This window comes from Lutra lutra, chromosome 1 (assembly GCF_902655055.1).
Source record: "Lutra lutra chromosome 1, mLutLut1.2, whole genome shotgun sequence".
Classification (NCBI taxonomy): Eukaryota; Metazoa; Chordata; class Mammalia; order Carnivora; family Mustelidae; genus Lutra; species Lutra lutra.
This window is the reverse complement of record NC_062278.1, coordinates 88,851,321-89,139,678: the sequence shown is the minus strand read 5'-3', so window position 1 is coordinate 89,139,678 and position 288,358 is coordinate 88,851,321. Positions and strand designations below refer to the sequence as shown.

Sequence of the window (288,358 nt, the reverse complement as noted above, 5' to 3'; positions counted from 1 at the left end):
AATGTGTTCTTTTTCAACAGTCTTGGTTTTGCATTTATTTATGAATTTTAGAATCAGTTCAGTTTTGCAAAAATTGATTTGATTTTGATTGCTAATATCTTAATATAAAAATTAAGATGGATGAACTGACATCTTAATAATACTTAGTCTAACCAAGAACAGAGTAAGTGACTCCACTTAGTTTTGTTGTTGTTGTTGTTTAAGATTTATCTATTTGAGAGAGAGAGCACATATGCATGGGGGAGGTGCAGAAGGAAAGAATCTCAAGCAGACCCCATGCTGAGCACAAAGGCCAAAATGAGGTTCAACCCCACAACTCATGAGATCATGACCTGAGCCAAAACCAAGAGTAGGGCACTTAACCAACTGAGCTATCCAGGTGCCCCCATTTAATTTTTAATTTCTTTCACACTGTTTTGGAGATTTGGATGTATAGGTACATCTTTCCCACTTTTGTCAGATTTATCCCTAAATATTTCACATTTTTTGATGCTAGGAAAAAATAGTATTTTTAATTTCAATTTCTTAGTGTTCATTACTAGTATATAGAAATAAAATGTTTTTTTTTTTAATATATATATGGGTTATGTATTCCACAAACTTGCTAAACTCGCTTACTGGTTCTAGTACTCTTTTATGGTTTTTTTTCTATGTAGGCTGTCATGTCATCTGTGAATAAAGACATTTTTTCTACCTTTCCAATATGAAAGCATTCTATTTCTTTTTCTTCACTGATAGTATTGGCTGCACCCTTCAATACAAAGATAAATAGAAGAGGTAGACCTGGACATTCTTTTCTTATTCCTGGTCTTAAAGGGAATGTTGAATATTTAAGAAGTGGGCTTCTCATTTTCTTCAAATGATATTTTCATCTGTGGAAACTATAAAATAAGTTATTATTCAGTGGGGAAAAAAAAAGGAAAAGAAGAAGTGTTCTTCTCTGTTTCACTGGTATTTTCTCTCCCAACAACTCTCAAAGATACTGAGAGATAGGCTGCCTTTGTCTTGCTGATTTTGAGGTTTGTCAACTGGGCTCAGTTCCCCCTCAGTACACCAGACACATGCATAAGTTCTCCCAGGGCACTAAGCTAGGTTAATTGTAAGGATCACCTTGTCTTTTTGTTCTTTCATGAATTAACCTCCTTCACCTCCTGATTCCAGTGTCTTAAAGACCTATTATTTTATTTTGTCTGTTTTACTTTTTGCTTGTTTTGAACAAGAGGGAAAACACTCATTCTGTTATTTCATTTTGGGAAGAAGAAGGTTCCTCACTGTTTTTTTAGCAGAACAAAACTATGGTTAAATTATTTTTAAATGTGTACATTGTTACAAATTCCCAGTGAAATCAATATTGATATATTCACTTATATTAAATGACATTTAGATTAAATTATGTTTGCATCCCTTTATCATGAGCCATAATCAATAGTATATTTGGGATAAATTTTTAACGTTAATTGCTGTATAGCAGTAAGCTATAGGTTAAGTGTGCAAAATTATATGTCAGTTACCAATCAGATATTAATTTTGATAGTTATTTGTAGTATTTTCTCACTTCCAGAATTGAAATTATTCCTCCAAATCTGTTTTTCTGTCTTCCTCAGATGACTCAGATAAATGTCAATAATTATAGAGATACTAAGAAACTTTCCTCTTCTTTTTTTTCAATTTCATCACAACATGTTTCTAAGAATGTTCCTGTACTAATACTCAAGCAAGCTTTATAATTTTATATAGAGATATAAAAAATATCTCTCACAGAGATATATTAAATAATATAAGAAAAAAACATATTTTTAGAGTATAATTGGCTAATACTTTTTATCTAACTAAGCCAGACATCCAACTGGTCTACAAAATATAGCAGTGACTCAATATGTATTCAAAAACTCATGTTTATTCAAGCCTCTATCCATAATCACCTTGAAGATATAGTGGTCTCTCTTTAATGAGCTAAGTTTACCAGAAACTCATTTTTCCACTACATTCTTATGTTAGAAAATATAAGACTGAAAAAAATTTAAATGAAAATTAGATTACTTTAATAATACTAGATTTCTGAGATATATAAGAAAGCACTTGAAAAGTTGTTAGGCCTTACATTATTCTAATAATTTAAATAATATAATATTTCATAATCCAACACTGGAGAAATATCCAACATTCCTGGTGTTTTCAAAGAATCTTAAATGTGAAAGGATATTAAAAATGCAAAAAATACAGCAGTATAAAAAGTACATCTCACATGCATCAACTAAATGATTGAGTGTTTCAATATTACATAAGCCTTATTATTCAAATTATAAATTTGTGTTGAATTTTTTATTTTTAAGTGTATTTATAATAAATCTTACAGAATATCATGTTCCCATTACATTCCTTTAAAAGATGTTTCACTCTGAAGATTATCCAATGATATATTATTTAAAAATAATGACTCTAGGAATGCTGGGGTGGCTCAGTCAGGTGAGTGCCCAACCCTTGATTTTGACCAGGTCATGATCACAGGGTCTTGAAATTAAGCCCTGCATCAGGCTCTGCACTGGTTGTGCAGCCTGCTTGGGATTACTGCTCCCTATATCATGTGAGCACTCACTCTCTCCCTCTCTCTCTCTCAGAAGAAAATAATAGTGACTCCAGACATTGCAATACTTTTAGTATATTCTCAAGAAATGATCTTAGGGCGCCTGGGTGGCTCAGTGGGTTAAAGCCTCTGCCTTCGGCTCAGGTCATGATCCCCAGGGTCCTGGGATTGAACCCACATCGGGCTCTCTGCTCTGTGGGGAGCCTGCTTCCTCCTCTCTCCCTCTGCCTGCCTCTCTGCCTACTTGTCATCTCTGTGTGTCAAATAAATAAATAAAATCTTAAAAAAAATGATATCTATTACTGGATCTCTATTGCATCTTAAATTAAATATTATGATGTCAATTTTTAGAAAGTTGTTAATATTTGTTGTTCTACCTCTGCTGTACCTGCCATTGCTGCAGTCTCCCCCTCACTTTTAGAGGATACATAACTTTCTCTATATCAGTATCCCTTCAGAAAATAATATGATCTTAAACATTTGCACTTTAGCACATTTGACCAAAGCTCTCCCCTCCTAAAGAAGTAGGCATTTACAATGAAATGTTGAATTTAAAGTATCAGATTTTCCTTAAGTGAGAGAAAGACGAATTCTTGGTGATTAGGTGAGAAAGAATTTTAGTACAAAATAAGGAGTTATTCAATCACAAAACGTGGCTAACTAAATTTGTGTAGGAAGAGTCATTCTACCTCCATGCACATGATGTTTATGTAACAAGAAGGACCAACTTACAATATACAATAGTAAGAAAGACATAGACATGTAATACCAAGTTTACCTTCCCGTTAGGTCCTTTACTAAGGGATTAGAAATAGTCACCCTGTTTTATTTGAACGATGAATTTCATTGAATTAAATACACCTAAATGATTCATTTTGCAGCATCTTTATTTGTTGTGTTCACAGCATCCCTCTGGTATTGGTTATCCAAAAGAACATTTCCGTGAGGAATCTGCTAACTTATACTGGAAGGTGCTGCACAGCAATTCACTATTGTCTATTCAAAACAATTTTAATTAGTTCCAGTGTTAGAGACAGTGTAATTCCTTAATGAAACTACACAGGCTGCTTCATTTGCCTTTTAACCGTTAAAAGTATTATAGCAACCTCATTCTACTTTTTTTACTAAGGAAGCCTGACAGCTGTAGTCCCAGTACAATTACTGCTCTCACAAAGTGCTCTAAATCTGTCAACAAGAAAATACACGAACCACTGCATAATAAAGCTGTTAAGAAGGTGACCCAGTTGTTACACCACAACTGCTTCCTCTGGTGGAGTTATCTAGGCAAACCTGCTGATTAACAGAACCTTGGTACCAACACAATTAGAGAGAATGTTCCTTTTTTCTGTTATACAAGGGGGGATTTTAATGGTCTGAAAACCATTTGATAATGTTTTCATCGAAATTGCAGAGATAAAAATTTAGGAATGGAGTTTTAATAGAAATCTGAGCAACCTCAAATTCTTTAAACAACAACAAACTCTAATTTCCCCCTCAGTTTTGCTGGGAACTTAAAACTGCTCTAAGATAATAAAACCTATTTTAAACAAACAAACAAACAAACAAACGCAAGTTAAAAAAAATAACAAAGAGGAAGGGAAATAGCATTTATTAAGTGCCTATCTTGTATCCAGGGTTTTAGTTCTATCATATACATACTATTTTATGAAAAATTTAGACTCAACACAAAATTATTTTTAAAATAAAAATTATTATTCCTCAGTTATGCAGGAATATGCACACATATGGCTATAAAATTACAAATTAATGATAAAAGTAAAAGTTAACTTCTTTTATTTTCTATATCTGATCTGTCATTTCTCACAAGCTGACAACATGAGTAGGAAAAAATTAACTTTTTAAACTAATCAATTAAATACAACAATATAAGAAGGCATTAGGAAAACTTTTAATTAAAATATACATATTAAAATATACATAAGAGAAAGCATGCACAAATCTTGAAGATCCAGCTTGTTGAATTTTAACAGAGTACATCCTAAAATAGCCAAGAACAGCTCCATTCAAACGCAATCCCAGTCAAAATCCCAGAAGGTTATTTTATAGATATCGAAAAACTGATTTTAAAGTTTATAAGCTAAGGACCTACAACAGCCAACACTATTCAAAGAAGAACAACAAGCTGGAAGACTGATGTAACCCAACTTCAAGACTTACTAGGAAGCTACAGTAATCAATACAGTGTAGTAGAGGCAAGAAAATACACAAATAGATCAATGAAACAGATTAGACAGCCCAGATATAGATCCTCATAAGTATAGTCAATGATATTTGAGAAAAGAACAAAGGCAGTACAATGGAACAAAGACAATCTTTTTTACAAATGGTGATAGAATGACTGGACATCTACAAGAAAAAGGATTAATCTAGACAAAGACCTTATACCATTCACAAAAATCAACTAAAAATGAATCAGAGACCTAAATGTAAAATACAAAACTATAAATTCCTAGAAGTGACCTAGGAGAAAATCCTGAGGCCCTCCAATTGGGGATGCCTTTTTTGACACAAAACTAAAGGTGTAACTCATAGAAGAAATACTGATAATTTGGATTTCATTAAAATTAAAACATTAAAAACTTCTTCTCTTGACAATGTCAAGAGAATGAACAGACAGGCTATATACTGAGAGAAAATGTTAGCAAAATACACAACTGATAAAGGACAGTCATGAAAACACACAAAGAACCTTTGAGGCTCAACAGTACAGAAACAATCCTATTAAGAAATGGACTAAAGACTTTAACAGACACTTCACCACAGCAGATATACAAATGGCAAATAAGCATATGAGTCGATGCTGTGCTTCATATGTATTCAAAGAAATGCAAATTAAAACAACAAACAGATACCACTAACACACTAGAATGGCCAAAATCCCGAACACTGATGACACCAAATGCTGGGAAGAATGTGGAGCAATGGGAACTCTCATTCATTTGGAAGACAATTTTGTATTTTCTAAAAATACTCAAAATATTCTTATCATACAATCCAGTAATCATACAAAACCTGCACATGGATGTTTATATAAGCTTTAGTCACAATTGCCAAAACCTGGAAGCAACCAAGATATCTTTCAGTAGTTAATGGTTAGATAAACTTTGATACGTTTATGTAAAGAAAACGGAATCTTTCATCTCTTAAAAGAAATGAGTTATATTGTCATGAAAACACAAAGAAGACCCATAAATGCATGTTACTAAGTGAAAGGAGCCAATATGAAAAGGCTACATACTCTATGACCCAAGGATAGAAAAGGCAAAACTGCAGTGACAGTAAAAGATCAGTAGTTGTCAAGGGTGGGGGCAAGGATGAGATGAACAGGCAGAGCACAGAGAATTTTGAGGTAGTTAAAATACTCTGTATGATGTTATAATGATGGGTATATGTCCTTAAACATTCATTCAAACCCACAGAATGTATAACATAAGTGAAACCTAAAATGAACTACAGGCTTTAGGTGATCATGATGTATCAATGGAGGTTCACCCTTTGGTAACAAATGTACGCATCTGGTGAGTGATGCTGACTATGAAGAAGCTATGTATGTGTGGCGATAGAGGGTATATGGAAAATCTCTGTATCTTCCTCTCAATTTTGTTGTGAGCCTTAAATTGCTCTAAAAAACAAAATCTTAAAAAATTTGCTTTTGTGTCACCAAGAAAGTAATATAAATAACTGATAATTTCCCAAGCAACATTATATTTATTTTCACAATCATCTGACTCTACATCATATTGTTTTTCTATGTAATGATCTCTAATATTGGTACAATTACTGTATGTACATTCAGTCTTGGGGGATGAGTAAGGGGAAACAGAGCCCTCCCATCCAAAATGTAATGAAAGAAATAATCTAAATTAACTAATTATATTAGCTACAAGGAAGAAATACTGAGAGCAGAGATTCATACCCAAAATTCCAATAGGATAAGGAAAAATAGGGGGCAAGAGTTACTTCAGTTAGGAAAGTCACTGAAAATCTCTCTGAGAGTGTGCTATTTAGATTGAAACCCTGAGAATCAGAAAGTCTATCAGGTATATATATATATACCTGATATATATATCAGGAAGAAATTCTTCTCAAATTGAAAAGAGCTTGCACAGACCTGAGTTGGGACTCAGGTGGCCTGCTCTAGTAACTACAAGAAAGATAATGTGGCTATAGGGACAAAAATGGGGCTAGAGGCTGCCAAGGACCACATCTCACTGGTTAATGCGCACTTTGGGGGCAGGGAGAGACGTTTGGAGTTTTAAGCTTTTAAGGATAAAAGTGAAAAAAAAATAGGAGGAAATGTTTTGATCTAACATATATATTTAGGCAGTTCACTTTAGCTTCACTGTGGAAATCAAACTAGAGTGAAACAAGGACAGAAAAAAGGAAGACACTGTCACCGAAGTATTGGTCAAAGGTGTTGAGGATTGGATTGGAGCTGTAGCCGTGGATATAAAAAGAAGCCAATGGATTTTCAAAATATTTTCAAGATAACATTTTAGCATGTGTTGACAATTTACATGTTAGATAAAAGAAAGGGAGAATGGATGATGAATCTCCAATTTTACCTTAAAAGATTCAGTGCCATTTCCTGTGATGAGAATGGGGAAGGAGTTTGGTAAGTTGAGGACAATTAAGAACTCCCCCTGCACACAGTGAAGACATCTATGATACAATCTAAAGGACAGTTTAAGGTGGAGGAAAGGAAATGTCTGAGATGGAGATGTGAAGTTAAGACTTTCAGGACACATATGTAAAACCACGGGAAAGAACAATGTTACTAAAAAGTATAAAGATCATGAATGAAATGTTGACACACAAGAGAAAAGGAACTAAATCCTTCCCTGATTACAATAGTCAGCTTAGTCTCTATCATGTTGGGAGAACAATACTGTAAAATCTCAGTGACCTAACAAAAGTCAGTGTTTATTGCTTGCTCAGGATACACATCTTTTATCTAAAGCTCTGCTCTGTCTTCATTCTGGGACTCTGGCTGAACAATCAGTGCTTATCTGATCTCTAAAGCTTCTGCTTAGAAGAGCTGCACATCACACCGCTATTGAACAAATCACATCAAACAGGCAAGACTGACATCAATGGGATAGGAATTACACCCCTGGCTTAGGGAGGAGCCCACCGGGAAAGGGTGCAAACATTCTGAACAATAATGAAATCTTCTTCGGACATAAAACCCTAAATACTCACTCCAAAATTACGCGTCCTGAGCATTTATCCTCTATATTCACTTTATATTTCATTACTAAGCACTTGGAGTGTCTTTATTTCTTTTTTATTGTTTTATTTATTTATGGTAAATGTTTTAAAGCATAGGGAAAGGCCTAGACTGACTAGTAGCCATCTCTTATACCATCACCTCGAATCCCATTTCCAGTGGGCTAAAATGTTTATTTCTACTTCTCATAAAAATGTAAAAGTTGAGTCCACACCTAATACATGCTTTTGTCTATCTGATAAATAAAATCAGCAATATTGCTTGTCTGTGTATTAACAGTATTTCTTTTGCTTTTTGTGCCACAACTTTTGTCATTAATCCAATACCTTAACTGCCCTCATAGCAGAATTTATAAACATTGAATTCCAAAACAGTTGTTAGTATATTTAGTATTGCATATTTAGACAAGAAGTAGAAAATAAATGTGACTATATTTTTTGTATAATTTTTACCCATTAACTGAATATGGCCAGAAATTATGAGTTACATGCTGCTTTACTTTCCCACAATAGATCAATTAATTTCCATTGCTAAAAGGAACTATTCTAAATATCTTGTACTCTTGTCTGGGAATCTCAAGGGATTTCACTGCACTCTTCAAAAGATAAGTAGTTTTAATTTGACTAGCTTATAGAAAAATTGATTTTCTCTCTTTCCAAAAAGGACTGATGAAAATGGACTGGGAATAAGTGAAAACAGCACACATATTCCTTCTGGTTCCTAGAAATATCAAAAGAAGTATGAATTAGCTATGTGTCCTGTGGTGTCTACAACCCCTGTAGGATTAGAAAGAATGTATTTATTAAATTGTGAAGTGCTGGGAGACTGTAGTCAAAAGCTGTGTAACAGTGTAAGCAGGAATTAGGACTACTTTTATAAAATTCTATGCAACAGAAAAGTTTTTTGAGTTCAGAATCAGTTTTAGGGATACTTTTCCTTGCAAAAATCTAGGAGTCAACAAAATCATCCCCACCATAGAAACTAAATAAATAAAGCTGAGCACAAGTCTGAGCAACAAAAGTAGACTGTTCCACAGAAGGGTGTCTTTGGCATTATTCATTAGCAAGGGAGACAAAGGGTTCCTCTATTAGGAGTCTGACCTAGGAAAAGAGAAAATTAAACCTTGTCGGTACTTAAATTGGGATTGAGTGATCTAGTATAAGAAAATGTCTCCAGCAGACTTCTTGAAAAGGAGACATAAAAGACATTAAAAAGAAAAAAAAAAGTGCTGATGGGTGGACCCTAACAGAATTACAAATTTTGAATAGACTATGCATCAAACTGTATGTAGTTAATATTCTATTATGCATGCATGTTTGAACATCATCTCATAAAAATATCTGAATAAATTCTCAAAGTAAATATTCCTCCAAGTAGTTTTAAAGGCGGAGATAGCAACTGAAAATGCCTTCCCCAAATTTCAATTTCAATTACAATATGATGAAAACTGGGAACAAGTTTGATAAGCATCACCCCTTATAGAATGAAAGCCTCAGAAAGGCTTTCTCCTTCTAGCTTTATTGCATGTTGTCAGTGAAAAAGGCTGACTAAGGGTTTACATTCTACCTCTTTTTTCAACACATCCCACCAAGAATAAATCTTTGAAGGCGATGTGAATAACACTTTTAGGAAACTGGATGCATATTTTACAGATTATGGTAGGTGTCATACTTTCACAATTATCTCACTAACTTCACTCCCATTTCTTAAAACCTGGGAAAATATAGATAAAAGATAAATACAAGTAATCTAGCATAATCAGGAACTATACAACTAAGGATTTATCATCTGTAATATTTTCTATTATAAAGAAATTTAAATAAAATCCAAGATATTTTACTCGTAAACACTGCAATTCCAGAGCAAAAACACATTTTAAACGCATTATGAACACATTTCCAGTATTCAATATATACTAATCTCGTTTTTGAAACTTGGCAAATTAAATAACAATGATTGACTACCATTTTTCCATTCACTAATTTTTAAAAGTAAAACAAAAAACTTGGCACTAAGCTATGATACAAGCTTTGTATATATAGGAATTAAAAGTTTGTTTGTTTCAATATTAGTTCTAAGCAGGCAAAACCAAGAGATAAAGCAGCACAGATTTAGAATTTAAAAACAAAGTAAGTGGAAAAGAAGAATTATTAAAAATTAAATTGACTGGGGTCCCTGGGTGGCCCAGGGGGTTAAAGCCTCTGCCTTCGGCTTGGGTCATGATCCCAGGTCCAGGGAGCCTGCTTCCCCCTCTCTCTCTGCCTGCCTCTCTACCTACTTGTGATCTCTGTCAAATAAATAAATAAAATCTTTTTAAAAAAATTAAATTGATTGATACATTGATAGGTGATAGAGAAATAATTTATCATGAAGAATATCTTTAAAAAGTAGGAAGAAAGAAGATCATGTAATGAAGGCCCCTGGCGGCTCAGAGGCTCGGAGTTGGTTTGGTTGGAAATGGAGAGGTAGAAGGTTGCAGTTAGGAATCTGGAAGGGCTGTGGGGGAAGGGCAAAATGTGCTGAGGTCTGGGGCCAACTTCACTCTGAGCTTGCCTACTTGTGTATTTAGTCTGGCATTAGGCACAAGTCTGTGGTAGACATGTGCTTGCTGTCTTGGAAGGCATGAGATACTTCTTTGAACAAAATAAGACTTGCAGCTCCTATGTTATGCTGACATGATGGGGACTAGGATGTGTTACAAATAAACCTTATTTGTTGCTTAAAAATAAAAAAAATCCTCTCTCTCAGACATGCTGCCAAGAATCCTTTCTCAACTCTGTCTGGACCCTGCATCTTAACCCACAGCCTTGCTTCTGATGGAGCTTTCATATTTCAGTGTTGTTATGGGCTGAACTGTGTCTCCCTCAAATTTATATGTTGAAGCCCTACCTCCAAGTACCAGAATGTGACAATTTGGAAAAAGGGTCTTTATAAAGGAGATTCAGTTAAGAAAAGGGCATTGGAGTGGGCCCAATCCAATCTGACTGGTGTCCTTATAAGATGAGGAAATTTGGACAACAAAGGAAGACATCAGGGGTTCATACACACAGAGAAAAGTCACATGAGGGCAGAGGGAGAAGGCACTTCTCTGCAAGCCAAGGAGAAGTCTCAGGACAAACCAAATCTGACACCTTTATCTTTGACTTCCAGCCCCACAGACTGTGAGAAAATAGATTTCTCTGTTTAAGCACTCAGTCTGGAATTTTGTTATAGTAGCCTAAGCTAATACAAATGTTGACCTGGGAACAGCTCAACATCTGAACATCCTTTGAGATACAATCCCAAACATTTTAAAACACTGAACCTAGGAGGAAGAGATAACTATGTGCTCCCCAAATCTCACTGTTTTATTGAAATAAAAAACTCTCAGCATCCCTCTTTACCTTATTTGCCATTTTTTTAAAAATCAGGTCTTTGGCTGGCTCAGTCAGTAGAGCATGTGACTCCTGATCTCAGGGTTGTGAGTTCAAGCCCCATACTGGCATGGATTCTACTTAAAACAAACAAACAGGCAAGCAAACAAAAACTACTAAGGTCTTTTTTTTTTCCCCTCATGACAGTGTAATGACTTCCTAAACAACTGAATTTTCTTATTAAAATATATCCTTTGAAGCGAATTTTTATATTGTATTTTGACAATGTTAAAGGTTTTTTTTAAAATATTTTTTAATAAACATATAATGTATTATTAGCCCCAGGGGTACAGGTCTGTGAATCGCCAGGTTTACACACTTCACAGCACTAACCATAGCACATACCCTCCCCAATGTCCATAATCCCACCACCCTCTCCCTACCCCCCTCCGCCCAGCAACCCTCAGTTTGTTTTGTGAGATTAAGTCTCTTATGGTTTGTCTCCTTCCCAATCCCATCTTATTCTTTTCCTACCCCTCAAACCTCCCATGTTGCATCTCCACTTCTTCATATCAGGGAGATCATAAGATAGCTGTCTTTCTCCAACTGACTTATTTTGCTAAGCATAATACCCTCTAGTTCCATACATGTCATCGCAAATGGCAAGATTTCATTTCTTTTGATGGCTGCATAGTATTCCATTGTGTGTGTGTGTGTGTGTGTGTGTGTGTGTGTACCACATCTTCTTTATCCATTCATCTGTTGATGGACATCTAGGTTCTTTCCACAGTTTGGCTATTGTGGACATTGCTGCTATAAACATTCGGGTGCACGTGCCCCTTCGGATGACTACATTTGTATCTTTAGGGTAAATACTCAGAGTGCAATTGCTGGGTCATAGGGTAGCTCTATTTTCAACATTTTGAGGAACCTCCATGCTGTTTTCCAGAGTGGTTGCACCAGCTTGCATTCCCACCAACAGTGTAGGAGGGTTCCCCTTTCTCTGCATCGCACCAGCAGCTGTCCTTTCCTGACTTGTTGATTTTAGCCATTCTGACTGGTATGAGGTGGTATCTCATTGTGGTTTTGATTTGTATTTCCCTGATCCCCAGTGACATGGAGCACTTTTTCATGTGTCTGTTGGCCATCTGGATGTCTTCTTTGCAGAAATGTCTGTTCTTATCTTCTGCCCATTTCTTGATTGGATTCTTTGTTCTTTGGGTGTTGATTTGATAAGCTCTTTATAGATTTTGCATACTAGCCCTTTATCTGATATGGCTATTTTGTGAATATTTCTTCCATTCTGTCAGTAGTCTTTTGGTTTTGTTGACTGTTTCCTTTGCTGTGCAAAAGCTTTTGATCTTGATGAAGTCCCAATAGTTCATTTTTGCCCTTGCTTCCCTTGCCTTTGACAATGTTCCTAGGAAGAACTTGCTGCAGCTGAGGACAAAGAAGTTGCTGACTGTGTTCTCCTCAAGGATTTTGATGGATTCCTTTCTCACATTGAGGTCCTTCAACCATGTTGAGTCTATTTTTGTGTGTGGTGTAAGGAAATGGTCCAGTTTTTTCTGCATGTGACTGTCCAATTTTCCCAACACCGTTTATTGAAGAGGCTGTCTTTTTTCCATTGGGCATTCTTTCCTGCTTTGTCGAAGATTAGTTGACCATAGAGATGAGGGTCGATTTCTGGGCTCTCTACTCTGTTCCATTGATCTATATGTCTGTTTTTGTGCCAGTACCATGCTGTCTTGACGATGACAGCTTTGTAATAGAACTTGAAGTCTGGCATTGTGGTGCCACCAACTTTGGCTTTCCTTTTCAACATTCCTCTGGCTATTCGAGGTCTTTTCTTGTTCCATATAAATTTTAGGATTCTTTGTTCCATTTCTTTGAAAAAATGGATGGGATTTTGATAGGGATTGCATTAAATGTGTAGATTGCTTTAGGTAGCATAGACATTTTCACAATATTTGTTCTTCCAATCCAGGAGCATGGAACATTTTTCCATTTCTTTGTGTCTTCCTCAATTTCTTTCATGAGTACTTTATAGTTTTCTGAGTATAGATTCTTTGCCTCTTTGGTTAGGTTTATTCCTAGGTATCTTATGGTTTTGGGTGCAACTGTAAATGGGACTGACTCCTTAATTTCTCTTTCTTCTGTTTTGTTGTTGGTGTAAAGAAATGCAACTGATTTCTGTGAATTGATTTTATATCCTGACACTTTACTGAATTCCTGTATAATTTCTAGCAGATTTGGAGTGGAGTCTTTTGGGTTTTTCACATAAAGTATCATATCGTCTGCAAAGAGTGACAGTTTGACGACTTCGTTGCTGATTTGGATGCCTTTAATTTCTTTTTGTTGTCTGATTGCTGAGGCTAGGACTTCTAGTACTATGTTGAATAACTGTGTGATAATGACATCCCTGCCATGTTCCTGACCTTAGCGGAAAAGCTCTCTGTTTTTCTCCATTGAGAATGATATTTGCGGTGGGTTTTTCATAGATGGCTTTGATAATATTGAGGTATGTGCCTGCTATCCCTACACTTTGAAGAGTTTTGATCAGGAAGGGATGCTGTACTTTGTTAAATGCTTTTTCAGCATCTATGGAGAGTATCATATGATTCTTGTTCTTTCTTTTATTAATGTATTGTATCACACTGATTGATTTGCAGATGTTGAACCAACCTTGCAGCCCTGGAATAAATCCCACTTGGTCATGTTGTATAATCCTTTTAATGTACTGTTGGATCCTATTGGCTAGTATCTTGGTGAGAATTTTCACATCTGTGTTTATCAAGGATATTGGTCAGCAATTCTCTTTTTTGATGGGATCCTTGTCTAGTTTTGGGATCAAAGTGATGCTGGCCTCATAAAATGAGTTTGGAAGTGTTCCTTCCATTTCTGTTTTTTTGGAACAGTTTCAGGAGAATAGGAACTAATTCTTCTTTAAATGTTTGGTAGAATTCCCCTGGGAAGCCATCCGGCCCTGGGTTCTTGTTTGTTTGGAGAATTTTGATGACTGTTTCAATCTCCTTACTGCTTATGGGTCTGTTCAGGTTTTCTATTTCTTCCTGGTTCAGTTGTGGTAGTTTATATGTCTCTAGGAATGCATCCATTTCTTCCAGGATAATGTTAAAGTTTTAATGTGACATGCATTTTTATCGATTTGGGGAATGCATATTTTACCAAAAAATCATAAAGGATTAAAGAAATTATTTTGAGTGCTTTGTAATTCCTGACTGTTTTTATTCTTATACTCTAATTTGAAATCTTTCTTTCCCTCAAGCCCTAGTTAATGCCCTGGTCTCCCATAGCATCTGTTTGTGCCTCTTCCATATTTCTGTACTTCACAGACAAGGACTTTCTTTTTATTTGCCTTCCTTCATCACACAGTAAGCTTATCAAAGACAGAGATCATGTCTTACTAATGCTTGTATCTCCTGTTTTAAGCAAAGTGACTGGAAGGCAGTTGGTGGACAAATGGCTTTTGAGTGAATGGATGCACTGACTTTAATCTATTTATTCTACATTACAGGAATATCTGCTTCTTGAGACTGCATGCAGCACACTAATAGAAAATCAATCTTGAAATGCTTTAAATGCAACTTTATATTATTTTTCAGTAGTTTCATATATAAATATATTTTTCATACCTCGCAAGGAGATTGTGAAACAATAAAGACTGAATAGCAAATTCACTAATACATAAATGTGTGTATATGCACACACACACACACTATATATATATATACATATATATATGTATATATAGACACACACACAAATATACATCATGCATATTCAAATATATATGTTCTATAATAGAATGGAGGACTTATTTTACTTTTGAGAAAAGTGACACACAAAGTAGTGAATGAATATGCTCAAGTCCACAGAACTAAATTAATTATCTTGACCAATGCTGGGCTAAGAAACTATTTCACATGCTGCTTTTTAATCAACCTGAGTCCTTAAACACAAGTAATTTACCATGAATTGTAACTTGACTATAATTAATGGTAAATTACAACTCCAATATTTCTACCTGGTTTCTTTAGTAATTTTTTAAAAATTTTTATCCTAATAGCAATACATTTCATTAAGAAAAAAAAGATGATATAACAAAATTCATACAGAATTTTATTTGTATATTATACTCATGTTTATTTGTATATAATTCAAATAAATCTTTGTCTATGTGCATATGCAAGATGATATAGTTTGAAAGAAGAGTAAGGCTAATTATTTCCTTAAAACATTAAAAGCAATTTTTAATATTTTTATCTTCATAATAAAAATGTATTGCTGAGCATTTTTCCACTGAGCTGTATACCATAAAAATAGATACATTTACTCATCCCATATATTTAGATTTTATGTAGTTTTTTATTATCACAGATAATGTCCACTATCTTTTGCATTCTTATGTTTATATTGATTTTTTTCCTTAAGTTATCTTTTAGAAGTATGGTTGCTGTGCCTATAAAAAATATGACACTTATAAAACCAGAATGTGTGCTTTGGCATGTGTCATTTTTTTTTAAGATTTTTAGTTTATTTATTTGACACAGAGAGAGAAAGAGAGAGAGAGAGAATGCACAGCAGGAGACGGCAAGGGAGGGAGAAACAGGCTACTCATTGAGCAAGGAGCCAGACGCAGGGCTTGATCCCAGGACCCTGGGATGATGACCTTAGCCAAAGGCAGACGTTTAAGCGACTGAGCCACCCAGGCGCCCCGTATCATGAATTTTTAAAACGCTGGAGAATTAGAAGCAGACTTGTTTCTGCCCAGGCTCAATCTAAAAATGGAATTCAAACCTCTGAATAAAAAGAGATTGCCTGGCCAGCTTGCTGTAATACTTTAAGGCTTCAAATCAGTTATAATGGTGTGCTTTCAGGATTATAGGTTCTAGTAAGACAGTATAACTGCTTGCATAAGCATTGGGAGGAGCAGATACTAGACATAAGGCTCTCTTGGCTAATACACAGTGAGAAATGTAGATGCCGGGTTCTAGGGAGTACAAGACACTTGATGTTTTTCCAAAAAATTCATCTGTGTGAGTTTTTTGGGGGATGGCTTTATATATAACCTTTCTTCACACTAGTAGGAAGCATGCAGCTATAGAGCCAGGTCTATGGGGTCTCATTCCAGGAAACATGATACCACAAATGCACCTTGTAGATGTAGATAATAATAGCACAAGCCACCTAATTGTCTACTGATAGATACAATGAGACCTAAGAAATCAGAATAGCTAACAGGTCTAATTCTGATCTACAGGAGTTCATATATAACTGGTGGATCATAATACTTCTGGTAGTTGGGAATATTTTAGACTGTATAAAATATTTATGAATGATATGAAAAATCTACAATAGGGAAATAAATATTTTATTTGGCACATATCTTCTCTGCTTTCCACTCTTAATAGTTATTACTCAAGTATCCTGAGCTCCTGAAGTTGGGCTGCTGAAGCCATATCAGATTGGTGGTGTATGACCTACATGACCTAATTGTTGGCACAACTATCCTTTCTTATCTAAAACTGGTGTCCAGTTCTACACCTAGTACTTAGCAAATTTTCCCCTACTAGGTACAATGTAGTATTAAAATATTTCTAAAAGAAAAGAGTCAATACAAGTATCCTTTCTTGAAGTTGACAAAATATACTTTCAACAGAGAAGAGTTTTGAATCAAAACTAGGAAGGACCAAGTCTGGAGAGAGAGGCATCTCTTTTCCCCAATAGTGTAAAACTCTACACCTGAGCCAGCCCTCTTAACTCATTCTGTGATAAACTCCACAGGGCTTAGGAACTCAAGGCACAACCATTTTGTCGTGAGACTACTAAAGTGTCTCTCTTAATCCCATTATATTTGAGATATTTGCACTTCATTTTGTGGATCTGCTTATGCCAATACATTTATTATGCTACAGAGCATAATTTGTATCAGACTGTTTCATGGATTTTGTATTTTGATTTTTTAAAGTTTTTATTTAAATTCCATTTAGTTAACATCCAGTATGATATTAGCTTCAGGTATAGATACAAAACAATATTCAACACTTCCATACAAAACCCGGTGTTCATCACTACAATTGCACTCCTTAATCTCCCTCACTTATTTAACCCATCTCCTCACCCCACTGTGCCATCAGTTTGTTCTCTGTAGTTAAGAGTCTATTTCTTGGTTTGCCTTGCTCTCTCTTTCCTTCCCTTTGCTTATTTGTTCTGTTTCTGATTGAAATTATATGGTATTTGTCTTTCTCTGAATGACTTACTTCACTTAGCATAATACACTCTAGCTCCATCCATGTCCTTGCAAAAGGCAAGATTTCATACTTTTGGATGGCTAAGTAATATATATATATATATATATATATGTGTATATATATATATATATGAATATATATATGAATACATATACATACACACACGTACACACACATATACATACACACACACTTCACACTTCTTTATCAATTCATCAGTTGATGGACACTTGGGCTGTTTCCATAATTTGGTTATTGTTGACAATGCTGCTGTAAACATCAGGGTGCATGTATCCCTTTGAATTAGTATTTTTGTATTCTTTGGGTAAGTACCTAGTAGTGCAGTTGCTGGATCCGGGTATTTCTATATTTTTTTTAAGATTTTATTTATTTATTTGACAGACAGAGATCACAAGTAGGCAGAGAGGCAGGCAGAGAGAGAGAAAGGAGGAAACAGGCTCCCTGCTGAGCAGAGAGCCCGATGCGGGACTTGATCCCAGGACCCCAAGACCATGACCTAAGCCGAAGGCAGAGGCTTAACCCACTGAGCCACCCAGGCACCCCTATTTTTAACTTTTTGAAGAACCTCCATACTGTTCTCCAGAGTGGCTACACCAGTTTTTATTCCCACCGATAGTGCAAGAGGGTTCCTATTTGTCCACATCCTCGCCAACACCTGTTGTTTCTTGTGTTGTTGATTTTTGTCATTCTGACAGGTGTGAAGTGATATTTCACTGCAGTTTTGCTTTATATTTCCCAACAAAACACCGAGAGCATTTTTCACAGAACTAGAACAAACAATCCTAAAATTTGTATGGAAACATAGAAGACCCTGAACAAAGCAACCTTGCAAAAGAAAAGCAAAGCTGGAGGCATCACAATTCCAGACTTCAAATTATATTACAAAGCTGTGGTGATCAAAACAGTATGATACTGGCACAAAAACAAACACATAGGGGCACCTGGGTGGCTCAGTGGGTTAAAGTCTCTGCCTTCGGCTCAGGTCATGGTCCCGGTGTCCTGGGATCGAGCCCCGCATCGGGCTCTCTGCTCTGCGGGGAGCCTGCTTCCACCTCTCTCTCTGTCTGCCTCTCTGCCTACTTGTGATCTCTGTCTGTCAAATAAATAAATAAAATCTTTAAAAAAAAAAAAACATAGATAAATGTAACAGAATAGCAAACCCAGAAATGAACCCACAACTATATGGTCTATTTGGAATTCTTCATTAAGATTTGTGAAAAAACTTAATGATTCTGTTAGATGTATTTTATTCTTTGAAATATTGAAAATACCGGGGCACCTGGGTAGCACAGTCAGTTAAGTCCAACTCTTAGTTTTGGTTCAGGTTGTGATCTTAAGGCCATGAGATTGAGCCCTGCATCAGGCTCTATGCTCAGTATGGAGTCCTCCTAAGACTCTCTCTCCCTCTCTCCCCCTGCCACTCCCCACCTTTCTCGCAAATAAATGAATCTTTAAAATATTGAAAATTTCAATCTACACAATGATATAAGTGAAGTTATTTAGATAATAAATTACTATTCATTATATAATAATCAGTAACTAAACAAGTCCATAATACCTATGTATTAAAATTACTCACGGGACGCCTGGGTGGCTCAGTTGGTTAAGCAGCTGCCTTCGGCTCAGGTCATGATCCGAGCGTCCTGGGATGGAGTCCCACATCGGGCTCCTTGCTTGGCAGGGAGCCTGCTTCTCCCTCTACCTCTGCCTGCCACTCTGTCTGCCTGTGCTCACTCTCGCTTCTCTCTCTATGACAAATAAATAAATAAAATCTTTAAAAAAAAAATTACTCAGAGTATAAATAACTATTCTTAGATTATAGACTAATATAATAACAGGTTTAATCTGTAGGAAAATCCATCTTCCCAAGTTAATAACAAAATTATGAGTTATTTAAAATATATATTGATGCATTCACCAAATTTACTCTTAAACTTGCTTTGATAATATGGGCAACTTTAGAAAGTTGATGATCTCCAGACTGATTTAATAAAGAGAGGGAAAGTTTTATAACCTTACTCTATGCTAATCAAACATCGGGGGGAATTTTTATTAAAAACGTAAGCTCTCTTGGAGGAGTTTTTCAAAATCATTTAATTTTTTATCTTTTCAAAATAAGTAAAAGTTATGCTGGTGTGCTAAAATCATACAGTAAAAATACTCAAAAGCCATTACATATTATAACCTACTATTATAAAAAATTCACCAAAACAATGTTCTTATCACTTTGATAAAACATGGCCAATGTTTTGGTTAGTGAACCCCAAAACAAAATCTAACACCATTTTCCCTCTGAATATGCTGCCAAGGAGGCAGGGCATCAGGTGACCATGTAGTCTGAGGGGCTCATCATGAATCTGACATTGTCTCAACTACTTAGACTACTGTAAAATACTGAGCATGAGTAGGTTTGAAGTTGCATGAACAGGTGGCTAGGACTCCTTCAATAATAACTCTTTTCTTCATTTCATGCTTATGTACTGCTGGGGTATGTTCATGACCAGTTGACTGCAGGGGAAAAACAATCTTGAGCACGGTTTATAAATGGGTATGCATGAAATGCTGGTACTATCTGAAGAGGACAGACACAGTTATACAAACTCTCAAAGGTGACTGTGAAAGACAGTGGTGAAGAAAAATCCTTCCAATGAACAGAACTTTCAGTAGTACCATTTGGTGTCTCCTATGTATAAAGTGACAAATGGCCATAAATACAAATTTACACTGATTTCAGGTATGGTCTGGTTTGGATGGATGGAACATAATTGGAAGATCAGTGATAAGGAAATCTGGGGAAGAAGTATCGGCATAGAACTTTCAGAACAGATACACACTTTGAAGATGTTTGTGTCCCAGGTGATTGCCCAACAAGTAGGATCCACCGTAGAAAAGGTTCATCATATGCAGATGAACAAAATTACTTACTCTGTGGATGTCAGTGAGTCTTTTTCCTGGCCACTCCAATGCCTGCTCAATGAGTCTATGAATATGGTGACGAGAGATGAAGACTACATATGACCACAACAATGTAGATTTCCATATACTTAATTGAAAGATGGAACTGTTTATTAAAGACTTAGTTTCAGGCTAATTGGGAGACAACACTCTGAAAGAATGTGATCTTGGCTTGCAGCTGCTATGATGTGTTTTGAGTTAAAACCATCATTTGGTATTGTCTCCCCCCATACCAAGAGTACACGGGTGTGGGAATCAAGAGGTAGAAGTGGGAGTATCTCCTCTTACAATGCCAAAAAACATACTTGCAGGTATTTTTCTTTCTGTTCAACTAAACTGGAGCTCTGCTGGTTCGGAGATCGAAGGTCCCAGTAAAGGAATGCTTCAGTGGTCCCACTGAATTGGAAAATAAGAGTGAAGGTTGGTCATTTTTAGCTCTTTAATTTCACCAACAAGCAGAGAAAGGAAGTGCTCTAGGGGTAAAGTTAGGGGGAACTGAGTTGCTACAGACAGTGGTGGCAAGGAAATCCATATCCAACATCCGGAAGAATCACTGGAGTGTTTCTTAAAACTTCCATGCCTAAAAGTGAAGGTTAATGAAGAACAGTAACAATCAAAAAAGGCAGAGAAATGAGGACTCAAAACTTTCAAGAATAAATGTTTCAGTCACTATAACAGGTCAACAACCCTAACGAGTTGAATGAAGATTTTGCCGAAGCAGTGAATATATAAAACAGGTAATGATTGAAGAAACAATAAATAGCGATTACATTCTTATTGGAGAGTGTGTGGGCATGGCTCACTGGGTGGAAGAAAATTCACGGAGGTGTCATGCTGCTGAAACAGCTGGGAATTCATCCTCTGAGGTCTCAGGGGAAGTGATCCAGAGGGAATTTCCATACTTCAGAATGCCTGGGAAGACCACCCTAGTTGGAAAGAGTAGTTATCATTGAGAGGTACCTTGCTGGAGGCACTCACCTGTGAAGCTGCTGGCAGCTGGGCACTACTGGCTATCGCACTACAAGAGCTGAATGCTGGAGAATCTGCTCCCTTGGCAGGAGCTGAGTACTAATTAAAATGCACACACTGCTAAACTATGGTAAGAAAAGTACACCAGAAGTGTACCTGGGTGGCTCAGTCAGTAAAGAATCTGACTCTTGGTTTCGGCTCATGTCATGATCTCGTTGCCATGGAATGGAGCTCCACATCAGGTTCTGAGCTCAGTGTGGTCTGTTTCAGATTCTCTCTCCCTTTTTCTCTCTCTCTAATAAATAAATAAAATATTTAAAAAAAGAAAAAAAGAAAAGTACACCAGAACCAGGAAAAAATATCCCTTCATCCTCCAGTGACACTTCAGCTCATTACTGATAAAGAATAACATATATATCAATTGGCAAAGGAGAAATATTAACAGGGCCTACCTCCATTATCAGAGAGTACGAAATAGAGTCCATCTATAGCTGAGAGAAAATAAATTGAGAACTGGCTCAGTCTGGAATCAAAAGTGTATTCCAGGGGCACGTGGGTGGCTCAGTGGGTTAAAGCCTCTGCCTTTGACTCAGGTCATGATCCCAAGGTCCTGGGATCAAGCCCCGAATCTGGCTCTCTGCTCAGCAGGGAGCCTACTTCCCCCCTCTCTCTGCCTGCCTCTCTTGTCTACCTATGATCTCTGTCTGTCAAATAAATAAATAAAATCTTAAAAAAAAAAAAGTGTTTTCCACCAGATACTAATTGTTAAGGAAGACAGTCTCTTGCCTCATTTTATGACACAACCAATAGCAGTCTCCTTTTCTTTCTTTTTTTCCAAAGAAAAAATTTCAAAACTGGTACCAAAACTGAGGTAATTGGGGGGGCCTGGGTGACTCAGTTGGATAAGCATCCAACTCCTGATCTCAGTTCAGATCTTGATCTTAGGGTCTTAAGATCAAGCCCTATGTTGGGCTCCACACTGGGTATTGAGCCTGCTTAAAAAAAAAAAAAAAAAAAGAGGAAAGGAGAGGAGGAGGAAAAGAGAGGAGGGGAGAGGTGGGAAGGGGAAGGGAGAGAAGAGAAGGGGAGGAGAGGAGGAGGAAGGAAAGGAGAGGAGAAAAAATTAAATGTAGTTGAAACATGAAGGTCGTTTCTGGAAATTATTTTTTTCATTACTGAACCTGTACTGGTAGTTTACATTCTAAAAAAAAATAATATGTATATATTACTTTTTTAGATTATATATAAATATACAGTATATATTATAGAAATTATATATATGATTATAAATTATATATGTGTGTGTATAAGTATACACACACACACACACACACACACACACACATATATATATATAAAATTTCCTCAACTTAGCTAGTTTTTATCTACCTCATCAGGTATTCTCTATAGATCTTTACACCTTCCTTTTTCTGAGAAATCTAAATTACTCAAAACTATGGATTTTAGGAGAAGAGTAGTGCCAAAGAGTATTGAAATTAGGAGACAGGGATCTAAGTTCAAGCAATACAAACAGACACACACATACACACACACACATTTTCAATTTATGGCTTTAAAATGATCTATTAAAAATAGTACCTATGAGCATAATACACTAATATTTTCCATTTTTATTTTGATATACTTAAAAAAAGAATGCATGTTTTGCAAGTCTTGCAAGTCACTATTTTATGTGTGTGTGTGTATGACATATATAAATCTAATAATGGATAATTAAAAATATACTGAGATTTGATGTTTTTACAGATTGCTTTGTACTTTAAAAGGAGCCCAGAAGTGATGTACTTCCCCTAAAAAGGAGTTGTGTAAACATTACTTTAATAGATGTGTAGAACTTCTGCTCACACATTGATTTACGCAAAGTAAGGTTTTATTTTACAGCATACTACTCCTTTGATACTAGTAAAAAGAACAAACATGTAACTCCTTTCATTGTTCAATTCAGCTCAGCTAACTTAAGAACTATACAATCCTCCATGCCGCAATAATAAATGCTTTTCAAAGTTATGGTCAACTGTCTTTCATCTCCCCTTTGAAATCTATGACAGCAGATAAAGTCTGTGTATCCTGCAAATTACAGTAATTTTACCCTTATATTACAATGCTGTTGTATTCCTAATATAAAACTTGAAAATCTCAAGAAAATTCAAGCTTTCAACTAAATAAAATTTGACCAGCCCCTTTCAATTTATACTATAATTTACAGAAGGGTAAGTTCAGAAAAGAAGGTTTTTCTCTGACTCCAGACCAAGACGCTGATAGAGCAGGCTTCTGAATTTTCCTTAACCCATGAACACGCTGAATGTAAGTTACACATAGAGCAATCCCCTTTGAAGGAAATTCAGAAACTACCTAAGTGATTCCAATACAGCACAATACTGAAAAAAATACCCACATTGAAATGGATAAGAAAGGCAGAGACAAAATCTTACCATAAACTGACCCCTGGCATGGTGTTCTATAATCAGGAGAGAATCCCCAGATCCCACTTCTGAGGAATGCAAGGTTTGGACAACATATCTAGCACTCCACCTTTTAAGACATACACCTGAGGAATGGACCTCAGCATTAACTAGCTCTGAAAACCAATGGGGTTTGTATTCACATGTTCCAGAGGACTACAGCAAAGAAGCAGCTGCATGCAAACAAAAACCAAAAGAAAGCACATGTAGCTATACCTATATTAAACAAAACAGACTTTAATCCAAAAACTATAATGGGAGACAAAGTCATTGTATAATGATAAAGAAGTCAAGTTATCCAGAGTAAAGAACAACTAAATATTTATGCATCCAACACTGAAACACCTAAATATCTAAAGCGAAAACAGCAATACAGTAGATAGCAACATAGTAATAACAGGGAAAAATAGACAGCAGTACAATAACCACAGGGGGCCCCACTTACAACAGTGGATAGATCATCAAGACAGAAAAACAATATGAAAACGCTGGACTAAACTACACATTAGACCAGGTGGACCTAACAGACATATACAAAATATTCCACCAAACATCAGAATATACAGTCTTCCCAAGTGCACATGTAATGTTCTCTAGGTTAGATAGCCAAAAAAGTCTTAGTTTAAGAAGACTGACAAGCATCTTTCCAATCATAATGATATAAAACTAGAAATCAACTACAAGAAAAAACTAGAAAATTCACAAATATGTAGAGGTTGAACATGTTCCTGAACAGTAAGTGGAGCAAAGAAATCAAAACAGAAAAATCAGAAAATATCTTAAGACAAAAAAAAAAAAAAATGGAAGCACAACATGTCAAAACTTATGGGGTGAGGCAAAAGAAGTTCCACGAAATAAGATTATAGCACAAAACACCCACATTAAAAAAAAGAAAAAAAGAACTTTAATTAACAACCTAATTATACTTCTTAATGAACTAGAAAAAGAAAAACTAAACCAAAAGTTTGTAGAAGGAAGGAAATAAAGATCAGAGCAGAAGTAAATGAGAGACTATAAGACCAAAGGAAAAAAAATTAATGAAACTAAGAGATGTTTTTTTTTGTTTTGTTTTTGTTTTTTTTTTAAGATTTTATTTATTTGACAGAGATTACAAGTAGGCAGAGAGGCAGGCAGAGAGAGAGAGAGAGAGAGAGACTGAGGGAGGAAACAGGCTCCCTGCTGAGCAGAGAGCCCGATGTAGGGCTCTATCCCAGGACCCTGGGATCATAACCTGAGCCGAAGGCAGAGGCTTTAACCCGCTGAGCCACCCAGGCGCCCCTAAGAGATGTTTTTGAAAAAAATAAACAAAATTGACAAACTTTCACACAGACTATGAGAGAAAGAGAGACATGCAAGCACATGAGAGAGCTTCACATAAAATCAGAAATGAAAGAGGAGAGATTACAATTAATGAACAGGACATCGGAATAGACCAAGTACCAGAAAGCAGATTGAATCAGTAATTAAAAACTTCCCAATAATAACAAAATCCCCCAAACCAAATGGTTTCATTGGTGAAGTCTGCCAAACACTTATTTTTCCTACCAAATATTTAAATACCAATTCTTCTACAACTTTTCCAAAAAAGTAGAAGAATCCTAGTAACACTAGCATTACTGATACCAAAGCCATACAAAGACGATACAAGAAAAGAACACTACAAGCCAGTATCTCTGATGAACGCAGATGCAAAATTCCTCAACAAGATAGTAACATACCAAATTCAGTAGTACATTAAGAAGATGGTACATCATGATCAATTGGGATTTATTCCTGGGATGTCTTTCACAAACCAGTAAATGTAATACATCACAATAACAAAAAGGATAAAAATCATACTACCATCTCAATAAATGCAAAAAAAATTGACAAAATTCAACATCCTTTCATGACAAAAGCTCCCAACAAACTAGGTATAGAGGGAATGTACCTCAACATAAAAATAGGCTAATAAGAGGAGCCCACAGCTAACACATCAACACATCAGTGTTGATGTGCTAAAAGCTTTCCCCCTAAGATCAGGAATAAAAGAAGGATGCCCACTCTTGCCAATTTTATTCAGCATAATACTGGTAGTCCTACCCAGAGCAATTAGGAAAGAAAAAGAAGTAAAATATATCCACATTAGAAAGGAAGAAATAAAATTGTCCCAATTTTCAAATGACATGATTTTATATACAGGGATACCCTTAAGGATTCCACCATAAAACTGTTAAAACTAAAGAACAATTTTGGTAAATTTTCATGATACAAAACCAATATATAAAAATCAGTTGTATTTCTATATACTAATAATGAACTGTCAGAGAAATCAAGAAAATAATCCCATTTACAATGGCATCAAATAAAATAAAATATTTAGGAATTAGCTCAAAGACATGATAGATGTGTAAACTGAAAATTATGACACAGATGAAAGAAATTGAAGATGACATAAATAAATGGAAATATATTCCATGTTCACAGATTAGAAGAATAAATATGTTAAAATGTTCACACTATTTAAAATGATCTACATTGTATATATACCACTATCCATTCATCTGTCAATGGTTATCTGGGCTCTTTCTGTCAAAAAAAAAAAAAAAAAAAAAAAAAAAAACTTGTCATTTGCTACAGTGTAGATGGAACTAGAGGGTATTATACTAAGTGAAATAAGTCAATCAGAGAAAGACACCTTTCATATGATTTCACTCATATGTGGAATTTAAGAAACAAAATAGAGGAAGGGAGGGAAAAATAAAACGAGATGAAATCAGAGAGACAAACCATAATAAACTCTTAACCATAAGAAATAAACTGAGGGTTGCTGGAGAAGAGGGAGGAGGGAAGATGATATAACTGGGTGATAGACATCAAGGAGGACATGTGATGTCATGAGCACTGGGTGTTATATACAACTTGTTATATACAACTTCTTAAATTAAATTTAAAAAACAAAGATATTTAAAGAAAAAAAAAAGTATAGTTTCAATGCAATCCCTATCAAAATTCTAAAAACATTTTTCAGAGAAAAAAAATTAAATGAATTGTTATAGAATCACAGAAGAACCCAAATAGCCAAAGTCATCTTGACAAAGTAGAAAAAAGCTGGAGGCATTACATTTCTTATTTTTATATTACAAAGCTATAATAATCAAAACAGTCAGGCACAGGCATAAAAACAGATATATAAATCAGTGGAACAGAATACACAGCCTAGAAATAAATGAATGCATATATGATCAATTAATTTACACCAAAGGAGCACAAATATACTCTAGGGATAGGATAGTCTCCTCAATAAATCATGTTGGGAAAACTAGCTATACATATGCAAAAAAATGAAACTAGAGTCCTACCATATACTATACAAAAAAAAAAAAAAAAAAAAAAGAAAGAAAGAAAGAAAAGAAAATCAACGGAAAGTGAATTAAAAGTTTGAAGGCAAGACCTTCAATCAGAAAACTCCTAGGAGAGTACATAGGAGATAAATTCCTTGACTTTAATCTTGGCAATGATTTTTTTTTTTATTTGATACCAAAATCAAAGGAACAAAAGCAAAAATAAACTGGGGAACTACATCAATCTGCAAAACTTACAGCAAAGGAAACCATCAACACAATGAAAAGGCAACCTATGCAGTGGAATTAAAAAATATTTGCAGGCCACATACGAATACTTTATAAGTGGTTAATATCCAAAAAATACAAGTGACTCATACAACTCAAAAGCAGACACATGCAAATAATCCAATAAATAAATGCAAAGAGCCTGAACAGATGTTTTTCAAAGAAGATATACAAATGGCCAGTAAGTATGAAAAACTGCTCAAAATCACTAATCATCAGGGAAATACAAATGAAAACCACAATGAGATATCATCTCCTACCTGGTAGAGTAACCATTAATCAAAAAGACAAGAAAAAATTAAGTGTTGTTGAGAATGTGGAATAAAGTGAATCTTCATGCACTGTTGGTGGGTATATGAACTGGTGCACTACCCATGGAAAACAGTACAGGGGGTCATCAAGAAATTAAAAATAGAACTTCCATATGACCCAGAAATTCCACTTCAGAAGAAATTTATTTCCAAAGGAAACACAGATGGGGCACCTTGGTGGCTCAGTCAGTTAAGCATCCCACTCTAGATTTCCAACCAGGTCATGATCTCAGGGTCATGAGATGGAGCCCTATGCCCAGGGTGGAGCCTGCTTAAGATTCTCTCTCTCTGACTCTTAATGTCACAAAACAAACTGAGGGTGGCTGGGGGGGTGGGGGGAGGGAGAGGGTGGTTGGGTTATGGACATTGGGGAGGGTATGTGCTATGGTGAGCGCTGTGAAGTGTGTAAACCTGGCGATTCACAGACCTGTACCCCTGGGGCTAATAATACATTATATGTTTATAAAAAAATAAAAAAATTAAAAAAAAAGATTCTCTCTCTCCCTCTCTCTCTCTGCCCCTCCTACCCCTGCCCACACAAGCCATCTCTCTAAAAATAATAACAAATAATAAATCAATAAAACAAAGGAAACAAAATCATTATCTTTTTTTTTTTTTTTTTAGGGACTCACACAGAAGTTTAATGAGGCAGACGGGGCAGGGAGGCCCATCACTGCGGTAGGAGGCTGAGCAGGAGGCTGAGCAGAAGGGCAGCTGTGAGGCAGTGGGGCTCCAGGAAAGCTGTCTGGGTCCCCGAGGTCAGCCGGTCACCGTAGCGGTCCAGGAGCATCAGGACCACTCCATTGGTCCAGCCAAAGCCCTCCTTCTCAAACATGGCTGACTTTTGGGAGTACACCTCAAAGTTGGTTCGGATCCAATTCTGAGCCAGCTGGAAAGCCACTTCCTGGGCCCGAGGTGAAGGAGACTTGGCCAGACCTCTGATGACCAGGTCCTGCAGGGGGGCCCAGGCATTGGGGAAGTCCCACTGCTGGCCTGTCTTCTGGAGAGAGGTCGGGATCCCGTACTGGTAGGTCAAGATCTGGCTGTCCATTGCTCTCCCGAAACCATGGTCATTCACGTCTGCCTCACTCACTGGGGAGACGGTTTGGGGTTTCCTTCTGTTAAAAATAACCTTACAAAAAAACCTGCCAGTATTTTGCCATCAAAAATGGGTTAACTTTGGACTAGCAGAGATCGCAACCCGGAACAAAGAAACTACAAAAAAATGAGGGGCAAATCAGCACAGTGCCCCAGAGCCCTGCTCCTTTATAAAATCATTATCTTGAAAAGATATCTACATCCCCATGTTCACTGAAACATTTTTCACAGTATCCAAGGTATGGAAACAACTTGTGTCTGTCAACAAATGAATGGATCAAGAAAATGCAGTACATATATACAATGGAATATCAGACTTAAAAACAAGAAAATCTTGCCAATTGTGATAACATGCATGAACCTGAAAGGCATTGGGCTAAATAAAATAAGACAGACACTGAAAGACAAATACGTTTTGGTATCACTTTTCTGTAAAACCAAAAAATAAAGTCAAACTTCTGGGAACAGAAAATACAGTGGTGTTTGCCACGGGCTGGCGGGGGCCGGCGGGGGGGATAGGGTGAGGCTGGCAAAAATGTACAAACTTCCATTTCTAAGATGAATATGGTCTGTGTGTCTAACGTATAACATGGCTATAGTTGATAATACTGTATTATATAGTAGAAATTTGCTGAGAACTTAAATATTCTCACCCACCCTCCAAAAAAGGTAAAGATGTGAGGCGATAGGTTAATTACCTTAATGGTGGGAATCCTTTCACAATGTTCACAATGTGTACATATATTAAATCATCACATTGTACACTTACATATATTAAAATTTTATTTGTCAATTATACCTCAATGAAGCTTAAAAGAAAAGGATACATTCATGCTTCTAGAGTCCAATATAACGTATTATATTTTCCTACCCATGGATCCTACTTCAAGTCTGAGGTTTATGGTATTTTAAACTCACAATTATAATATTAAGAAGCTACACTTTTTAAGGAAATGTACACCTTCATGCTTTTTTATGCACTTGATTTGCTATTTTGTATCATGTCATAACTCCAAACATATATAAGTTATCTTATAGGGCAATTTATAAAAAAAATAATTAGCTCCATAGAATATAAAATGATGTATTGTAACAGATCTTTAGGACATAAACTTAAATATGATGTGATTTTCTACCAGTTATAGCACACTGTCATGCTGGTATTATCATATACACCCACCCCCAACTATATTCAGATGATGGAAAGACTGTGAAATATATTTTCTGCAGTCCTTTCCAGTACAGCTCTGGCAGTAGAATCTGCTCCACAGTCTACTATTAAGAAGTGCTTAGGTAATATCTGGAAGACACTGGTTGCAGACTAACCTTGGATAACCACATTTTCTTAGACTTCATGTTTCCCTTCCTCGTCTCTGGCTTGAGACATATAGACAGCTCTGGGTTCATCACTAATCTCCTCAAGTTTTCTGATTTGGGAGTAATATCATTTCTTAACTTATGTTTCTCTAGTGCTTGCTAAATTTGTAAGTACTTATTTCTCTATCTTTCTGCTGGAAATATCTGGAATTATTTCCACTTTCCTTATTGAGCTATGATAAACAATGTGTTTATGTATAAATTTTTAGGTATGTTCCACCTACAAATAACTATGTACAGTGAAGTATCAGAGTCAGCATAAAGTGCTTTTAGAAATGTTCTCTTCTATCTATTTATTTTTCTAAGTGCTTATTTTTAAATAATTACCAGTACCTCACTGGATATGCATTTATGAAATATTATATTTTTGCAATTTGCTTGCTTTGGCTTTGATTTATATCTTCGGCACTCCATCTGAATAATCCCAGTGAAGTAAAATCATAATTCTATTATAACATTTAAAGTACTATTAATGTATTATCCACAAAATCTCATACCAAACTATTTATTTCATAATTGGTTAAAAATTATCACCAAGTTTTCAATGCCTTATACAGGATTGATATTCCTGTCAATAATTTGTTTTTTAATCATCTACTGAAATTCTCTGATTATTTTATCCTGATATTTCTGAGTCTGCTACCTGTGATACACAGAAATGAATCCACCAAAGTTTTCTAAAAAATCCAATTTTATGTAAGTCCCATAATGTCCTTCCCAATAAACTGACAAAAAATCAACCATCTAAAATAACTCTTGAGTTTCTCCTGACATCAAGCAATTTCCAAAGCTTATTTTTTCCTTAAGGTTTGCCTTTTTAAAAGTACACATTTTTCTTTGTCAAAACAAGCTGCAAAAACTTTAACCTTAGCGTAAGAAATATTTAGCAGAGTTGTTTATACAGTGCCTGGACAAGCAGTTGTTAGTTTCCAAAGATATTACTGAACAACACTGATAACAGAATGGAACCAAAGATGCCTTCTTACTGCCTACCTTCATTGTGGCTTATACACATCACTTTAATGCAACAAAGTTCTTGCTGCTACTGATGCTGTTCATAGTTCCTTCTGGTGGTAAATAACCTCTACTCATGGAGGTTATTTAGTAGTGATGGTTTTTGTGTGTGGTATGTGAGAGGTTTTTGGAAACGACATCCTGGCTCACTGTTCATGATACCACCTTAATCCTTTACTCTAGACCTCGCTCTGGTGGTTTAGTCCTGGGTCTAATCCCAATGGGCACCCTGCTTAGACTTGTTAGACTATCTTTGAAGATAAGCCAATAAAATCTGATATGTGATTGAATGCAGGCAAGGTGAGGAAAAGGAAGATTTTAAGAATCTATTTCTGTTTTAGAAACTGGATGGATGTTGATGCCATTTACCAAAGGAGTTCTGGTGGATGATAATCAGAGATGTGTGTATGAGGGGGAAGGGGAGGTGAGGAAGGTCCAGAATATACTGATTCCCACTTTTTGAAAATTCTGCACTTATGGTAATTATGAGATATCGAATTGGGAAATTGACACAAAGATTTGAAAGATAATAGCTCTGGGCTATCTAAGTTCCATTACATCTGCTTTTGACAAAATACAGCACTATTCCAGATAGCATACAGGAAAATGAAGTTATATTTTCTTCTTTAATATGCTTATAATCCTTTTATATTTACCTCAAGGGCAGACTCATATAAACAAATGTGGGAATTAGGGCATAAATTTTTGCTTATAAAGATAAATCCACTTTTCCCCTACCAGGCTCCTATTACAGAAACTAAAATGCCAGATATTTGTCAACTCAGCCTCCCTTGCAGGCAAGTATAGACATTTGACTGAATTCTGGTAAACAAGAACCAGGGGGCTTCTAAAACAAAATTTAGCTATCAGCCTTTAATAAATGGGATAAAAAAGGTAACAGAAAACTGGAGAGCTTTCCCTCCCTATTTCTGCCATTCATGACCTTGACTTTAACATCAGAAGATGAACAAGTCACTTTCTGTACATGTGGGTAAGTAAAGGAAAATGAAAAATCAACACGTTAAGGCAAGCAGCACAAAAGTTATCATCATCACCATCTTTGAGTTAAATTCCCTATTTCATTGAGTACTGGATTCTATAAATCTGACCTCAAGAACCATAAATGCACTTAACTAATGTTGTTTTCCTGACTTAATAGCTGAAGGAATTCCTAATGTAAACAGAATCTGTCAATGGAAAACATTCTGTGATGAACTTAATTTCATATTACCATTGTATATATTTTAGTTGAATAAATTCAATAGCAAGATTCTTAATTTTAGATTATACACAGTATTCCTAAAATGTATTTTTATAGTAATAATATTTTGTAATCCTTTGATGTAGCTCATAATTTGATATGATATTGTTAAAGTGACAGTTTTCAAATATGTGTTGACAGTAATTATCAGATCTGTGATCCATTTACATAACTGCTTCTTGTAAAACCTAAGTAAATAAATATGAATCCCTCACTCTATAAAATATATCTGACAGTACGCAAGAATGTAATAGATAAAATTTAAAAATACCTCAAAAATTGCTGCTTAAATTTTAGTGTGTGTATATATACACACATGTACACACAGTATTATATATGTATATGTATTGGTTTCTTACTAAAAAATGTATTTTCAGGGGTGCCTGGCTGGCTCAGTTGGTGGAGTATGCCACTTCTGATCTCAGGGTTGTGAGTTTAAGCCCCATGTTGGGCATTGAGCCTACTTAAAAATATATGTATTTCCAGATTATGCTGGTTCAGTGTGTTTATGCTTTGATAAATGATTCTTTTCTACCACATGTAAGGAGTAAAATCTATAAAGAAAGCACCATGAATATATTAACTGTACTCAGTTCAAGCTAGTTATATATTTACTTATTTATTTATTCAATGAGAAATTGAGCTAGACTAAAGCCATATACCTGCCATTCTCCAGAACTGGAATTTGCAGCAGGGGTGGACCTCTGTAGAACTCTGCCTGTGATTAACTGATATTTCATTCCAGGCATTGGCCTCAGCTCAAGGGGCTATACAGGGCTGATCCCTGTCTACTCTCCCCTGCCAACTCCTTCTCTTGGTGAAAAATAAAGCTCTGAAAAACTAGCAAATATGAAATATCTATAGTCTCCAGAAAATAGAGGATTATGGGGGGAGAGGGCCAGGCTTAATCTTATAATCAAGAGCCTAGTCCACCAGTCAATTGTTCCTGTGAGTGGATTTGCAACATCCCAACCTTCACCACATCAGCACAAGGCAACAACTTCCAACTGTCATCACAGAAGGGAGAGAAAGAGTCACTCATAACAAAAGACAGGGCATTTCTAAAGAAACCTACTATTAAAAAAATAGTTTGGGACTGTTCTTGTAATGAATGGTAATATGTGATTATTCTCCATTCCCTTAAGCAGATTCCATTATTTTTTAAGTTTATTTATTTAGGTAATCTCTGCACCCAACATGGGGCTCAAACTCATGACACCCAGAACAAGAGTCTTGTGCTCCTCCAACTGAGCCAGCCAGGTGCCCAGATTCCATTATTTTTCATTGGTCTTGCGGTTGCCATTCTGAGTTAAAACAAAAAGAAAAAGAAAAATACCTCCATGCATTGTGGAAGGTATGGGTAGTATAATAATTACAAGCTCCTCCTTTAACCCCTTCCAGAGGCTATGCCCTGCAGAAAAGAATAACATGGCAGGGGATAAAAAAGACAAAGAAAAATAAATAATAGTAACATGAACTTCTAAAATGGGAAGAGTGCTGTTTCAAATAATAACCAAACCAATATACAATTAATTCCATGCCTATCCTAGGGAGATTGCTTACATATACCTTGATTTCCTGTGGTTATTGGTCCTAAGAAGACTAGTCCATCGCAATCGGTGAATCCTATCTTAAATTTATTAATCATTTTATCTCTCCATTAGACAAAAGTACATTAGTTGAATAAGGTTAAGTAAGTCTTCATTATAAAGAATATTTCCTGCTAACATGTCATACCCTTATTTCTTTCTTCATTCCCCAAATTTGCTTTTCCTAACAACTGCATTTATAACATTTGACATTACTTCCCCATTTTTAGAGCATGATGTGGTTTAAAACTTTAAATGAAAAAATGTGGAATTATTTTCCTTGGTTGCTGAAGTACTTTTATCTCACTCTCAATCAAAGAGCTATTATTAAATATTCCTCTCACCTACTAGCATTTGAAATGCAATGTATAATAAGTTGTAAAAAAATGCTTAAGCTTAGAAAACAAAAATACAAGTATTATTTTTATAAAATATACACAGCTTATTTTTAGTTTCTAAAATGAAATTTTGGGGCGCCTGGGTGCCTCAGTGGGTTTTTAAGCCTCTGCCTTCGGCTCAGGTCATGATCTCGGGGTCCTGGGATCAAGCCCCGCACTGGGCTCTCTGCTCAGCAGGGGACCTGCTTCCCTTTCTCTCTCTCTCTCTGCCTACCTCTCTGCCTACTTGTGACCTCTGTATGTCAAATAAATAAATAAAATCTTAAAAAAAAATAAAATAAGGTGAAAAATTTTTAATGACCATTCTTTTTTGCTTGGATATTTTTACATGTAGCTCAAAAATATATGGTGATAAAGTTCTATGGTTGGTGTTATAGGGACAAAGGTATCAATAAAACTTTAGTCCTGTTACCCTCAATATGGTGTGTGTATATGGAAGATAAGCATGATCTACATACAGTTTCAATATTAATATTCTTTTTCTTGCACTTAAACAGTTGACTGAGTAGTCTCAGATTTTTAAAATCTATCTCTCGATAGTTTTCTATGTATCAAACAATTAATAATCTCAAAGAGTAAAGAAAAACAAGGGAATAAATAAAATCATGTTCTCATAATTATTGAGGGAAGCAAGCATAAATGAGCACAGGCAGTAAAGTATAACTGACTACACTGTATGAATATAAGTGTGCGGGGAGAGAAGTAGGTGTTGTAGACCACTGAATAATAAGCGAATATAAAAAAATTACTTTGGAAAGCAAAAGGTGAGCCACTTAAAGGTTGTGAGAAATGAAATATGATTGAAATGTCATTTTGTTTCTGTGTCAAAACTAATATCCTTTGATATTATAATGACAAAATTAATTTAATCTTTCTAAAGAACAAAAAAGATAGACTTTTCTCCTTACCATTATAGAGTGCCTTCAGATCTTAAATATCATAATACAGAATGAAATTGAGTGCCACAGACACCCAATGGATCAAATTAATTGCAGCCTTTTTACCAACCCCTACCACATGCTGCTCATCTACTTGGCTGGGATTAGTAGTTTCTTCTCTAGGTCCCACTAAAATTACAGACTACAAACCAGATCACACCAGATTATAACAAAAAGCTCTCTTTTCTAGTTCATCCATCAATAATTTTCTAAACCAAAATATCAGATTAAAAACTCTGTGTCCTCTAAACCACATTCTGCCTATATGGTATTAACTTGGTATTAACTCTAGCATCCACATCTTCGCAGAACTCTCTACTTTTATTTGGATAACATATAATATCTGGATTACTGCAATGCCTCCTAACTTTTCTCTCCAACTCCCTATTTGCTCATTCCAATCTATTCTTCACATTATCATCACCAGATTGCCACTAACAGACACAGATCATCATTACCATCATCATTTTGTGCTATGCTTTGTTTCATATTTTTATGTATATTTACTCATTTTCATTATAGTAAGATTTGTGCTAAGGACTGTTAGGAAATCCAAAATGAAGAAAGTGAGAAATATACACACATATACATTATATGCATATACATAAGTTATATGCATAAAGTGCATGTATAGAAGTTATACATAAATATAAATATGCATAATTTATATATATTCCATGTGTGTTAACATTAAAGAAAATAAGTAAAAATTTAAAAAAATCGTAATAATTAAAATGTTTCCAACAGGGGCGCCTGGGTGGCTTAGTGGGTTAAGTCTCTGCCTTCGGCTCAGGTCATGATCCCAGGGTCCTGGGATCGAGCCCCGCATCAGGCTCTCTGCTCAGCAGGGAACCTGCTTCTTTTCCTCTCTCTGCCTGCCTCTCTGCCTACTTGTGATCTCTGTCAAATAAATAAATATAATCTTAAAAAAAAAAATGTTTCCAACAAAGATATCCAAAACAGTGTTTTCTCTTTCAGTTATCTGAGGTGAACCATGGCACAGCTAAAAGCATCAAGAAGCCATTACCTCAACGTTTTTGAGCTTTTCTGAGAATTCTTGTACATGCCTACAGGGTAATTTCCCACATCTTTAACTTCATTATCCTTTGAATTGTTCGTCTTCAAAGATACCACATGATGTAAAATCTTGTATATAGGATAAGTAATTTACCAATCTGGTTTTATGAGGATTGGGCCAAACAGTAAAATCATATCTACTTATAATGGACTTTCATGTGTGCTCTCTCTCCCTCCTCCACTTCCTTCTCTTTCTCCTCTTACCCTACCACATGTTTTAAAACATGTGGTCAGAATGGGTTTGACCACAAGTAAGACGATACTAATTAAAGCAAATGATCTCTGGGCACTAAAAGACTTTTTCTTTTTTAATCTAGTATAGGAGGATAAACTCTAGAGTCTTTTGGACTATGTTTGGGTCCAAGTTCCTCACAATTACCAGCCATGTGACCATGATCAAGTTACTTAATATTTCTGAAGTTCACTTGCTCACTTGCTAAACTGGGATATTCCACAGAGAAACCGCAAAGACTGAATGTAAGCCTAGTTTACAATGCTTGGTCATTTTATGTGGTCAAAGAATAATTTAGTTTCTCTGAGATCAGATACAGAGAGACCACCAAATGCTCTCTGGGTAGGATTCATAGTTACACACAAATGATCACTGGAAATCAATTCTTCACTGAGGAAAAGAGCTAAAACTTGCACAGATTTTTTTTTTTTTATTTTTTAAAGAGTCTTTTTGACATAGCAAATAAAGCCAGGGAGAGATGAGACATTCTAGTTATCAGAATAACTAGATTACTATGTGTCCCTGTTAAATTCAAAAGAATAAAGACACATTTTTTTGAAAAAAATAATCCTGAGTTATCCAGGTGCTTTGAATCACTGAAGTGCCATCTCCCACTGTTTTCTTCAAGATCTCAAGTCCAAAGCAAGATATAAATACTCAGATGATCTAGTGAAACTTGAAATGACATTCAAACTCTGCTTTAGAGATACCTCGTTGCTTTATCATCTCTTATAGCTTCTTGAATGTATACCCATGTTTCTCCTGACCAGTTTAGCCTCCTCCAAATACCACCTCTAGCACTGACCTGGTCAACCCATTTACATATGTTTGGTTATTTCCTAATGTCATCTGTTGTTAAATTATTTATTTTATAATTCTCAATGAGGCATCAATAACTGATGGTGTATTTCCTATCTATGAGGCTTAGAAATTGCAATCACCACACCTGTGCTATTGTTTTTATTGCAGGGGAGTCTTGTAACGTGTCTTAGATTTACCCAATATAGAACATGGACTCTTCTGCATAGCAAAAGAAACAATAAAAAAAAAAAGGGGGGACACGCAATCTATCAAATAAGAGAAAATATCTGCAAACCATGTTATCTGAAAAGGAGTTAATATCCAAAATATATAAGGAACTTACATAATTTAGTGGCAAAAAAAATATGTTCCAATTAAAAACTGGACAAGGAACCTGAACAGACATTTTTGAAAGATATTAAAATGGTCAATAACTATTACAAAAAGGTATACAACATCACTAATTATCAGGGAAATGCAAATCAAAACCACAAAGCAGTCTTAACTAATGCCTGTTGGAATAGCTATTATCAAAAAGATACGAGATAAAAATTATTGGTGAGGATGTGGAGAAAAGGGAACTTTGGATACTGTTGGTGGGAATGTAAATTAGGGCAGTCACTATGCAGTCAGAATGTAGGCACCTCAAAAATTAGAAACTTTCATATGCTCTAGCACTTCTACTTCTAGGTATATATATCCAAAGAAAATGAAATCACTATATTGAAGAAATATCTGACTCCCATGCTCAATACAACATTATTTACAATTGTCAAGACATACAAAGGATCTAAGTGTCCATCAACAGATGAATGAATAATGAAAAAATGTAAGTTATATATATATATATATAGAGAGAGAGAGAGAGAGAGAGCTACATATATCTCATACATATATACACACGCACGTGCACACACACACCACAACAGAATATTTATTCAGTCATAAAAAGGAAACCCTACCATCTGTGACATAGATGGATATTGAGAGCACTGTGCTTAGTAAAATAAGTTAGACAAAGACAAATACTGTTATGACCCCACTTATATGTGGAATCAAAAACAAAAACAAACTAAAAAAAGATAAAGTGAATAGATTGGTGATTACTAGAGGGAGGTGAGACATAGGCAAAATGGGTCAAAAGTTACAAGCTTACAGTTATAAGATAAATAAGTTAATAATACTATACTGTATATTTGAAAAGTTGCTAGGAGTGTAGATCTTAAAAGTCCTTATCACAAGAGAAAAACATATTTGTTACTACATAAGGTGATGATGTTAACTAAACTGAGTGGCAAACATTCTTCAGTGAAGACACATCTTAAACTTACATCATGTTGTATGTCAATCATATCTCAATAAAACTGAGGGGGAAAAAAAAGAAAAAAACATTTTCAAAAAAGAATACATGACTTCATCAAAAGATTAGATCAATTCTGCCAGAATGCTTATTATTTCCTCAGAGTTGCAATCTGAGTCGATTTAATTTTTTATACCTCTCTTAATGTTCATTTAAGATGCATTACTAGATCAAAAACAAATATAGAGGAGTTAAGGAGACAGATGATACTTTTAAGATGTTTCTGAGTCTCATTGATTTTTTTTTTTTTTTTTTTAGAAAGCAAGTATAAATGATACAAATAGGAAGAACAACATTTTGGTGACTCAGACCATTACCTCATTGATGAGAATGTCACCACAGTCGAGACAACAATTATGCTTTTTCAGTTGCAGAATGATGTTTTCTCACGTAATGCCTTTTAAATTGTCAGGACTCCATGATGCATTTTGGAAATATTATCATTAATGGAAAAGAAAAGTTTCATATCAGAATAATGCAGAGGTGAAATATCTGATTTGTTTCTAATGAAATTCTACTCATTGCCAGCCAAAGCAAGTCATTTTGAATTGGAACTTTTGGTGAAAAGCCTTAATTGGTTATATGATTTTCATCTTAAACATGATTTTCTGATTTTGCAATTTTTTAATCTGTAATCATTAGTGCATGAGTGCACTTAGTAGTGGGGAAATTTGCTCACTCACAACATTGATTGACATGTGTCTCTAATTACTCATAAATGTTTTTCTATAAACAGTTCAAAATATTTTATATAACAAGCATAAATAAATAATATACTTCAAAACGGTAAAATTGTTTCACCACAACTAAGATCAATTTAGGGAAAGCAAAAACTTTTCATTAGACCACTGGTAGCAGATGCCCAGTCACCTATCTGACAGCCAGTCTCCCTTTTCTCTTTTCTAACAGAAGCCCTATATTATTGAGGATGACAATGAACCCAGTTAATGACTGTTTATTAGTATCCCTCACAGTTGCCACAGACCATGTGACAAAGTTCAAGCCAGTGCTTATGGGACAGACTTTCATGGAGGGTATAGGAGTGGAGACAAATACTGCCATTTTATTCTTCCAAGGTCTATTATGCTGTATTTCTAATAAGCCCACCTGATGGCAGGAACTCTAGCAAACTTCCTATATCCTGATTCTGTGAATAAATATTATGCGGTTATAGAAAGCATCAAATGGAAGATAGATAACCCTGTTTTAATATCGTTGGCAGTATAAGAGCTCTACACTGCTGATAACCAGATTTTTTTAACTTAAATGAAAATAAATCTTTTTATGGTTTATAACACTGAAATTTGGGATTTTAAGATTTAATAAACCAAATACAATTTTAATGTATGTACGTATATTTCAGAAGAAGTTCAAACTGAGAAATCAAACAGGGTCCTTTATATGGACATACAAACCAACACTTCCTACATTTTTAAAATGTAATACTTACTCTTAAAAAGATTATAGAGAGCAATAAACATTTTAAAAACTCAGAATAAATATGCTATAAATTTTCTGGTTTCCAATAATAGTGAGCTAGGTGATTCAGGAAGAAAAAACAAAACAACAACAACAACAAAAAACACAAAAAAACCTCTATAATGAAAATGTAAGAGTACTTAGTGAAATGCTTATTCTTAATATTTTTTCAACATATTAAGAAGATGAAAGATATTAAGAGACTCTTTAGCCAATAATGAAGGGAAAATGAACACAGAGAATTAAATGAGGCATTTACTACTTTTGCTTTGAGTGCATTTGCCATTCCTGGCAACTTCAAAGTCATTCTGATAGTCTCATCAATGCAAGGAGATTAGAAAAGAAAGAATAGGGTCCTTGAAGTTATACGAATATAGTAAAGCACACTCCTTCAAAACTGCGATGAGAACATAAAATCCTACAAACCCAGGGATGGAGAGAACAGAAGAAGGATAGCTTTTTTGAGGAATTTTCCCCTGATATTCACATCAGCAGGATGGCCAATGTTACCTCAAAGCTTGACTTTAAATTCAAGTATTCCTAATTATCTTAAAGGAACAAAAGCAAACATTCTCTGAATAAAAGTAAATGCAACCTGAGTCTCATATTATTTAAAAATTATGTTTCAATTATAATAACTAGTACATTGTCAAAGATAACCTGACATACAAGGATGTAAATTAAAATGAAAGAATATCATCACAAAAATGATGACAGAACTGTAAAACTTCTGATATCATTTGACACAGATTATAAAACAATTAGACTTAGTATGCTTATAAAAATAAAGATGAGTTTGAAATGTATATTGTGAATGAACAGGAAACTATCAATAGTGACAAAATATTTGGACTATCTCTAGAAATAAAACAATAACAAAAATCATAAACTGAATTTGTATGTGCAAAACCAGATTACACATCTAAGAGAATATTAGTGAAGATACAAAATTACTTGGAATGTACTAAGTAAAAACTGAATGAAAGATAAAGGAGAAAGCAAGAGTTACAAACAAAAGAATGAATATATTCATTAAAAGATTAACTGAAATCCCAAAATAAAACATAAAATATTAATGAATGAGTAGCAAATATTTGGAGATATATTGGCTGATGTTTTTAAATGATTAAAGACATCAATTCAAATTAATATAAAATAGGATAACTGTAAAACATAATGAAACTGTTAGGTATAAGCTAGATATAAGCAGTGGAAGGCAGAGTTCCAAGTCCTTGAAGGGGAATGATTGAGACCTGAGCTGGACACAAAGCCATCAGTGTCAAGGCACCAAAAGATGGTACCAGTGAGAAAGTCTGCATTGTGTAAATGGAGGTCTTAGTCCTTGGATTCTCCAAGGAAAGATTTATGTGGTGATCCATGCTTGAATAAAGACAGTCAGAAGAGAAGTAGCAAGCACAAAGCAGTTTATTAAAGCAAAGATGCTCTCTCAAGGTAGGGGAGTGGTCAAGTTCCAAGGTGGAACTGGGTCTAGGTTGCTTTGGGATGGGATATTTGTTGTCTCCCTCAGCTGAAAGGAGCTATGACATCCAGTAGGGTGGTCTTTAATAGAACCTGCTTCTAATCATTTGAGTAACTCCTCCCACAGTTTGGGAGTTTTGGGTAACTCCTTCCACAGTTTGCCAAATTAAAATTTGCCTGGTTAAAATTCTCCTGATGACTACTATCTTCAGGATAAGTAGACAAATGAACCATTAAAACTACATCAGATTGGGCAAAATGTGGGGAGAGCAGTACATTAAGTGGTTTCTGTATGTAATAAGAAGAAAGTGAGAAAAAATTCTGGGAGAAAAGTATCAATCTCTGATAAAATATCAATATAAATATCTTTAACAAAATGAGCCAACTAATCCAGCATATATAATAAGATTTGAGGAAACCATGTGAAAAATTTCCAGGTTGCAGTGTTATTTTAATATTAGAAAACTGACTAATATAATTCACCATCTTTACAAATTAAAGAAAAAATGCCATCGGGTTATTCCAGTGTTAGCAAAAGAGTTGCTTAACAAAAATTCAATATCCACACAACATGATTAAAAAACAATCTTAGCAAAAATAGATAAAAGGAAACTATCTTAGTAGTGGTGCAGCTTCTTTAATACGGCTAATTGTTTAGCATTAACTACTATGCTAAATTTGATTAGAATGGATATTTTACTTAAACTTTCCATGATATAGCATAAAAGATTAATAAATCATAGCTATTTTTCTCATAAGTCCCACATTATGAACAGAAATAGGTGGGCGGTGGCTATTTTTGCATTAACACTAATGTTCCTCAATGCTGATTAAACAAAATGTAACTAGACATCATTCAAGTAATAAATAGTTGTTGTGACCCTTGTGAACAGCAACCCATTAGGGTTGTATTATTAAGAAAGGTAGCAGCATCTACAGCTAATTCTCAGTCTTCAGTTTAAGTCAATACAGAAAACGATGATTTTGAGGATTTCGTTTAATACTTCCCTATCAGAGATTTTTTTTTTTTTAATTTTTTTTTTTTTTTTAAGCATAACAGTATTCATTATTTTTGCACCACACCCAGTGCTCCATGCAATCCGTGCCCTCTACAATACCCACCACCTGGTGCCCCCAACCTCCCACCCCCCACCCCTTCAAAATTCTCAGATCGTTTTTCAGAGTCCATAGTCTCTCATGGTTCACCTCCCCTTCCAATTTCCCTCAACTCCCTTCTCCTCTCCATCTCCCCTTGTCCTCCATGCTATTTGTTATGCTCCACAAATAAGTGAAACCATATGATAATTGACTCTCTCTGCTTGACTTATTTCACTCAGCATAATCTCTTCCAGTCCCGTCCATGTTGCTACAAAACTTGTGGATTCATCCTTTCTTTCTTTTTTTTTTTTTTCTTTTTTTTTTTTTTTTTTTTTTTTTTTTACAGCTTTATAAACATATATTTTTATCCCCAGGGGTACAGGTCTGCGAATCGCCAGGTTTACACACTTCACAACACTCACCATAGCACATACCCTCCCCGATATCCATAACCCCACCCCCTCTCCCAACCCCCTCCCCCCATCAACCCTCAGTTTGTTTTGTGAGATTAAGAGTCACTTATGGTTTGTCTCCCTCCCAATCCCATCTTGTTTCATTTACTCTTCTCCTACCCCCTCGACCCCCCATGTTGCATCTCCTCTCCCTCATATCAGGGAGATCAACTACCCTATGACCCAGCAATTGCACTGCTGGGTATTTACCCTAAAGATACAAACATAGTGATCCGAAGGGGCACGTGCACCCGAATGTTTATAGCAGCAATGTCTACAATAGCCAAACTATGGAAAGAACCTATCAGAGATTTTTAACTGTGGCATAATTACTCATTACAGGAATTTATCTCAAGTTCTTCTGATGATGTATCTAATTAAATATCTTCGACATCTGTAGTAAGTGTTATACCACTCTATAATTGAGTAATTAATTCTAAGTAAGGACATGTTTCACTGAGTTTTAAATTTGAGTTTTTTAACCTCCTACCCGTTATCACCATGCACTCAGTATGTAACTCGGGTAAAATAAAAAAAGTCAAGCATGTTATGTTATGGCAAATTGCATATTTTATAATGCAACGGTCACGTAGTATTTAAACAGGAGAAATCCTAAGATCCAAACAGTGAGATCATATAGCCAAAAGGAATAATTAAATAATTAAAGGGATTATTAATAGATATCAGGAAATAAATAATATTAATAAATACATATAGACACTTTTTATCTACCCATCGTTTAATCTATTCTCAGCTATCAGTGATAAAGTTTCTCTTCTTACACCAGGTGATACAAAACATAGTATTTATCATTGGTGAAACAATGTAGATCAGAAAATCTTTATTCACCTTAGAACAGGAAGACAGACAAGTATCAAAAAGACACAATCTAAAAGAGACAAAATTTACAGAGCAATACCTAACATCTAAGAGGAGGCAATTTTACAAAACATACAGGAAAGAAAGCAAAAGTGCCTTAATCAAATATGGATAGTGATCCTTCTATTTAAAAGATGAAACACTAGCAATCACAGAAATACATAGAGAAATGTCTCTGTAATTTTTATAACACAGGAAAAAATGAGATTGTGATGGACAAGCACAGGTTTAAAAACCCCATTGAATACAGGGCAGAAATCATAGTTTAGCAATACAAGGAGAAGAGAATTTCCAAACTAACTAAAGCCTGACATTGTTCTGGCTAAGTTTCTCACCACTACCTTACTAAGAAGTAAACAAATGTATAAAATGAAATCTATTTCTAAAACTCTTACAGTCTGTTCTGATCAAATTTACCTCTACATAATTTTCATTCTATGGCATGAGTTCTGTCATCCACAAAGAGTATCTTACTCATTCATGAAAAAATCCCTTCAACGAGTCTTAAAAAATATATTGCCTAAATTGGTGATGATTCAAAAATGGAAAAACAACTAGATTAACTGCCTTTCACAGAATGTTGTGGGTTTTTTTTTTTTTTTATAAGACCTATTTTTGCTGGGGTTTGATATGTCCTATGTAATTTTGGTACATCAATGTGTTTTACTTTTCACCTTTTATATAGAGGTATTTCAGATATATTCCACCACTTCATTTTAAATAACAGAAAAAATGAAAAAGCATGCCAACAATGCTAACTCTTGAAACATAAACTGTTAAAATATAAAACAAGCACACAGAAGAACACAGCAAAAACATCGTGTGAGTAACTGCAGTCTTTCAAAACACCAAATACACCTGTTTTCTCATACAGTTGAAACAGAAATGTATTTGAATATTCTTTCCGAATCGTATGTTTTTTAAGACTTGGATGTGTTGACAACAAATTACTTTAAAAGATCGCACTGATATTCTGGTGGCTGTGGAATATCAAGGTGTAGCAGTAGGCAGGAGTCCATCTACTAAGTGTTTGAAAACATGAAGTACTTTTCTGTTGAGGATGAGAGAAAATGAATATTTCTAAATTCTCTATTCCATTCTTTATATCTTTAGGAAGGTGTGTTGATCACATTTTCCAGTTTTGTTTAATCTCCATAATCTATTTATAGGAAAACATCTAAAACTGTTGAATTTTTATTTGATCAGGAGGTTGTGGTACAGAATATGATAATCAATTGGAATTGGTGCCAGCCAAAGTAGACTACTGTTTTTCATATTTGTTACTCCATTAATATCTGACTATGTAAACTCTATTTAAGATGACATTTATGGCTAAAGGAAATATCAATAAGACATTTTATGTCTTTTTTATTTCATTGATTTATCATTCCTGTTATAAATAATATGTTATAAGCATCACACACACCAAGAGATTAGTCTTCAATCCTTTCCTAATTTTTGGTCATAAAGGTAACAAGTTTCCCTCATTTAAGTCCTTAACATTACTTGCTAACAATACCAGTGAGACTAGAAAATATAACAACTTGTTTCCTCTCCTGATCTACATCAAGGAAACAATAGCTTTTGAGTAAGGAGCATGGTCCTCTTGATAAATACATTTATTTAGTTCTTATGAAAATACTTCTTCTTCGGTCGCCTGGGTGGCTCAGTTGGTTAAGCCTCTGCCTTTGGCTCAGGTCATGATCCCAGGGTCTTGGGATCAAGTCCCGCATCAGGCTCTCTGCTCCGTGGGGAGCCTGCTTCCTCCTCTCTCTTTCAATGCCTGCCTCTCTGCCTACCTGTGATCTCTGTCAAATAAATAAATAAAATCTTTAAAAAACGAAAAGAAAAGAAAAGAAAATACCTCTTCTTTAATGGAGCAACCATTAAATGAAATGTGGACCACCTCTACTTTCGAAAAACCTTAAAAATCATTAATTTGGATGGTAGATTAGTGAATGCAGAAAGAAACTAAATACTACTAAGCTTATTAGTGTAATGTAGTAAGGCAATTAAGACAATGATATTTCCCTTCTGAGGCACCTGGGTGGTTCAGTCAGTTAAGCATTCTGACTCTGTTTTGGCTCAGGTCATGATCTCAGGGTCATGATGTCAGAATCCTGAGATGGAGCCCCCTGCTGAACTTTGCACTGTTTGAGATTCTCTCTCCGTTCCTCTTCCTCTGACCCTCCCCCTAACTCATGCTCTCTCTCTAAAATAAATAAAATCTTTTAAAAAATTTAAAAGATATATTACCTTTCTCTTGTATTTTCTGAAATTCTTAGAAGTTCAGAGAACTAAATTCTTTTTTTTTTAAGATTTTATTTATTTGACAGAGATCACAAGTAGGCAGAGAAGCAGGCAGAGAGAGAGGAGGAAGCAGGCTCCCCGCTGAGCAGAGAGCCTGATGGGGGGCTCAATCCCATGACCCTGGGATCATGACCTGAGCCGAAAACAGAGGCTTTAACCCACTGAGCCACTCAGGCACCCCAAGAACTAAATTCTTGTGTTCATATTCCTGTGTGAATCATCAGCCTCACTGCAGCAAATGAGGACAGCTGCATTTGGGGATTTGTGGCAGGGTTATACCAAATAATTCTATAGCATGTTCACTGCCACCATGCTCTGCAAAGTTTGATGTACATGTGGCCATCTTGTTACAATGTACACAATGATGAGTTGATGAATGTCTTATAAATGGCTCCCTGGAGAAAACATGTATATGTGTTTACATAGAAAAATGTAATAGGAGTTACATTAATAAAAAGGATTATGAGAAATAATAAAATGTCATATTCTTTATGGTAAATTTCAAGTGCAAATTGATTCTCACAAGAAGTCTGTTAGATTTCCAATGAGCTCTTGTATTCTTAGCCAATCTATAGTTGTAGTTCATCCATGACAAATGGAATTGCTATTCAATCCAGAAATTCCTTCCCCAATGAAGTTATTGCCATTAAAACTAATATATGATCTACTGTAACTTTCCCACCATCGTACAAATTGTATTCATTAAGTTTCAGTTTCATTCTGAAGTATGCAGAAACTTCAGTTATTTGTCAGTGATGTGTCAGTGATTCTTTCCTAAATCAGATAACCCATTTTATATCCTGGGAGATTATTTCCTCAGTGGTCTGTGCTATGCACAACACAGGCTACAAATACAATACACTTGTGGGTTTGATCTATATTATTAACATATTCTGCCTCATATAAGTCAACACAAAAACAACAAAGTAAATCAAGACTTGATTTTTACCTATTTTCAGATGCAAATACTGCCACAGGGACTGATCAAGCTACCACTGAATACATGGTTACAAGGAGAGACATAGTAGTTACAGCATCTCCACAACACAGACACAACTTAAAGAGCATGGATCAAAGTAAATGTAAATACTCAGAAGTGACTGGCTTTGAGAAACTTTTTTTGTTATTAATATAATATTAAGGTTTTTTAAATTTTAATAGTGTCTCACTAACTAGTAAGCTTGCAAAATTCCTGAAAAATATACATGATGAATGCTAAGCACCATTAATGTTAATGACATAGTTTAAAATAATATGGCTTTTAGAGTTGATTTTTGGAATTTGTTGTTATTGGCAATAAATTCTATAAAGCTCTGCTTTCAAAAATGTATCCCAGGGGCGCCTGGGTGGCTCAGTGGGTTAAGCCTCTGCCTTCGGCTCAGGTCATGATCCCGGGGTCCTGGGATCGAGCCCCGCATCGGGCTTTCTGCTCAGCAGGGAGCCTGCTTCCCTTCCTCTCTCTCTCTGCCTGCCTCTCTGCCTACTTGTGATCTCTCTCTGTCAAATAAATAAATTTAAAAAAATGTATCCCATATGTAACTGTACATTTGATTTTTTCTGGACTATCAAGGGTATTGTGATTAAAATGGGACACATAATCTATTAAAAGATATGGTCTTGAATAGAACACAGCAATAATCTCAGGAGAACATCTTTATAGTGCTACACACTGTATAGAGATATTAGAGCAAGATCTATCTTGTCCTCAAGGGAAAAAAATAAAGGTTCAAGATTTCAAAATCCTTGCAACCTTATATTCAAACACAAAGGTAACAGATAAATATATTTCTATATGACAACACTTGAAAATATTGTTGTAATTATAATCTTCTCCAGAAGGAACTGCTAGTGAGTGAACAAAATTTTCTAATCCAAAGATGACTAGAGAAACTATAGTAAAAAAAATGAGTGAGAAATATTGAAAAATAACTGAAACCAGAAATTGCATTCCATGTGCTTTTTCTTCTAGACAAAATGAAACAACAATAAAACAAAACCTAAAAACAACAGGGGATAAGAAACCAAAAAAATATTTTTCAGTATGGCCAAAAAAAAAAAAAGTATGGGCAATTTAAAATCTAACAGATAAAACTCAAAACTATAAAATATATAGAAAGATTTCCCAAAGCAATAAAAACAGTACAGAAGTAAATTTAGGATGAAGAGTAGAGAAGAACCCATAGTTAGCTACAGATATCAAAATCTAAGGCACATATACCAAAATTAACTGGCACCTGCAGGAGTACAAAGCAAAATCCCTTGCTTGCACCTGAGGGAAAGGAATATTTTGGCTTTAAATACTCCAGGATTCAGAGTTCAACATATAATATCTTAATCAAACCATATCTTCAGAAAGTGATATGAGTCTTAGTAGTTGATTGAAGCAATAGAGGCATTTTTTTATTGTGAACGTGCCACCTATCTCTGAATGCTTTGTTGAGAGTTCTAAAGGTAAAACTGAAGTCATGCTCAAACCCCTTTTTCTTTAGAAAATTTCCTACAATGACTCTGAATATCTCACATAGCGTCTAAATGCTCCTGTAGGCATCTACCCATAAATATTCTATAAACAACTCTCCTGGAAAAAGGAAGCAGCACATAACCTATAAAAATAACACAAAAAATATGTATGCAAACATTTGAGAGCAAAGGCAATCATTAGAAAAGTAATTCCATGGCACCTGAGAAAGTCATGCCTAAGTAATTATCTATAACTATAAACACACCTACACACCTCACCCCATGCACACATACATACACGCAGTCGCCTTCTACAAGCCAGGAAGAGAAACCCCGCCAGAAACAGGATTTGACAGCACCTTTATTATTAATTTCTAGCTTCCAGAACTCTAAGAAAATAAATTTATGTTGTCTAACTCACTCAGTTTGTGGTATAGTTTGTGGTAGCCCTCACAAACTAACATAAATAACTCTAAGTCTATGACATTATATGATGACAAATGCTTAAGGTAGGGAGGTGACATAAATGAGTAAAAGGAAATATTAGGTTAATAAATAGGTATTGGGTGCATGGGATCAGGGCTATGATGGACACATGGTACAACATTAACAGGGAAAAGTTCACCATTAAGATTAAACAAATTTTGCAACTGTATCAGTGTAGGTTCAGATGTTTCACACACACACACACACACACACACACACAAAAATCCAGGTATTTATGTAACTTTTAAATTTAAGCCACAAATTTAGATTTTTGTTTTCTTTAACACTGAAAGCTGAAAAATAGCTTAATGTGGGAAGATTCAGCTCATAAATATGTCTGACATTTTTATAATGATGTGCATCAAGTTCAGTGCATTCAAATGTAGCCAAATAGACTAGCCATAATATAAATAGACAATAACAAAGAAGAACAATAAAATAATGCATTTGCAAGAAAATGTAAAACCAAATGTTTAAGTTTAAACTTCACTCCTCCTTGGCATGTTACATCATAAATAAAACAATAAAAGAAAAAAGTAATTCTATTTTTTCCTTTTATATACCTGTGCTCCTTTATATTCTACTTTTCAGAGTTTAGATCAAGACCACAAAAGGAAAACCAACTAAAGTAAAGAAAAATATTCATTACTCTCCTTTTAATCAAGAATTAGAAGCTAACATTATAAATAATACATTTACAAATAAATATATTTACTTTAGTTTTATACTATTATTTATTACCCTAGAGAGTGGGTAAAAAAGGTAAATGGGATAAATGAGAGCGCCATGGACATATGCTGCAGAGATTTAAGAGAAAGAGTTGATAAATATATTCATCCTTGTCATGGTATTTATTCAAACTTTCAAAAATGCATACAAATGTAGTGCTATGAAAATATTTTAAATTTTACATATTCTTATATACCACATATTTACTGATGTGCAACATATACATCCACAAATCCCAAATGTAATGCACAAGTAATTTTCAAAAAATTAGTGCAACAATAAAACTTGTCCCAGATCAAGAAATAGATCATTAGAGGTACAGAAGTGCCCCTTGTTTCAGTCACTATCCCAGGGGGACTTCTAAGACCCTCTGGCCATTTAAATGAAATCACTCCACACCTGCTCTGTTGTGTTTGGTTCTTTGTGCTCACACCATCCAAGTTGTGTTGTAGGGGCTGTGATTAATTCCCACTTTTTTTAAATTTCAGAAATTAAATTAATGCACCCATTCTGTGCTTTTTAGAATATCTCCATTACAGATGTTAAAAAATAAAATAAAAGGGAGTTATGATTGCACAGCTATAGTTTTCTTGAAGCTGCCTAACGGAATACACAAAACAAGACTCCAATGCAGCATTTGGGTAAGATTTAATTACTTTTGGAAATTCATGAGCCCCAATTTTCACAGTTTTTGGTATATTTTCAGCTTAGTTTCTATTTCCCAATATTATTTTATTCAATTTGGAATAAAGAATATTATTCATAGGAAAACTTAAACTTTTATTGTTTATTATAAAAAAACATTTCATTCTTTATTACATAAAAACATGATAGTTCTAAGCACTCTAAAAAACTAGAACACATAATCTATAAATAAATCCATGCACACATACATATACATACATACTTATTCAAAGATAGCATGCTTGATGCTGAAGATACAATAGTAAACGTAAAACAGTCTCCTCCCTCAAGGAAAGTGCAAGCAATGTTAAAAAATCACTAGAGTTCTGTTTTTTTGGCTTTTGGTGGGTTTTTTATTTGTTTCGTTTTTGCTTTCACTTTTTTAAATTATGGAAAATTACATTTTCCTTTACTTTCTAACTATAATGCCTGAAGAGGGAATATCTGAGATTCTGAGCTTTATTATCCAAAAGTCAAGATTCGAATGTTAATGCCTCAATCTTTTCACCAGTAATGAAAGTAATACCTATATTTGAAAGTTGCTGAGAAATCAAAGGAGATGATATATGGCAAATATTTTTTAATATTTTTTAAAAAATAAAATAGTCTGTCATGGACATCAGTTACAATGAGCATAAACTATCACAAGTGAATGTTGTTATCTTTGATATCTTTTATATCTTTATAAATAAAGATGTAAAAATGCCTCAGATTTTATTGATAAATCTTATAACAGTGTCCTGGAAGTACTAATATGAAGAAGAGCTTGGAAGTAGCTATGATGAAATAGTATATATTATCTGTGTAGAAAGAAAGCATTTTTGCAAGTCCCAGTCTTTCCAAAGCTATCAGTTTTGATTCCACAGAGAGAAAATTACCATTACAGGTGGCAAAACAGCGATCACAGATGAATTCTGGAGAAATAAGGATTCTTTTTTTATGCAGATATCCTCTGCAATAAAGAATGAGGTAAACAACTTACATAAGTTATGTGAAAGCAGATTGGTTTCTAAATAGAATTTTCCAAATTCTTCTTTAGATGTCAGCAGCTGCTATTTGAAGATGAGTGACTACTTTCAATATGCAGCAGCGAAAATGAGTCTCTCAAACTAAAACTCAAATTTCTTTTCTCATAATCATCGAACAAAGTGGGCACTGATATTAATGTTATCCAACTCTGGACTGAAGAAGTACAAGAGTTCAAATGTCTACCCTAAAATCATTTCTTCTATTTTGTGTTCTTCCCATAAGACGGGAATATTACTGATTAAAACTCAACAAGCCCAGCAATGATATTCAGCAGTCACAATCAAGTCTATCTATTTTTCAGAATAAGTTGCTGAATCACAGTGGGCTAGAGGCTATATTGAAGTTTATGCTTTTGTGTCACCAAGGATTTTTCTGACCCCAGTTTTCAGGAATACCACTTGTGTTTTATTCAGATTTCCCTGAAGATCCAAAAACATTACTACTTTAACTGATCCAAGTCACTTTTCATTTTTTCCTAAAAATGTTTACTTTTTTTATTTTGCCTTACATTTAACATTGAAACTTTCTTGAATCATTTATTGTATAAAGATTATGTTTAAAAAAAACTGGAGCATATAAATATCAAAACACGTGTTGTATAAAACGTTTACATTCTCTTTGCTCTTCTTATAAGTATTCAATAAAACTTTATTTAAGGAGAAATTCTGTTAAAAATAATGAGAAGGATCTCTATTACATTTGTTGTTCAAAGTTCATACTCTATCAATTATAGATTGAAGGTAGTCAAGAAAAGCAAATAGATATTTTGAAATTTACAGAGCTACTTCTTCCTGGGTCAAATGTTAAAAAACAAAATAGCAGGCCCTTGAGTTTTCATTGCCAGATAGCTTTTCTTGTTTATCAATGTCCTTGTTTTACTGTTATTTTTCAGTACTATACAGCTCAGAAATTTCTCATGCATTAAAACTGTTCTTAATGCATTTTTTAACATTAACTCAAATATGTGATCTTCTTTTTAAAGTATTTTATTTTTATTCTCATTTGTTTCAGAAGTCTAGTTTTTATTATTAATAATTACTAACTTTAAAGTGACGGGTCCCCTTATTTCTTTTGAGGGGGGCTTTTTTATTTTCATTTTTTTCAACATTTTAAGAAAAATTTTATTGTATTATGTTAGTCCCCGTAAAATACTAATGTCATTAGTTTTCTTAAAAACTAATGATGCGTTTTACGGCCCCCTTATTTCTACATTTATCAAAAATGTATTGTTCCGGGGTGCCTGGGTGGCTCAGTAGGTTAAGCCGCTGCCTTCGGCTCAGGTCATGATCCCAGGTCCTGGGTTCAAGCCCCACATCGGGCTTTCCGCTCAGCGGGGAGCCTGCTTCCTCCTCTCTCTCTGCCTGCCTCTCTGCCTACTTGTGATTTCTCTCTGTCAAATAAATAAATAAAATCTTTAAAAAAAAAATGTATTGTTCCAAAATTTTTTTCAGACTCTGTTCTGGGCTGAATTGTGTTCCCCCAGAGTCCCTCTGCTGAAGCTCTAACTACGCATATCTTCAGATGTGACTATTTGGAGATCAAGCCTTTAAAGACGTAATTAAGGCAAAACAAAGCCATATGGGTATACCCCAAACCAGTATGGCTAACGGCCTTACTAAGACGCGATCAGGATACACAACAGACACAGGGAGAACCGCGAGGACACAGCGAGAAGACAGGAATCCGCAAACGGTGGAGAGAGGCCTCAAAAGAAACAAAGCCTGAGCCAGCCTGAGCCAAACCAGGAAGACGGCGGAATCAGGAAGCCCCCACGTTTTCCTCCACCAAGAAACTGAACAGGACAAGATCCCAAAAGCCTTTATGAGAACCCCAGGAACCAGTGAAGAAATCCCAGTACCTCGGGCAAAGGGAAAACAAAGAAAAGTCCTGTTGAAAGGGATGAAAGAAAAAAAGCTGTTGCATTTTACCCAAGAGAGTCCTTACCTTGAGGTGGCACAGCTCAGAGCAATTGGAGGAAACATGCAACTGGTGGCTTGTTCCGCAGGAGGGAAAGGGAAGAGCAGGATCGATCGGGCCGAACGTTCCAGCTTTTCTGAGGCGGACGCGCCAGACCTAGAACGCCGGTGGAAGCTGCCTGGAGGCAGTTGGCTAACGGCTGACCTCCGACCTCGGATGCCACAGTCCTGAGAGCAGGGGCTTGGAGCAGGGCCAAATACTGCTGTACTGCAGACACCAGACCGCGAGACAGTATGAGCTCCTGAAAAAACAACCGTGAACCTCTCCAAGTGGTGAACTATAAAGAGAAGCCTACAGAAACCACATGCCCCTGGAAGGGTGTGAGAAGCCCCTGAAACCTCTACCCAAGCTTATTGGTAAAGATCTTCCCTTATAGGAAAGCAGTCTGTAAAGGCTGGGGATGGGTGGATTTTTTTTCTTTTTTCTTTTTTCAAATGACCAATCCCAGGAAGAAAAAAAAAAAAAAAAAAAAGGAAAGAAAGAAAGTCATGTGGAAAAGAGCAAAAGGTGAACCAATAAAAAGGAAAAAAATAAATAAATCTCCAGAAACCGACCTTAAATAAATGGAGACCTATGAATTAACTGCCAAAACAAACATACAAACAAAACCCTTAAAATAACTGTTTCAAAGAAGCCTTGAAAGGAGAATCAATAACAAAAGAAAAACTGTAAAATTCACGTATATGTGGAAATTAAACAATATGCTCTTGAGTAATCAAGGGGTGGAAAAAGAAATTGCACTGGAAATTAGAAAAGATTTTGAGACAGAGGAACTACACCATGCCAAACTACACCATGCCAAAACTTAGGATGCAGTGATAGCATTAATAAGAGAGAAGTTTATAACGGTAAATGTCTGAACTTGGAAAAGAAAGATCTCAAAGCAACAGCCTAACTTTAAACTTATAGGACCTTTGGGGGTTGGGCTGGGGGAAACTATGCCCAAAGTTAGCAGAAGGAAAAAAATAAAGATTAGAATAGAAAAAAATAAACAAAGCTAAGAGCTGGTTTTTTGAAAGGATCAACAAAATTGACAAAGCCTTAACTATATACTAAAGCAGAAAAAGAGAAAATTTAAACAGAAAAATCTTAAGTGAAAGAAGAGATATTACAGCTGATGCTACAGAAATAAAAAGAATTCTAATACTCAATGCCAACACATTGGATAACCTAGAAGAAATGGATACATTCATAGAAACGTGCAGCCTACCAAGACTGACTCATGAAGAAAAAAAAATCTGAACAGACATACAGTTAAACAGGACATTACATTAGAAATCAAAACCTCCCAACAAAAAATACTAAGACCAGGTGGCTTCACTGGAGAATTCTACCAAACATATAAAGAATTAAGACAAATCCTTCTCAAACTTGTCTGAAAGCTTGAAAAGGAGGGAATATTTCCAAATTCATTTCTGAGGCCAGCATTATCCTAATATTAAAGCCCAGCAAAGATACTACAAGAAAAAATATTACAGACCAATATCACTGATTAATAATGAAGCAAAAATCCTCAACAAAATATTAGCAAACCAGTTCAACAATACATTAAATGGACTATATGCCATGACCAAGTGGGATTTATTTCTGGAATGCAAGGATGTTTCAACATTTGAAAATCAATGTGATATATCACATTAACAGAATGAGGAAAAAATAAAAATAAAAAAAGGTGTATGGTAATCTTGATGCAGAAAAATATATTTGACAAAACTCAAAAATCTTGCGGTTAAAAAAAAGTCAACAAACAAGAAAGAGAAGGAAATTACTTCAACATAATAAAAGCCATTTATGAAAAGCCCTGCTGACACCTTGATTTCAGACTTCTGTCCTCCAGAATTGTGACAGAATAAATTTGTATTGTTTTAAGCCACACATTTTGTGGTACTTTGTTATGGCAGCTCTAAGAAACTGATATATTTGGTTATATATTTTTTCCATGTTAGATGACATCCTGTTCGATTTCTACTTTTCTCATATCATTAATTTCACCCTTGCAAACTATGCAACTATAAAACTGTACTGTATAAGTGGATGTGTGTGTATTTTAAACATGTTTCATTTTAGATTTAGGTGTCAGGAGCAGGAACATTGTGATTTGCTTCTTATTCCCTTATTTATTCACATATAAAAATCATAAAAGTTCAGAAATTGAATTATCATTGACTCTATATGGGTTGTTTAAACAGATTTTGGACACAAACAGCTAAAGCCATAAGGGATATTATAGGCAGAAATGTTACATAATGTAAAAAAAGTAATAGTTTTGACGTAACAGTAAGCAAGAACTCTCTTAAAATGGCAATTACTTATAATTCTCCTGTTAGACTTTGAAAGGACTTTCCATCAAAGTTGAAATCAATTCATATATAGTTTTAGTATCTGTGTGAACTTTATTTTTTTTTTTTCCTTTAAGGGTTGCACATGAAACCTTTGGGCCTTTCCAACATTTTGTCTTTAGATGTTTCCCTTTAAGCTGTATCTCTAACCCCAAATAGCCTCTGTACTTTTTCATAAGCCATTTCATACTCTGTAGGGAACTGATATAGAAGGTCTGACCTTGGTTCTAAAGAAAATTGAAAGAAGAAAAAGGGGTGGAAACTAAGTGAAGCAATAGAAAGACTTGTACTATTCAAGGTCAGAGAACTTCAGAATACAAGCAATTCCAGAGAGGAATTAGGCCTACTGTGCTTTATATCTGTTTAAAATGCCATCTGTTATTATACACTGAATATATGTCAAGCACATATACATACATGGAGAGAAGTATTTTCACTCATACTCTTAAGTAGCTATGCATGTGTACAGGTAAATATTTACTCCTTGGAAAATTTAAAATTTCTATTTTTAATATTGAATATGTGACAAAATACACACAATACCACATATAAATACTTTTAAATGAAAATTGAAATTTTACAGTTACTTGTCTATTACATACTAATATAAATGAAGTGAATATATATTTCTGCAATAACGGAGAAAATTCATATTTATTTTTCGGAAGTGAAATTTCCTATGATGCAATAGATTATATAATGCAGTTATACTAAACACATTTTTAGATAGTTATGCCTTTATTTATTATGAAATTAGAGGATATATAGTAACACAGTTTTCTCAAAATTATCTAAAAAGTAATTTGTATCTTTTAATTCCCTACATTAAAGTATACTTATTTGTATTTGTATCTGAGAGATTCAAACATAAACTGACAATCAAGAGTATCAAAATGCCATAAACAACATTATAAATAAATTCGGTCAATTAATAAAAATGGGTCTGAAGATGATTTTACAATACTTCTTACCTAAAACAAGGACAATATAATATGAAATAAGAGATGTTATATTTTGGTGTCTTGCATTTACACACACAACAGATTATATATTTCCAAAAACTGTTATAAATCTGATAAATTTAATACTTTAGGCATCATAGTTATTTCATGTGGAACTCTAATAAAACTCTCCAATATTGTTATACTGAATGGAAATGTCACAGGGCACTGACAAAAACAAGCAATAACTCATCCTGCAATGATATTTCTTTCTAAAGCTAAAAAAAGGAAAGCTAAAAAAAAAAATCACATTTAAAATGTAACATATATTGTATAACTATGTTAAGTCACCAGATTTCATAAAATTGTACTACACATTATTTTATAGGTAAAATCACTAAGTTTATTCCTGCATTGTGTAATATAGCCAACCCCTAAAAATATGCATGTCTTAATCCTAACATCCTCCCAGCTAAAAGTACTCTATGACCATAACAATAACTAAAGCACAGATGATATTTTGGAGTTTATAAAATGCTTTCAAAAATGTTATCCAATTTCATCTTCATATTTCAGTCTGCTACATTGCCTGAAATGACAGAATCATTTTTTTTTAAATAATATTTTATTTACTTATTTAGAGAGAGAGTGCATGTGTGTACATGAGTGGGTTTGGGGGAGAGGGAGAGAGAATCTCAAGCAGACTCCACACTGAGCATGGAGCCCCATGTGTGGCTTAATCTCCTTACTGTGAGATCATGACCTGAGCCAAAATCAGGAATCAGACGTTTAACTTGCTGAGCCACCCAGGTGCCCCAGAATCATCATCTCTTAAGTATTATTATGTGTCATATAATGTTAAGATTCACGGACACTAGGGACCCAACGTGAATGAGATTCAGTTCTTGCCCTTAGAAACATTCGAATTTTTGAATCAGTATTCTGATTCAAAATCAGAAATCAGTATTGTACATATGGAAAAAATACATAATAAAATGTGGGATTAATGATAGAAGATTGTATAGGGTGGTATGGGGAGATTACCATAGGTACTTAGTCCCATCTAGAGATCATCTACCTGAGAGAAATGTCCCTAATGTCATCTGTTAAAGCTAGCCAAAAGAAAAAGGAAGGTTAATCTAAAAAGAGGGCAGCATGAATAAAGGTTCAAATCTGTAACATAGTGAAGTATGTATAGCAAACCACAACCAGACTTGAGACGTAGAAACTAAAGGACAAAGCATGGGTTTGCTTGAGACAAGGTGGGTATGCAGGGTAAGCCTTTTATCCTTTGCGGAAGAGATTGATCCTCATCCCACAGACAGAAGACAGTGAGCTACTGAAGAGATTTCAGGAGAGAAATGATTAAATTTATTTCTTGAGGTAATTTTGCTTGTAAGTAATGTAGAAGATAGATTTGAGATACAAAATCTTGAAGCAGAAAGGTAACATGAGATGTTATTTTAACAACCTTAGAAAAAGAAAACTTTAACTAGGCTGCACAGTAAGGATATAGAATGAGAACACTGCCAAGGAACAGGTTTGAGAGATAAGGTCATGAGTTATATTTATATTTTCTGAGCTTGATATATGTAGGATCAAATCAGATATACTAAAAAGTCAAGGATATAAGATACAATTTCATTCAGAATTTAGTCTCTTTACTATGTAATTAGTCCAGGAACCCATCCCAATCTTTTTTTTTTTTTCCCTTTGTTTTTGTGGATACATGTCAAGTTCTCAGATGTAAGCAATAGAAGACTACTAAGTCATATAATCAGAAAATGCAATGATTTTTGCGTAGTCCATGGACTTATAAGAGATGCTGAAGGATTAGCCTCAGGGCTAAGCTCCCACCACCATGCCCTTGAATGTGCACCATCCTTGAGTGTGTGCTCTACAGTTTGCACAACACTATGTTCTTTGCCCACAATTTCACCTAACAGCAACTATTAACTTACCTTTTAAGTCTACATAATCCCTTTCATTCATTCTCTGGCTGTTTCTCTCCTTGGCCACTTCAGTAAATAACTAGTTTCCTGACTTCCAATCTGTGACACCTACAACTCATCCTATACAGTGCTAGCAGAAATATATTTTAAAAATCTACTTCCAGGGACACCTGGTTGGCTCATTCTGTTGGGCATTTGCCTTCAGCTCAGGTCATGAGCTCCAGGTCCTGGGACTGAGCCCCATGTTTGGCTCCCTGCTTAGCAGGGTGTCTGCTTCTCCCTTCCCCTGCTCATGCGTGCTCTCTGTTTCCCTCTCAAATAAAATCTTTAAAAATTTTAAAAGTTCCAAAAATACAGAAGTTGCTATAAATAAGTAACTTTATCAAGCAATATGGAAGATTGGTTATATGAAAGGAGCTTTATTATAGTCTCAAAGGACATAAAATTCTGGCACAATTAGAAAGGACTATGATGGTCATGGATTTAAAGATTAATTTTTATAAAATATCAATTCACTCCAACTTTATCTACACATTTCATGAAACTCCAATACAAATATAAACACTTGAGGCAGAGTATTGACCAACTAAAGGAAAAACCTGAATGGAAAATTTTTTTAAAAAAGCAAGAAAAGATAAGGATATTTGACAAGGTTAAAATGATAAATTTGTGTAGTAATACCATTTCCCACAAAATATTGGGAAATTCATAACTTTTATCCCAAAGAGAGAGTCTCTGAAAAAGAAAAGACTCTTGCAATGTTAAGAAGGGGATGAACAACTCAGTAGGAAACCTGTGCAGAAGCTGCATGCTGGACACTTTCCTCTGTAACAGTTCTCCATAATGGTGATTCTTCTCAACTTGTTCATACCTCAACTTGTTCATACCTTACCTCAGATTTACAATATTTTATTGCAATTATGTAACTGCAGTAAACTAGATGACCCAATGTATTTTTGAGACCTAATATTTATGCAATCTGACATAGAAACATAACACTGATATAATTGAAATGCAAAATGACAATCATTTGACCTTGGATTGAGAAAGTGGAGAAAGTAACTGCATAGAAAAATCTCTAAATAAATTTAAACAGCTCTCTGACATATATATCAGCAACAAACATCTTTCCTGCAAGCAGCTGCTCTCAAAAATCTTTCTGGATCTTTCTCCAAAATTTTCATTAAATTCAACTTCTATGGTTGTTTTATATATCTTGCCTCCACTTTTCATTTATGGCTCTAACTAAATGTCTTTCCTCTACACTTCTCTCTCAGACACAACATGCACACAAACATGCACACTGTTTCATTTCAGCTATGTTGCTCCTTGGAAACTACAGACTGTTCTCCCAGTTACACTATTCTCTCAGTAATTAACCATTATCTTTATTCTTTGTTTTTGCAAAATAAAACAAACAACTGAGCAAGGAAGAATTTTTTTTTTTTTTTTAAAGAAAGCAGCACTTGAGTGCACGTGGGCAAGGAAGTGATGATACAGGGGGAAAAAAATGACGAATATCTGCAATAGTTATTTATATCCATGTTGCAACTGTTATGTATATAGGTGCCCTGATAGACTAAATTACCAAAGAACATGCATTAGGGTGCTCCAGAGGAGCAGAAACTATAGGAGATATAGATGATAGGGTCATGCATACAGATACATATAGATAGATGTAGATGTATAACACACACACATACACACACACACACACACACATATATCAAGAGATTTATTAGAATGTATTAGCTCACATAATTATAAACTCTGAGAAGTCCTATGATCTGAGCTCTGTCAGCTAGAGACCCAGGAAGGCTGGAGATTTTGAACACCTGAGACAATGTTGAGATCTCAGTCTGAGTATGAAGACCTGGTATTACTAATTAATTAATTAATTAAAAATAGAGACAATGCCCGGCTATGATGAAGAGCACAAGTTTTCAAGTCTGCCACATTAAACACGGTCTTACTTTGGTCTAAGTCTTAAGCCTTTCTCTGACTCTATTATTAAGCATGATAAGAGTGACTTGCAGACTGTATATGAAAGTGACATTAAATGATACAAAGTTGTTGGACTATTCACATATCTCAGCAATCAGTGAAAGCTTGGTATATAATTTTTTATTTTATTGTTTTGGTATTGTTATTCACAGATTTGTAATTGAGTCTTAACTTTACATAAAAGTGTAAGGACCATCCTAAAATATTTATCTAGACATTATGCAACTTTGAAAGACCTCTCCAAATCATTTTTCTTTGAAAAACAGTTTCTTCAGAGAGAGAGAGGCAAACCAAGAAACAGACTCCTAGGTATAGAGAATAAACTGATGTTTACCAGGGGAGTGGGTTGAGTGGATGGATGAAATAGGTGACAGGGATTAAAGAGTGCACTTGTTATGATGAGCACTGGGTGATGAATGGAAGTGCTGAATCACTACATTGTACACCTGAAACTAATATTAAACTGTATGTTAACTAACAGGAATTCGAATAAAAAGTTTAAAAAAATAAAAATAAATACTGTTTCCTCTATCTCTCATATAAGAATGTGAAATTATGGCTATATAATATCTTTCAATGTAATTTTTATGACATATTTTACAAAGATTTCTTCTGTAAAATAAGAACAAAGTTTATATAAAAAGATGCTGCAAATGATTAACGAGTCAGTTAATTATGAGTTTACTAACATAACTTTAGCTTTGTATATATAATATTTGTATTAATTTTACCAATAAAATTACCATTTATTTCACAATAATAAAATCACTTTCTCACACATTTTAACAACTATTTTTAAATTATTTCCAATATAAGTAATTTCTCATATTATCTCAGGGTCAATGTGACCTGAATAAAATACCCTCCTTTTTTTTTTTTTTGCAAAAGCTCATATTACAAAAATATTGCTTAGTTTTCCTGCATCTTTCCTTCTTCACTATTATCTTCTGAATTCTGTAATCTACTCCTTCCCTTGTTAACATTTATATTATTTCTTACAATCACAAATAATTTCTCTCTACTTTGTCCCTAAGATGACTGTAATAATATGAAAAATGTTAAAATATATGAATAAATTTTAAATTTTTACTATATTAATACCACTACATAAAAATGCAAATGCTGATGTGGAATTACGTTTAATCTCTGTAGGTAGGGACAAAAACTTTTGGTTCATTTATGTATATGTGTGTGTGTGTGTGTGTGTGTAAAGCATTTCTGAAACCTGTGGGTCAAATATTTTCACCAACTTCTAAACCATGCATCTTTAAGCAAGTTAATCTCCCTATGCCTTAGTTTTCTCAACTGTTAGAGTGAAATGAATGGCTCCAAAGCCTTTGTCTTGTAAGGGTTATATGAAATTATGGAGGCTTTGGGGCGTCTGGGTGACTCAGTGAGTTGAGCACCTGACTCTTAGTTTTGGCTCAGGTTATGGTCTCAGGGTCTTGGGATAGAGCCTGGCATCTGGCTCCACACGGAAAACTCCAAGTCTGCTTCTTCCTCCCCCTCTGCCTCTTTCCTCCTCTCTGCCCCTCTACATGTGTTCTCTCCCTCCCCAAAATAAATAAATAAAAACTTTTTTAAAAATTATGGATTCTTTGTTTTAAGAATGTTTTAAAAGTCACAGATTTTTCATATTGTATCTATATATTCCTACATGTGAATATTTTTTAAAACTTACACGTAGTTTATGAGAATAACTTAGAGCATAAGAACACATATATGTTAAAAATAAAGAAATATTAAAAGTTGTATCAGGCAAACACTCACCACAATATACATTTATCTGTACCCATTAAATAAAATTTAAAAACTTGAAAAAAAAACAGTATGGAGAAAGAGATATTACACAATGGTGATAAGAGGTTTAATTCATCAAGATGTTAGAACAAACTTAACAAAGAAACCTTAATGGGAATACAGCAAAATTTAATTTATCTACAGGGAAAATATTGACAATCCCCCCACCTTTGTGGTGATTTCAATGCACTCACCCAGTTATTGACTGGCCAACACAATTAATGATCTTAATCTACTTGGCAAAAATTCTTCACTCATCAGTTGCTTTCACCATCCTTCCAACGGACATACTGAATGATTAAAAACAGTAAACACATATTAAGGAATAAAGCAAGCTTCAATAAATGTCACAGATTTATTATCTCATTTTAGTGCTCTATGTCTGCTCTGACTATCCCATACATTCAAAGATCTGCTTCTGAGCTCCATAATGTGGTCTAGTCATCTGTTCTCCCTCCGTTACATCAATATTAAAGTATTTTAATTATTATTACTTTATAATAATCCTGGTAGGTACTGCCTACTGTACCAAAATGAAATTTATGTTTTGAAATTTTATCATTTCCTAATTTAATCTGTGAATATTATTTTGTATTCTTAGTGATAATTTGCTGGATGGACTATTATGGAAATTTGCATAACATAACCTTACATCACAAAGGTTGTGTTCAAATAACATCAATCTCTTTATTTATTCCAAAGGAACTTCTGGTTTTTACAAATATGTTCATTTTTATAACTTAATTGTGTTAATATATGCTCAGGTTGCAATTAATGGCACAATTCTCTCCATCTCTTTAGTGAGATGATAAAACACTGCTTTGTATCTATTTGCTTTCTAAACATTGTAGTGCTTACAGGACAAGACACTAACTACAATGTGCATAATTTAGCATTACAATCACATACAATTTCAGATAATGCCATTTCAGATAATGCCAGATCCCTAAATCACATGGCATTAAACTTTTCCTCCGTTAGTCCCTATATGTGAGTTATGTTGCAATCCCTTTTACAATTCCAGGGCATAAGCTTTCTCTGTAGAGAAATGTTCTCCTTTTGTGAAACAGATTCTGGCTTGCCACTGAGCTCTAGTAAAGACTGAATTCCTGACCATGGACTGGTAAAATGTTATTAAATGAGAACAAGTGAAAATGTACTAGGTGTTACCTGACCCACAAAATCATAAATATTATGCACAGCAACATTCCATCATCAAATGCAAGTAACATAAAGTAGACTCCCTTATCTGTTGTAGGAGACATTCCAAAAGCCCAGATAGATTCATGAAATGGCAGATGGTACCAACCCTATGTATATTATGTCTCTTCCTATATGTACATACCTATGGTAAAGTTTAATTTATATATTAGGCACAGTAGGGAATTGTCAATAATAACTAGTAGTAAAATAAAGCAATTAAAACAATATACTGTAATAAAAATCAAATGAACAAAGTGTTTCTCAAAATATCTTTATGTGCTATGCCACTTTTCTTCCTGTTGCGATGATGTGAAATGATGAAATACCTATGTGATGAGATGAGTGAGGTGAGCCATGTAGGCACTGTGACATAGCGATAGGTTGGGATTGACCTTCTTTTTTTTTTCCTTGATTTTATTTATTTATTTGACAGAGAGAGATCACAAGTAGGCAGAGAAGCAGGCAGAGAGAGAGAGGGAGAAGCAGGCTCCCCACTGAGCAGAGAGGCCGATGCAGGACTCGATCCCAGGACCCTGAGATCATGACCTGAGCCGAAGTCAGAGGCTTAACCCACTGAGCCACACAGGCGCCCCTGGTATTGACCTTCTGATGATAGGTCAAAGGGAGGATCATCTGCTTCTGGACTGCAGTTGAATGCTGGTAACTAAAACCACAGAGAATGAAACCACAGATACGGGCAGGGCTGGGTGAGGGGAGCAGACTACATATACAAAACTGACCTCAAGCAGGACCTGAACACATGCATGAACTGCACAAGCAAGTGATTCTGCTGCTGTGATCTCTTCTGCTGCAGAATAGACTCTTCTGTCTCAGCCAGGACTAATGGCTTTGAATGGATTTCCCTGTGACCAAATGACTTGAGAAAGTCATTTGTGTCTAGTTCACATGTAGTTCTATTACAAGCCTTATCATGGGTGGCATTAAAGGACAATGGTGAAAGGAAATTATTCCAAGGGATAGAACTTTAAATAGTTCACCTGATCATTAATTTTTCCAGGACAGAGAGGGCAAAAGATACAGATTCACATTGTTTCATAGGTAGTGGATAAGATTTTGGTGGATGGTAAGACTTGGAAGATGATTTGAAAATTGGTGATGTGTGGGTATATTTACATACATGTCATATAAATATTCATCCAGGTTCAAATTCAACCTTTTCTTCAGCTTTATTTTGAGTTATTGTATATTTTGTGGCATCCATAACTGTTCAACATGGTTTTCTTTTGTTTTTGAAGCACGCCCCAGGGGAAAGTATTTAAACATTTGAGGTTTTAATGAATTGTATTGGATGTAAATAATTTACAGGTCTTGGCATTATCTATATTTCTTTATAAAGGTGAATAAGTGCAATTGTAGTATAAAGTATTATGCTACATAAAATTAATAATCTTTATCACTGTAGAAATATGACTGATGCATGTGTCAATGGGAATAAAAAATGTGTAAATGTGTAAATAAAAAATGTGTAAAATTTGTGATTTCGGGGGACTTCTTCTTCTAGACACAATGCCTAACATGTGCATATATATATACATATATACACATATATATATGATATAATATAGGTAGATATCAGATATAGATATATATAGGTAGATACAGATACAGATATATATAGATATATCTGTATCTATCTATCTATCTATCTATATATATATATATATACCAACAGTGACCTTTAATTCTTTACAGAAAAGAAACAAAGTCAGCCTTGTCATTTCCCTGCTTTTGTGCCTGTGAGCATTTTTAGGCATATGCTAACACATTAGAGAGACAGAGGTCATAGTTCAAGCAAGCTGGGGTATTGGAATTTGTGAATAAGAGAATAGGAGAGGAGGAAGCTTTCAGATAAAAAGCTCAGAAATCTGCACAGGAGTCACCTTCAATCTTTGTAGAACACTAAGCTGTGCATACATGCATATTGTGAAACTCCACATGGCTAGGCAAAGAGCAAGTACAGATTTTATAAAACTTCAGAGATTTTTAGTTTAATAGAAAAGATAGGGAAAGATGTCTATCCTTCGATTATAAGTCAGCTTCTTTTCCCAGTCACCCTATCCTTTTCCAGGGTTTATAAAGGAAGTGGCTATAGTGGCTTGGATGGAGGTTTTCCGTGGGCTAAAGTTCTCTGGTCATAACACCTGCTGAGTCAGCAGAGATCAATGCTATTGCTGGACATGACACCTAAAGAAAGACTTTAAGATCATGCATTATTCTTAAATTTAGATTTACTTCGCTTTTTAACATTGAGCTTTCAGAATGTAGTGTGATTTAAAAACAATAATTCTAGCTCCATTAGACACTGATATATTGCAAAACACATTCATTTTCTCTTTGTGAATTACTACACTTATGATAATTAGTTTATAGTACTAATACATATTTATTTTTTTTATTTTTAAGTTTTTATTTAAATTCCAGTTAGCTAAATACAGTGTAATATCAGCTTCCGGTGTATAATGTAGTGATTCAACACTTCCATACACCATACAGCACCCAGGGCTCATCACAACAAGTACACTCATTATTTAAGTAACTTTTTGATGCTATTATAAATAACCTAATTCAAAGATAACTATTAGGAAAAAGACACTAAACCCTCTACTTTCTCTCACCTCAACATCTATCACTCTTCGTATTCAGGTGAGGTATTTTGTGCATCTTAATAAAATTATGAAACTCTTAATTTGATCTCTTGGAATAATGCTTTATTAAATGTATTTTCCAAATATGAAATCTTTGGATTGACATTTTCTTTGCAGAAAGATTTTATCTAAGGCATAATTTTTCAGGATATGCAAGTCACAGCAATAATTTTTTAGTTAGATAAACCAGCAAAGATATGGTAAAATAAATTTGTAATTATAATGTTCTATTTTCTGCTTCTTTCTGAGTGAGAACATTTTATACCACAGGACAGTGTAGATAATTATGTTAAATGTGAAACATTAATTAAATCTTACTTTTAGGGGCACCTGGGTGGCTCAGTGGGTTAAATTAAAGCCTCTGCCTTCGGCTCAGGTCATGATCCCAGAGTCCTGGGATGGAGTCCCGCATCTGGCTCTCTGCTCCGCAGGGAGCCTGCTTCCTTCTCCCTCTCTCTGCCTACCTGCGATCTCTCTCTGTCAAATAAATAAATAACACCTTAAAAAAAGAAAAAATCTTACTTTTAGAAAAGCAGCTGAATAGGAGTTCCTGGGTGGTGCAGTCTGTTAAGCACCCGACTTTTGGTTTCAGCACAGGTAATGATTTCAGGGTGCTGGGATCCATCCCCACATCGGACTCTGTACTGAGTGCAGTCTGCCTGAAATTCTCTCTCGCCTTCTCCCTCTATCCCTCCTGCTTGTGCTCTCTTTCTCCCAAAATAAAAATAAGTAAATCTTAAAAAAAAGAAAGAAAAAAAGCAGGTGAATGTACAGGGTCTTTATTGCTAGAGCCAGGTTATCTTAGAAACTTAGACTACAAACTGTATTTATTCCCAATGACTGCTTGACAATTATTATTGAGGAAAATGAAAGTTGAAAAAAAAAAAGTAGATTATCTTCCAATAGATGACTTCACGTGCTACAGAGAGGTTTATTTAATCTCAGTGACAATTTTCCTGAGAATGGAGGTCAAGTTATTTCTGCTGCAAAGTGGGTACTAGACAGTGACTGACAGTTTGGAATATAATCAGCAATAAGACATTTTCTCAGCTATAGTGGTTCAGATATTGAGAAGCCAAGACCTTTGGGGACTCTGGTGTTAGAAATCACATATATTCATCTAGGAAGACTCTGAAAATTACTGGCCCAAGAAATTTCTCTACGGCTATGTGAATCCTTATTGTTTAGGCCCATATGACATTCCAGTAGTGTATTAATCATGGTATTAATGACCATGGATATTTCTATTCTCTTTTCTTATCCTGTTAAATGATAATATCTATAATACCTCATTTTAGCTAATCCAGAATTCAAGTGAAATTTTATACCAAATATCACAAACTATTAAATAAATCACGTAGAATTTGGATTTTAAAAGTTTAGAAAATCCTGGGAAAATGGCCTAGATAGGGCGCCTGGATGGCTCAGTGGGTGAAGCCTTTGCCTTAGGCTCAGGTCATGATCTCAGGGTCCTGGAATCAAGCCCTGCATCAGGCTCCCTGCTTAGCAGGGAGCCTGATTCTCCCATGCTCTCTCTGCCTGCCTCTCTGCCTATTTGTGATCTTTCTGTCAAATAAATAAAATAAAATCCTTAAAAAAAAAAAAAAGAAAAGAAAAGAAAATGCCCAGATCATTTATACTTTAGTTTTCTACCCATTCAATTCATTTATAATGGAGTTGCCTCTCTGTGTTTACCAGTGTAGTTTAATCTTAAAGGCAATGAGCCAGTCATGGTGATTTAGATGAATAGGGAAAAAACTTAAAGCAATTTCATTAATTTTATCTTGGAAACATCTATTATGTTTCACCTACATTATTACATTACTTTTCAAATCTTTGTTAATTTTGAATACATGAATTTCATAAAACAGTTTAAGGTCTATAATTTTTAAGGGGAAAATATAAAGATTTTATAAATCTTATATAAATATATATAAATATAATATATATATAACTTATACATGTAAATATATATATACACACACATACAACCATACATACACATATTTTACCAATATGCTGTGTAAATTTTCCAGTGTTTGGAATCCTTAATTCAAGACACAAAATTAACAGTTTTAAATTTTATTCTGTATTACTTGTTTCTTGAATTTTTCCCTTCAGTAAGTACATAGATAATATTTGTTTAATATTTGTCTAAACCTTCAATATTTTCTAAACATGTTCTTATTTTTAAGTCTATGCTCATTGTTGTCTGATGACTGTCTCTCTGCATTTTTCTTAACACATTTTTTCTTTTAGACAAGAAGAACAATTAGTTTATTTTTGTCCTGTCCTTTTAACAGTCTGCCTTTTGTTAGCATTAATATGTTTTTTTCTTGCTTTTCAATTTTCACTTTTGGGAATCCAATATTTGAAACAAGGGTAGTAATTTAGTTTGTTGCCTACTCCAGGCTAACTTCGAGTTCTGCCAGAGTTACTCTGATTAACGCTTTGCAAGTCTCACAGAATTCTGGTCTTAACTGATGCTATGTTTAAATTGGAGAGCACAGACATAATTGGACATGCATTGTCATGGATCAGTAGACACATTCCTGTTCTTTTGTGCAGAAAGTATATTTTCTTAGAAAAGTTCTCTGAAACAATTTTTAAGTTAATTTTGAGTACAGTACTTGGCCAAAGAAAAAAAGAAAATTGGTAATTTCATTGAGTTATTATTATTTAAAAACTATCTTTGCATATGAGGAAAATCTGAATCTAAATATCTTTTAGTATTTAAAGAGTCTATACATCTAAAGTATATTGTTTGAAGCTATTTATATTAAATCACAATTAAGTACTTGGAAAACATTCTAATTTAAAAACTCATCTCAGGTAAAATAGAAGTGGTAAAAAGCTTAAATGTATTTCTAACATAACCTACCACTATCACATATTTAAACATTTAGGAAAATAAAATAGTAGAGAAAGATATTAGCAAATTGTTATTTTGGTTTCTTCATCTTCAGAGTAATTACATCCTATAATTGGTCACTTGAATTGGGATGTTACCTCCCTCAAAGATATAATAAAAGACAAAATAATACAAATAACTGTATAATTATGCTGAGTAAAAATTTTATAACTTTATTTTCGGATTGCAAATCTAGGTACTTACTTAGTTCTTATAATGCAGATTTTATAGCCAATTAACATTGAATAGATAACAAAATAAAATATTTAATTTCAACTTATGAATGATATCTCTGATGCCCTCATATATCAGAACTCACAGGTGTAACATGGAGCCCATAAAGGCAACCTAAAGAAAATACAGAATAACAGATATATCAAGTTGTAAAAATTTCAAATATTTATGAAAGTCTAAAATTATTTAAAATGTGTATTTTACATTATATATTTTAATTATCTTATTATTTTTATACTTTTTATTCTAATGTCTATGAATTCCCTACTATGCAGTGCACAACAGAAAACATTGTACATTTATGAGTTTGTGAAATTTTAATACCTTTGAAAACATTTAAATATTTAATTTTTAAATTCATTATTTTGGTGTTTCCATACACTCCACCCCCCCCCCGCCCCCCAAAACCTACATTAATGCTACTGGGAAATGACTCCATAGTGTATATGGAAAACCAATCTTAGTAAAATGGGCTGAAATATTTAATATGTGTGATGGGGTTCAAGACACATCATTTCAAAATATGGCACCTTGCTGAATATTTCAGGCTTATATTTTTTACTCTGATTAACACTTTGCAAGTCTCACAGAATTCCGGTATTAATTGATGCTATGTTTAAATTGGAGATTTAAGATCAAGCTTTGCATAAAGACTTCCTGGTTCAACCTCTTCATTTCCTAATGAGGGCTCCCTTGTCCTATGAAACTTAATACATAGTGAATTTGTATGCCTTTCTCTTGTTAATCTGTCCTTTGTTACATGGGCCTTGGCCAAGAACTATCTAAAACAGGTAAGGGATATTTTTTCTCTTGCTAGCTGGAATAATGAAATGATTCTGAAAGCAAATACAATTATAAATAGTTTGAGTTATTTTTAACAGTGCTCCTGCGATTGTTCTCATTGGTTCACAGAGCGTGTATTTATAAGTCTAGCCTTGGAATTCCATGTTTTAACTGAGATGCAGATGGCATTTAATCATGGTTATTCTGACATTCAACACTACTATAATATGAGGACTAAATTTAGAATTCAATTAAGAAAAAAATAGATTATTTTCTCTATTGTTTTAGTCTCCCTAAGAGTCAGTTTTACTGAATTTCTTGGGCTTGGTGCCATCAGCCTACTTTACCAGAAAGAAACCTATAAATGCATTTTTGAACCTACTTTAACAATTCAATTTAAACTGTTTATTACATTACAGAAGTGTTCACTACATGAAATCTTGGGACAAATTTCTCTCTCATCTTAGGACTAGGTGTATATGGAACATCTGGTTTGCTTTTATCTTAAGTGCATTATAAATAAACAAAATGATAACATTCTACTGTTTGCATTGGCTGCTGAAAAGCTTAGCGCGAAACAGGTTACACTCTTCAAGCAAGAGTACTGGAATTAATAGGATGTATTTATTGTTTCAATATCCCTCCTAGTTTTACCTTGCTTCCTTTTAGCCCTTGACTTTACTGAAAAATATTTATTCATTGTAAAAACAGCATTTTTGCAAATAGTCTTCAACATTGTACTGTGAATTCAGTGAGGTATTATATCAGCAGCCTTACAGCCAAAGGTTTGAAAATTAGAGAGAAGAGCATTGCAGAAGATTTTAGTCTAATTTTAACCATCTTTTGTTCATAACCAGCTGAGTTTTAAAAGACAATGGATGTTGATATTTCTCAAGAAAAGGAGTTTAATTGAATAGTTGGTTTCAAATGGCTGTTTTTATATTACAACTTGGGCATTTAAAAATATCTGCCAGCAGCAAAGCAAGAGCAGCTTGGTACAAATACAATGTCGTATTTTTTGTTTGTTTATTTTAATTTAGTAAAATATTCCTCATAAAGCCTTCACCACATGTGTATCTGGCATATGGACTAAAGGATTTATCTGTGCTTCAGGCCAAAAGAAAAAAGAGGAGGAAGACTGCTGTGAAGTTTAGTACAAACAGAAATAATGAAAGTGAAGATGTGAACCCAGGTTAAAATGCAAGATAGAAATTATAGCATCAGATATTTTCAGGTTTTATGGGCTTCGGAGGCCCTCAGGTTTTGAGAAGAGTTGCTTAAACTCTCAAAAATGTCCTGGGTGTTTTCTTATGTAGAGTTGAATGTAAATATATAAAGCAACTAGCACAATGCTAGACACACACGTTTAATAAATTTCGTTCTCGTCCCTCCCTCACTTTTTTGTTCTTACTCATGATTCACAACAGTGACTCTAAAGGAGTTATTCAGAAATTTGTGAAAATTACCAATGCCTGCCTCTATTTGCAGGCCAGTTGAAGTCAAATCTATTTTGGTGGAGTCTAAGAACCTGTAAATTTAGAGCTTTGCATGTGATTCTATTTCTATTCTATCGAATCATTATTTCTGAAATGGTCTGACAATGCATCTGGAAAAATGTTTAACGTTTGATATGATTTGAGTCTGAATATCCATTGAATGAACCTGGGAATCTGAGCATATCAGAATATTTAGCCTAGCACAGAGTTCAGGAAGAATGGCTATAGTCATTTGAGTAGAGGATGCTTCAATGATTCACCCACTCTTTTGAGTTGATCTGAGAATGGGCTTTCTTATAGAGAGTGAAGGCTGTTTTCTATTCATTTCTTCTCTTTCCAGCCCTTCACACCTATAATTTTTCTAAATCAATTTGTGATATGAATATCACACATGATTTTTGGTTGTCTGATTAAATATTTTCTTTCCAATCTTTCAGAATGACTTGGTGTCATCAATCACTTCCTTTTTGCAAGGATTTCTCTACTTCTGCTTCTGGTGAAACCAGACTCCCCTAGTTTTCTTCCTACTTCACTAGCTATTTCTTCTGAGTCACCTTTGCTGGAATGATCTTATTTTCCTGACCACCCAAACACTGGATGCCCCAGGGAACAGTGTGCTCTCTGACCGCTTCTCTTTCTTATTTTAATTCACTTCTTAGAGGATCCCATCCACCTACATGACCTTAAGTACCATATCCATTCTGATGACTCTCAAACTGATATTTTCAACCATGTCATTTCACTCACATTTCAAAGTTACTGTTTTCTATCTCCTCTTGAATATATCATAGGTAACTCACACCTAATATGCCCAAAACCAAAAATCATGGTCTCCTCTTCCAAATTTGCTTCTCCTAGTATTTATTGATTAGTAATTGCCCTGACCAATGTTTTCAGATCTAAAAAACTGGGACTCCTTTCCTTTATAGTGCATATGCAAAGTATCATCAAACCCTGTCATAGTTATTTCATATTTAATTCCAGAATTGGACCATTTTTTATTACCTTCGTCTTAGACCAATCCTCCATCATACCTCCTGTGAACTAATATCACAGCCTCTTAATGAACCCTTTCTTCCTCATTATTATCCTGCATCTAGTGATCATTTTAAAATGTAAATTCATTCAGGCCCTCCTCCTCACACAGAGTTACTTAAGCCTCCAATGTTTTCCCAATAATTTAGAACAGCATTCCCATTGCTTCCCATAGAATAGAAGGTCCTGTGTGGTCCACCACATGTAGCTTTCTCTTCAATTTCATCCGCTAACACATTCCTTATGGTTAAGGAAATATGGGAGCTCTTTCCCTGCTATCCATGATCCTTCTAAAACATTTACTCCCACTTTGGTATCCTCCCATTCTCATTGACTGAAATACTCCTCCCACATGGATCTACATGATTACTCATTCACTTCTTTTCTATCTCTGCTCAGAAGTTGCTGTCCCAAAGACGCCTTCTTTGATTCCCTTATCATGATCTATTTCCTTATCCTGCTTTAAGCATTTTGAGAGCACTTATCTAGATGGTGATTTGTTATGTAAATATGCTTATTTATTTATTTTGCTTATGATTTTGACCTACTCAATAGAATGTAGGATCCACAAAACTGGAGAATTTGTCTGCTTGTTCCTTATTTTATGCCCAACATTGAGAACATTTCTTGGCATATGGTAGACATTTAGTAACTATTTTATTTGTTGAAAGACTGTATGTCAGAATGACATCTATTTTATGTTTCTTTCATGGTTGAAATAACCCATTTATTAGGATTTTATGCTGTTTGCTCCGATCCTCTAGCTTGAGAGATACCACATTGCCATCTCGTAGCACAATCTCCCCAGTGCTGTTTGGAGCAGGCAGCTTTGACAACATGTGCTGACATTTCTCAAGTTGATTAAACTTTCAATTTAATATTTTCCCATTGCTTGGCTTCTTCTATATTTGCTCTCCCTTCTTATTTTTAAAGTTATTGAACTTATCTTTTATTTTTATGGATTTTAGAAATGCCTTTAATGAAGAAATATCATTTACATTTCTGTGTGTGTGTGTGTGTGTATATTTACCTATAGTTCCTGTGGCTAATGCCAAAGATGGCTATGCCCAAGAATTTTAGATAGAATGTAATAGATCATTTTGTAGGAAATTATTTACAAGGATGCATTATTTCTCAATTTATCTATAGAGAGGTCACAACTTTACTGGCTTAAAGAAATCTAATTTTCTATTTCTAAAGCTCTTAAATTCAGGGTACATTTAACTTTGTAACAAAACAGGTTTTGTAAGACCTTTTTCTGTTCTTTATTCTGCTGATGGGTATAGACTGTCAAACATTGTTGTAATTTAAAGTGATATTTATTTTTAGTAATATAAACTCATGCTGAGAATATTCAAATGCCTTCCTCTGAATATAATTAACATGGCATGTTAGATTTAAAATAACAATAATAAAATGGAAGTCATGAAACAAATAATCAAAAAACTCTCCAATACTGTCTGAATTAGCATTTTTCTATGGACAAGTCTCTTGCAATACAAACAATATTATTTTAACTGTTCATATTTTAAGATTATTATACAAAGGAGGGTTAGAATAATCATGTTTTACTTCTCTGTCTTTCTTGGCTGCAGTGAAAGGATTTTCCTGATAGAATCCTACATTAACAGAGTTATCACAAAAATCAAGCCAACAAATTGGTTTCACATCAATTCTGTTTCTTTCATGAGATTAGAGGAATAAAAGATGAGAGGTCAATTTTCTTTCCAACTTTTCACTCAGAAATCCATTCCCTGGAATGCCTCATGCCACAGTTAATATTCCAATACCATCATTCTCTCAGTGGAAATCATACTTAGCAGTCAAAACTTCTCATTCTCATCCCTCCCTTCATCTATGGTCATGTCCTAACTCCTGTGTGCTATTGTCCAATACATAGTTTAGTTCAGATAACTGTTGTACCACAAAACTCCTTCAAAGTGTAATAAATAATGGAAAAATACTGAGTTCATAATTATTTTACCTATTTTTAAAGAGTAAAACCAGCTTAATTAATAAAGAGAGAAGATAACATCTTTTTAAAATCATTTCTATTTCTGATATATAAGCTTAGTGTCTACATTCTAATTTTACTGACCCAGTAAATTGACATCTCAAGTCTATTTTTAATTATCACCTATGTCTCTGGAAATCCATAGAATGGTTTAGAGATATCTGCAAGTGACTCAGAGATCACTTTCTTAAACTTATCGGCTTTACAGATGCTGGCATGGTGGTATTATGTTTAACCATTCATGCATGAGTGTAGTCTCAGACTTCAGGGTAGAATTTTGGCTGACAAATGGCCATCCTGCTAGCAAAAGGAACTTGTTATATTCCAGGACAGTTTATTCCATCGATGAGCAGCCTTATTTATCAAAAAGGTCTACGATAAACTCAGGTATGTCTTTAGTTTCCAACTTGTTTATCCTACTCTTATCCAGGGGGACAGAATATTTTCTATTACCATTCCTACTGGCAGTATGGACCTTGTACATTTATTGGCCTTTCTTATGTCTCTTCTCTTTCTTCTCTTCTCCAAAGTACACACATCCAGGCCTTCAAGTCCTTTTGATTTAGGTCCCATTCTTTTTTCATAGCTTCCCAAAACAAAGCACCTAAAAGTAAACATAGTACTCTGACTTGCAATTAATAAGCATCAAGTCTTAATCTGAGTAAAGGTATTTGACTATGTGGTGCTCAGTCCTTCTTAGTTTCAACATTAATGATATCTGTTGTGAATTTTATTCCTCTTTTCTTTTCCTTCCTTCCTCCTCCCTTCTCTGTTCCCCCTCCCTCTCTCTGCAAAGAGTCTAAAATTTTGCCACACTTCTAACACATTAGCCTTCCACAATCAGAAACAAAAGACTTTCTGACTCAGAGCAAAGCTCAGTAACCATTTACTAGCCTTTGTGCTAGTTTCCAGTGTGCTAATTATAAAGAATAGGGAAATGCTTGTATGCCAATAGTTTCTGGTACAGAAGACAAACCCTGAACTTCAGGAATCTGAATTTTTTTTTTTTAAGATTTTATTTATTTATTTGACAGAGAGAGATCACAAGTAGGCAGAGAGGCAGGCAGAGAGAAAGAGAGAGAGAGAGAGAGAGAGAGAAGGAAGCAGTCTCCCTGCTGAGCAGAGTGCCCATGCGGGACTTGATCCCAGGACCCTGAGATCATGACCTGAGCCGAAGGCAGAGGTGTAACCCACTGAGCCACCCAGGCACCCAGGAATCTGAATCTTTTATAATGGGCAATAAACCCATCTGTCCTTTGCATTGCAGGAGGACATTATCTTTATGGGCAATGAAAAAATAAAAACCAAAAACCCAAACAACAACAACAACAACAACAACAACAAAACCCTGCCCTTTGCTCTGGAGAACGACCCTCCCGCCTCTTTCCCCCTATTTTTCAAGGTTGTTCACTATGCAAACATCCTTGAAGAAATAGTCTGGAATGAAGGCAAGCAGCACTTCTGTTAATAATAAAAAATCACAGAGGGTCCCAAAACTCCTTTAGAATATATTAGTATTATTACTTCTATAGGCTGGTCTTTTTTATTAAATTTGGAAATTTTTCAGCCATATTTTTTCAAATATATTTCTTCTATCCCATTTCCTCACTTTTCCCTTTTTGAGATTGAAATTACATGTGTGTTAGACTGTCCCACTGATCATTAGAGCTCTTTGACTTCAACTTTGATGATTTCAATTAACCTGACTTTCAGTTTACTAATCCTTTCTCATAGGATGTCCAATGTGCTTTTTCTTAAATTAATTATTAATTTTTTATTTGTTTATTTATTTATTTTTGAGTGGGAGAGGGATCCTGAGGGTGAGTTGAGAGAGAATCCTAAGGAGGCTTCTCATCTAGTGCAAACCTGATGGAGAGCTCAATCTCACAACCCCAAGATCATGACCTGAGCTGAAATCAAGAGTGGAACACTCAACCAACCAAGCCACGCAGGTGCCCTGGCATGTCCAATATGCTTTTAATCTCATCTAGTGAATTTTTTTCCATGTATTTTATTTTTCAGTTCTAATATTTCCATTTGATTCCCTCTTACACTTTTCTAAACTTACATGAAATTTTCCTGTTTTTTCCCATCATTTCCTACTTTTTCTTTTAGACTATTAGACTTATTTTACAGTTTTGTAACACTTGTTTAATTTGTGGGTCTGTTTTCTTAGACTAAACTTTTCTTTTGATTCTTGATTGATTTTCTCTTTATTCTTATCTCCATTAATTTTTAATTGTATGCTAGATGGCATCCTTTAATATGATACTCTAGATTTTGTAATCTATATCTGAAGAATGTTGAGTTTTCGGCAATGGGCAGTGAAATAACCAGAAGACTATCTTGAATTTGTGGATACTTGGTTTTATACTTTCTATTGTGACCTTATTTAGAATTTGTCCTTACTCCAAAGGATAATATCTTAGTCATAGCGTATATCCTCCTGGAAAAGAAATGGAAAGTTCTACATATTAGTCAAATTTCTCTACATTGTCAAGACTGAGCTCTAGACTGCATTGGGCAGCAGCTGACATATCTGCTCAGGTTTTTTGGCTCTCCATTTGTGTTTTTCTCCTTCTGTTCCTTGGAATCTTGTCTGAAGTTCTGGAGTCAAAGAACTAAGGGAATTCATATGAATACTTTTTGGCATATCTATTTGGCTCTCTGATGTCCTTCATTTTCTAGTTTTTCTTAGTGTCCCATATTTCTCAGGCCAATTAGACTGTAACTTTCTGTTTGTGATCTACCCAATAGGAACTGAGAAGTGCCTTCAAGGAAAAGCTGTACAAATGAAGATCTCACCTGGTCTAAATTTTTTAGTTTGAGAGTCATATTCTCTCTTTTGTCTGCCTGCCTTTGGTTACTCATCAATACTTTTAAATAGGATTTTTAAATATTTCTCTACGAGTTGGTAATGTTTTCTGCAAGAAGGTTAATTTGTTACAAATTATTTTGCCATTAGTGGAACCGGCTCTGTAATTTTTAGCTGTGTGATTGTGGAAAAGTTTATTTTTATTTTTTTAAATGTGTCTTCTCATCTTTAAATTAGGGTTGTTTAGAATATATACTACCTAAGCTTGTTACAACAATCAGTTGTGTACATTAATGTAAAGCACTGAAAAGGAGCCACTCAAGTGTCCCTAGAATTTTTTTTTTTAAAGATTTTATTTATTCACCCAACAGAAAGAGAGATCACAAGTAGGCAGAGAGTCAGGCAGAGAGAGAGGGGAGGAAGCAGGCTCCCCGTGGAGGAGAGAGCCCGACGTGGGGTTCCATCCCAGGACCCTGGGACCAGGACCCAAGCCGAAGGCAGAGGCTCCAACCCACTGAGCCACCCAGGCGCCCCTCCCTAGAATTTTTTTTTTTTTTAAAGATTTTATTTATTTATTTGACAGAGAGAGATCACAAGTAGACGGAGAGGCAGGCAGAGAGAGAGAGAGAGGGAAGCAGGCTCCCTGCTGAGCAGAGAGCCCGACGCGGGCCTCGATCCCAGGACTCTGAGATCATGACCTGAGCCGAAGGCAGCGGCTTAACCCACTGAGCCACCCAGGCGCCCCTTCCCTAGAATTTTTTAAAGAGATAAATAAAAGAATTACCACACAGTAGGTGTTACACTATTTTTCTTTGAAAAATAGTAAAAGTTAAGCACATCAAATTTGCATCTGTTAAGCACATATTCATGGTCAATCTGCTCTACTCTCTTTACCAGTTTTTTTTCTCTAACTCAACATAGGTCTAAGTACATCATATATTTTTATTAAAATGTATAGTTTCTTTATTAAAACACTGCTTTTCTATAGTGATAATATGGTTATTTCTAATTCATCTTATAACACATAGCATTTAAAACAACTTAATTTCTGGTAATATAAACATACATGGCACATCATGACTGATACTTTCCCTGGGTTGCTGCATGATTTATTACTCATTTTGAAATTGTATAAATGCCAGTGTAGCACCATTTGTATCATTTATACATTTATTGTATCATTTATACTATGTCATAGTGAGAAAAAGTTTTCAATATTGGTTTTTCTTGAATTTATTATGGTCCTTTGTGAGGATCAACCAGTTATTAACATAAATCTTTAACAGATGAGAAATGTTAATGCAATGGGCTTTTCTTAAGAAATATTTAAATATTTTATGCAATCATTACTAGGCTTGAGAATTCCCTTTTCTGATTTCCAGGCATCAAAAAAGGAAAGAACAAACTGAAATAATATGCATTTGTTCATTATTACTGAAATCAGACTTAAGTTGCAGAATAATATTTTGCTGAACATGGGTAGTTTTTTACCTGCCAGGTTTTTTATTTGTTTTTTAGTCACCTTTCCTTTACAATGTTTTACACAATCTGACAACTCTTAACTATCAAAATCGTTTCTAAATATACATCTTTTAACAACCTCTTGAATATCTTCCTAGCTATAATTTCATTTGAGCCAAACATGGAACTGTAAATGATAGGTAAAACTGACTATATAGGAAGTTAGAGATTCCTGAATTTCAAATACTGATATATTCATTAAATTTCTTAAGCATGCACAATTTTATAATTTTTTCCAGTAATTTAACCCACCATCATCTATCATATATTTTTCAAAGTTACAGAAGCCAGAGGTTTTTTTTTTATATATAAACTGCATTATTTTCCTGCTCAGAAAAATATAAGAAATATTATTTATCAAGTTACTATTTAATGTCTATTTTAAAAATATAGTAATAAGCTCATGCATTATAAAAACATGCTAGCCAGTTAAATTTCAGAGTAGTAGCTGAAATTCAACTGAGTCTCATGAGTTTGTTTCATCAGCAATCTGATAATTGTATCCTTATTGATTTATTTTGTTTTTTTTTTTAATCTTTCTAATTTTACATCAGTCTATTCAAAAATGCTACTGGAATATTACAAAGTAATTGTGTTTTGTTGGAAAACTAGAATATTTAAAATGGTAATTTCTTATACAAAATCAGAAAGTCTAAACTAAAAACACTTAACAAAACAAATTTTTGCAGGTAATATATTTTTTATGTTTTTTTGGAGGTATTCTTCTTGAAGCACTTGCCACGATGGATTTTTACTTCATGTTAACTTTTTCCTTAACTTCTTCCACTAGAGAATTTTTCATTTTATACTGATACATATGTATTAGTTCACACTACACAACCTAACTAAATGCTATTTTGATACTCAAAAACTTAAATAAGACTTATAGTATGCAGGGTTGTGTTTTAAGGCCTTTTAATATATCAACCCACTGTATCTCCCTTACAATTCTATCAAGTGGACCCTTCGTCATTCACAATTTTATACATAAGGCACAGAGTTTAAGAAATGTATCCAGATGTGGAATTAAAATCTCAGGAAATCTTGCTTCAGAAAATGTGCAGACTAATCTACCTTACTTCTCCAAAAAAATAAAACCATTAACAAAAAACACCAAGGGAAAACATAAGAACTTGAATTAAAATTAAAAACTGAAACAAAAGCATGTCAATATTATTATCTTGAGAAGAATATAATGTAACAATTCTCACTGACCTTCCTGATGTATAAAAATCATTACTTCTGAAATGTCTTCTCCAGGGATGTTTTCCTGTTACTATGCTTTCCTTCAGACCGTTCTCTGACATTTCCTCACCACCAGTTTCTGTAAGTCTAAATCCTACCTCATCCCATGGCATTCTAGTTTTTCAGAATGAAATCTGTTTCCTTTCAGATCTTTAGGAGAAAGGATTCTAATTCCATGCATTATATCACTATCATTTATGACAGAAATAATATACCATGAAAAATTTCCTGATTTCTTCACCGAAATGATATCTGCCTACTTAAGACAGTTATGTATTTTTGGCATCTTCTGTTCTCCATCTCCTGCTTAGGTAGACATTAGTTTCTGTCTTGGTTTATTCACCCTTATCCCTCTAGCAGTCTAAACAACTATAGCACATTTAAATGAATGTGTTTGAAATACAGTGTATCAAACACTCACAGACAATATACCTATATTACTAAATCAGTTGGGCAGCATTTCAGTGCCAATTTGGAAGAAAGTCATTTATAACATTGAATCAAAATAATTACAAAAATTAAGAAAAATTAAGATCAAGGAGTGTTACTCACTCCACTTATAGCTTAACTATATTTCCTTTGTCTAAAACATGTCTGCTGAATTAAGATTCAAAATAAGATGCAACACTATAGATGGTCTGGAATTTCCATTTTTTAGGGGAAAGGGGGAAATCTTAGTAATCAGCAAAATTACTAACACGTATGTATCACTGAATTTTTTGCATACTATGTAAAATCTACAACTTGTGATTTTCAGAGTGTCTAAATATAAACCAAAGGAATCATTTTATTTTATTTACTTATTTATTTTTAAAAGATTTTGTTTGTTTATTTGACAGAGATCACAAGTAGGCAGAGAGGCAGGCTGAGAGAGGAAGTGAAACAGGCTCTCTGATGAACAGAGAGCCCAATGCGGGGCTTGATCCCAGGACCCTGGGATTATGACCCCAGCCCAAGGCAGAGGCTTTAAGCCACTGAGCCACCCAGACACCCCAAGGAAACATTTTAAAAGGACATTTATCACCAGCTTAAAGTATTTTTAAGAGTATACTAATATAATTAATTTGGGGTTATTTGCTATTATTTTTTCATGCAGTTCAGTAAAAACAACACACATTTCTTAAAATATTAATAAACAACAACTTTTTAAAAATGTGTTTTGAAAGTTCCATGCACTTTGGAAATAAACCTGGAAAGAATCTTGACACATCCTAGAGAATCTATGAAGAAAGGAAAGTGGAATGATAATAAAGGGTTTAGCAAAAGTGAAAGGCTGACAATTTGATTTTTAAGTTTTCTTATTCAGAGAAAACCCAACTGAAACTTTCCTGGGCTGGTGTGGTCCAAAATGTTGGTGTAGGAAAATCATGTGCTACTTCCTCCCATAGACATACCAAATATAGAGTTACATATGGAATTACTCCCTCAGGAAAAGACCTGAAAACTAGCTGGGCATCTCACCCACAACAAAGGATAAAAGGGCCACATTAAAATGGGGAGAGAAGGCAGAGATGCTGTCTGGTGATCCCCTCGTCTCCAGAAAAGTCCCACCCCTGTGTGGCAATCCACAATTGGCAGGGATGTCCTAAAGCAGAAGCTGCTCCCTGAGAAGTGAGGATTCATGTCCCACATCAGACACCTCAACCCTTAACACCTGGAACAAAGAGACAAGCTCCCAAAATACCTAGTTTTGAAAAACAACAGGGCTCATGTCTATGGGATCCAAGGGTCTATAGGGAAATGAAATTATACTCATATGGACATTCCCTCAATCTGGGAACTAGAGGATATTGTGGTAAATGAGAAGTCAGACACAGAAAGCCAAATACCGTATGATTTCACTTGTATGTGGAATCTAAAAAACAAAACAAAGAAGCAAAACTCATAGACATAGAGGACAGAAAGGTGCAAGGTTGTGGAGGGGTGAAAGATGTGAAGGAGGCAAGAAATACCAACTTCCAACTATAAGATTAATGAACCATTAGGATGTAATGTATAGCACGGTGACTGTAGTTAATCATATTGTAGTGTATACTTGAAAGTGCCAGACAGTAAATCCAATACTTCTCATCACAAGAAAAATTTTTTGGAAATTTGAGTAGTAGCAGAGGTTAACTAGATTATTGTAGGTAATTATTTCAGAGTGTATACAAATATTGAATTCTTATATTAAACACACAAAACTAATACAATGTTATATGTCAATTATACCTCAATAAAAAATAAATCAATAAGATAAAAGTGCAAGCCAAGGCAAATAATGACAACAAAACTTTCACACCTTTCACAAAAATGATTTTCATTAAGTTTAAATCAGTGAAAACTACATGTAACTTCAGTTTAAAACTGGTTTTCCAATGCAGAAACTTTCTTCCCCAGAGTATCACATTCGCATACTCCTTTGCCTCCTAATTGCACAGAATATCAACAGCAGCTGGTAGCTGCTATGGCTCCCAGATTTAATATCTGTCCATAATGCAAATCTGTAGTAAAACTTTAAAACCATAGAAATGGAAAAAAAATTCATGGGTGATGCTCAGCAATCTCAAAGTTATTTAGTAAGTCACTAAAATTGCTTTTAAATGTCTGATTTGCCGCTTTTATTTTTTTGTACTGAATTTGCAACTTATCACTATAAGAATATTTCCATGTTTTCATCAGCTGAGCTAAAACAGATAATTTGTACAGATTCCAAAGATAATAATTAAGGTTATTACAGTGATAAGCCCCCAGCATATTTGTAGAATTCCTAGGCAGCACTAATAACCAGATAATCATCTCTTAATTAAAATGGTAGTCATTTTGTTTTCTAAAAATAAAATTGGATTCCATTTTATTGTCAGTGGAATGATATTTTTACTATAATAAACATTTTATTTTAGTTTTCATTTGACATTAGACTATTTTTGTCTTATGTGATCCATATTATCAAACTAAATATGAAATAATATCATAATGCTTATAGTAACCAATAAAATATCATAATATATTTATAAGGAGGCAGCTGGCTTTCTAAATATAATCATAACTTAGACAATTTTATGTGTTCTTCATAAATAGAAAGTACAAACATGACTCTCTTGCAAATTTTAAATAAGTAAATGGATCTATAAAACAATGTAATTGAATCCATGTAATAACCACAATTCCATCATGTTTATAATTATAGTTTTTCTTTCTCAATATTATCATTTCTAAGTTGACAAATTAAGTTTCTAAAAATTTAAAAGCTACCTGAAGACCAGTAGATGCTTAAGCAACTACAAGTGAGGAATAGACTGCTAGACCAAGATTCCTAAGCCCAAGACTTTCTGTGGGTATAGAAGAGCAGATTAGGGGTATTCTCTGAACTACAAAGTAGAGCTTGATTTTTTTTAAATAGAGGATTTTACAAATGATAAATGTTTTGCTTGCTTGACAAAATTTCTTGAAGATTGGAGCAGTTTCATATTGTGCTTCATCAAATCCTCTCATTCCCATTCAAACGAAATATGCAATTGCAATCATTCCTCATTTTCTCTTTGACAATTGAAGGGGTAAAAGTTTGAAATACTCTATTTCAGAAAACTAACCACCATTAAAATTACTCTTATTAGCATTTTCATTTTAAGGCCATAGTATCCTTTTTTGTTTCATTTTATATTCAAAATATTTGAATAGAAAATATTGAAGCAGTCAGGAAAATGGCAATTTAGGGCAAGTAATAATATTCTTTCAATTTAATATCCTATAGTTCTCAGCTATTTGAAATGGTTAATGCAGCTCAGCTTTCTCTCACTATGTGACTTCAATTGTTATATTAATTTTCTGCTCCTTTCTTTAACTACAAAATAAAAGACTTGAGTTAAATGTTGTTGTAATGCAATAGTTTATATTTGCATTTTGGCAAATAATACATTTTTGATACTTTATATCATAACTAATCATTAATACAAAAGAATTATCAGGCTGCAGAACCCATAACAAGAATCTGAACAAAAGAGTTGTATTGATTTCACTCTCCTCTTCTCCTTCTATATGGCAGAAGTTATAGGCTGAGGAGGCAGAACTGCCAGATAGAAGGAGCTCCAATATATGGGTGTGTGTGAGTGACTGGGTGTGTATGGGCATACACCTGTGTATACAGGTATACACACACATAAACAACATACAACATACAGTACATATATGGTAACAGTTACTAATATATGAACCCCATTACAGTGGTTCACATATGCTAAAATGAGATAAATGTAACCATGAGAATATCTGGGGACTAGGTCTCCAGGATAAGACTCTGAGTGAGGAATTATCTTGTTTATTTATTTCTTAATCTTATCTATTTATTTGACAGAGAGACAGAGGTCTCAAGTAGGCAGAGAGAGGGGGGAAGCAGGCTCCTTGTTGAGCACAGAGCCTGATGCAGGCTTCAATCCCAGGACCCTGAGATCATGACCTGAGCTGAAGGCAGAGGTTTAACCCACTGAGCCACCCGGGTGCCCTCTTGGTTTTTAGAAGAAACAAAAAGAAGTCAGAGTAGCTGGAACAGAGTGATTAAGTTTGGATATGATGAGGAGAAGGTAGAGATGTTGGGAAGGTCTAGATGAGACAGGAGTAAGTAAACCATTTTTGTAAGAGAGATCTGTTTGCTTTCACTGAAACAATCAAATATATATATATAAAACAAAACAAAACAAAACAAAACACCTTTTTTGGAAAGCTTTAAGAAGGGAAGTGGTGAAATAAAAATTATCTTACTAAGGTTCACTCTGGTGTCTGGGGATCAGGTGAGGGAAGAGTGAATGAAGATTGATAATCACAAAGCTATTGTAAAAGTCCAGGATGAGAAGATGGCTTCTTTTGATGACAGTGACACTTGAATTTGAGAAATATAGGCAGTGATTAAGGTGAACTGAATAAAGAGAAAGGAAATCTCTAAAATTTTGAAACACAGGTAATTATGTTTCTGATATCAAAATGTTATATTTCTAGCTGAGTTTCTTATAATTTTTTCCTAAGGCAGGTTATACTCACAGTCAGAGATGGGACTGAAAGATCATTATCCTACTATATTAAAATTTTGCTCCATAAATGAACTCCATAACAGGTAGTGTATCAAATACATTAACACATATTATTCATTGTATATCCTATAATTTTGTTCTGATAGACAGAAGTACTCAAACTTTTAGTTCTTAGGATCTTTCTTATATTATTAAAAAATATTGACAAACCTAGAGAGATTTTTCTTTTTTATGTGTACTTTATCTGTGTTTAACATGTTAGAAATAAAATAGGGAATTTAAAAATATTTATTAATTTGTTTCAAAATAAAAATAAAATCATTATATGTTATCCCTAAATCAAAATAATTAGAGAATAGTCACATCGTTTTATATTTTTGCAAATCTCTTAAAGACTAGACACTATAAGATATCTGAATTCTCATATTTATTTTGCATACAGGCAATTGTGATATGTGGAGTTGGTTGAAGCACATGAAGAAAATCCAGCCTTACAAGAAACATGGGGATATACATATTTGATACCACACCAAATTTTGACAAACAGTACTTTCTTTAAGATTACTTGCATATGGATGAGCCCTGAATGTTATACACAATCAATGAATTATTGAACTCTACATCTGAAACTAATGATGTACTATATGTTGGTTAATTGAATTTAAATTAAAAAAAGATTAGTTGCATATAGAATCTGAAATAATATCAATAAACTTTTGTACTTTCTTCTATTATAATCCATTGATCTGTTTTTCCCTTTGACTGCATGTCTATGCATTTGTGATGTTATAACACTAAAGTCATTGAAGAAATATTTCTTCATTGCGGTATGAAGAAATACCAAGTACTAATATGTAACTTTATATAATGCCAAATAATGCATTTGTCAAATTACTACCAGTTTTATCAACAAAGCTTTCATTGGCACGCTGTAATGTTTTCAGTGATAGATTTTTTTCAAAATTCTTCTTTTTTAAAATTTAAATTCAAGTTAACATATAGTGTAGTATTTGTTTCAGGAGTAGAATTTAGTGATACATCACTTACATATAACACCCAGTGCTCATCACAATGAGTGCTCTGCTTAATGCCCATTTCCCATTTAGCCCATGCTATCATCCACCTCCCCTCCAGCAACCCTCAGTTTTTTGTCTATATTTAAGAGTCTCTTGTAGTTTGCCTCCCTCTCCATTTTATTTTCATTTTTCCTTCCTTTTTTATCTAAAAATTTCCTTCCCTTTCCTTATGTGCATCTGTTTTGTTTCTTGAACTCCCCATATGAGTGAAATCATATGGTATTTGTCTTTCTCTGACAACTTATTTCACTTAGGATAATACCCTCTAGTTGTACACATGCTGTTGCAAATGGGAAGATTTCATTCTTTTTGATAGCTGAATAATATTCCATTGCATATGTGTGTGGTCATACACACACACACACACACACACACACGGAGCACTTCTTCTTTATCCATTCATCAGTTGACGGACATTTAGCCTCTTTCCATAATTTGGCTATTCTTTTTTTTTTTTTTAAGATTTTATTTATTTATTTGACAGAGAGAGATCACAAGTAGATGGAGAGGAAGGCAGAGAGAGAGAGAGAGAGAGGGAAGCAGGCTTCCCGCCGAGCAGAGAGCCCAATGTGGGACTCGATCCCAGGACCCTGAGATCATGATCTGAGCCGAAGGCAGTGGCTCAACCCACTGAGCCACCCAGGCGCCCCTAATTTGGCTATTCTTGATAGTGCTGCTCTGAACACTGGGGTGCATGTGCCCCTTCATATAAGCATTTTTGATTCCTTTAGGTAAATACCTAGTAGTATTATTGTGGGGTCATAGGGTACTTCTATTTTTAGCTTTTTTGAAGAACCTCCAAACTGTTTTCCAGAGGGGCTGCTCCAGTTTGCATTCCTACCAACAGTGGGAGAGAGTTCCATTTTCTCAGCATTCTCACTGACAACTGTTGTTTCCTCAGGTGTTAATGTTACCCATTCTGATAGGTGTGAAATGGTATCTCATTGTGGTTTTGATTTGTATTTCCCTGATGATGAGTGATGTTAGGCATTTTTTCATGTGTCGGTTGGCCATTTGTATGTCTTCAAAATTCTAATATTCAGTTAAAAGAAAATTTTATCATTCACAACAAATATTATCAGTTGTTTTTCTTGAAGAGACAGGTCCATTTCTTTACCTTTCAGGGCAATGTCTATAAAATAGGCAAGTCTGTATTGTAACTGTCCCTCAGAATAATATACTGCTCAAAATATAACTTGAATTAATGAGGAGTTGTACTGGTCATGCAAGCATGCTTAAAGATGACCTTGAGAAAAACGTGTACTAGCAGCAGGCTTCTGGTGGAGAAGATGATTATATGTCCTGGAAGCCAAGCAGCTGGGAATATCAGCCTGCTCAGGGTGGAATGCCACCCTGCTTCACTTTTTCATTGTTTCCCCTACCTCAGAGAAAGCCTCCTGCTAAGGTAATCCCTTCAAGTGAACTTGCACAACTACAAACCCATGCTGCAGGACCAGACACACCTAACTCCTTTTCTGGTTTACTTGTTTACCTCTAAAACATTCCTTCTTATTTACCTACTAGACCTATTGCTATTGTATAAACCTTCTTTTCTTCTCCTTTGTTGCTATCTTGTATCTAATAAATACTGGATTGAGGAGTTATTCCAGGCAACAGTCCTTCCAGGTGTCATCCCCTGCTCCCTCTCTCTTACAGCTGACCTCCCTGTGGCTCATTCTTCTCCCATGCTCCCTTAGGAAAGTGGCACTGGATAGCTATAGTTTATCTGGCAGAAGTTCTTTCTAGGGAAATGGTTTCAATAAAAGAAAAAAAAAAACACAAAAACTTAATTCAGCTTGCAACTGAAACAATAGCCCCTCCACCACATCACACAGGTGTTTCTCTAAGCAACAACCATTATATTTAGACAGGCAGCAGAAGTACTTACAAATAATTTTCATTTCTTTGCATAGAAAATTGAAAAACATGAAAAACAAAGAAATATTTTTATCTTAGGGTTAAGATCAAAATTCAGTCTGGAGAAGCATCTTTCATGTCAATGGGCCTCAAAAGAAAGCTGGGGTAGCAATTCTCATATCAGATAAATTAGATTTATTTAAACTAAGACTGTAGTCAGAAGTAAAGAAGGACACTACATCATTCTTAAAGGGTCTATCTGATGAGGGAACAGAAGGCTGGCTGAGGACAAAGCAAAGCTGACACCCTTCAACCTGCCCCCAACCCCACTCCTGGGTGGCAGATATGTGACATTCTTTAGGAATCTCCCACCTATCTTAATGTTAATACCTTGCTAGAGGGAAAAATGACCTTGACAATGGCAAGGACTCATGATCTCCTGTACCTTGTGGGTCCTCTTTAACATATGAAAGTTCTATTGAAACTTCCCTTTTCCTTACTCCCCAAACCCATGGTACATAACCTGCCACCACCCCCCACAACCCCAGGGCAGCAGCTCTTTCTGCACACGGGTCCTGTTCCCTTGCTTTAATAAACCACCATTTTGCACCAAAGATGTCTCAAGAATTCTTTCTTGGTCCTCAGCTCCAGACTCTACCCCACCAAACCTCAGCTGTATTCTAAAACTTCACCATATCCACCAAGAAGATCTAACAACTGTAAATATTTACGTCCCCAATACGGGAACAGCCAGCTACATAAGACAACTGTTAATCAAGTTAAAGAGTCATATTGATATGAATACATCAATAGTAGGGGATCTTAACATATCACTCTCAGTAATAGATCATCCAAGCAGAAAATCAATAAAAAAACAAGAGCACTGAATGACACATTGGACCAGATGGACCACATAGATATATATAGAATACTCTACCCTAAAACAACAGAATATGCATTCTTCTTGAGCACACATGGAGTTTTCCCCAGAATAGACTATATATTGGGTCACAAATCAGGGCTCAACTGATACCAAAATATTGAGATTATTCCCTGCATATTCTCAGACCACAGTGCTTTGAAACTGAAACTCAACCACAAGAAAAAGTTTGGAAGGAATTCAAACACCTGGAAGCTAAATACCTCCCTGCTTAAGAATGTTTGGATCAAACAGGAAATCAAAGAAGAACTTAAACAATTCATGGAAACCAATGAGAATGAAGACACTTCAGTCCAAAACCTATGGGATATGGTAAAGGCAGTCCTAAAGGGGAAATACATTGCCATCCAAGCCTCACTCAAAAATTTAAAATTCAAATCAATAATTTGTACTGCATCATCAAGAACATTGTTAAGTGAAGCCTTTATTCTTCTACCGTAAATCCACAGTGATAGAAATATAATGATTACTAGTGCAGTTTAGCATCACTGTTTTAATTCATGCCAAGGTGCCATGATTTTTATTCAAAATTGCTTTTGTGACATCAGTGCAGATTTCACTGCAGAAAAATGTTTTTGTGTTCTTACAAAAAATACTTTTTTATTTTGTTGACCTCCTAAAATGATCTTATGGACACCCAGAAGTTCATGGAAGGGACTTTGAAGACCACTGTAATAGCCTAATTAAATTATGTTATATATTTAAATGTAAATAATTGTGTGCCTCTGTTTGGAATCTATTAAGTTTTCCTTATTATCCTGAAGAATTGCAGAGTCCCAGATTACTTTCAACTTCTGAGAAGCCTTCATCAGGTGGATGAGAACAAAGTACATCCAGGTACATACTAATAAGGCTGACTGAAATGAGTGCATAAATATTTTAATTTAGTCAACTTTTCAGCCATTAGATACTTCTTTAAGACCACAGATTACTCAGCCAGCCATCCTTTACTTTATGCCCTTACTTTAACACCCTAATAAGAGGGGAAATTTCAAAAGACATAGCTGACTAATACTTTTCTCAAGTTGTGGAAGTGGTTTCATACCTCCCTTGTCATTTTCTGATTCCAAAATCACAATCTACTATACATTTCCATGATTGAGATGACAAATTTAGGAATGTTATGGGCTGAATTGTGTCCCCCCTTCCAAACTGAAATGCTGATGCCCTAGCCTTTAGTACCTTATAATGTGACTAGGGTCTTTAAAAAGGGAAATTAAGTTAAAATGAGGTCTTTAGGGTTGTTCCCTAATTCAGTATAGATGGTGTGCTTCTAAGAGGAGGAGATTAGAATACAGACACTCACAAAAGGAAGGACCACATGAGAACATTGGAAAATGGACATCTATAAACCAAAAAGAGAGGCCTGATAAGAAACCAACTTTGATTCCTCAGTCCCTAATTTCTAGCTTCTAGAACTGTGAAAAAACTTCTATTAAGTCCCCATTGTGTTGGGACTTTGTTATTGCAGCTCTTGCAAACAAATCAAATACATTGAAAACTGCTTCTAAAGCCAAGTCAGGAGTGTTATATTTAGTTGATAAAATCATATACTTTAAACTTCTATTTTGGGGCACCTGGGTGGCTCAGATCTCTGGATCTGGGATCAAGCTTCACCTGGGGCTCCCTGCTCAGTGGTGAGTCTGCTTCTCCCTCTCTCTCTGCCTCTCTTCCTGCTCATGCTCTTTCTCTCTCTCTCCCTGTATCTCCCTGTCTCAAATTAATAAATAAAATCTTAAAAAAAAAAGAAATTTCTGTTTTCATTGGCTCAAGGTCTAAACATATCCACAGTCGATTTACACACACAAAATTCCATTATAAATGCCTTTAAGATCTCATATTTTTTTTAAGGGGGAAATACTACACAGGTGCTAATTTTTGGTTCTATTATTTTAGAAAATCCAAGTTTTAAGCAATTACAAGGGCAAAGAAATGTAGTCTAGTTCTTTGCCCAGAAAGGAGAAAAGTGAATATGAAGAATCTAATCACTCTTTTTTCCAGTTATTAATAGTTGCTAATGGTCTCAAACTATGTTTTACAAATGTCAACTCAGTTAATCCTCTAAACACACCTATAAGCACTATCATTATTCCATTTTATTAAAAAGGAACATGAAACTCAAAAAGATTATGTAATTGTTCATATCACAGAATTTGTAAAAAGCTGAGGCTTGAATACATTTTCCTAATGTCATAGTTAAGATGTCACACATTAAAATTCTGAAAGAAGATGACAAATAACAAATGAGAATTAATCAAAGATAAGCAACAGAGTGATATTAATGAGTCATAGCAATTTCATTTCCTTAAAATTTTTCTTTCAGTTTTAACATTTCCTTTCAAAAAATTTAGAAATCAGAGAAAATTAGAAATAATAGGACAATGAATATTTACTTTTATGATGGGTATAGATTTATCAAGGGTTAATATTTTACTATTGTTTACTTTCTCTTTCTCTTTTTCTTTCTCTAAAAATTATAACTACTTCCCAAATATTTATCACAGCTTATATATATCATCACTTTAAATAAAAAAACTTAGAACATATCTCCTGGCAGTAAGTAATCTAAAATAAACTCACAATATACACATTCTTCTAATATTGGTGTCCACTCACACTCAAAAATTTAATGTTGAAAACATATCATGTATTAAGGAATGTATTACCTATATACAAATTTTCCTTACTCCAAAAAATGTCTTTATATTATCTTTTTTTTTAAAGAACTATGAAACATTCTGACAAAGTGTTACAAATTTTTATAATGCCATAATTTTTTTTTTTTGGTCTCTTTAATCAAAAAGTACTCTTCTACTTTTTACTGATATTATTTAAGGTCCACACCAGATTTTGTTTTGGGATTTGTTTGCTTTGGTTTTTGTTTGTTTGTATGTTTGTTTTGTTTTGTTTTCAAAATTTCTTTCAATTTGAATTTGCCTCAATCTTTCCATCATAGCCAAATTTAGGGGAGAATTTTTGGTCAGCAGCTCAGTAAATTTACATAGGTATGCTGTTCTTAGGAGTCACATAATATCAGGGGCTCTATTTTTATGTAGGTAAATTTGATCAGCTAAGGTGATAAACTGGTTATCTTTATTTGCATACATTTCCTTTCCTTCTTCTTCATGGACTTTTGTTTGTGACTGCCATTTTTCTTTCTTTCCTTCAGGGCCTATATTGTGTCAAGTTTGTATTGTGTATTGTATTCTGATACTTTCATTGAGTATCATTTCCCCCCCCACCAAACAAACAAACAAACAAAAAAAACAAAAAACAAAACTTTTCACCAAATGATTTCAGTATTTGTTGATTTTTTTAAAGACTTTTTAATTTATTTTTTAATTTGACAGAGAGAGAGATCACAAGTAGGCAGAGAGGCAGGCAGGAAGAGAGAAAGGAGAAAGCAGTCTCCCTGCCTAGAGAGCCCTATGCAGGGCTTGATCCCAGGAGCCTGGGATCATGACCTGAGCTGAAGGCCGAGAATTTAACCCACTGAGCCACCCAGGCATCCTTTGTTGGTGATTTTTGTCTAAATCCTTTACTACAAAGAAAGATGTTAAGTGATTTTCTGATTCTTTCCTTTCTGATTTTATTAGTTTACATTATCCTATAAAAATGAGTTTTTTTTAAATTCAATCTACATTTGTTTATTTTCAGTATAGTTTCTTTTTATTATTTAATGGATAACTAATACCATGTTTAATGCTAAAAGTAATTTCAAATCTGCCAATGGAAGGAACTTTTGATATGACAACATCAGGTTTTTTGTGTTTTCTTTTGAGGGTGGTTGGAGGAGGACATCTATGTTTATCCAGCACGTAGCAGATGTTAATTTTTTTACATGTACATTCAGTTCTCTCAATTCAGTAGCTACATGGAATAGATAACATTATAAACCCATATTAAAGATGAAAAACAAAAACAAAACAAAGACAATGCCCAGATTGATGAATAGACTTAGACAAATTTGGGCCTGGATTAATCTGGCTTTTTTTCCATTTTACCGCAAACTCCAGCTCATACTGTTTTTACTAAAGCCCTGAAGCTATTTATGGAAACCCTGATTGTCAATATAGATAAGTTCTATGTGAGTTATTCAAGGATTACTCTTATGTAGAGAAACAAAGAAAAAGCAGTTTTCTGTTTCACATCTTGTTACAACCACTAACAGTCTTTACAAAGCATACCTACATGCTGGTAGATAGAGAAATGTGGCTTCTGCAAAATTCCTTCTCTCCCTCCATGTGAGAACACAATTATATTCTAGATCTTCTGTGTCTCAGAACTCCTTTACTTTTCTTTATTTTTTTTAAAGATTTTATTTATTAATTTGACAGAGAGAGACACAGCAAGAGAGGGAACATAAGCTGGGGAAGTGGGAGAAGGAGAAGCAGGCTTCTCACAGAGCAGGGAGCCTGATGTGGGTCCTGATCCCAGGATCATGACCTCACCCGAAGGCAGATGCTTAACTAGCTGAACCACAGAGGTGCCCTGCTCTTATGCGTTTTTTATCTTTTCAAAAGTATTTTGTTTCCTCTGAGAGCTGGGGTTTTTATACTTCCTATTTAATTTTATTTTATTACTACTCTTCTTTCTATACCATGTAATCTTCTTATAGACTCATTTATTGATTTTTAATTCCAGTTACCATATCCTTCCATTCTAATTTGATTCACAGTCACATTCTTTGGAAGAACTCTACATCTTCTTCAGTATTCCCAGTATCCTTGTATTTTCTTAAAAACCCTAATCATCCTTGTATTAAAATCTTTGTCTATTAACTTCAGTATGTGGGCCATCTATATGTCTATTTCTAGTGTGTATTTGTGCAGTTGCATGTGTGGGTGTGTTTATTGGTCTTGCTTATTTATTGCATTGACCTTCCTCTTTGCATGGGTGATTATTTATGATTAAATGCTGTGCATTTTTACTGAAAAAAATGTATAGGCTCTGGATGACATTTTTTTCATTTTCCTCTAAGAGTTCACTCTTTCCTTTATTATGACTTGGGCTGTCAATATCATTAGGTGTGAACTGGTAGAAGGTGAGCTATTATCTCAGCTCCCTCCCCAGGCAAATCTTAAAATCTAGTTCTAGTTTTCCTAGGTCTGTAAGACTGCCAAAATTAAAATCTGCTTTTCAAAGTCTTTCTGCTTGGCTCCTTCCTTCACTGCAATGTACCATTCCAGCATTTGGCAAATGTCCTGAGAAGGCATTAACACAAGTTCAGGCTTTTTTTTCACTCTATGTTTTTCACTGAAAACAAGCAAGTTTCTAATTTTTGTCTCTCCAGACCCACAGGACTGCCAAAGCTCATGTGTTTTTTGTTTGTTTGTTTGTTTTGTTTTGTTTTTGTTTTGTTTTTGCTTTTTAGTTAAAGTCTCTACCTCAGTTCTTTGTCCCTATTCTCAATCTCTCTGTGTCTTGGAGCAGCAGCCAATCCTCCTGGAAAAGCATGGGTAAAATATTAGCTTGCTTCTCTTGGTGGTTCTCCCTTCTTTGAGACTTTCCCACCCACTTTTGGTTGGGGTCACCTTAGCAGTTCTCAAGTCCTATCAGTTTTTGAGCACATCCTGACTTTCAGTATCACATGTTTAGGTACATCTTGTATTTTCCTATCCTAGTACTAGAATTATTAACATTTATAAGGAGCACTATTTGCTTACTGCTGCTGGTGTCTCATTGCATTTTGGTCATTTCAGCTGCTAAAGCAATGAATTTCACACACACACAGCCAGATATGTGTGAATATATATAAATATATAAAAATATATACTGACATATGTATACATATATATTCATAATTTTACATTGATACCTGCAATTCCAATCCATTACCACAGAGCTTTTCCTTCCTCCCGCATTCCATATTTGTAAATTTCCTCCTTTCACAATAAAAAGTCTACTTTGTAACATTCTATTTTATTTTTAGAGTTTAAGGAACAGTAAACAGTATTTCTTGGGAAAGCACTGGTATTTTTACTCTAAAGGCTAGAGGTTTTATGAGCAATATAAGCCATTTAAAGTTTATTTCTCAATGCTTCTAAAACGTATTCATTTAAAAACTCTAATGCCCACTGAGCTCAGCATCATATCCAGATAAAGGCAATATGGAACAGAGTTTGCATTTAAAGTCTCTATAGGAAACTCACTTATGAGAGAATGCAAATATATCTTCAGGGGAGTATCATAAATGTGAATTTGTGAAGACGATGTTAAAATATGCCTGGTAATCCTTCCTGAAAGCACAAAACCTTTCCACTATAAAAATATTATAATGTTTACTCAAATATTTATTCAAAGAATCACAGGACTACCCTGAGAGGCTGTCAAGTTCATTTTCCGACCTTCAGGCAAGACCACATTTAAGCTACCTTAGATGATGAAAATGTCTTTCCTTGTAAAGGACTTCTTTCCTTGGGTAGCCCACATTTATGCTTAACATTTTTAGCTGTGAGGGAATCCTTCATTATATATAGTTTATGCCCTTCATGATGCAGTTTAATCCACTTTCTTTTCTTCTAGTCTAAGTAAGGGAAGAAAAATCATTTGTTATTATCTATTGAATAATATAACTTTATAGACTCAAAATCTTGTTATATGACCCAGCCTCATTTCTTTCTTTTCCTTTTCTTTTCTTTGCTTTTTTTTTTTTTTTGAATCCTGTTCCATGGCCTTATTTGTTTTAGCTTTATCTATCTATAAGCCTTACCATTCTGCTATAATCTGTTTAAATTATGCTTAGCTTTTGACTCCTTCAATGGCCGGTCTCAAACAGAGCAATGTAGTCAAAATGTGGCTGACTCTGATTACAGCATAAGGAGATGATAAACCTCTCATCGGTTATATGTTTTAAAAGTGTGCATTTCTGAATCATTGTTTTATTTTATACCTTAGAAACCATAGATTTTTCTTTTCTGTTCAGTGATATATAGCTATTTAAGCCAATTCTCATAGAAAGCCATATTATTTAATGCAGAAGCACCAGGATTTCTATAACAGTCCTGATATTATATCTCCACAGGACAATCCCTGAACAACTGAGTAATAATAAGATGGCGATAACAACTGCTATTTATTGAGCCCCAACATCTTCTAGCCATTATGCTAAGCACATTGTAAAAATCACCTAATTTAATTATTATAGCAATATTACAATAAATCCTATTATTTTCATTAAGTGTGGGGGACTGAAATTTAGTTAAATGGATAACATAAAGAATAGAATTATTACTTGAACGCAGATCAATCTGACTTCGAAATGTGTGCTTTCAACAACATAAACTTTCCCAGAATTTAACTTGGTTTCTAACACTTCAGAAATTACCTTAGTGGTATGATCTGATGTTTTTTAGAATAATCCCAAGGGGACCAGGGAGGCTTTGTTAAGCCCCATTACAATGTCACAGAAATCTTTGCCCAAGTATGACTAGGAAGCAGTTACATGACTGTTAAAGGTAATTTTCTAACTATTGATTACTAAGCTAGTAATTGACCCAGCAAATTCTCTTACGTAACAGAAGTAACATGGAAAGTTTTATCAGTGCAAGACATTAGAATGAAAAATGGAGAGATGACAGAATCAGTTGAGGACAGAGGAACTTTGTTGGCAGGATCTAAGAGAGTGAATTTCAGTTTGGGAGAAGAAGGATGTCTTGAGTTTCTTAATCAATGATATCTAGTCATAGGAGGAAAGTGATTTCAAAATCATATTATGAATTTAAAGGGTGATATAATCCTAGTCTCAAATTGGATAATTGCCATTGTGAGCCTGACATAATAGCTACATATACAGTGCAACATATCTTAGAGACAAAAAAAAAAAAAAATCATATGGCTGAGTATCTAGCATCAGTGTAGTTCAAATAAGAGCTAAAACTGAGAGAGGCTACAGGGGCAGTAGGTGGTAAACTCAACCCAAGTAGTGCTGCAAGCATAGGCGGAGAAATTGGAACAAACACATTATCTCCCACCAGTCATCTACCACAATAGTTTTGTAGGTTACTAATTAAACTCAGAGGACTGAGGATTGTGATTTCTCAGTAGGAATCTGCGGAGCTTGGTTCCATGGATTAAAAAAACAAAAACAAAAACCCCAAGACCAAAAGATATAATTACACCACACTTCCATTATTTCTGTGGTCCATTTCTTTTCCATTACAGAGAAAAAACACCCTTCTACTTTTAGTTGAGCAATTTCACTTTTTGATGTTTTGTTATGACAATTTAGCCTAATTGTGTTGGCAAAATACATAGTTTATTTTAAAAGGAAATAAAGTTGAAAAATGAAATCACAACTTTTTTTTCTAGAATTAAAAACACAAATCTTATACTTTTAGTACATTGGGGTCATGGATTTATTATTACATAATTTAAATAATTTTATTTGAGCTCAGAGTCATGATTTTAACAATGATAATGATACTGATTTAATACAGTTTATCACAGCCCATGGATTTTTTTTTTTTAAAGATTTTGTTTATTTATTTGACAGACAGAGATCACAAGTAGGCAGAGAGGCAGGCAGAGAGAGGGGAAAGGAAGCAGGCTCCCCGCTGAGCAGAGAGCCCGATGCGGGACTCGATCCCAGAACCCTGGGATCATGACCTGAGCCGAAGGCAGTGGCTTAACCCACTGAGCCACCCAGGCGCCCGCCCATGGATTTTTTTAAAGTTCAATTGATAGTTAATAATAAAAGTTGTACTTTGAAATTGTGTCCTTGTTGTGATCCTCTTTAAACTTTTATCTCTCTGAATATCCCCTTCTTGGTATACTACTTCAATTGAAAAGGAATATATTAATAATACACAACTACATCTTCTGCTTATCCCAAGGTCCAGAGAAAACAACAGTAACAAGGATTCATCGAGAGGCTACAATGTGTCCAGTACTGTGCTAATGATGCACTTGCTTTAAGTTTTGGTCTCCCTTGCACATTAGACACATTTTAAATTATTTTTGATAATCAGTGAGATACATAGCCAGTAAAAAGAACCCAGGATCCAAATTAAGATCTGTCAGCAGCCAGCAGTTAAGGGATTAGTGAAGTAGGGTGAACAATAAATGAGACAAATGTTTTATCAGACCTGGTGGGAAAGTGCAACCAAGAATAAGTATTGCTTTTTATACAAACATCTTTATTTGAAATAAATAAGCTGTCTGGCTCATAGATGATGTGTAACTTAAATATTTCACTTTATGTAGTAATGTTCAATATCTTGTTTACTGACTTAATATTTTTAAAAGGAAATAATAGGTTATAAAGTTTGGAGCAACTATTAATTAAAAAACTCCTTAAGAAGAGCTAGCTATACTACTACAAAACATACTTAGCTTTAATACTTGCTATAAGGAAAGCCATATAATTTGCTGCAAGTGAAAATGTCTTTCCCAATTGATGGGAATATTCTGAACATACAATCATCTTCACTTGCACCTCTCAAGATGGGAGGAAAGTTTTATTAGTACCAAGCCATATTTCTGCTGGCTATACCTTTATAACTGAGAAATCATTGCTTCTACTGCCCAGGGTGAGACTGAATCTTTTGAGCAGTTTTCCTATAAACAATGACATTCAGCAGAGGCTGTATTGTCAGTTCTTGTAGAAATGGCATATTTATGTAATAGACTACAGTGAGAGCATTTCACATTCCATTCCTTTCATTGACAATATGTTATTATCATTGATCATTTCTTTTGGAAAGAAACAAAATTCACTGTCAGAACAAAAGAAAACGCAAAGCATAATTAAAAATGAAAGTGACTAGATTTTCAAATCAAACACGTGCTAATTAAGTACTTACTTTAAGAGTTTGGTGGCTCATTCAAGGATCCCTTTAAAACTGGCCCAAAAGTTTTAGTAATTGTTTTTTTGAAATCAGTTTTAAAGAGAATTTTGTTTGTTTGTTTGTTTTATTTTTGAAGCATCTAGCTTGTTTGCAAAACTACTAGTGTTCTAAATGTGTAATTTATCTTGTAGTTCAAAAGGTAAATTTGAAAAAAAAAACTGTGTAATTATAATGCTATAACTGAAGATCTCTAAGTGTATATCCTCTCAAAATAACTGTTTTGAAGAATATGATACTTATTTTGAAATCATTGTTGTAGTCTGATTCTTTACATTTATTGACCATATAGTAATAATTAATAATTTCTATCTTATTAAGTATAAAACAGAATCCTCAATGAAAAAAATGTGAGGGTAAAATAGCTAATAAGTTTATGTTCAAGTTTTATGCTTCTGGAAGAAATTGTATAATAAATTCCTTTTGTAAAAGATACTGGAAAGAAATTGTATAATAAATTCCTTTTGTAAAAGATACTCAAATGTAGTTTGAAATCAATTTCAGCTTATCTTCAAAATGTGTGCTAAATATTTATTTTGTGTTAAATGAATTCATTTTAATTTCAACAATAAAATGAAACTTCCCAAGGAAGAAAATTTCATTAATACATCTTCCAAGATGAAGCACTTATTAAAATTCCACCCAACCTGTGTCATCCTTAAAATGAAATTATTTTTTGCACCTTTGCATCATGTAGTTACTTAAAACAGCTTACAGAATTAATGTCAGGCTTCTCTCCAATTACTTCTATGTTCTTTTGCTCTTCGTCGAATGTTAAAAAAAGCAACCATGTTTTTAAAAGCTACTTGCTTGGGCTTTAATTTTTTAATAATGGAAAAATAAAGCATGCTGCATGCATTAAAAGTAACTAAATTTCATTATGTAAAATGAAATTAGTAGGTGAGCCAGAATGAGGGAGACAAGAGCATATATAAGCTTGTTGGCATATTAATATTTAAAAAATGGATACTTTCATGCTATTGTAGTTGAGGTTTTCAATTGAAATATTGAGGTGGTAAGTGTGAATTAACATATATTATAAAATGGATTGTCTCTAAACTTAAACCACAATAGGAAAGAAAATTTCAATAGAAGTAAAATAGCCAATGAATCTAAAATCTCTCATTTCAACTTTGGGTATATACTAAATCTAAAGGAGAAATAAATTTTGTTAACACTAGCAAATTCAGTGATAATGTAAATGGAATATTTCTCATAATACAAACTAAAATGAAAAATATTCCATCTGGTGTTTTGGCCATTTTACTTGGCAGTGTGATCAAGTAGAATTGCTACTAATGGTGAATGAAAACTAGTTAACATCATGACCAATATACTCAGGATCACGTGTTTCCTTGCTACTAAGCCATCTTTACAGACTGTAGGAAAACTATAGTACTTTAAATTAATGTATTTCTATGCCCCTACTGATTAAAAACTGGGATTCACCAATTTGAACTTTCCTAAATGTGTGAATGTGAATATTCAATTAAAGTCTGGACAGTTCATTTTAAATACTTGAAGCAAAAATTAGATGCCCTATCTTCCTCTTGTAAAGCTGAGTTACTACTTTCCTTTACTTACAAAGGACTGGTCAGGTTCCAATCATTCTAGTTCAAAAATAGCAACCACATGGTCTGCACCAGTTTTATTGCTAACTCCTGCATTCATGGAGGGAAATCCATCAATGACAGCATTCAGTCCCAGTATATCTAATGTCTTTTTGCTATTCCAGATCTCATTCAGGACACAAAGTTGCATTGATTTGTCATGTCTCCACAGGCTCTGTTTAGCTATGACAGCTTCTCAGTCTTATGTACAATTCCTTTTTCTTTAGTCTAACAGACTCATTTCACAGTGGTGTAGATCTATCCCTGTCTGCAATACCTTAAATTAGGTGGTTTCATATATTTGTAATACAATTAGATTATTTTGCCACAGTCTGCATTTTACCTTAGGATCCCCTGGTCATCTAAAAGCCTGGGTGGCTCAGTGGGTTAAGCCTCTGCCTTTGGGTCAGGTCATGAACCCAGAGTCCTGGGATCAAGCCCCGTATCAGGCTCTCTGCTCAGTAGGGAGCCTGCTTCCCTCTCTCTCTTTCTCTGCCTGCCTCTCCACCTACTTGTGATATTTGTCAAATAAATACACGAAATCTTTAAAAAAAAAATCTTTGTTTTGATTTGCATATATTAAAGTTCACTATAGGTTCACCTAGGTGGCACAGTGGGTTAAGCATCAGACTCTTGGTTTTGGCTCAGGTTGTGATCTCAGGGAGATAGGATTGCACTCCACATGGGGCTCCACACTTAGTGCAGAGTCTGCTTGAGATTCTCTTACCTCTCCCTCTGCCTCTCCCATTCATGTTCTCTCTCTCAATGAATAAATCTTTAAAATAAAGTTCACCTCATAAACTTTGTATAGGACTTTATAGAGTTCAATAGGTTTAAATAAATGCATAACTTCAGGTATTCACCATTAAAATATCACACAATAGTTTCACCAACTTAAAAATCTCCTGTGCTGTACTTAAAAATGTTTTCTGCTCCCTCTCCTTAGGAACTTCCAGCAACCACCAATCTTTTTCTTGTTTCTATCATTTTGCCTTGTTCAGATGTCCCATGTAATTGGAGTTACACAGTATGTAGACTTTCAGACTAGCATTTTTGGTAGACAATATGCATTTATAAGCTTCCTCCACATCTTTCTGTAGCTTGATAGCTCATTGTTAAAAATCACTAAATAATATTACATTGTATGTATGTACTGGTTTATTCATTCATTCACCTATTTAAGAATATTTTGTTGCTTCCAGTTTGGGACAATGATGAATAAAGTTGCTATGAACATTTTTATGCATGTTGTTGTGTGAACATAAATTTGCTAGAATTCACCACTGAAAATGTCTGGGCCTGGCACTTTCTTTGTTAGAAGGTTATCAATTATTGATTCAATGTTTAGTATAAATATAGGCCTATTCAATAAATCAGTTCTCCTTGGGTGAGTTTTTGTAGTTCAAGTCTTCCAAAATACTGGTAAATTTTATCTAAGTTATTTAATATGAGGTCATAGATTTCCTAAGGGTATTACTTTATTATCCTTTTGATATCCATGATCAGTAATGATGAACCCTCTTTAACTTCTGCTATTGACATTGTATTTATTTTCCTTAGTTTGCTTGAGCAGAGTTTATCGCTTTTATTTCAAACAAGCATTTTTCGTTTCATATTTTTCTTTATTATTTCCCGTTTTCAATTTATTTGGTTTCTGCTCTTTCATCATTACTTTTCAGGAGAGGAGGTGAATTACCTTAGACTTAAATGTATCTTTTTTATCAAGTTTGTAAGGGCCTGAGCTTAGATAATTTATTTTTTATCTTTCTTATATTCCAATACAGGTATTTAATGTTCTAAATTTCCATCTAAGCACAGTTTTTGCTTTATACCACAAATTTTGATCAGTTGTGATTTCATTTTTATTTCAAAATATATTAAAATTTCTTTTGAAATTTCTTTACTGATCCCTGTGTTTAGAAGTATTTTGTTTTTGTTTTTTAGAAGTGTGCTATTTAATCTCAAAATATTTGGGGATATCCCAGGAATCTTTCTGTTAGTGATTTATTTTTTCTAATTAAAAATGTTATTTTTATCAGTATTTTCACTTTAATTATCTCTCTACGTATACAGCTGACCCTAAAAAAACATGAATTTGAAATGAAGGGTCCAGTTATACAGAAGTTTCTTTTGATAAATACAATACTCTAAATGTATTTTCTATTCTTTCTTTTACTTTTTTTTCTTTCATTCTTTTTTTTTTTTTTTTTTTTAAAGAAGATTCTATGTATTCGACAGAGAGAGAGAAAGCACAAGTAGGGAGAGTGGCAGACAGAGGGAGAGGGAGAAGCAGGCCTCCTGCTCAGCAGATAGCGCAATGCAGGGTTGGATCCCAGGATCCAGGGATCATGACCTGAGCCAAAGGCAGATGCTTAACCAACTGAGATACCCAGGAACCCCTCTTCCTTATTTTCTTAATAATGTTTTCTTTTGGGGCTCCTGGGTGGCTCAGTGGGTTAAAAGCCTCTGCTTTCGGCTCAGGTCATGATCCCAGGGTCCTGGGATTGAGCCCCGCATCGGGCTCTCTGCTCGACAGGGAGCCTACTTTCCTCCTCTCTCTCTGACTGCCTCTCTGCCTACTTGTAATCTCTGTCTGTCAAATAAATAAATAAAGTCTTTAAAAAAATAACGTTTTCTTTTCTCTAGCTTACTTTATTTTAGGAATACAGTATATAATAAATTTAACATACAAAATATGTGTTAATCAACACTTTTTGTTACCAGTAAGGATTCTGGGCAACAGTAAGCTATTAGCAGTTAAATTTTGGAAGAGTCCAAAGTTATACTTAAATTTTTGACTGCACAAGGGGCTGGCATCAAGCTCCTGGATTGTTCGAAGGTCATCTGGACTAATTATCAAGCACTTGAGGGGAATTTTTAATTTGATTTCCACTTCTTCATGTACCTACAGAACATTTCCAATTGCTTATTGTTCTCCATATTTCCTCTGCCTTTCTATCTCCCACCCCAATTTTTCCCTCTGTTTTAATAATATCTAAGTTTAGCTATAGGAATACTGGGAATACTGTTCTTCTGGCAGTTTTCCTAGAATAAAAATGGCAACATTTGCAAGTCCTCAAACAAGATGTAAATCATGGTTAAATTCCTTTACAAAAGTATAAAAAAGTTTATTGTGGACCTCCTATAAAGCCCACCTTTATGTGATCCTTTTTCTTTCAACTTTAATTCCATTTTTGTCTGAATTCCATAACTTTATATTAGGTAAGTTATGTTTTATGATCCAGAATGTGGTGTATCTTGGTGAATGTTTGATGTGAGTTTGAAAAGCACGTGTATTCCACTGTTGCAGGATGGAGCATTCTATAAATGTCAATTAGATCAAGTTGATTGGTAGTTCTATTGAGGTCAACTATATCCTTTTTGATTTTCTTCTTGTTTGAACTATTGGAAAGGAGAGTCTTAAAGTCTCCTACTAAAATAGTGGATTTGTTCATTCTTCTTGCAAGTCTATCAGTTTAACTTCAATAACTTCAACTATTTTGAAGTTGTTAGGTTCATGCATATTTAGGATTGTTATGTCTTACATACAAAGAATTGATCCTTTGTCATTATGTCTCTTTTATCTATTTATTCAATCAATTATACAATGTCACATTAGTTTAAGGTGTACAACATAGTGATTTGTATGTCTCCTTTATATGTGTAAGTTTTCCTATTCTGAAGTGTTCTTTGTTTGAAATAATAAAGTTACTAAAGCTCTCTTTCAATTAGTGTAAGCATAATACATCTTTCCCTATCACTTTCCTTTTGATCTGACTAATTTTTTTATGTTTAATATGGTGTTCATTTATAAAACATTCAGCTGGGTCGTCTTCTTTTCCTCTTCTTTCTTCTTCTCCTGCTCTTCCTCTTCCTCCTCCTCCTCTCTTCTTCTCCTCCTCCTCCCCCTCCTCCTCCTCCTTCTTCTTCTTCCTTCTTCAACTCCTAGAATTAGAGAAGGGTAAACTCTAAACTGCAAGTACAGAGAAATATTTGGAGATATTTTGCCACAAAGGAAAACAAAGAAATGTGGGAGCATATACCAGGAAATGGGCTGAAAATCATTTAAGGACTTTTTGACACAATAAATAACAGAATATGTGTGAAGATTGTGTAAATTACTCTGGGGTTAAAAGACATATTGCCACTATCTCATGTTCATGCAATGTGTGCTTCAATTTTCATTTTTCTAGAGTCATTGAGGTTCAACATATCAAAATCATCAGCCTTTCTATAGTTCCATATCAACACATTGGTATAGGTATTGCTACAGCAGGTGAAGAGAGCATAGTAAATCACTGCTTCTCATCATTAGGGACAATTCAGTCGCTTCCTAAAGACGTTGTATAGAAAGCAGATAGGTCCATGAGTAAATGGTCACATCATTAATAGTTAGAGAATTCAAATTAAAGTTATAATGAGAGTTCATTAGTTACAATTGCATTAGTCAGCTGGGCTGCCATAACACAACGCTATAGAGTAGGTAGTTTATACAACAGAAATTGGGACACCTGGTTGGTTAAGTGGGTTAAGCCTCTGCCTTTGGCTCAGGTCATGATATCAGGGTCCTGGGATCAAGCCCCATGTCAGGCTCTCTGCTTAGCAGGGAGCCTTCTTCCCCCTCTCTCTGTGCCTACCTCTCTGCTACTTGTGATCTCTGTTTGTCAAATAAGTAAATAAAATCTTTTTAAAAAATAAACAACATAAATGTATATTCTTAACCATTGTAGAGGCTAGAAGTCTCAGATTAAAGTGCTAGCTGATTTGGGTTCTAGTAAGGACTCTACCTGGCTTGTGGATGTTACAGTCTCACCTCACCCTTGCATGGCCAGCCTTTCTTTCTTCCTTCCTTCCTTTCTTCCTCCCTTTATTTCTCTCTCTCTCTTTCTTTCTTTCTCTTTCCTTCTTTCTTTCTTTCTTTCAAGATTTTGTTTATTTATTTGACAGAGAGAGAGACACAACAAGAGAGGGAACACAAAAAAGGGAAGTCAGAGAGGGAGAAGCAGACCTCCCACTGTGCAAGGAGCCCAATGCCATGTGGGGCTCGATTCCAGGGCCCTGGAATCATGACCTCAGCCAAAGGCAGATGCTTAACAACTGAGCCATCCAGGCACCCCCTACATGGCCTTTCTTATGTGTGCTTATAGAGAAAGACATTTCTTATGTCTTTCCCTTTTCTTATAAGGGCACCAGTTCTATCTGGACAAAAGCCCTACATTTATGACCTCATTTAACCTTATTACTTCCTTAAAGACCTTGTCTCCAAATATAGTCATAGTGGGAATTATGGCTTCAACATACGAATTTTGAGAGATGACAAATCAGTCCAAAACAACTAGTATGATGGAAAAAATAAAAATACAGATAATACCCTGTGTTCATAAAGATGCAAAACATCTGGAATTCTCAAATATTGCTGACTGAATCCAAAATGTTACAGTCAGTCTGGAAAACATTTTGAGTATCAAATATATTAAACATAACATTTACCATATGACTTAGATATCCAATTCCTAAGTTTTCACCCTAGAGAAATGAAAGCTTATACTCACTTAAAAAATCTATAGGAACATATTCATAAGAGCTCTATTCATAATCACCCCAAACTTGAAACAACGCAAATGTTGGGTTATTTGGTGAGTGAATAAACAAATCATAGTACATTATCCGAAGGAATATTGCTGAGATGGCTAATTTTATGTGTCAATTTGACACTATTATGAGGTACTCAGATATTTGGCTAGAGATTACTTCTGGGTACATCTGTAACAGTGTTTCCAGATGACAGATTAGCATTTGAATTGGTAGGCTAAGTAAAGCATATATTGCTTTCCCCAGTGTGCCTAGTCATCATTTAATCCCATGAGGAATCATATTATAATTTGATATGGTTTTGCTATTAATTCTGTTTCTCTGAAGAACCCTGACTAGTACAACTGCTCGATAATAATAATAATAATAATAATAACAGTGATAATAATGACAATGTTGTATATATATCAAAGTTTCTCTATATACATTAACTTACCTGCTTGGTGATTCTATTTATACAATATCTCAGAAATAAAACTGAAATATTAGGAAACAGATCAGTGGTTGCCAAGTGTTTGAATAGGGGTACGTTGTGCCTATGTACAGAGTTTATTGGGTAGTGAAAGCTAGTTGTTTTAAGTAAATCTATACATATTTTAAAACTCATGAAACTGTAGACCAAAAAAAAATTTAAATTCACTCTATATGAATTTATAAAATAAAAAGTTGAAATACAAAATGAGTCCATTTTAATGAAACTTTTGTGTTTATATAAAAAATCGGAAAATATCATTTTAAGAAACAGAAATACTAAGCTCATAAATAGATTCTAATAGAAAACTATATATAGGAATTTTATGTATAGTATGGGTGACATTTAAATTTGATGATCAAATATATGATACATTCAATAAATGGTACTAACAAGTAATTAGTCATGTCAAAAAAATTCACACAATTAAAAAAATAAATTCCTATTGGATTAAATAGGCAAATGCAAAGAATGTTTGCAACAATAAATGTTTACAATCATTTATAAAATTATTTTATAAAAAATCATAACTTAGAAAAATGTTTTCACTATTACCAATTCTCTCCTCTTTACTTACTAATAGAACCTTTATGTTTTAGCTAGACACATTTATGACTGCCTAAATAAAGACAACTTTACTCAGTCCCTCTTGCAACTAAGTCTCTCAAATTATTAAATTCACTCCAGCAGGATGTAAGTGGAAATGTTATGTATCTCTTGCAGGGAGCATCTGTTAAGGAATGGGTATGCCCTTATTTTGCTTGTGCAGTTTAAGAGATTTACCTAGGTTTCTTTTCAGGGGTATTCTAAACTGTTGTTTTGTCCCTTAATGTGTCATTGTTCTAGGTCTATCATTTTCCATTCTTCAGGTAACCAACTTTTAAATTTTTTGTTACTGCAGATTTTATTACATACTTTTATCTCCAGTGAAAATGTAGGACACACAGTCTTCCTTCTGATAATTTTACAGACTGTTTAATTTTACTGCATATAACTTATACAGCCCAATATAAACTTATGAAATTTGTGTATCTTAAAGTTTTTCTTCTTTTATTTCACATTCTTAGAAACTTGGAGATACAATATAGAAAAAAAATGTTTCCAAATAAGCTATTAAAACATGAAAAACAAGTCATTTTTCTTTGTTTGGCACATCTTCTTTATCTCCACATCACCCCCCAAACATGGACAGCAAAAAAACAAAACCACAAACAGCAAAAAACCAAGCCAGTATGGATGGTTGCCTTAGGGGAAGGAGACAGCCCCAGGGCATACTGACAGATGAAGACAGGCTGCTTTTTGCAGTATTCTGTGAGGTTTGGTGTCTGTGTTGACAAACAGTAATTATGTTAAATAATATTAATATTATATCCATATATGTATGTGTATTTTATGTGTAGGAATACTCATTATTGCAGAATTTTCTATACATTTTTCTTTTTTTTTTTTTAAGATTTTATTTATTTATTTGACAGAGATCACGAGTAGGCAGAGAGGCAGACAGATAGAGAGAGAAGTGAAAGTAGGCTCCCTGCAGAGCACAGAGCCGGACGTGGGGCTTGATCCCAGGACATTGGGACCATGACCTGAGCCGAAGGCAGAGGCTTTAACCCACTGAGCCACCCAGGTGCCCCTCTATACATTTTTCTTATACTATCACTTCATTTGTAACTTTTGTAATAGTTCTTTGTTAAAAAACTAAATCTGATTGAGAATTCAGCTAAAAGCATGGGTGCAATTTTAACCTTAATTTGTGTGTTATATGTGGCTTTATCTTATAAGCTGGGAATTTGCCAGCTGACACAATTGTGACATTTTCTTAATTAGTCTAGACAAAATTCACTTCTTGAAAAAAGAACTTTTAAGATTTATTTATTTACTTGACAGAGAGAGAGAGAGAATAAGAAAGAGCACAAGTAGGGGAAGTGGAACGCAGAGAGAGAGGGAGAAGCAGGCTCCCTGCAGAGCAGGGAGCCCCATGTGGGGCTTGACCCCAGGACCCTGGATCATAAACTGAGCCAAAGGCAGATGGCTAACCAACTGAGCCACCTAGGCATTCCTTTTGAAAAAAATTTTCAAAGAAAACTATAAATGATTTATTCTAAAGGTTTGCTATAAAATCTTCTTTACATGTACTTGAAAACTTAATATGTCTACATGCCTCTTGCTTTCTCAGAAAAATTAAGGAAGTGCATAAATGTAAAAAAAGAGCAGATTGTTCTTAATGATTCTTAATCAATATCAAACTTTTCCTTTATGAGTGGTTACTTTCATTCTTGATATTAGTATCACTGCTAATATAATACTATAAAAATCAATATTTTAGTACATATTATGAAATTGAATTCATATAATGAATACAACATACTTTTAAACAAATAATAGATTTCTATTTTGTAACTGTTTTTATATAGCAATGCACTACATTATTTATTAAAACTACTGAATTATACCTTGATTATGGAGAGGTATAATTCTACTTCTTAAATAGAGAGCAAGAAATGTGTCTCCTATATAGAGAGTAGAAATAAGAAATAATCTACCATATAGTCATGATTTTATGCTTTGCAACACATATATAATATATATCTGTATACTTAAGTCTACATACATACAAAACAATACAAAAAATAAAATATTTTTAACACAGATTTCTAATAGAGGTTTTTATTCCCCTGACATTTTCAAGTGTTTCCCACTCTTTCAAATATTTTTTTTTCAGGCAGCAATCATATTTATTTAATATTTCTTCACCTGATAATGGACTTATTTAAATATAATATATAATATTCTATCATTAGAAATCAATAACTTTATATAGGCACTTCATGTTTTAATATAAAAATAATTCTCTCATAAAATCTATTATAATTTCTAGGTTTTAAATTTCACAATTTTTCTCCCTAAAAATTGTGTTATTTTCAGTTCACATTCTATCCTATGGTCCAAAACAGTGTTTCTTTGAGTTGGGTGCTCAGAAGACTCATAATATGTTTTTGCCATTACTGGAAATTTCAGTAAGTCATCTACTTTTTCAGATTTCTATTATGCCTATGTCTGTAAATTTAATTACACATAATCAACATTTGTCCTCCCTGTTGCTCAGGTGTTGCTACAAAAACATTATAATTTTACACCTTTTAAAGATGTAATATTTTACTATTTTAAAAAATATCATTGTTAGTCTTCTCCTTTTATGTCTTATTTAAAATCTTTAAAAAGTAAAGAAGATGTAGATTGTGTCTGCATCTGAAGGTACATTTTATCTTATTTTATTCCTTTTTTGTAAATTGTATGATGTCTGTAAAATAATAAAAAAGAATAAAAGTCAGGGGAATATGTATTTTTTCACAATGTTATTCCTAATTATCTTAATGATAACAGAAAAAAATTATCTTTCATTTAATTGCATTATTCCATATATTAGATATATATATACACACACACATTAATATATATCTATTTATCTCTTAATGTATCGAGAGAGAAGAATATAGTTTAAGAGAGTGAAAAATATTTGCAGAGATACAGACACACCTTTTTTTCCCCTCTCAAAATCCCTAGCAGGGAGTGAGCTTTGAGAGGTTCTGGGGTCAGGTGCTTGTGTACTCATTGACAGAGATGATAATGATGCTTCTGACAGCCCTGAGATACTGCACGCTGTATGACAACGAGCTTGAAAAGGCATCACTGAAGGTGATAATAATGAGGACCAGCAGGAGGACATATTTCAGACTGAGAAACTAGGAGAGTATTATCAGTCTGATGGAACAGGCTGAGCTCTGGATCCATGTGGATGTCATTCTTCTTTTATTGAGAATCCTGCTGAAATAGATACCCTGTACTCTAGGATAGGCTTTTTGCAGCAGCTAAAGAGACTGAAAAATATTCTTCATGCAAGAGCAAGTCTAGAGAATGATGAAGTCCACAAAGAAGGGTAAAATTCATTTAAAAAGCAAAAGACTTGAGAAATCATTTTAGGATTTTAATTTTATCATAATACAGTGACAAGTTGTGATACATTTTGCTGTGTATTTATTAATACAAAAATTAAATATGGGTTTTCTTCATCTATAATCATTCTAAAATATATTATACATGGTCATTTTTACATTTTAATTAGCAAGTTTGCTAGTTCTACTAAGAACTTTCTGCCCAGCATGCCACTTGTACTAGAGTCCTAGGTTCCACAGAGGCATTAACAAAAAAGAGTTAGAGACTACCTTTGTATGCCACAATTCCCTTAGTATAAGTGCTAATGCAGATGAAGAGTTAAGTAATAACACACCCTTGAAAGGTAGGTTTGGAAATGCAACAATTCACTCTAAATTTGTAACTGAATTTTTAGGGAACAAAAGTAGGGATGAAGTAGCTAGGAAAATGTCTCTGGGTTTGGTGTGTAACTCTGTATTCTGGTTATAATGATAAGTGATTCTGATTAAGTTTTCCAAAGGCATATTCTTCCTTTAAATGGTTGTGTAGCTGGTCTTAGATGTCTTGGAGGGGTCATGATCTGATATTGTTTCTGGGAGAAAATTGATCAGTTTCTCATTGGCTCTTTAGTTTCTGCTAGCATAGTAGCACTGTCAGACCCTGAGCAGGTGGTGTGATATGTGAAGTATCCACTTCTTAATTAACCACTATGGTGATCAATACACAAGAACAGATTATGATTTCTGGTTATGTATACATTTCCATTAAGTTCAAGTTCCTTGCAAATGCAACCAGATACATATAAAAATTCATGGTGGGGCCTAATTAGCAGATATTCTAGTACCTGGGATTTCTTTTTAAGTTATTTTCACCCCCTCCTCTCCAAATGTAAAACAACATGACTGATAGTAGAGTGACAGGACACTGAAAAAGTACTGCAAGAGAAGGGACAAGCAGGATTCTCCAGTCCCAGAGAAAGATAGCCCACAGTAGCTAAAAATCTGTTACTATTAATAAGAGATCGAAGTTGATCTGTTTCAGAACACTGAGGATGCTGCTCTCATGTACAGTGTTTCTCTCATCTCCCACAAGTAATATCACTTATGTTGATCCTTCACAAGACTATATTTTTTTACTTTGTTACTTTACTCTGAGTTGTAGCAGTCTTTATCCAACTGTTTTAGACATTTCCACTGGATTGTTTTGAAAGTATTTAAAATTAACATGTCAAGCAAAGCTTTCATTCCTTCCAAATCTTTTTGTCTTTTTCATTTTAAATATAGTATTATCACCCACCCAGTTGCTAAAGTCAGAAAATTCCATTAAGAAATCCTATTTCTCCCAACAAAATGTCTTAACTTGTCTACTTATTTTAACACCAGTTCAACTTTCTGCTCCAGTTTCCTCTACCGTGTGTCTGTATTTTTTCCCTACACTACACTGGACTGTGTTACCTGAGAAAGTAAACTGAATTTATTTCTCTGAAAATAGGAATAATAAAGCCTAACTTGTTCTCATGATAAATAGGACAATCTATGAAGATTACTGAACAGAATTCTCTGTCATTGCTGCTTATCCAAACTTTACATATTCCCTTTTCAGAAAGGATTTGTTTGATGATCCTATCAGAATTTCCCCCTGACCTTTTTTATCTTATGGCACATATTTTTGGTAGAGTGGGTAAATGTATCCTTAATCATAATATCTATATGGGCAGAGAGTCTGTCTGTCCTGTTGAGCACTGTATCCACACTTTTAAAACTGTGTTGGCACAGCAATACTCACTCCAGCAATAGGGGATGAATGAATAAACAGAAGAGCAAAAGAGCATCCTCTTAAACACAGATGTGCTATGGACATACAACTGGAATTACCTATTTGTGAATTAAGAGTTCAAAAAAGTATCATCTTGTCCATTCACAATTTGGAACCTCTAAGCAAGCCACTCATTTATGCTTAATTTATGCTTCTTTTCTCTGTGTGAAGATCATGAGGTAAAGAGATCCCCGAATATGAGACTTTCTCATATCAAATATATGTTGTTAAAAAAAAAGAAACTTTCTACAATTTATTAAGACATGACTGTTGATAGTATTTTGAAATACTGATTGAAATTGAATATTGATACCCTTATAGTCTCTTGCTATATTGCTATTTGTTTCAATAGTGAACATTTTCTAAGAATAACTGTGAGTTATGTACCAAAGTCCACATTTGTCGAGTGTTAAGGCATCAGCTATTATGTATTATGAAATGTATTAAAAATATATACTGAGAATACCTAGAGAAATTCCAGGTATAGGTTAACTACCTAAAAATATCCCACTACTTCTTCTTTGCCAATTTGAATACCTTTTATTTATTTTTGTTGTCTGATTGTTGTTGCTAGGACTTCTTGTACTATGTTGAACAACAGTGGCGAGTGGACATCCTTGTTGTGTTCCTGATCTCAGAGGGAAGGTTTCTCAGCTTTTCCCCATTGAGAATGATATTCGCTGTGGGTTTTTCATAGCTAGATTTAAGAAGTTGAGGAAAGTTCCCTCTATTCCTATATTTTGAATCGTTTTAATCAGGAACAGATGCTGTATCTTATCAAATGTTTTTTCTGCATCAATTGAGAGGACCATGTGATTCTTCTCTCTCTCTTATTGATTTGTTCTATCACATTAATTGATTTGCAAATGTTGAACTACTCTTCATCCCATGGATAAATCCCACCTGGTCATGGATGTACTGTTGGATCCTATTAGCTAGGATCTTGTTGAGAATCTTGACATCCATATTCATCAGTGATATTGGTCTGAAATTCTCCTTTTTGATGGGGTCTTTGCTCACTGGGGATCAGGGTAATGCTGGTTTCATACGAAAGAGTCTGGAAGTTTTCCTTCTGTTTCTATTTTTTGAAAGAGCTTCAGGAGAATAGGTATTATTTCTTCTTTGAAACTTTGGTAGAATTCTCCAGGGAATCTGTCAGGTCCCCAGCTCTTGTTTTTTGGAAGTTTTTTGATCCACTGCTTCAATCTCATTACTAGATATTAGTCTACTCAGGTTGTCAGTTTCTTCCTGATTCAATTTCAGAAGTTTATAGGTTTCCAAGAATGCATCCATTTCATCTAGGTTGCTTAACTTATTGGCATATAACTGTTGATAATAATTTCTGATGATTGTTTTTATTTTCTTGGTGTTAGTCATGATCTCTTCCCTTTCATTAATAATTTTATTAATTTGGGTCCCCTCTCTTTTCTTTTGGATTAGTTTGGCCAGTGGTTTATCAATCTTAAGATTCTTTCAAAAAACCAGCTTCTAGTTTTGTTGATGTGTTCTACTGTGTCTCTAGTTTCTATCTCATTGATCTCTGCTCTAATCTTAATTATTTCCCTTCTTGTGTGTGGGTTTGGTTTAAATTGTAGTTGATTCTCCAGTTCTTTAAGGTGTAAAGAGAGCTGGTGTATTCTGGATTTTTCAATTTTTTTGAGGGAGACTTAGATGGCTGTGTATTTTTCCCCTTAGGACCACCTTTGCCATATCCCATAGGTTTTGGACTGAAGTGTCTTCATTCTCATTGGTTTCCATGAATTGTTTAAGTTCTTCTTTGATTTCCTGTTTGATTCAAACATTCTTAAGCAGGGTGGTCTTTAGCTTCCAAGTGTTCAAATTCCTTCCAAACTTTTTTTTGTGGTTGAGTTCCAGTTTCAAAGCATTGTGGTCTGAGAACATGCAGGGAATAATCTCAATCTTTTAGTATCAGTTGAGTCCTGATTTATGACCCAGTATGTGGTCTATTTTGGGGAAAACTCCATGTGTGCTCGAGAAGAATGAATATTCTGTTGTTTTGGGGTGGAATGTTCTGTATATATCTATGAGATCCATCTGGTCCAATGTGCCATTCAATGCTCTTGTTTTTTTATTGATTTTCTGCTTGGATGATCTATTACTGAGAGTGATATGTTAAGATCCCCTACTATTGATGTATTCATATCAATATGGCTTTTTATATTGATTATCAGTTGTCTTACATAGTTGGCTGCTCCCGTATTGGGGGCATAAATATTTACAATTGTTAGATCTTCTTGGTGGATAGACCCTTTAAGAATGATGTAGTCTCCTTTGTTATTTCTGGCTACAGTCTTTAATTTAAAATCTAATTTATCTGACGTGGGAATCGCTATCCCAGCTTTCTTTGGAGGCCTATTGGCATGAAAGTTACTTCTCCATCCCTTCACTTTCAGTCTGGATGTATCCTTAGGTTCCAAATAGGTCTCTTTTGGACAACATTTGGACATTGACCACATTTGACTCTTTTAGACAACACTGTACATGACAACATTAGACAACATTTAGAGAATATTCATTTTATCCAATCTGCAACCCTATGCCGTTTTATGTGAGTGTTTAGGTCGTTCACATCGAGAGTGATTATTGAAAGATACGTTTTTATTGAAGTGAAGTTTTATTGAAATGAAGCATAAGGAATAACACGGAAGACATTGAGAGATGGATAGGAGAAGTGATTGGGGGGAAATCGCAGGGGGAGATGAACCATAAGAGACTGTGGACTCTGAGAAACAAACTGAGGATTTTGGAGGGGAAGGAAGTGGGGTGTTGGGGGAATCTGGTGGTGGGTATTATGGAGGACATATATTGCATGGAGCACTGGGTGTGCTGCATAAACAATGAATTTTGGAACACTGAAAAATAAAATAAAATAAAATTTTAAAAAATCCTACTACTGGTTTTTTACTATTTTTTAGAAATTTTTCTGTACAAGAACAAAACACTAATTCCTGAATATTCTGTCTCATCAGAATGTTATTTTCTTAGGATGACATTCACTAAGGCTATTTTAAAATTCTATGTAGTCACCTAAATGTAGCTCACTCTCCCTCCTACTGTAATTTCATGTACAGTAATAACCAACTCACCTTTTAAGGCTTCCTTTTGTGTGTATAACGTGCTTTTATGTGTTCATGTAGCTAGATAGGAACTTTTGGTCAGGAGGGACCACTGGGAGGGCTTGGAACCAAAATTTAGACTCTGACCAATACTGAGCCTCTGCTTTGGAGGTCACCCTCAACTAGGTACCAATAAGTGGATATTTGATTTTTCATTTCTTTTTTTTTTTTTAAGATTTTATTTATTTATTTGACAGAGAGAGGTCACAAGTAGACAGAGAGGCAGGCAGAGAGAGAGAGAGAGAGAGAGAGAGAAGCAGGCTCCCTGCCGAGCAGAGAGCCCGATGTGGGACTCGATCCCAGGACCCTGAGATCATGACCTGAGCCAAAGGCAGCGGCTTAACCCACTGAGCCACCCAGGCACCCCTGATTTTTCATTTCTTGTTGTCTCTCTCATGTTTAGCTCCTAGAGAAACTCAATAGACGTATAGCTATGCAAAGGATTCAATGCTGTCTGTTTTGTTGACTAAAATAATATTTTACCATATCAACAAATTACCCTAAATCTTGATATATATTGTATATCTGTTATGATAAACATTATTAATTTTGTGTTTGTTAGTATTAAATCAGAAGGCTTTAAATTCCCTTCCATTCTTGAATTACTTGCAAAATCCTACACCAAACAAATTGTTTCAAATGTACCCTGAAATGACTAATGGTCATATTTTTAAATAAATACACTTTGAAATACAAAATAAACATGTATTTACTGTTAAATATTTTGCAGAAGAAGAAAACATGCAGCAGATGATGAAAATCATTCATGTTAAATAGGGCACCTGGGTGGCTCAGTGGGTTAAAGCCTCTGCCTTTGACTCAGGTCATGATCCCAGGGTCCTGGGATCAAGGCCCACATTGGGCTCTCTGCTCAGCAGGAGCCTGCTTCTTCCTCTCTCTCTGCCTGCTTCTCTGCCTACTTGTGATCTTTGTCTGTCAAATAAATAAATAAAATCTTTTAAAAAAATGATCCAAAACAAACAATTTTTCAATTTGAAACATTTGTTTATTTGTTTTTAATTTGCTGGGTTTTATGTGATTAGAAAAACAAAACATATGTTATTTATATATTTGTTAATTCAATATATAATGAAAAATTTCTTATGCCATTAAAAGTTCTTCATAAATGCCTTTCCTGGCTCTGTAATAGTCTAACAAATAGGTAGTAAAAATTCACTTAATAATTCTATTATGGGAAGTTAACTATTTTCCCTAAATTTGACATTAGAAATAACTTTTGTCTGCATTTCCAGCTATTGGAAATGATTATCCAAACTTAATCTACTGATTTAAGTATATTAAGGCTCTTGAAATATTGGCCACTAGCCGAATAAGCAGCCAGTAGTTATGTATGAAAGTATTCAATTTATCAAAAATTCATTCAGCATAAATTCTTACGTGAAAATAGTAACTTAAGTCATGTTAAAAATAATTTGCATTGTTAACATTTTCTTAATCCTATTATTATTCCCAAATGTATTGTCTTTATTTTGGATGCCATTTGTATAGGACATTTATAAACATTTATAAACACAAATCTTTCATTGCCATATAATAGAGGGTTATAGGATAGCTCAAACACAAAATCAGTATATCAATTTAAGTGGTGCAGCGAATGTGAATTTTGTCACCTACAGCCAGCTGAAGGGAGTAGTATCACATCAATTTTATTTTTCTAAGTGAAATGGAGTCTGTTCTGAGATCTTGTTCTAATAGCTGGTAGAAATTTAGTGACCATCACTTTTGGGGCTCTTTCTCCTACCCAGAATTTTACATAAAGTTCAAGGATCTTTCCTAGTTCATAACTAAGAAGCAGAGAGCATGTTGTTTACTGTTTATAAGGCTTGGCCTACCCCCTGTATTATCAGGAAGTATTACAGAATTTTCCTCCCAGATTCCTGAGTTCTTGCTGCCTGGGGCATAAAAAGAAACATGTCTGACCAAGCCTGACCCCCTAAGAGTAAGCCTGTCTCCATTTCTTAAACAAAATGTGTCTCCCTGACACTACTATGAACTACATTTATCCCTTTCTTAAGAGTGGACTCTCTTGATGGATGTGGGTTACCAGAAAGTGTCTATTTTCCCTAAAGTAAGGAGAAAAAGAGGTGTATAAACTTCCCTAAACTTCAAACTGCTGACTCTGAGATGTTCACATTACTATGGGTCAGAGCTCCCCATCAAAATCAGTTTCATTGCATCAAACCTTTGAGTCTTAACCATTTGTTAAGGTACCAAGATCTATTCAACTAAGCAATTGGCTTCTGAGGGGTTATAAATGTCTTCAGACTCTAACTTCTGTGACTAGTCTTCTATGCATTGTTTCCTGGTGCCTCTGAAGTTGTCATGGTTTTCCTTACTCAGAAAGGTGGGTTTTTTTTCCCCTTTCACACCTTCAGCAACTAGAAAAATCAGAAGACAATCTTTTAATAAGGTGGAACTTGCAGAAGATTGCTATACTCAATATTAACCAAGTCACACATGTTCTATGTAGAATTAATTTTCTTGCATCTAAAATTCCTAGATTCAGTGTCCTCTATTGTCTTTATATATTTAATATAATCACATTTTCTCCAGCTCTGGTAAAACATTAGGATATTAATCTGAGATTCTCTCATGTTTACTATGCATTAAAAAAGTTTGTTTTAACATGACTAGATATTCAGTCACTGCTGTTGAATACTTTTGTGTTTTGAGTACTTATAGCTAGGGTACAAATTTGAAGCTAAAGACATCCCATCAAAATGTCATCCCTTCCTCCTACACATATTTCCATTTTGGCAGAACAAGAAAACACTACCTTTCGGATATTTTCCTTAAAATATATTTAAATAAAAATTTAAACCATTCCACTAAGCTCATGAAAAATTCAATGTCCTCCCTTACGGGGTGGTGAAAATTTCAGGAGTTTCATGCCGTCATGTCCATGTATGGAAAGCCCCTGTGTCATGAGTCTATACCAGATGTCTCTGGTATACCGGTTTCCAAATGTTCCAGGCCTCCTGAGTTTCAGGTGGCTCCTTTACTTTTGGGTCAAACCTAGATCTTTAGGTCAAACAGACTTTGTAAAATAACTATGCTCTAGACTCCTTAATTATACAAAACCTGTTTCTCTCTATGTCCTTGGAACACTGCAAGAAAGTGAATTATAGCTCTGTTCTCACATGGACATTCCCAGTCTTGAGAAAATCTCTAAAAATTGACCTCACCTAAAGCCATTTCTGCACTCTGACTTAAAGTTCTCATCTCTCTTACCTCACCCTTCTGAAAGTATCCTATGTTTTCTTAACACATGCTAAAAACTCATTAAAATTAGAGGAAATTCTATATTTTTTAACCAACATTGATTTTTTCCCTTTGCTCTACTGGAATACATATATTCCTAGTTCAATGATTAGTTTTAACTGTTTCTGAGTTCAGGCAGATCTTGAATTGAAATTTGATTCCAAAATTTATTTTCAAATAACTTCTCAAAGTCTCAGTTATTAAGTTAAAATGATCACAGGGTGACTAGGAACATTGTAGAGATGATAGGTATGATTTATATAGCCCAGTGCATGACACACAGTATAAGCAATGCATGTTAAAAATTACTATGGTCACTGTCACTAACATTTTAATATGAAATAAAAGATGTATATTATATGGAAAACTTTCTCTTAATTTTTTAAATTTACAACCTAAATTTTTATTTTTCATTTATCTGATAACTTATTTGTTTGGTGTTCTTTTCACTGCTCTAAATCAGGTTGAGAACCCTAAATCAAGTTGAGAACTTAGTAAGCATTTATTAAATATTGGTTGATTTAATGAGTAGTCATATGCTTTCAATAAGAGAAATCTAAATGGGGGGTTGAGGGTTGGAGAAAATTTTCTTTAATTTCTTCATTCAGGTGTGAATAGGCCGTGAGGCAAATCAAAACATGTGCATCTTTTTCCTCTTGGAATAAGTTAGGGAAAAAAACCCTAGTAACCAGCAAATAGAACACAACTTATTTCACTAAATTATCCTGTCACAATGACAGACATTTTCAAAAGCTAGAGAGCATGTCATCAAATACATCAAAGTCCATGCGTCATTCATGGCAAAATTGACTTTGACATTGTTTATTTGGACTCCAGACACTTGGCTTTCATGATTCTGGCTTCATCTACATCTGGACATTGGAGAGTGGATGTGTAATTCTTGTAACACTGTCATCCTCTGGTCACACTATTCCATTCCCATGATCAATCTGCGTCTATTCACAAATCCCAAAATACTTTGAAAGTGGAGAATATGTTTTAAATGGAAAAATAATGCATTTGGTAACAATTGATCAAGTAAAGCTGATTTTAATGTTTCAGCATCACCTGTTGCCATCACAGAGCTGTGATTATGGACAACGCTACAACTACAAGAGATAAGAGGTGATACCCAAATATCACCCTTACAATTCTTCTCAAAGGAAGTGATTTTGACAGTGAATATGATAAGATATGAAACCTACTGGCTAGTGGTAAAAGGGACAAGAAAGACAACAGCAGCCTTGGTCTGGAAGTCCAAAGATGACAAAATGTCTCTTCTTCAGGATGTAACAAATTATCTTTTTCTTGGTAAAATGGAAAGATGTTTGCAAATACTACCAGGTATACTACACTGTACTTGTATTTTTCTGACTCGTGGTTCTTCTAAAATTCCAATTATGGTATATTTTAGAAATCTGCATTTTAAATGTTTTATAACTGTGAATAAGAGACAGTTTGACAATCTTTTAATCTAAATAAAGTAAATCTTCTTAATGAGTCAAGAGGCAGTCAAGTGATACTAAGGATATTTTAAAAATAGAAGTAATTGGTAAATTTTTCTCAGAATGATCTTTTTTAAACACATAGGTTCATACAAATACTTTTGCAGCAATTATAAAATTTGTTATAAAGACAACATAGTGTTTATAGTACTTTCATATTTGAACAAAAAAGGTTTAATGGGATTTAAAATGCATGCTGGAAATTATAGCTATCATTTATATAGAGAATTAATTTACAAGTATTTTATACAACATGAAATTATAAAATTAAGAAATTATTTTTTTTCTATCTAGGCTAGTTATTATCTTTTTAAAACTATTATTATCATTCAGCTAACCAAACACCTACACTTTTAGATAATGCAGGAATTCTGGTGACTTAAGATTATACTATTAGCATATATCTTTTCATGTATAATTTATGACTCTGAAAGTTTAACTTTTTTTCTTTCTTCTTGGACTCTAAGCATAGTGTTCAATTTCAACTAATCCTTTCATCTTATTTCAATCTAGATTGTGAAGGTCGAGCTGAATATAATATTCCTTATAAAATCAGAACCAAGGTCAGCCTTTGAATTTTATGATCAAAATTTCCCATAGGAGAGAAGACTAAGACCTGGGAATCAATCCAGCCTCTGAAAATACCATGAGCTAATTACTGAACACTCTTCTCTGAAGGTCCTGGTTTAAAAAATAAAATAAATTCTATGATAAAAATTTTATAGCTGCAAGTACAATAAAAAAATTGTAACCAAATGATTTCTTTAAGCTGTGATAATTTAATATAAGTAGTTTTGTGCAAAAAAGACCCCACAGTGTGTCTTCAGCAATCATTTGGATCCTTAACTCTGGACTCAATGCCTTTGTAAGCTCATGCACAGCATTTTGACATGACATGTCCTATAAAGAGCCTCATTTATGCTTCCTTGTCATTTTGTTTATATAAGTTCAGAATAGATTCTCTTCTTAATTGATATTTTAAAGAAAAATTCTTAAATCATCATATTTACTTATTTTTTTTCTAGTTTTATTGAAAAACAGTTGACATACATCATGGTATACGTTTAAGGCACAGTATGATGATTTGATTTATATATATTGTGAAATGTTTACCATAGTCAGTTAAGTTAACATCCATCTTCCCATACACACACACACACACACATACACACACACACATTTTTAAAAAGAGAAAAGAAAAAAAAAAAACTTGTGATGAAAACTCTTAGGATTTGTTCTACTAGCTACTTTCTTATATATCATATAGCAGTATTAGGTATAGTCATCATGTTGTACCTAGGACTTATTTGTCTAATACCTGAAAGTTTTTATCTTTTGACTTCCTTCCTCCAGTTCTCCCTTCCTGTACCCTCTGCCTCTGGAATTACAAATCTGTTCTCTTTTGCTATGAATTTGTTTTTCTTTGGTTGGTTGGCTTGGTTTTGTCGTTAGATTCCACATATAAGTGAGATCATATAGTTTTGTCTTTCTCTGTCTGACTTACTTTATTTAGTATAATACCTTCAGGGTCCATCAATATTGTCCCAAATGGCAGTATTTTCTGCTTTTTATTGTTGAAAATGTTCCCTTGCATATACTCCTTTACCTATTCATCCATCAATGGACACTTGGTTTTCCAAACCGTATCTTGGCTATGGTAAATAATGCTGCAATGAACTTGGAGGTGCAGATACCTTTTCAAGTTAGTGTTTTTACTCTTTTTTGGATATATTCCGAGAAGTGGAATTGCTAGATCATATAGTAGTTCCATATTTCTAACTCTTTGAGGATCCTTCATACTGTTTTCCATAGTTTCATCCTTTTACATGTGAATATCCAATTATGCCAACAACATTTTTTTGGAGAAACTGTCTTTTCTCCCTTGGGTATTCTTTGCTCCCTTGTAAGATATTTATTGACTATATATGCTTGGGTTTATTTCTGGAGTCTTGATTCTAGCCCATTGGTCTTATGAAAATAAATAAAGGAAACCTAATCATACTGGAGCTGGTAAACCCTGAAGGGAGAGCTCGCACACATGGCAGCTTGCTGTAGAAAGCATATCTCGAATTCCCCAATTGGAAACTTACTTTACATGCCTCAGCAAGAGGAAAGAATTTCTCACAGAGCAGTCATCCAAAGATCCAGCAGGGATCAAGTTCATGATTTACAAGTACTGTGTGATATTCAAATTTCAGAATACTGCATGTTTTATTTTTCCATTGCCTTATTGGAGGTCATTTAGTTTATTGAAATTTTCATTATTAGAAAGAATTCCTCACTGATTAATCTTGAATACATATCCTTATACATATACTCAAGAGTGATTTCAGTATATCTGCTTGAAAGTAGTGTTCATTTTTATTATGTAGTGGTCTTGGCTCTCCAAAGTGATGGGGCCAACAAATAATTCTTCTATTGGATGTGAGACATAATGTTTCTCTATATATTTATCATCAGTTTTTAACAATTTATAAAAATTTTATAAAATTTTAATTTAAGAAAATTTTATAGATTGACTAATACTTGTTTTAGTTTGTCTTTTCCAGATTACCAAAGAAGTTGAATAAATTCTGATATATTAGTAAGCAATAAGATTTCTTCATATATATATATAAGTATATACATATATATATACTTTTTGCTGACTTGTAAAAGTTCTTTATATATACCCGATAGTCAATATTTGTTTGTTTTCTTTGTTGCAAATAACTTTTCATAGCTAGGATTATCTTTCAAATTACTTCTGTTTTTTTTTTCATCTTACAAAAGATAATTTAATGTAAACAAATGTCAGTATTTATTTTCATGGGTTGTAGTCAATGTTGGGAATTGAGATCACTGGCCTCCGCACAACTTGATCATCAGGATTGAGAACTCAGATCAGCTCTGTCAGCATGACAACTATTTATTTCAGCAAATTCTTGCCCAGAAAGCTAAGGCTATAAATGAATAAATCACTCTATTGTCAGCAAACCAATTTGTGTAACTGGACAAACTCTTATTAGAAGAATAGAAAGCTGGGGTGCCTGGGTGGCTCAGTGGGTTAAAGCCTCTGCCTTCGGCTCAGGTCATGATCCCAGGGTCCTGGGATTGAGCCCCACATCAGGCTCTCTGCGTGGCGGGGAGCCTGCATCCGCTCCTCTCTCTGCCTGCCTCTCTGCCTAATTGTGATCTCTGTCTGTCAAATAAATAAATAAAATCTTCAAAAAAAAAAAATCTTAGAAGAATAGAAAGCTAAGCTAAGCAAACAACTCACTTATGAAACAATAATTTACTTATCAAAATTTGCTTCACTATCCTCACTTCACAGTGTCTATCAATTTTACACTATTTTATCACTGACTTGGCCTGATTCTAACCAGTTTCTCACCTTGAAACTTCAAACCACTCGAGAACAGACTCAAGATGTGTTATTATCTTTCATGATCAACCAATTTCTTCTAAGAATTATTAAGACTGTCAAAATGGTGTCCTCTCTTAATAAAATAAATTCAATAAACTTTATTTGTTTGAGTATTCAATTATGTTTTGTGATTTTCTGGGGAACCAAACAGTTAACAATCCTGGAAGTCACACTGAGATCCCAACAAGACACCCTTACTTTTATACTTCAAAATTCCCAACATGGAAGCTATAATCCTTTATAACACCCAAATGGTGTTAGTGGGATAAGATAAGACAGTGAGGTTAAGGGAAATAAGTGCTCTGTGTTGGGTTCCCAATTCCTTTTAGCAAGCTTGCAAATATTTTCCTAGGAATAAGCAGCACTTTTAGGAATCCTTGATTACTGATCAGCTATAAAAACTCTTGTTACGAGCAGAAACCAGCCTAATTAGTAATAACATGACTATCTGTTCTTGCCACATTTTGGGATGGGTCATTAAGAGGAATGTCATAGAGAAAACGATGAACCTAAGACCAATATGACCATCTCTCAAGCTGGATATAAAAACATGAATTTAGATTTCAACAGAGCATTGTCTTTACAGACAAATTTTCCCTTGTGAGAAATTTCTCCAATCTCATCTTGTTTTGTCCCTAACAGTCTGGTCGGGAAGGGACTTCCTTTCTAAAAATCCTATCTGCCAGGAATTGAAAATTCGTCAGGTCTGCAGTAGAGGAAGCAAGCCATATTCAGTTAGAGGTCTGAGAATTAAGATACACCAACAATATAGTCATGAACAATTTCTAGACCCTCACAGGTCTATCTTCAAAATTGTGTACACTCTGTGTCAGAATGGTACTTTTTTTTTTTTAACATTTCACTGAAAACTTTTTATTGATCATTTTGGTAGAAATGGTAATATATTTTCCAGAAAACATGATCCTGTCATGCTTCTGCAGGAACCAGTGCATGGCCTCCTCCCTGCTGATTCTGTTTCTGTGTTTGGACACAATGCAGCCTGTCCAGTGCTTTTTGTCTGTGATGGTGAAATCTGGCCTACTCAGAATCACACAGAAATCCAGGCTGAAGATACCAATGTTTGTTTGGGTCATATTTGATCTGCAGATTGATGTGTTCCTGATCTTCAAATGAAAGATTCTATTATTGTAGAAGTTGTTTCTGTTCATTCAAACATAGGCACCTTTAGACCTTTCTCCAGGATTTCCTCTGCCTTGACCCCATGGAATATGCAGTGAAAAACAAACTTTTATTTTTGTTGATGCCAAAGGATCTGATGCTGTATCTGGCTTTGGAGAACACAGGGGTCTGACCTGTGAGCTGTCCCAGCACCTTGGGTGCCAAAGTCAGTCTGTCTCCACTCTCTCTCACCCCACAGATGGCTGAGGCAGAGCTTGTGGCTGGGAAGTTCCCATATGGAGTTCTCCTTTCCACCTTGATCTTGTGCTATGATGGAGAACAAGAAGAGCCAGATTACTGCTTGTTAAGCGTACTCAAACTGTGGCTCTAGTTTTTGCACTTAGCTTTAAAAATGGTATCATATCAACATAGATAATTGAGAATTAAATGCCCCTTTGGAAATCTTTCAATATGAATGACTTTTTCTTTTGAGAACTAATTATAAGGATGGAGAAGGGGTGTAAAATCCCAAACATCCAATGATCTGCATTTTTATGTGAAAATTCTTTAAAAAATTCAGATTCCAGATTGTTTCAATGAAATATATGTTATGAAATTATAAATATACAAAGTTCTATATCTCCTACACTACCCAAGTCACAACTTGAACACAATGGCCTTTATTAGTGGCTAACATTTCATAACCCTCTTAATAACCTATTTTCTTTTCATTTTCTTAGATCAGAAACTTCCACAGCTTAATTACTTAAAATTAATCTCTCTTTGAAACAGGGAAGATCCTTATGGTTGATTTTAAGCCTTGGCCTCATTCTCTGCTGAGAACTATTATCTGAGAATTTTTAAAATTCAGAAAATATATAATTCAACACTTCTATATCTATAACAATTGGTTCATATCCTAATAGCAATCTCAGGTTTTTTTTTTTTAAGGTGTACAAAGATAGGGTGGGAATATTCTGAGGGTGATTTATAAGACAAAAAAATCACATAGAACATCAGGCAGATTTGAAAAATTTGATGTTGGACAACATCTTTTGAAAACTTTATCCAGAGTCACTTTCTATAAAAATAGGTTGAACTCTAATTCAATCCTGTAGGTAAGAAAAAATGAACCTACTCGAAACTTCTGGAATAAGTTAACAAACCACAAAGCATTCAAGAGTAGATTTCGAAGCAGATATGACATTGTCTTTCTTTTCACTTTTATGATCAGGCTTAAGCCACAATTAAACGGATTTAATCTGCAGGCTAAAACTAGATTGGTAAATGGTCCGGTTGCCAAATCCCTAACTTCTCACTGGATATTTCCAAAGAGCTTTAGAACAAAAACAGATCCCATCCATTAAGTCTCTGAGAAGGATACATTATGATAAAGACATCTGAGGATACTGCAAGCAACAAGGACATTAGATAAATAGTTGTGCTGTGCTGACTAAGAATCTTGAAGACTAAAATAAAGTTGGTGACCAATAAAAGTTCTCCAAAAAGATATTTGGAACTTTATTTCTTATTTGTCTTTGCTGTCACCCAGCTTTCTTGCTATGAGTTATTTTAATGTCAGTGAATGATGAATCAACGAGGAAATGACTTTTTAGACAATAACATCACAACATGGTAGGTAATCAAAAATCTAATACCTCTTCTGGTTCTGGAAAATATGGAGTAGTTGCACTATTTCTATCTCTCTGACCAAGTAAAGCTAAAAACCTGGGATGTTATATACAAAACAAATAAGAAGAGACTGTTAAGGGCAAGAAGAAGAAAGCAGATTGACTAGAAACCCTGCAATGTGAGGAAAAACATAATGGTGCTTCTGTTGTGTTTTCTTTTTGCCTCCTATATATTTCTGACTGTTTGAAAGACCACAACTAGGAGCTATAATTGGCACCAAAAGAAGTTTCAAGAAATATTTGTAGAATCATATAAGAATCATAAGCAGCAGCCTAGAAATACAGAAAAATGTTTACAATTAACACACACACACACACACACACACAAGGCTTAGTGAAGAATCTAGACTTTCACTCATAGTAATGAGGAAACTCCCACTTCCCCCTGTAGTGATGTCAGGGGAGGCTGAGAGTATATCCTGATTTACCAATGCTTAGTGGTGATTAATATTTTTCTGGGTAATTGTTTTTGTATTTTATATTGTTTTTATATTTTTTATTGCTTACCTAATACTTTTCCAATGTCTCCTGTTTCAATTCCAATATTATTTATATCATATATATAGTATATGATATATATTATATATTTTGTCATAAATTTGATTTACATTGAGTCATTTTCTAGGAACGGCTTTATTTTGATCTCCTGTATGTAATTGTTTTGTTTTCCACATTCACTCATATTTTCTTTTATACATACTTAATACTTTTTAGATTCATAAACATTATACTCTGACTTAATGAATTGAATTAAGCATTAGTTAGGAAAATGTTTAGAGATAATAGTAAAAACCATTTAATAAGCCATGTAAAAATTAAATAAGACTTCAGTTTCCCCTTATCCTTAGGAAGATTGGAGATAGAGGAGGTAATGTAATCAAAAGGGCAACATAAATTGTTTCCAACATCAGTCTGTCTCACAAGCAGACCGACTAGCAACTATTCATAGACAAGATGCCATTTTGAAAATCCCAGAACCCAGGGATGGGGATGAAGCATTCTCCTGGACCACAAAGACTGAGAAGGACCACATTAGAAGGATAAGAGTAGAACAGCTATGCTTGGACCATATCACCTCACCCCCAGGCTGGCACAGTAGGGCACTGAGATATTTCCCAGCGACACCCCCTTACATACTCCCTCGCCGACCGTACATGCCTATGGTTTCTCCAGTGGAAAAAGAGAGCACAAGGTGGATATGCATGTCCCCAGCATTGTGGGATGCTTCCTGGGAGCCCCATTTGGGTTTTGCCTCATGGTGATCACCAGGGAAATCTGGGACTAGCCCACTGGGGATCAGATAGAGATGGAGAAGGTAGTGGAGCTTATAGCAATCAGTACCCAGATCCTGCTGGACCAGATTAGGACCAGATCCAGATCAGGACAAAGTCCCCGCTTGCCCCTGTGTCCAAGCAGAGACCCTTGCCAGAGGTTCCTTGAAGTGAGAATGCTGGATCAGATGATAGTTCTATTTTTATTTTTTTGTATAATCTTCATGCTGTTTTCTACAGCTGCTATATCATTTTATATTCCAACCAATAGTGTAATGATTTCCAATTTCTCCACAACCTTGCTTACTCTTATCTTGAAAAAATCTTTTTACGCCCATGTGCTGAAATTTATTCTCTTCCTCCCTACCTGGACCAGTGGAAAAAATGCCTATCTTTTAATTGTTTTGCTGAAGAAGGGAAAGCCTCCCACTTAGGGGAAGAGCCAGGTATAATTCCCCTTTCTAGATTTTATATCAAGAAGATTTCTTTTTGTAATAACACTTAGAAGAAGGAGACCTGGGGCTTCCTGCTCTATCTTATCATATTATCTCAGTGTTATAGACTCCTGGGTTTTTATTGGGGGGAGGTGAGAGCCACCCTTATGAACCAAAAGAAACGATGGCTAGACATCCTCCTTTCTGTCTTTACCTAATAAAATGCTAACCTGAAACACACACGTGTATGTGAAGAATAGAATATTCAGCAATAAAAAGAGGGAACTTCTGCCATTCATGATAACATGGCTGGACCTTGAAGGCATTATACTAAGGGAAATAAGTCAGAGAAAGACAAATACTGTATGATTTCACTTAAATACAGAGTATAAAAAAGCTGAACTTATGGAAACTGAAAGCAGATTGGAAATTGCCAGGGTAAAGTGGAGGGGGGAATAGATGAATGTGGTCAAAGGATGTAAACTTCAGTTATAAAATAAATTCTGAGGTTGTAATATACTGTATGGTTACTATAGTTAACAATAGCATGTAGTATATTTAAAATTGCTAAGTTTATATATTATATATTTAAATTTGCTAAGTTAAAAATTCTTAACATATACACAAAAAAAGTAACTATGTCAGCTGATGGATATATTAACTAACCTTATAATGGTAATTATTTCATGATATATACATATGTCAAGTCATCACATTGTAAACCTTAAATTTACACAATGAGGGGGGCCTGGGTGGCTCAGTGGGTTAAGCCACTGCCTTTGGCTAGGGTCATGATCTCAGGGTCCTGGGATTGAGTCCTGCATGGGGCTCTCAGCTTAGCAGGGAGCTCCCTCTCTCTTTGCCTACCTCTCTGCCTACTTGTGATCTCTGTCTGTCAAATAAATAAATAAAAAAAATCTTAAAAAAAAATTACACAATGATATATATCAATCATATATATCAAAGAAGATGGAAAAATTTAAATAATTAAGAAAAAAGACTGCAGATTGTCATTTCAAAGCCAGTTAAATTCATAGTACTTCCATGTATGGATGAATTCTATTCTCCAAATCACTCTGTCATCTTAAATAGGTGCTAACACTAGCTATTTCAGCAGTTCTACACCCAATAGGAATGAAGGCAACAGAAGTAATTAAGGATGCTTCCAAGATTTGCACAAAATTTAAATCTCATATGTCTATGCCCAGTCGTGGCTATCAAATACAGGTTTTCAGGTTGAAAATGTAGTCTCTATGGTGAAGGTCAAAATCCAAGCTAGAATTCTGGATTTGTATTACCATGGAGGAAGGGGAGAGAGGGATTTTGGTGACTTTACATCCTGTGCTAAAAATACTTACTAAATGATTGTCAGTTCTTTTTCTGGTATAATATCTGCATTTGAAGATCATGTTGTAGGCTGAATTGTGTTGTCCACCAATATTTATATGTTGAAATCATAACTTCTAGTACCTCAGAATGAAAATGTGTTTGGAAATAAGATATTTAAAGAGGTAATAAAGTTGTAAATCGGATTTTCAGAGTGGCCCTCTATCCTACCTGACTGGTGTAGCGGGGAATAAGGCCCGGAGACAGATAAATGCCTTCGGGGGGGAAAACACAGCAAGAAGGGAAACATCTGCAAGAAGGAGAGAAGCCTCACCAAACCTGCCAACACTTAAATTTTAGCCTCCAGAACTCTCTTTTGTTTAAATGCTTTTCAAAGAAATAAGATATTTAATGACATTTAAAAGTTATGATTTTTTGTAAGGTTGATTATCCCTTTAAATTATATTTGAGCACGTGATTTAGTTATCTTTAATTTCCTCTTTGTTTTATTGTTTTCATGGTTTTTAAAAAGATTTCATTTATTTATTTGACACACAGAGAGAGATCAGAGTAGGCAGAGAGGCGGGCAGAGGGGGAGGGGGAAGCAGGCTCCCCTTGGAGCAGAGAGCCTTATGCAGGGCTCCACTCCAGGACCCTGAGATCAGGGCCTGAGCCAAAGGCAGAGAGGCTTAACTCATTGAGCCACCCAGATGCCCCTGGCTTTTACATTATAGTACTTTGTTTCTTTTTAACAAGCTCAAATTAGAAAGGATATTGCAAGTTGACATGGTACAAAATTGATTTTTCTGCTGTAAATTATAGTTATTTCCAAAGTGTTCAGTTGCTTGTAGTCAAATAAATAAATAAAATTTAAAAAAGAAATGTAAAATCAAATTAATATGTTTCTTCTTTTATTAAGGAAAATAGTTTAAAGATGTGAATATTACTTTGAAATGAATATGTTCCTATTAAAAAGAAACTATAAAGCAAATCACTTGGAGCTAAAAATATCCAGGCACTATATTAAAATCCCTTTACTTTGATGATAAGGCAAGCTAAGAATACATAAGTTTGTGATACAGAAAACTAGCTAAAGAACTTGGCTTTCTTTGGATGCAAGGGGGAATTTATATATAAATTCTGCTTGTCAATCATAACTGAAAGATTTCTTAAATTGTTATTTAGTGTAAAGGTGTGAAGACTCTCTTCTTAACAAATTTATAAGACAACTATATCTAGAATTCAATTTAAAATCCACCAGCTGAAGGTATTTTCCTAGAGACAAGAAATATGTTTTTGTAAGAAACAAAAAATCCATAAAAATACAAACATACTGCTCACAAATGACAGCATCAATTTTTTTTTTCTTCTTTCCTTTGAAATCTTAAAATACATATGCAGGGGCACCTGGGTGGTTCAGCCAGTTACCACCCAAATGACTCTTCATTTTGGCTCAGGTCATGACATCAGGGTCATGAGATCAAGCACTGTGTTGGACTCCACACTCAGTGGGGCATCTGGTTGAGAGTATTCCTCTTCCTATGCCCCTCCCTCAACTCATGCTTTAAATAAAGAAATAAATAAATGTCTTAACAAATAAAATAAAATAAAATACGTATACAAAGTTGAGGAGATTTTGGTTGTGGTAGATACCTACTATGATCTTCATTAGTTAGGGATTACATTTCTTTACTCCAAGTAAAAGAAAACATAACTGAAAAGCAGCTTACATAAAGTTTTCATTTTTCTTACATAAGAGAATTCCAGAAGCAAATAGCCCAGGACAAATATAGTAGTTCTTTTTATCATAAGAAACCCATGCTTTCCCTCATGCCCAGTCATCTGTATCAGATGTTTTGTCATCTGATAGCTACAAATGGCAATTTCACATCCAGTATCATGACAATGTTCCAAGAAGGATAGAGGAAAGGAAGGGCAAAGCATAAACTGCACGTTTCAATTCTTTTTTTGTTTTAAGTGTTTTCTGCAAATCTGTATCAGTAATTCTCACTTACATTTATTGGCCAAAATAATAAATAGATTTCAAGTGGTAAGTTTTCTAAGACAGAAGGTGAGAACTGATGTTTTGTGAGTAGTTAGTAGTGTTTACTGTTCTAAATAAAAATATACATCCAGTATCAAAATAATAGCCATTTTTTAATTTTAAATAAGTCTTTAAAAAATTGCTGCTATTTACACCAATTGCTTATTCTGGAAAAAAAATCCAATAAAATAATTGAGTTTAATAATTTGAATATATAAATAATTATAATGTAATAATGATATACAAATGCTTTTAAATTTAACAGACTAAGAAAAACTCATAAACAGTCATCTCAGACAGAAATCATATATTGTATAGAGTAATTAAAATAAATATCTATAGGGATTACATATTGTAAATCTTTCAAAACATGTTATATGACTCTATCTTGATAGCCTTTAGGCATCAATAAATTTCAACCTCAGATAATTTTTTAATCTACTTTTTAAACAAAAGCAGGCAAAACTAGCAAACATTTTAAGATAATTATAAAGGACATGAAGCATCATGAACCTGCCTGATGACCTTGAGTATTAAATACTTTGTGCTGAATTAGGAAATGCATTTTATATATATATATACATACACACACACACACACACATTATATATATATATATTAATATATTCATTCACCACATATATACTTTGAACCAATTAGGTTCATCCCTAGGCACAGTGCAATGGATTATTTGGAATCTATTATTCAACTTAGTGTTTTGAAATGTTTTATATAATTAAATGTTTTGTAGTTGATCAAAGGAAAAAGAAGTTAAGGGTTTCTTTTTTAAATATTTTTATATTGTTTTATTAAAAAGCTGTCTTTGAACTGTCAGCAGTAAGCTTAACATAATTATCTTGGTAATGTGAGGAGGCTCAAGCAGGGTGTAAGTCACAAGAAATGGCACAGACCTAAAAGGAAGATGAAACCAATTGAGTGGATAAAATATCCTTCTTTCATAGGTGGGATCTAAGAAGGAATGTACTTCACAAATACTCCTTTTAGTTTGAGAGCAATTCAGAAAAGGAAAAGTCAAGAGCACCACTGCTTCAAAAGCTGACCTAGAATAGCTTTTCGATGGTTACAGGAAAGTATTCTCACTGGGAAAAGCAAAGGCTGCAATAACTACATGATTTTAACCTAGATCTAGTTCATACAACTACCACCTTCTGGAATGGAAAATCAGGTAGTTCAAGTGCTTACATCAAGTCAAAATGTGAAGGTTGTATTCATGATTCAAAATCCTGAGTTGAAATTTCATTTGCTTGAAATAAATTTTGCTTTATTCTTGATTCTTTTTTCAAGCCAGCATACACATGTTAATTGATTTATCTCCATCAAGTGATAGACTTTCTGAACAATAATATGTTTTCCCCACTTATAAAATAGCTTATAGGAAAAGTGAACCAAAGAAAATTCATTTTATACAGAAGAATGCCATAATTAAGGCAATATAGAGAAACAAAATGTATTTCCAGATATGACCCTTCTAAATGAGATATAAGAATTCCCAAGAAGTTGGGGGAAAAGGAAATCATAGGATCTTACTAGACATTAATTTATTTTTTCTTTTTAAATTGTTGTTGTTATTATTGTTATCAGTGTTATCAATTCTACAATTATGTCCATGTTCGGTAAGTTCTTTAGGGATAATTGATCTGATGTTATTTATCTAACCAGCTTGTGTTGGTCTAACAAATGTCATGGTTTAAGATTTCTTGATCAGGGGCGCCTGGGTGGCTCAGTGGGTTAAAGTCTCTGCCTTCGGCTCAGGTCATGATTCCAGGATCCTGGGATCGAGCCCCGCATCGGGCTCTCTGCTCAGCAGGGAGCCTGCTTCTCCTCTCTCTCTCTCTCTCTCTCTGCTTCTCTGCCTAATTGTGATCTCTGTCTGCCAAAATAAATAAATAAAATCTTAAAAAAAAAAAAAGATTTCTTGATCAGCCAATAGAGCCCTCAGAAAGCTAGCATGCATATATAAACATATATATGTGTGTGTGTGTGTGTGTGTACACATAAACACATCTATCTATATATACATACATACATATATATAGTATAGATAATTTGTATTTATATAATTATATATAATAAATTGTATATGTAATTTATATTTCTATATATTAATTTATATTTCTATATATTACATATACAATTTATTATATATAATAGAATAATCTAATATTCACAATATATAATGCTATAAAATTTGAATATTTATGTAGTATTTATATAGCATTTTAGATAATATTTCTATATAAATCTACATTCACATACCCTTATATTTATATATACAAATACATATTTATATATGTAAATATAAAAATGTAACTATATCTATATAGTATTACATGTATATTATATATTTATATTATATATCTTTATATACATTTATTTACTTTTTTTGGTACAGTGATTAATTGACTTGGTAAACTTATCAAACTATCATCATTCAAAATATAATCATGTTTTAATTATGTTTTAGTTGGAAGCATGCATTAGTGATTAAAAATAAGCTTGTAATATTATGGATTGATATCAGTAAGTTATTCTAATTGTTAACATTAAACTTGAAATCATTAACATATGTCAAACAGTGTTATGTCAAGAATCCATAACAGTAGGCCTTTTACTTTTATTTTTATTTTTATTTATTTATTTATTTAAAAATTTTATTTATCCATTTGACAGACAGAGATCACAAGTAGGCAGAGAGGCAGGCAGAGAGAGAGGAAGGGAAGCAGCAGAGCCCAATGTGGGACTCTATCCCAGGACCCTGAGATCATGACCTCAGCCTAAGGCAGAGGCTTTAACCCACTGAACCACGCAGGTGCCCCAACAGTAGTCTTTTTAGTAAAGATAATACTACTATCACAATTATAATCAATCAATCAACCATATGTATTATTTATTGTAAAAAACACTGAATGTAATTAGGTGTTTATTTTTAAATGATTTTTATCACTGTGGACTACATTAACAGTAAGTCTTGCTGTTTTGATATGAGAAAGACCCAGGGATAATCACATGGACTATTATTTACAGCAATATTTAAGTAGCTTCAATTTAAATACTCATATTTAGTAAAGGTATATTGTAATATTTTGGCAATAAAGCAGAGGAGAGGAAATAAGTAGAAGAAATAAATGATAGATTAATGAAACCACATAACTACTGATTAAAAAAATATTAAGTAGGGAAATTATGGATAGTTTTGGTTGCTTGCTTTAGCTTCTTAGTAAATGATTTATATCTTTATTACGTATAATATAAAATCTTCTTTATAGAGAATAGGATACAAAATTTGTATAAAATTTTAAATAAATCGTGAGATTTTAAAGAAATTCTTTCTTTAAAAAGATATTGGTTATAATTCACTAGACTCTTGAGGGATATGTTTATTTCAAACTGTTGTTAGTCTTGAGAGGGAGAAAGAATTAAGTGAAAAATACAAATTATCTTAAAATGCACTATAATGATGAAATGTTGTATACTGGGAGTTATTAATGAAGGTCCATATTTCATAGATTTAAGGAATGAATGGGGAAATGGCTGTGAATGGAGAAGACTTGAAATTTATAAAAAAAAGTAGATGTATGGTGTTCAAAAGTCAGTCTTGGTGTTTTACAGACATAGCTGGTAAACACACACTCACCAAAAGCTTGCCATCTGCCATTCTGGATGCATAGTTCTGTGAATTCAGTTAAAAGACAAAAACTGAGTTAGTTATTTTTTTCTTTACTTTTTAAAAACCCTTAAAGAAAAATAAAACCTACATGATCTGAACAGCAGGAAGCTGTGGGAAGAGCAATGTAAAAGATCGGTCTTTGAGCTCCATTATTCTATGAATGGAAGTAGAGGAAAATATGGTACAAATTCTAGGCAAGGTAAAAGTCTTCAAGAAGTGAAGGAGAGAGGAACTATACATGTAAGAAAGGTACTGACTAGATCAGTAGGACTAATACAAAAGATCACTTACAATGTGGTAGCAGGAGAAAAGAGTGGATTAATAAAATTAACAGGCTGTGGAAGGCTTGAAAGCCAAGCGTATGAACTTCAATGCTGGCAATCTAATATACTCAATGATATAAGGTTTTATTAGTATTTTTCTGACAAAGGACAGATTGCTTGATGGAGAAAATGACACCATTTAGAAAGCAATTTCAGTATTATGGAAGTGAGGCAATGTGGGAGGATATAAGAGGACATATTTGTTATGCAAAATATTGGATTTTATCCAGAAAGCAATGAAATGTAATTCGCATTTTAGAAATTTAACTTTGCAATCTGGATAGCAGTCAGAGACAGTGGGATAAATTGGGAGAATTTTGCTTGATTGAGAGAAGAAATAATCATGTTGGAGAGAAAACAATAGATTCAATAAACATTTCAGTGTTTGAATTGTCAGTATTTAATGACTAATTGAAAATGAGACTGTTGATGGAAAAGATGGAGTTAAAGGAAAGTCACTGCTTTCTGGCTTAAGCAGATGGAAACAGAATGCCATTGTGAAATATACTCAGTAATCAGCTAGAGAAGTAGAGGCTTTATGGTAGAGAGGGGTGGCAATGAGTGACAGGTCCAGTTTAGAACAAATTCAGTTTAGAACGAATTCATTCTGTTATCTGTGGCTATCTAGATGGAAGCTTGTTGACTGTCTATGATATTGGATATTTTGTGTTAGAGGTTAAGGAAATATTTAATATTTTCAGGGTTTGGGAGATAATGTTAAGGAGAGTAAGTATTTGAAGACTGACAGAAAGTAGTAAAACAAGGAAACTATAGTATCAAAAAGAAAAAAAAAGAAATGAAATGAAGAAAGAATGAGAGAACAAAAGAGAGAAAAATATATAAAGAACTTATCAAACTCAAAACCCAAAAACAAATAATCCAATTAAAAAATGAACAGCAGACTTGAATAGACATTTTTCCAAAGAAGACATATAGATGGTTAACAGATGCATGAAAAGATGCTCAACATCACTCAGCATCTGGGAAATACAAATCAAAAACTACAATTGAGATACCACCTCACTCCTGTCAGAATGGCTAAGATCAACATCACAAGAAACAATAGGTGTTGGTGAGGATGTGGAGAAAGGGGAACCCTTTTATGCTATTGGTGGGAGTGAAAACTGATGCAGCCACTGTGGAAAATTGTATGGAGTTTCCTCAAAAGGTTAAACATAGAACTACCTTACAGTCCAGTAATTTCAGTGCTATTTACTCAAAGAATACAAAAATACTATTTGAAGGGATACATGATCCTAATGTTAATTAGAAGGACTATCAACAATAGCCAAATTATGGGAAGAACCCAAATGTCCATTGACTGATGAATGGCTAAAGAAGATTTGGTATATACAGTGGAATATTACTCAGCTATAAAAATAATGAAATCTTACCATTTATAACAAATGGATGGAGCTAGAGAGTATTATGCTAAGTGAAATAAGTCAGTCAAGGAAAGATAAATACCATATGATTTCACTCATATGTAGAATTGAAGAAACTAAACAAATAGGGGGAAAAGACAGAGAGAAAAACCAAGAAAGAGACTCTTAACTATAGAGAAAAAAACTGATGGTTACCAGAGGGGAAGTGGGAGGGGAGGTGGGTTAAATAGGTGAGGCATATTATGGAAGGCACTGCCTGTGAAGAGCACCAGGTGTTATACGTAAATGTTGCATCACTAAATTCTACACCAGGAACTAATATTACACTGTATGTTAAGAAACTGAAATTTGAATAAAAACGGGGTAAGAACACAAAATGAAAAGACAAGTCCCAGATTGGGAGAAAATATTTGCAAAAGGTATATATCTTATACAGGACTATGATCCAAAATATATAGAGAAGTTTTAAAACTCAATGAAAAAACAAGAAAAGTATTTAAAAGTGGCCTGAAGACCTTATCAAAGAAGATATATAGATAGCAAGAAAGCATATGAAAAGATGCTCCTCATCATTTGTCATAGGGAAGTACAAATTAAAATAATAATGAGAAACCACTACACAGCTGTTAGAATAACCAGTTCAAGAACACTGACAACACCAAACACTGATGATGTGGAACAACAGAAATTCTCGTTCACTGTTGGTGAGAATGCATAATGGTACATCTGCTTTGGAAGATAGTTTTGTGATTTCTTACAAAACTAAACATATGCTTACTATATGATCCAGAAATCATGCTCTGGAATTTTCTCAAAAGAGATTTATGGTCTACATTAACAGGCCCATAGATATTTATAGCAGCTTTTTTCATAATTGCTAATACTTGTAAGCAACTAAGATGTCCTTCAGTAAGTAAATGGATAAATAAACAGTGATATATACAGACAAGGAATATTTTTAACACTGAGAAGACATGAAAGAAACTTATATGCATATTACTAATTAAAAGAAGATTATCTGAAAAAGCTACATGCTATATGATTCCAACTATATGATATCTGGAAAAGGCAGAGCTGTGGAGACAATAAAAAGTTCAATGCTGGGGCACCTGGGTGGCTCAGTGGGTTAAAGCCTCTGCCTTCAGCTCAGGTCATGATCCCAGGGTTCTGGGATGGAGCCCCGCATCAGGCTCTCTGCTCAGCAGGGAGCTTGCTTCCCTTCCTCTCTCTCTGCCTGTATCTCTGTCTACTTGTAATCTCTGTCTGTCAAATAAATAAATAAAATCTTTAAAAAAAAAAGTTCAATGCTTGCTAGGAATTAAGAGAGGGGAAAGAGGAACAGGCAGATGATTTTAAGGCAGTGAAGTTATTCTGTATAATAGTGCAATGCTAGATATATGTCATTACACATTTGTCAAAACGCATAGAATGTATAACACCAGAGTGAATTCCAATGTAAACTATAGGCTTTGAGTATTGATGTGTTAATGTAGGGTCATTGAAAGTAACAGATATACCACTGTGGTGCTAAATGACAACAGTAGGAGAAGTTGTGTGTGGTCTGGGGAAGACAGGGTTCAGGAAATATATGCAAACTCTCTGTACTTTCTGCTCAATTTTGCTAAGAACCTAAAACTGCCTTATGAAATTAAGTTTATTGATTTAAACACACACACACACACACACACACACACACTTCCTCACGTGATATTGCCAAGTTTTACATTCCATTTATGTTTATTTGTTTATAACAGCATTGTTCCAGAAAGAAAGAATGTTCAATAACTTATAAGGATTCATGTGTATCTATACTTACATCTCATAAGATAGGGGGAAAAAAAAACAAAGAAAAGCTAGGGAAAGGACAGAAATTAGTCAATAATGAATTGAAGATATCCATGACATTTACCTTCACACTTCAGTGGACCATATATTTGGTTTGACATTTTATAGAAACTCCTATAAAAAAGTATTCTGATCATTTACACACTTGACAGTGATCATAAGATTAAATATGCCTTTGGAGGAAGAACACTCATTCTTTCAGCACAATGTTTATTATCACTGAAAAAGTCCTTGCTGACATTGTTTTGGCACAGCTGCAATGGGACTTTGCTTCCTGAGCTCCTATCTTGTAGCATATTCTCCTATGAAGACTGATAAGGAATTTCACAAAAGCAATCCTGCTGGAGTGGTGGGGTGGAGCAAGAAAATTCAATCCAGTTACTCTTTGCTGATTTTGTTTAACACAGTGGCAGAACACAACATAATGTATCATATTTTGAGGACTCCATCCACAGATCTGACAATCAAACAAATATGCACTAACCCAATGTTTCCAGTGTAATTCTCTGTTGAACACAAACTATCTCTGCATATAGTTATCTAGGCATTCAGAGAAGATGAATGACTTTAGCTTGTCTTAAGCTTCTACACACTAGGTTGCATATGCATGCTGTCCATCAGGGAAGAATTCATGCAGTGAGACATGGAAAGAGAAGAGTAGACCAGGGCAAAGGAGATCAACAAGCTTCAAGCTGAGATATTTTTACAATTCCTTGAATTTTTTGTGACCTGGGTTACCTTGTACACCTTTTGGAAAAGTGTTATCTTTGTTTATATCAAATTTTACAAGTATTGTAAATTATAAAACACTCAAATAATTTTACATGTAAAAATTTATGTCAAGTATAGATTGAGTCCATATTGCCAATTCACTTTGAAGGTAAGTATAATAAATGGGGCAGGTAAATATGGTAGAGCAAACCAAATATGCTATGGTGCACATATAAGTGTTCTGTGAATAAATATTTCAATGTTTAATTGTCACCTCCAATTTCATTCAACATAAGAAAACAATTTCTCTTCAACATATACTTTCAATACATTTTTCTTTATTTTACTATCTTTCTGGGTAGCTTTGAACACAAATAGGAATAAATAAATCACTTCTGCCTTGAGAAAGACACACACACAATTATAGTATTTTAAGAATTAGAAATATTAGAACATCATAAACTTGATAATGTATAACTCAGCCCTGTTGACGGCATATCACTACTGTATATTATTCAGTCAGTACAGATTTTAAGTTCAGATGCTAACATGGTTCAAGCTGGTAGCCTAACTGGTAAATTGGGACAGCTGAGACCTGTGGTGAAAAATAAAACAATGCCACCAGTCATTGGTGTCCTGCAAAAAACCATGAACCTGACTTATGCATACCATTTCCTGATTTCTGGAGAAATGCTAATTGATTCCATTTATGTTTTGAAATCTATCTATATTCAAGATGTTTTGCAAATTTCAAAGTAAATTATTATTATTATTATTTTTGCATTTCCAGCAACAGTGCTCAAGTGTTCCCTTTACTCCAAATTTTTGGTAGATGAATGGATAAAAATAGAATATCATTCAGTCATAAAAAGGGATGAATTCTTGCCATTTACAACAACATATGTGGACCTGGACAGTATAATGATAAGCAAAATAAGTTAGAGAAAGATACCATATAACTTCACTCACATGTGGAATTTAAAAAATAAAGTAAGTGCACAAAGGAAAAAAATGAGACAAACCAAAAAACAGACTCTTAACTATAGAGAACAGATGGTGACCAAAGGGGTGGTGAGTGAGGGATAGGTGAAATAAGTGAAAGGAATTAAGAGTACACTTATCTTGATGAGCACTGAATAATACATGGAATTGTTGAATCACTATACTGTACACCTGAAACTAATATAAACATATGTTAATTAAGCCAGAATTAAATGTTTAAAAAAGGTGAATTATTCTTAAAAACAAGCAAAACGTTAATATTGGCATATTTATATGTTGAAAAACTTACTATTAGAAATGTAGAAAAATGATATTGCTAATAATAACTAAAATAATTTTTCTTTCTCCTTTAATAATGTATATTTTAATTTTTATATATCTCATTGTTGAAAATACTGACAAATAAATATGTGAATTAAAAAATGCAGATCTGGGTGCCTGGGTGGCTCAGTGGGTTAAGCCTCTGCCTTCGGCTCAGGTTATGGTCTCAGGGTCCTGGGATCGAGTCCTCTGTTGGGCTCTCTGCTCAGTGTGGAGCCTGCTTCCTTCTCTCTCTCTCTCTGACTGCCTCTCTGCCTACTTGTGATCTCTCTGTCAAATAAATAAATAAAATCTTCAGAAAAAATGCAGATCCACCAAAAAGATAAATTTTAAAATTGTGTTGAATTCCATTCATGATATTTTATTTGAATACATGCAACTAATAGAAAAATTAGGGTAACATTGCAGTTATAGTTCTGAGATCTTTCTTGTGACTATTACAATGTCACAATTTTTATACCATGAAAATCTTTGAATATTTACTTTTAAATAGAAATGTGATCTGCATCATATAATTACACCATAGTTGATCTGCAAAACTCCCAGTGTTAGGTGTGTGTAATGTTCCTAATTTTTTATTATTATGAAAAGTTATTTAGCTAAAAGAACACAAATATATTTATTGCCGGAAGATGTTTCATCATTCTACAAAAATTTCTCTCTCTGTACAGACCTAGCAACTGTAAGTATTAATAGTAGACAAAATTATGTCAGTTTGATCAGTGAAAATCACATGAGATCTCTGTCCTTGATTATTTCCTAGTGAGTATAAGGATATTTTGCTATTTGCTGACAATTTGTATTCTTCCACTAATGAAGTTTTTATTATATTTGTTCATTTTTTTTAATGGGAAAGAAACTGATCCCTTACAAAATTTCAATGACTCATGTGTTAAGGATAATAACCCTTCTTTAGCATACTTGTTGCAATTATTTTCCTATTTTTTCATTCTTTAATACTGCTTATTAAAAGAATGTACAGAAAACTATAAATGTCTGATATTTATGTATATGTGCAATATACAAACTATGATAATATCAAAAACAAGGTAAAGCTAAACCATTTATTTGTATATGACTTAGATATATAATCATCTTATGTATTTACTCTCATTTTATTATTTTATCATTTTTCTACTATTATGTTCAATTAGCTAGCATGTAATAAACCATTAGTTTTTGAGGTAGTGTTCAATGATTCATCAGTTGCATGTAACATCCAGTACTCTCATTTTATAAGAAATTATATTTCTTGTGTCAACCTGATAATGGAAAATCTTTAAATTCTTCTCTCTAGATAAAGTGATAAAATGATTGACTTAGTAAAAATGCAGCAAACTAAGGAAAGTTAGGCAAAAGAACATGTTTCAGATTTGACTTTAGAAGTGGGAGAAACTGCCAAATATAGATAAGATATGAAGATTTCTTTAAATAACCCTTTTTTTTTCATTCCCCTAAATATAATTAAATGTGTGCTGTTGTATTCTGTAAATGCTTTGTACCAAAAATATATCTTAATTCTAGTACTAATTTGTACTCTTATTGTATAATTTAATATTAAATTGGATCATAATAAAAAATAGCTCCATCGATGTTTGGAAAGAAGAATTTTAAGAGATCTTTATTTCCAAGGAAGAGAGTAGACTTTAGGACTCAAAATCACTTTTAACTTGTCCCAGAGAAAAGAGCATACAGCTGTGTTTGTGGAAGAATAGAATTATGTTGTAAAGATGATTTCTTGTGATTGTGGATTTGCAGTTGGGAATTTTGGCAGTTGAAAGATTAATTGATATAACACTATTTTAGGTATGACCATAGGATAGACCAGAGTTTTAAATGGGTGCCTCCTGTATATTTTATTCAAATATGTGCATCAAAATCATCAAAATATAAGAATACACCACTGAAATGGGTTTTCTTTTTTTAAAAGATTTTATTTATTTATTTGAGAGAGAAAGAGAGAGAGAGAAAGCATGCATAAGCAGGGGGAGGGGTGGAGGGAGAGGAAGCAGACACCCCACTGAGCATGGAGCCCAAGCCAGGGCTTTATCCCAGGACACTGGGATCATGAACTGAGCCCAAGGCAGACAGTAACTTACTGAACCACCCACGCACCAATGAAATGGATTTTCTTGAATAATTTATGAGATACTTTCATGGTATCCAACTTAAACTGAAATCACTTTATACAGCTTAACTGTTGCTTCTTATGGATTGCGTTTTTTTTTTTTTAAAGATTTTATTTATTTGACAGAGAGAGAGAGATCACAAGTAGGCAGAGAGGCAGGCAGAGAGAGAGAGGGGGAAGCAGGCTCCCTGCTGAGCAGAGAGCCCGATGTGGGGCTCGATCCCAGGACCCTGAGATCATGACCTGAGCCGAAGGCAGAGGCTTTAACCCACTGAGCCACCCAGGCTCCCCGGATTGCGTTTTTGAAAATGAGCAAGAGTCTGGGTACATAAGCAATTAAGATAGTGTATACTACACAAGAATGTGGGATTCCAGGGAAGAGAAATGTTAAGTGATTAGTTATTCCCATTCTATTTCCATTCATATAATAAAACTGTTTTGTTGTTTAAATAACTAATGCAAATCATTTTGTAATAATCTGAGCAATAATGTTTGCTTAGTCTCATTTTGAGATCCAAAACACTTGGTAAATGTTAACACATTATTTAACTTAGAGTGATAGTAGTTTTAATTTAATCAGTAGGTCTTGTTTAAAACACATAAAATTCATTAGCGAAAGAATAATAAATATTGGATCAAGTTGAAGAGCTTCTTGATCTTTATATGTCTAACCATAGAATATTAGTGGATAAATTATCATTAAAGGAAGAAAGAATGGATCACTGACAAATCATTTCCATTAAAAAAAGTTTATGAGTGATTAATTATTAATGATTAAGACCAACATAATCATAGATGATATCTCAATGGAATGACTTAATTTAACATTGAGTTATAGATGATGAAACAGAGTAAGGTAAATCAGAATCAAGTAGACACAAATTAGAACCTAGGAATTAAAGGTCAAAGGTATTAGAAAAAATTGTCAACCTTATTTACAAGAAACATTCCTGGGACTATCTCATTCAAGCTAGTTTAAGGAAGAAGTAAACATGTAGCAGCAGAATTGATCATAATTGGTAGGAGTTAAAATTAGAGAAATGTTTCTTAGGGAAGAAACAGAGCAACACATGGCACCTGACACATATTAGGAGTGTAATAAATGGTAAATAAAATTTAAGATTGAAAATCAAGGTGGATAAATGCAGATCAAAACTTCATCTGCTTCTGATGGGTGTTTATTGAATGTCAGATTTAAAATAGTTACTCAAAAAATAAGATATTTTAATCAATTAATCGACACCTAATTTGATATTTATATCTTGCTAAGTACAAATTAAACACCTGTATATATTCCTGAAGGTTAATACATTCATATGAATGCAGTTGCAATTTTAGTATTTATAAAGCTCTAAGATAATTAAGTGGTACAAAGAGTAATTCGTTGCATACATTTAAATATGTCTTTCTATATATTGTTATGAGTCTTTTTTACTTACCCATTTTATTTTAAAAAAGCCATTTCTTTTGGCCTTATTTGTATGATAAATATATAATACAATCACCATTACTGTAAAAATCATAAAATTGAAATTAGAAGTTGCTCTATATTCAGTGTAAAAATGAAAAAAAGTGGACTGGAAAAATTCTCATTTAAATAGTTAGAAAATTGAAATTTGAAATGCAGTATTGTGCTTCCCTTGAAACATCCGTACTAAAGGATAATGAGTCTGAATATGCATAAATATATCATTTTATTTAATATATAACTCTCAAATATACTATTACCAATATGTTAGAATTATCAGAAGCCATATAACTTTGATATAAGTCACAGTTTTATGCAAAAATATTATTAAAACCATGAGGAGACAGAGAAGCAAAGGTAAATGAGCTGAATCAATTTTAAATGATGTATAGAGTAAATTATGAAAATAACCCAAGTGTCCATTAACTGATGAATGGATAAATAAGAAGTGATACAGTTACATATATAATGGACTACTACTTAGCCATAAAAAAAATGAAATCTTGTCTTTTGCAACGACATGGATGGAACTAGACAGTATTATGCTACGTGAAAAAAGTCAGTCAGAGAAAGACAAATACCATATGATCACTCATATGTGGAATTTAAGAAACAAGGCAAATGAGAAAAGGGACCAAAAAAAAAGAGAGAGAGAGGGAGGGAGAGAGAGGGAGTCAAACCAAGAAATATACTATTAAATATAGAGAAAAAACTGATGGTTGCCAGAGGGGAGGTGGGTGAGGCGATGGGTGAAATCGCTGATGGGGATTAAGGAGTGCACTTATTGTGATAAACATTGGGTATATGAAAGTGTTGAATCAATACTGTAAACCTGATACTAATATTACACTGTATGTGAACTAACTGGAATTTAAGTAAAAAACTTAAAAAAAAGAGACATAAACATTTATTGAGTGCCTACTGTATTCCAGAAAATGTGTTATGTGTTTTCACATCATTTAATTTTCCAAAATATCTTTGTAAGAATTTTTATCCAATTTATTCAATAAATGAACACCATTCAATTAGTTAAAGAAATGAATTGCTATTCTCTCTTTTACAGTGAAGAAACTGAAATTCAGAATGATTAACATAATTATAAGATTATGCAGCTAGAAAGTGACAAGAAGTGTTCAATCATAATGAGGAAACATATTTTTACCATCAAATCATGCCAAATTTTAGTATGATAGAAGTCAAATTACCCCTGAATTGAAATAAATCTTTAACATTGTACTAATTAATTTGGAAAAAGATCTCTGATAATGACAGAGATATGACCCATGGAGAAAGCCAGAGAAGCCCCAACTGGCCTAATAACATAGTAACCAAAGTAAGCATCAGATACAAGCTCCCAAGAGGGAGTAAATAGCTCTCTAGTCAAGCACAAATAGGCATGAATCAACTGACTTGCCTGAATAATGTTAGCCCACTAGTGCACTGTCTCTGTGCTTTATTTCCCTAAGTCTTTTAGCACTTGGACACACACATGATTAAACCAAAAGGTGATTTTGTCAATTTTTACTGTAAGTACAAATATAGTACAGTACTCTAAGTACTGATTTCCTCAAACTTGAGGTCATTACTAATTATATCCACCAACAAATAAATTGAAACTGCCCACAGTCAGTTCATTTACCGCTGGGCATTCTGAGATATCAGTATTTTTTTTTTTAAAGTAATTTATTTTATTTTATTTTTTTATTTTTTAAAGATTTTTTTTTTTTTTGGGCGAGAGAGAGAGAGAGAGAGAGAGTACACACAAGAGACACAAGCAAGCAGAGAGGCAGGCAGAGGCAGAGAGAGAAGCAGGCTCCCTGCCAAGCAAGGAGCCCAATGTGGAACTCGATCCCAGAACCCTGGGATTATGACCTGAGCCAAAGGCAGCAGCTTAACCAACTGAGCCACCCAGGTGTCCCAGAGATGTCAGTATTTACACAGAAATTTCCACTACATCTCCACCAAGTTTTTGTCTGTTTCAGGAAGGTTAAAGAGATAATTTACAAACAGTAAAATTTTCATTACAATGGACTAAAATCTAAATGACCTTCTAGATTAGGTTAGGGATGTCTTATAAACTGAAAAGTTATCAATATATTAAAACACATTTCCAGAGAAAGTTCACTTTGCTTATGTTATGAATTTTTTTTTTATCCCATGATATTTTACTTTTAGTGGTTTAACAGAAACTAAAATAACCAGATACAAAATAATCAGAGATAAGTTTAAGAAGATTATTCTGGAACGAAAAAGAAAAAAATCGAGAGGATTTAAGCCTAAGATATGTATTAAATATTGTCAAATTGACCTCTATAGGGGTTGGGCCAAAATAGATCCTAATTGAAATGTCTGGAAATGTTTGTTGAGTACAGCATAATGTATAAATTTGTCAAATCATTTGTCAAATCACTTGTACACCTGAAACTAATGAAACATGTATGTCAACTATACTAAAATAACGCAATTTTTAAAATATCTTTTAGGATCTCAGAGAATCCCATGATGGAATGGAGAATATGACAAAATAATCTAACTCTATTATAAAACAATAACACTGGAACTGATGGGGGAAGGCTATGCTGACTTAAGTTTTTGTAAATAGTAGAGTCTGTAGTCAAAAGGGAAAAGACTCTGTACATCAATTTTGTACAAAAGTACTATACTTGATGAAATTGCTTTCTAAAGGGGCAAGGGTTTGGAATCTGATAACACTACAGCTGTATAATGGAACTGAACAAAAAAGTATGTGGGTGGCCCATGTCAGGTTTCTTACTATTATAGAGTGGGAGGATACATATAGGCATTGGGAATACGTTACACTGATCCATGTAGTAATGGGTTAGAGTTGGAAACTTTGGTATGAAGTCATGTTTAGCTTAATATAATTATAGATATTTACACTTAGAAAATTTTATAGATATGTGTACATATATGTGTAGTACACACATATATATTTCTTTGATCTATCAGCTGATCAGTCTTAGATAAATCATACCATGTAGCATGAACACACCTAGCTCAGATATTGGTTTCTAATATTGTATGTCAATTAAAGGATCCTCACTGTTTGCGAAAATATCTAATTGTAGGATGTGGGCAGGAAATACACAAGATGAACATGAAACATTTTATAGTGCCAGAAAGTAAGGAAATGCTAAGAAAAAAAAATCATATTCATGATCCCTGGCATATGCCAATGGAACACAGGAGCCAAGTAAGAGAATTCACAGTGGCCAAAACTGAGACCATTTAAGAAATAAAGTAGTATTGTATTGTAAATCAAAGGGTAAAATAAATGATCTAATAATTTAATAAATAAGGAAGAATAGACCAATCTCTGAGATAGAATTTCAAATAACTTACACGAATACTCCACTCTCAAGGAGATGGAACATAATTCCCACTCAAGTGTGGGTATTCATGACAACTGGCTTCTCAAGAATACAGTGTGCAAAGGGAGGAAATAATGAGTAACTTTACAGTGGAGAAACCGGACAAGTACTACCTCAGTCAAGTGATCAAGATTATCATCAACAATGATAAGTTATGTTAATAATATGTACCCTTGATATGATATGATGAAAATTACACTTAATCTCTGTGGTCTTCCTCCCAAAACATACAACACCAATCTAATCACAAGAACAACAGACAAGTGCCAGTTGAGGGAGAGTCTACAAGATACTTGACCAGTTTCTTAAAATTGTTCAGGATCAAAAATAAGGAAAGTTTGTGAAACTATTATAGCCGATAAAGGCCAAAAGATGCATGAGTATTCAATGTCATATGATATCCTGGAACAGAAAAAAATAGTAGTTAATAAAAATCTATCAGTATTGGTTGTAATGAATGTACCATACTAATATAAGATGTTAATAAGAAGCAAAACTTAGATGTTTAGTATATAGGAACTCCCTATACTATCTTTGAAATCTTTTTGTAAATCTAGATCTACTATTGTAAAATAAACTATTCATTTTTAAAAATGGACAAAACTTAAATATTCATTTAAGGGGTGGGAGGGATGGGGTGGCTGGGTGATGGACATTGGGGATGGTATGTGCTATGGTGAGAGCTGTGAATTGTGTAAGACTGATGAATCACATACCTGTACTCCTGAAACAAATAATAAATTATATGTTAATTAAAAATTAAAAAAATCATCCTTGGGATATTAGTCAAATAAGACAGGATACATCAACACAATATAATAATATACAACTATAAAATAGAATACAGAAGATACCTATAAATTGAGTTTTTTTAAGATAGAAACAAAAACTTGCCAATAGAAAGTATTCTAGAATATTTTTCTTTCAAAAATACTTTAGCACCAATAATTGGGGGAAGATAGCAATCCAAAATGCTAATATATCCAAAAAGAAAATTAAAGGTACACTGCAGATTGGCAAAGTATAGAGGAGCAATTCCTTAAACATTTCCATTCTTCAAATTATTCATTGTTGGTTATACATTTGGAATAAAAGCTCTTAACTGCATAAGATTTGTTGAAAGCAAAATGTGATAAAATGGAAAAAATTAAGAAAATAGTGGGCATTATCATATCCACGTGGATTTATTTATCGAGAAACCAATATTTTATGATAATGGGTTGTATTGTATTGTTTTTCTTTATTCACTCCCTCAACATTTACTCACCAGATATGGCTGGAGTAACCGTTGAGTGGCAGACTGTTCTAAAGAGAAGGCTTGCAACATTAAATAACACTGTTGAGACCTGTATTGTCAAAGCATTTATACCCTAAATGGGATGAGGCTTGAGAGACACAATAAACAAACAGAAAAATTCAAGGTAGTGATAGTGCTAAGAAGAAAATAAAATAGTACGGAAAACATCACACGATCAGAGAAGCCCTTTCCAAAGAATTTATATATAATCTAAATGAGATACAGAAAGGACTCTATTCTGCAGAAATTGGAAACATAGTATTTCTAGGTAGAAGAAATAACACTAAGATCAAGGCAGGGCTCAGCCTGGTCTGTTAGCACAACTGGAAGTACACTAATAGAGATGTAGTATAGTGAGTGAAAGGGAGACGGGCACAGACTACTGTCAGTAAAGGAGGTCAGGATATGGAATGCAACTTGTTTATGACTGGTATAATGGTCTTGTTTTGTTTGATTTAAGCTTTTGTGTTTATATACCAATTATTCTCAACTGTAGAGGTTGAAAGTTTGTACCTATTGAGATAATCAGTTTTGGTGTGGAACAACATGTGGGGGATTCCTCTGCACCAAGAACATTAAAAACAAAAACAAAAACAAAACATTTTGCAGTGATGTATGGTCATAAAAGGCATTTTTACTACCTAAACTGTTTTGGTTGGCTTTAGTCACAATGCATAATGTGTTGTGAAATACCACAGTATTCATGCACTGTACACAATTTCAAGGCTTATCAAAAGACACATAAGTTTAAAAAAGGTGAGACACCACATCATAATCTATTAGACACCATAGAAAATACACTGCTTTTGGGCGCCTGGGTGGCTCAGTTGGTTAAGCGACTGCCTTCAGCTCAGGTCATGATCCTGGAGTCCTGGGATCAAGTCCCGCATCAGGCTCCCAGCTCCATGGGGAGTCTGCTTCTCCCTCTGACCTTCTCCTCGCTCATGCTCTCTCTCACTGTCTCTCTCTCTCTCAAATAAATAAATAAAATGTTAAAAAAAAAAAAAGAAAATACACTGCTTTTATAAAAATATTTCAGTTTGTTCACTGTTAGTGATATTAGCATAGCTGACCTGTGTTCCATGGGCAATAGTGTAGAGATATATAGAGACAGAAAAAAAGGGAGAGAAAGGTCTCTTGATGTGGTTTGGGGAGAAATCAATGTTAAACATTGTTACAAAGTTCTCTGGATGCATCTGGGGAAATCAAAGCATTTAGTCCACCTTAGAGGTTTAGCTGCTTGTGCTTAGGAGACAGGATTTAAAAAGTAACAAAAGGACAGAGTGTGGCACGAATGTATCAATCTGTTAACCAAATATTAAGAAAACTCCTTATTTTCAATTTTATTTAAACTAAAACTAAATAGTATTAACTGAACTAAATATATTTAAGTATTTTAATAGTCAGTAAGATTTCCAAACTGTTATTTAACTTCCCTTAACTATACGGAATAGCTAGCATTACAACAATTCATTTGTAGCTCTGTGGACCAAGGCAACAACAAAAATCTCTCCTGCAACTAACTACATGCAGTGTCACAGAATGTCTATATACACAAATACTCTTTCATTAAAGATATAGTGTCTGTTTTGCCTCAAAACCTAGACACATAGTTTATATTTTGTAAAACTGAGTTATTATAGAAAGATGATGTCAAAACATTGCATGCAAAGGATATATGGTTTTGCACAGCTCTTACATGTTAAATCCAAATGCTGAATTTCTGTTTATCCATTTGTAATATCATGTTAAAATTAGGTACCTCATCAGATTTCTGTGAGAATTACATAAGAAAAACACAGTTGTCTACAAGCTACTCTCCTTATATTCCTTCTTGGTCCAGAGTAGGGAGAGGCATGGACTCTTCCGGCAGTAGAGCTTTCCTGTGTTTTTTCAGGCCATAGCCACTGTGGTCTCATTGGTCTTATTAACCTGAAGGAATGTAGACATTTCCAGAAAGGCCAGGATATAGACATTTTCTGAGCCAGGACTGCAGTTGCCCAGACCCAAGGAGGTTTTATACCCAGTGCTGGGGAGAACTCCTACATTTTATTTCCCTTCATGGCCAAAGGATTTGAAGTGATTTGTTCTATGAGGAGTTTAAAGAGGACAATTAACCCTATAGCTCTGTCTCAGGAGCTAACAAGGAGACGTTTGGGAGAGGTTCAGAGGGGCCTCTATGTGCTTCATTTGACTTAGAAGGTTATTTTAATTCAGGAAAAGAAAACTGTGTTCTTTGAACATAAAGCCATTTTTTTCTGATCCAGTTTTACTTTAATGTCTTACTCTTGTATGCTCATATCCGTTTTTCAATTGGCTTAGAATTTAGAGAGTAAATACTGTTATTTGGTGTGTGCACAAACCCTAATACTTAGATACAAATAGGACCTGCGAAGTATAACATGACACTCAAATACAATTTATGACCACAATCCTGTATTCATGTATAATATCATTGTTTGCAAGGTACAAGGGTATAATTGTATGCACAAGGGTTATGCAGGGTGCATAAATGTCTAGGTCAGGCTAAGTATAAAAACGTAGAGTGTTATGGTGCCAATAAAATGTTGGTGAGTGTGTATAACCTGCACAGAACATTCACATTCACTAATTTTGACACCCTTTCAGGCAACAAAATGTTTGGAAATTGGTTTAATCTTGGGCTACTGGTATAGAACCTGCCTTGTAGAATGCACTTTATTTGAAGTTGGAGACTGATTGTGGTTATTCCTTTTAATAATCCTGGTACCCATCACTGGACTTGGTATTCTCCAGGTACTCCATGAATATTTCCTGATTGATTGAATGGATGAAGAGCACAATTTTCTCAAATCTATTATTTATTGTATTTAGCTCAAATTACCCCCACTCAAATGTCCATCTACATTTAACATTAATAAGGCTCATTTAGGTGTGCCAGATTGCCTGTCTAAAGCAATCATATAGACCTATAGATGCACACACCCTCTAATTATTTAACACAAAATGAATAAATGTGAAGATTTGATATTGTTGGAGATCTGAATTATATAAGGTATTAAAATATTTGTTTTCTTCAATGAATTTAGTTTAGATATTAAATTGAAAACTAATAACTTTTCTAAAAATGCAAATTACAAATACATGAATATATGTTATTGAATAAAGAAGTATCTTAGAGTCTGTTACTTAAATTTTTTATATTGAAATACAATACAGGTCAAGTATTTCTTCTTCGTTTTTTCAATAATTTCTTTTTTAAATTTTATTTTATTTAAATTAAATTAATTAATATATGGTGTATCAGTAGTTTCAGAGGCAGAGTTCAAGGATACATCAGTTGTATATTACATCAGGTGCCCTCCTTAAAGCCCATCACCCAGTTATCCAACCACTTCCCCTCCAGCAACCCACAGTTTGTTTCCTATAGTTAAGAGTCTCTTATGGTTTGTTTCATAATTTCTAACAGCTCTATCATTCCCAAGAATATCGAGTTTTATGTTGGCAAATCTGAACTATAGGAAAGAGGTTCATCATTTTCAACCTCACAATGTTTGCTTGCCCTGTATACTACCTAAAATCCAAATGCAAACAGAAATGTGTCAAACTTTTATTAACAACATTAAAAACCTGTGATAAAATCTATAGACATTATTGATATATAAAGGAACTAAAAGTAAACATTTTGGATTTAGTTTGAAATATAACTAAACCTGAGTTATTATAAACACAATAATAATCTTCTTCCTTGGAATGGTTTGAAGAGACATTTTTGAAAGTTGAGTATTTAAAGGTAATATTTCAAGTTCCCAAACAATTTTTTCATTCTGATTCACCTTTCATATACAAGGCTTCCATATGTTCTAATACTACTAGGAAAGAAAGCTACCACATGTTAGTGTTCAGGAATATTTGATTCTTTTAGACTACACATTCACAGATACTAATAAAATGTACTAATAAAATGTAATGCTAAAATAATATATTTCCCCCTTTCTGTCCCCAAGCTCAAACATACATCTGAGCAAACACTGACACCCACACACACTAAAACATACATATGTTTTCGGTTTAATGGCATTCCTTCTTAAGTCATTGTGAATTTGAATTTTTCATCCAGGTTCATAAGGGATATTGGCTTGTAATTCTCCTTTTTATTGGGGTCTTTGTTTTGGGAATCAAGATAATGTTGGGGCGCCTGGGTGGCTCAGGGGGTTAAAGCCTCTGCCTTCGGCCCAGGTCATGATCCCAGGGTCCTGGGATCGAGCCCCACATCAGGCTCTCTGCTCAGCAGGGAGCCTGCTTCCTCCTCTCTCTCTCTGCCTGCCTCTCTGCCTGCTTGTGATCTCTATCTATCAAATAAATAAATAAAAATCTTAAAAAAAAAAAAAAGATAATGTTGACATTATAGAGTAAGTTTGGAAATTTTCCTTCCATTTCAGTTCTTTGGAACAGTTTGAGAAGAATAGGTATTAACTCTTCTTTAATTTGTTTTAGCATTTCCCTGATAAGTCATCTGGCCCAGGACTTTTGTTTGTTGAGAGATATTTGACTCCTGTTTCAGTTTCTTTGCTGGTTATGGGTCTGTTCAAAATTTTCTTCCTGTTTTAGTTTATATGTTTCTAGGATTTTATCCATTTCTTCCAGATTGCCCACTTTGTTGGTGTATAATTTTTATAATATTCTCTTATAGTTGTATTTCTGTTGTGTTGGTTGTGATCTCTCCCCTTTCATATGTTTTATTTCTTTGTATTTTCTTTTCTTTTTTTTTTTTTTTTGATGTCTGGCTAGGCATTTATCAAATTTTTAATTCTCTCAAAGAACAAGCTCTTAGTTTCATTGATCTTTTCTACTGGCTTTTCTTTGTTTGTTCTATTTATTCCTGTTCTAATATTTAATATTTCCCCTTTTCTGTTGGCTTTAAGCTTTATTTACTGTTCTTTTTCTAGGTCCTTTAGGTGTAAGGTCATGTTGTGCAGTTGAGACTTTTATTTTATTTTATTTTTATTTTATTTTATTTATTATTTTTTAAAGATTTTTTTTTATTTTTATTTATTTGACAGAGAGATCACAAGCAGGCAGAGAGGCAGGCAGAGAGAGAGGAGGAAGCAGGCTCCCTGCTGAGCAGAGAGCCCGATTCGGGACTCAATCCCAGGACCCTGAGATCATGACCTGAGCCGAAGGCAGCGGCTTAACCCACTGAGCCACCCAGGCGCCCCGAGACTTTTATTGTTCCCTGAGGTAGGCCTGTATTAAAATAAATTCTTGGGACCACCTTTGTGGTATCCCAAAGGTTTTGGACTGTTCTATTTTCATTTTCATTTGCTTCCATGTACTTTTTTATTTTGTCTTTAATTTCCTGGTTAACCCATTCATTCTTTGGTAGGATGGTCTTTAGGCTCCATGTATTTGTGGTCTTTTAAATTTGTTCTTGTGGTTGACTTAATTTTCATAACACTGTGGTCTGAAAATATGGAAACTACACATGGTATGCTCTCAGTTTTTTGTAATTCTTGTGGCTGATTTGTGACCCAGTATGTGATCTATCCTGGATAATGTTCCATGTATACTGGAAAAGACTGAATAGTATGCTGCTTTAGGATGAAATGTTCTGAATGTATCTGTTAAGTCCATCTGGTCCAGTGTGTTGTTCAAAGCCATTGTTTCCTTGCTGATTTTCTGCTTAGATAATCTGTTGGTGTAAGTGGGGTGTTAAAGTCCCCAATATTATTTTATTATTATCAATCAATTTCTTTATGTTCATTATTAATTGATTTATATATTTTGGTGCTCCCAAGTTGGGAGAATAAATATTTACAGCTGTTCGATCTTCTTGATGGATATACCCCTTAATTATTATGTAGTGCCAATCTTTAGCTCTTCTTACAGACTTTGTTTTAGAATCTCATTTTTCTGATATGTCTGACTACTCCAGCTTTCTTTTGATGTCCATTTGCATTATAAATGGTTCTCCATTCCCTCGCATTCTTTATCTTAAAATTTTTTTTATTAACATATAATGTATTATTAGCCCAAGGGGTACAGGTCTATGAATCGCCAGGTTTACACTTCACAGCACTCACAATAGCACATAAATTCCCCAATGTCCATAACCACACTACCTTCTCACTCCCCCCTCCCCCCAGCAATCTTCAGTTTGTTTTGTGAGATTAAGAGTCTCTTATGGTTTGTCTCCCTCCTGATCCCACCTTGTTTCATTTATTCCTTCCCTATCCCTCAAACCCCCTACATTGCCTCTCAACTTACTCATATCAGGGAAATCTTAACATAATTTTCTTTCTCTGATTGACTTATTTCACTAAGCATAATACCCTCTTACCATCCATGTCATCACAAATGGCAAGATTTCATTTCTTTTGATGGTTGCATAGTATTCCAGTATATATATATATATATATGTGTGTGTATATATATATATACACACACACACACCACACCTTCTTTATCCATTCTTTATCCATTCATCTGTTGATGGACATCTAGGTTCTTTCCATAGTTTGGCTATTATGGACATTGCTGCTATAAACATTCAGGTGCACGTTCCCCTTGGATCACTACTTTTGTATCATTAGGGTAAATACCCAGTAGTGTAATTACTGGTTCATAGGGTAGCTCTATTTTCAACTTCTTGAGGAAACTCCATGCTGTTTTCCAGAGTGGTGCACCAGCTTGCATTCCCACCAAAAGTGTAGGAGGGTTCCCCTTTTTCCGCATCCTCACCAGCATCTGTCATTCCCTGACATGTTAATTTTAGCCATTCTGACTGGTGTGAGGTGGTATCTCATTGTGGTTTTGATTTGTGTTTCCCTGATGCCAAGTGATGTGGAGCACTTTTTCATGTGTCTGTTGGCCATCTGGATGTCTTCTTTGCAGAAATGTCTGTTCATGTCCTCTGCCCATTTCTTAATTGGACTATTTGTTCTTTCAGTGTTGAGTTTGATAAGTTCTTTATAGATTTTGGATACTAGCCCTTTATCTGACATGTTGTTTTCAAATATCTTCTCTCATTTTGTCAGTTGTCTTTTGGTTTTGTTAACTATTTCCTTTGCTGTGCAAAAGCTTTTGATGAAGTCCCAATAGTTCATTTTTGCCCTTGCTTCCCTTGTCTTTTGTGATGTTCATAGGAAGAATTTGCTGTGGCTGAGGTCGAAGAGGTTGCTGCCTATGTTCTTCTCAAAGATTTTGATGGATTCTTTTCTCACATCAAGGTCCTTCATCCATTTTTAAGTCTATTTTCATGTGTGGTATAAGGAAATGATCCAGTTTCATTTTTCTGCATGTGGCTGTCCAATTTTCCCAACACGATTTGTTGAAGAGGCTGTCTTTTTTCCATTGGACATTCTTTCCTGCTTTGTCAAAGATTAGTTGACCATAGAGTTGAGGGTCCATTTCTGGGCTTTCTATTCTGTTCCATTGATCTAGGTGTCTGTTTTTGTGCCTGTACCATACTGTATTGTTGATAACAGCTTTGTAATTGAGATTGAAGTCAGGAATTGTGATACCACCAACTTTGACTTTCTTTTCAACATTCATCTGGCTTTTCAGGGTCCTTTCTGGTTCCATATAAATTTTAGGATTTCTTGTTCCATTTCCTTGAAAAAATTTTTATTGGATTTTGGTAGGCATTGCATTAAATGTGTAGATTGCTTTAGGTAGCATAGACATTTTCACAATATTTGCTCTTCTAATTCATGAGCATGAAACATTTTTCCATTTCTTTGTGTCTTCTTCAATTTCTCTCATGAGTACTTTATAGTTTTCTGAGTACAGATTCTTTGCCTCTTTGGTTAGGTTTATTCCTAGGTATCTTATGGTTTGGGGTGCAATTGTAAATTGGATTGACTCCTTAATTTCTATTTCTTCTGTCTTGCTGTTGGTGTAAAGAAATGCAACTGACTTCTGTACATTGATTTTATATCCTGAGACTTTACTGAATTCCTGTATAAGTTATAGCAGATTTGGAGTGGAGTCTTTTGGGTTTTCCACATAAAGTATCATATCATCTGCAAAGAGTGATAGTTTGACTTCTTTGCCAATTTCGATGCCTTTAATTTCTTTTTGTTGTCTGATTGCTGAGCCTAGGACTTCTAGTACTATGTTGAATAGCAGTGGTGATAATGACACCCCTTCAGTGTTCCTGACCGTAGTGGAAAAGCTCTCCATTTTTCTCCATTGAGAATGATATTCATGGTGGGTTTTTCATGATGGCTTTGATGATATTGAGGTATATACCCTCTATCCATACACTTTGAGGAGTTTTGATAAAGAAAGAATGCTATACTTTGTCAAATGCTTTTGCAGCATCTCTTGAGAGTATCATGTGGTTCTTGTTCTTTCTTTTATTAATGCATTGTATCATAATGATTGATTTGCATATATTGAACCAAACTTGCAGCCCTGGAATAAATCCCACTTAGTTGTGGTGAATAATCCTTTTAATATACTGTTGGATCCTATTGGCTAGTATTTTGGTGAGAATTTTTGCATCTGTGTTCATCAAGGATATTGGTCAGCAATTCTCTTTTTTGATGGGATCTTTGTCTGCTTTTGGGATCAAGGTAACACTGGCCTCATAAAATGAATTTGGAAGTGTTCCTTCCATTTCTATTTTTTGGAACAGTTTCATGAGAATAGGAATTAATTCTTCTTTAAATGTATGGTAGAATTCCCCTGGGAAGCCGTCTGGCCCTGGGTTCTTGTTTATTGGGAGAGTTTTGATTACTGCTTCAATCTCCTTACTGGTTATGAGTCTGTTGAGGCTTTCTATTTCTTCCTGGTTCAGTTGTGGTAGTTTATATGTTTTTAGGAATGTATCCATTTCTTCCAGATTGTTAAATTTGCTGGCCTATAGTTGCTTATAATATGTACTTATAATTGTTTGTATTTCTTTGGTGTTGGTTATGATCTCTCCTCTTTCATTCATGATTTTAGTAATTTGTATCCTTTCTCTTTTCTTTTTGATAAGTCTGGCCAGGGTTTTATCAATCTTATTAATTCATTCAAAGAACCAGCTCCTAGTTTTGTTGATTTGTTCAACTGGTTTTATGTTGTTGTTGTTTTTGTTTTTTTGTTTGTTTGTTTGTTTCTATTTCATTGATTTCTGCTCTGATCTTTATGATTTCTCTTCTCCTGCTGGGTTTAGGCTTTCTTTGTTGTTCTTTCTCCAGCTCCTTTAGGTGTAGGGTTAGGTTATGTATTTGAGACCTTTCTTGTTTCTTGAGAAAGGCTTGTATCACTATATATTTTCCTCTCAGGACTGCCTTTGCTGTGTTCCACAGATTTTGAACAGTGATGTTTTCATTTTCATTTGTTTCCATAATTTTTTTCAATTCTTCTCTAATTTCCTGGTTGACCCATTCATTCTTTAGGAGGATGCTGTTTAGTCTCCATGTATTTGGGGTCTTTCCAAATTTCCTCTTGTGACTGAGTTCTAGCTTCAGAGCATTGTGGTCTGAAAATATGCAGGGAATGATCCCAATCTTTTGATACCAGTTGAGACCTGATTTGTGATGTAGGATGTGATTTATTCTGGAGAATGTTCCATGTGCACTAGAGAAGAATGTGTATTCTGTTGCTTTGGGATGGAATGTTCTGAATACATCTATGATGTCCATCTGGTCCACTTTGTCAATTAAAGCCTTTATTTCCTTGTTGATCTTTTGCTTGAATGATCTGTCCATTTCACTGAGGGGGTGTTAAAGTCCTCTATTATTATTGTATTATTGTTGATGTGTTTCTTTGATTTTGTTATTAATTGGTTTGTGTAGTTGTCTGCTTTCATGTTAGGGGCATAGATATTGAAAATTGTTAGATTTTTTTGTTGGGCAGACCCTTTGAGTATAATATGATGTCCTTCCTCATCTCATTATAGTCTTTGGCTTAAAATCTAATTTATCTGATATAAGGTTTGCCACCCCAGCTTTCTTTTGATGTCCATTAGCGTGGTAAATTGTTTTCCCCCTCCTCACTTTAAATCTGGAGGTGGTTTTGGGTCTAAAAATTTTTCTAATACACAGCATATTGATGGGTTTTGTTTTTTTTTTTAATCTAATCTGATTCCCTGTGTCTTTTGATTGGGGCATTTAGCCCATTTACATTCAGGGTAACTATTGAGAGATATGAATGTCATGCCATTGTATTGCCTGTAAGGTGACTGTTACTGTATATTGTCTCTGGTCCTTTCTGGTCTACTACTTTTAGGCTCTCTCATTGCTTATAAGACCCCTTTCAATATTTCCTGTAGAGCTGGTTTGGTGTTTACAAATTATTTTAGTTTTTGTTCATCCTGGAAGCTTTTTATCTCTCCTTCTATTTTCATTGATATCCTAGTTGGATATAGTATTCTTGGCTGTATGTTTTTCTCATTTAGTGCTCTGAATATATCATGCCAGTTCTTTCTGGCCTGCCAGGTCTCTGTGGATAAGTCTGCTGCCAATCTAATATTTTAATCATTGTATGTTACAGACTTCTTGTCCTGGGCTGCTTTCGGGATTTTCTCTTTGTCACTAAGACCTATAAGTTCAAAATGTTTTTTGTTTTGTTTTTGTTTTTTTGTTTTTTTTTTGTATTGTTTTTTTATGATAGGTATTGTTAAGATAAGATAAGATATTGTTAAGATAAACTAGTTATAAAATGTTAAGAAAACTATAAACTAGTTATAAAATGTTAAAAGTTAAAAAAATAGAATAAGAAAAAAATTTAAAAAAATTAAAAAAAATTAACCTTGCAAGACTAAAGAATCATGGGGAGAAAACCATGAATTCCATGCTTTGCTTTCCAGAATTCTGCTGTTCTTGGTAAGTGAGTTTGGTCTTGGCTGGATTTCTTGCTGATCTCCTGGGGGAGGGGCCTGTTGTAGTGATTCTCAAGTATCTTTGCCCGAGTTAGAATTGCACTGTCCTTGCCAGGGGCTGGGCTAAGTAATCTGCTCCAGTTGGTTCTCAGGAGCTTTTGTTCCCTGGACACTTTATGCTTTCTGTAGAGCTCTGGAGGATGGGAATGAAAATGGCAGCCTCCCAATCTCTGGCCTGGAGGAGCAGAGAGCTTGAGGCCCCATTCTTCAGTGTGCCCTTGCAGAAAAGCACTCAATCACTCCTGTCTCCTGGTCTCTGGCTGTGCTCCAAGCTCACCTGGCCTATAACCGTGTGTCTCTGTCTCTGGCACACAACCCTGCCTGGGGGCTCTAAACCCAGCAGATCACTGCCACTCCTACAGGGATGTCTCCCCAGATCTGCCACTTGTGGGGTTCCTGTTCAAAGAGTTGTGTCCTGACTTTGCCACAGATCACAGTTTAAAGTAACCCCGAGCTGAGAGCTCTTTCCTTAGCTCCATCTCTGTAGCCGGCTTCCCCGCTCTAATAACAGCGAGCTCTGCAACACTCAGATACCCCTGATCCTTCGGTGACCTGAAACCAAGCTGGACCCGGGAAGGCTCCACTCCCACTTAGCCTCTGGAGTGACAACCCTCAGTGGAGCAGACTTTTAAAAGTTCAGATTTTGTGCTTCATTGCTCTGCCACTTGCCAGGAGCTGGCCCCTCCCCCCACAGTCTATCTTCCCCTCGCTTTGGATTCATTTCTCTGCAGGTCCTACCTTTCAGAAAGTGGTTGATTTTCTGTTTCTAGAATTGCTGCTCTTCTTCTCTTCGATCTCCTGTTGGATTTGTAGGTGTTCAGAATGGTTTGATAAATTACCTAACTGATCTCCTGGTACCTGATATCATCTCAGCCTGCTATTCCTCTGACATCTTCCCTCACTTTCAATCTGCAGATGTCTTTAGGTCTTAAATTAGTTTCTTCTAGGCAGTATATAGATGGAGCTTTTTTTTTTAATTCAATCTGATACTCTATGTTTTCTGATATTAGCATTTAGTCCGTTTACATTCAGAGTGATTATTGAAAGATTTGAATTTACTGCCATTGTGTTACCTGTAGAGTTGGTATTTCTGCTGATGTTCTGTGTTCCTTTCTGGTCTTTGTGGCTTTTGGTCTTCTGTTCCCCACCCAACCTCAGAGTCCCCTTAATATTTGCTGGTTTAGTGTTCACAAACTCCTTTAGTTTTTGTTTGTATGGGAAACTCTTTCTCTTTCTTTCTAGCGAAATGACAGCCTATCAGACCAGTTTTAATCTCCTTTTATTTCTGGAAAGTTGAGTCTTTAACAAAGATATCAAGATATAACCAGGGGGAATCAAAATAACCTTCCTCACCCACATCAAGGATTTATATCCACCCTCCCATCTTTTTCTTCTGTCAGTGTTTCTGTGTATTTGTTTTTGTTCTGGTATTATATAAATCTTATCCTTGGGGTTCATTTTGTCTGGGTACTTTTTTTTTTTCCTTGTCATTTACTTTAGTTGGTCTTTTGTCTGTTTCTGTTTGTATACCTTATAAATCTTATTTTGGGGGCTCATTCTGGCTGGGTCTTCTCTTTTTTTTTTTCCTCTCTCTCTCTTTCTTTTTCTTTTCTTTTTTTTCCCCCCTTTTGATGGTGACTTCTGATTGCTCAAAAGCATTTCAGGGTCCACCTTACCTGGATTGTGGTTGATATATTCTGCTATACATCCCCTCAACTACCTCTCACCAAAATGATGAGGAGGAGGAACACACAACAGAGGAAAAATTCAGAGAGTATGCCATTTCCATCAGAACTATTGGATATGGACATAAACAGTATGTCAGAAAGGGAATTCAGGGTAACAATTACCCAGGCAATGGCTAGGTTAGAGAAAACTATTAGTGACAACATAGAATCTCTAAGGGCAGAAGTGAAAGCCAATTCAGAAGAAGTTAAATATGCTATCAATGAGATCCAATCTAATCTAAATTCTCTAACAGGTAGGGTAACTGAAGCAGAAGATAGAACTAATGATCTGAGGACAAACTGATAGAGAAAAAGGATCAGGAGAGGCATGGAAGAAAGAGCTTAGAAGCCATGAAAACAGAATTAGGGGAATAAAGAACACCATGAACTATTCCAACATCAGAATTATTGGGATCCCTGAGGGGGTGGAGAAAGAAAGAGGACAGGAAGATATAGTTGAACAAATTCTGGGGTAAAATTTTCCCAATCTGTGGAATGGAACCAGTGTTCATGTCCTAGAAGCAGAAAGAGCACTCCCCCCAAAATCAATAAATCTAGAAAGACCTCTTGGAACTTGATTGTGAGACTGATGAATCAAAATTTTAGACAAGAGCTTCTGAGGGCAGCTAGGGGGAAGAGAATCCTTACATACAGAGGAAGGTCCATCAGAATAACATCAGACTGTCCACAGAAATCTGGCGAGCCTGAAAGGGCTGGCAAGGCATATTCAGGGAATTTAATGAGAAGAACCTGCAGCCAAGAATATGCTATTCAGCAAGGCTGACATTCAAAATGGATGTACAGATAAAGAGCTTCCAAGACTGGCAAGGTTTAAAAGAGTATGTGACCACCAAGCTGGCACTACAAGAAATATTAAGGGGGGGGGGTTTCCTATAAAAGAAGAAAGAGTGACACAGAGCAGAAATTTACAGAGACAATCTATAGAAACAAGGACTTAACAGTCAACATGATGTTAATAAAAACGTATCTTTCAATAATCACTCTCAACGTGAATGGCCTAAATGTCCACATAAAATAGCACAGGGTTGCAGATTGGATAAAACATCTGGACCCGTCCATATGTTATCTACAAAAGACCCATTAGGAACCTAAGGATACATCCAGACTGAAATGAAGGGATGGAGAAGCATCTTTCATGCAAATAGGCCTCAATAGAAAGCTGGGGTAGCAATTCTCAAATCAGATATATTAGATTTTAAACTAAAGACTGTAGTCAGAGACAATGAAGGAAACTACATCATTCTTAAAGCATTTATCCACCAAGAAGATCTAACCATTGTAAATATTTATGCCCTCAGTATGGGAGCAGCCAACTACATAACCCAACTGTTAATCAAGATAAAGAGTCATATTGGTATGAATAGTAGGGGATCTTAATATGCCACTCTCTGTAATAGACAGATCATCCAAGCAGAAAATTAATAAGGAAACAAGAGCATTGAATGACACATTGGACCAAAAGGATCTCATAGATATATACAGAATATTCTACCCTAAAGAAAACGAATCCACGTTCTTCTCAAGTGCACATGGAACTTTGTCCAGAATAGACCACATACTGGGTCACAAATCAGGGCTCAACCAAAACCAAAAGACTGAGGTTATTTCCTGCATATTCTCAGACCACAATGTTTTGAAACTGGAACTTGACCACAAGAAAAAGTATGGAAGGAATTTAAACATTTGGAAGCTAAAGACCACCCTGCTTAAGAATGTTTGGATCAACCAGGAAGTCAAAGAAGAACTTAAACAATTCATGGAAATCAATGAGAATGAAGACACATTAGTCAAAACCTATGGGATATGGCAAAGGAAGTCCTAAGAGGGGAAATACATAGCTATCCAAGCATTCCTCAAAAAACTGAAAAATCCAGAATACACCAGCTCTCTTTATACCTTAAAGAACTGGAAAATCAACAACAAATTAAACCAACCCCACACACAAGAAAGGAAATAATCAAGATTAGAGCCAAGATCAATGAGATAGAAACTAGAGATACAGTAGAACACATTAATGAAACTAGAAGCTTGTTCTTTGAAAGAATTAATAAGATTGACTGGCCAAACTAATCCAAAAGAAAAGAGAGAGGACCCAAATTAATAAAATCATGAATGAAAAGTGAGAGATCATGACTAACACCAGGGGAAATAGAAACAATCATCAGAAATTATTATCAAAGTTTTATGTCAATAAGTTAAGAAACCTAGAAGAAATGGATGCATTCCTGGAAACCTATAAACTTCCAAAACTGAATCAGGAAGAAACTGACAACTTGAATAGACCAATATCTAGTGATGAGATTGAAGCAGTAATCAATAATCTCCCCCAAAAAACAAGAGTCCAGGACCTGATGGATTCCCTGGAGAATTCTACCAAACATACAGAGAAGAAATAATACCTATTCTCCTGAAGCTCTTTCAAAAAATAGGAACAGAAGGACAACTTCCAGACTCTTTTTATGAAGGCAACATTACCCTGATCCCAAAACCAAGCAAAGACTCCACCAAAAAGGAGAATTTCAGACCAATATCCCTGATGAACACGGATGCCAAGATTCTCAACAAGATCCTAGCTAATAGGATCCAACAGTACAACCATGACCAGGTGGGATTTATCCATGAGATACAAGGGTGGTTCAACATTCGCAAATCAATCAATGTGATAGAACAAATCAATAAGAGAGAACAATGACATTGTCCTCTCAATTGATGCAGAAAAAGCATTTGACAAGATACATCATCTATTCCTGATTAAAACAATTAAAAGTATAGGGATAGAGGGAACATTCCTCAACTTCATAAAATCCATCTATGAAAAACCCAAAGTGAATATCATTCTCAATGGGGAAAAGCTGACAGCCTTCCCTCTGAGATCAGGAACACAGCAAGGATGTCCACTCTCGCCACTGTTGTTCAACATAGTACTAGAAGTCCTAGCAACAGCAATCAGACAACAAAATGAAATAAAACGTATTCAAATTGGCAAAGAAGAAGCCAAACTCTCTCTCTTCACAGATGACATGATACTTTTTATATGGAAAACCCAAAATCTCCATCCCCAAACTAATAGAACTCATTCAGCAATTCAGTAATGTGGCAGGATACAAAATCAATGCACAGAAATCAGTTGCTTTCTTATACACCAACAATGAAAATATAGAAAGGGAAATTAGAGAATTGATTCCATGTATTATAGCACTAAGAACCATAATATACCTGGGAATAAACTGAACCTAAGAGTCAGGGATCTGTACTTGAGGAACTACAGAATACTCATGAAAGAAACTAAAAAAATTGAAACTAAAAAAAGAAACTAAAAAATTGGAAGAGCTTCCCATGTTCATGGATCAGAAGAATAAACATTGTTAAAATGTCTATATTGGTTAGAGCAATCTGTAATTTCAATGCCATTCCGATAAAAATTCCACTGGCATTTTTCAAAGAGCTGGAACAAACACTCCTAAAATTTGTATGGAACCAGAAGAGACCCCATATTGCTAAGGAAATGCTGAAAAAGAAAAACAAAACTGGGGGCATCACGTTGCCCGATTTCAAGCTTTACAACAAAGCTGTGATCACCAAGACAACATGGTACTGGCACAAATACAGACATATAGACCAGTGGAACAGAGTAGAGAGCCCAAATATGGACCCTCAACTGTATGGTCAAATAATCTTCCACAAAGCAGGAAAAATATATATTGGGGAAAAAAAAAAAAAAAAAAAAACAGAAAAAACAGTCTCTTCAATAAATGGTGTTGGGAAAATTGGACAGCTATGTGTATAAGAATGAAACTTGACCGTTCTCTTACACCATAAACAAAGATAAACTTGAAATGGAGAAAAGACCTTAATGTGAGGGAGGAATCTATCAAAATCCTAGAGGAGAACATAGGCAGTAACCTCTTTGACATTGGCCACAGCAACTTCTTTTAAGACATGGCTTCAAAGGCAAAAGAAACAAAAGTGAAAATAAACTCTTGGGACTTCATCAAGTTCAAAAGCTTCTGCACACCAAAGGAAACAGTCAGCAAAACCAGGAGGCTCCATGGAATGGGAGAAGATATTCACAAATGACACTACAGAGAGAGGACTCATATTCAATATATATAATGAAGGCTTCAAACTCAACACACAAAACAGATAATCACATCAAAAAAATGGGCAGAAGACATGAACAGTCACTTCTCCAAAGAAGGCATAGAAGTGGCTAACAGACACATGAAAAAATGTTCATCATCATTAACCTCCAGGGAGATTCAAATCAAAACCACATTGAGATACCACCTTACACCTGTTACAATGGCCAAAATTAATAAGACAATAAACAACAAGTGTTGGAGAGGATGTGGAGAAAGGGGAAACCCTCTTACACTCTTGGTGGGAATGCAAGTTGGTGCAGCCACTTTGGAAACAGAGTGGATATTCCTTAAGAAATTAAAAACAGAGCTACCCTATGACCCTGCAATTATACTACTGGGTATTTACCTCAAAGGAACAGATGTAGTGAAAAGAAGGGCCATCTGTACCCCAATGTTCATAGCAGCAATGACCACAGTCACCAAACTGTGGAAAGAACCAAGACACCCTTCAACAGATGAATGGATGAAGAAGATATGGTTGATATATACAATGGAATTTTATGCCTCCATCAGAAAGGATGAATACCCAACTTTTATATCAACGTGGATGGGACTGGAGGAGACTATGCCTAGTGAAATAAGTCAAGCAGAGAGAGTCAATTATCATATGGTATCACTTACTTGTGGAGCATAAGGAATAACACGGAGGACATTGGGAGATGGAGAGGAGAAGTGAGTTGGGGGAAATCAGAGGGGGAGACAAACCATGAGAGACTGTGGACTCTGAGAAACAAACTCAGGGTTTTGGAGGGAAGGGGTTGGGAGATTGGGCAAACCTGGTGATGGGTATTAAGGAGGGCAAGTATTGCATGGAGCACTGGGAGTGGTGCATAAACAATGAATTTTGGAACACTGAAAAAAATAAAATATAATATAAACAGGATTCCATTAAAATACTAATAATAAATTAAAAATTAAAATAAAAATTGTTCTGTTGTATCCAAAACAAACACAAAAACAAAATATTAAACAAACAAAAAATCCAAATGAACTTGGGCCCTATTTCCCCTAGAGTTGAACCTTTGCAGCAGTCTATGTAGACTTCATGCATGGAAAGGATTTGTGCTAGACTTCTGGGGAAGCTGCTCATTCCCAGGTGAACTTGCCCCAATGGATATGCACCTAAAGGGTACAGGGTGTCAAGCTTGGTGTAGTGGCTTTATTCTACACTTGGTGGCACTGTTTAGCTCATGGGGTGAGGGGTGAAAATGGCTGCACCTGGCTCTCTCATCTCCAGATCAAGAAGTTCATACCCCCCACTCTTCAGGATGCACTCACATGCATGCATATAATGACCCCTCCTGTGTCCCTGGTTTCTGTCAGATCTCTGCCATCACCTTGTCTGTATCTGAGATGTCTGTCTGCCAAACAATGCCACTCTCCCATGTTTTACCTCAGGTACAGCTGTGTTTCAAAGTCCCATATTTCACAGCTGCATGGACCTGCACTGATCCTCTAGGGAATGGTCTCCTTGTGCTGTGACCTATGCTAGTTTGTCCCAGAAAACAATCACCTGACCTTGCAGTGGTTCAGAGTTTATGCTAAATCTCAACAAACAGCTGGCACCAGGGTTTGCTATCCTTAGTCAGTGGCTTTGTTCCTACGCTGGTGAACAGGGCAGCTCAATGATGCCAGCAGTCTTTTGTCCACATGGCAGCCATATCTCCTCTACCAAATTCACTCCAAGCAATGGAATTGCTTCTCCCTGTGCAACCCAGGGATCCTCAGACCATGCTGTGTGCTCCCAGGACTCTACCTTTCTTCTCCACCTGAGAACCACTGGACTCCCCAGGTGCGACCCTGGTGATGTCACAGACCTCCAAAACTTCAGACTGAGCTCTGCTGTTTATTAAAAAAAAAAAAAAAAAAAAAAAAAAAAAAAAAAAACTGGTGGTATTGAAACCCTCTCCTTTTCCCCAGTCAATGAGTTTGGGCAACAGTTTTCTTGTGCAGTCCCCTGTGCACGTTTTTACTCTCCCCCCCTCCCCTCACTCTTTTTCCTTCTCTCTGACTATTGTATCCCTATTTAGGGCTTCTCCCCACTTCACCAAAACCTCTGCTCTTTTCTCCCACAATTCAACTCTCCACAGTTCCTAATTACACAGGTCATTTTATTTTTTTGTAAAGGTGCAGCTTTGTTTGCTAAGACTTCTGATGTTTTTCTTGGGTGTTCAGAATGTTTTGATATTTATTTAGCTATGTTGGAGGGAAGAAGCAAGCTTAGGACCCTCCTATTCCTCTGCCACCTTAACTCCTTCTCTCCATATGCCTCTTCTGATCAAAATCTTGGGATGGCACCCACACAGTTAAGAGTAAAAGATTAAGCCCATAAATGGCCTACAAGGCCATTTGACCCAGCCCTCCATTATTTTCCAGAGCTTATTTCCAGTGCTTTTCCCCGAACTGCTTTGCTGCACTAAGTCTTGCTGTTCCTTAAATACATAAGTCTCCCCTGCCCTAGTGTCTTTGTATTATTGTAAAAGCCACAAAATTTTGCCAGATATTTTTATTGTTAAATCTATCATCTTCTTTAAGATTTGTCAAGTAGTGCTTTAAAAAATATAACAATCAGGGGCACCTGGCTGGCTTAGTGGGTTAAAGCCTCTGCCTTTGGCTCAGGTCATAATCCCAGGGTCCTGGAATTGAGCCCCACATCTGGCTCTCTGCTCAGCGGGGAGCCTGCTTCCTCCTCTCTCTGTCTCTGCTTGCCTCTCTGCCTACTTGTCTGTTAAATAAATAAATGAAATCTTTAAAAAAAATATATAACAATCATCTCAACCCTGGAATACCCAGTTTCCCTTATCATTATCTACCTTTTTTTCCCATAAAGATCACCTTGTGCCATACTATATATGTACTGCTCATTCTCTATTGTCTCTTATTAAACTAATAAACCATAAGTCTACAAACGTAGGACTTTTTATTTTATTAGTTCACTGAGAGATCTCAAGTGCTTGGGACATAGTGGTTGCTCCAATGATATTTAGTGCAACAAAGTTTCCATGGCATACCTTTATTTATGTCATATTCTTTTTTAAAAATATTGATTGATTGATGGATGGATTTTAGAGGGGGAAGGGGCAGGAAAAAAGCTAATATACAGCAGACTTCCCACTTGAATGTGGAACCTGATGTGGAGCTCAATCTCATGACCCTGAGATCATGACCTGAACCAAAACAAGAGTCAGATGCTTAACCTACTGGTCCACCCAGGCATTTCATTTATGTCATAGTTTTATGAACCTAATTCCACCAAATAATGATTCTTTAATTACTGTGTGTATGTGTATTTCATAATTTGCATTATTGCTTGTGTATTGTAATGGCGATGTTTTTCCTATACTGTGTGAAACCATGTTCAACAAAAAACCCTAGAGTTGACCAGTTTCACCAGCTAGCTGCATTATATACTTAAAAAAAATTCTGTGGTGTGTTATAATTCATTTTTAGGGCTATTAATACTGTTTCTCATGGAATTTTGGCCAAAAATATATGTACTTTGACTCATGCCTTATTAAACTGAAATTGAAAAAATGGTTTTCTATCTCTGTCTTCATCCTGTATCCTAATTTTCTACAGATTTTTCATGTTGGTCTATGATCCTACACATAGTGGTCAGATGTACATTCTAGAATTAGAGGTCAGCTTATACCCCAGCCCTCCTTTACTAGTTGTATGTTCTTGGGTGAACTAATCAATAACTCTGTGCCTTAGTATCTATATCTGGAAATAAAAACAATAACTGTACATTTTGTGGGATTTTTTCAGGATTAAATAAAGCAATAAACATAAAACACTTCAGAGTGTCTGGCATAGAGTAAGTGCTACCATATTGTGTGTCACATTTCTGCTAGAGTATCTAATTCTTGCTCCTTTTTAAGTTCTCATTAAGTTCCAATTTTTTCCCCTGATAGCACGTCTTCAAGGCAAACCTGTAAAAAGTTTATCTTTAGATTTATAATAGTAGAATTTGCTTTCTATTTGATAATTTAAACAAATGTCGCTTATACTTTTGTTACGATATTGGTCACTATCTCTCTCTCAAGCCTATGCCATCTGGAGAGATTTTCTTTGGTGTCTATATATTTTCATCATAACTAATTTCCTTCAAATACTGCAGCTACAGACAGAGAATTTTAAATCTCACTGTTCAGTGGAGCCTTCTTTTTGAGTTTCAAAAGATACAAAAAGCGTCTCGATGCTGAAAAGTGTAGGCTCCTTAAAATCTCCTGTGGAGAATCACCAAGCTTCCTAGGTAGTTGTGACCAAAGGCATTATTGTTTAATTATATCGTACCCAATATCATAAGGTTACATTCATTGTAACCACACTGCTGTAATGGTTTGGGGGTTTCTGCAGTCCTTTCTTATGTGTGAGATGATTTTCATATGAACCGCCTTATTCAATGGTATCATTCCTCAGAAACTGACAGTTTCCTTATTAATGCCAGAGTATATTCTCTATAAGTAACCAAAATGCCCAAGAAATTTTCTGAAACAAAACTAATATATGATACTCTGGGTATTTTTTGTTGTTGTTGCTGTTGTTTTTGGTTTTGGCTTTGATTTTTTACTAAATTCTTACATACATAAAGTACTTCTTTGCGATTATGAACAATGTTATGCAGAAGCCAGCTCATATGCTTGCAAATCTCTTATCTATAAAGTCTAAATATACTCCTCTGAAGAAAATCTCTTCTCCACTTTATTCCATGTGTTCTCTGTCAGATCTTGATTGCAAACAGACATTGGTTAAAACAGATTAAAGTGTAAAATCAGTTTATATACTCACAGTAATATAAGAAAAACTGGAGAACAAGTCTTGGAAAACAGAGACAAAGGAGGCCTTAAAAATCACAGATAAAGTAAAAATTAAGTTTCAGAAACATTGGGTTTTCACTGTTACTGAGCACCTGTATCTCTGACTTAACCACAGACAGGGCCAGCACTAGACGATGGAAGCTCCACAGGTTCTACTACAGTTGCTCGTTTTGGAAATGAGACCTCACTTTTGCTGCTGATTCAGAGTTGATTCACTGTCCTCCATATTACATCTCATCAAAGTATTTCAATTCGAAGCCTATGAATATGAGTTTGACTTGCTAAACAAGAGAGGCCTAAAAAACAACTATCTGGTTTTTATTGCTTCTATAGTTGAAGGCAAATTTTACATAGCACTAAATTTATGAGGTGCCTAATTTCCCAAACATATGAAGGAGATCAAAATAGGTTGCTAAAATAATCAAGCTTAATTCCATTTCTGCAAAATATTTTGCCAATAAAATTAATATTTTCAAATTAAATCAAGAGATATCTGCATCCTCATGTTCATTCCAGCATTATTCACAATAACGAAGATAAAGAAAAAACCTAAGTGTCCACTGATGAGTAAGTGGATAAAGAAAATGTGGCACTTATATACAGTGGGATATTATCCAGCTATAAAAAAAGAAAGATTGTGACAACTTGGATGAACTTTGAGGGCATTATGCTAAGTGAAATAAGTCAGAAAAAAAAATGCTAGATGATCTCACTTACATAAGAGATCTAAAGAAGTTAATCTCACAGAAACAGAATAGATTAATGTTTGCCAAGGTCTGGGAGGTGAAGGAAATGGGAAGATGTTGGTTAAAAATACAAATTTCCAGTTATAATAAGAACAAGTTTTGGAGATTTAATGTACAACATGGTGACTATAATTAACAATACTGTATTATATACTTGAAAGTTGTTAAGTAAGTAGAGCTTAAATGTGTTCATTACACACACACAGAAATAGTAGTAATATAAAATAATGAATGTATTGACTAATATTATAATGGAAATAATTTTGTAATATATATATAAGCATCAAATTGTCACGTTATACATGTAATATGTAATCTTGATTACTACTAACCTAGCATCAGTTTCTAGTTACACAGTGCCCTTTTAGGGGGATGAATCCACCCTTTTCTCATGCAGGCATGTTCCATAAGGGATTGATACCACACTCAACTCCAATTTGGGGTATGAATGTTATAAAAGTGACCTCATCTGTGTTTCTTGAGAATAGTACAGGAAGGACATATACTATATATATATATTTTTAAAAATCTGCTTTGAATTCTACAGAAGTTATAGTTTTAAGAGCCCCTGTAACCCACTATTGATAGACATGAGAAAAATGAATGTATCACCGATATCATAATTGCCAGCCATTCTTAAACCACAATTAAAAAAAAATGTTCTAGAATGAAATTGACAAAATAAAGGGGAAAATAAAATCATTGGAAAAATCTGTGCTCATGAAAATATTATCGAACTGCTGGACCAAACCCAAACAGAAACTTTTAGATTACATTATATATGATAAAATACATTACCTTGTGACATAATTTAGTTTTAGTTGGATTCTCCATTGTTTTCAGCTCATAGAGCCGTAATAATTAGAGCAAATTAAAACATACATATACACAAGAGAAGATCATACTGTACATATGTTTGCAATATTTAAACCTTTTAAATTACTTTCCCAAATCTCAAAATAAATACATTAGTTAATTAATTGATTTAAAAAGGCATAGTTCCAGTTTTCATGAATTTTTAGTAATGCATAGTATGGATATATGCTATTTTATTTCTGCATGTCTTTATTAGTGGATGCCTAGAATATTCAGTGATTTGTTTTATCATTTTTGTTACTATAATATATGTTGGAGTGGAACAATCTTGGCATGTCCCTTGTGAAATTATTTATTAACGCTGTAGGATCATTGCTAGAAGTATGACATGTAGGTCAACCAATATACATATTTTAAATGTTCAAATTTACAGCAACACTACCCTCCAGAAGTTTATAATGACTTACTTATATCTATCTGTGCATGAAAATACTTAATTTCTCCACATGCTCATTCAGGCTTGGTATTGAAAGTTTTGTTAAGCATTCCAATGTAAGAGGAGAAAAACACACTATCATATTTTTTTCAGTTTTTATATCTCTCATTGTCTATACAAGCCATTGTAAACTTTTACATTTGTTTACCATCATTACTTCTTTTACATATTTTCTTTTTTATGGCTCTTATTCACTTGCTCCTTGAGGTATTCATCTTTTTTTCTTGTTCTGTGAGTGCTCAGTGCATGTTAATTATATTAACACTGTATTCATGACTTGAAAATATTCTCCCTTTTGTGTGTAAATATATTTATTGTTGCCTTATATACATATATCTTTATGTGACTGAATCAATTAATCTTCCTTTTCTGTTTTTTTAGTTACTGTCAGTCCTAGTTTATTAAATTTTAATGTATCACTTTCTTTCTCTAAATTGTGATTCTCAACTGTTCTCAGTCCACTGGGCATTTAAATAAATGTGAAAATTCTCTATCATCCCAAGAAGATCAAGTGAACACTAAAAAAGCAAATGTTAATCACTGGAATTAACCTTGATGTATACCCCAGCATGCTTTGGTTTTAAAAGAATTATGAATGGACTGGTGTGTTTTGTTTATAAAATCATGATTATTTCATGCCATAACTAAGAAAACATTTATTTTGGTTTTAATTTATAATGTTTTAGTATCTTCATATCTTAAATCTATTTTAAAATATGCAAGTTTTGTTGTTGGGGAAATATACAATAATTTTGTGATTGTGGAAAGATAAGACTATTTATATGTATCACATATAAAACATGCTTTAAGTAAATCATTTGCAAACTATAATTCAAAGTAACATAATTTTCAATCCTGTATGATGACCTTATATGCATTTTCTGTTATATTTTATATCATCTTCACATAATTCTTACCAGATACATAAAGTTGTCTCCATCTTAAAAAACATTTTCCATCAGTTTATATAGTTAATATCACAATCTTGAAAAGTATAATAACATATCAACATAAGAGTCTAATCTGTGAGTAAGCATCACTTGTAGTTATATAATACTTTCTTGCATTAAAAGAATCAAAGAGGAAATTATTCAAACCTACTTAAGTTTATTTTAAATGAATAGAATAGAAAATAGAAATTTTAAGGTTAGGATGGAAATAATGTGGCATTAACTTTATAAATTTATTCTAAGAAACAAAAATGATTTTTTATTATTAATTATGTGAAATCATTGGGATTATTGCCTTTCTATGAATGAGGTATCTTAAAAATAAACTGGTTATTGATGCCAAACACTATTTTCTACTGCTAATCCAACTTCTCCATAGGTCAGGCAACTACCCATACATTCCACATACTAGTACTGACTATTTTTTGTGTGGTAACTACTGCCTAAATTTTCATGAGATCAAAATGTGTCATTCAGCCATGACATGTATAACAGTTTAGAAGTCCCATCAGCACAAAATAAGAGTTAAACAAACTGAAAAACAGTTTTTCTTAGACTCATCAGAAAATTGAGGTTGCAATGTAACCACTACTTCAAAATCTGGAGAAATGGGCAACTTAAGAGAAACACAGCTAACCTAGAGCAGAAGCTACCATAACCATAAACTGGAAAGAACATTTAAATAATAATTTTGATCAATGGATGGAAGCCATATTTGGACAATTTGGGGAGTAAGAAACTCCTGGTGGGATGCAGTCTTGGTGGAAACTCACATTTTTGGGGGGTTTATCTCCAGGAACCTGTAAGTTTCTTACATTAAGGGACTTAAGAAAACATAACTCTTATCATTGCCAAGGAGAAAAGTAACCATTATGAAATATACCTAACATGTACTTCATTAAAAAACTTACTCTCCAGTGAAAAAATTTACCAGTACCTTATCTCATGGAGACAGAAGTGCAATTATCAAACACAAGCACACACTAGCCTTCCAATCATATTAAGTGGGAGGAAAAAAACAAAAGAAAACAAAAGGTTAGAAACACTTATGAAAGTCACAATCAAGGAACACAAGTCCACTTAAAGATTAAGAATTACCTAGAAGAAAAATTGTAGTATACTTACCTTTCCAATTCCTTATGACTACTTAACAGGGCTCCAAAATAATAACATAATTATAACTGGAAATAATGCAAGGCACAAACTATACTTAAAAAGAAGTTACTGGGGAAAAACAAAAACAACAAAGGAGGTACAAATAAAGACACTGGAGAAATTTGAAGTCTCTGACACCTACCATTATAGCAAACACTAAATACAGCCCAACTTCTGACCAGATTAATATAAACTTCACACTAAAAGCATATTTGCCTCAATTCCTATTATCTGATATACTGTATCCAGCTTTCAACAAAACATTATATGTCATGATAAAAGTCAGAAAACAGTACACAATGAAGATACAAGGCAAACATCAGAACTAGACTCAGATATGGGGCAAATTTTGGAATGATCAGAGAGAGATTTTAAAATAACTGTGTTGATGTGTTAATGACTTTAATGGAAAGGTAGACAAACAAGAACACATGTATCTTATAAATAGAGAGATGGAAACTCTAGAAGGAATCAAAATGAACTGATTAATAAATAAAAAATGCAGTGACAGAGAAAAAGAATGCCTTGTTACCTCATCAGTAAACTAAACACAGCTGAGGGGGGAGAAAAAAGGAAAAGAAAAGAAACAAAAAAGGAGAAAATCAGTGAACAGAAACTTCCCCAAACTCGAATGCAAAGAAAAAAGAATTTTATTTATTTATTTATTTTAAAGATTTTATTTATTTATTTGACAGAGAGAGAGATCACAAGTAGGCAGAGAGGCAGGCAGAGGGAGAGAGGAAGCAGGATCCCTGCTGAGCAGAGAGGATCCAGCCCCTGAAATCCCAGGACCCTGAGATCATGACCTGAGCCAAAGGCAGAGGCTTAACCCTCTGGCACCCCAGAAAAAAGAATTTTAAAAAATTAAATAATGTAGGACAAATGTGAAAGTTGTAACTTGTATGTACTGGAATTATCAAAAAGAGAAGAAAGTGACAATAGAGAAGGTAAATATTTGAACTAAGCTAAGAATTTTCTAAATGGCTAAATTTTCCAAAATTAGTGACAGACACCAAACTATAGATACAGGAGGCTCAATAAGAACCATGCAGGTATAAGTACCAAAAATCTGCATCTAGGAATATCATATTCAAACTACAAAAAAACAAAGACAAATAGGAAAAACAAATAAACAAACAAAAAAACAAAACACCTTGTCTATAAAGGAGCAAGGATAAGAATTAAGTAAGAGTTCTCTTTAGAAACCATGCATATAAGAAAAGAATTCAATGAAATATTTAAAGTGTGAAAAAGTAAAACACCAATCTAGAATTGTATATCCTGCAAAATTATCCTTTAAGAAACAAAGGAAAAACAAAGAGCTTCTTAGACAACAAAAATTGAAAAAATTGAATCTCGTCAGATTTGTTCTGTGAAAAATGGCAAAGGAAGTTCTTCAGAAAGGAGGAAATGATAAAGGTCAGAAAATTAGATCTATATTTTACAAAGTAAAAGCAATTTAAACAAATAAATGAAGGTAAAAATGTTACACTGTATTTGATTACTCTTTTTATTGAAGTATAATTAACATGCAATGTTATATTAGTTTCATGTGTACACACTTCTATACATTATTGAGTACTCACTATGATAAATATAGTTACCATTGGTCACCAGCAATGTTATTACAGTATCATTGACTATATTCCCTTTACAGTACGTTTTCATCTTAATGACTTTTTAATTTAATTTTTTAAAAGATTTTATGTATTTATTTGAGAGAAAGAAAGAGAGTAAGAGAGAACACAAGCAGGGGGAGGCACAGAGAGTGAGGAAAAAGCAGGCTCCTTCCTGATTAGGGAACCAGATGTGGGGCTAGATCCCAGGACCCTGGGATCATGACCTGAGCTGAAGGCAGATGCTTAACCCACTGAGCCACCCAGGTGCCCTAATTTAATTTAGTTTAATTTTAAACTGGAAATTTAGGGGTGCCTGGGTGGCTCAGTCATTAAGTGGCTGCCTTCGGCTCAGGTCATGATCCCAGGGTCCTAGGATCAAGCCCTGCATCTGGCTCCTTGCTCTGTGGGAAGCCTGCTTCTCCCTCTCCCACTCCCTCTGCTTGTGTTCCCTCTCTTGCTGTGTCTCTCTCTGTCAAATAAATAAATAAAATTCTTAAAAAAAAAGATGTTTAAAAAAATACTGGAAGTTTATACCTCTTAATCCAATTAATCTAAGCATTCAAATTAGTAGTATTCATACAAACATTCAAATCAATAATATTAACAAGGAATTATGTGGTTATAGCATATAGATAATGGTGAAATGAAATGACAATAATTTTGTAAAAGAAGGGAGAGAAGAATTGTGAATACTTGCTTATAATGTAATTGCACTACCCACAAAATGGTATAGTGCTATTTGGAAGTAGGTTTAGAGTAGTTGTACATGTATATTGCAAACTCAAGAGCTCCCAATAAAGCTATTAAAAACAAAGAAGCATAATTGATATGTTAAGAGAGGAGAAAAATGGAATCATATAAACTATTCAATTAACAACAGAGAAGATGGGAAAAGAGAAAGAAAAAAAGAGAATTAAAAGAACAAGTACAATGAAGAGAAAACAGTTACAAGCATGGTAGAAGATAAGATTTGAATGAGACTTAGGGACACATTCTTTTTTTTTTTTTAATTTATTTGACAGAAATCACAAGTAGGCAGAGAGGCAGGCAGAGAAAGAGGAGGAAGCAGGCTCCCTGCTGAGCAGAGAGCCTGATGTGTGGCTCAATCCCAGGACCCTGAGACCATAACCTGAGCCAAAGGCAGAGGCTTTAACCCACTGAGCCACCCAGGTGCCCTAAAAAAACTAATTTTATAAATACTTCCTTTTTAAAAAATAAATAGACACATATATATGATATATTTAATGCCCTTTGGTAACCATGGGAGAGTGTCAAGCAAGCATATAAAATTACAAGCATGAGTACCAGTGTGATAACAGAATGGAAAATCATACTTATAAAAACTTGAGATACGTTTTGAAGAATGTGAAAACATTTTTAAACCAAAATATCTCACTTAATAGACTAACTGGAGTATATGAATTTGGGTTCGATATCTCTTATTAAATTCATAAAAGTCATACTGCCATAATTAATAATTATATGGCCTATAAGAATATTTAACTTTTATGTGGTCCATTTGAGTTATTCCTTTAATATTACATATTTTTAAGAAAACTCTAGAATTATTACTTTTATGTTGAAATGATTTATATAATTTACAAATGCTACATAGTTTTAATAAATTATGTAGCCCCACATCGGGCTCTCTGCTCAGCAGGGAAGCAGGCTAGCCGATTAAGCCACCCAGGCACCCCACAACCTTAGATATTTTTAATCAAATAATTGAAAATATTCATTATTTTGCCCCCTTAAAAATGTTATCCCCTTATTTATCAAAATACATATCTGAAGCATGACTATAACTGGGCACTGCATACAAGAATGAGACATAGTCCTTGTCCTTATGCTTAGAGACTCAGAAGACTCTGTGTAACCAGTTTCTTATTTGAAAATAACAGAAACCAAATCCAGTTTACTCTGTAGCAATGAATTTTATTTAAAACATATGCTATAGCTCAAATAATGTTTGGGAAATGGGCAGGAGCAAAAAGTGGCCAGGCAGCCTGATCTACATACAAGGCATATTAAAATAAATGTCAGGTTAGGATGCCATCATCATAGTCATGAAGTTCTAGAACCTAGGTGAGGTTCAGTGGGCTGAGGTCTGGAGCCGATGACCAAGAAAGAATTCTTGAGATATCTTTGGTGCAAAATGGTGGTTTATTAAAGCACGGGGACAGGACCCGTGGGCAGGAAGAGCTGCTGCCCCTGGTTGTGAGGGATGGCAGGTTGTGTACCTTGTGGCTGGGGGAAGGTGAGGGGAAGGGAGGTTTCAACAGTTTTCATATGCTAAAGAAGGCCTACAAGGTGCCAAGGTATCGGAGGCGTACTGGAGGCCTTGCCCTTGAGGCTTGATCGATGTTGTCTTTAGGCCAACCATTAACATCAAGATAGTTGGGAGATTCTTGGTGGGATATCACAATCCTGCTACCAATTATCTTTGTTAGTGAGATTTAGGTTTAGAAGAGATTTAACTATATTTACATTCCCCTCTACCTCAGTTTTGTTTATGGTGGGGAGGGAGACATTAGGGCTTGAGGAACTGAGTTATTTGCCTCTGGAAATTTGTGCTATTGATAAGGTAACTTCTTTGTTTGTAGATCTCTTGGACATTTGTAAACCAAGGGAGACTCCTGTCTTGCAGGATTGTGATCTCTGCAAGTTAACTATTTGTTTCTCGCTTATGGCAGTCAGGGGTGCCTGAGGAATGTCACACATTACTGAGGGGAGCAGGTGGAGAGGGGATGCAGGGTGCCAGCTTTTGCTTTGTCTTCAGCCAGCCTCCCGCTCCTTCATCAATAGCTGCTGAAGACTGAGAACCATGCTTTGCATTATCGCCTCCCCTCTCTCTAATCTGGATGCTGTCTCCACTATTGCTGGTACTCCTGGTACAGCTGGTACTGAACATTGGGAGTTCCTCATGATCAAATGAGCATTAAAGAATCCCACATTTTTTTGCATCAATCTTTCCGAGTTAAATTCAGATCGATAGGATTATCCTTGATTTAATTCTCTTTCTCTCTCACTCCACCTCTAATCTTCAGGAAATCCTGTTGTCTCTTACTTCAGAATGTATGCAGAATCCAGCCACATTTCCCTATCTCCACTGTATCCCAAACCCAGTATGCTGTGATTTCTTGCCTAGATTGCAGTAAATATCTTAAATGGTCTTTTTGTTTTTATACTTGATACTCTGCTGTCTATCCCCAGTGGTACATCTGGAGTGATCCTTTTTTTTTTTTTTTAAAGATTTTATTTATTTATTTGACAGACAGAGATCACAAGTAGGCAGAGAGGCAGGCAGAGAGAGAGAGAGAGGGAAGCGGGATCCCTGCTGAGCAGAGAGCCCACATGTGGGGCTTGATCCCAGGACCCTGAGATCATGACCTTAGGCGAAGGCAGAGGCTTTAACCCACTGAGTCAACCAGGTGCCCCTGGAGTGATACCAAAACAAATCATGTCACTCTTCTCAAACTCTTCAAAGTCTTGCTATTTCACTCAGAGAAAATGAAATTCTTGGCAAATCTCAGTGAATAGCTGAGTACAGTGGCCTAAATAATCTGGCCTCTTGCTGATTCCTCATCCTGCTTCAGTTCTACTGGCCTCCTTGCCATTACTGCGTAAATGCCGGTAGAGCCTCTCAGCCGTCTCTCAACCAAAATGTTCTTCCTCACATACCCACATGACTAACTTGATCTTTTTATTCAAGTCTCTCCTGACTACCTCATTTGGAAATTCAATATGCCCTCTTCCCATGACATTCCCAATCCACTCACCCACTACATTTTATCTCAAGGAACACATCAAATAGCAATTACTCTTTTACATATATTTTTCTATTATTTGCCTCTCCTCTTTTCCATCAATAAACAAACAAAGAAAAAAACAAAAATAAATAAATAATTTTAAAAATAAATAAAATAACCTACACTAGGATAGATATTAATAGGGAGAGGGAAGGGTGAATAAGCAGGTCACAGATTTTTAGAGCAGTGAAACTATTCCATATGATACTATAATGGTGGCTATGTGTACATTATAAGTTTGTCATAACCCTTAGAAAATGCAGGACCAAGAATGAACCCTAATGTAAACTATGGGCTTTGGGTGGTACAAATGTACCACCCTGGTATAGGATTGCTAGTGAGAGAGACTATATAAGGGGTAAGGGAGATATGAGAGCTTCATGTATTTTCTATTCAATTTTGTTGTGAACCTGAAGCTGCTTTAAAAAAAAAAGTCTATTTTAAAAATCTAAATTAGAAGAAATGATTAGCATAAATATAATTGAAAACATGTCAATCTCTAGAATATATCCAGATCTTCTAAGTAAAATTAAAAATATAAACTCAATAAAAAAATAGAACAAGGCATGAGAAGAAATTCCAAGAGAAAACATGATTGAATATAAAATATCCCATATCTCAAAAAGAAAATGTGAATTGATTGTACATTTTCTAATGTCATTCATACATATTGATAATAATATTCATAATAATCATAATAATTGAAAAATCGATTGAGAAATAATACCTAGCTTACATTTCTGGTGATGTCTAAAATGATACAGCTGTTTGACATAATAGTGTCACAGTATCTACAGACTTTCTTCACAGTATATGTTTAAAATTCCTTAAAATATCTTGGTATTTCCCTTTCCCTAGGTGTAGTTAAACCTTGGTCGCACTGAGTAAAGGCTAAGGGGAAGAAACAAAGTTCATACATCAGAAATTATTATAGAAGAGTCTCATAAGGATATCTGTTATGTAATCAGAATTCCCCCATCTATACTCACCAGATTTTTTTTTTAAGATTTTATTTATTTATTTGACAGACAGAGATCACAAGTAGGCAGAGAGGCAGGCAGAGATAGGGGCAGGGGAAGCAGGCTTCCTGCTGAGCAGAAAGCCCAATGTAGGGCTCCATCCCAGGACCCTGGGATCAGCCCCTGAGCAGAAGGCAGAGGCTTAACTCACTGAGCCACCCAGGTGCCCCAGACACTCCCCAGATTTTTTATAATGTAAATTGCTAAAATAAAACACTGAAAATCTTTTGGTTTAATGCCTCTTTTCAAAGTTGTCTTTAAATTGACAATCACTAGAGAATTTGAAGCTAATTCAATGTTTCTCAAACTTGGCTACGTTTCAAAATCAGCTGGGAGGATTTAAATTTTCCTGATGCCCAGACCATTTCCCAAACTAATTGTATTGATATTCTTGGGGAGGAACTCTGGAAAAAATCTTTAAAAATCTTGATCTTAAAAAATCAGGATCTTTTAAACTTCAGAAGTGATTTCAATGTACAAACAGGTTGAAAAATACTCCTTTGGGTAGATACTAAAGATGTGTGGTAGATGAGGAATGAAGTAGGCTAACTGATGGCCCTCCAGAAGATGTCTCCAGGTTCTAATCCTCAGAGCCTGTGACTATTGCCTCATACTGTGAAAAAAAAAGTGATTATTGCCTCCCATATATGAATTATGTTCTCTCACTTTCTTGTTTGACAGAATATCTTTTTTTTTTCTGCTGCATGTGTGTTTAACCCTTTTGAACAGCAGGGTTGGCTCAGCTGTTCCTGCTAAAGTTGACCAGAAGCAACTGAAAACCTGTTGGGTGTGGGAGTGAAGCTCAGGAACACGTGTACTTGGTCTATAAGTAGCCAGCTGGAGAAGCATTTTATTTTTATTTATTTTATTTATTTTTTATTTTTTTTAAGATTTTATTTATTTATTTAACAGACAGATCACAGGTAGGCAGAGAGGCAAGCAGAGAGAGAGACGGGAGGAAGCAGGCTCCCCGCAGAGCAGAGAGCCCGATGCGGGGCTCCATTCCAGGATCCTGGGATCATGATCTGAGCCGAAGGCAGAGGCTTTAACCCAATGAGCCACCCAGGCGCCCCAGGAGAAGCATTTTATAGGGGTTTGTATTTGGTGGGTATGGAGGAGGTCTTGTAGGGTTTGGTGCATTTCCTAGCTCTCCCTGCTAGGGTAACTGCTGTTCCCAAAGAGAATTCTGACCAGTGAATCTTTCTTCTCCCTGACTGAGACTTGGGGGCTTGCCTCCAGGTTCCCAAAGGAGCTAAGGTCAGTAATTTGTATTTCATTTTTATAGTGTTCTATAAAATAATGCTATATTATTTTAATAGTTACTAGTATCTTCAACTGAATGAAATGGAGCAGTCAGTGAGCTAATTGTAGGATCAAATTTTTCATTTGTTTCTTTACCCTGTAGCTACATAAGATATTCTTTAGCAGGGTCACAGATACTTCCTGGGTTGATGAATAATATGAGGATTTAAGAGTGATATTTTCTTTCTCTGTGTTTTCTATGTTACTGGTGGCAGTCAATCGCCTTGCAGTTATTAAATTTCTCCTGTTCTTCTTATTTTAGAGAGTAGCTAAGCAAAACCCCACAGGCTTTAATAAGCACCTAATCCAGTAAATTCTCTATATTAATTTAGTTAGCTCTTTCATTAATGTATTTTTTTTACTGTTAGATTCTAATACTAAAAGTAAACATGTACTATGTTCAGCCTAAATTAAGCAAAATACCCAATCTCAAATTATCTCTACTTTCCGAGGCTCTCTTACCAGAGACTTGTACCTCATTACTAATATATTTATATCTGACATCTTGGTTGAATATATCCAAAATCACCTAAAGTTAACTATACAAAACATGAATGTATTAGAAATGTATTACCTAGCTAATGTGGTACCATGTGCCATTTTTATTTGAATTCAGAGTCTCAGATGGTGTATAAACTGGAGAATCTGAAGTTGAATACCATGCACCTGCATCCCAGGAGACTCTAAGCCTAGAGTGGGTAAATGGTCTGGTGAGGCCAAAGAAAAGACTGAGAAATAGAAATTGAGACATAGGTTTATGGGAGGAACTTATGTACAGAGAGTCCAGGAGCAGCTGACTGAACAAAGCATCTGCTTTTGTTTCTGGAATTAGAACTTTTACCTTTAATTCATCTCAAAGAATTTTTTACTTAGAGTATGCATATAAGGAACATTGCACCAAGAAAACAGAGGGTGGAATTTAAGGTAGAATTTTGGCATGTTGTGTGAGAAATTTGGGGTAAATAGTTTCTCTAAAGTTCCTCAAACCATGCTTATACCTGAAATTATGCAATTTCTAGTTCACTATATGGCTATATTTATCTTCCTATTTCCTATGGCACACTATTATTTACACTAGTACTAGCTGTGAGAATTGAGAATGAAAATGAATTTGTTAATCTGAGGATAGCCTATTTTGTTCTGGCTTTTTTTTTTTTTTTTCTAAATTGAAAATGGAGTCAGTGATTCAAGTGGCAAGTTGCATTTCTGTAATACAGCTTTAAATATATCGGTCTGAAATGTTTTTACATGATGCTTAATGAAGTTTAAGTCCTAATCTGTGTTTTGAAAACATGTGATTATACTATTAGATTCTATTTTTAACCTTATATCTAGAACATAAAGTTCTATAATTACATGGAGACCACTTTTACTGTAATTCTGAATTTTCATGGGTCCACTGGGAAAGCTTAAGATGTGTGTAAGGGTAATGTGAATTTTATTGAGCCTCCTTTCTTAGGAAATAACCATAGTAATTATTTTCTACTGAGTGTATGTGCTGGTTGGATTGTCCTGCTCCTTTGTCAGTGGGAATGTATCCTTTAGCTAGAAGCTATATTGTGTGAAACCTGATGTTTCTGTATCAGGCATTTTGTAACTCTCTAGGTGATGGGATTTGTGGTGCTCTATGTGTACAAAACTTGGCGGCGGTGGGGGGAACCATACCTAGAGTAAGTGTCAATTCTTGCGGAAATGACTTGTTACCATTTCCAGAATGGAGGAACCTAATAGAGTCAACTTACCACCGAATGGATGATTTGTCTTCCCAAGTGAAAATGCCATACTGGTGCTTCAAAATTGGTCTCACTTTCTGGGAGATTGAACCTTCTGAGAAGGCAGAAGATAATTGTGAGAGTTCATGCTGTTGGGTTCATATGTAGTTCCCATCTATAATCTTCCATTCCTGTACCTGTCAAGCCAGTTCTGATACAGCCCATGAGAAAGGGTGTTTATCAACTGGTTGAGTAATTTCTGTCTTCAAGGCTGGTGAGTGCTCTCTAGTGGGCATTTATACCTGACATTGAAATTTTCTGTTGATGCCCCTTTGGATATGCCCATCTATGTGCCTTTCCCTTAAACCTCTTTTTATATGCTATCCCACTCCTTTAACTTTTGGATCATTCACTGTCTGCAATTCCACATAAATTCTCATCCCTGACCATATCTTTTTCCATAAAGTAAATAAACAGTTGTAATAATAGAAGATCTGCCCATTGGAAAGATTTTTCACTCACCTACTGTCCCTCACTGCTACCACTGAGCGTGACTGTAAGGTAGTCTCCATTTTTTTCTTGGGGGGGGTGGTAATTTTTTTATATACTGAGCTAATAATATATCCATAAACCAAACCTGGATTTTTGATTTATAGCCCTTCCACATACCCCTAGATACAAAGTGAGGAAGGGAGGCAAATATGGGTGTGGCATGGGAATCAAAGCTGTGTTCATACAATTGTACCTTCTATGAACTGTTGCTTGATCTACCCAATTTGATTTTATGGGTTATCAAAATGGGCATCTAAGTTATTTAGGAATTTAATCTTCTACCTCCATTTGGCATCCAGAAGAGGAGGGGAGAACAGCTTCTGAAGGAGCACCTATTGCTTTCCTGGGAAGAGGCCATGGCAGCATATTCTCACTTTGGGGAACTGTTAGTACTTTATATGAAACTGTGAGCTCCCTTTCAAGACTGAGGGTTCAGAGGATTCCAGTGGGAACCTCCACAACAGAGGTTCCCATTCTAAGCTTAAATAAGCCCCTAAACATAGACTAGCAGACATGCCTAGGCTAAGCATTCAAAGGCCTGTAGCTCAAGGATCTTAAAAATATCCTGAATCGGTTCCTCAGGCTGTTCTGCCTCACCCTGCCAGACCTAAGGGCCTCTTTGTAAGCTACAGTGGCAGCTCTCTAACTTGTACCCATAGCTACACCCAGTTCATCAAACTTCTTCTGTAGACGCCCATGTAACTTTGTAAATATCAGCCAATTCCACTATCCTTCTATGTGTTGTTCTTCCTGAACTTTACAGAAACCTTATTCATTATTCTGGAGGAGGCATTTCCCTCCACCTTTGTACCACTACCACCCTCTGCCATTCTAGGATGTTCCTAGCTTCACCTCAAAAGCTAAGGGAGTTTTTGATGGCATTTAAAATAGGAAGCAGTCAGATAGGGATACTTTTTTTTTTTTTTTTTTGGTGGGAGTTTCTTTCTTAAAAGGGTATATGAGCAACTTCTGTCCATGACTGAAACAGTTGATAAATTCTGTGCTTCCTAAAACATAATCAGTATGTGATTTAAAAATACCATGAATTAAATGTTCATTCAACACTTTTCATTAGTGAGTGTGTAAAAATTGTGTGATGCATAATCTTCTAATTTATCCATGGCATGGAAGTTATGATGTATAAATACCTATTCTTAGTTGGAAGTAATTTATCCTGAGCAGTATACTTAGGAAATAAGAAAACCACCATATAAGAAATTAGTGAAGTTCAAAGTCAAATCCACTTGAAGAGAATTAGAAGTTGGCAGAATAGATGTGCCATTTAAACTTGAAATTCAAATGACTATAAAGGTGAGAAAACATCCCATAGAGGAGGAAAAAACTGAGGAAACCATAAGCATAGATGCAGGAAATTGTAGGGTGCTTTCTGAGATAGAGAGTAAGTATTTTAACTAGGTGAATTATATATAATACAAAAGGGAGTCCTGAGTATGACTAGGTCTTGCCACATGGCTGAGTATCTTATAGACTAATCTTGAGTAAACACCAGCCTGGAGAAATTGTGAGATGTGTTTTTGGCCCAGGCAGAGATATTTCTACAGTTGGCTTAGGTATTTGCTGAAACATTTTAATTTCATCAAGGGTTACCAATACTTCATCACTGTGGAATCTCTGGAGGCCTAATGTCCTTTGAAGTGTGTATATGCTTTGTATGCTTTACTTTGGTTTTTGTAGATTCCCATTTACATAAGATAATCTGGTCTTTCACTTATTTCACTTAGTATAATACTCTAAAGGTCCATCTGTATTGTTGAAAATGGCAAGATTTCCTTTTTTATGGATATACGTTATATATGTAATGTATTAGTGCAAATGTATATCACATGTTTATTCACTCACCCATCATTGGACACTTAAGTTATTTCCATGTCTTGGCTATTGTAAATAATGCTGCAATGACATGGGAGTGCAGATATCTTTTGGGGTTAGTGTTTTTGTTTTCTTTGGATAAATACCTAGAAGTAGAATTGCTAAATCATATAATAGTTTTACTCTTAATTTTCTGGGGAAAGTCTATATCATTTTCCTTAGTAGACCAATTTACATTCCCACCAATGGTCACAAGGTTTCCTTTTTTCCACATCACTGATACTTGTTTTGTTTTGTTTTGTTTTTTTTGTCTTTTTGATAATAGCCATTCTAAGAATCATGAGGTAATACATTGTAGATTTGATTTCCATTTACCTGATGATTAATGATGTTGTGTACTTCCTCATGCATATGTCAGTCATCTGTATGTCCTCTTCAGAAATTCTATTCAGATTCTCTGCCCATTTTTTAATTAGATTGTTAGGTTTATGGGTTTTTGTTTTTTGTTCGTTAGGGTTTTTTAAATTTTGTTTGTTTTGGATTTTTGTTTTTGTTTTTGTTTATTTTTACTTTTGAGTTGTATGAATCCTTTATATATTTGGCTATTAACTCCTTATCAGAAAGAAGATGAAAATATTTTCTCCTATTTGACAGGTTGCTTTTCTTTTCTTTTTTGATAACTTCCTTTTGGTATTGGCATAGAAAGACACATAGACCAATGGAAGAGAATCAAGAACCCAGAAACTTAGATTATGATAAAAGAGCCAAGACATTCTTGATGATCCTGGATCCTAACTTTGTACTATAGTTTGAAATCAGAAAGCAAGATGCCGGGGAGGAGTCAAGATGGCGGAGAAGTAGCAGGCTGAGACTAATTCAGGTAGCGGGAGATCAGCTAGATAGCTTATCTAAAGACTGCAAACACCTACAAATCCAACAGGAGATCAAAGAGAAGAAGAACAGCAACTCTAGAAACAGAAAATCAACCACTTTCTGAAAGGTAGGATTGGCGGAGAAGTGAATCCAAAGCGACGGGAAGATAGACTGTGGGGGGAGGGGCCGGCTCCCGGCAAGCGGCGAAGCAACGGAGCACAAAATCAGGACTTTTAAAAGTCTGTTCCACTGAGGGACATTGCTCCAGAGGCTTAACTGGGGTGAAGCCCACGCAGGGTCAGTGTGGCCTCAGGTCCCGCAGGGTCACAGAAGGATCGGGGGTGTCTGAGTGTCACAGAGCTTACAGGTATTAGAACGGGGAAGCCGGCTACAGAGACAGAGACGAGGAGTAAACTCTAAGCTCGGGGTTACCTTGAACCGGTCACAGGCTCGGTCAGCTCGGAGCGCGGCCGGAGGCCAGGGTGATGGGAGTCATTGGGCGCTGTTCTCTGAGGGCACACTGAGGAGTGGGGCCCCGGGCTCTCAGCTCCTCCGGGCTGGAGACTGGGAGGCCACCATCTTCATTCCCGCCCTCTGGAACTCTATGGAAAGCACTCAGGGAACCAACGCTCCTGAAAGCAAACCCAATCGGATTACTCAGACTGGCCCCAGGTAAGGGCGGTGAAACTCCGCCTGGGGCAAAGACACTTGAGAATCACTACAACAGGCCCTCCCACAGAAGATCAACAAGAAACCCAGCCAGGACCAAGTTCACCTACCAAGGAGTGCAGTTTCAATACCAAGGAGAGCAGCGGAATTCCAGAGGAGGAGAAAGCAAAGCACGGAAATCATGGCTTACTCCCCATGATTCTTTAGCCTTGCAGTTAATTTAATTTTTTTTTCTTTTTCAATTTTTTTTCTTCTTCTGCTAAATTTTTTTAACTTTTACCCTTTTCTTTTTTAACGTTTTTTAACTAGTTTATCTAATATGTATATATATATTTTTCCTTTTTATATTTTTTCTTTATTGGTTTTCTTTTTTTAATTGTTTCTTTGTTTTTTTTTTTTCTTCCTTATCCTCTTTTTATCCCCTTTCTTCACAATCACGTATTGGGATCTCTTCTGATTTGGCTAAAGCATATTTTCCTGGGGTTGTTGCCACCCTTTTAGTATTTTACTTGCTCCATCATATACTCTTATCTGGACAAAATGACAAGGCTGAAAAATTCACAACAAAAAAAAGAACAAGAGGCAGTACCAAAGGCTAAGGACCTAATCAATACAGACATTGGTAATATGTCAGATCTAGAGTTCAGAATGACGATTCTCAAGGTTCTAGCCGGGCTCGAAAAAGGCATGGAAGATATTAAAGCAACGCTCTCGGGAGATATAAAAGCCCTTTCTGGAGAAATAAAAGAACTAAAATCTAACCAAGTTGAAATAAAAAAAAGCTATTAATGAGGTGCAATAAAAAATGGAGGCTCTCACTGCTAGAATAAAAGAGGCAGAAGAAAGAATTAGCGATATAGAAAACCAAATGACAGAGAATAAAGAAGCTGAGCAAAAGAGGGACAAACAGCTACTGGACCACGGGGAGAATTCGAGAGATAAGTGACACCATAAGATGAAACAACATTAGAATAATTGGGATTCCAGAAGAAGAGGAAACAGAGAGGGGAGCAGAAGGTATATTGGAGAGAATTATTGGAGAGAATTTCCCCAATATGGCAAAGGGAACAAGCATCAAAATCAAAATCAAAATTCAGAGAACCCCCCTCAAAATCAATAAGAATAGGTCCACACCCCGTCACCTAATAGTAAAATTGACAAGTCTTAGTGACAAAGAAAAGATTCTGAAAGCAGCCCGGGAAAAGAAGTCTGTAACGTACAATGGTAAAAATATTAGATTGGCAGCAGACTTATCTACAGAGACCTGGCAGGCCAGAAAGAGCTGGCATGATATATTCAGAGTACTAAATGAGAAAAACATGCAGCCAAGAATACTATATCCAGCTAGGCTATCATTGAAAATAGAAGGAGAGATTAGAAGATTCCAGGACAAACAAAAACTGAAAGAATTTGCAAATACCAAACCAGCTCTACAGGAAATATTGAAAGGGGTCCTCTAAGCAAAGAGAGACCCTAAAAGTAGTAGATCAGAAAGAAACAGAGACAATATACAATAACAGTCACCTTACAGGCAATACAATGGCACTAAATTCATATCTCTCAATACTTACCCTGAATGTTAATGGGCTAAATGCCCCAATCAAAAGATACAGGGTATCCGAATGGATAAAAAAACAAAACCCATCTATATGTTGCCTACAAGAAACGCATCATAAACCTGAAGACACCTCCAGATTTAAAGTGAGGGGGTGGAAAGGAATTTACCATGCTAATGGACATCAGAAGAAAGCAGGAGTGGCAATCCTTATATCAGGTCAATTAGATTTTAAGACAAAGACTATAATAAGAGATGAGGAAGGACACTATATCATACTCAAAGGAACTGTCCAACAAGAAGATCTAACACTTTTAAATATCTATGCCCCTAACATGGGAGCAGCCAACTATATAAACCAATTAATAACAAAATCAAAGAAACACATCGACAAGAATACAATAATAGTAGGGGATTTTAACACTCCCCTCACTGAAATGGACAGATCATCCAAGCAAAAGATCAACAAGGAAATCAAGGCCTTAAATGACACACTGGACCAGATGAACATCACAGATATATTCAGAACATTTCATCCCAAAGCAACAGAATACACATTCTTCTGTAGTGCACATGGAACATTCTCCAGAATAGATCACATTCTTGGTCCTAAATCAGGTCTCAACCGTTATCAAAAGATTGGAATCATTCCCTGCATATTTTCAGACCACCATGCTCTGAAGCTAGAACTCAATTACAAGAGGAAATTTGGAAAGAACCCAAATACATGGAGACTAAACAGCAACCTTCTAAAGAATGAATGGGTCAACCAGGAAATTAAAGAAGAATTGAAAAAAATCATGGAAACAAATGATAATGAAAACACAACGGTTCAAAATCTGTGGGACAAAACAAAGGCAGTCCTGAGAAGAAAATATATAGCGGTACAAGCCTTTCTCAAGAAACAAGAAAGGTCTCAGGTACACAACCTAACCCTACACCTAAAGGAGCTGGAGAAAGAACAAGAAAGAAAGCCTAAACCCAGCAGGAGAAGAGAAATCATAAAGATCAGAGCAGAAATCAATGAAATAAAAACCAAAAACCAATAGAACAAATCAACGAAACTAGGAGCTGGTTCTTTGAAAGAATTAATAAGATCGATAAACTCCTGGCCAGACTTATCAAAAAGAAAAGAGAAAGGACCCAAATAAATAAAATAATGAATGAAAGAGGAGAGATCACAACGAACACCAAAGAAATACAGACAATTATAAGAACATACTATGAGCAACTCTACGCCAACAAATTTGACAATCTGGAAGAAATGGATGCATTCCTAGAGACATATAAACTACCACAACTGAACCAGGAAGAAATAGAAAGCCTGAACAGACCCATAACCAGTAAGGAGATTGAAAAAGTCATCAAAAATCTCCAAACAAACAAAAGCCCAGGGCCAGATGGCTTCCCAGGGGAATTCTACCAAACATTTAAAGAAGAACTAATTCCTATTCTCCTGAAACTGTTCCAAAAAATAAAAATGGAAGGAAAACTTCCAAACTCATTTTATGAGGCCAGCATCACCTTGATCCTAAAACCAGACAAGGATCCCATCAAAAAAGAGAACTACAGACCAATATCCTTGATGAACACAGATGCAAAAATTCTCGCCAAAATACTAGCCAATAGGATTCAACAGTACATTAAAAGGATTATTCACCACGACCAAGTGGGATTTATTCCAGGGCTGCAAGGTTGGTTCAACATCTGCAAATCAATCAATGTGATACAACACATTAATAAAAGAAAGAACAAGATTCATATGATGCTCTCCATAGATGCTGAAAAAGCATTTGACAAAGTACAGCATCCCTTCCTGATCAAAACTCTTCAAAGTGTAGGGATAGACGGCACATACCTCAATATTATCAAAGCCATCCATGGAAAACCCACCGCAAATATCATTCTCATTGGAAAAAAACTGAAAGCTTTTCCGCTAAGGTCAGGAACATGGCAGGGATGTCTGTTACGTTATCACCACTGCTATTCAACATAGTACTAGAAGTCCTAGCCTCAGCAATCAGACAACAAAAGGAAATTAAAGGCATCCAAATTGGCAAAGAAGAAGTCAAACTATCACTCTTTGCAGATGACACTATTTGCGGAAAACCCAAAAGACTCTACTCCAAAACTGCTAGAACTTGTACAGGAATTCAGTAAAGTGTCAGGATATAAAATCAATGCACAGAAATCAGTTGCATTTCTCTACACCAACAACAAGACAGAAGAAAGAGAAATTAAGGAGTCAATCCCATTTACAATTGCACCCAAAACTATAAGATACCTAGGAATAAACCTAACCAAAGAGACTAAGAATCTATACACAGAAAACTATAAAGTACTCATGAAAGAAATTGAGGAAGATACAAAGAAATGGAAAAATGTTCCATGCTCCTGGATTGGAAGAATAAATATTGTGAAAATGTCTATGCTACCTAAAGCAATCTACACATTTAATGCAATTCCTATCAAAGTACCATCCATTTTTTTCAAAGAAATGGAACAAATAATCCTAAAATTTATATGGAACCAGAAAAGACCTCGAATAGCCAAAGCAATATTGAAAAAGAAAGCCAAAGTCGGTGGCATCACAATTCCAGACTTCAAGCTCTATTACAAAGCTGTCATCATCAAGACAGCATGGTACTGGCACAAAAACAGACACATAGATCAATGGAACAGAATAGAGAGCCCAGAAATAGACCCTCAACTCTATGGTCAACTCATCTTCAACAAAGCAGGAAAGAATGTCCAATGGAAAAAAGAAAGCCTCTTCAATAAATGGTGTTGGGAAAATTGGACAGCCACATGCAGAAAAATGAAATTGGATCATTTCCTTACACCACACACGAAAATAGACTCAAAATGGATGAAGGACCTCCATGTGAGAAAGGAATCCTTCAAAATCCTCAAGGAGAACACAGTCAGCAACCTCTTCGACCTCAGCTGCAGTAACATCTTCCTAGGAACATCGCCAAAGGCAAGGGAAGCAAGGGCAAAAATGAACTATTGGGATTTTATCAAGATCAAAAGCTTTTGCACAGCAAAGGAAACAGTGAACAAAACCAAAAGACAACTGACAGAATGGGAGAAGATATTTGCAAAGGACATATCAGATAAAGGACTAGTGTCCAAAATCTATAAAGAACTTAGCAAACTCAACACCCAAAGAACAAATAATCCAATCAAGAAATGGGCAGAGGACATGAACAGACATTTCTGCAAAGAAGACATCCAGATGGCCAACAGACACATGAAAAAGTGCTCCATATCACTCGGCATCAGGGAAATACAAATCAAAACCACAATGAGATATCACCTCACACCAGTCTGAATGGCTAAAATTAACAAGTCAGGAAATGACAGATGCTGGCGAGGATGCGGAGAAAGGGGAACCCTCCTACACTGTTGGTGGGAATGCAAGCTGGTGCAACCACTCTGGAAAACAGCATGGAGATTCCTCAAAATGTTGAAAATAGAACTACCCTATGACCCAGCAATTGTAGTGCTGGGTATTTACCCTAAAGATACAAACGTAGTGATCCGAAGGGGCACGTGCACCCGAATGTTTATAGCAGCAATGTCTACAATAGCAAACTATGGAAAGAACCTAGATGTCCATCAACAGACGAATGGATAAAGAAGATGTGGTATATATACACAATGGAATACTATGCAGCCATCAAAAGAAATGAAATCTTGCCATTTGTGACAATGTGGATGGAAGTAGAGGGTATCATGCTTAGCAAAATAAGTCAATTGGAGAAAGACAAGTATCATATGATCTCCCTGATATGATGGAGAGGAGATGCAACATGGGGGGTTAAGGGGGTAGGAGAAGATAAATGAAACAAGATGGGATTGGGAGGGAGACAAACCATAAGTGACTCAATCTCACAAAACACACTGAGGTTTGATGGGGGGAGGGGTGTTGGGAGAGGGGGGGTGGGGTTATGGACATTGGGGAGGGTATGTGCTATGGTGAGTGCTGTGAAGTGTGTAAACCTGGCGATTCACAGACCTGTACCCCTGGGGATAAAAATATATTATATGTTTATAAAAAATAAAATAAAAAAAAAAAAAGAAAGCATGATGCCTCTAGCTTTAAGATTGTTTTTGCTATATGGGATGTGTGTGTGAGTGTGTGTTTGTGTGTGTTTGTGTGTTTCTATATAATTTTTTTTTTAATATTTACTCTGTTTCCATGAAAAATATCATAAGAATCTTGATAGGGATTGTATTGAAACTTTAGTTTGCTTTGGGTTGTATGGACATTTTTAACAATAACCAATCCTTGATCATGAAATCTCTTTTCAATTTGTGTCTTCCTGACTTTCATCAAAGTCTTATAGTTTTCATGTACAAGTCTTTCACTTCCTTGGGTAAATTCATTCCTGGGTATCTTATAATTTTGTAATTATAGTATATGTGCTGCCGAAGCGAGCACTAATTTTGTAATTATAAATGGGATTGTTTCTTTTTTTAATAATTATTGCTATATAGAAAAGCAACATATCTTAAGGGATTTTTTTGTATCCTATGAATGTATTGAATTCTAATTTTTAAAATTTTATTTGTGCTTTGGTTTGTTTGTTTGTTTTGTTTTCACTTGGAATTTTTAGAGCTTTCTATATATATCATGTCCTCTGAAAATAGTGACACTTCTACTTTCCAATTTGGATGCCTGTTATTTTTCTTGCCTAGTTTCTGTGGCTAACATTATTAACTATACCAATGATTTTAATTTCAGATCCCCCCTCCCATTGGATAAGTTGTTAAGTAGTTAAAAATTGTATTTTGTGTTACAAAGGAAATAAAATATCAAAATACTTAAAAGCCTACCTCTCAGTAAGGATTTCTCAACCTTAGCTCTTGTATTAGTCTGTTTTGGCTGCTATAACAACATATCAGAGACTGAGTGACTTATAACCAACGAATTTCTCCTACTCCTAGAAACCCGAAGTACAATATCAGGGTGTGAGCATGGTTGAGTTCTGGTGAGACTACTCTTCTGAGCTGCAGACTGTGAACATCTTGTTGTGTCCTCATATGGTGGAGAGCATAGAGCAGCAAGTTTTCTCGTGACTTATAAGGACACAGATCCCCACTCATAAGGGCTCTGCTGTCATGACCTCATTCAATCCTGATTATCTCCTGAAGGCCCCACTTCTGAATACCATCTCCTGGGAAGCCGAGGGAGTGTGAGTTTTTACATACAAATTTCAAGAGGACTCAAAACATCCAGTCCATAATAGCTCTATTGAATATGGAGGTTAGATGATAATTCTTTGTTATGGGAGGTCAGCCTGACCATTGCATCAGGTTTAGCAGCATCCATCTGTCCACAAGATGTCAGAAGCACTCCTCAGTTGTAGAACCAAAACCACCTCCAAACATTGCCAAATGTTTCCAGCATGGGGAGTCAAAACCACCCGGGTTGAGGAAAAACTGCTCTAGGTGAATAATTAAGGTTTTTGTTTGTTTTTTGCTTTTCTTAAACAGGGAAATGTGTGCATGTGATCACGTATGTACTATACATTCTATATACATCATACATATGTTTGCTTATTATATATTACATATAATAGAGGTAGAAAATAGTTGTTGGTATGCATACTAATGATATAACTGTCTTCTTTGTTAATTCATAAGTGGATTTTACCTAAAAGAGTTTTGCCTTATCCTAATACAGAATACTATGCTGAAACTAGTTTATCACATTGTTAAAACTAGTAAACATAATCAACTTTTATATTAACATGTATATTCTAATTAGAAGTTTTAGATTTTTTTAGTTTTATAAACTAAAACCTTAACATACACAAATGAGGAGAGTTTGTATATTATTTAAATCCCTGAATTATTATTATTATTTTTTAAAGCAAAGTAAAATTGTGCTACTCTCAAGTGTAGATATTAATGTGGACAACATCAACAGAACTTGCCTAAGGTACTTTGGCAAGTTGCTATTTCTGAAACCAGAACTAATGGACTGCTCAGAATAATTCATTGATTCAAGAGCGATGTATTGAATACTAACTATGTTCCAGGTATTGTTATGGGTACCAAGAATACTGTGGTGAATAAGGCAGGCAGAAAATAACCTAACTACCTGGAAATTTCCTTTTTTTTTTTTTTTTGGGTTGAGACCGAAGATAAGTACATAGTATGAATACATCTTAAATATGTTAATTGAACTAGATAAATAACTTTTGAATCAAATAAAGCATCTAGGTGATAGAAGCAGTACCTGTTGTGGTTTGAGTAGTATTGCATTAGCTAATTAGAGTGTTCAAAATGGGGTTTTCCATAGATGACATTTGAATAGAAAAGTAATGGGGGGCGCCTGGGTGGCTCAGTGGGTTAAGCCGCTGCCTTCGGCTCAGGTCATGATCCCAGGTCCTGGGTTCGAGCCCCGCATCGGGCTCTCTGCTCAGCAGGGAGCCTGCTTCCTCCTCTCTCTCTGCCTGCCTCTCTGCTTACTTGTGATTTCTCTCTGTCAAATAAATAAATAAAATCTTAAAAAAAAAAAAAGTAATGGAATGTAGGCAGAATTGTGATTAGAAAAATATTTCATCCAGAAGAGCAGTAAGACCAAAGTTCTAGAGGTTCAAGAATGTGGCATATTACTGTGATAGACAGCCCATTCATGTGGGGGAACCTTAAAGGAAAAAGTGGCAGGAGATTCTTAGAATTTCCTTAAAACAGTTGTTACTTTAAATATCATATGTATCTTCATTTAAAATGGTACCCTGCTTTATAATTCATCTAAACATTTCCTTTTAGATAGCTCAGATTTTACATTTAAATCTAAGCCCTGTTTGAATTTCAGAGACTGATTCTAACAAGTCCTAACATTTCTTTCTGAACTTACGTCAAATATTAGAAACACTTGCTTAAAAACAAAGTGCTGACTCTAGACTTTTGCCATATCATTTCTGATATCTGCTATTTCTATTTTCTTCTTCACCTACCAAAAGAATTCTTTTTCTAGTCTCCTCTCAAAACCTATATACTGGCCTAGTCACCATTATTTTTTTAACTTATTTATCAGAAAAAGCACAAAAAGGGGGAGAGGCAGGCAGTGGGAGAAGGAGCTCCCCACTGAGGCAGGAGCCTGATATGCGAGTAGATCCCATGACCCTGGAATCATGGCCTGAGCCAAAGGCAGATCCCTAATCCACTGGGCCACCCAGATGTCCCTTTTGATTGGATTTTAGTAACCATTCTTACTGCTTGCTCTACCAATCAGTATTTGTCCAGTTGGAAAAAACAAAATTACCTCCAATAAATCTAACTGTAAAGTTTGTATAATGTATTAAACAGCTTCATTTGACCCCATCCCCCAAATTGTAGGAACCTTAAAGTTGGAGGTAGTTGCTAAAGTCTGTATATAAACTATATAGACGATTTTATTCCATTAGGATCCACTATAATAAGTTACCCACATATAAATATTTAATTCCAGGGTCTCTACAAGGTTCCTAAGATAGACTTGTGAATAAAGTATAAATAACTTTATATCTGTTATATTCTCAAGGAATGAAGCAGATTAAACACTATAAACATCATAAATAAGTTTTGGGGTGCCTGGGTGGCTCAGTGGGTTAAAGCCTCTGCCTTTGGCTCAGGTCATGATCCCAGGGTCCTGGGATCGAGCCTCGCATCGGGCTCTTCACTCAGTGCGGAGCCTGCTTCCTCCTCTCTCTCTGCCTGCCTCTCTGCCTACTTGTGATCTCTCTGTTTGTCAAATAAATAAATAAATAATCTTTAAAAAATAAATAAATAAATAAATAAGTTCTATATAATCTTAGAATGTGTTAAGTACTATGAAAAAGAAGGTACCCCCCAAACTTAAGGTTTATGAGTGTTGTATATTTGTGGTGTTTATTTCAATTAAAATATCAATCAGGCTATGCATATTAGCGATGATAATTGAGCCAAGACATGAAAAATTTTATTCCATTCATATTAAGTTACATAACTGATCGGTGCAAAACTAATTCAGTATACTTCGCCATTAGAAAATGTGTCTAGAAGGCAAACATAAAAGCATTTGCAGTTGTTTTGAATGTTAGTTATGAATTCAGTTTTTACAATAGTCCTTTTCTCTGCCCATTAGATAAGGAAACAAAGCTATGATTTTCTTAAATTGGATCTCTTACTAAGAAAATTAAATTTCATGGATCTTATTTTTCAAGAATGAACACTTTGTACTGAAACAAATTGCAATACTTTACCCAATTCTTTCAATAAATTAGAACCAATGGTACAAGCCAATTTAATATTTAATATTTATAAATAAATATTTAATATTGACATTTGGTAAATTTTACAAAAATATTTCAAGCATAGTTCTAACGTGTGTATATGTGAATAGTATACATGTGTATTGAAGCTAAAAACTCAAAACTATATATAGTTTCAGATCTTTGTTTTTGGTTTTATTTCAATAACATGTGCAATCAACCATTAATTCAAGTAGCTTGACAAAGGTCATTTATCATCTGACTCACTGTAGAAAATTTAGAATTTAACTGTAACTTCAATAACCCATTTTTCATAAAGTGATTTCTCAACTTGAATTAGAAAATTCTAATTCACAAAGTGTAAGAACAGTCTTCTGAGTCTCTAACCTGAATATTTTTGACTCCGTTTTAAGTGAAGGCAACTTTCACGGACATTGTATGTATGGGTAATAGAATTAAATATAAACATTTGTTTAATCTTGTTATAGACAATTGTTATACATTTCAAATGTTCTCAACTCATGATTAGAGTTACTTCCTTAAGCATAAGGATTTCTTCATTAGAATTTAAAGCATTGTTTGCTGATTTCAAGTGATGTTAGACTAAATCCTGCCTTGTCTGTTCACATTTGTTTCCTGACTTAGAACAGTCACTATCAAATGGATAAAGGTTTTAAGATCTATATTTAGTATCTTAAGAATTTTTTATAACTTTTTTGATCATATTTAGCCAAAATATCTAGAACTGAAATATTGAACATTTAGAAATGAGAATTCAAGTTTTTTAATTCCAGTATAGTTAACATACAACGTTCTATTTTAGGCATACAACATAGGGATTCAACAGTTCTATATATTATGCAGTGTTCATCATGATAATTGTACTTTTAATCCTCATCACCTATTTAACCCACCCTCCCATCAATCTCCCTGTTGGTAACCATGTTTGGTCTCTCATTAAGAGTGTTTTAGGTTGTCACTCTTGTTTTTCTGTTTGTTTCTTAAGTTCCTCATATGACTGAGATCATGGTATTTATCTATCTCTGATTGATGTATTTTGCTTAGCATTACTCTCTAGCTCCATCCATGTTACAAATGGCAAGATTTCATTCTTTTTTTTTTTTAATGGGTGAATAATGTTTCATTTGTGAGTTTGTATATGTGTATGTATATGTATACCGCATCTTTTTTTTTTTTTTTTGTCTTGAAGTACCAAGGTTTATTTATCCATTCATATCATGGACATCTTGGTTGTTTCCAATTATGAATTGGAATTAATTGGCAATCATGAATAAGGCTGCTATTAATCTGTATGCAGGTTTTGGTGGGCTATACATCTCCATAGAGTCTGTATTTGTTCCAGAGGAAACCTCACTCAATATGCACATTCCCTCGTCCCCTTCTCTGTTCATGGTTTGTGTGATCATCAGCCTTTTTGTTGGAGAAATTTGATTTTTTTATTGTTCTAAAATGTGGCCTGCTGTCTTCACTGTATGGTTAGCTAAATGTGGATTTTGTCCTTTTAATGAAAGTTTCTTTATTAAGGTTCACACATGTGATTCCCATCAGTTCATGGAAAAAACAGTTTAACATGTTAACTCTGCATTACACTGTAAGGCATTAAAAATATTTTTTAAGGTTATTTAGCTTTAGGAACCATGAAGTAAGATCATGGGATATATTGGCATAATCTGGATTTCTGTTGCTGATATCTAATTCCGTTGTATTTAGAGGCCATAACGCTGGAAGATTTTAATCCTTTTCTACTTATTAAAACTTCTTTATGGCACAGAATATGGTCTATCATATGTATATCTGTTGTTGGGTAGAATGAACTATGAATTTCATTTGGAGGTAAAGGTGCTCAGTAGTGTTGTTCAAGACTTCTATCTTACTTTTGGTTTTCACATTCTATCGACTTTTGAGACATGAGTATTGAAATCATTGACTTTAATGGTAGCATTGCCTACTTCTTGCAGTTCTCACAGTATCCTCTTGATGATTTGGCAACTTATTTTTTTTCCAACTCTATAAAATCTTTTAAAATTATTTTTATTAACATATAATGTATCATTTGCCCCAGGGGTACAGGTTTGTGAATCATCAGGTTTACACATTTCACAGCACTCACCATAACCCATACCATCCCCAGTGACCACAACTCAACCACCCTAGCCCTACCCCCTCACTCCCCAAAACCCTTAGTTTGTTTTGTGAGATTAAGAGTCTCTTGTGGTTTGTCTCTCTCCCAATCCCATCTTGTTTCATTTTTCCTTCCCCAACCCCCACTCATAACCCCCCCACCCTGCCTCTCAAATTCCACATATCAGAGAGATCATATGAGAACTGACCATCTCTGATTGACTTATTACACTCAGCATAATACCCTCTAGTTCCATCCCCTCATTGCAAATGGCAAGATTTCATTTCTTTTGATGGCTACATAGTATTCCATTGTGTGTGTGTGTGTGTGTGTGTGTGTGTGTGTGTGTGTGTGTGTATCACCTTGTTTTACCATTCATCTGTTGATGGACATCTATGTTCTTTCCATAGTGTGGCTATTGTGGACATTGCTGCTATAAACATTCACAAGCATGTGGCCCTTCGGATCACTATATTTGTATCTTTAGAGTAAATACCCAGTAGTGTGATTGTTGGGTTGTAGGGTAGCTATATTTTCAACTTTCTGAGGGACATCCATTCAGTTTTCCATAGTGGCTATACCAGCTTGCATTCCCACCAACAGTGTAGGAGGGTTCCCCTTTCTCCACATCCTTGCCAACATCTACCATTTCCTGACTTATTAATTTTAGCCATTCTCACTGGTGTGAGGTGGAATATCATTGTGATTTTGATTTATATTTCCCTGATGCTGAGTGATGTGGAGCACTTTTTCATGTGTCTGTTGCCCATTAGGATGTCTTCTTTACAGAAATGTCTGTTTATGTCTTCTGCCTATTTCTTGATTGGATTATTTGTTCTTTGGGTGTTGAGTTTGATAAGTTCTTTATAGATTTTTAGATACTAGCCCTTTATCTGATATGTCATTTGGGAATGTTTTCTCCCATTCATTCAGTTGTCTTTTGGTTTTGTTGATGGTTTCCTAGGCTGTGTAAAAGCTCTTGATCCTGATGAAGTCCCAATAGTTCATTTTTGCCCTTGCTTCCCTTATCTTTGGCGATGTTTCTAGGAAGAAGTTGCTGCAGCCTGAGGTCAAAGACATTACTGCCTGTGTTCTCCTCAAGGGTTTTGATGGATTCCTGTCTCACATTGAGGTCCTTCATCCATTTTGAGTCTATTTTTGTGTGTGGTGTAAGGAAATGGTCCAGTTTCATTTTTCTGCATGTTCCTGTCCAATTTTCCCAGCACCATTTGTTGAAGAGACTGTCTTTTTTTCCATTGGACATTCTTTCCTGCTTTGTTGAAAATTAGTTTTCCATAGAGTTGAGGGTCCATTTCTGGGCTATCTATTCTGTTCTGTGGATCTGTGTGTCTGTTTTTGTGCCAGTACCATACTGTCTTGGTGATTACAGCTTCGTAATAGAGGATGAAGTCTGGAATTATGATACCAACAACTTTGGCTTTCTTTTTCAATATTCCTCAGGCTATTTGAGGTCTTTTCTGGTTCCATATAAATTTTAAAATTATTTGTTCCATTTCTTTGAAAAAAAAAAAAAAAGGATGGTATTTTGATAGGGATTGCATTAAATGTGTAGATTGCTTTAGGTAGCATAGACATTTTCACAATATTTGTTCTTCCAATCCATGAGCATGGAATGTTTTTCCATTTCTTTGTGTCTTCCTCCATTTCTTTCATGAGTACATTATAGTTTTCTGAGTACAGATTCTTTGCCTCTTTGGTTAGATTTATTCCTAGGTATCTTACAGTTTTGGGTGCAATTGTAAATGGGATTGACTCCTTAATTTCTTTCTTCTGTCTTGCTGTTGATGTATAGAAATGCAACTGACTTCTGGGCATCAATTTTATATCCTGACACTTTACTGAATTCCTGTATGAGTTCTAGCAGTTCTGGAGTGGAGTCTTTTGGGTTTTCCACATAAAGTATATCATCTGCAAAGAGTGATGGTTGGACTTCTTCACTGATTTGGACGCCTTTTATTTCATTTTGTTGTCTGATTCCTGAGGCTAGGACTTCTAGTACTATGTTGAATAGCAGTGGTGATAGTGGCCATCCCTGCTGTGTTCCTGACCTTAGCAGGAAAAGCTCTGTTTTTCCCCATTGAGAATGATATTCACCGTGGGTTTTTCATAGATGGCTTTGATGGTAGTGAGGTATGCACTCTCTAGCCCTACCTACACTTTGAAAAGTTTTGATCAAGAAAGGATGCTGTACTTTGTCAAATGCTTTTTCAGCATCTATTGAGAGTATCATATGGTTCTTGTTCTTTCTTTTATTAATGTATTGTATCACATTGATTGATTTTGAGGATGTTAAACCATCCTTGCAGCCCAGGAATAAATCCCACTTGGTCGTGGTGAAAAATCCTTTTAATGTAATCTTGGATCCTATTGGCTAGTATTTTGATGAGAATTTTTGGATCCATGTTCATCAAACATATTCGTCTGTAATTCTCTTTTTTGGTGGGGTCTTTGTATGGTTTTTGGATCAAGGTAATGCTGGCCTCATAAAATGAGTTTGGAAGTTTTCCTTCCATTTCTAATTTTGGAACAGTTTCAGGAGAATAGGTATGAATTCTTTCAATATTTGGTAGCATTCCCCTGGGAAGCCGTTTGGCCCCAGGCTCTTGTTTCTGGGGAAATTTTTGATGACTGCTTCAATTTCTTTACTGGTTATGGGTCTGTTCAGGTTTTCTACTTCTTTCTGATTCAGTTTTGGTAGTTTGTATGTCTCTAGGAATGCTTCTGTTTCTTCCAGATTGTCAAATTTGCTGGTGTATAGTTGCTCATAATATGTTCTGATAATTGTTAGTATTTCTTTGGTGTTGGTTGTGATCTCTCCTCTTTCATTCATGATTTTATTAATTTGTATCCTTTCTCTTTTCTTTTTGATAAGTCTGGCCAGGGGTTTATCAATCTTATTAATTCTCTCAAAGAACTCACTCCTACTTTTGTTGACTTGTTCTACTATTCTTTTGGTTTCTATTTCATTGATTTCTGCTCTGATCTTTATGAATTCTCTTCTCTCTCTGGATTTAGGTTTTCTTTGCTGTTTTTTCTCTAGTTCCTTTAGGTGTAGAGTTAGGTTGTGTATTTGAGAACTTTCTTGTTTCTTGAGAAAGGCTTGCATTACTATATACTTTCCTCTGAGGAGTGCCTTTGCTGTGTCCCAAAGATTTTGAGCAGTTGTGTTTTCATTTTCATTTCTTTCCATAATTTTTTCCAATTCTTCTTTAATTTCCTGGTTGACCCATTCATTTTTAGTGGGGTGTTCTTTGGTCTCCATGTATTTGAGTCCTCTCCAACTTTCCTCTTGTGATTGAGTTCTAGTTTCAAAGAATTGTGGTCTGAAAATATGCAGTGAATGATCCCAGTCATTTGGTACCAGTTGAGACATGATTTGTGATGCAAGATGTTATCTGTTTTGGAGAATGTTCTATGTGCACTAGAGAAGAATGTGTATTCTGTTGTTTTGGGATAGAATATTCTGAATATATCTGTGATGTCCATGTGGTCCACTTTGTCATTTAAGGCCTTTTCTTCCTTGTTAATCTTTTGCTTAGATTATCTGTCCATTTCATTGAGGGGTGGGTGTTAAAGTCCCCTACTATAATTGCATTATTGTTTATTTGTTTCTTTGACTTTGTTATTAATTGTTTTATATAATTGGGTGCTCTCATATTAGGGACATAGATATTTAAAATTGTTAGATCTTCTACTTGGACCAATCCTTTAAGTATGATATAGTGTCTTTCCTCATCTCTTATTATAGTCTTTGGCTTAAAATCTAATTTGTTGGATATAAGGATTGCCACCCTAGCTTTCTTTTGATGTCCATTAGCATTGTGAATTGTTTCCACCCCTTCACTTTAAATCTGGAGGTGTCTTTGGATTTAAAATGAGTTTCTTGTAGACAGCATACTGATGGAACTTGTTTTTTTTATTGATTCTGATACCCTGTGTCTTTTGATTGGGGCATTTAGTCCATTTACATTCAGGGTAACTATCAAAAGATATGAATGTAGTGTCACTACATTTGCCTATTAGGTGTCTGTTACTGTATTTTGTTTCTGTTCCTTTCTGATCTGTAACTTTTAGGCTTTCTTTTTGCTTAGAGGACCCCTTTTAATATTCCCTGTAGGGCTGGTTTGGTATTTGCAAATTCTTCTAGTTTTTGTTTGTCCTGGAATCTTTTTATCTCTTTCTATTTTTCAGTAGCAGCCTAGCTGAATATAGTATCCTTGGCTGCTTTTCTCATTTAGTGTCAATCCTTTCTGGCTTTCCAGGTCTCTGTGGATAATTCTGTTGCCAACCTAATATTTCTACCATTGTATGTTACAGACCTCTTGTCCCAAGCTGTTTTCAGGATTTTCTCTGTGTCACTGAGACTTGCAAGTTTTACTATTAAGTGATGGCTTGTGGATCTATTTTTATTGATTTTGAGGGGAGGAAGGAGGGGATGTCTCTGGAACTGACCCTTGTGAGGTTCCTGCTTAAAGAGCAGTGGTCTGACTGTGCCTCAGATCATGATTTAAGGTAACCCTGAGCTGTGAGTTCACTCCTTGGCTCTGTCTCCGTGGCTGGCTTCCCTGCTCTGATACCTGGCAGCTCTGCCACACTCAGACACCCCTGGTCTTCTGTGACCCTGCAGGTCCTGGGACCATGTTGTTCCTGCGAAGGCTTCACCCCCCTTAACCTCTGGAGTGACCTCCCTCTTGCAGGGAGCCGGCTTCTCCCCCCACGGTTTATCATCCTGTGGCTTCAAATTCACTTCTTTGCACGTCCTACCTTCCTGAAAGTGGTCAACTTTCTCTTCCTAGAATTGCTGCTCTTCTTCTCTTCTATCTCTTGTTGAGTTTGTAGGTGTTCAGATTTCAGGCGTAGGTGTTCAGTATCAGGTTTGATAACTAACTAGCTGAATTCCTGGGACCTAATTCTATTTCAATTTCCTACTCCTCCGCCATCTTGCTTCCTCCCTGTATACCACATTTTTATTCATTCAGTTATCAATTGACATGTGGGCTGCTTAGTTTGGCTAGTTTGTAAATAATGCTGCGATAAACATATAGATGCATATATCCTTTTGAATTAGTGTTGTACTTTTTGGGTAAATACCCAATAGTGTGATTATAGAATCATAGGGTACTTCTACTTTTCATGTTTTATTGAGGAACCTCCATACTGTTTTCCACAGTGGCTGCATCAATTTGCATTCCCACCAATGATATGTGAGGATTCCTTTCTCTGTATTCTTGCCAGCACTTGTTTCTCGTGTTCTTGATTCTAACCATTCTGACAGGTGTGAGGTGACATCTCACTTTGGTTTTGATTTGCATTTCCCTTCCCTGATGAGTGATGTTGACCATCTTTACAATGTCTCTTTTGGAGAAAGGTCTCTTCATGTTTTCTGCCTTTTCTTTTTTTTGTGGTAGGGGGGCTGTTGAGTTGTAGAAGTTCTTTATGTATTTTAGATATTAACCCTTTATGGCACATGTCATTTATAGATGTCTTCTCCTATTCAGAAAGTTGTCTTTTTGTTTTGTTTTCTTTGCTGTGCAGAAGCTCTTTATTTTAATGTAATCCCCATGTTTTATTTTTGCTTTTATTTCCCTTGCCTCAAGGAACCTATCCAGAAAAATGTTGCCATGGATGATGCATAAGAGAAATTATTACCTTTTGCTCACTTCTAGGATTTTTTTTTTTTAATCACTTCAGGTTTGACATTTAGGTCCTTACTCCATTTTTGAGGGGGTTTTTGGTTTGTTAATGGTATAAGAAAATGGCCCAGTTTCATTCTTTTACAGATGGTTGTCAAGTGTTTCCAACAGTATCATTGAGATCATCTTTTCCCCATTGCATATTCTTGACTCTTTTGTCAGAAGTTAATTGACCATATAATCATGGTATTTTTTTCTGGGCTTTCTGCCCTATTCTATTGTTCTATGTGTCTATTTTTTTGCTAGTGCCATATTGTTTTGATTACTATAGGATTGTATTATAACTTGAAATGTGGAATATTAGTACCTCCAGCTTTGTTTTTCTTTAAGATTATTTTGGCTATTTGGGGACTTCCACAAAATTTTAAGGATTATTCTGGTTCCACAAAAATTTTAGGATTATTCTGGTTCTGTGAAAAATTTTATATTGACAGGGATTTCATAAAACTTGTTGATTCCATTGTGTAGTACAGAACTTTTAACAATACTCATGCATTCCATGAGCACAGAATGGATTTCCATTTCTTTGTGCTGTCTTCAGTTTCATTAGTGTTTTATAGTTTTTAGAATACAGGTCTTCTGCCTCTTTGGTTAAACTTATTCCTAGGTATTTCATTAGTGTAATTGTAAATGGGATTGCTTTATTTCTTTCTCTTGCTTCATTATTAGTGTATAGAAATACAACAGACTTCTGTACATTGATCTTTTTAAAATAATAATAATAATAATAATAATAATAGTTATTATTATTATTATTTGTATCCTGTGACATTTCTGAGTTCCTGTATCAATTCTAGTAGTTGTCTGATGGAGTCTTTAGGGTTTTCTATATATAATATCCTGTCATCTGCAAATAGTGAAAGTTTTACTTCTTTACCAATTTGGATGTCTTTAATTTTTGTCTCATTGTTGTGGCTAGGACTCTCAGTGCTATGTTGAATAAAAGTGAGAGTGGACGCCCTTGCCTTTTTCCTGATCTTATGGGGAAAGCTTTTACTTTTCCCCAATTGGGTATGATGTTTACTATGGGTTTCCATATATGGCTTTTACTATGTTGTGTATTCTTTCCAAACTTTGATGGAGGTTTTTATCGTGAATGGATGTTAAACTCTGTCAAATGCTTTTCCTGCATCTATTGAAATGATCAGATATTTTTTATCCTTGTCAATGTGGTATATCATGTTGATTTGTAAATATGGAATCACCCTTGCATCCTGGGAATAAATCCAACTGGATCATGGTGAATGATTTTTTAACATATTTTATTTAATTTGGTTTGCTAATATTTTGAGGATCTTCGCAGCTATATTCATCAGAAATTGCCTGTAGTGTGTCTTTGTTTTGTTTTGTTTTGGCATTTGTTTTTGGTAGAGTCTATTGGGTTTTGACATCAAGATGATGGAGACATCATAGAATGAATTTGAGGTGTTTCTTTTCCATTTTTTGGAATAGTTGAAGAATCGGTATTAACTTTTTAAGAATAGGTATTAACTCTTTAATCTAGTAGAATTCACCCATGAAGCCATCTAGTCCTAGACTTTTGTTGGGAGTCTTTTTATTACTGATTCCATTTCATTGCTGGCAATCGGTCTGTTCAAGTTTTCTATTCTTTTTTTTTTTTTTAAGATTTTATTTATTTATTTGACAGAGAGAGATCACAAGTAGATGGAGAGGCAGGCAGAGAGAGAGGGAAGCAGGCTTCCTGCTGAGCAGAGAGCCCGATGTGGGACTCGGTCCCAGGACCCTGAGATCATGACCTGAGCCGAAGGCAGCGGCTTAACCCACTGAGCCACCCAGGCGCCCAAGTTTTCTATTCTTGATTTAATTTTAATATGTTATGTTTTTTTAGGAAAATATCCATTTTTTCTACGTTGTCCAATTTGTTGCTTTATTATTTTTCATAATATTATAACCTTTTGTATTTCTGTGGTGTCTGTTGTTACTTCTCTTCCATTTCTCATTTGGTTTGAGTGCTCCCCTCATGAACCTGGTTAAAGGTTTATCAATGTTGTTAACATTTCCAAAGAACCCACTCCAGTTTCACTGATTTTTTTTTTTAAGTTTGTATCTTGCTTTTTCTCTTCTAATCTTTCTTCCATTTTACTGGTTTTGGGTTGTGTTCTTCATCTCCTTTTGGTATAAGGTTAGGTTGTTTGAGATTCTCATTTCTTGAGGGAAGCCTGTATTGCTATAAATGTCCCTCTTAAATCAGCTTTGCTACATTACAATGACTTTGTAACTGTTGTGTTTTCATTTTCATTTGCCTCCATGTTTTTTTTTAATTTCCTCTTTGATTTCTTATTGGCCCATTCATTGTGTAGTAGCATGTTATTTAACCTCCATGTATTTTTGTTCTTTCCAGATTCTTATTATTAATTTCCAGTTTCATAATTTTGTGGTCAGAAAAGATGCATGGAATGACTGATTTTTTTTTTTTAATTTGTTGAGACTTGTTTTGTGGCTTAATATGTGACCTACTGTGGAGAATGTTCTGAATGCACTTAAAGAACATATATTTTCTCCTAGGATGGACTGCTCTGAAAATATGTTAGATCCATCTGGTGTACTAGATTTAAAGTCACTGTTCTCTGTTGCTTTGTCTGTTTGGATCATCTGTTGATTGGTGTTAAGTGGCCTGTTAATGTTATTTCTTTTTATTGGACATTAACTGCTTTAAGTATTTGGGTATTCCCATTTTGGGTGCATAAATATTTACAATTCTTATCTTTCTTTTGGATTGTCCTCTGACTATATAGTGTCCTTTTTTGTTTCTTGTTGCAGTCTGTTTAAAGTCTATATTGTCTGATGTAAGTATTGTCACCTGAGCTTGGTTTTTTATTCCACTTGCATGACAAATGCTGCTTCATCACCTTCACTTTCAAACTGCATGTGTCTGTAGATCTAAAATGAATCTCTTAGATAGCATTTAGATGTTTTTTGTTTTGTTTTGTTCTTGTATTTTTTATAAACTCATTCCAATCACCTTATGTGTCTTGACTGAAGTATTGAGCTTATTTGCATTCAAATTAATTATTAATAGGTACACACTTATTGCCATTTTGTTGTTTTATGGTTGTATTTGTAATCCCCCCACCCATTCATCTTTTCTCTCATGATTTGTTGGCTTTCTTTAACAAAATACTGGGATTGTCTCCTCTTAATTTTTGCACATCTACTATTGTTTTTTAATTTGTGGTTACCATTTGGTTGCTATATAATGTCTTCTCTATTTAACAGTCTATATTAAGTTGATGATTGCTTCAGATTGAACCCCATTCTTTAATCCTCCATTCCCCACCACCTTTTGGGGAAATGGTATCCTACTTTACATCCTTTTATTTTGTGATTCCCTTGACTGATTTTTTTTTTAAACAGATATACTTATCTTTACTGCTTTTGTGCTTTCTGTTTTTCTTACTCCTGCTTATGTCCTTTCTTTTCTACTCAGTCACCTATAACATTTCTTGTAGATGGTTTAGTGGTCATGAGTTCCTTTAACTTTTGTCTGTGAACTCTTTACCCAGCAATGCTATCATTCAGAATAGAAGAGAAATACAGTATTGATTGCAAACTTTTCCCTTTCAGCACTTATAATATATCATGTCACTTTCTTCTAGCCTGCAAAGTTTCTGCTAAAAAAATAGCAGATAACCTTATGAGGTTTCTTTTTGTACATAACTCCTTTCTCTCTCTAGCTACTTCTAAAATTCTGTTTATCACTACTTTTGCCATTTTAAGTACTATGTGTCTTATTGTGGACCTTCTTGGCTTAATTTTGTTAGAAGATCTCTGTGCATCCTGGATCTGAATCTGTTTCCTTCCCAAGATTTGGGACATTTTCTGCTATTTTTTCAAATAATTTTCTGCTCTCTTTTCTTTCTCTTTTTCTGGAATCCCTGTAATGTCAATATTATGCTTGATGGTGTTACTGAATTTCCTAAGTCTATTCTTGACACACTTTTTTTTTTCCTTGCAACTGCTAAGTTCAATTAATTTCCATTACTCTGTCTTCCAGGTCATTGATTTGTTGTTCTGCTTCATCTAGTCTACTATTTATTCCATCTAGTGTATTTTTAATTTCATTTGTTTTATTCATTCTGATTTGTTCTTTTTTATCTCCTTAAGAGTCTCATGGATATCCTCCACTCTTCTCAAATCCAGGGAGTATCTTTTCAATAATTACTTTAATTTCTCTATCAGGCAGTTATCTCCATTTCACTTAGGTAATTTGTGTCATGTTCTTTCATTTGGAGCATATTCCTCTTTCTCCTCATTTTGTCTGAGTTTGTTTCTGTGTTTTGGGAAACTCAGCTACATCTCTTGAACATGAAAGTAATGATCTTATGAAGAAGAGATCCTGTAATGCCCTGCCTCAGTGTGTCCTGTGTGTCCTGTTCACCAGAACTCTCCACTTCAGAGATGTCTTTTATGTGTGATGTGTTCACCCAACTCTTGTGGTCGAGCCACTTTTTTTCTTGAGTCCAGTTGTCTGCAATGGTTTTCTTTGCCTGCTGTGGGCAGCGTTTACTCTGTGATATTAGTAGGTGATACAGTAGGAATAAACTGCAAGATGATTTCCTTGTTGTCCCCTGAGAAGCTTTCATTGGTGGGTGGGGCCTGCAGTTAGACCAATTGTCTGCCTCCAGCCCACTGTTAGGGCCTCTGTCCCACTGGTGTGTGTGGTTATCTCTCCCTTTCTCTGGAACAAGAGTCATTGTGGAGTAACGCTGGCTACTATAGGGGCTGTTTGCACACTGCCAGGACAGGGGCACTGCCCTGTATGGGCTCTGGCTAAGAACATATTGAAGAGGGTGGATCTGTGGAAGCACAGCATGGTGGGGGATGGTGTGGTAGGGGATGGTGTGGTGGGGGATGGTATGGTGGGGGATGGTGTGGTGGGGGATGTTGTGTTGGGGGATGGTGTGGTGGGGGATGGTGTGGTGGGGGATGGTGTGGTGGGGGATGGTGCTAGCAAGCTTTGTGTATCACTGTTCCTCTGTAGTACCAGAACTGAGGTGGGCTGTCTAAAGAGGTTTACTGACAGAGCAGTGCAGAGGGGTGGAGTGACAGTGCTGGCAAGTTAGTTAGCAAATCCTAATAGTACAGAGAAATGGTGCCTGATAGTTCCTTTTGTTCCTGGAAGAATTCTCTAGCAATTTCTGTGCCTCCACAACAGCTGGGAGGTGAGTAAATAACTCTCCCTCCTGTATGTCTCCAGCACCCTTCATGCTGTTGCTTCTGTGCTGTTTCTCTCTGGGCTATTTGCTGTTTGTTACACTGTCGTTTTAAGGGCAGGGCTATTTCCTCTTGCCCATGGGTTCCCCAGAGACCCGTCTGCTGACTTTTTTTTTTTCCCCCAGGTTTTAAGTTCTGCTGATAGTAAGAACTCTTGAAATTCAGCTCCTCTGGTTTGGAGATACAAATGTTATGGGGATTTGTGTTCCTCATGTAGGAGTCTGCTTCTTTCTCTTCACTGTGCCTGTGACATCCCTCTTTCCTATAGACAGTCCTGCAAGTCTGTTTAGTTCCCAACTCTATCTCTGCCCTTTATATGCTCTTTGATGTGGCCTCTCCTCGACATTTAGTTGTTGAATTCATTCTGACAGTCTTCAGGTAAACTTCTGGGTTATTTACACTGATATGTTATCTACCTTATCAGTGGGGTAATGTGAGCCTAGGGTCCTCCTATTCTGCCATCTTCCCCGGAAGTGGAAATGAGACTTCAATAACATTTTGGGGTGCATGGGTGGCTCAGTCAGTTGAGCCTCTGACTCTTTTATTTTTCCAGATCTTTTTTTTTTAATATTTTATTTATTTATTTGACAGAGAGAGATCAGTAGGCAGAGAGGCAGGCAGAGAGAGAGGGGGAAGCACACTCCCTGCTGCACAGAGAACCCGATGTGGGGCTCGATCCCAGGACCCTGAGATCATGACCTGAGCCAAAGGCAGAGGCTTAACCCACTGAGCCACTCAGGTACCCCGAGCCTCTGACTCTTAATTTTGGCTCAGGTTATGATCTCAAGATCATCAAATCAAGGTTTGCATCTGGCTCCCCACACAGTGTGCAAAGTCTTCTTGGGATTCTCTCCATTTCCCTCTCTCTCTCTCTGCCCTAGTCACTGTTGACATGTATGTGCTTGCTCTCTAAAATAAAATCTTTAAAAAAAATTAATGTGACAAGTAGAAACATACTTTAAAATACTTATTCATACTATTAAATACTACCTAGGAAACTACCCTCAGATTTTAAGGAGTATAAAATTAATCTTTTGTGGAGGAAAAAAAAGGTAGGTGTAGTATGCTGTTGGCTTTTTGGCTTCCTAGAATCCTAATAAAGATTGCCTTTAGTTTTTTAAAAGAATGTCTTTATTGAATAAACAAATTTGTCAGCCTATCTTTTTTATCTTTGTACATTCTTCATTAGGCTGTTCAAGGCATGGAGTGCCCTTGTTTGTGAAAACCAATGTTATTAAAATTAATGTAAAATTTGGGGGTTAGATTTCTCAAAATGACATATGAAGGCAAAAGGAATGTGTGGTCAGAAAACTTAAGACCTGTGTTAGATGTAATGCAATTCCAGTAAATATGACTGTCTTTTAAAAATGAAGCTAGTTAAGAAGATACTGAAATTTATTTGGAGATATGAACATTGAAGAATAGCTAGGTATGTGCCAGAAGGGAAAATATTCACTTATATAATCTGAGCAGACATTACAACATAGTATAAAGGATTTGTAATTAGTGTGGTCCTGACATAGGATTAGAATAGACTCCAGAAATAGATTGAAATACACATATAAATCCATTATCTGAAAGACTTCAAAGGTATTCTTCAGCCATTTGGAAAAAATATAAAAATGCATTTTATTTCCACTAGCTTTCCATATTTCCTATTCTAAGTTGATACATAGATTGTTCTTTCCTTTTCCTTAATAAATGCTTTTTCCCTTAAGTTTTGCTTTAGCTGTTTTACATTGGTTGATAAAGATAGTACTCAGCTCACTTTTTCTAAACAATCTGTTGTTACATCATGCTGGAGACTGCAATTTTAAAACTTGTTTCATGAACACTTTCCATGGAAAATAGTTAATTGAACATTACTTAGGGATATTTTATTATATAACATTATATAGCAGAGCTGGACAGGGTTGTGAAGGAACCAGTCCTCATATCTTATTTGATCTAGTTACACTTGTGTACTTACTGTTTAGATTCTGTAACACAATTTACGTTGAAAATCTGTTATTTTCAAATAAATTCTAAACAATACAGATGTAAAATTGATAGTACCTTTGACATGTCTTTCTAAAGGTATGCTCTTCCCTCTATTTACCTCATACTAAGAAAAATATTAATGTTCATATACTGAATGTGATATATGGCTACACTTGTCATCAGTTCTATTTAGTTGATATTAGACATGTTTTTACATTCTCAATTTTCTGAAGTACTAACAATATCATCATGCCACTGCTATAACTAATCTAGCAATTTAGAATGAGACATGTGAATAGTTACATTATCAAGATAACCTTATGTTATTCCTTCCCAAAATGTTAACACTATACTTCATTTTCATTCACTGCTGAAGGTTAGAGTTGAGAAATTGAAGAACAAGATTTACACTATACGTAGAGAAGTTGTTGAAAATATCCCTGAAAGCCATCACTGAAAACCATCATTAACATATAAGGATATGTTTCTGTTGAAGACAACAAGTTGAAGCAGTTTGCCTTTTTTTGCGAACTTAAATTACTGCCTTTGTGAATATCGTTATAAGTGGCAAATTTTCAAGTAATATGCTCTGTGATGGCATTCATCAGATTGTCATTCATTTTGTGAAGTTAAAACTAATTGGCAATATTTTTAAGTGGTTTTTTTTTAATCCTTTAGACATGTTAGCATTGGGGGGTAGGGGAGCCTCAAAGTGCCTAGCAAGCAGATGGTTCAGTATAAATTGCATGTTTCCCAAGCTGCATGCTTTGCCTTGCTATGTGAAAGCAAAACAAATCCTTATATACACATAACTTTTTTGAATTCAGTGCTTAAAATAAATTCTGAATTTCATAATTTAACAAACATAATGTAGACTTTTCTGAAGATAAAACAACTATATATGGAATACTTCATGATGTAAATGTCATATAGCTATTAGGAAGTTCTAGAAGATTACATATAATTTCTTAGTACTTCGCATGACTGTTTCACAACTCTGGGTTTATGAGTTACATGGATACATTCCAGATCCATAACTGACAAAGGAAGGCATTGATTAGTTAATTAAGGTTGCTGATTGATACATTATACTACTCTGTCTGGAAAAGAGATACGTGAACCCTACAGGACAGAGTTAGATAGGGTGGGGAGTAACCAGCTCTCACGTATGTTCCTTATCTCCTTCAAACTCAAGATGCCTAACATGAGCTCAGTTTTTTATCATATTCATTCTATTAATCAATAGCAAACACTGACAAAAAAAATAATCTTTTATTAAGGAAGACACTGCTAGGCAATCCTACAATGGTGGTTTTCAAATTATTCTCTGAGTCAGCAGCATTAGATCACCTGGGAACTTACAAGAAATGCAGATTTGGGGGCCTCAGTTCAAACCTACTAAATTAGAATCTGGGAAGAGACCCAGTAATCTGTGTTTTAATGCCCTTCAGGTGACTGATTTATACTAAAATTTGAGAGTAACTGCCTATGCAAAATGAAACTCAAAAAAATATTCTAGAAAGTTAGGAAAATAACATGCATACTTGTAACAGTGAAATCTGTACTCAGATTTATAAACTTAAATATTTTTGATAGGCCAAAATTGACATTTTAAAGTTACGATTCATATTATAAATATTAAAGGTCGTATAAAATGATAATTATCTCCCCAGTTCTTTTTAGAAATTTAGTGTAACATTAGTACCAAGTTATAGATAGCCGTATACTCACATGCGTATGTATACATGTGCTCCACATTTGACCTAGAAATAAAACCTGAAAAATGGTTAATATATAAACCAATGTTTAAAAAAATGCCATTTGTTTGTGGAACATAAGGAATAGCATAGAGGACATTAGGAGAAGGAAGGGAAAAATGAAGAGGTGGGGGAATTGGTTGAAGGGAACAAACAATGAGAGACCATGGACTCCTGGAAACAAGCTGAGGGTTTTAGAAGGGAGGCAGGTGGGGTGACGGATGAGCCTGGTGATAGGCATTAAGGAGAACTGAGTTTTATATGCAGACAGTGATCATGGAACACTACATCATAAAACTAATGATGTACTGTATGGTGACTAACATAATAAAAAAATACCATTTATTAAAATGGAATTCGCACAGACTCAAATAGGATTCAATGTTAATTGATGATGTTTTTTTCTATCCTATTCCCTCCTAATTAGATACTGTATCAAATTATAACACATAATCCGAGTTTTCCTGAGAACTAGATACTTAATGATTGCTGAATAACCTGGACATATTCAAGAATATGGTTAATTTGTGAAAATGAATTTAAGATATTCCTTATTCAAATTTTTAATAAGAAAATAATTTGGAATGAGAATTTGATTATCAAGCATTTTTTTTTCTCACTTCAAAAGAACTTGCAGCATTACAAAATATCCTCATTATATATGATATACTCTTGAAGCAGTGTATACAGATGCTGGCTCATGAAAATAGACTGCATTAATATCAAAAGATATACTTTGAGACCTAGAATATAAATCTAATTTTGGCTCTATTACTAGCCTTTTCCTATTTTTATCAATTTGTTACTGGTACTTAGTCACAAAGTTTAATTATATAGAACATAATTATACCAGGTAAATATAGTCCTAGGTGGAGTAAATGATTGAGTATTACAAATCTTAAATGATCTGTTGGATTATAAAAAGGGCAGACTATATAACATAATATCTAAAATAATGGATAGAATTTTAAAAACTTATGGAGTATGGATAATAAAGTTCTAAGAACAACTTAGGTGACTAATGTCATTATATAATATTAGCTATGACATGTTTAAATTATTTAACAACTAGAATAATCTAAGAACTACAACTAGACACTTTACTGTTACATTGTCAAAACAATACACTTGAAAGAAACACCAAAGAAATGGAAAATGAGATGGAACTTAAACTGTTTTTAGATGTATATTTTCCTTTGGTCTTTATATAATATTGCTTGCACAGTTAGTAGAAGTTTGCAAAATAGTCTGAAAATAAAGTAATTTTTAGGACTAGTAATGTTCCACACTTTTTCAGAAAGACAATTCTGAGGACTAAGTGCTAGTCTCTGTTAGTAGTTGATGCTGTCTATGTATAAGTTTAAATGCACTGAAGCTATTGTAAAACATTTTTTTCAGAAGTTTCTAAAAGTATATATCAAAATCTCAAGTGATATCTTTAGGAACGCTTGTTCAAAAGAAAATATAAGTTATTTTGAAGTTTATCTTGTATTGGGGAATAAATCTTGAATTCAGTTCAGGTAGAAACACTCTAGCAATATAAATGCTTTCAAAACAAAGTATCAGATGTTAAAATTTCAAATACAAAAATATTATCTTACACAGATGTATAAGGAAGACATTTGTATGCAGTTTTAATTCAACCTATTTAACATTAAAGTTAAACAAATCATTAATAGTTAACCAAATCATTAAATCATTAAAAGTAAAAACATGTACACATGATTTATATGTGTATGTGTGTATGTATAGAAGAATTAACATCTTTCAAACATCAGTACTGAAATTATATTAATATTTTATGACTTAAATATAGCCAGTTATAAAAGTCTATGAATAAATATTTTTTTCACAGCTTACTAAACTAAACTTTACACATTGAATTCAAGTTAATGGTCAAAATTTATGTGCCGTTTCCTCAGGGTTGGTAAGCATCCTATGCCCATCACAGATGGTAGTAACAAGTACTATCAAATGACAGTGGAGTCACTTGATGATTGAATAATAGGTCTAAGCCACCAAGCAAACTAAAGTGTCATCCTGTCAATTTCTACAACTCTTCAGATATGATCAACAATAGGCTATTACAGAATTTATGTGTAACTCTTCACTGAAATGGTAATGCTATCAAATCTGACAGCAAAGGGGAATGTGATACAATAAGGCTACAAATACAATACTTCAATTAGGAGTTGGATGTTAAAAGATCAATGAATTTTGGAACACTGAAAAGAAATAAAACTGAATAAATAAAATATAATTTAAATGGAAAAAAAAAGATTAGCTAGGGTAATATAGAGGGCTATAATTCTTACATAATGCCAAACAATTTACAGAATTAGCATTAAAATGGCTTATGTTCATGTTTTAATATAATTTCTAATGCATTTTAATTTTATAATTTAAGAATATTTTCACAAATGACTGTGGTCCAAATTTGGTTTCGAATTATAGTAATTAAATGAACTTTATATAAGTTATTATCTAGCATATCCTTGCACCCTATGATGAGGGTTTGATAATTAAAGTTCTCACTCAAAAAATAATAGAAGGAAAAGCTGGGCTTGGTGGGAGGGGAGCATTATGTAAACATATCCTATTAAAATGATCAGTGAACATTTGCTGAATTGCATTTAACTATGTCAACCTCTAGTATAATGGTGATTAAACTCACATATTTATCATAATACATTCCACCTTAAAAAATTATGTTGTCATTATCAATTGTGAAACATTACAGGTCCTACCATCACTAGGTACATGAGCCAGTGTCACAAATTCTCAGTGACAGTCACTGATCCCTATCAGATAGTCAACCCAACTTTATACTTTCTGAAGAGAAAATTACTTAGATCGGCACCGAGATAACTTAGTCATAAGTGAAATACCACATTTTACGTGGATGTATGTTTTGGTACCAGGGAGGTATTAAAAACATTTTTTTAAAAAGATTTTATTTATTTATTTGACAGAGAGAGATCACAAGTAGGCAGAGAGGCAGGCAGAGAGAGAAGAGGAAGCAGGCTCCCTGCTGAGTAGAGAGCCCGATGCGGGGCTCAATGCGGGGCTCGATCCCAGGACCCTGGGATCATGACCTGAGCCGAAGGCAGAGGCTTTAACCCACTGAGCCACCCAGGCGCCCATTTTTATGGAAGAAATTTTAGTGTGCCAAGTGTTGGACCAACTTCTTTCAGTTTTTATCATTTATTTAGGCACTTGGCTATCCTCTGAATCCTGTCTTTCAACTAGTAATCCCGTATGTGTGTTAAACCAAATCTTGTAGGTCTTATAATTGAGGAGTGATAGACAGAATCTTATCCATACTACTAAAGTGGCCACAATGTCCCTGCCAGTCTCCATTCTAGCTTTATTCAATTACCCCCTCTTCATATGTCCTCTAGGGAGATTCCTCTAAAACAATACATCTTTAGATGGTATTCCATTACCCTGAGCATGGTATGCATACAATTTCCTAGATCAGTGGTTCTAAAACTTGTGCATACAAATCACTTAGGGAGCTTGCTGAATATATCTCATTTGCTGGTTTCCAGAGCCTGACCCCAGCAGGGTCTACCTGGGGTCAGAAATCTATAATTAGCATGCCACCATGCCCTAAATGACTTGGCTACCTTCTCCCTAGTCATTTCCCACCACTTAAAGAATTTTAGCTTAATAATTTAAAAGGGTTTATAATAGTATGTCCCCCCTTCATGGGAATAGAGAATGACAGGGTGGCCATGTTTTTTACAAGGTAGTAAGGGAAATTCTCCTTGGTAAGGTGACTTTTGGGTTGTGATTGTAATGAAGTATGGGAGAAAACCAAGTTAGCATCTGGGTTAAGACCATTCAGGACAATGGAAAGACAAAGGTCCTGGATTTGAAGTTCACTGGGAAAGGGGTTGTGGGATGAAAGACAGTTTGAAATGCAGGCAGGGACATCCTCTTTTAGGGCTGGATGAAATAAAGATTTTGGGTAAAGAATAATTTAGGGTTCTAGGTAAAAATGTGTACTCCACAAGCCCTGTGGAATTTTTCTGAGAGGAATGCCCCAGAACATACATTTTAAACAAGTTTCCAAAGGGATTATGACCTATCATACAAATTTAATGCTTTTTCGTTAGAAAGAGAAGACATTGTAATGGAGGTTCCTCTCAAACTTTAGCAAGCATCAGAACGCACTCCCCAAGCTGGTTAAAACATATTGCTAGGCCTCAAACCCAGAATTTCTGATTCAGTAATTTGGAATTGGGCCTAATAATTTGCATTTCTAATAAAGTTCCCAAGAGGTACTGATGCTGTCAGTCCAGGGACCACATGTTGAAAACAACTGTGAAGAAATTTAGAACCAGGGTGATAACAAATATCAATTTATAAGTTCAAAGTGTCTAAAGGTTGATGAAGTAATTAAGCTAAGGTTTAGGGGGATCAAGGACAATTTCTGGTGAAAAGAATAGACTTCCTGACATCTTCAAGTGGCAGGAGATTGATCCCTGTTTTGAAGCTAAGAAAGGCTGGTGATGAGGCTGCAGAATGAATAGTGAAAAGAAAGGTGGTAAGAAGAGAGCTCAAAGGCTGGCAGGAGACAGATCAAGGTGTAGCAAGGTCCTTCAGGGCCTCGTAGGCCATGTTAATTAAATTGATCCTATTCAAAAAGCATATAAATCCATTGGATGGCTTTAAATAAGGAAATAACATCAGAATTATTTTAAGCATTTGAGGGAAAACCAAACCTACAGGGGCCTAGTAAATATAAAGTGGAAAACATAATAATTTCAAATAGTTATAGCAATCCCAGTTTCATGTATAACTGTACAGAAGAGTATTAACAATAACTTATGTTTACAGTCTCCTAAATTTTGCAAACTGTTTTCATAAACGTAACAGACAAAATGATAATTTGAAATAAATGGGAATTAATACTTACATGAGGGGGATTTTACTGAAATGATTTGAATTCTTGACACTTTGTCAAATAGACCTGCTAGAGAGAAGGCTGAACTTGCATTGTCTTTAGGACTCAGGTTGTCAGAGGATTATAAGCACAAAGCAGCCCATAAACAGGAGAGAGAAGCACTTAAGGGCAGACCACAAAATGGTGGTAATCCCCAAAGAAACGCTGATGTGTCACATGTCATTTAAGTAGCTTCAATACCTTTTGTCTGGTATGGTGGGAGGAAGGTAAATGATTATCAGGTTAACATGAGTCATGTTTTATTGTATGTTTGTATCCAAGCTTCATAGTCACAGGTTCATTACTATAAAATATGCAGTTCTTTTGGGAAAAGGTATATAAAGATAGGCTGAAAGAAACACAGGTACCTACTGAGTTGATGGAAGCGCATGTGTTTTTGTATGTAACTCAAATGTGTGATGGATGGGTAATATTTTTTCAGAGCCATGAAAAGAAATCTGAAACATAAGAATTATTTTCTCTGAATAGAAAATACCAGGTGTGTTTTTAATGTATTTTAATTCATGTAGTTTGGACTGGGTCTTTAGGAGTTTTGTGTTATTACACTTATCCAATATTCTACCCCCAGGTGATCTTTACACACTTACATATGTGTGTTTGTGTATTTGTGTATCTACATTCACTACTCTGAAGAAATTACTCTTATTATATGGGGAAACAGGTTAAACCAAAAGAATACACACAAAGGAACAAAAAACAAAAAAGGAAGGAATAGGACATTTAAAAAAACTAAAGAGTATGACGATTTGAGTAATGATGTAATTTTTGGCTACTAAAGATTAATACACATTCTTGCCTGATTTTCTAATAGTAGGTAATTATACCATCTTAGTACAGGCTGACTATCCTATATTGAAGGACAAAGAAATCTAATGGGCCAGCAGAGCCTAAACTTGATTTATCTACTTACCAAATTTTATTAGTGTGTTCTTAATGGGAACTTGCTTGCTTTACCCTTCTCACTAATACCCTCTGAATCCATCTTGTGATTTGGTTACATTTATAAATGTCTTAGAGTGTTCCTCACCATAAAACCTACCTTTCAATCAAGCTGCTGACCCAAACTTGGTTAATACAGTTCTCCTTCATAGAGTTACACAATATATAAATCAAGATATATTTTAAAAAATGACACAAGTGGATCTATTTAGGATAAAGCTAAGAGTAATTGGCAAATGTGTATAGGGCTAAATACTTAACAAGCCTCATAGAATTACCCCCAAATTGTTACTTCTATAACAAATGTGTCTGTTTTGCAAGGAAAATTGCAAAAAGTAACATATGTTCTCCTGCAATGAGACTTTGCCAGTTTCCCATCAAAAATTAGATCTAGGGGCACCCGGGTGGCTCAGTGGGTTAAAGCCTCTGCTTTCGGCTCGGGTCGTGATCCCAGAGTCCTGGGATCGAGCCCCGCATGGGGCTCTCTGCTCGGAGGGGAGCCTGCTTCCTCTTCCTCTCTCTCTCTCTCTGCCTGCCTTTCTGCCTACTCTCTGTCTGTCAAATAAATAAATAAAATCTTTAAAAAAAATTAGATCTAATTTCTCTTTTTTTTTTAATCAGAGAAAGAGTAGGATAAAAATTTTGACTACATTGACCATTAGAATAATGTCAGGAATGATGCCACATCAGATACAGCCCTTTACTGGCCTAGCAGCATGCATCTGTTGCTGCTTGTCTCATGGAACACTCATACTTGGGACATTCTCATTCAGAAACCAACCACCCTGCTGTGGAATGAAAAGCCTGACCCATGTGGCAGAATCACACACAGAAACTCTTTTCTACAACCCCAGCTTAGATCCCAGCCAACAACCAGAAAGAACTGCAAACCAGGGTTGGGCCACTTTTTTGACTGACTCTCCCAGGAGAACCCAAATGAGAATCATTGACATGAGCCCTGTCAGCCTACTGAACAATGAGGGTAGTTTTTGTTTGTTCAAGGCACTAAATTTGAGCCATTTTTTAAGGAACAAATAAATGGAATACCCACAAACACCCCACCCTAGAAAATTATAAGTCTTTTATTAAATAAGTTAATAAAGTACATTAAGGAGGTCTCTGTAACTTTCTATGGACTTCAGAACAGAATGCAGAACATACTGTATTCCAAAGGATATTAATTAATTAATTAATTATTAATTATTTCTTTTAAAACTTTTTCTAGCTTACCCTTCCTCTCACCAATTTCTCTTCAAAGAAATCTGCCTCTATACTTTCCAAAACATAGCACTTTCTTTAATATAGAGAAGTGTTTCCACAAGAATTTACCCTTGATTTTGATGGGGGTGGGGCTGGGAAGTGTTTGGGCTCCCCTTGATCTGCCTCTGGTCATATTCCCACTTATAGGACATCTTCCTGTCTTAAACATAAGATCTTGCTGGTCTACAATGAGCTAAAAGTATTTTAGAATTTTAAAATTTCTTGGGCGCCTGGGTGGCTCAGTGGGTTAAGCCGCTGCCTTCGGCTCAGGTCATGATCTCGGAGTCCTGGGATCGAGTCCCGCATCGGGCTCTCTGCTCAGCAGGGAGCCTGCTTCCTCCTCTCTCTCTGCCTGCCTCTCTGCCTGCTTGTGATCTCTCTCTGTCAAATAAATAAGTAAAATCTTTAAAAAAAAAAAAAAGAATTTTAAAATTTCTTATGAGTTGGAAACACTAAGCTGAGTGAATATATTCTGTCACCTATTATCTCATTAAATCATATACTGTCACCATCACTCCTAAAAAGTACAATCAGAGGTTAAAAAAATGGCTTCCAAAAGTTATTCTTTTAAAAAAATTTTCCCCTCTCCATGGCATTTGAACATTGTTAGGTTCAGAAAATCTCTTGAGTTACTCATAACAAATGCTGTATAAAAATAAATTTTCTACTCTATATGTACTTCACAAAACTCTGTGATCACATTTGGACTTCTCTAATAAAATACCTCTATTAAATGTATTCCATAAAGTAATATTTTTTTTTCAATAACAAGGGCCCATGATCACTAATTACACAGGTTAATTTGTCATAGGGATGAATTATACTTCAAAGTAACAGTGGAAATTTCAATTCTTTTTAAAATGATGGAAATTGTCAATAAATTGTAAGTTCTTGAATATATTTTGTATTTTGGTAAATGTAAGCCTGTCATCTAAAAGATAGCAGTCTTGTTCTTTATTTTCTTTTTAGGGTTTTATTTTACTTTATATTAATCTCCTGACTTCTGAAGTGTATCATTAATAAACAACACAATCTGGGTAGTGAATATTGTATAAACATTACAAGTTATTGGAGAAATACAGCTATGAAATTATGAGACACAGGAGATGAGCAAAGTTTTCAAAAACCCAAAAAGGTTCATAACTTAACTTTAGGATATTTATTATGATATAATATTAGAAGTCAGAGATATATGTTATTCCCTTTTAAGAAGCCAATGAAATGTTCTTTTAGCTTATTATCTCATTAATTGTTATAACCATCTGGAATTTGTACACATTTTATATCCTATTATTTTCAGAGGAAAAATTATTTGATATTATTTGTGCCCTGGAGGTATTATAATGCTTACATATATCTGGAATATTTTAATAAGCTATTGAAACTAACCTGCTCCAGCAGCTAATCATATTTTCTTTGCCCTTTGCAAAGAGTTATCATAAGTAACAGAATGAAACCACATTTAATCTTAGAAATTTGTATTTGAAAAATGTTTGGAGGGGTGCCTGGGTGGCTCAGTGGGTTAAGGCTCTGCCTTTGGCTCAGGTCATGGTTTCAGGGTCCTGGGATCAAGCCCTGCATTGGGCTCTCTGCTTGGTGGGGAGCCTGCTTCCCCCTCTCTCTCTGCCTGCCTCTCTGCCCACCTGTGATCTCTGTATCAAATAAATTTTTAAAATCTTAAAAAATGTTAAGAATTTATAGTGAAAATGCAAGGTACTGCCACCACTATATGTAAGTTTGTCCATAATTAGCTACAAATTAAGCAAACACTTGAGTATATTATGGATTTATGGAGCATGTTAACTGAGTGCCTTCTGTCTTTCTAAATTGCTCATAGAAAAATAATATATTTAGATCATTGGACCTTATAAATTTCATTTTCCCTGTGAGTACAGACAAGCAAGTCAGATAAAATTTAAAAACCTTTAAGAATCTCTTAATACTAAGTTTTAAAATGTACATATCTTTAATACAATAGCACTCCATTATTTCTTGCTAAATTCTATTTTGGTATGAGAAGGGATTGCGGTCTTCATATTAACCTTACAGAAACATGTTGTTGCCCTATATAGATGGAATAGGCAAAAGCAGAAGCAATGGAGGGGACCATATAGAAGTTATTTTATTCACTTAGTAATAATAACCTCAGCTAGAGCAGTAGGTATGGGGATTAAAGGATGAGAAAAAGTTTGCAAGCAATTTAGGATAGAGAATTGGACTGTTAGAACATAGAAGTGGTAAGATTAATAGGCAATGTTCTCTAAATAATTTTTGAGATTATCAGATAAAAATACTTATAAAATTTAAAAAAATGAGGTCAATTATTTTCCGAATACTGACTATCATATAGAAAGGGATAAAAACAATGCTAAATTGCAAATTAAGTAGGGAGAAATTGTTTTCCCACAAATCTAAGATTCCATGATGCTCATTGTGTGTCATGCACATCTGTGTTTGCAGTGAATCTAAGCTCTCTGAGCCCCAGCTGCTATTGCTGCTGAAGTGGCTGTTGCTTCTGAGCCGTATTTCTTATCACCTCAAGTACTGTAATATGTTCCCTTTTTCCTGTTCCAGAATATTTGATGGGATTCTGATAGTTCTTCCTATCTTCCCTTAGCTTTTGTTCTTTCTCTTTGAGAAGTAATTTTACTACATCAAACTTTCCTTTCCTTTGGCTTTATTAATTCCTTTGCTAAAATTTCCTGATCAGAAAATTATTTTTCATAAAGCATATATACAGACCATTACTTAATAGTTACTTTCTTTTGGGGGGGGGGGGAAGCTGTAGCTTAGAGTGGAAATTGATGCTACTTTTCCTGAGAAACTAAAAAGTTCTGAGTCAGATATTCATATTTCTGAGGGTATAAAACAGTGGATTTTGAAAGAGTTAAAGTCGTGTCAGGCTGAGAAAGAAAAAAAGCAGCCCCATAGTTTAATCAGGTTGGGAGGTTGGAAATAGAGCCATCTGCAGAGTTAACAGAAAACCTAGCTTTCCTCAAGGTCACATAATGGCTATAAAATGTATTACCAATCCCTCTGAATATTGCTGCCTGTTTTTTTTTTTTTTTTTCCCCTTTAACCTATGGTTTCCTGGATCTGTTTATTCTCAGGACAGCATTCCACTCTTGGTTAATCTCCATTTCTGATCTGCCTCAGAAACAACAATCAATCCACAACCCAACCCCACATCCTTAGATCCTGCTCTAAATTCTTCAGCAGGAAACTAAATCTTACAAAGTACAATTAATTCAGGGTGCCTTGGTGGTTCTGCTGGTCTCTGCTCTGTGGGAGTCTGCTTCTCCTTCTATGCTTTCCACCGGCCCCTTGCCTCTGTCTCAATAAATAAATAAAATCTTAAAAAACAAAACAAAATAAAACAAAACTATATATTGGGGCACTTGTGTGGCTCAGTCATTAAGCATCTGCCTTTGGCTCAGGTCATGATCCTGAGGCCCTGGAATCCAGCTGGGCATCAGCATCAGACTCCCTGCTCAGTAGGGAGTCTCCTTCTCCTCCCTCTGCCTGCTGCTCCCCTGATTTTGCTCTCTCTCTCTGTCAAATAAATAAATAAAACCTTTTAAAAAACTTTATAAACAAAGTACACTTAACTCTTTGTTTTTTCACAGTTCCTTGGAAAATTACTCTGCTGCTACAGTGAGTCAATAAACCCAATATTGTCAAACTACAGGCTCCTTCCTATGACCACTGTATTTATAGTAAACATTTCAAATATATATCTCAAAAAACTTAGGTAGTAATATTGAGTCCCTTTTTTATTTATTTTTTTAAGATTTATTTATTTATTTGTCAGAGAGATCACAATTAGGCAGAGAGGCAGGCAGAGGGAGAGGGGGAAGCAGGCTCCCCACTGAGCAGAAAGCCAGATGTGGGGCTCAATACCAGGACCCTGAGATTATAACCTGAGCGGAAGGCAGAGGCTTAACCCACTGAGCCATCCAGGCACCCCTTGAGTCCCTTTTTTTTAAAGGTTAAAATATGTAATTGTCAGCTTTTTGCTTTTTGGTGATAAGAATACTCTATTTTAGGTTTTGCTGGAAGCTAGAACAATTACAAATAAAAATTAGGAAACTGTTAAATGAGTGCTTAAAAAGTACAAAAATTTTAATACTTAAGTATATCAATATTAGAAAGGGAGTTATTTTCTTTTTTCAAAAGCGGGGAGGAAACCCTTTCTTTTGAATATTTCATTGTCTTCTATTTCTCACAATCAGTAAATTCTATCCAAGTTGACCCAATTTGAAGATATCCAGCATTGGGACAGTGACAAGTGTGGACAGACCCAATAATTTTTCTATTTCTATATCTTTTCTGAAAGGAAAAAATCAATAATGAAAAACAAAGCACACAAAAGTGTAATTTTAGCACATAAACATATGGATCAGAATATCTGAAGAACATTGAAGTAGAAATATAAATGGAGTTGCATTGAGAACTGAAAACATTGAACAGAAACAATGTTTATAAAAATGAAATTTAAAATATGACTTCTGAAAAAATATATTTGGAAGTAAAATCTGTCAAAATTCTAGATTAATATAACTGAAATAATTAAGAATGAAGGAAATATTTGCTAACTTCTTCATTTTTACTGAGAGTGGTACTACAGTTTATAGGTTGTATCTTAATAATCAGGACATACTGTTTTTATGATGTATTTTCAAACTGTCCACTAGTAAATTCAAGTCAAATGCAAACCTGCCTATAGAGGTGAGAAAGCAACAATAAAAAATAGCTAGAAAGAAAAAAAAACCACATTTCATAAAACATTTTAAAGAGAATAACCTGAAATAAGTGTGAACAGTGTATAGAAAGGAGACTGTACTCAGATTAGAGTCCATTCAGGTTTGTTTAAAGTAGTCAACATCCTCTCTTGTGACAGGATTCCAAGAGCAGCGATATTTCTAAGAAAGCAATGTATCTTAGAAGTCAAGGCAGGCAAAAAAAATAACATGCAGAATCAGACTCCTCCTAGAATGTCTATAAAAAAAATTCTTGTTACTATAGCTAAATATAAGAGATGGAAATTTTTTGCAACATAAATATAACACCTCTGGAAAAATTGTAACTAATTTAACATATTAGCTTTGAAAATGTAAGTTAATTGTCTTTTAAAAAAGCAATAGTCTCAGGGTGCCTGGGTGGCTGTGTCAGTTTGTCCCACTCTTGATTTCAGCTCAGGTCATGATTTCAGGGTTGTGAGAACAAGTCCTGCCTTGGGCTAAGAGCTGGGTATGAAGCCTGCTTGAAATTCTCTTTCCCCCTCTCCCTCAGCCTGTCCCCACCACCCTTTCCCTCTCAAAATAACCAAAAACAACTACCCGCAATACTCTCCTATTAAATATATGGGCTAGTCACAAAAGTGACTAGAAAAGTGACACACAAAATTTACCTAAATATAAAATAAAAACTTTAAAAATGTGTCAAGCACAATGATAAAAAATAAGCTTTGATAATATCAGAGTTATGAAAATTGAAATTCAAGGCAAAAGTAATTTAATTAATATAGCATAACCTATTTTTTAAGTATTATGGTTTCAAGTAGGATAAACATAAAAACTGTTGTTTTTTAATACAAAATAACCTAGTATTTGAAAGAACAGTTGATGCAAACATAAGTAAATGTTGGGAAAGTTTTTAACAAACTCTATAAGAGAGCTTATTAATCCTATAATTAAGAACAATATTTATTTTGTGAGATGGAATTTTAATAAATGTTTACAAGCTATTAATAATGCTGGGGAAAGAACTGGGAGATTTGCATAAGAAACTAGGGTTAAATTTGCTAGACCTTTCCATCCAGGAATCAAAGATAAGGAAAACTTCATGTCAAAAACCCAGCATAATTAAAACAGGGCACCCAAAATGTTAGTATCAATGAAAAGACAAAACCCATGGGCTAACACTTGCTCCATAGGCATTTGCCAAAAAAGATTTTGGGATCTGAAATCTGTTTGATTGAAACTGAGAATTTTGTCCCAAATTTGATGTGCAGCTAAAATACCAGTGGGGTAGCAGAGCGGGTGAATCTAAAAGCTGCAATTTTTGGCTGAGCAAAATGTTGAAGGAAGCATTATCCTTTCTTGTGCACTGAGGAGCCAGTGTGAGTTTCTGAGCTGTGGTTATTGAAAAGTGACTACTGCTCAGTTCCTGGGTTTCTGTTTGGCCTACAATTAAGCTCAGCATTTGTGCTCTGAAAGTCCTAGGTTTCAATCCAACAATGTTACTTGTGAAACGTGACACCTTGAACAAATTATGTTAACTCTGAATCCAAGTTCCTTATCTATCAAGTGGAAATAATACTTTCTGCACAGTGTGGTTACAAAACCAAGATTTTCTTCTTAAGTTACTTAAAACAGTGTCTGGCATATGGCTATTGCAAATAATATAAAGCACAAAGAATCACTAAATTTCTGTAACTCTCTTGAGTTGTGCATTATATATTATTGGATAAAATGACAAAAAATTAATTCTTTAAAGCTCTAAATATTCCTGTATAGACACATAGACATTTAAAGCTCTACATAACAACAGAGTAAAAAATGTAGTCAAAGAGTAAATGGAATATTAAATTTAAATAAAAACTGTGCTAACACTGAAAACTATGGCCAAAGATTTGTGGCAGGAAAGAGCAGAGCATAAAATTTCATTGTTAGACAATAATTACTAGAAACATACTAATACCAAAGCTAATTAAAAAGGATAGAATAGGACGGTCAGAAAATGGTGGATACTTTGTTCAATTTGAATTTCAGATAATCTTTTTAGTACTTTCATCATGTTTTGTCTGAAATTAAAATTAGGCATTCTATTTGACATGTTGTTAACCTTAAAATATAAGTATTATAAAAATAAACATGAAATAAATATTCTAGAAATTGGAAAAAAAATTCAATGACTAATTAAAATAACATGGTAAGCTTCAACTTCTCAATTTCTTGTTTTTTTTTTTTTTGTTTTTTCTTTTTATTTGAATTCCAGTTAGTTGACTTATAGTAGAATATTAGTTTCATTTGTACAATACAGTGATTCAACTCTTCCATATAACACCAGGTGCTCATCATAAGTGCACGCCTTAACACCTGTCACCTGTTTAGCCATCCCCCATCCCCTGCCCCTCCGGTAATCATAAGTTCTCTCTTGGTTTGCCTCTCTTTTTTTTTCCCCTTTTGCTCATTTATATAAAGTTGCATTAGAAAGTGGAAATAATTCAGGGAACTAGCACAGATACTGCTGTTTAATACTTGCAAAATATTCCAGTATTATTAAAACAAATTACTAGAAAGCACCTCAAAGACCTTTAAATCAGCTATGGTAAAGTCAAAATCAAGTTTAAATTGTTGTTGTAGAAACATAGTTAATGACAGAGAAAAACACCTATGCCAAATTACCAGAGATAAAAAGCATTGCATAATAGTATATACCAAAGAATCCTAAATATGCTTTAAGTATGTAGTTGAATATATATGAAGTGAAAATATGATAGTAAATTTTCTCTTAACTCACCTCCACTTCTATCACTTAATTAATGTTCTTAATTTCCTATAAAATATAGAGAAAAAAACTCATCCTAAATGATCTAGGATAGTAAGTTTACATCTTAGCCAAGAATATGATATGTTTGAATTTGCACTGCAAAAATATTCCTGTGAAAAAAATGTTTCATAACACATAAGTTAATATTTTAGAAAACCCAACAAGCTGGGTTGCTAAAAAAGTACTTTCATAGGGACAACCTATAAAATCTGGAAATATGCCCTCTATTTGCTTATAATTGTATTCTCACTCTAATAAATTAAAACGTGAACTCTTATGTGATGCATTATGGGTATGATTATTAAAAGAAAACCTGTAAGGGGCACCTGGATGGCTCAGTAGGTTAAGCGCCTGTCTTTGGCTCAGGTAATGATCTCAAGGTCCTGGCATAGAGCGAGCTTATGGGTCCCTGATAAGTAGGGAGTCTGCTTTTCCTTATCCTGCCCCTACCCCTATGCATGCTTGCTCTTTTTCCTTCTTTCTCAAACAAATAGTTCTCTCTTTTTAAACAAATAATTCTTTTTAAAAAATCTATAAGAAATCTCCAAGTAGATCTATACTCATAATAAAGATAACCAGTAAAATACATGTCCAGAGCACTTAGGGAATGACATGAAATACTAACAGGTTTATTTTTATGATGAGGTTTAGGGCAAGTTTTATTTTTTATGCTTTTCTAGGTTTTTAATATTTTAATATTTTTAATAATGAACATGTATTACTTTTCCCCCAGCTGCAGAGATCTTAAGGTATATGACCCCAAACTGTATATATTCAATGTTTAGTAACTATTATAGAGTAACAGATTTTATACAAACTGAAGTTTATACAATACAGAGGTTCTTCAAGGAAAAGAATAAAGATTAGACACTTATGCATTCTAGAAATACACTAGAAATACTCAAAACATATTATAATTTTTAAAGTTTATTTTAATTCCAGTATGGTTAATATGCAGTGTTATATTAGTTTTGGGAATCCAATATGGTGAATCAACTATTACATGCAATAGTTCTATTCAACTCATCATGATAAGTGTACTCTTTAATCCTCATCACCTGTTTCACCTATCCCTCAACCACCTCCCCTCTAGTAATCATCAGCTTGTTCTGTAGAGTTGAGAATATTTCTTGGTTTGCTTTTTTTTTTTCCTTTTTTCGTTTGTTTTCTTTCTTAATTTCCACATATGAGTGAGATCATATAGCATTTGTCTTTCTGGGACTAATTTTGCTTAGCAATGTACTCTCTAGATCCACCTATGTTCTTGCAAATGACAAGATTTCATTCTTTTTTATGACTGAGTAATATTCTCTCTGTATATGTGTGGGAATGCATCACATCTTTATCCATTCATAGATCAATGGATACTTGGGTTCTTACCATAGTTTGTCTATTGCAAATAATGCTGCAATAAACATAGGGGTACATATATCTTTTGGAATTAGTGTTTTTTTTTTTTTTAGTAAATACCCAGTAGTGAGATTACTGGATCCTTGTGTAGTTCTATTTTTAACTTTCTGAAGAACATCCTTCATGCTTTCTGTATTCTATGCACCAGTTTGTATTCCCACCAACAGTGCATCAATGTTCCTTTTTCTCCATATCTTTGCCAACAACTATTGTTTCTTGTGATTTTGATTGCAGCCATTGTAAGAGGTGTGAGGTGATATCTCATTGTAGTTTTGATTTGTATTTCCCTGATGAGTGATGTTGAACATCTATTCATGTCTGTTGGCCATCTGGATGTTGTCTTTGGAGAAATATTTGTTCATGTCTTCTGCCTTTTTTTTTTAATGTATTAATTGAGTTTTTTGGTGTTGAATTATAGCAGTTCATTATGTATTTTTGTTACTAACCCTTTATTGGATGTCTTTTAGTTTTGTTGATCATTTCCTTCAGTGTGCAGAAGCTTTGTATTTTGATGCCATCTCAAGAGTTTATTTTTGCTTTTGTATCCCTTGCCTCAGAAGACCTATCTAGAAAAATATTGCTATAGTCCTTGTCAGAGAAATTAATATCTGTGCTCCTCTAGGATTTTTATGGTTTCAAGTCTCACATTTAGGTCCTTATTCCATTTTAAGTTTATTTTTGTGTATGATGTGAGAAAGTGGTCCAGTTCCATTCTTTTGCATGTGTTTGTCACGTTTTCCCAAAACCATTGTTGAAGAAACTCTTGCACACTGCATATTCTTGCCTCCTTTTTCAAAGATTAATTGACCATATAATTGTGAGTTTATTTCTGGGCTCTCTATCTTATTCCATTGATTAGCATCTCTGTGTGTGTGTGTGTGTGTGTGTGTGTGTGTGTGTGTGTGCGCGCGTGCGCCAGTACAATTTTGGTTTGATTACTATAGCTTTGTTTTATAACTTGAAATGTGGAATTGTGATATAACCAGATTTGTTTTTCGTTTTTCAAGATTGTTTTGGCTATTCAGGGTCTTTTGTGGTTCCATACAAATTTTAGGTAGGTTTGTTCTAGTTCAGTAAAAAATGCTGTTGGTATTTTCATAGAGATTGGATTCAATCTGTAGATTGCTTTAGGTTGTATGGATATTTTCACAATATTTTTCCAATCTATGAGCATGAAATATCTTTCCATTTCTTTTTGTCTTCTTCAATTTCTTTCATCAAAGTTTTATAATTTTCAGAGTACAGATGTCTTCTTAAAATATTTGGTAGAATTTACTTGTGAAGCTCTCTGGTCCTGGACTTTCATTTGTTGGAAGTTTGATTAGAAGCAATGACTCAGTAGTCAGTCTGTTTAAATTTTCTATTTCATCCTCATTCAATTTTGATAGTTTATTTTTCTAGGAATTTTTCCATTTTTTTTCTAAGTGTGCAATTTTTTGGCTTCTAACTTTTTGTAATGTCATATGACCCTTTGTATTTCTGTGGTGTCAGTTATTTCTACTCTCTCATTTCTGATTTTAAGTCATCTATGTTTTTTATTTTGAGTCTTTTTTTATTTTTGAGGTTTATCATTTTTTTAATTAAAAAAGAAAACCAATTTCCTGATCTCATTGATCTGTTCTATTATTAATTAATTAATTAATTAATTATTTTAGTTTCTATTTCAAATATTTCTGTCCCACCTTTATTATTTCCTTTTACTGGCTTTGGGTTCTGTTCTTTTTGTAGCTTCTTTAGATATATTTTTCTGTTATTTATTTGAGACTGTTCTTTCTTATTGAGGTAGACTTGTATTGCTATAAACTTTCCTCTTTGAACAGCTTTTGCTGCATCTCGAAGATTTTGAAACCATTGTGTTTTTATTTTCATTTGTCTCCATGTATTTTTTGATTACCTCTTTTATTTTGACCCATTCATTGTTTAGTAGCATGTTATTTAACCTCATGTCAACCTTTTCAGATTTTTTCTTATGGTTGATTTACAGTTTCATGGTGTTGTAGTCAGAAATGATGCATGGAATAACTTTGATCTTTTTGAATTTGTTGGGGCTTGTTTTGTGGCCTAATATGTGATCTATTCTGAAGAATATTTCATGTGCACTTGAAAAGACTGTGTATTCTGTTTCAGGATGGAATGGTCTGAATATATATGTTAGAGCCAATTGGTACAGTGTGTCACTCAAAGCCAGAGTTTCCTTTTTGATTTTCTATTTGGATGAATTGTCCATTGACATAAGTAGGCCATTAAAAGTCCCCTACTATTATTGTATTACTATTGATTACTTTAAGTTTGTTATTAACTTTTAAGTATTTGAGTTCTCCCATGTTGTGTGCATAAATACTTACAATTGTCTTCTTGTTGGATTATCCCCTTTATGATTATATAGTGTCCTTTTTGTCTCTTGTTATAGCCTTTGTTTAAAGTCTATTTTGTCTGATATAAATATTGGTCCACTGGCTTTCTTTTCAGTTTCATTTGCATAGTAAATGCTTCTCCATCACTTCACTTTCAATCTGCATGTGTCTGAAATGAGTCTCTTGTAGGTTGTATACAGATGGATCTTTAAATTTTTATCCATTTCATCACCCTATGCCTCTTTATTGGGGTATTTAGTCCAGTTACACTTAGAGTAATTATTGATTAGTTTATATTTATTGTCATGTTTTTACTTATTTTGTGGTTGTTTTGTAGTTTTTCTTTATTTTTTTGTATAAAAACAAATGTTTTGATTTTCTTATAACCTGTAACATCATACTCTCACTTGACATTTTAAAATTTTTATTTTATTTTTTCAGTTTTTCCAATTGTTTTTATTTTATTTTTTATTTTATTATTTTTATTATTATGTTCAAATAGCCAGCATATAGTACATCATTAGTTTTTGATGTAAGTTTTCAATGATTCATTAGTTGTGTAGTTTTTCTTCTGTTATTCTCTCACTCTCACCTCTCTGACAATTAATTGGCTTTCTTGAGTGACATCCTGGGATTCCTTCCTCTTTAATTTTTGCATGTCTATTGCTGTTTTTTGATTTATTATTACTATTCAATTTGTATGTAACATCTTATGTCTATAGCAGTCTATATTAATTTGATGGTTACCTATGTTTGAACCCATTCTTTACTCTTCTTCCCCACATTGTAGTTGTATGGTATTACACTTCACATCCTTCCATTTTGTGAATCCCTTGACTTATTTTTTTGCAGATTATACTTATTTTTATTGTTTTTGAACTTTCTACTTTCCTTATTCTTGTTTATGATCTTCCTGCTCAGAGTACCCTTTAACTTTTCTTATAATGTGGATTTAGTGCTCATAAATATCTTTAACTTTTGTTTGTCTGTGAAACTCTCTCTCTTTAAAGATTTTATTTATTTATTTGACAGACAGAGATCACAAGGCAGGCAGGGAGAGAAGGAAGGGAAGCAGGCTCCCTGCTGAGTGGAGAGCCCAATGGAGGGCTCGATCCCAGGACGCTGGGATCATGACCTGAGCCAAAGGCAGAGGCTTTAACCCACTGAGCCTCCCAGGCACCCCATCTGTGAAACTCTTAATCTCAACTTGTGAATAATAATCTTGCTGGATAGAATATTCTTGGCTACAGATTTTTTCCTTTTAATACTTTGAATATATCATGCCAATCCTTTCAGGCCTGAAAAGTTTCTGCTGAAAAATCAGCTGAGAGCCTTATGGGGTTTCCCTTGTGTAACTGCTTTCTTTCTTTTGCTGCTTTTAAATTCTAATCATCATTACCTTATGCCATGTCAAGTACTGTGTGTCTTCCTGTGGAGCTACTTGGATTGATTTTGTTGGGAGGGTGTGTCTCTGTGCTTCCTGGATCTAGATTTGTTTCCTTCTGAAGATTTGAAACATTTTCAGCTAATTCCTCAAAAATATTTCTGCCTCCCTTTCTTTCTTGCCCTTCTGGGATCCTTGTAATGTCAGTGTTATTCTGCTTAATGGTGTTGCCAAATTCCCTATGTCCATTCTTATTTTGCATATTTTTTTTTTCCTCACACCTGCACAGCTATATTACTTTCCATCATTCTGCCCTCCAGGTCACTGATTTATTGTTTTGCATCTAGGCCACTACTTATTCCATCTAGTATATTTTTAATTTAATTTATTGTTTTTCATCTGATTCTTTCTATTTCATTGTTAAGGGTCTGTGGGTGTCCTCCAGTTTTAAGTCTGAAGAGTATCTTCATGATCTTTACTTAAATATTCTATCAAACATGTTTGCTGTCTCTGTTTCACTTAGTTCTCTTGGGATTTTTGTTCTGTTCTTTCACTTTAGACATATTCCTCTGTCTCTTCATTTGTCTTACTCAGAGTCTGTTTCTGTGTATTAGGAAAAACAGCTATGTCTCCTGCAATTGAAAATTATGATCTTATGAGGAAGAGATCCTGTAGTGCACTACCACCTACCACACAGTATCTTCTGTTCACCAGAACCCTGGGCTTCAGGGACATTTCTTAGGCATGATGGATTCACCCCAGTGTTGTAGCTAAGCCACGTTTTTGTCCTGTTTTGTTTTGTTTTGTTTTTTCTTCAGTCATCTGCATGAATGGCTTTTTGTGCCTGTTTTGGAAAGTGTTTACTCCCTATGATGTCAGTCAGGCAGTCTGGGGATTCCCTGGGCTTGAGTTTAGTCAGATGTGGCATTTGCTATAGACACAGTGGTGTCAAATTGCAGGGTGACTTCCTGTGTTGTCCCCTGAGAATCTTTTATTGATGGGTGGGTCCTCCAGTCCACCGCTGGTGTGTGTGTGGCTATCCTTCCCTCTCTGTGGGGCTGGAGTCATTCTGGAACAGTACTGGCAACCATAGGGACAGCTTGCATACTGCCACACCTATAGCACTGCCTGTATAGGACACTGGGATTATTAGTAAATCTTCCTTCTCTATGTCCCAAGCACCTTTCAACCTTTTATTCTATGCTGTATCTCTACTGGCTGGCTGTTGTGATCCCTCTTTGGGGATGAGAACTCAGTTCCTCTTGCTCTCCCAGATCTGAGGTCAATTATTTTTTTTTTTTTTAAATTCCAGGTTTTAAGTCCCTCTGGTTTTAAGAATATAATTAAATTTGGCTCTTCTTATTTTCAAAGTCAAATGTTATGGGGATTCATCTTCCCTTTTGGGTTCATAGTTGTGAACCTCTTTCTCTCCCTTATTCATGCTTGCAGAATCCATTCCTGTCTCTCATACAGTCCTGCAAGTCCATTTATTTCCTGACCATGTCTCTGTCCTTCCTTCCCTTTTTGTGGGCTCTTCTTTTCATTTAGTTGTAGAATTTATTCTGCCAGTCTTCAGGCCATTTTCTGGGTTATTTACACTGATGAGAGTGTTACCTAGTTATACCTAGGGGGTGAAGTGACCTTGGGTCCTCCTGTTTTACCATCTCTGCTGAATTCTCTACATCATGATTTCTTAAACAAACAAACAAAACCCTGCCAATGTGACCTATGCACCGGCAATTAAAAAAGCAAAAGAATGACAATTTAACTTCTATTGTATTTTTTATATGTTCTCATTGTATATTCTTTACCTGCTTAAATGACAACATTCTTGAAAGATAAAAAATTTAATTCAGTCTTCCCTTATAGCATGGTTGACCAGAATCAGGTTTTTGTTTTGTTTTGTTTTTTTAACAATTTGAAGCCTTTGAACATTTCTTTTAGCCTCACAGCTTATGAGTATAATGCAAATTTTTATGGTTATTATCAAAATTGGGAGGAAATTCTACCAATTTTCATGCATGCTATCAGACTTAGGGAATTTCAAGTTATCTTAGGTTCCTATATCCTCATACTTGTGTCACCAGGTGCTGAATGTCACATTCATATCATTGTATGACATCTGGCTCAGCTCTTTAGTGTCCTACTGCCTAGTAAGTCATCAAAACTCTAGGTAGGTGTGTTCCTGGAAGCCATTTTAATTCTGGGATGGCTAGCAGTAATTAGCTATAGTAAGCAAAAATTTAAGATGAATTCTAAGATATGGGCTCCTTGGTGTATACACCTTATATAATCCTGTGAGTATGATGGGCAGTACTCTCATTGTCATGTTATATGAAAAAGGTGAAAGTATTCTATAGATATAACTGAAGTCCTAAATTAGTGGACTTGAAGATGATCAAAAGTGTGATGATGCTGGCTGATCTGACTAATTAGGTAAGCCCTAAAAGGGGATAGACTCTTCCCCATGGAAGAGATTAAGTATATGAGTATATAAGGCCTACAGAGGGAGTCATGTGACAAGAACTGTAGGTGGCCTCTAGAATCAGAGTAACCCTTGGCTGGCAGAAAATTGATACCTCAGTCCTACAAATGTAAGTAATTTTACAAAAAAAAAAAAAAAAACCACCTCGTATGTTCAAAAGAGGATCCTGAGTTATAGAAAAGAATGAAACCAAGACAACATTATAATTTATGCTTTGTGACCCCAATAATAAAACCCCCCAATATCAGGATCCTGGCTCAGCAGCAAGGCTGCTTTTCCCTCTCCCTATCATCTCTCTTGCTCTCATTCTCTCTCAAGTAAATAAAAATCTTAAAAAAATAAAGGAGGGTGCTTATGATGAGCACTAGGTGTTGTATGTAAGTGATGAATCATTAAATTTTATACCTGAAACTAAAATATTACACTCTATAATTCACTCTACCCTTCAAAAAAAATTTACATTTTAAAATAGTTATTTTAAAGATTAAAATTTAACATATTTTAAAGAACGTACTATCATCTATTAATAAAATTAGAACCCATTTTAATTTATTAAACCATTACTCTAAATAGGACAAAAATTATGTTAATACTTGATTATAACAACAAAATTATAAATTTTCTTGACATTAAGGATAGAAAAAGGAGTCTTATGGAATACAATAAACTATTAATTTTGCATTTCTTGTTAGTCACTTAAATACTGCTAACTCATTAAGAATATGTCAAGGCATCTACAAAAATGAATTCAATATTCTTTGGCATTTTTGCCAAATATTCATACAAAATTGCTTTGAGATTTAAATTTTTGCCATATGAAAGAATAATTGTCAAATTATTAATCTCTAACTTTCAAGGGTAGAGACATGTTAAATGGCCCTCCTTTGTAATCCTTCCCGGTCTTTGCAAATATTAGAGGATGGCCTACATGAATAGCTCCTAAATTTGTAAGCATTTTGAACCATACATACATGACCTTGTTCATAGCTATTGTTAGTACTGTCACTTTAGGTTTTGTTTTGTTTTTTAATGTTGGTATTTTGTCAAAGTTATTTTCTATTTAAAATAGGATCAAGAAGACTTCAGTTCAAATGAAAATTCTGTTATCTTACATATTAGAGAACTAGAAAAAAAGTAATGGGTAATAAAAATGTGCGAAGTAGTATTGAAGGAATGAACATAATTCCATATTCCTTTCAAAGCAAAGAAGAAGTGCTTTATGGAGCCTAAGAAATGAAAACCCCACACTTAGAAAAATATTTTAGTTTGTTACAGTAATATATTTGCACTCTGAATTTAAAAATATTAAAATTCATTAAGAAATTTACTTACATCATAATGTGGTAAATAACCATTTCTGTAAGCCTAACAGATATTTCAATTAGTGAAATAATTCTGAATGACATAAAATCATTGGGTCATAATTAAAGTAATACTCTATTCTTTGGAGTTCATTAAATAAATCATCTCATAAATAATAGCATGTTAGATTAGATGAAATATGAAAAGTCATAACTAAAGATGCTTACTGTAGAATGCAAGGATGCCTCTGTGTAGAAAATTGATGCAGGGAACCTGGGTGGCTCAGTCGATTAAGTATCTGCCTTCAGCTCAAGTCATTATCCCAGGGTCCTGGGATGGAGTGCTGCATTGGGCGGGGGGGGGGGGGGGGGGGGGTCCCAGCTCAGCAGGGAGTCTGCTTCTCCCTCTCCCTCTGCCCCTCTCCATTCCGCTCATGCTTGCATGTGTTCTCTGTCTCAAATAAATAAATAAATAAATAAATACAATCTTTAAAAAAATGGATGCAATGTACTATTTCAATGGGTTAAATGGGATGAGCTTCAAAGATTGTGGCCATCTTTGATCTACCACAACTTTGAAAATAATCTCTACCTAGAGGTAGTCAAAGAAGTAAATTAAAACTATGATGAAATGATACTTAGCCAACATTGTATTGCCTAGAGGCTTAAACTCTAAAAATAGCAAATGTTGGTCAAAAGGTAAATAAAAAAATCTCAGGCACTGCTAGGTAAGTGGACATAGGTACAGCCCTTTATGGGGCAGTGTTTACAATATCTAGGAAAGCTGGAAATGCTCAAACTCTCTGGCTCAGTAATTCTGCTTCTGTAAGTACAACCTAGTGACTTTCTTACAAATGTGCATTAGGATATTTGCACAATAATTTTATATAACATTTCTTGTTTATAGTAGCAAAAAATTCAAACTGCTGGATTTATTCTTTCCCAGTAGAGGAAAATGGGAAGGGCAAAGGAAATGGGGCCTTATTTCTATCTGCTATAAAATTAATATTTAATTTTAGTTTTTATAATTCTGAACTAAATCTAGCATACTATTAAGATTTACTGAGGTGTTTGGGAGTTTGTGAATGTCCATCATATTTTTATCCAATGAAAATATATTTCAAAAATTCAATATAAGAGCACCTGAAAAAAATTCAAGTTATACTGAATTCTGTAATTTAGAGCTCAGGAAACATACTATAAGGGAGAAAAAAAAGACATTTACATATATTAATGTAGTTAAAGCAATTTTTATTTGAGAAGTTTTCTTTTTTTTTTTTTAAAGATTTTATTTATTTATTTGACAGACAGAGATCACAAGCAGGAAAGAGAGGCAGGCATAGAGGGAGAGGAGGAAGCAGGCTCTCCTCGGAGCAGAGTGCCAGATGTGGGGTTTGATCCCAGGACTCTGGATCATGACCTGAGCCAAAAGCAGAGGCTTTAACCCACTGAGCCACCCAGGAGCCCCTGAGAAGCTTTCTTTAGTAAAGCTCTTTTTGGGGTTTAATTAAAAAGTGCACTTTAAATACATCAGACAAGATGTAAAAAAATCTCATTTTTGTTTGCTTTCTATATATATAAATATTATGCACATAGAATCTTTGAACAGTGTATTTATACAAATTGGAAATGGAAAGTAATTTCAAGTTATCAAATAGATAGAATATTTACATGAAATTAATAATTTATATTATGAATCCATGGTAGTATAGTTCTCATAATTTTAAAGTGATACAGTCAAACAATACAAAGTACTTAAATAGTACTCAAATAGTCACCACTTAAAAAACTTTTTAATTAACATATAATGCATTATTTGTTTCAGGGGTGCAGGTCTATGATTCATTATCTTATATGATACCCAGTGCTCATTACAGCAATGCCCTCCTCAATGTCCATCTCCATGTTACCCATTCCCTAACCCCATCTCCCCTCCAGCAACCCTCAGTTTGTTTCCTAAGATTGAGAGTCTATTATGGTTTGTATCCCTCCCTAGTTTTGCCTTGTTTCATTTTTTTTTCAAACTATTATCAGCATGTATGTTTGCAATATAAATTGGCAAAGTAGTCTGGATAATCCTATCCCTTAATATATTCTGAAGATACTATTTTTAGTGAGTAAATAGTAATCTTAAAATATTCCCTGTGTGCTTTAGGGAACATGGATTCTCCAGGACTGGGTTAAATTGTTTTATGTTAGGTCAAAAATGATAGTTGATTTGTTTGAATGTATATTTTAATGAATATTTGTTCCATCTGTCAATTACTAAGAAAACTGTCAAATCCACATGATACGATGGTAAACTTATTAATCCTCCTTGTATTTCTGTTAATCTTTGTTTTATAGTGAAAGCTCAACTATTAGGGAAAATATACTTTGAATTGTTATATATTCACTAATGAAATTTCTGCCATTATGGAGTGGTTCTCTTTGTTTCTTATAATCTTTAACCCTAAAGTACTTTTGTCTCATAATAATTTTAATAACAGATATTTGGTTAAAGATGACATATTTTTTCTATGATTTGACTTAAAATATTTACTGTGTCTTTGTTTGTGTCTTGTAACCTGTATATAACTGATAACTTATTTTTTATGTATGCAATTTTTATTAACATATAATGTATTATTTACCCCAGGTGTACAGGTCTGTGAATCATCAGGCTTACACATTTCACATCACTCACCATAGCACATACCCTCCCCAATGTCCATAACCCAGTCACCCTATCCCTACCCACCACCCCCAAACAACCTTTAGTTTGTTTCATGAGATTAAGAGTCTCTTATGGTTTGTCTCCCTCCTGATCCCATCTTGTTTCATTTTTTTTCCTCTCAAAATTCCCTGCCTCTCAAATTCCTCATATCAGAGAGATCATATGATAATTATCTTTCTCTGATTTACTTATTTCATTCAGCATAATACCCTCTAGTTCTATCTACATCGTTGCAAATGGCAAGATTTCATTTCTTTTGATGGCTGCATAGTATTACATATATACATACACACCACATCTTCTTCATCCATTCATCTGTTGATGGACATCTAGGTTCTTTCCATAGTTTGGCTATTGTGGACATTGCGTCTATAAACATTCAGATGCACGTGCCACTTTGTATCACTACATTTGTATCTTTAGGATAAATACCCAGTAGTGTGATTGCAGGGTCATGGGTAGCCCTATTTTCAACTTTTTGAGGAAACTCCATGCTGCTTTCCAGAGTGGCTGTACGAGTTTGCATTCCCACCAGCAGTGTAGGAGGGTTCCCCTTTCTTCTCATCCTCACCAACATCTGTCATTTCCTGACTGGCTAATTTTAGCCACTCTGACTGGTGTGAGGTGGTATCTCATTGTGGTTTTGATTTGTATTTCCCTGATCCCCGGTGATGTGGAGCACTTTTTCATGTGTCTGTTGCCAATTAGGATGTCTTCTTTGCAGAAATGTCTGTTCATATCTTCTGCCTATTTCTTAATTGGATTATTCTTTGGATGTTTAGTTTGATAAGTTATTTAGAGATTTTGGATACTAGTCCTTTATCTGGTATGTCATTTGGGAATATTTTCTCTCACTCTTTCAGTTGTCTTTTGGTTTTGTTTACTGTTTCCTAGGCTGTGCAAAAGGCTTTGATCTTGAGGAAGTCCCAATGGTTCATTTTTGCCCTCGCTTCCCTTGCCTTTGGCAATGTTCCTAGGAAGAAGTTGCTGTGGCTGAGGTCAAAGAGGTTGCTGCCTGTGTTTTCCTCAAGGATTTTGATAGATTCCTGTCTCACATTGAGGACTTTCATCCATTTTGAGTCTATTTTTGTGTATGGTGTAAGGAAATGGTCCAGTTTCATTTTTCTATATGTGGCTGTCCAATTTTCCCAACATCATTTGTTGAAGAGACTTTCTTTTTTCCATTAGACATTCTTTCCTGCTTTGTTGAAGATTAGTTGATCATAGAATTGAGGGTCCATTTCTGGGCTCCCTATTCTGTTCCATGGATCTGTGTGTCTGTTTTTGTGCCAGTACCATACTGTCTTGGTGATTAAAGCTTTGTAACAGAACTTGAAGTCTGGAACTATGATGCTGCCAACTTTGGTTTTCTTTTTTAACATTCCTCTGGCTTTTCAGGGTCTTTTCTGGTTCCATATAAATTTTAAGAATATTTGTTCCAGGGGCACCTGGGTGGCTCAGTGGGTTAAAGCCTCTGACTTCAGCTCAGGTCATGATCCCAGGGTCCTGGGATCGAGCCCCGCATTCGGCTCTCTGCTCGGCAGGGATCCTGCTTCCCTTTCTCTCTCTCTGCCTGCCTCTCTGCCTAGTTGTGATCTCTGTCTGTCAAATAAATAAATAAAATCTTTAAAAAATATATTTTTTCCATTTCTTTGAAAAAAATGGTTGGGATTTTGATAGGGATTGCATTAAATGTGTAGATTGCTTTAGGTAGCATAGACATTTTCACAATATTTTGTTCTTCCAATCCATGAGCATGGAATATTTTTCCATTTTTTTGTGTGTCTTCCTCCATTTCTTTCATGAGTACATTATAGCTTTCTGAGTACAGATTCTTTGCCTCTTTGTTTAGATTTATTCCTAGGTATCTTATGGTTTTGGGTGCAATTGTAAATGGGATTGACTCCTTAATTTCTATTTCTTCTGTCTTGCTGGTGGTGTAAAGAAATGCAACTGACTTCTGTACATTGATTTTCTATCCTGACACTTTACTGAATTCCTGTATGAGTCCTACCAGTTTCGGAGTGGAGTCTTTTGGGTTTCCCACATAAAGTATCATGTCATCTGCAAAGAGTGAGGGTTTGACTTCTTCTTTGCTGATTTGGACAACTTTTTCTTCTTTTTGTTGTCTGATTGCTGAGGCTAGGACTTCTAGTACTATGTTGAATAGCAGTGGCGATAGTGGACATCCCTGCTGTGTTCCTGACCTTAGGGGAAAAGCTCTCAGTTTTTCCCCATTGATGATGATATTCACTGTGGGGTTTTCATAGATGGCTTTTTCAAATAAAGATTTTATTTATTTAGTAGAAAGATGGAGAGAGAACACAAGTAAGCAGAGCAGCAGGCAGAGGGAGAAGGAGAAGCAGGCTCTCCACTGAGGAGGGAGCATGATGTAGGACTCAATCCTAGAACCCTGGGATCGTGACCTGAGCCAAAGGCAGCCACTTAACTGACTGAGCCACCGAGGCTCCCCTCATAGATGGCTATGATGATATTTAAGCATATAGCCTCTAGGCCTACACTGTAGAGTTTTGGGATGCTATACTTTGCAAACGCTTTTTCAGCATCTATTAAGAGTATCATATGGTTTTTGTTCTTCCTTTTATTAGTGAATTGTATCACAATGACTGATTTGTGGATGTTGCACCAACCTTGCAGCCCAGGAATAAATCACACTTCGTCGTGGTGAATAATTCTTTTAATATACTATTGGATCCTATTGGCTAGTATTTTGGTGAGAATTTTTGCATCTGTGTTCATTGAGAATATTGGTCTGTAATTCTCCTTTTTGATGGGGTCTTTGTCTGGTTTTAGGATCAAGGTAACACTGGCCTCATAAAATGAGTTTGGAAGTTTTCCTTCCATTTCTATTTTTTGGGGCAGTTTCAGGAGAATAGGTATGAATTCTTATTTAAATGTTTGGTAGAATTCCCTTGGGAAGCCATCTGGCCCCAGGCTCTTGTTTCTTGGGAAGTTTTTGATGACTGCTTCAATCTCCTTACTGGTTATGGGTCTGTTCAGGTTTTCTATTTCTTCCTGGTTCTGTTTTGGTAGTTTGTATGTCTTTAGGAATGCATCCATTTCTTCTAGATTGTTAAATTTGCTGGAATGCAGTTGCTCATAATATGTTCTTATAATTGTTTGTATTTCTTTGGTGTTGGTTGTGATCTCTTCTCTTTCATTCATGATTTTATTAATTTGTATCCTTTCTCTTTTCTTTTTGATAAGTCTGGCCAGGGGTTTATCAATCTTATTAATTCTTTTAAAGAACCAGATCCTAGTTTTTTTGATTTTGTTCTACTGTTCTTTTGGTTTCTATTTCATTGATTTCTGCTCTGATCTTTATGAATTCTCTTCGGTTGGGTTTAGGATTTCTAAAAATATTTTATTTTTATTTATTTATTTGTGAGAGAGAGACAGCAAGAGAGAGCATGAGCGAGGAAAAGGTCAGAGGGAGAAGCAGACTCCCAGTAGAACTGGAGCCCGATGCGGGACTTGATCCCAGGACTCCAGGATCATGACCTGAGCTGAAGGCAGTCGCCTAACCAACTGAGCCACCCAGGCGCCCCGGGTTTAGGATTTCTTTGTTGTTCTTTCTCCAGCTCCTTTACAAGTAGGGGTAGGTTGTGTTTTTGAGACCTTTTTTGTTTCTCGAGAAAGGCTGTATTGCTATATACTTTCCTCTCAGGAGCTCCTTTGCTGTGTCCCAAAGATTTTGAACAGTTGTGTCTTAATTTTCACTTGTTTCCATGAATTTTTTCAATTCTTCTTTAATTTCCTGGTTGACCCATTCATTCTTTAGTAGGATGTTCTTTAGCCTCCATGTATTGGAGTTCGTTCCAACTTTCCTCTTGGGATTGGGTTCTAGATTCAGAGCATTGTGGTCTGAAAGTATGCAGGGAATGATCCCAAACTTTTGGTACCAGTTGAGACCTGATTTGTGATGCAGAATATGATCTATTCTGGAGAATGTTCTATGTGTACTAGAAAAGAATGTGTATTCTGTTTTGGGATGGAATTTTTGAATATATCTATGATGTCCATCTGGTCCACTTTGTCATTTAAAGCTTTTATTTCCTTGTTAAACTTTTGCTTAGATGAGCGGTCCATTTCAGTGAGGGGGGTTTTAAAGTCCCCTAATATTATTGTATTATTATTGATGTTCTTTGATTATGTTATTAATTGGTTTATAGCATTGCCTGCTCTCCTGTTAGGAACACAGATATTTAAAATTGTTAGATCTTCTTATTGGACTGACCCTTTAAGTATGATATAGTGTCCTTCATCTTCTCTTATTGTAGTCCTTGGTTTAAAATCTAATTTTTCTGATATAAAGATTGCCATCCCAGCTTTCTTTTGATGTCTATTCGCATGGTAAATTGTTGTCCACCCCCTCACTTTAAATGTGAAGATGTCTTTGGATTTAAAATGAGTTTCTTGTAGACAGCATATTGATGGGTCTTGCTTTTTTTAATCCATTCTGTTACCCTGTGTCTTTTGATTGGGGCATGTAGCCCATTTACTTTCAGGGTAACTACTGAAAGATTTGAACATAGTGCCATTGTATTTCCTATAAGGTGACTGTTACTGTATATTTTCTCTGTTGCTTTCTGATCTGTAACTTTTAGGCTCTCTCTTTCCTTAGAAGACCCCTTTCAATATTTGGTTTGGTGTTTGCAAATTCTTCTAGTTTTTGTTTGTCCTAGAATCTTTTTATCTCTCCTTCTATTTTCAATGACAGTCTGGTGGATATAATATTCTTAGCTGCATAATTTTTTCATTTAGTGCTCTCAATATATCATGCCAGTCCTTTCTGGACTGCCCCGCCTCTGTGGATAGGTCTGCTGCCAACCTAATATTTCTACCATTGCATGTTACAGACCTCTTGTCCTGATCTGCTTTCAGAATCTTCTCTTTGTCACTGAGATTTGTAATTTTACTACTAGGTGCCTGGGTGTGGACCCATTTTCTGAGAAGAATTCTGTTCCTCCTGGATTTTGATGCTTGTTCCCTTTACTATACTAGGGGAATTCTCTATTATAATTTGCTCCAATATACCTTCTGCCCCTCTCTTTCTTCTTCTGGGATCCCAGTTATTCTAATATTGTTTCATTTTATTATATCACTTATCTCTCGAATTCTCCCCTCATGGTCTACCAGTTATTTGTCTCTCTTTTGCTCAGCTTATTTATTCTCTATTTGGTCTTCTATATCAGTAATTCCCTCTTCTGCCTCATTTATCCTAGCAGTAAGAGTCTTCATTTTTTATTGTACCTTATTAGTACCTTTTTTTATTACAACCTGGTTACATTTTAGTTCTTTTATTTCTTTAGAAAAAGCTTTTTTTTTTCCTCCAGAAAGGGCTTCTTTAATATCTTCCTCAATTTTTTCAAGCCCAGCTAGTTCCTTGATAATCATCATTCTGAACTCTAGTTCTGACATGTTACTAATATTTGTACTGTTTAAGTCCCTAGCCATCAGTATTGTCTCTTGTTTTTGTTGTTGTTTGTTTGTTTGTTTGTTTGTGCTGAGTTTTTCTGCCTTGTCATTTTGTGCAGATAAGATGAATGAGAGAACAAAATACTAAAAGAGTAGCAATGGCCCCAGAAAAATACACACTAACCAAATCAGAAGAGACCCAAACCTGGGTGAGCAGAAAAGAGGGAAAAAAGGGAGAAAAAATTATAAATTAAACTGGTGAATAGAATAGAGCCACACACTTTATTTTGGGTATATTTTGGTCTGTTAGAAAAAACTACCTCCCAACATTTTAAAGAAGGAAAATCATACACACATACAGACCCACACACACACACACACACACACACACACACACACACACAAAAGTAAGGGTAAACACAATGAAGGAATGGACTATGACTGTAAGGATGAAAATTTAAAAAGATTCTAAAAAAGGAATTGATAAGATGTTGGCTGAAAAAAAATTAAAAAAGAAGAAAGAATATAATCAGGCTGGATACTAGACCAAAGCCATGCACTAGATTTAGGGTATATTTTGATCTTTTAGAAGAAATTGTATCCCAAATTTTTTTTTAAGATTTTATTTATTTATTTGACAGAGATCACAGGTAGGCAGAGAGGCAGGCAGAGAGAGGAAGTGAAGCAGGCTACCTGCTGAGCAGAGAGCCTGATGCGGAGCTTGATCCCAGGACCCTGGGATCATGACCTGAGCCGAAGGCAGAGGATTTAACCCACTGAGCCACCCAGGCGTCCCTGTATCCCAAATTTTTAAAGAAAAAAAAACAAAAAACAAAAAACCTAAAACCCATATGTATACAAAAAATACAGTTAAATACAATGAAGGAATAACACATGAGTATAACAATGAAAATTTAAAGATTTTTGAAAAGGTATTGATAAGATAAAATAATTAAAAAACATTAATATAAGAGGGAAAAATAAGAAAAATAGAATAAGAAAAAATAAAATTAAAAAAAATTAACTTTGAAAGACTAAAGGATCATGGGAATAAAGCCATGAATTCTGTTTTGTTTTCCCCTAGCTCTGGAGTTACACAGTTCTCATTGATTAGTGAACTTGGTCTTAGCTGGATGTTCCTGCTGATCTTCTGGGGGAGGGTTCTGTTGCAGTGATTCTAACTTGTCTTTGCCCAAGGCAGAGTTGCACTGCCCTTGCCAGGGCCAGGCTAAGTAATCTGCTTGATTTTGGTCTCAAGAGCTTTTGTTCCCTTAATGTTTTCTGTACAGTTTTGGAGGACAGGAATGAAAATGGCAGCCTCCCAATCTGGTGTTTGGGAGCTGAGAGCTTGGGGCCCCTTCTCCTGAATGCACCATCAGAGAAAAACAATCTCTCCTGTCTCCCTGGTCTCTGGCCATGTTCTATGCTCACCCAGCCTGTGACTGAATGTTTCTATCTCTGGTGCTTGGCTCCATTTGAAGACTAAAAACCCAGCAGTTTCCTGCAACACTGTTCCGTGACTTTCCTCTTGGAGGAGGAAGGAAGGGATCTCTCCAGATATGCCACTGTGGGATCCTGCTCGAAGAGCAGTGGCCCAATTTTGCCTCAGATCATGGTTTAAAGTAACCCCAAGGTGAGAGTACACTCCCTGGCTCTGTCTTTGTAGCTGACTTCCCTGGTCTGACACCTGCAGTCCCTGCCACACTCAGGCACTCCAGGTTTTTCTGTAACCCCATGGGTCTTGAAACCACACGGTCCCCACAAGGGCTCCACCCCCAACTTCGCCTCTGGTGTGACATCCCTCAGTGAAGCACACTTCTAAAAGTTCTGATTTTGTGCTCCACTACTCTCTTACTTGCCAGAAGCTAGCCCCTCCCCCTGCAGTCTATCTCTCCAGTGCTTCAGAGGCACTTCTCTGTACATCCTACTTTCTGGAAAGTGGTCAATTTTCTGTTCTAGAATTCTGCTCTTCTCTTCTATCTCCTGTTGAGTTTGTAGGTTTTCAAAATGGTTTGATAACTATCTAGCTGAACTCCTGGGACCTGATGATAGTCAGTCTCCTACCCCTCCACCATCTTACTCCTCCCCCTATAACTGATCATTTTTAGCTGGAGAGTTTAATCATTTATATTTACTGCTATATTTAAATTCATTTCTATTATATTATTTGTGCTTTGTGTTTTTCCATTTTCCTACTTTCTGGTCAATTTCTGAATTAATTTTTATTCAAATTTCCCCTTTACTCCTTGGAAAATTACTGTATTTGTGTGTTTTTGTGGCTATGCTATAAATTTAAATTGCATATTTATAATAACAAATCCAAAGTTAATGAATATCTTAATTCACATCCCAAAGAATGTAGGTGAACTGAATTGTTTCTATGTTTGGCATCTCTTCTCAACAGAGCCATTTTGCCTATTACTTTAATTCTATTTTTTAAGCCCACAGATTATAAATTATTACTGTTTTAGAAGTGTGATGCTCATTTAGCTTTTCTCACGTGTATCATCTATCTTGCATACTATTCTTTCCTGTAAATCAAAACTTCTTTGGTTGATGATTTGCTGTCTTCCTGAAATACATTTTTTTTAAGATTTTATTTATTTATTTGTCAGAAAGAGAGAGAGAGAAAGCACACAAGCAGGCAGAGAGGCAGGCAGAGGCGGAGAGAGAGGCAGGCTCCCTGCTGAGCAAGGAGCCCGACGCGGGACTTGATCCCAGTACCCTGGGATCATGACCTGAGCCGAAGGCAGCGGCTTAACCCACTGAGCCACCCAGGCGTCCCCTGAAATACATTTTTTAAAGTAACTTTATTGAGAGTCTCCTGGTAGTACTGTCAATGTTGAGTACTCAGTTTTTGTCTGAAACATTCTATTGAAAAATAGTTCCATGGATATAGAATTCTTGAATAAATTATTTAAATATTTTAAAAAGATGTATAATTCCATTGTCTATGGTTTCTATTATTCCTACAAAAATGAGGGTTTTCAATTACCACTCTTTTCTGTCTGCAACTTTTAAATTCTTATTTTTATTCCTTTGGTGTTTAAATGTTTCAGATAATCCCCAAAGTGGATTTAATTTTATCTTTCTCAATATCATTAGGATTTCAGAGCATAAAACTGTTGTCATTCATCAATTAGAAAGACTTGTTAAGCATGATCTCCACAAATATTATATTTATATCTTCATTTTCTTTCCTGTGGAGATCTGTTTCAATTTATGTAGATTCCAGCCCCTCTTTCATCTTCCATGACCCTTAGTTCCATTTCCTATGTTTCACTTCTTTGTTTTCACTTTGCTGTATTCAAAAAAAATCTCCTGGGGCACCTGGGTGGCTCAGTGGGTTGGGCCTCTGCCTTCAGCTCAGGTCATGATCTCAGGGTCCTGGGATCGAGCCCCACATCGGGCTCTCTGCTTAGTGGGGAGCCTGCTTCCTCCTCTCTTTCTCTGCCTGCCTCTCTGTCTACTTGTGATCTCTGTCAAATAAATAAATAAAATCTTTAAAAAAATCTCTTAATTCTTATTCAACATTTTGATTCTCAACAGGATCTAATATACATTTTAAGTCATTAATTTAGTTTCTATAATTAATCATTATATTTCCCTTTCTAAAAATTCAATTTGCTTTTTATTCTATTTTTATTCTAGTTTTTCTTTCTTTTCTTTTTTCTTTCTTTCTTTCTTTCAAGATTTTATTTATTTATTTGACAAAGACACAGTGAGAGAGGGAACACAATCAAGGGGAGTGTGAGAGGGAGAAGTAGGTTTCCCACTGAGCAGGGAACCCTGTGTGGGGCTCAATCCCAGGACCCTGAGATCATGACCTGAGCCAAAGGCAGAGGCTTAATGACTGAGCCACCCAGGCACCCCTGGTAATTTTTCAATTGATGAAATCTTCTTAATCCTTCTTTCAATATGTTTAAATTTTTTAAATATAAATACATTAATTAAATTACATTGGAAGATAAGACATTTTTAAGATGATTTAACTGAATATGTGTCTAACAAATCAAAACACTCCTGATTTTTTGAAGTGTATGTGTGTGTCTGTCTGTATTTATATTTTCCTTTGAACTTATTGTGTGGGCATTTTTTCATATTTTTATTATTTTTAATTCAATTAGCCAGCATATAGTATATCATTATTTTCAGATGTGTGTTCAACAATCCATCAGTTGCATATTACACCCAGTGCTCATCATATCATGTGCTCTCCTTAATGTGTGTCAACCAATTACCCCAACTTTCCACCCACCTTCCTTCCAGCAACCCTCAGTTTGTTTCCTATAGTTACAAGTCTCTTATATTTTTTCTCCTACTCTGATGACTTCCCATTCAGTTTTTCCTCCCTTCCTCTATGATCCTATGTGCTGTTTCTTATATTCCACATATAAGTGAAACCATACGATAATTGTCTTCTGATTGACTTATTTTGCTCAGCATAGTGCCCTCAAGTTCCATCCACATCGATGTAAATGGCAAGTATTCATCTTTTCTGAGGGCTGAATAATATTCCATGTGGTATATATATACAATTTTTTTAAGTTAAATTCTAGTTAACATACAGTGTATTATTGTGTAAATAATACACATTCAGGAGTAAAATTTAGTGATCTATCACCTACATATAGTACTCATCACAACAAGTGTCCTCCTCAACATCCATCACCCATTTAGCCCATCTCCTGCTCACCTCCCCTCCATCAACCCTCTATTTGTTTCTCTATCTTTGAGAGTCTCCTATGGTTTATTCCCTATCTTTCCTTTTTCCCTTTTCCTATGTTCACCTGTTCTGTTTCTTAAATTCCCCATAAGTGAAATCATATGGTATTTGTCTTTCTCTAATTGACTTATTTCACTTAGCATAATACACCCTAACTCCATCCATGTCCTTGAAAATGGCAAGATTTCAGTATTTTTGGTGGCTGAGTAATATTCCACTACACGTGTGTGTGTGTGTGTGTGTGTGTGTGTGTGTGTGTGTGTGTGTGTCTATCTTCTTTATCCATCCATTAGTGGAATGTTATTTGAACTCTTTCCATAATTTGGCTGTTAATGATAATGCTGTTATAAACATGAGGGTGTATATGGCCCTTCAAATCAGTATTTTTGTTTTCTTGGGTCAATACCTAGTAGTGTCATTGCTGGGTCATAGGCTAGTGCTATTTTTTTTTTTTTTTTAACTTTTTGAGGAACCTCCATACTGTTTTCAAGGATGGCTACACCAGTTTGCATTCCCACATACAGTGTAAGAGGGTTCCCCTTTCTTTACATCCTCCTCAATATCTGTTGTTTCCTGTGTTGTTAATTTTAGCTGTATTGACAGGTGTGAGTTGGTATCTCATTGTGGTTTTGATTTATATTTCCCTGATGATGAGTGATGTTGAGCATCTTTTCATGTATTTGTGACCATCTGGTTATCTTCTTTGGAAAAATGTCTATTCATGTTTTCTGCCCATTTCTTAACTGGATATTTGTTTTTTGGGTGTTGAGTTTTATAAGTTCTTTATACATTTTGGATGCTAACCCTTTATCAGATATTTGCAAATATCTTATCTCATTCTGTAGGCTTTTACTTTTGTTGATTGTTTCCTTTGCTGTGCAGAAGCTTTTTATTTTGATGAAGTCCCAATAGTTTGTTTTCACTTGCCTCGAAGGACATGTCTAGTAAGAAGTTGCTGTTGCTGAGGTTAAAGAGGTGCTGCCTCTGTTCTCTAGGATTTTGATGGTTTCCTGTCTTAAATTTAGGTCTTTCACATATTTTCAATGTATTTGTGTGAATGGTGTAAGAAAGCAATCCTGTTTCCTTCTTCTGCATGTTGTTGTCCATTTTTCCCAATACTGTTTGTTGAGGATACCGTCTTTATCCATTGTATGTTCTTTCCTGCTTTGTCAAAGATTAGTTGACCATATAGGTGTGGGTCCATTTCTGGGTTTTCTCTTCTGTTCCATTGATCTATGTGTCTGTTTTTGTGCCCATACCAAGCTGCCTTGATGAATACAGCTTTTTAATATAATTTGAAGTCTAGAATTGTGATGCCTCCAGCTTTGCTTCGTTTTCTCAAAATTGCTTTGGCTATTCACGGTCTTTTGTGGTTCCCTAAGAATTTTAAGATTGTTTTTTCTATCTCTAAGAAATATGTTGGTGGTATTTTCATAGGGATTACATTAGATATGTAGGATGCTTTGGGTAATATAGACATTTTGACAATATATTTTTTCTAATCCATGAGCATGGAATATATTCCATTTCATTGTGTCCTCTTCAATTTCTTTTGTAAGTGTTCTATAATTTTCAGGGTAGAGATCTTTTGCTTCTTTGGTTAGGCTTATTACTAGGTATCTTATGGTTTTTAGTGCAATTGTAAGTGGGATTGATTCCTTGATTTCTCTTTCCACTTCTTCATTACCGGCATATAGAAATGCAACGGGTTTCTGTATATTGATTTTATATCCCATGACTGCTGAATTTGTGCATCATTTCTTGCAATTTTTTGATGGAGTCATTCAGGTCTTCTACATAGAGTATCATGTCATCCATGAATAGTGAAAGTTCAATCTCTTCTTTGCTGATTTTTGGTGTCTTGATTTCTTTTTGTTGTGTGATTGCTAAGACTAAGACTTCCAGTACTATGTTAAATAACAATGGTGGGAGTGGATACCGATGCCTTGTTCCTAAACATTGAGAAGGGGCTCTGTTTTTCCCCATTGAGTATGATATTAACGTAGGATTTTTTTGTATATGATCTTTATGATGTTGAGGTATGTTCCCTCTATCCCTACTTTGCTAAGAGTTTTTTTGTTTGTTTGTTTTGTTTTGTTTTTTGGGTTTTATTTATTTGACAGAGATCACAAGTAGGCAGAGAGGCAAGCAGAGAGAGAGAGAGGGAAGGAAGCTCCCTGCTGAGCACAGAGCCTGATGCGGAGCACAATCCAAGGACCCTGAAATCATGACCTGAGCAGAAGGTAGAGGCTTAACCCACTGAGCCACCCAGGCACCCCACTAAGGGTTTTTATCGAGAATGGATCATGTACTTTGTCAGATGCTTTTTCTGTATCTATTGAGCAGATCATATGATTCTTATCCTTTGTTTGATTAATGTGATGAATCACCTTAATTTATTTATGAATATTAAATCAACCCTAAAGCCCAGGAATAAATCCTACTTGATTGTGGTGAATAATTTTTTTAATGTACTATTAGTCTTTATTTGCTAGTATCTTGTTGAGAATTTTTGCATCCGTTGGCCTATAATTACCCATTTCAGTGGGGTATTTGGTTTTGAAATCAAGGTAATGCTAGCCTTGTAGAAGGAGTTTGGAAGTTTTCCTTCCATTTAAATTTTTTGGAATGGTTTGAGAAGAATAGGTGTTAACTCTTTAAATGTGTGATAGAATTTCCCTTGGGAAATCATCTGGCCCTGGACTTTTATTTGTTGGGAGATTTTTGATTACCATTTCAGTTTCTTTCCTGGTTATGGGTCTGTTCAAATTTTGTATTTATTCCTATTTCAGTTTTGGTAGTTTACATGTTTCTAGGAATTTATCCATATCTTCCAGATTGCCTAGTTTGGTGGCATATAATTTTTCATAATATTCTTTGTACATTTTTTGTTTGTATTTCTGTGGTATTGACTGTGATCTCTCCTTTTTCATTAATGATTTTATTTATTAGTGTTCTTTCTCTTTTCTTTTTGTAAGTCTGGCTAGGGGTTTATCAAGTCTTTCAAAAAAGCAGCTCTTATTTTCTTTGATCTATTGTTTGTTTTGTTTTGATTTGATTTGATTCTATATTATATTTCTGCTCTAATCTTTATTTTGCTTTTGCTTTATTTGGGCTTTATTTGCTGTTGCTTTTCTAGCTCCTTTAGGTATAAGGTTAGGTTGCTTATTTGAGACTTTTCTTGCATCTTGAGTTAGGTCTGTATTGCTATATGCTTCCCTCTAATGACTACCTTTGCTGCATCCCAAAGCTGTGGACTGTCATGTTTTCATTTTCATTTGCTTCCATTTTTTTTTTAATTTCTTTAATTTCCTGGTTAACCCATTCATTCTTCAATAGGATGTTCTTTAGCCTCCATGTATTTGTGGTCTTTTTGTATTTTTTCCTGTGGTTGACTTCAAGTTCCATAGCGTTGTTTTGAAAATATGCATGGTATCATCTCAATCTTTTTGTACTTATTGACAGCTGATTTTGGTGCAGTACAATCTATTTGATCTATGGATCGACTGGATCTATGACCCAGAATGTGATCTATTCTGGAGAATGTTCCGTGTGTTCTTGAAAAGAATGTGTGTTCTGGTACTTTAGATGAAATATTCTGAATATATCTGTTAAGCCCATCTGATCCAATGTGTCATTCATAACCAAAGTTTCTTTGTTGATTTTCTGCTTAGGTGATCTCTCCATTGGTGTAAGTGGGGTGGTAAATCCCTAACTATTACTGTACTATTATCAATGAATTTCTATTTGTTATTAGTTGGTTTATATATTTGGTGCCCTCAAGTTGGAGGCATAGATATTTACAATTGTTTGATCATCTTATTGGATAGACCCCTTAGTTATGATGTGGTGCCCTTCTTTATCTTATTACAATCTTTGTCTTAAAATCTAATTTGTCTGATATAAGTATGGCTACTCAGGGTTTCTTTGGAGGCCTTAGCATGGTAGTTGGTTCTCCATCCTCCCACTTTTAATCTGCAATACCTTTAGTTCTAAAATTAGCTCTCATAGGCAGCATATAGATGGGTCTTTATTTTTTTTTAATCCATTCTGATACCTTATGTCTTTTGATTGGAATATTTAGTGCATTTATATTCAGAATGTTATTGATAGGTATGAATTTAGTGCCATTGTGTTACACATAAATTTGGTGTTTCTGGTGATGTTCTTTTTTCCTTTCTAGTCTTTGCTGCTTTTGGTCTTTCTTTCCCACTCAAAGAGGCCCTTTAATATTTCTTGAGGACTGGTTTAGTGCTCATAAGCTCCTTTAGTTTTTGTTTGTCTAGGAAACTCTATATCTTTCCTTCTATTTTGGATGGCAGCCTTATTGGATGAAGTATTCTTGGCTGCATATTTTTCCCATTCAGCACAGTGAATATATCATGCCACATTCTTCTGGCCTGCTGAATTTGTGTGGAGACATCTGCTGTGACTCTGATTTGTCTTCCCTTGTAGGCTAAGGACTTTTTTCCCCTTGTGGCTTTCAGGAATTCTTCCCTGTCTGTATTTTGTGAATTTTACTAAAATACGTTTTGGTGTTGGCCAGCTTTTGTTGATTTTAATGGGAATTCTTTGTGCCTCTTGTGTTTCACTGTCTATTTCCTTCTCCAGATTGAAGTTTTCAACTATAATTTTCTCAAAAAGACTTTTGCCCACCCCCACCCCCTTTCTGGAACTCCTATGATACAAATGTTATTATGCTTTATGGAGTCAGTGAGTTCCCTGAGTCTACATTCATGATCCAATATTTTCCTTTCTGTCTTCTTTTCAGCTTATTTTGCACAATTTTATTTTCTTTATCACTATTTTTTTCTTCTGCTTCTTCCATCCTTGCCAGTATATCTAGTCAGTTTTGCATCTCAGTTATAGCATTTTCAGATTTTGGTCTGACTAATTTTTAGGTCTTTTATCTCTGCATTTAAGAATCTCTCTGGTTTCGTCTATGCTTTTCTGTAGCCCAGATAGTATCCTTATGATGGTTGCTTTTAGTTCTGTTTCAGGCACATTACTTTTATCTGTTTGATTAGATCCCTGGCCATGACTTCTTTCAGCTCTTACTTTTGGGATGATTCCTCCATCTTGGCATTTTGCCTACACCTCTGTCTACTGTGTATTAGGAAAACCTGTTACATTTCCTCCCCTGAAAGTAAAAGCTACAATAAGAATTCATATATTGTCCAGGGCACTCCAGGTGTTTGTGTGTGTGTGGGTGTGGGTGTGCACTCTGCAGTCATGTTTTGACTGCTCTTTGCATCATATCAGTCCTCTGCAGCAGGGAGTGTTAGGACCTTGTCCAATGTGTAGCAAGTTTTAACTAGTTGTGTTTTGGTCTGCTTGCTAGAAAAGGCTAGATCCTATTCCCCCCTAAAGCTAACGTTTTGTAGTACTCTATTATCAATAGAGTTAGTACATGCTGAGGATTTGTACTGGCCTTTTGAGGAAGGGGCCTTTTGCTTTGGCTATCAGGACAACTTGCCCTAGTAAAGACTAACCTGCAGGGTGAAGTGGGGTACGGCTTGGTGTAGGTGGTTCCAGCTTCCACTGGGGGCACTGTGTTGCACACTGAAGTCTGTCCCTGATGATGGGCAGGGGCAAAAATGGCATCAACCCATTCTTTCCTCCCCAGAGAGGGGAGTTTGTGCCCCCTGCTATTCAGGAAGCCCTTACAGAAGAGCAAGCAATCTCCCGTCTTGTGTCCTCAGATTCTACCATAACCTTGCTTTCACCCTGTCTGTGTTCACACTGTCTGCCCACCAGGCAGTACAGTATTTTTATCTCGAGCATGTGGCAGTGTTTCAAAGCTCCAAATTTAGGGAACAGGTCCAGTGTGGATCTGTGCTGATCCTCTGGGGGAGGGTCTGGCTACACTGTGTCTGGTTCTGGTTTTTCCCAGAAAAGCAGTCACATGACCATGTGGGGCTCAGAGTTTATGTTAAAGTGCAACCAAAAGCTGTCTTCTAGGTTAGCTGTCTTCAGTACATGCCTCTGCCCCTATGCTAATTAGCAGGGCTGCTCAATGGTTTGTGAACAGTTTTGAATACTTGTTTGGGATTATGTTCCTTGAGAGGATTTGAATTTGTTTCTACCATATACTTACTGAACTACAAATTCAGGATTATTTTCGATTTTATTGTAAGCCTGGCTTTTTCTTTTATTTTTGTTTTTTTAAATAAAGTCTTCATTTTAGGATAGTTTTAGGTTTACAGAAAAACTGCAAATATAGCACAGAGCATTCCTATACTTAGTGTTCCCATTGTTAACATCATATTACCATGATAAATTTGTTCTAACTGAAAAAAACAACATTGGGATGTTAAACTCACTCATATTTCATTAGTCTTATCATTAAAGTCCTTTTTCTTGTATCCCACTCAAGATACCATAACACTTCAGTTGTCATGTGTCCTTCGTCTTTTCTGTTCTGTAGTAGCTTTTCCCATCTTTCATTGATTTTTGATGATCTTGACAATTTTGAGGATTACTGGTCATAGATGTTGTAGAATTTCAGTTGGTTAAGGTTTGGGTGATGTTTTCTTCATGGATAGACTGGGATAATGTGTTTGGGAAAAGATGATCACAGTAGTGAATTGTGCTTTTCACCACATGATATCATGGTCATTAAAAAACCTTATCACTTATTTTTGTTTTTAAATTACTGCACGGATACTATGAATTTAACTCTCTAACCCACAGAATGAGATACTTATCATTAGGAGTTCTTGAGTCTTTTTATATTTTTCTCTTGTGTCTACCTTTGTGTGTGGGAGAAAAACAATTCTATGTTAGCACCTAACTATTTTCACAACTTAAGAATGAGGGTAAAATTTTCTCAAAAAATTTTTCTTCTTTGGAAACTTAGATTTTCTCTGAATATATAAATTTTATGTCTCCTGTTTGGAGAAATATTAATTAGTAATTATCTTAATTCATGTTGCTGTAACAAAATACCATATACTGAGTAGCTTAAACAACAAACATATATTTCTCTCAGTTCTAAAGTCTGGGGAAATTCAAGATCAAAGGGCTGGAAGATCAGGTGTCTGTTAAGGGCCTGCTTCCTGGATTATGGAGGACTATCTTGTCATTGTATTTCAACATGATAGAGAAGGATCAAGTGTTGTCCTAACTGTTATTAGGGCACTAATCCTATCATGAGGGCTCCAATCTTATAACCTCATTTAATATTAATTATCTACCAAAAGCCCCACTTCCCAACCCTATCATATTGGGGGTAAGGATTCATCATATGAATTTGGAGAGATACACTCTGTCCAGAAGAGTAATCATCATATTTGATTTAATGTCTTTCAGTTTCTTACTAGCTGTATAAACAAAACTTAACTGACTTTTAAGCCTTAATCTCCTCACATTTTATGGTGAGGTTAAAGCATAATAACACCTATAATTTAGTATGATGCTGAAACACTGCATGTGCTTAAGATTTTTGAAGTTATTATTAAAATGGAAAAATCCAATCTGATAAAGATAACAACCTGATACTCTTGTCTTGAAACCAAGTGCAAAAAGGATCTATTTAATAGTCTTCTCTGACCTTTAGGATATAACATTCCTTTGAAATAATATACATGCAGAATAAATAAGGATCAAATTAGATATTAAAATGCTTTAAACACCATTGATTTTTATTGTTGTTGTTGAATGTCTTTTGCTAATTACTTAGACAGTTTGTAGATTCATAGAAATGTGTTAATGTAACATAACGGAGCTTTTTGGTAAATGAGAAAAGAAGATAAAACAACATATAGCTTTGGCCCCGATTTTAGTTTGGTAGAGTATGTATTAAAATGTACATTTATGTAATTACTATCTTTCCAAATATTTTATAACTTTTTCATACTTTAGAGAGGTAGACATTTTTCTGCATGTGGGGAATGAACTATGACTCTTCCTGGGATCTCTTTCAATTTGTAGCTTCTTATACCATTGAAAAGTGAGAAACTAAAAGTAACCTCATTATCTTTGTGCAATTACAATGATTGGGTTTTTCTGCAGCCTTTTCCATCTGGTTTATCATAAAATATCTATTTTTCTTTGCTGAATATTTATATGTGTTGCTTGAAAAACTTGCTGTTTTACATTGATTCTTCTATCTCTACACCAAGTTTATAAATATTGTTTGTAAATAGCTACCATCAATGCAGAAAGAAAGCCAAAAACCTAAAAAAAATTAATACCTATTTTATGATAAAAGAATAAACCAAACAGTTGAGCTGATCATTTGTAAATATAAGAAAAAGTTAAGACTAGTTATTCAAATGTTATAAGGATCCATAGCTTGTTAAGATTTTGGTCCTGTTTTGGATGTTAGTAATATAATACATTTTTTTTAAAGATACTAAATATAAGGCCACAGAATTCTAGCATTTTATCATGGAAGCTAAAGAACTCCACTGTTATTAGCACGAACAGATACAACATGGAAGCTATCTTTCATCCTTTTCTAAAACACTTTACTTTTCTTCTTCTAAAATTCAATATCTAAATATATACGTAAAAGTAAGAGTAATTTAACTCAATGATTTTAACAGCAAGTATACCTTTCTCCTATGTTTTGAGAAGGGTCATAAGTAGGTCATAAGTAGTATCTAGATAGAAATTATGAAAGTGTTCCTAAAAATGCTCATTCTAAACTGTGATAGCTGCTTGTCTATAATCAGGAAAGAGTGCAATTTTCTCCTAGTTTTACATGGTTCAACATCATGAACAGTAATATGCTTTTAAGATTTCTCCTTTGAGTTTAAATATGTTTTAAGATGTTGGCATTATATAGATTACATGAAAAAAAATCATTTGACATTTCTAAGGATATCTTTCCAAGTAACAAGATAATTAAATATGTAAAGGTAGAGAAAGAACATTACCTAAGAGGGAAAGCAAGCACTTTGGATTTTTCAATATAATAAGTAATATAATCAGATATCAGAAAGTGAGTTATTTTTATTGAATTGTGTATGTGAATGCGCACATGCTGTATGTGAGTAAACCATACTTTATTCAAACAGCATTCATGGAAGTTCACTTCTCACATTTGCAAGTGTAAAATTTCTTGTAGTGACACTTCCCTTTGAAGATCTTGTGCTCCTTAATATGTAAATCTGTGGGCACATATTGAGTGTCAAAACTCAGAGCAGAACTTCATATACCAGTACTGATATTCAGCTATTATAGTAAGCATAAGTTTTACTTTCTGTTGATGCTATTGACATTTATCTGTAGGAATATTATAGACAATATTCCCTTTAGAAGTATCTGCTTAAGTCTGTAAAGCAATAATTTATATGGCTTTCCTGGCTGAAGTATATAGTTAAGTTATTAAACATTTAAAGTTGATTTAGTAATGAAGCAGTGGTAAATTCCTGTGCCTGATCCATGCCTATTTCTCTTTGAAGTTTAAAATAAGTTCTTATATACATTGCATTTAATAGTTAAAGGCAAGGTATTATTAAATCTTGAAATGTCCTCTAAATCATAATGATCATGCAGATGAGTCCACTATAAAATATGGTTAATGCATTTTTAAAATTGTGATAAAAACCCATATTTACCACCTTAATGATTATATTTTCCCCTTACCTTTTCTAACAGGATTCCTGGGAGCTTGACTTTCATATATATATATATATATATATATATATATATATATATATATATATATATTTAAATAACCACCTTTAGTATTTATTACTTCAACATTTTTATTCCATTTTATTAATTTAAATTTTATTTCCCTTAATTGTGTCCTTTTTTATTGAAATATAACTGACATGGAATATCCTACTACTTTCAGGTGTACATAATATGATTTAATATTTTTACAAATTACTAAATGATTCCCATGATATGTCTGGTTAGTCTGCACCATAAAAAGTTATTACAAGGGGTGCCTGGGTGGCTCAGAGGGTTAAAGCCTCTGCCTTTGGCTCCAGTCATGATCCCAGGGTCCTGGGATCGAACCCCACATCGGGCTCTCTTCTCAGCAAGGAGCCTGTTTCCTCTCTCTCTTCTCTGCCTGCCTCTCTGCCTACTTGTGATCTCTATCTGTCAAATAAATAAATAAAATCTTTAAAAAAAGTTATTACAAGATTGATTATGTTCCCTATGGTGTATATTACATTCCCATGGTTATTTATAACTGGAAGTTTGTAGCTCTGAATCAATCCCACTTGATTGTGGCATATGATCCTTTTATTATATTGTTGAATTGGTTTGATAAAATTTTGTTTAGGATTTTTATATCTATGTTTACCTGGAATACTGACCCATACTTTCCTTTCATTTGGTAACTTTGTCTGGTTTTGGCAGCAGGTTAATTCTGGTCTTGTAAAATGAGCTTGGTAGCATTCCCTCCTCTTCAATTTTTGCAGTGTTTCAAGAGTAGGTACTAACTCTTTAAATGTTCTGCATAATTCATCTGCAAAACGCTCTGGTCCTGGACACTTGTTTTGGGGCCTGGGATATTTTTTAATTCTTGATTTAATTTCATTACTTGTAATTTATTCAGATTTTCTATTTCTTAATGATTCAGTCTTAGAGGGTTGTGTTTTTAGATATTTATCCATTTCTTCTAGATATTCCAATTTGTTGGCATACAATTTTTTCAGTAGTATCTTATGATCATTTGTATTTCTCTGGTGTCAGTTGTAACTTCTTTCATTTTTTTTTCCTTAATTTCATTATTGGGCCCTTTCTTTCCTGTTTTTAAATTTTGTTTATCTTAAAAAAAAACAGCTTTTAGTTTCACTGATCTTTTTTTTTTAATTTCCTCTTTGAATATTTTTTAATTTCCTTTTTGAATTAATTGATCCATTGATTGTTCAGTGGCATGTTTTTAGTCCCCATGTGCTATTTTCCCCCCTCAGTATTTTTTTCTTGTACTTGATTTAATTTATTATTATTTTTTTATTTTTTAAAGTAAGCTCTAGGCTTGATATAGGGCTTGAACTCATGACCCTGAGATCAAGAATTGCATGTTCTACTGGCCGAGCCATCTTCTCATAGCTGATTTTGTTTCACACCCTTGTTGGAAAAGATGTTTGATACATTATCAGTCTTCTTGAACTTACAGAGATTTCAGTCTTCTTGAATTTGTAGACTTGTTTTGTGACCCAACATATATGATCTGTCCTAAAAAATGTTCCATGTGCACTTAAAAAGAATGTGTTCTGCAGATTTCAGGTGAAATTCTCTGTATATATCTATTCAATACATTTGGTTTATTGTGTCATTTAAGGCTAACTTTTTTTAAGGCTAATGTTTTAATTGATTTTTCTACCTGCATGATCTATCCATTGATATAAATGGGTTGTTAAGGTCCCCTGATATTTTGTCAATTTCTTGCTTTATGAATATTAATATTTGTTTTATGTATGTAGATGCTCCTATATTGGGTTAATAAATATTCATAAATGTTATATTCTGTTTTTGCATTTGCAACTTTACCATTATGTAATAATCTGTTTTTCTTTTGTTACAGTCTTTGTTTTAAAATCTATTTTCTTTGGTATGAGTATTGCTTTCTTTTGGCTTCCATATGCATGAGATAACTTTTTACATCCCTTCACTTTCAATTTGTATGTGTCTAGAATTGAAGTGAGTCTCTTATAGGCAGCATACAGATGGGTCTTGTTTTTTATCCATTTATCCACCTTAAGTTTTTTTTTAGCTGGAACATTTAGTCATTTGCATTCAAAGTAATTACTAAGAAAATAAAGTAATAATTGAAAGGAATGTTTTCATTGCCATTTTAATTGTTTTCTGTTTGTTTTGTAGTTCTTTTGTTCCTTTCCTCTTCTCTTGTGATTCGATGTTTTTTTGTTTGTTTATTTGGTTGTTTTTTTTGTTTTTTTTTTTTTTGGTGTTATGTTTGAGGTTATTTTTTGTGTATTATAGGTTTTTTGGGTTGTGGTTGTCATAAGGTTCATATGACATATATCATTTCATACACAGATATAGCAGTCTATTTTAACCTGATAATCACCTAAGTCAAATATATTATATATATTTATTCTATATATTAATTATTAAATCAAATTTATATATATAATTATATATAATTATTAATAATTATTAATAATTTTAATATATTTAATTAATTATTAAATTAAATTAAATTAAATCAAATTTAAAATAATTAATTATTATTAATATATATTATATATATGATTATATATACATTATATATATAATAAATTAAAAATTAAATATCATATATATATATATATAAAATTTATTTGACAGACAGAGATCACAAGTAGGTAGAGAGGAAGGCAGAGAGAGAGAGAAGAGGAAGCAGGCTCCCTGCTGAGCAGAGAGCCGGATGTGGGGCTCTATCTCAGGACCCTGAGATCATGACCTGAGCCGAAGGCAGAGGCTTTAACCCACCAAGCCACCCAGGCTCCCCCAAATATATTTTTAAAACACTACACTTGGGGCATCTAGGTGGCTCAGTCATTAAGCATCTGCCTTTAGCTCACCTCATGATCCCAGGGGGTCCAATTAAGCCCCACATCAGGCTCCCTGCTCAGCAGGAAACCTGCTTCTCCCTCTCCCAATCCCCCTGCTTGTGTTCCCTCTCTCACTGGCTCACTCTCTCTCTCTCTCTCTCTCTCTCTCTCTCTGTCAAATAAATAAATAAAATTAAAAAAAAAAAATAACAAATAAAGCACTATACTTTTAACCCCTCCATGTTTTGTTTTTCAGGTCCTAACTTGCAGCTTCTTATTTTTTGCATCCATTAACAAGTTATTGTAGTTGTTATTTTTAATATTTTTGTCTTTTAACCTTCTTGCTGCTTTTTAAGTTGTTAACTCACTGCCTTTACTATATATTTACCTTCACCAGTGAAGTTTTTCTTTCATATTTCCTTCTAGTTATGGCCTTTTGTGTTTAAAGAAGACATTAAAGTTTCTAGTAAGGCTAGTTTAGTGATAATGAACTCCTTTGGTGTTTGTATGTCTGTTAAATATATATATATATTATATATATATATTTGTATGTCTGTAATATATATATATATATATATATATATATATATATATATATATATATATATAAAATCTCCTACCACCTCCTTCCGGCCTGAAAATTCTGCTGAAAAATAAGCTCATAGCCCTATGAATTTTCCTTGTATGTGATTATTTGTTCTTCTTCTACTACATTAAAAATTCTCTCTTTTTTAAAGATTTTATTTATTTGACAGAGAGAGACACATCGAGAGCGGGAACACAAGCAGGCGGACCAGGAGAGAAAGAAGCAGACTTCCTGCTGAGCAGAGAGCCCGATGTGGGCCCCGATCCCAGGACCCCGGGATCATGACCTGAGCCGAAGGCAGCCACTTAAAGGCTGAGCCACCCAGGCGCCCTAATGATTCTCTTTTAATCAATAATTTTACTATTTTAATTATAATTTATCTTGGTTTCAATCTCTTTGGGTTCAGAGTGCTTGGGATTCGTCATTTCTGAACCTGGATGTGTTTCCTTCCTCAAGTTAGAGAAATTTTCTGTAATTATTTCAAGTAAAGTTTCTGCCCCTTTCTCTCATCTCCTTCTGGGATCCCTATAATGCAAAAGTTTCTAAGCATAATGTTGTTCCAGTGGTCCCTCAAACTAATTAAAACAATTTTTTTTTTCTTTTTCCTTTTTTGTTCAGGTGATTGCCACTATTCTCTCTTGCAGATCACTGGTCCATTCTTCTGTATCATCTAATCTGTTGTTAAATCCTACAGGTGTATTTTTCATTTCCATTATTGTATTCTTCAGCTCTGCTTTGTTCTTTCTTATATTTTCTCCTTGCTGAAGTTCTTCCATTCTCCTGAATTCATTGAGCATCTTTATGACCATTACATTGAAGTATTTTTCAGGGAACTTACTTTTCTCATTTTTACTAGCGTTTTAAAAAAAATTTTCTCCTGGGGTTTTTCTTGGTCTTTTCATTTGAAACATATTTATGTCTCTTCATTTTTTTTTAACTTTCTTTATGTCTACTTTCTGTAGACAAGCTACTTCTTGTTTATTATGAGTGGCCTTGTGTGAGAGCATCCCCTGGGTAGACTGTATGTACCTGGCAGTTTTAGCAGGTTGGCTATAACTGGATAAGACATGACTCAGGGAGACCCCAGGGTGTGTTACATCTGGGCCACCTTGACAGGACAGTTGGAGCTAAAATATGTAGAGGCCAGGGGTTTGGCGGGGTGTCCCCTAGATGTGCCTCTGCAGGGTTGCCTTGGTGACTCAGCCAGAGTTAGTTCAGGTGCAGTCCATGATTTCTTGGAACAACATGTGGTATTCTGGGGCTGCCTTGGTGTGATAGTTGGACCTAGAGTGATCTTGAGGTTCCAAGGTGCTCTTCACCAGAGTCACCATGGTGTGATGGCTGGAGATGGAGTGGACATTGGCCAGGAGGTATCAAGATATTCCACTTGGTGGCTGGTTGGCAGGGTGGCTGAAGCTGGAGCAAGTATGCAATGGTAGTGGTGGTGGGGGCATGGCATGCTATGCTAGAGCTGCCTTATAAAACTGCTGAGGCTGGAGCAGGTGTGGGCCAGAAGTGTCCTGTGGAATGATGTGCTGAGGCTTCCATAGCAGTATAGCTGGATTTGGAAGTTCTGGAACATGCGGCTTCAGACCTGCCTTGGTGGGATGACGAGCTGTGTTGTTGGGGAATCTGGGGCATATCATGTTAAGCTTGCCTTGGCATGGCTGGAGATGGTATGGGTCAAGGGCCGAGGACAGCCTCTGCAGGGGAGAAAAGAACACATGGACCTTGCCCCTGACTGCACTACCAAGATGAAACAGTACTGTAAAGAATGATACATGCCAGTTCCTCCAACTCCAGGAGGAATTCTAGCAGTTCCCTGCTCACTTAGTGGATGCTCTTGGGTTAATAAATGGATTTCCTTCACTTACCAAGTTGCCCTTTAAACCATTGCTTTTTTTGCTATGCCCTAACTGGGTCAGTCTTTTCATAGCCCCTCAGTAATTTATTTCCCTTCTGTAGGTGCCTGTGTTGGAGGTGGGATTGATGTCATTACAGTGTCTCAATCTCTCCTACCTTTCTCTATGTTGACCCTCTATCATTTGCTGTTCAATCATCCCTCACTTCTTCACAAAGATTGTTTTATATGAAGGCGTAGATTTGATGTGTCGATAGGAGAAAGTGAGTTCAGGGTTTTTCTATTCCATCATCTTAGACTATCCTTCTTTATATCATATTTTTTTTAGGGGGGAGGTTGAGAGAGAGATAGAGATTCACAAAACACTTGCCAACAGTTATTTTCTGTTTGATAGTGGCTATTTTAATGGGTACAAATGAACATATCTTTGTGGTTTTGACATATTTCTCTAAGTTTAATGATGTTCACTATATTTTCATTTCCTTATTAGCCATTTATATATCTTATTTGGAGAAATATATATTTAAGTACTTTGCTTATTTTTAAATCCAGTCTTTTTTATTATTATAGATGTTCCTTATATTATCTGGATATTAACTTCCTGTCAAATACCTAATTTGCAGTTATTTTTCAAATTCTATAGGTTGCCTTTTCACTATGTTCATTTCTTTTGTCATGCAGAAGTTTTTACATTTTGTGTAGTCTCATTTGCCTGCTTATTTTTTTGCCTGTGCTTCAGGTGTCCTACCCAAGAACTCATTGCCAAATCCTATGTCACAATGATTTTCTCCTATGTTTTCTTCTAGGAGTGTAATAGTTTTAGGTCTTACTGCCTTTTAGTTTTTAATCTACTTTGAATGAATTTTTGTATATTGTATAGCATAAGGGTCCAAACGCTTTCTTTTGCATATGGACATAACTAAGTTTTTTTTTAAAGTACTTGATTGTACTTATGATATTTAAGTCTCTGGAATAAACATAGGGCACCTGAGTAGCTCAGTCAGTTGAGCATCTTGATTTTGGCTCAGATCATGACCTCAGGATTGTGAGATCAAGCCCCTCATCCTTCTCCATGTTCAGTAGGGAGTTGGCTTGTCCCTTTCCCTCTGCTCTCCCCCCACCCCCCTCCATGTATTCTCTTTCTCTCTCTCTCTCTCTCTCAAATAAATAAATAATAAATAAAATAAATACCAAATAAGGAAATAAAAATAAAATGGTGGATCAAAAGATCTGATAACATCTTTTACTTTCTTTCCCCCTATATGAATACTAGGGAGTATTTAAAAACAAAAGACTTAGAAACCAATTTTCATGAAAGTAGCTTCTATACAGAGATATAGGTTGCCATCTCCTCTAGACTTTTTGGAGATTGGCTCTGTTGGCATGCCAACACTTTTCTGGATCCAGATTGCTATTGTGTTTTGGTGTAAGTGTTCAGTAGGCCACTTTGCTACATTCCCATCCCTCCCTGTTGTAATAGCAGTGCTTAGGTCAAGTGGCAGGAGCTTTCAGCATCACCCTTTCACTTTTATTTTTCCCATAGCAGAGTTAAGAGGAAAGCAAACCACTACTTGTACCCATATCTATTTCAAAGTAGGGAAAATAAAAATTGACCCAGAGGGGTATATGTTTCAAGAAAAGATAAGGAGTATTTTTTTTTCCTGTAAGTGAAGAATATTTTTCAACCCAGCATATTTCAAACATTCATATTATTTTCCCACCCCTATAGGCATTTGAGTTTGCAAACCCTGTTTTAAGCCATAACTCATAGTAACAGTGAGAAGTGTGCCATAAATATTCTCAAAAGTTCATCATTATATATCTTGCTCCTGAGGGAAGCAGAAATGATAAAAGGTTTTATTAGAGTAGATTGGAGTGCTTTTCCCTTCTGTTCAGTACATACTATCTTTATTTTTTCCTCAAAATTGAATAAAATCCCCCTGGCATGTGAATCCATGAAGTAGGATACCTGATCACAAATTCTCCAAAATATTCAAAAATTGACATTTTGAGCAAAACTTTTATCTCCATTGTGAATTTGGTAATGTATTAAACTGCTTACTGTTAGTAATTAGGAATAGATTTAAACTGCCTGCAGACTTCCAGCCTGTTTCAACAAGATTGCTTACTTTTCACACACATATTCATATGCACAATAAGATTGGTAATAATAAAGTATATAAAAGATAAACAGGTTTCAAAAAAACAATTCTATAAGACCAGTATTTAAATTTAAAAAGAAATTCTTTCAAGTCCCTTAAAGTTCTTTGTGGAAATGCAACATGATAGGGGATAATTCTGGTTATTGTTTAAATGTGAAATATTTCATTCATTATGATAACAAAAGTGGTTTTAACAACTATTCTTGATTTCTTTAAAATTTCAAAGTCCTTTGGGTCCTTCTAAGATGAATGGCCTTTCTTCCTTAGCTCTCATTATTTTAATTATTTTCTGAAGATAGCAATGTTTGCTGGTTTAACTGTCTCCAAATTTAGGCATTATTTCATTTATTCCTTTTCTTTCCTTATGAATGGACTTCAAATATTTTTCCCTCCAAAAAATTGTCCCTCCTCCATGCTTCCCTGGTATTAGCAGAGTCCACTGGGAGCTACACTTCTACCCCTTGGGATAACACCTTTTGGTGTCCTTCCTTTTGTCTCTTTTTACACTCTGTCCACTCAAACAAATTCACTTCCCAGTTCACAGCAATAAGACTTCTGCTAATACCATTATGGTAATCCAGGAGTTCTTTTTTTTTTTAATAACATTTTTAAATTTAAAATTCATATACATACATATAATATTGGTTTCAGAAGTATAGGCCTGTGATTCATCAGTCTTATATAATACCCAGTGCTTATTACATGCCCTTCTTAATGTCCATCATCCAGTTACCACATCCTCCTCCCCTTCCCCCGCCAGCAACCTTCAGCTTGTTTCCTATGATTCAGTCTCTTACTGTTTGTCTGCATCTCTGTTTTTGCCTTGTTTTATTTTTTCCTCACTTCCCCTGTTATTTTGTTTTCTTAAATTCCACATATCAGTGAGATCATATGATAATCGTCTTTCTCTGATTGACTTATTTTGCTTAGCATAATACCTTCTGGTTCCATCCATGTTGTTGCAAATGTCAAGATTTCATTTTTTATGGCTATATAATATTTCATTGTGTGTGTCTATCTTTATCCATTCATTTATCAGTGGATATCTGTGTTCTTTCTATAATTTGGCTATTTTGGACATAGCTACTATAAACATTGGGGTGCAGGTGTCCCTTTGGATCACTACATTTATATCTTCAGGGTAAATTCTCAGTAGTGCAATTGCTGGGTCATAGGTTAGTTCTATTTTTCTATTTTCAACTTTTTGAGGAACCTCCATATTCTTTTCCAGTGTGGCTGCACCAGCTTACATTCCCACCAACAGTGCAGGAGGATTCCCCTATCTCTGCATCCTTGCCAACATCTGTTATTTCCTAACAGGTTAATTTTAGCTATTCTGACTGGCATGAGGTGGTATCACATTGTGGTTTTGATTTATATTTTCCTGATGCCAAGTGATGTTGAACATTTTTTCATGGTGTCTGTTGACATTAGTATGTCTTCTTTGGTGAAATATCTGTTTATGTCTTCTGCCCCCTTCTTGACTGGATTATTTATTCTTTGGGTGTTTAACCCAGGGGTTCTTAATCTAGAGTCTATAGCAGCTGATAGCCTCGTGTGGGAGAGCTGCTCTCCCCAAAACAGACTTGGGTATACAGCCAGTACATTGCAATCTCTGAGGAAAGCTGTAGTCAAGAACTCCTTTTATTTTTTTAATGTATAAAATTATTAGCTATATTTGTATTTTGGTATTTATAAGATAAATGATTTGAAATTTGAAAGTTAAAATAAAATTTGAAAAAATACCATTTAAAAATGCTATAATACAACCTAGAAATTTATAGCAAATAAAAAAATGCATAAATACAACATCAATATAACTATCAAAGTATTTATGTTGTGATCCCATACTTATTACAGAGCCTTCTGAATTGTTGTAGTTTCCCAAGTAGTTCAGAAAGAGAAAATGATGCTCTGTTTTATGTTCAGAATACTAGAATATGACCTATCACTCTAATTTAATTATATTTGTTTTAATGGATCAGTTTAAACCTATTTAACATGTGAGTGTGGATATCTCTGGGATACTTGATCAAATTCCTAAAATGGCAGATCTGAGGAAATGAATCTTAACCATGAGAAAGTCACAAGATTATAGACACCTGGAATAACTGAGGTAGCATTCATTTCTTTATTCTTTTAAGATAGTTCTTTGCTACATATTTTTTTTCTGAAATTCTTCTAGGGGCTGAATTATAGGGTGAGGAAAGACCACCTAACTGCCTGCCTCAATGTTTTATACACTGTAGGAAAAGAGACCCATAAAATATAATCTGATTAAGTAATAAGAAAATTCTAGTCCAAGGTTCTCAAAGTCAGGTGCACACTGCAATCACCTAAAGGGTTTTTTAATGTTACTGATGCCTGTGTCTCTCTACTAGAGGTCCTGGGGAGTCCTCTGTCCTTGAATTTTTATAAGCCTCCATATGATTCAGATATACAAGCAGTATTAAGAACCATTTGCCTTGAGCATTAGGTTAACCAGAGAGTTAAAGTAAGAAAATGTGATAAAGCTTTGAATTTCTATGTTTCTAAAGGCCATTGGATGCCTGTAGCATCACCTTAAAATATGTTTAAGACTTTCCAAAATTGAAAATGGCTAAACTTTATTAGAGCGAGTATACAGTTTAATGGAAATACACAGGATAACTGAAGGAAGATTAAAAATCTAAAGATGGCTTGCAAAAGATAAAAGAAATTCCTGAAGATCCTGAAAATGAAATTGAGAATTGAAAACGCCCATATGTCAAAGACAAAGATATGAGCTGTAATGATTGAAAGAAGGGATTGGAAATGAATACCAGAATTATGGTGAAGGCTGAAATAAGATAGAAAAAGAGATTAAAATACCACAGATGGTTGAAAAGACCTTGAATGACCAAAATATTGACATTAAATTTTTGTAGCCCTTGTTATCATCTGTCTGCATCTATGCAGATGCTTTTTCCATCTCGTATTTATATTGGCAGATTCCTTAGTTTAGTTCGATTTATTCTTACAACTATTCCTAGTGTTCAAAAGGTACATATCTCAAACTCCAATATGCAACTCAACTTAATTGAACATTTTAGTGTGTAACAAAAACTAAATTTTCCACTAAGTTTTATCTTGGACAGAAGACTTTTATTAGAGGTATGACATAATAAATTAAGTTTCTAATCCTTTTATTTATCTTATTCATTGAATTTTAACATCTAAATGACTGAGATAAATATTCAAAAACATTATAGAAATAATATATTTCTAAAGGTTATTAACAGTAAATTCTACCAGCATAGTGTTTTTACAATTTTTTGTGAAGATATTTGATTTAGGAAATTCCCACAAACCCAATGGGGAACAACAAATATTAAGTATGCAACTTGAATTCTAAAACACACAGTTAAAATTTATAATGCATTGGTTTATTGCAGCTCACTGCATTTCTGCAGTACATATTTCTATAATTTTAAAATGGAAGACATTAACTGGTTAATATCAAAACAGATATTTAAAATTTCAGTGACAAATTTAACAAAGATTCCAAAATTCCTTTTTTAATAGCCTACTTAGTAAAATGGGCAATGTAGTAAAACAAGTGGAAATGGTATGAAGCCTACTAAATTACCCAGCATATGGGCACCACAATATAGCTACAATGAGTTTGCAGACTTATTATGTCTCTGGGTTCATATGGATAATTTTGCTTATTTATTATTTATTTTTAATTTTAATTTTAATTTTGGCTTTTTAAGGTTTTATGTTACTACCAGTTTGGTTAACATATTGGTGCTACATTAGTTTCAAAAGTACAATGTAGTGATTCAACAGTTCTACATATCACCGGGTGCTCACCACAAGTGCACTCCTTAATCCCTGTCACCTATTTTACCTATCCCCCCACTCAGCACATCTTTGCTAACAAATAATTTGTTCTCTATAGTTGAGTCTGTTTCATGCTTTGTCTTTTTTCTTTGTTTTGTTTCTTAAATTCCACATACGTGTGAAATAATAAGGTAATTTGTTTTTCTCAAACTTATTTTGCTTAGCATTATACTCTCTAACTCCAAACATTTCATTGCAAATGATAGCATTTCAGTTTTATGGCTGAATAATACTCCATTGTGCATATATACCACATCTTTATCCATTCATAAATCAGTGGACGTTTGGGTACTTCCATAGCTTGGCTATTTTAAATAATGCTGCTATAAACATCAGGGTGCATATATCCCTTTGAAATAGTGTTTTTATATTCTTTGAATAAATACCTAGAAGTTCCATGGATGGATTATAGGGTATATCTCTTTTTAACTTTTTTTGAGGAATGTCCAAACTGTTTTCCATTGTGGCTGCACCAGTTTGCATTCCCAACAATGGTCCATCAGTGTTCCTTTTCTCCATTTCCTTGCAAACATCTGTTGTTTCTTGTGTTTCTTATTTTAGCCACTCTGACAGGTTTGGGGTTATAACTTATTGTGGTTTTAATTTGCATTTCCCCATGAAATGATACTGAGCATCTTTTCATGTCTCTGTTGGCCACCTGGATGTCATCTTTGGAAAAATGTCTTTCATGTCATCTGTCCTTTTGTAAATGGATTATCTGGGTTTTGAGGATGTTCTACAATTTCTTTATATATTTTGGATACTAACCATTTCTCAGATACGTCATTTGCAAATACCTTCTCTATTCCATAGCTTGCCTTTTATTTTGTTGATTGTTTCCTTTGCTGTGTAGAAGCTTTTTATTTTGATGCATTCTCAATAGTTTATTTTTGCTTTTGTTTTCTTGCCTCAGAAGACCTATCTAGAAAACTGTTGCCATAATCCATGTCATAAAAATTACTGTCCATGCTCTCTTCTAAGATTTTTATAATATTAAGTCTCACATTTAAGTTCTTATCCCATTTTAAGTTTATATTTGTGTATGGAATGAGAAAGTGGTCCAGTTCTATTCCTTTGCATGTAGCTGTCTGCCTAGCTTTCCCAATACCATTGTTGAAGGGACTTTTTGCATGTTGCATATTCTTGCCTCCTTTTTCACAGATTAATTGACAATGTAGTTGTGGGTTTACTTCTGGGTTTCCTATTCTGTTCTACTAATCTATGTGTCTATTTTTGTGCCAGCACCATACTGTTTCAATTACTACAGTTTTGTGATATAACTTGAAGTCTAGAATTGTGATGCCTCTAGCTTTGCTTTTCTTTTTCAAGGTTGCTTTGACTATTTGGGGCCTTTTGTGGTACCATACAAATTCCAGGATTGCTTATTCTATCTCTAAGAAAAATGCCAATGGTATTTTGATAGGGATTAGTTTGGGTAGAAGAGATATTTTAACAACATTTTTTGTTCCAATCCATGAGCATGCAATGATTTTCCTTTTCTTTGTGTTGTCTTCAACTTGTGTCATCAATGTTTTATAGTTTTCAGAGTATAGGTCTCTTTTATCTCTTAGGTTTATTCCTCGGTATCTTATTATCTTGGGTCCAGTTGTAAATGGGATAGTTTTCTTAATTTCTCCTGCTGCTTCATTATTGGTATAGAGAAATGTATCAGATTTCTGTCCATTGATTTTTGTATCCTGAGACTTTACATAAGTCCTTTATAGTTCTAGCAGTTTTCAGGTTTTCTATATATAACATAATGTCAGTACCATACTGTCTTGGTGATCACAGTTTTGTAGTAAAGCTTGAAATCAGGCAATGTGATGCACCCAGTTTTGTTTTTCTTTTTCAACATTTCCTTAGGAATTCGGGTGTTTTCTGGTTCCATACAAATTTTAGGATTGCTTGTTCCAGCACTTTGAAAAATGCTGGTGGAATTTTTATCAGGATGGCCTTGAAAATATAGATTGCTCTGGGCGGTATAGACATTTTAACAATGTTTATTTTTCTAATCCATGAGCATGGAATGCTTTTCCATCTTTTTGTGTCTTCTTCAATTTCTTTCATGAGTGTTCTGTAGTTCCTTGAGTACAGATCCTTTACCTCTTCAGTTAGGTTTATTCCAAGATAACTTATAGTTCTTGGTGCTATAGTAAATGGAATTGATTCCCTAATTTCCCTTTTCTACAATTTCATTGTTAGTGTATAAGAAAGAAACTGATTTATGTGTATTGATTTTGTATCCTGCCACATTACTGTATTATTCTAGTAATTTGGGGGTGGAGTCTTTTGGGTTTTCCACATAAAGTATCATGTCAACTCAAAGAGAGTTTGATTTCTTCTTTGCCAATTTGAATACTTTTAATTTCATTTTGTTGTTTGATTGCTGTTGCTAGGACTTCTAGTACTATGTTGAACAACAGTGACAAGAGTGAACATCCTTGTCGTGTTCCTGATCTCAAAGGGAAGGCTGTCAGCTTTTCTCCATTGAGAATGATATTCACTGTGGGTTTTTCATAGATAGATTTTATGTAGTTGAGGAATGTTCCCTCTATCCCTATACTTTGAGTTGTTTTAATCAGGAATGGATGCTGTATCTTGTCAAATGCTTTTTCTGCATCAATTGAGAGGGCCATGTGGTTCTTCTCTCTTCTCTTATTAACTTGTTCTCTCATACCAATTGATTTGTGAATGTTGAACCACACTTTCATCCCATAGATAGATCCCACCTGGTCATGGATAATCTTTTTAATGTACTGTTAGATCCTATTAGCTACGATCTTGTTGAGAATCTTGGCATCCATATTCATCAGGGATATAAGTCTGAAATTCTCCTTTTTGATGGGGTCTTTGCTTGATTTGGGGATGAGGGTAATGCTGGCTTCATAGAAAGAGTCTGGAAGTTTTCCTTCTCTTTCTATTTTTAGAAAAGTTTCAGGAGAAGAAGTATTATTTCTTATTTGAATGTTTGGTAGAATTCCCCCGGGAATCTGTCAGGTCCTGGTCTCCTGTTTTTGGGGAGGATTTTGATCACTGCTTCAATCTCGTTATTAGATATTGGTCTATTCAGGTCATCAATTTCTTCCTGTTTCAGTCTTGGGAGATTATAGATTTCTAGGAATGCATCCATTTCTTCTAGGTTGCTTATCTTATTGGCATATAGTGGTTGATAATAATTTCTGGTGTTTGTTTCTATTTCCCTGTTGTTAGTCATGATATCTGCCTTTTCCTTCATAATTTTATTAATTTGGGTCCTCTCTCTTTTCTTTTGGATTAGTTTGGCCAGTGGTTTATCAATCTTATTGATCCTTTCAAAGAACCAGCTTCTAGTTTCGTTGATGTGTTCTACTGTGTCTTTAGTTTGTAACTCCTTGATCTCTGCTCTAATCTTAATTATTTCCTTTCTTGTGTGGGGGTTGGCTTAATTTGTTGTTGATTTTCCAGTTCTTTAAGGTGTATTGAGTGTTTTTGTATTTGGGATTTTCCAATTTTTTTGAGTGAGGTTTGGATGGCTATGTATTTTCCCCTTAAGACTGCCTTACCATACCCCATAGATTTTGGACCATTGTGTTTTCATTCTCATTGGTTTCGAAATGTTTATGTTCCTCTTTGATTTCCTGGTTGACCTGAACATTCCTGAGCAGGATGGTCTTTAGTTTCCAAGTGTTTGAATTTCTTCCAAATTTTTTCTTGTGGTTGAGTTCCAGTTTTAAAGCATTGTAGTCTGAGAATATGCAGGGAATAATCTCAGTCTTTTGGTATTGGTTGACCCCTGACTTGTGACCCAGTATGTGGTCTATTCTGGGGCAAGTTCCATGTGCACTTGAGAAGAATGAGTATTCTGGTGTTTTAGGGTGGAATGTTCTGTGTATATCTATGAGGTCCATCTGGTCCCATGTGTCATTTAATACTCTTGTTTCTTTACTGATTTTCTGCATGGATGATCTCTCTATTACTGAGAGAGGCGTGTTAAGATTCCCTACAATTAATGTATGCATGTCAATATGACTCTGTTTTGATTAACAGTTGGCTTATGTAGTTGGTTGCTCCCATATTGGGGGCATAAATATTTACAATTGTTAGAGCTTGGTGGATAGACCAAGCTCTTGGTGGATAGACCCTTTAAGAATGATGTAGTACCCCTCTGTATCTCTGCCTACAGTCTTTGGCTTAAAATCTAATTTATCTGATATGAGAATCGCTATTCACTTTCAGTCTGGATGTATCTTTAGGTTCCAAATTGGTCTCTTGTAGACAGAATATGGATAAGCCTGTTGTTTTATCCAGCCTGCAACCTGTGCCATTTTATGGGAGTATTTAGGCCTTTCACATTGAGAGTGATTATTAAAAAATAAGTTTTTATTGATATGTTGCCTATGAATCCTTGTTTCTAAAGATTGTTGCTGTAAATTTCTGTTCTATGTCACTCTTGGATTCTTTCTTGTTTTATTGAACTTCCCTTAATATTTCTTGTAGTGCTATCTTGATGCTAACATACCCTTTTAAACTTTGCCAGTCTTGGAAGCTCTATCTCTCCATCCATTTTGAATGTCAGCCTTGCTGGATAAATTATTAATGGCTGCATGTTCTTCTGATTTAGTGCCCTGAATATCTTGTCAACCCTTTTTGGCTTGCCAGATTCTGTGGACAGGTCTGACATTATTCTGATCATCCTTCCTCTGTATGTAAGAAGTCTCTTCCCCCTAGCTGCCCTTAAGACCTCTTGTCTAAAATTATGATTTGTGAATTTCACAATTAAGTGTCTTAATGTCTTTCTAGACTCATTGATCATGGAGGGTGTCCTTTCTGCCTCTAGGACATGAACACCTGTTCCATTCCCCAGATTAGGGAAATTTTCATCCAGAATTTGTTGTGCTATATTTTCTAGTCTTCTGTCTTTCTCTACCTCTTCAAGGATCTCAATAATTCTGATGTTAGACCATTTCATGGTGTCATTTATTTCCCTAATTCTGTTTTCATGGCTTCTGAGCTATTTGTGCCAGGCCTCCTCCTGATCCTGATCTTTTCTATCAGTTTGCCTTCTAGATCAATAATTCTACCTTCTTCCTCAGTTACCCTACCTGTTAGAGTATTTAGATTAGATTGGATCTCGATAGTATTTTTAACTTCTTTCCAGAAGGCTTTCACTTCCACCTTTAGAGATTCTGTGTTGCCACTAATAGTCTTCTCCAACCTAGCCATTGCCTGGTTAATTTTTACCCTGAGTTCCCTTTCCAACATACTGTTTATATCCATATTCAATAGTTCTGTGGCAGAGGGCACAATCTCTGAATTTTTCCTCTGTTGGGTGTTCCTCCTTCTAGTTATTTTGATGAGAGGTGGTTGAAGGGATGTATAGCTCAATATATCAACCATGATCCAGGCAAGGTGCACGCTGGAAAGTTTCAGAGCAATCAAAGTCACTACCAAAAAGAAAGAAAAAAGAAAAAAGAGAGAAAGATAAACAAAATGAGAAAACCCAGCCAAAACAATCCCCAAAAGTAAGATTCCAAAGGCACATAAACAGAAACAAACAAAAGGACCAACAAACATAAATGACAAGAAAAAAAAAAAAAGAAAAACCTAGCCAAAATGAACCCCAAGAAAAAGATTTATATAATACCAGAACAAAAATAAATACACAGAAACACTGACAGAAAAATAAGACGGTGGTTATAAATCCTCAGTGTGGGAAAGGAAGGTTATTTCTCTTCTATGTATCTTGTTACCTTTTTAAAGGACTCAACTTTCCAGAGATGCAGGGAAATCAAAATTGGTTTATATATAGGGGTAGTATTGAATAGGGAAAAAGGATTACCTTGAAGCTTATATTTATATGTATATTAAGAAAAGGAAACACAGGTATATATATATGAAAGAAATTAAAATTAAAAGTTATTATGCAATATGTTTTATTAAATTTCTAGTTGTAATGGTAAGTAGGTTAAATAAATTAAAAGAACAAGAATTGTGAGAAATAATTTAAAAAAAAAGAAAAAAGAAAGAAAAGTTATATCTATGAAATATACAGGTTTTAGGGCAATACTGGGAGCTTAATATATTGTTTTCCTCTGATGTTGGGGTTTTACAGTTTTATAGGGACCCCATGGTGGCTGTCCTTGTATTCTTTTGGCTTGTCTTCTGGGGGAGGAGCCTGTCATGTTGTTTTCTAGCTAATCTTGCTTGGGTTGAGTTGCCCTGAACCCCTATCAAGGGGCTGGGCTGTGTGGAAACCAGTTTCTTTTTTTAATATATGTTTTTTAATAAACAAATAATATATTATTAGCCCCAGGGGTACAGGTCTGTGAATCGCCAGGTTTACACACTTCACAGCACTCACCATAGCACATACCCTCCCCAATGTAGCTTTTGCTCTCTGGAGGCTTTTGTTCCTTGGCGGCTTTTTGTGGCTTCTCAGAGGGTCAGAGGAAAGACTCTGCACCCAGACCTCTGCCTCAGAGAGAAGCCTCAGACTATTTCCCTCAGAGTGGTCCAGAACACACAGACTCCCCCTCTGCAAACTCCACTGAACAATGCAACCTCCCATAGACGGTGTGCTCCCCTAGCCACCATCCCAATGTTCACTGGAGGCACCTGCTTGTCTTCTATTTCATTGATCTGTTCTATTGGGTTGTTGTTATTTTTAGGTTTGGTATCCTTTCTTTCTGCTCTAGTCTTTATTATTTCTTTCCCTCTGATGGTTTTAGATTTTGTCTGTTCTTTTTCTAGTTCCTTTAGGTATAAGGTTAAGTTGTTGAGATTTTCCTTATTTTTTGAGGTAGGTGTGTATTACTATAAACGTCCCTCTTAGATCAACTTTTGCTGCCTCCCAAATATTTTGGACCATTAAATTTTCATTTTCATGTGTTTCCATGTACTTTTTTTAGTTATTCCTGGTTGACCCATTCATTGTTTAGTAGCATATTGTTTACCCTCCATGTATTTGTGGTATTTCCAGACTTTTCCTTATGGTTGACTTCTAGTTTCATGGCATTATTGTCCAAAAAGATGCATGGTATGACTTTGATCTTCTTGAATTTGTTGAAGCTTGTTTTGTGAGATGACATATAATTTATTCAGGAGAACGTTCTGTGTGAACTTGAAAAGAATGTGCATTCTGCTGTTTTCAGATGGAGGGTTCTGAATGTATCTGTTAGGTCCATCTATTCCAGTGTGCCATTCAAAACCATTTTTCCTTGTTGATTTTTTTCTGTTTAGATGATCTGCCCATTGATGTAAGCAGGGTGTTGATGTACCCTACTGTTTTTGTTACTGTTAGTTCCTTTATCTTTGTTATTAACAGTTTCATGTATTTGGGTCTTATATATTACAGTCTTGGTTTTGAAGTTTATTGTTTTCTAATATGAATATTGCTACTTCAGCTTTTTTTTTGGACATCTATTCACATGACAATTATTTCTCCATTTCCTCACTTTCAATCTCTAGGTATCTTTACATCTAAAATGAGTCTCTTATAGGCAGCATATAGATGGGTATTATTTTTTTATCGATTCTGTCACTCTGTCTTTTAGAGTGTTCAGTCTATATACATTCAAAGTAATTATTGAAAGATATGTATTTATTGTCATTTAATTGTTTTGTGGTTGTTTTTAAAGACTTTCTCTGATCCTTTCTTGCCTTTATCTATCTCTTTCATGATTTGCTTATTTTCTTTAGTGATATATTTTGGCTTCTTTCTCTCTATTCTTTGCATATTTATTAGTGTTTTTGGTATATGGTTACCATTAGATTTGTGTATAACCTCTTCTGCATATAGGAATCTTTAATAAGTTGATGGTCACTTAAGTTTGAATCCATTCTTTATTTCTCTCCTCCCCACATTTTAGGTATATGTTGTCATATTTTACATCCTTACATTTTGTGATTGCCTTGATTTTTTTTTTTATTTTATAGAAATGTTCATTTTTACTGATTTTGTTTCCTACATCTACACTGTCACTTTGACCTCTCCTTTCTACTCAGAGTCTCCTTTAATATTTCTTGCAGGACTGGCTCAGTGGTCATAAACTTCCTTAGTTTTTGTTTGCCTGGGAAACTATCTCTCTTTCCACTCTGTTTTTTTTTTTTTTTTAATTTGTTATTAGATGGATCTGAATTTTGAGGCATAATTTTTAATGTAAATTCCATACCCAAAGTGGTTCTTAAAATTTTGATCCCAAAAACAAGAGTCACATGTTAGGGGCGCCTGGGTGGCTCAGTGGGTTAAGCCTCTGCCTTCGGCTCAGGTCATGGTCCCGGGGTCCTGGGATCGAGCCCCGCATCGGGCTCTCTGCTCAGCAGGGAGCCTGCTTCCTCCTCTCTCTCTGCCTGCCTCTCTGCCTGCTTGTGATCTCTCTCTGTCAAATAAATAAATAAAATCTTTAAAAAAAAAAAAAGAGTCACATGTTATACTGACTGAGCCAGTCAAGTACCTTACCTTATACTGTGAATGATAGTCTTGCTGGATAGAGTATTCGAATATTAGCTACAGATTTTTTTCCCATTCAACACTTTGAATAGATCATGCCACTTTCTTTTGGCTTGGAAAATTTCTGCTGAAAAATTTTCTGCTATCTTTATGGGATTTCCCTAGTATGTTACCTCTTCTTTTGTCTTGCTACTTTTAATTTTTTTTCTTTATAATTTTGCCAATTATAATATGTCTTTTTTTTTAAAGGTTTTATTTATTCATTTGACAGAGAGAGGGAGAGAGTTCACAAGTAGGAAGAGAGGCAGATAGAGAGAGAGGGGGGAAATAGGCTGAGCAGAGAGCCCAATGCGGGGCTCGATCCCAGGACCCCGAGACCCTGACCTGAGCCGAAGGCAGAGGCTTTAACCCACTGAGCCACCCAGGTGCCCCCAATTATAATATGTCTTTGTGTGGATCTGCGTTTGTTAATTTTGATGGAAGTTCTTTGTGCCTCTTGGATCTGGTTATCTGTTTCTTTCCCCTAAATTAACGAAGTTCCAATATTATCTTGAAAAAAAAAATATGCCCCCTTTTCTCTCTTCTTCCTGGACTTCTACTCTATGGATGTTATTACATTTGAAGGAATCACTGAGTTCCTTCCCTAAGCTTGATTACCTTCCATTTTTCTGTCTTCTAGGTCATTCATTTATTCTTCTGTTTCTTATAGTCTGCTGTTAATTCCATCAAATGTATTTCTCATTTCATTTATTGAGCCCTTTGTCTCTACTATGTTATTCCTATGTGTTAAGGGTTTCACTCATGTCTTCCACTCTTAAGTTGAGTAAGTACCCTTTTGATAATTATTTTAAATTCTCTATCAGGCATGTTACATATACCAATTTTACTTTTATCCTTCTTTGTGGCCTTGTTCTGCTCTTTCATTAAATTTCTCTGTATTTTCATTTTGTCTTAGTGTCTGTGCCTCTCTATATGTTAGGAAAGTTCACTACATCTCCTGTTCTTGAGGGTAATGGCTTTATGAAGAAGAGGTTCTGTAGTGTCCTGCTGTGTAGTATCCCTTCTTCCCCAGGGTCTGGTGTTTCTGGGAGAGTCTCCAGTGTATGCTTCCTGAGCTCTGTTGTGTTCTGGCTACTTTATCCTTCAGGCCAGTCACCTGCTCTCTTTGCCTGATATGGGCAGTTTTTGGTCCCTGGACTGCATATGATGAGATTTAACTGGGTGTGCTCTGGTCTGCTTGTGAAATGAGACCTTGTGGCTACGGTTTCCTGAACTGAGGCTCTGCAGAACTCCCATGTTGGGAAATGTGGTGTGAGCAGGGGTTTGGGCTGGTTTGGGGAAAGGCAGTCCACTGCTTTGGAACTGAGGCAAGTGGGACATAAAAGTGTTCCACTGGAGGGTCAGGGCTTCAAGTAAGTAAGTTAGGTAGTGGGTGTCAGCACTGCACTGGTTCACTTATGCTGAGGGATGGGGAAGAGAAATGGCACTGGGCAGGTTTTTTGTTCCCAGAAGGGTCTGTGAATTCTGCCTGTCTGGGATCCACTCCAAGATGAGTGAATAACTCCCCACTGTGTGTTTCAGGTGCTCTTCAGGTTGTTGTTTCCATACTGTATGTCTGTGGGTTGTTGGCCTACTTGCTGTCCAAGAGCAGCACAGTACACTCTAGGCTTGATCTCAGTCAAGCCCACAGACTTTTAAAACTCCAAGTTTAAGCCCTGCTGGTCAAAAAGAACTCACGAAATTTGGCCTTCTCACTTTCCATGGCAATTGCTATGGGAATTTGTTTTCCCTCAGGGGCTCCCTTGTGTGCTTGTCTGTCTGTCTCTCTTCTTTGTGACCATGACTTCTCCCTTACTACAGCAGCTATAATCCATTTCTACCAGGCCTTGTCACCACACTCCCTATCTTCTTAGTTGTGACCTCTTCTTTACCTTTAGTTGTGGAGTTTTTTCTTTGTTTTGTTTGTTTGTTTTTGTTTTTGTTTTTGTTTTCCAGTCTTCAGGTCAATTTCTGAGGTATTTAGGATGATTTGATAGTTATCTAGTTGTATTGGTGGGATGAGGCAAGCAGAGGGTCCTCCTATTCCTCCCCCACCTTCCATTCTCAACATATGGTAATATCTAACAATTGATAGGTTTTCTTTATTCTGTAGTTTGTAAGAAAAACAACAGTTAATTATAAACAAAGTCATTTAAATTCAAACTCCTATCCATGAGGATAGAGCTTATACATTTCTCACAAATCCTTTCTTTAAAAATAATTACATATTGGGGCGCCTGGGTGCCTCAGTGGGTTAAAGCCCCTGCCTTTGGCTCAGGTCGTGATCCCAGGGTCCTGGGATCACGCCCTGCATTGGGCTTTCTGCTCAGCAGGGAGCCTGCTTCCTCCTCTCTCTGCCTGCCTCTCTGCATACTTGTGATCTCTGTCTGTCAAATGTCAAATAAATAAATAAAATTAAAAAAAATAATTACATATTAAGTGAAGTAAATAAAATATTGCTACAAATTTCACATAGTTTTGGTTTTAACTTCCAGCTGGTATTAAAGAAAATGTCTGTCCTAACACTATTCAGATCCTCACTCAGCATCAGTTGCCTCATAATTATACCCATGGAAACAAATTAGAGATTTTTTAACATATTACAAAGTCAGTTTTTTTGTTTTCATTTTTAATTTTATTTAGAATAGCCTTTAGCTTTGTTCCCAGGCCAATTTGCTAACCTCCATTTTTGGCTCTTACCATCTGTAGGAAAGTATCTCTGATTGCCATATTCTTTGGTTTAGTTATTCCATTCCATGTTGTAAAATTTGTAAATGCAGGGCCAGGATTATATCCCAAGTCCAGAGAACCTGAATCCATTACTACTCCAAGGTACTAAAATGACTTATTTGCATTTTCATAATGAAAATAACAGACTGATTCCCCACTTAAAAAAAGAAAAATATTTTAAGTAGAAATGAGAATCCACTAAATACATCCTTGATTAGAATAATGGCCAGTACTTATTTCTTTGCCATTGGAGGTCTTTCTCAATTGTGCCAGGTTTTAATAATTGAGGTTCTAATTCTTAAAGAACTTACATAGCAGTAACTTTGGAAAGGAGTATTTGGAGCAAATATTCACTTAATTATAAAGGAGCAATCATATTCTATCTTAGAATTTAAACCCTAGATTTAGTACTATTTAAAAACATTGCAAGTTACAGATTGTTTCAGAGCTCTTTTTCTTTTTTTTTTCCTGAATCCAATGGGTAATTTCTCCAAGGCCCCAAATATATAAAAATTATTTAACAATCACAATGTGATAATGGCTTTTCTCTCTAGGAGCAGATATAGGAAAGTGTAGCTCATTACAAGTCTTTAGAGTTTCTATCTTCTCAGCAGGACAGTGTTCTGCAAAGTTTATAAATATGCTAAGCCTTTCTCAATATTTATCATTGGTTAATAAATTATGCTGGTTAATGTAATATCTAATAAAATATTTATTTTAAACATCAGGAGGCATAGTTTCAGCTAAGACTTTAGTTAAAAATCTATGGGTCGCTAGCTTGATATATTCTCTTTAATCAAAAAGATTAATGAACTGAGTCACATGCTGTAGGATGCAGGTTCAAAACCTGCAGTGAAAGTATCTTAATTTGTTCTAACCCATGCTATTAACCTAATTACTATACAATTTATAGTTAATAATAAATATAGCTTAAATGAGATCAGATTGAAGTGTAGGCAATTAAGCCAAAAACTTTAATAGAAGACACAATGAGTTTTATCAATTAATTTCAATTCTATTTGACTTCCTTTGAAACTCAAATTGAAATAGATTAAATCTCAAACTAAAGAGATAGAATTTTTTATAGAATCACAATAAGATAATAATATTAATCATCCCCTGCCTTGTTGCCACATTATAATCCTTTTGAAGAGAAATTCCTAGCACAGTTTGAATTGCAGGTCATACAATATCACAGCAATGCATTAGCAGAGTAGTGTAAAGCTTCTTCCCTGAAGCATGGTTTTAGTCCCTTAGTTACACATCAGTAGTATACCCAGCTTTATCTTTTTTTTTTTCCTTTTATTTGAATTCCAGTTTGTTAATCTACATTGTAATATTAGTTTTCAGTTCAGTGATTCAACAATTACATACAACAGGCAGTGCTCATCACAATTTCCATCTTTAATCCCCATTACCCATCTAGCCCATCCCCCACCAACCTCCCTCTAGCAACCATTAGTTTGTTCTCTAGTTAAGAGTTTCTTATTTTGCCTCTTCTGCCCCACTGTGATCATTAGTTTTGTTTCTTAAATTTCACATAGGAGTGAAAACATATACTATTTCTTTCCCTGACTGACTTATTTTGCTTAGCATGATGCACTATACCTCTATCCATATCATTGCAAATGGCAAGATTCATTCTTTTTTTTTATTGTTGAATAATATTCCATTATCTATCTTTATATCTATCATCTATCTATAATCTATCCCACATCTTCTTTATCCATTCATCATTTGATGGACATTTGGGCTCCTTACATAATTTGGCTCTTATAGATAATCCCAGCTTTATCTTCTGTATATCTCACTTTAACTGAAAACTGATTTCACAGAATAACTGTAATTAGTACTAAAGAATATATATGGACATTCCCCGTATTTTTAATCTGAGAACAACTGTTGGAAGTAAAATTATAGAATGTGTCTTTTTTTTTTTAAATGAACATCAGCAAATAAAGATAGTGTGAGTTCAGTTATTTTTCTTTCTTATAGGATGAGATTATTTCATTTGACTATCTCAATCTGAAAATATTTGGAACTCTTAAGAATCACATGAATAGGGCTACCTGGGTGGCTCAGTTGGTTAAGCACCTGCCTTCGGCTCAGGTCATGATCCCAGGGTCCTGGGATCAAGCCCCACATTGGGCTCCCTGCTGATTAGGGATCTTGCATCTCCCTCTCCCTCTGGTACTCCCTCTTCTTGTGCTGTCTCTCTGTCAAATAAATAATTAAAATCTTTAAAAATTTAAAAAAAAAAAGAAACACATGAAAAAAACATGCTGACACATTTTTAAGTGAAGCAATTGGAGTTAATTTAGCTATTTGAAAAATGTAAATAAAACTAATTGAGATCCAGATAAGGGAATTTAAAAGCTGTGGGGAAAGTTTCTTTAAATGAAATTTCCCAGTACATAATTATTAATTACTTAATTTGCAGAACCATTATTAAGATGACTCCCTTTGTAACAGTTTTATATCCACAAGAAACTACTTTTGATTTAGGAGTTTAATATACATTTATTTTCAAGTCATTATCACAATATATACTACTAGCAAACAAATCCATGAAGAATATAGAACACACTGAAAGAGCAACCAGTATATGTGGCACACAAAAATAAACCCAATATAAAAAGAGAATGTCAAACAACAAAGTATATTTGAAAAACAAAGTATTACTTACTATTTTATAATTCAATTTTCTTTCAATGATAATAGAATTTAAAATTTTTGAAGTTGTAAATCAGCAATTGTAAATGAACCAGTCTTACTTGTTTACAGTTAATTAATGGAATATGAGGGGTTTTTTTTCTTTCTATTGTCATATAACAAATTACCAAAAATTTAGAGGTTAAAAAGCAACACTCATTTATTATCTCACATTCTCATCAGGTTAACAGTCTAGACATAACCTAGCTCAGGGTCTTAGAAAGCTAACATCAGATGCCACTGGGTTGTGTTCTCATCTGGAGCTTGGGGCCCTCTTTCCAGCATATTAGGGCTATTGGCAGAATTCAGTTTCTCTTAAAAGTGAATTCTGTTTTCTTGCTGGTTATAGAATAGGTTACTTTCATTTCCTAGAGGCCACCCTCTGGTCCTGGCCCTCTCAAAACATGGTAGTTTCTTTCTTCAAGGCCAGCAGGAGAACCTCTCTCACACTTCAAATTTCTTCCTTCAGAGAGACAGTCCTCTCTGTTTATTAAAACATTGACCTAATTAATTCACCCTCCCTTAAAGAATTCACCTAATTATGTCCTATTTACCACAGTAACTTCCCTTCTCATAACCTCAAAGTCAACTAGTTTGGGACCTTAACTACATCAGATATTTTTCCTTTAATTTTTGTCTTGTAACTTACCTTAGTTATGGAAGTGAAATCCATTCTATTCCTTACTATACCCACACAGAAGGGTAGGGGATTACATGAGGCTTATACATCAGAAAGAGTCTTGGAAAACATCTCAGAATTCTCCCTACTACAGAAATCTATGATATTCTTAATGTAAAATTCATAAAACACTAGAGCTTGAAATGTCCTCAATCCTTCATTGTTATGATTAGAAAAAAAATGTTTTTGGAATATGGAGTAACTGCCTTATTTTCTGTTTTGTGTGCCAGGTGTTAAAAGATTTCAAGAAAAATAAATTTAAAATGATTGATTTTGTTTGTCTCTAGGATTGTAGAAATAGTTGGTAAAAAAAAAAAAATTGTCCAGGATAACTAATATAATGGTAGAACTAGGTTTGCCCCTCTATCTGATACCCATCAGTGCTCTTACCAGTATTTAATTGTTCTTCTTGCTGTGTGAACAGATAATTTTAGTACATATATTTTGCATCTATTTATGTAGTCATTTCCCCCTTTATTTTGTTATGTGGCTGGTTTTATTGATTTTCAACTTTTGCCCACCTTGCATTTACTTTTTGTGACATATTTGAAGATTTTTTTTGTACCAATGGTTTTCAACTGTTCAGATTTTTCCTTATGGATTTCTTTTTATTTATCCTGCTTGATGTTTTTTGAGTTCCTAGAATCTATCAATTG

At 34.9% G+C, this 288,358-nt stretch overlaps 1 pseudogene; it reads right to left on the bottom strand.

Annotated features, from left to right (window-relative positions):
- Positions 1-125,300: 125,300 nt before the first annotated feature.
- Positions 125,301-257,781, bottom strand: LOC125099391 (60S ribosomal protein L11-like; annotated as a pseudogene).
- Positions 257,782-288,358: the final 30,577 nt, after the last annotated feature.